The sequence below is a fragment of the Sinohyriopsis cumingii genome, chromosome 13 (assembly GCF_028554795.1).
Source record: "Sinohyriopsis cumingii isolate HCF-2022 chromosome 13, ASM2855479v2, whole genome shotgun sequence".
Taxonomy (NCBI): Eukaryota; Metazoa; Mollusca; class Bivalvia; order Unionida; family Unionidae; genus Sinohyriopsis; species Sinohyriopsis cumingii.
In genome coordinates, this window is record NC_142973.1 from 62,279,378 (window position 1) to 62,567,735 (window position 288,358).

Sequence of the window (288,358 nt, forward strand, 5' to 3'; positions counted from 1 at the left end):
ACCCAGGACTTGTTCCATCTGAGAGGGGCAATCAGAATCATCCGACAGTTCTGACCCCTTAACCTCTGGATTATTTTCGGTACCAAAACCGTGGGAGTGTAGGCGAATGCCCACAACCCCTCCCAGCTGATTGACAGAGCGTCCACGGCCCAAGCCTCTGGGTCTGGAACCGGAGAGACGAAGGTGGGCAACTTGCGATTCCACCTTGTCGCAAAAGATCGATCATCGGACGCCCCCAAAGTGTGCAAATCCGAAGAAAGACTGATTGATGGAGTGACCATTCCGTGTGAATGACTTGACCTTTCCTTGATAGAGTGTCGGCCAAGACACTGAGTCTACCGGGAATGTGTCTGATTTGTACGCTGATGTGGAGGTTGTCGCACCAACGTAGAAACTGCCTGATGTCAATAGCTGCGTCGTCGTTTCCTGGACCAAACGACGCATCTGTTCAAAGTTGGACTGTTGTACCCTGTCAACATTATTTTCCTCCATTGCCGCTGATGTTACTATGGCTGACGGTTGCAAACGACGAACTTTAGGTGGAGGGGGGACCCCAACGTCCCCCACAAGGCTCGCAATGGAGGCTGTCTTCGGATGTATACCGAGGACATCAATGCTATCTTTCTTCGACTTATTCCGTCTATCCCTCCCTTTTGTTGCCTTCTGGACTACATCAGCCCACGTTTGCTCTGTCCAAGTATTACACACGCTGCATGGTATAGATGATGTACACTTGGTACATACAATACAACAGTCATGGTTGTCTTCTTTTGCTTTGAACTGTTTGCATTTCATGCATTTGGTTGACATTTCTACTGAAACGACACAAGAAAAGAAAACAAAGCACCAATTATCAATTCAGCATGTTATTAATTCGCTAATACCACAACCGTTACTAACGGAGTAAGCGATATTAGTCAGTGTCGCGTTAACTCTTAATTGACAACACGAGTTCCGCGACAGCGTATGTAACATGGTCTTCAGTAAACAAAATCCGTAAGGGTGACAAAGTCACTCAATTTTGAAAAAAAATTGTTAAAATAATGTATAAAACCTGTAGAAGAATGATTGTCCAACACAATAAATCCAAATTTAACTTCGGATGGTCCAATTTAACGCTAAGATGGCTTGGATTGTTTGGAGGTATAATATACGTGTTATCAGTACAAGCGAAGCTTAAAAACTAGTGACACCTGGCGGTGGCAAGGGGAGGTAAGGGGCAAGAGTTACTGCCCTTTGGTCCATATGAGATAGACCGAAAAGACGAATTTTCGTCTTTTAGTAGGGCTGGATTCGAGAGGTAGCAGGCTTATATCCCTAACGTTAATGTGATCGGGGAACGTATTTGAAGGAGAAATTTTCAAGAACACAAAAAACTAATGGAGGAAAACCAACCTCAAATGTTTCAAGACCAAGGAACAAAAGAATCTCACCTAAATAGCGACATCACAGTACATGAATGGGAGATAGCCCTACGATCCAAAAACGAAACATCCCCTGGTAAGGATCAGTTAGGTTACATTATCTACTAAAAACTACCTATCAATATAACAATAGCTATAATCAAACTCTTTAATAGGATATGGGATAAAGACCAACTACCCACCAAATGGAAACAGGCCATAGTAGTACCAATCCCCAAGCTAGGTAAAGATCCCAACAACATTTATTCGTACCGACCCATCTCCCTTACAAACAATATTTGCAAAATAATGGAGACAATAATCGCAAATAAGTTAAAACACCACCTAGAAACCAATAACCTACTCTCCATAAATCAATGTGGCTTTCGGAACAAACGGTCCACCACTGACCAACTTCTCAGATTGGAAACAGACATCAAACTCGCTTTTAACGCACATAGGAAAACCGATCGCAACCTCATAGCGGTTTTTCTAGACATAGAAAAAACGTTCGACCTAGTATGGACCAAAGGACTAATGGCCAAATTAAACCAATTTGGAATAACTGGACGCTTGTTCAACTGGATTGGCGATTTCCTCACAGGATGGAAAATTACCACAAGAATAGGCAACACCCATTCGGAAGAATTTTCACTTGAAAATGGGACACCGCAAGACAGTGTAATAAGTCCCCTACTATTTAACCAAATGGTAAACAACCTTGACCTCAATGCAGCCTCCACAAAAATAAACTTGTCACAATTTGCAGATGATAGTGGCATATGGAGGAATGGAAATCCTGCCAATAACACAGTAGTTAAAGAAATCCAGCAGAGCCTAGACAACATAGGGAGATGGGCGGACAAATGGGGTTTCAAAATATCTCATGAAAAAACTGTGGCAATCATATTCACCCTCAAACGAAATAACAATCTAGTCTATCCAAACTTCTATATACAAAATCAATTAATCAAATATGTAACAGTAGTAAAATTCCTAGGAATGTTCTTTGACAACCACCTGACATGGAAACAGCACATTGAACAACTCACCCAGAATTGTAACAAAGATCTCAATTTACTCAGGAACATCACAGGGACTGACTGGGGATCCAACCAGGAAACCCTCCTCACAATATATAAAACCCTAATTAGATCAAAACTAGATTATGGTTGCCAAGCATATAACTTGGCTAAGCAACCTGTACTACAAAAACTTGACACTATCCAGAGAAAAGCCTTACAATTATGCTTACAAACACTTCCCTCAACATCATTAGAAGAACTACAAACACTAACAGGAGAACTACCCTTAAAATTACGTAGGCAAGAACTGCTCCTCCGATACTCCATTTGATTAGATACCCACCCAGACAACCATCCCACCAAAATAGCTATAAATAAGTGTAAAGTTGTCTTCAAACCCAAAATCATACCCACGACACCAAGTGGCAAAGTAATGCTTGAACTAAGAGAAAAGATACTTCTACTAAAAAAACAGGTAACAAAGAATACAGACCAGAACAAATCACCATGGTTACAAAAACCACTAAGGATTAACATTGAAGCTACCAAATTAGGCAATAAAGGACAAGAAAACTTACTAAAACCTGTACTGGTAAACGAAATCAACCAAAAATACACAGACTATGTTAAAATATATACCGATGGATCAAAAACAAACAACCCACCAAGAACAGCAGCAGCAACAGTCATCCCTGAATTCAATATACAAATGGGATCCATTACCTGACTATTGCTCCATTTACACCACTGAATTCTGGGCTATACTTGAATCACTACAATGGATCAAAGACAACCAAATACCTAAAGCAGTCATTATAAGCGATTCCCTAAGTGTTATCAAATCGATCCAAAATCGCAATATACACTCTGGGGAACAATTCCTTGACAGAGCATGCCAATTAATCGATGATATCACCACAGCACATCAATTAGTCGAGCTCATGTGGATACCGTCACACATTGGAATCTCTGGCAACGAAACAGCAGACAAAGTTGCACAAACCAAACAAGGAGATCAAAACTCTATCAAGCTTAACTATAGCTCTACAGAAGCACTAAGCTTCGCACAAACATATATAGACCAAACATGGCAAGAGTTTTGGAACTCCTTCACAAAAGGTAAAATGCACCATGAAACCCCAAAAAACGTAGATAGGAACATACAGCTACCTATTTAGAACAGAAAACCATAAACAGGATAATAATTGGAAAAACTAAACTAGCAAGCAGTTTTGGAAGGTTTATAGGACCCAAACCAGCAACCATTAACTGCTTTAACTGCCACACCACCAAAGATCTACACCATGTATTAAATATATGCCCAAAATATCAACCTGCTCGGAAAATATTTATCAAAAACCAAAAAGAGATTGGATCACCACACACATACCCAGAGTTACTTATGGACTCTAATAAAAATAAACAATCAGCATATAAAAATATAAATAAATTCATAGACTCAGCAGGACTTAGGAACAAAATATAATTACTATCCCCACAAAACCAAAAGACCCAGTAACTAGCTAAATAAATTTAGAAGCCACCACATAAAAACCCATAACTTATCATTCAATTTTATAAAAGTATTAATAAATAATTCACTTATGAAGCACCTATAAAAACTAAGGAAACCGCAAAATCGGATGTCCTAGATGTCCTTAATGAACCGAGTAATCAGCTAAGACTCCGGTCCTAGATGTCCTTAACGAACTGTGTAATCGGCTAGGACTCCGGTCTCTTGCTAAATAAAGTATAAATAACATTCAATCTCTAAAAACATTAATAAATAACTTAAAGAGGCAATATCTAAAAACTTATTAATAACATAACATAGGAAGCACACCCTAAACACCTCAACTAGTAATATCATAATAACCTTGAAAATCTCTCTTCATACATGATTTCTACTAAGAACCTCGATAAACAGCATAGAACATTCCCCCACCCCGTTTTAGAACATTTTGAAGAAGAAAAGAAAAAAATCTGAAAAAAAATCACAAGAAACACCAGGCAAATGCAACAAGAAACCAGCGATTTGTAAAGCAAGCAGGACCGTTCCCGATCTCTCCTTCCCACTAATAACAGCCAACCATTCAACTGTAAGGGACCTTTATGGACCCACAGATTGAGGCAAAACTATCAGGGTTCCTTGAATCCATAAAAGCCTGGGGAAGGTGGCACCATTCACTTCCCAGGAACAACTAGCAGGCTGCAGTGCAGTCAGAAAAAAGTGGCACATGCACACTTGTGCGCATGCCACTATAATTAAACTCAACAACAACTCGGTTCATTTACAGATTTCTACAGGCAAGAAACTAAACCATATACACATATAAAAATGCAAGGCTACTCATCTGTCCACCTGATGAAATATCCAGCTGTAATAATCAAGAATGAGCCAGTTATTGTTATTTATAGCTTCTATTCTGCAATGTCTAGTAAGAAATGTTATCAAATTCGGCTATGCTGTTCTCATTTAATATAGATTTTCATAAACAGCAAAATTTGTATTGAAGCTAATGTTGAAGCAAATATTCCACTTGGATAATACTCTTAAATGTTTACCTACTTCAGAATTTAGATTGAATGCCTTTTTATCTTTTTAATACTTTGCAAGACCTCTTCATTCAAACCCTTACTCTTATGTGAAACTTTTCATTAGGCTTGTCTGGACACTTACAATTCCTACTTTAGCGATCTAAATATAATTTTTGGCCAAACTTAAAAATAGAATTTTTATTGTAATTTAACAATTTTGATTTTGGAAAAGTTTTAAAATCAACAGCTGTAGAAAAAACTGTTGTTTTCAATGAGGTTAAAGATAGACCTTGAGAAACGTAATTTGTATAAACCATTGTATATGTTCAGTCTTCAGAGACTTGACCTTCATATTGTCTTCCTATCTCAAGTATTGAACTTGGGGAAGAAAAAAAATATGCCTTCTAAACCATAATGAACATACCGGTAGATTTTTTAAAACTGTTCTGTGTAGTAATCATTCAAAACATCTGTTAACTTTTCTTTGGAGAAAATGTTCTCTGCATCCTGGTTTTTAAAAAAAATATTTATGAATTTCACCTAGTATCGAGAGAAAAAGAGAGGCGAGTTGCTTGTGGATTCCAACCATAAAGCCATTATGGATGCTAAATTATTTTACACAACACTCACTGATCCAACTTCTTACTAGTTTTACATCATAAATGTGACAATGGTGTTTGTAAACTGGTAGTCTAAGGCACTTGCCTTTACAGATCACCGATATCTTGCCTGTGTGTGTGTGGGTTTGAGTCTTGGCTCGGTTAACATGGGCATGTGAGAAAGCTTGCCAGTAGCTTCCCATGGGTTGGTAGTTCTTCCAGGGATTTTCCTGGGTTCTTCCTCTACAAAATATACTGGCTGCCATAAAATGGCTTTAGATGCACAAAAACAAATGAATTGTAAACTGATGACTACAATAATGTAACCCCATAACTGGAACTGTCTAGGTATTATTTGGCATTTTCAATTCTCAATTAATTTTAAGCGAACTACATTTCCTTCTAAATTTACTAAAACTTGTGTAAATTTTGTGATTTACAGTTTACATTTTAAAAAATTCTTCTACAATGAAGAGTAGGCCATAATCAGCTCATGTAATGTTGCACCCTGTGTAAGAATATAACAACCATGAACGTTGTCTTGCTACTAGAGAGCGAGAGAAAGAGTGATGGTAAATGGATTTGCGTGTCATGTGTAGCATCTAATCTCAACACTACTGTATTGTGTCTGTGTGGTGGAGATAAACAAGAAAATACGAAGTAATGAGTTAAAGCCTTTATTGGGTACAACTCTCCAGCTGCACCTCAACGAAAGACATGATTAGAACAAGTAATCATTACTTCTCATGTCCTCACGGACTTGAGATATGCACCGAAGTACGGCCCATATAGTCTGTAGAATGACATATCTATTTACCTCTTGCCAACTACTCAGAGGAAATTTAAAACCACAAATATACTTGCTTTGGTTCATTAGAATAAAATATTACGTACCTACACTTAATAATGGTATCAAGGAAAATCACAGCATCTGACAAAAAAACAGTAGCACATAGGAGCAGTATTGCGACACACATAACCAATCCAAGAGTGTAATGTACCCCAGTGGTATGGTGCCATTATTCAACAAGTGGGGCCATATATATATTTGTATATATATATATATGCAAGTCACATGCTAAAAAAATGTAATAGCTAATAATGCAGTCTTGACATAGTAAACAATTAAACCACAACAGCATTAAGCATGATATCAGAACAGAAAGTGTTGTTACTAATGCCATACTGATTTTGTTTTTTCAAGTTTGCATCAGTTCTATTTTTTGCACATGAAAAAGATGCAGTGTAGTTCGATTGCAAAGGATAAACTATTTAGACTTGCTGCAAAAAAACGAGCTTTGCGACACGCACGTGATTGATAGGATGGCTAAATGAATGATTTTACAATAAAAAGACATGGATCCACTGGTGAAAAGATAATTTTCAGTTACACAACGATCTTGAGCACAAGACCCTAAAATCAACAGGCCTCTATTTTGGTCAAGTAATGTTGTAATAACTATGTAGAAAACATTTCTCTCTTGTCACAAAAATCTTTGAGCTTTCACCCCATAATCAACAGAGCTCTTTCTAACCCAACATATAAGCCATCCATCAAATCTGAAGACTGACCCTCCTGCAAGAAGGTCCAGGCACATCAAATAGGCCTCATGAAGCAACAAATGAACAATCAGAGGCAGAAGCTACATTAGCTCAGTGGTTAGCATGCCCAAATCGTGACCAGCTGGGGTATGGTTCCAATCCTACTATCAGATCAGCTTCCACCCAATCCCCCTGCACTGTGTTCTTTGGAAAGGCACATTACTCCAATTGCCTCGACACCAAGTCACTAAATAATCCACCTGTGCAGTGATGTGAAACATCTGACCAAACAAGATTATTTTTATCTTCACAGAAACCAATTTTTTTTTTTGGCTAGTGACCTTTACCTTTTTTTTAAAAAATCTTCTGACCTCTAAATCAAAAGGATACTCAGCTCCAAGTGAAAGCCATTCACATACAAATTTAGTCCAGGTCTGTGATGTAAACTAATGCTTCTGTGCATAATCCATTTCTTTGAGTCAGCAACCTTGACCTGTGACCTTTAGACCCACATTCAGTTGGCTTCTTCCTTATCCAAAGTGCAATTCATTCACAAAGTTTGGCAGAAGGTAAATGGATGCACGTAAATATGGTACAACAATTAATAATGTCATACCCTCTGCCTTCTTTGATACCCTATAAACAAAAGCTGTACTTGTGAGATGATATATCTACCTAATTTGGAACAGAATAGCATTAACAAATTTAACAAATTATCAACTAAGATCCACTTTAACTGGAAAATGATGACTGAACAGCAAGCAAATCTTTGCATTCAACTACACTGAAATGTCAATGGCAAAAGTATTTATCAACTTGTGATTTGGTCCCAGTCTATTTGTCATCACATAATGTGCCAGCAGATCTAGATCCAGTCAATCTACCATCACATACTGTTTCAGCATATCCAGACCCCATCTGCTTGCCATCACATGATGCGCCAATAGATCTGGACCCATTGTATAGATGATCACATAATCCATCAGCAAATCTGGGTCAATATTGTTTGGATTAAGATGCAGTAGCTCCAGAATGGCATACAAACATGCTGGCCTATGGCATGACAATAACCAAAACATCAAATACATATAAATTTTGTGTACTATGACCAAGTCTGTTTCTATTGTAATGTTTATGCCTAAGAATCTTTTACAATTATTCAAACATTTTAAAGTATTTGTAAAAATATTCATGATCGACAAACAAACAAAAAAAAGTGATACATGTATAATTAAGGGGACAAGCATGTCCCATCCATTGTCAGGATAGCTGCCAGGTTGCATAAATGCACCATTTAGAAACTAAACTCACTTCAGAAGAAAACTGCCTGTGAAAATGTACATTTTCAGTTAGTTCCTGTGGTCCCCAGACAGGTCATCTCAAGCTAGCGCTGCACTACAAACAGCCAGAATTGGTCACTCAATGCTAACTCTGATTATTGTTAGATCAGATAATGGCTCATTTCACTCTGCCAACAAATTGGCATTGCAAACTCCGAAAAACTACTTTTAAACTGTATTTATGTAAATAATCCACTTTAAAAATGTTGAAAATTCATTGCCATAAATATACAGCTTATACTGCATTGGACAAAAAATACGAGTAAATAATCTACACTTGAAAATTGTGCTATGGTAGTGTCAACCTTGAAAGCTGGCCAATTTTGCCTCGTTTAATTATCTGACTCAACCTTTTCTCCTCACATTACAAGTAGTGAACTCTGGGTTTTGATGGGATTTTTCTTTTGTTATGTGAATTCATTTACAAGCTATATATCAATGTGGGACAATTTACATCCATAATGTTTTATGGTAGTGCTTTCACATAGTGGTTGCCATAAGGAAGGAGACATTGTTGAAGCATGGTGTGTGTGAAGATCATTTACTCAGGCAGAGATGGAATTACATCCAAGCAGCTCAGTGTTGTGTATTACATGTATACATGACCAGCTGGTTCAGTTTATTTGACTATCTCAACCATATGACCAAATCGATCTAGAAACTAGCATACGGTTTAAACTTAATGGAAAACTGACCAGCACTTTTATTTTAAAGTTATCTGCTTAGATTTATTCTCCACTTTTTTCTGCATCAAATTTACATATTAAAAAAATGTACTTCTGCTAATTGCAGACATGGTGGTGTAATTATTTCTTTTTGTAATGGATGGTAGTAGAAGTTTCATCTTTCTACCCGAAACTGCATATCTTTAGCAAAGTTAGCACAAGGATCCGATTTCTTCTGATTAAAATAATGAGCTATCACTATACTGGTATAATAACTTTTTTAATAATGGCACACAACCTTTAATGAAGAGAAAATATCAACAAGGTTATTTCCCCAAGCTGTTTCAGCTTCTTAGGTGTTTTTGTTTCTTATGTTCCTCGTTTGTGACAAAAATGGGGGCAAGATGTATACAGGACAAAAAATAAGATGAAAATGAAACACTTGCTATATTATTGTCTATATTATTACCCAATACATTGCCATAAACTGGCTTTAAGTCTACTAAACATAATATTAAACAAAAAAAGATTTATGCCCAAACATCAAAAACAAATGGATGCCTCTAACCTATGAACTGATTTACACATACTCGTTCAATGCAGAGATTTTAAGCAAATAAAACAAGATAATTAGATATCTGAGCTCCTTTACTGTAGATATGGAAAATATTTTGATGTACAGTTGTAGTGATGTGCATCTCATTTCTTAAAATGCTGGCAATTCATGGAGAAAGTGACAGGGTTATCTCCACCCACCAGATCAGTTCCATGCATCCCTCTCCCAATCTCTTAATTTCTGTAATGTGCTACCAATATTGTACTGAACATGCAGTTTGTTGCTGTATAATTTAAGCAAAAATATTTTAAACGGTACCTACCAGTTTCCCTTAAATAACTTGAAGCGGTTTCATTTTTAAAACTTCCCTTTACTCGCTTCCGATCCAATATTCACATGTTACTAATGTTAAATGTTATACAAACATACATCTGATCCAATATTTCCTGTGCTCATAAAGAAAATTATGAATTTTTTAAGTGACACCGACTTTTATTTCTTCATAAATATAGTGCAAATGTGACATGCCATTATTGATGCAACAATCAATGTTTTCAGTCTTTTATATCTTGTGTTCTCGTGCTTTGTAAAGCAGAATAAATGTTTAAATAATGGTCAAGACCAATATGCATGTGATTTTCAGGCTATGCATTTTCATTTTCACTGGTTGTCAAAAGCTGACCAAAATACTGTAAACAACTGATTACAAAAATGCTGCAATGCAGAAAAGAAATGCCAATAAATCAGCAAAAATTGGCAATATCTACTAATACACTGTCATAAATCGCCAGGACACTGTAAGTGAAAATTACTTCAACATCAAGACCTGAAGTATTCTAAAAAGCAAGGAAATGGGGAAAATTTTAGACCCAGAGAAGGATAAAAGAGCAAATCACACATTTCAACATATTGTGATACAAAACTGATGGCGAACTCTAAAGGAAATTTCTAGTGATATATAACACTTTCACACTGATGAAAATCTCCGGAAGAGACAAAAAAAAAAGGCTTCATTTCTGAATGGGCAGTTTGCATAGCTGGCAGCTATCCTGTAAATAGTTATATTTAGTTCTTCAAGCTATATATTTTCAAAAAAATCTATGAAACATCAATTTAACTTGGTACCAAAGATAAGAACAAATTTTCTCTTTAAGAAAATGGCTTTATTAAAAAAAGATTTCAATCATGAAACTTTATACGCCTAAGTTAATGTCACTCTAAATGGTTTTTGACACTTTGGGTAATTGCAACAAGACAATATATTCAATTCTATAATGAGAATATATGAATAACTGGCCAACTGCTTGTTTGTATGCCATCACTGCTTTAGAGGCAGTTGTAATGTCAACTAGATGAAGAGGTGCACAGCATACGTTGTTAATTGATGGTAAAGTCACTTGTGGGATAAGTTTATATAATGTGCATATATATATATATATATATATATATATATATATATATGTTACAAAGAATATTTTGTAAATATTTTGTAATTCTGATAAATCCAATATAAAACAAATCCTGTGACTTGCAAAATATTGCCATACTTCAATATGGACATATTTGTAAATTTTCTATGCTTTACAATTATCATAAAACCTACATCCTTCAATTAGCCAGTCCATTGTATTTTTAGTTGAATAATAATGACTGTAAAGTATCTACATCCATCCTTAACCTTTACTTCCTCTAAAGGAGTGTTTCTCCATTAATCCCATCACAACACAGAATGATTTCAGGTACCTAAACTGATCAATATGAAATATATGCCAACTACAGCACCAAAATGACAAGCATAACACAAGATTAAGCTGCTAAAATAGCTGCATTTAATCTTGGGACTAAGAAAATATGAATAAACAGGGTCTGCCTCTGAAGCAGCTAGAGCTATAAGTGATGACCCGATACCGCTTAAAGATTAATAAATAAATACTGAAGAAAAAGGCAGGCAGGTGCTAGGAACAATTTAATGCTTCATGTTGATAATAAAGCTGCAGCTGCATCAAGAATTACTGTAATCCTTCTGAAATTGTGCGGGCCTCTGCTGACTGCAGTGTTGGTCTAATGTGTGTCTGAAAGCCTGGTGGTGGGTTGTGAGTCTGGGGGGGCCACACTGCATCTGAATTAACAAAAGAACACTAATCAGTATTGAAACAATCCTGACTACCTGTCAACTTATATTCTTATAAAGTGTATTTGCATATAAATCATTACTGTTTGAGAAAATTTATAATCTCCTTTCACTGTTAACATTCCCTTCATGTTGGAAAGTTGTACCTCTGTTTCCAATGCAAATAATACTGTAGCAACAGTTTTTTATATATGACCTTTGCACAAAGGAAAAGTAATTTGATACAATATGTAAATATAAAAATGATCTGTTTAAATATTTATTATCTGGGTAAAGATTTTTGAAGCCCAGTGTGTACATGATAGGATTGTAAACTGTCATCACTTACCTTCTATTTTGAGAGAGAAATATTTAATTGTATTCATTGTTCTCCTGTATTAAGATAATTCTCATGTAAATTCATAATTTTTGGTCACCAGTGTGATGAAACTGTTCATCATCAATGTTGAATCTTTGTATAATTTATTGTGAAATAATTGCTATTTTTGATGTTTGAAATTGGGAGCCATTTTTACTACTGTGTGTATCATGAACTCAGGTTAATCTTTCCGAATTCTTCCATATTTAGTCATATTCGTGAAATCCTTGTCATGAATTTCCTGAGTGTGTTCCCAAAACCTATAAATAGAGGTGAGATCCACCGTTTTGGCAGTTGTGGTTCTACTGGACTCCAGTAAAGGTCTTAAGACCAAGCAAACAGAACAAAAGTCTCTAGTCATCTCAGCAGATAATTTCAAGCAAGGTAGGCTAGTTACTACAGACATTAAATTTAGTACTCATAATGACTACTATGTTTCTCTGAAATTGTTTCAACGTTTATTTCCCCGTTATAGCAGATAAAATTTCCCATAGAGGGAATTACCTGACAACACTGTCACTGTGTCGTCATCAACATAACCGTCTGCTATCCATTGGAAATTTAGTATTGGCATTATCAAATTTCCTACTCAATTTCATGTATGATTTTGAAATCACAAATTTCCATCCATTCTGTAGTGGTTGTGTCATTTAGAAGTAGAAATAATATACCCGATACAACACACTTTGTTACAAAACAAGTGTCGCATTCAACTCGAGCGACACACTACTGACATCCAGTTATAGACTGTGTTGCTGAAAATGACAAACTGTGTCTCAGCCAAAAAACGCGACACACTATTAATATCCGGTTCCAGACTGCCTCTACCATATTCACCACTGGGCTATAAAACACAAACCCTGGTCTGGTTCCGAACCTCAACTGGATGCACAAAATCATTACCACTTCGGTACGTCTTATGAACACATTTCAAGAACTATTACCTTATTTTTCTGTGTAAGATTAGTTTGGGAATTGGGATTTTCTGAGTTAGAGATTATGTGAATTAGGACAAATGGAACAATCATGCTGATTTTCACATGCACTTTACCACTGCAACTATTGATGTTATTTCAATATGCTTTATCAAGCATCTGTTCTGCTTATTTGCAAATATTATATTTCACCACTCTGAGCACTAAATTTTGGAGAAAACACATCCAAGCCTGGAAGACATAATAAACTGTGTTGACTATTTATATTTGTTTTGTTTTGTGCTTTTATGATCTATATAAGAACTTCTGTGGTGAACACATTTCTTGACACTACAATACACTGGAGAGATCTAGTAACCGAAAAAGGCGTGAGCTGCCCATCTATTCCATTTTATTTGACACTGACCCATGACATGTTACAGTATTTATGTAACAATGAAAATCATAATCATAAATGCAGGATTTCAAGGCCCAATGAATGAACAATCAAGAGTAAAGATGACAGGACACACCTTTTAAATCAACAAAACTGGTAGATAGATTTTTGTATAAAACTGATACACAGAAAAATAAATGAATTCACAGAACTGAATACATTCAGACATTAATTTGATGGCATTAACTTTTCCCAAGAATCTTTATTTGCCAAAGTTTCTATAATCATAAAGAACATAGATTGTGATGAATTTAAAAATTTCAGATGTTCTACTTAACAAGAAGCTCAAGATCATTCACACGTGTTACATGTGCCCATGAGCCAAATGCAAAAGATATTAGCCAAGAAATCAGGGCCATAAGGATACTTTCTGCATGAATTTCTTCCAATGTTGTTGATCTGAGATAACAAGAATTATTGTAGGGCTGCTATAAGTTTTATATCTTTATCTATATCTGATGGCATATCAGAACTTTTCCAACAACGTAAGGCCTCTATGCCAGGACACTTTCTATCAATGTTGGTTAAATTCTGTTCAGTGAACATTTTTCTCTTTTTTTGGGGACAGAAGTTGTGTAAATGTATTTTCTCTTTTAACTGCCGCCATAAAAGATTGACCATTTGATTGGGGAGCCATCCTAAGGTCACCTTACAATCTCACATAATCTAGAGACAACACATGTGTAGGAAAAAATAATATACATACATACAAACACATTTATGTAACACACAACCCCATTTTAGATAGCCAAATACAAACATACAGCATCTAGGTGACAGAGACTTTATGATATTACAGTCCTTTGTTCCTGTTTACCATCAAATCAGACTCAATAATTTTTAGTTGGTTATTAGCTTTTAATACAAATACAATGTACGCCATAACATGATGCTATTAAACATGCATCTGAACTATAATAAATCATTCTTAGTTACTGATGGAATAATGGTTCTCAGTATTCCCTAATCACTATAAATGCTTCTTTATTTTTCGATCTGAATGCAATATATTTTTCCAGATTATATAGGTCTTTAAGAAACACTTTCAACTCCTCTAATCTAGGCATATCCCTTTTTATTATACATATATAGATGTAGCATTTTGCTAGAAGAAAACAAAATTAGAAAGGTTGTCCATATATTCCATCCATACATGTGGTCCAAGGTTGACATTGCCGGGGTGTGAGTGGGAGACAAGCGCCCCACTCCTCCAGAAATGCACCATACAGCTTGCGTCTCTGAGCTCCTGTCAACTAAAATCTAGCTCCTGGCCTTTGTGAGTGGCTTAGCTTCGAAGTTAGGCAGACCATGTTTTCCACTAACAGGAGAGGGGGTGAAGGCAGGCCAATGGCACCTTAAAAACCAGTCGCTTCAGGTAGATGGGGATCGTAAACCTTGGATGGTAGCTCATCCAGGAGAAGGAAAACTCTGATTCCAAACCTCTGCTGCCTTGCAGCTATACCCACTCATGGGATAGGCTAAGGGAGTAAACCCCCGACAGAAAATCCGGAGACCTAAAGCGGTCTGTCATTGACTTCAATGTCATTCCGGCAACTACTGTGACGCTGTTGGTACCAAGCTCTATCAGCATTCGTCGTTCCCTTGGGTCCACCAGCTATGTGGAGAGGGGGAATCTGCTGCATGGGCAACAGCTGATTCTCCATACCACCCTGCCCAGGCTTTGTAGCTCCACTGGAGAGGACACTCCAGTATCGTCGTATGGCAGCAGCACAACACGAAAAGTAGCAGTTTACCAGTTTTAATTCAAAGCTCGATTGGCGTAGAGCTTGGCACCAGGGGTTACTTCTGGCGGTGGGAGAGATCACCATGTCTCACTTAACAGCTATCGCCTGCCTCAGGCTGGGCAGCCCCCAGTTAGTAAGGTGCTGCCCACCATTGCCTGTCTGCTTCACTTGGTGTGTGCAGCTTAGAGAACCACCTCGACAAGTGGGCCACAAACTCCGCACCTAGAAAGAAATAAGAAGATTCTAGCTCTTGATTTTGCAACCTGGAACATCAGGACCACATGTCCTGGAATGACCGCTGACCTACAGCAGATCGACGATGCATGGTAGACTGCCATCACTGACAGAGAACTTTCCCAAATGTTCATGTATCTCTCAATAATATAAGGTTTTGCACTTGGCACAATATCATGTTCAATTTATTTCAAATCCAGTGGGACACATCATTACATGGCCTGGTTATCACATTTCCAAAACAAATACAGTACTGGACAATTATATTTTAAACAGAAACACAAGCTTGAAACCACTGTAATTTTGAGTTTATTGTTATTTAAAATTTGTATCATATATGTCAGGCCATATATCCATATTCATATTGAAAATTTCATTCCATTTATTTGCACTAGTTCGTGTAACATCCGTTATTTAAAGTGACTTGTAATAGTCTTTACATCCTTTCTTGTCACAAAATACAATTTCTAAATGGAAAGGGATAAATGGTTTAACTGGTGTCTTATGTCTAACTTTTTACATCTTGAAATATACCTTGAAAAGCAAGGAAATTCATAAAGACCATATTTAACTTTAAAGTTATCAAAGTCAATAATATTTCCATGTCTGTACGCATATAACCAATATAGATTAAATTATATTCAAACCATTTCCTACAGAAAATGGGTAACTTGTTTTCATAAAGTCTTTCCTGTCCAAGGTATATTTTTCTCATTAACAGTTTCCAAGCCAGTAAAACATTATGCAAAAAAAAGTGAACTTTGTCTTTCTGGACAAAGTAATAACATTTTCATAATTCTTTTACATATGAAAAGACTTAGAAAGAGGAATGGCTTGCTTATCATTTGAAATAGTCTCTGACAGGTTTGACTGAAATGATCAAAAACTGGAAGATCCAAATGTCAATACTGACTAGGTTGCTGACCCTGATATAATGAATACCATTTGCTGCTGAGATACTAACACTTAGAGACAAAAATCTCAATTGTAAAACATCATAAGGATATATCCCTCATAATTAAATGAGGCTATAGACCCAAATGGCAAATGTAATAAGGCAGGTGCCCTGGGTTGAAAGACACCCAAGTCAGGATAATTTCCAGCTGTTTCATAGATATTGGTGGAATATGACATTTGTTTCACTGTGTTTTTACTTTCAGTAACTTTAGCTGGACAGATGCAGCATTGATATCTTTACTGTACAAAGGCGATGGGCATTCAAGTGACGACTTTATTAAATCTGACAAGAGAATGATTTTTAAATATAGCCATACCTGATGGAAGATAATCAGGATTTCTACCCAAATGTTATGGAAGCCAAACCAGAGCCACCAAGGATACAATTTTGACAACATATTCTACATTCGTACAAAGTTTTATAAAAAGCCATTCCAATGATGAAAATCAGTTTTCCACAGGACTGCTAGGGAGTCATGTCAGACATAAGTTTCACACAACGTATCATAAGAAACACCACTATCAAGTTTTATCAAGATTGCTTCAGCCATCAGAAGTCAAAAAAGGTTTTCACTGGGTTGATAACACAAAGTTCTTGGAAGGGACAAACAGTTTTGATAGAGCTAGTTCTAAGAAACATTCATACAGTTTGATCAAAAAACTGACCCAGCTGTTCTGGATTTGAAGTGAAAAATCATTTGTTTTGAGAGGGTTGCTATCGAAGCCAAATCATTGCTAAGCCACCAGACAATTCTGATCATAGCATCTGTGATATAAACACTACCAAGTGTAATTATAACTGACTCAGTTCTTCTGGAGAAGCTAAAACGCTCAGTTGTTTTTGATAAGCTGAAAATAGGTTTTCCATATTCTTGCACATCATTGTTTGGTAAGCCAGCCCAAACACAATTTTGATAGAATATTTCCTCAGTAACACTTGTATTAAATTTGATCAAAATTAGCTCAGCCATTCTAAAGAAGTTGAGTATATTTTCTGTCTAGCTGTTAAGGAAGATGCAAACCTTTAAGGAAGCCACCAAGATAATTTTGATATAGGTCCTAATAAACATTTTTTCCAAGTCTGATCAAAACTGGCTCTTTAGTTTTGAAGAAGCTGAAAATAGGTTTCCCACGATGTAGGTACACAACTTCTAGGGAAGTCACGCATGACATAACTTTGAGAAAGTATGAAACACACCAAGTCTGATAAAAATTGTCTTGTTTTAGTAAAGAAGCTGAATACAGGTATCTGGACCAGCTGCATTGAAAGCCAAATCATTGAAAAAAAGTCACCTACGACACAATTTTGATAGAACATCTGACACAATTTTGATAGAACATTCCAACCATATCTTATCAATGTAGGCTGAGCTGTACTGGGTGATTAAAAGTAGAACCCCAAATGTTGAACCCCAAATGAATAGGCATTTTATGTATCCACAAAGTCTGGTCTAGTATGTATGCAGCAGCATATTTGGCACATAAGCGCAATAGTTGCTATACATATTGCTGCTTAAAATGTAAAGTTCGAAAAATGTAAAAATGAATTTTACACAAAATTTGAAAGACAAAGATCTCCAATTAAATGTAAACATGAAGAACTAGATAAAATAGAAAGATGCTAAAATTCTGTAAAATGTAAATAAAATAAAAGGCAACAGCAATGCATGTACAAGCCTTATAACATGTGGTCAATTTAAAAATATACATAGACCTTAATCCCAAAGATTTTCTTGGGTGGAATATCGTCATACAGTTTCTTCATGCAATTCATCCCAAAATACTTCTGGGTGGAAATCAACACACTCAACAAGAATGTGTTTCGCTCTCTGTGGATACTAGCATGGTATGCACACTGGTCTAGATTCATCTTTCAGGAAGTATACAAGAGATAGGTATGTGTCTTCTTTCCAACAGGTCTATGATGGAGGGCTAATGTTATAGTGTGGAAACTACATTTCTTCTTGCAGTCAAAGTCTCCTTACCTTTTAACCCTAAAATTTAATGAGCTTTTTTGTCACCCCAAGTGCTAGCTATTAGGGTGGCAAATATAGATTGTGAAGAACTCCAGTTACTGTGTGGAAATGAAATGGGAAACAGACTCAAGGATGATCAGACATCATACCATGATGTGCTGTGCTTGCTTTATAGTGGATGTATAATAAGAGATGGCTTACTTCTGAGTGGAAACTGTTGTGCACTGAAGGGTAGTCTGTGGTTGGGACCAGATGTGTTTTCTGTCTCTGTTAACTGATTAATGGATTTGAGCCAGTATGGGGAATCATCTGATAGCACTGAACCTGAAAATAGACCCACTCATATTAATAATGCCTTTGTGTTCAGATTCTTTTAAATCTGTTCTGAGATTTTTTTTTAAAGCATGTATGCCATAAAAGTACACATTTTTTACAATAATGGAAAAATTTGCAATTATGCAATGATAATTTAAATCATCTACATATGAACATATTTTTTCATTCCAAACCTGTCTATAATGAGAACTGTATACAATGTATATTTGCTTGTAAGATCAGTCAAACTACAAACTGCACAGACCTGGGTCTACCAGAACGTTATGCTGACAGATCTGGGTATGTGCAGTTCATTAAGATTCAGTAGAACAACAGACTCTGATCTGCAGGCATATTATGCTATGGCAAATAAGGATCTTTCATTGTTTGCAGCTCGACCTGACTTATAAATTAGTATATATGGTATTTTATGTGCAATCTTGCAAACAAAAGAGATGTCAACCCATGAGCACGCTTATAAGCAATACTTGCATCAATTTTTTAGTCTCGAGGAAGCCAGTCAGGAAGTGATAATCTCTTAAAGTATTGAACAACTGTCCAATCCTATTGCACCTTTTTTTGAGCAGAAACATACCTGTATAGTTATTAAGAAGTATGGTTCAATGAGAATGAATGGCTTATCCATTCCCCCAATGCCTGAGAAGTTTTCTTCAAAATGTATCTGCATCAACAAAAAAAAATTCTTCTTCTTTGCAATCATTTTTCACCAATATATAGTGTAACTGACTCATTACATTCTGAATATTACAATGACAAACAATATTCTTTGTACCTGCAGTGTTAAATTTCGGTTGCTCCAATGATGCTATTCCAAAAGTCTGAAAGTCTGATGCCCAGGGCCTCTCTAAATCTAGACTGAGTCCTTCCCATATTCCTATTTTTTTCTAATGATCCCATGGCTGGGAATGTTGTTGTTATAGGGTTTCACGCCATTTTTCAGCACAAGATAAACTATACATGGAGGCCAGTATGAATTGTGGAGGAAGAACCCGGAAAAAATCCGGAAAGAACCACCGACCCGAGAAGCTACTGGCAAGCTTTCTCACATACCCAAATTGGCTGAGCCAGAAACTCGAACCCACGCAGACTGGTGAGATGGCAGTGATCTGTAACGGTCGCTTCAGACCACTCGGGGCTCCTGGCTGGGAATGAACACTATACTAATTAATCTATCATAGTGGTACCAAAATCCTTTTCTTCTTACCCGTGTCCCTTGAGAAAACTCATGTTCAAATTACTATTCCAAAATTTCTTCAAGTTTCTAGAATTCTGAATTTTCACCAAAAGTTAGCAACAATTCTACATACTCTGCAATTGTTGGCATCCCTGTAGCAAGCTTTCTTGGATGGAACAATAACTGTACTAAGGGCTGTTCCAGTATAACATATATCCCCCCCATGGATGGCACTTCAAAAAGAACTTATGTAGGAGGTTGTGTTTCAAAAGATTTTGAATCTGACAGTGGAAGGTTGGTTAGGAAAATCACTTCTGTTGTGGGTTGTGTTAACAAAATGAAAAATCACTGGTGGGGTTGTCGGAAGAAAAAAAAAGATTATATATTTAAAATCACATCTAACCCCCTCCAAGCGATCTAACGTGAATAAAACATTGGGTCTGAAAATTATGCCAGAACACGCAAATGCATTTGTACAAATCAGTGTACTTTTAAAGCAGTGATACACATTCCACAAATTAAGTCAATGTTGCAGATATAAAACGTGCTTTGCGCAGTATGCAATTTTTATTCAACTCATACTTTAAAAGTGCATTTCGTGACGTAATTCATACTGCCTGTAGTGGTCTCGCAGTGCTTGACACGACACCAAGATTCAGGAAGGCAAATGTTAAAATAGCTGGATACTTCTGTTCAACATGAATGGCCATTAAACTAAATCTGATTGGTTCATTGGGCCCTGGAACAAGCATTTTATGGTAATTTTAACCTTATTTTCATCATAGAAGTTTTAAAAATGCATGTTTCAAATAAGGGCCACACAGGAAACGAAAATGGCTGAATTACAACAGGGTTTGTCTTCAGACGATGTTTTCAGTCAGTAAATGCAGGCTGGTGATAGCTATGATGACAATGAATTTCATGTCTGCTGGACACTGGGAAAATGTCACTGGAAATATCAGTGTGTGATTTTAAGCCCAAAATTGATGCTGAGTGCAAGTCCGATGTACGTGTTGGATGGACACGATACCCATGTCTGAACAAGCAGACTATGGGAATGTTGGACTTAAAACCCTAATACAGCATTATGGAAGAGAAAAAATATGGCATAAGAGGCAGCAAAGTACTGATTCATGTTAGTGAAAACTTTTCCTTTTGGAACTGAGATATCCAAAAGAGAATACCCATGGGGCCATACCTGTGAGATGGTGAAAATTGCACAACCATAAAGAACAGTAACTTGTTCAAGCTAGTTATTCATATGCATTTCAGACAGCAGGCAATGGAGGGAGTTCTCAGCACAGAAAAATATTTGCACACAGAGGAGGAGGATCATATTAAATTCAGACAATCAACAGATTAATGCTCATAGAGAACAGCAGAGAATCCCCATACAACATAATTACATGTGTGTAGATCTCTAGTTGGCAGAACCACCATGGCAACAAAAGAATAACGAGACAAACTTTCCCATCATGCAGATGTATTACCAAATAAAGTACATGCTCTCTATGTGCAAAAATTAAATGACATTAAATATAAGAGACTGTGTGAACTTAAAGCAAGACGGATAAAATTTGTCCTGTTTGTGTTTGGCTATACCTATGTATATTTTACGCATGGTGATATTTTCTGCACACCTTCTGGCACTTAGTTACAAGCCATCATTTGGTATTTGTATTACAAATTGGATTACTATTATTCAGTACACAACATTTTGAAGCAGCGTCATTAAATAATGATGAAACTGATGAAAAAATACTTGATGTCATTCTGATATATGGGTTCATTACTACACTACTAATCTGTTCATCCTGACTCTTTTTTTACCATCTCCTTTAGTTTTACTCATGCCAATACTTTTAATAAAATTGTAACTTCTATTTTCTTGCAATCTAAATATTTGTGATCATGTGTTATTGTCAAAAGGTAAAATGTACTTAGTTTTGTTGTAAAATCTAAAACTATTATTTATCAAGGGACTAAAGTAAAAGGTGGGCCAACTTCATGTGTGCAGAAATTATTGTTATATTACAGAGTGTTGTTAGAAGCAACAGAATACAAGATATATTTTGCATTATTTCTGCATATTCCAATCAGTATTTTCCCAGTGGTATTAATTTCCTGATCTGATGTTGTTCGTTTCTTGTGCAATTTGGACACATCAAGAATTCTCAGTTTCATTAAAAAACAATGTAATCTGTCTCTAATCGAGTTGTTTGAGAAGAAAGAAATTTTTTAACCCAAAAATCACTGAAGCTATGAGTTCTGGCATTAAAGTCTTGCATTAAATAACATTTTAATTAATCATGATAGCAACTGAGGATGCAACTGTACTAATTTCACCTTTGGTATATTCAAATCTTGAATGTGATGGAGGAACATGGCTCGAAAAGAAACATCAATTTTAGAACCTATACACTGACTATGAATCAAGTAAATAATCCGAGTCCGACTGAATTGTTAGAAAAATTTGAATTCTTTTGACAACATCATAATTAGCTGTCAAATCTGGAGTAAGCCTAAGGTCTTTCTGCCATCCCAACCAAGACCCTACTACAACCACGAGACCATGCCCAATGACATCACAGTAATGATGACTATACAACTAGAGATGACATCTCATTGAGTATTTTGATTTTGGTAGAGCCTTAACAAGAGTGGAACAGTAAGAAAGAGAGACAGATATTCAAGCGTTAGGGAGATATTTAACAACGGCTATTCCTCCCACCACCACTTCCTCACTGGAGATCACACACACACACAAAAAACTTAGATTAAATCCTGAAATCCTGGCAGCTTCCCTGCAGGGGAGATAACTTGACCATTTTATTTGATTTGATTTGTCAGGTTATCCCATGGTATTTCTGTTACTTTATTTTACAGTGTCCAGTCAGCATGGTCAAAAAAGGCTTAAAACCACTTAAAGTTGTTGAAGGACTCACATTACTACAGATATGAAAGAACGAGAACCATACTGTAAATCAGTTAAGATCAAATAAAGTATATATGGGTTTGACTCCCTGATTGGTTGATAATGAAAGTAAGGTTTTAGTAAAAAGAATCTTTTGAGAACTTGCCCTACTTGTAACTGAAAAAAGTGAGGGATATTGTTTTATTAACATACTTTATGTTCCTTTACAGATCTGAGTTTGGAAGACTTATTACTGAAATCAGCAGCTGACTCTTTGGTTTAGTATTGAAAACACACATTTCAAATTTGTGTAGATCCAGAAAATGGTGTGGCTTTTATGGTTTTCTATTCCACAAAAGTTGTCATCATAGATGTGTGTATATTGATACAAATTTGATCATGAGAACTCAAAATTTTAAGTTATTGAATTTTAACATTATGGTGTTTAAACAGGTTTATAGTGGGAACTGAATTAGTACAGCGAGTCCTGAACTCTTTTGGGTTTTGTGCAGAAACATGGAATCCAAGCAGAATACATCCAGAAATGTTGAGGTTTTCTATCTTGGATTTAGTCTCCCCGATGCATTTCACATTGATATGCATATTCACAAACAATCAGTATAGTAGTAGGAAAAGTAACTGACAAATTTAGATACATATCATAAACAAGACAAACAGCATGTGGGGGGACAAGATCATAAGAACAGGCTGGAATGGAGAAGTATAATAAAAACAATGAGTAGAAGTGTGCCTCTCTTTTATGTGTGCAACTTTATTTTCTCAGCTTCAGTAAGAAATTTTATAAAAGGGAAGTCAATAAAAGGTGTACAGTTAACTAAACCAATGTGAATTTAGCTACTTAAAAGATGTATCAAATCGATTTTAACCTTCTGGCTATATCTGTTCTGGTCTGTTTCTGTCCATTCTGGTGATTATGTCCAACAAATCAGTATCGATGTAAAAAAATTTGGTAAATTTAAAGATTGAAAAATCTTCTGGCAGATTATGATTATACACTGTATTTCTGCCTGAGAGATGTAAATAATTTCATTTCCTGGTTTGATTCTGGTTGTTGCTCAATTCAAATGCATCACTGAAAAACACTGATGCATTCTCATACTTTGCTACAAATATTTATTACAGATGCGCATCTCCAGATATCGGTGAATATAGCTTGAATAAGTTATAAAAGTTCTAGTTGGAACAATGGACATTGTTAGAGAAACTTTAAGTGAGCTAAAATGTAAACTTTTTAGCATCGCGTGACACAGAATTGCTCAATACTTCTCCATCTCATAGGCTCACCATGAAAAATCCATTTGTACCAACTGATGATGACTTTTAGGTAACTGTTCAGAAGCACATAATTAATGATATTCAAAGGTCTACAAAAATTACTAGTCAAAATTTATAAACTCATAACAGCTGTGGCAAAAATGATGGACTAGTACCTTTGCTGCTGTTGCCACAGTTGATTAGTTGGTTGATTTAGTTTGGTTTGGTTGTTTTTTGTTGTTATTTAAACAGCAGGTGAAGGAAGAACCCCAAAAAAACCATCAACCCAAATTGGTCGATATGTGATGCATATTCTGACAGAGGGCTACATCTGTTCTCCCATGCAAGAAATCTTTCTTCTTATAGTAATTAACTGCACCTTTTCCAGATGCCTTCTGAGCTTCAATTTTTCCTTATGCAGCTTCTGTTGCAGGTGCTGTTTCAAACTCTTCCAACCGTGATTACCATAATTGCGATCTTTATTGCAGAGGTCACAAAATGCCAGTCCTCTAGCATTGTTTTCTTTTAAACTGACCAACTAAATTGCCATCAACTTTTAATTCCAGCCATTCCCATTTCCATATGTTTTTTCAACTTTTATTTAAACTTTTTGTGTCATGGTCTCTCTCAACAACTTGGGACACAATGTTTTGCAAGCATGCTTCTTCTTTCCATTGCCATCAGTTTCCATTATACGAAGATTCACTGGATGAATTTAAACCTTTGACTAATCAGAAAACTCTCTATATAAGTCATATATGGAACAAATAATTTACAAGGGTCGTTGTGGAATGGGAGCCAGACAGACTGTTTTTAAAAAATCGGATCAGAGATGATATAAAAAACGGACTATATCAAGACAAATCTGATTCAAGTTAGGAGAAAAGCGGTTTTCCGCTTTAAAATGGAGAAAAATCACGTCTGATTATTAGCCACGTGCCTCATTTAACAACAGGGGTGGCCTTATAAGAGGGGGACTACTGTATTCCAATTTCAATCCGAACTAAATAAAAAAATATGGCTTCCAGGATGCTAATAAGACCCACCAATCAGATGCAAGATCACCCCAGTCACATCCATAGATCTCGCTCATATCTGGACTTGTCCAAGATTCTGATGATGTATTTCAAGGATGATAAAAACTGAATGAAAACATGACCTACAAAGTGGTATCAAGCAAATGAAAAGACCATCTCAGTAAGGTAGTTAATTTATTCCATAAGTTTGACCAGTTTTCAGTAAGGTGTAACAAGATACAAACTATTCTAAAGCTGTAAACCGTATTTAAAAGTTCAGTATTTGAAACATGTGATGGTAAATATTATGTTCAACTGAAAAGTTTGTAAAGTGCACAAAGACCTTATTTACCAATAGTACAGTTGCACAAACTTAGTTCCAATCTCTGTGCAGCTCAAAGGCTTGTTGCAATCTCAACTTGACTGGAAATTTTATTCTATTTCACATGACAACGGCAATCTAATCTCCCACCACAAGACATAAATTGGCATGTGAGGTACAATAAACGTTATTGTCTCCCTTCCTGCTTTTATTCATAAGAATCTGAATATTCCTTTTTATTCTTCTGTGCTGATTATTAACACTTTTTGGGAGGCTTATTTTCCATTTTGTCTTCAACATGCTTCACTTGCTGGATGCCATTTTTTAAAAAATTTTTTTTATAATCAACAGTTTGATCAGGCAGATGCTTTGCATGAAAAAATGTGCTGTTTAAAACAACTGAGGTACTGCTGTAAAGTTTAGTACCATTTTCATTTTGTACCAACTATATCATAAGCAGTATTTTGGTGAAAATCCCATGTTGATATGACAGTCCAACTAGGCGGAGTAGCAAGAAGATTTTTAAGATGACCACTGTGGTGGCCACATTGGACACCAGCCCCACACAATTTTCAGTTAGGACCAACATCATAAGAAGCCTTTTTGTGAAAACCCTCATGTTGTTGATGTGACCATCCATGCAGGATAGTAGTAACAAGATTTTCAAGAGGCCACTAGTGGCAATATTGGATTTCCTAGCTGCACCACTTTCATTTAAGACCAAATAAACTATAGGATGAATGTGTGCCTAAAGTTTCAAGGCAATCCTTTAAGTAGTTTAGGAGAAGTAGTGATAACTTGTGCTAATGGACAGACAGCTAATATTGCAGTCAATGGACAACAGACCATCATGCAAGCTCTTCTGGTCTATATTTTCAACTACATTTGAAATGAAGATCCACAGTGCAGAATAACTGATGGATAGGGCATAATTTACTTGTTAAAGTCTGCCAGCTCTCGCTATTTGGGGTAGCCTTGACTGCCAAATGTACTAAATGTGTATTTGGTTATTGTATACTTAAATCAAAGCCAAAATTATTGAGTTTTAGTTGTTTTCCTTAAATTATGCTTTATAGCAATCTCTCTCTCTCTCTCTCTCTCATTCTCTCTTGTGTACTTCATGTGTATATTTATAATGTTGATACATTCATAATATTTAATGTGTTCATTTTTCCTTCATGTTTATAGGTGTTTAAACAAGTTCTTGAGTTTGTAATGCTTGATATGTTCACTATATGAAACACAAATTTAAAATGACCGATTGAATTGGCTGGGACATGAAAGAATTGACCAGTAACAATGTGGCTGCTTTCTTCTGAAACAAGCAAATACTCTGAATGAGCTAGCCGTCTGTGCAACCTGGCAGCTGTCTGGAGAACAGATGTAGTTGTGGAGTCTTTACTTATGTCAAACACTTACAAAGATAACTACAGAATCTCAAATATGCAACCAAGAAAATTAAATATATAGCCAATAATGTCAGTATGGCAGCACACGAGTACATACCATCTGTGACATATCCTGAGGAGAGAATTGCTGGATCATAGGCTCCTACAAGATCGTTAGCCTTGGAGGACATAGTGGAGTTACGGCACCAGTCTGAAACACACATAGGGTGTTTTAATTCCAATTATATGGTATCTAGATCTGGGCGTTTTACTACCTTTTACAAAATGTCAAGATTCTGTGCCAAAAGACTCTCTTAAATCCTCTAAGATAATAAACTCCCATAAATGTAATAACAATAACTGAAATATAATTTTCAACTTTCAGTGAACAAGAGTTATTAGTGATGTGTGCATTGCAATGGGCACTGTTCATTGCAACTTGTTCCATAGGTCCTGAAACAGAAATCTGAGTAGGAAAGAGAGAGGGGAAGCTGGGCAATCTGAGACCATGATTGCTCAAAAGGATGATATGGAATGCTTCAAATCCATCTCCTGCAAAGTCTCATAAACACAAACAACATCCCATGTAAAGATTTGAAGCTGAATAAAAGGGCCATAACTAGAGGTGAAATGATTCATCAATATGCATCAATACATTTGTCATACCAATACACATATCGTTAGAAGAGGTGAATTGATACAAAATGAAACTGACCAATTAGAAGTTACTTTAATACTCTGCAGCCAAGAATAATTACTGGTTGTTTACATTTTTACTCTTTAAGAATTCATCTGAGAGTGCTGTTGCACGTACAGGCACTCATTTTTATCAGTAAAAAAAGCAAACCTAATGGCATCACCTGCTTGCCTTCTATGAACACAAGGTGATGTTGTTCATAAAGCCCCCACACTCGCAGATTCCAGGTTATTTATCCTATCCCAACTGCATGTTCAGCACAAAGGAGACATTTGAAATGTGTTCCCCAAGTATAATGAGATATTTTACTCATCATTTAAAAACCACTTTTATGTGAAGTTACTCATTTGAATCACATCTTGTTAACCTGGGTCTAATTTGATGGGTGCACTTCCGACGTGTCATGCAGTGACAAATGTTACATTGAATTTTGACTAACATGATATTGAATTCTTAACACACATAAAAGGGAAATGCCTGCCACTGACAGACCTTCCAAAGATGGAAAGACCATGAAGCTAATGTGTAGCAATAATGTATCATATCGTAGGCTGCGTACTGTGAATCATATTGATATTCAGCACCGGTGTATCGTTTCACCCCTAGCCATAACTCTTAAAAATGGAGCACATGAGACAAAATCTATACAAGGCACATCTGTGTGTAAAAGACAATGTTCTAACAAAAATCCATCAGAGTATACTGAATGGTTCTCCATACAATCAGACTCCAAGCAACAGTCCAAGTTTCCATGTGAAGACGTAAATTTGCTTGACAAGGGCCACTAACTTGGTTCTAAATGGAACAGAAAAGGCAAAAACAACAAAGGCACATCAAAGTTTATGAAACAGTGCTCAAACCAAATTGCAGATACCTGTACTATGCCAGCTACAAGCAACATCCCAAGTTTAGATATGGACTGTCAAGGGTCATATTATCTTCGTATGAGGCTCTAATGAATTCTGTTTAAAGAGGCAGCATTTCCAATAAATATAATGACATCAATACAAAATGTCTGAATTGAACTTAGCCCAATCCTTATAAATGGTAAACACTGAAGCAGGGAAGAATGTCAATCCATCCTTGTCCAAATCTCAAAGTTTGGTTAATCCCAACTAACACTATGTCCCCAAAATGCACAATTGTCATCACTGATAAATTTGGATGATCAAGTTTCAGATGTATGCACTCAACATATAATAACGGTGAATAAATACAAAACTAGCTGAAAGTCATTAGTTTTTCTCACTAAAGCATTCACAAGGACTATATTATTTACAAGGGTAAGATTTCTTATCAATTGCAACATAAAATACTGACACAGACCATTGAAAGTACTATGCAATTTCTGCATTTGTTTCAACTATTAACTGCAATTCAAATGTGTCAGATTTCTTCACTGAGAACCAAGAGAAACCAAATCCTTCCACTCTAGGGGAATTTATGATGACGAACAGAAAATCCATACTCTACCATTATCTACCTGTAAAATCATTTAAAAAATTGTGCTCTAACAACTAGAATTTCTTTATGTCAAAGACAAGGAAACAAGGCTCAAGACAACAGCAATCACCTAGAAGTAGATACAAAAAGACCCTTACTCTTCTGATTGTGGCCATTATGTGTTGTGTTTCTCCGAGTGTTTTCTGTGCTAGAGTATGGTGGGGCACCAAAGCTGATGTTGATATTGGGCAGAAGTGCTCTTAAGCCTTCTTGCCAATCTTTTAGGTTAACAACATCATTCTGCAAAGAGAACAAAATGAGTCATACAACAACCTAACCTAATAATGATCTAACAAGTAACAAGCATTTGTATTGAAGGAATTGTTTCAGTTTTAAATCAAGTGTTCTTGCAGACTCATGCAATGATATTCAACACTGAGGACTAGAAAAAAATGAGGTAATTGACTTTCATGAATATGACACCTGTGACATGTTTCAAATATCACTTGAATTTCTAATATATTTACAAACTATCTGAAAGGTGAGCAAGGATGAACACAAACATTGAGGGAATACAGCATATCAAAACCACCAAAAAGTTAATACAACAAAAAAATATTATTACTATTATCCTAAAACAAAAAGCACAAGTGACACTAATCATCTCTATGAAACTTAACTGACCATTTTACTAGGCAGATTATGTGGCATTGTAAGAACATGACAATACATAAACGCCCTCCAAACTTTGTATCATGCCAATTTTACCTATTCTTCTACAGTATGACAAAATCCTTTCTAAAACTATAGGCACAATTAATATGTGTTGTCACTAGCTCAAAACTGAGCTTATCCAGATTCTTGATATAAATGTATTCACCAGGGTTTAATTAGAATTGTATGAGAATTATAGGTTTACTGCATTTGTATGGGAAAATATGAATGAGTTTTGGGATGGAATACTCACGACCTTGGGAGTGCAGTATATCCTTCTGACAAAACGAGTTCATATTTTCACATACAAATGCAGCAACCTTTTTATTATATGCTCATTTTTTTAATTCTACCTAAGGTTTAATTATATGAACAAAATACACTACAAGAAACAACGTAAATGAATGAATGTTGTATTCCAAACTAAATACACAAGTGCAGATTTGTCATTACACAGTAATATCATTATTAATGCGCACATAACTCCACCCAGATAAATTTGAACTTAGTCGCAAGCTCGACATAACTTTCGATACAAAATGGCGTCTACTTAAAATGGAAATTTGCAGTCATATTGTGAATGAATGCGCATTGCAACAACTTTTCTATTTGATCTGGAATGAATATATTTTGGTATTTTGTTTCAATTCAAGGAAAGTTTGTGATTTTGGACTGGATTCATCTGTGCAAATTATACATGAAATACATTGGATTGAAGTGGGGCGGGAGAAGCATGTTTACGTCTGCAAATGTGTTTCTGTCACTGAATGTTTGAAATCATAATGTGGGATAAATATGTGGTCTTTCAATTGCAATTATCAAAAAGACGCTATGGAATTTAATGCTTATTTCATTTTGAGTGTAGTAAGGAGGATGCAATTGCACTTATCATCGAAATTACAGCACAATTTCGAAATGTGTAATCCAGATTGAAAACCTATGACATGGCTCATGTAATTCGGATTTGCAGAATTAAGAAAATACATTTTGAGGAAATTCATTATGTAAAAATAAGTATATTTTGCCATTCTTATCCGCAGCTAAAGAAGACAGTATATGCCTTGTCACTTGTATGATATTTGTAAGGACCTTATCTTCCGTCTTTTATATAATGTAGCTAGCCTAAATCCGTAACATTGTATCAATGCGGAATGTGCCAAAACAGTTTTTTTTGCAGTCCACAAAACATGTTTTAGTTCATTCAGAAACAAATTTTAACAACCACAATGTGAAGAGCCTCTTACGCGAGTGTACATGATTTGTGTACAAATCAAAAGTGCTGGCATCTGCGTCCATTGTTTGTTTACAACAGAAAGTAGTTCCTTTATGCACGTGAATGCTATATGTGTATTGTTGTGACAATGTAAAGTTAATGGGGAAAAAAATGAGCATATAATATAGCCTACAGATCTGGATAGGTAACAAGCTCAGCAGGATCATCTCATTAATATGTACCTGTCTCACTTATTATAGTACCCATCAAGACAAAGATACAAGTTTATTCACCAAGTCAGAGCAGAATCTGATAAAACTCTGGTCCAAACTGGTAGCAAACTCTGTATGTCAAATACAATATTACTTCATACAGGGTTAGTAGCATATTTCATTCAAAGTTTTTCAAGGTGCATTATTATATTAATTGTAAAGGACACATAAATGGAACAGGTATGTAAACACAAGTTAATACTTACTACTACTCCACGCGAGGAACAATTTTTGCAAATTTATTTTTCAAAAAAAACCCAAAAATAAAACATGAAGTCAGTAGTATGATCACTGATATCTTTCCCATTAATATTAAACATACTACATCTAGGCATTAGAATAATGTAGTCACTGAACAAAGTTTTACTCTGTCTGTCTACACTATACTATTTACAAAGTCCAAAATATTTTAGAGTGAATTTTTCAGTTCTTGTAGCTTGTCATCAAGCTGTTTTTCAAGGGCTCCAAGTTCAGAGATTTTGTCATTTTCATTTTTCCTCAAATTATTTTGATGTCATGAAAAAGGAAATTTTCCTATGGATCTTTGCTTTCAATGCATAGTCATCAGCAGCAGCTGTCATTGTCTAAATGTCTTTTTCAGTACCTTCTTCTTCACTCATCCCCATAAACAAAAAAAAGTAAGCATTTTTCAAATATTTCTTGTTGTTATAGGGCTTAATGCCATTTTCAGCAAAAGACAGGCTATACATGGCGGCCAGTATTAATGGTGGAGGAAGAACCCGAGAAAACCCTGGAAAGAACCACCAACCCACGAGAAGCTACTGGCAAGCTTTCTCACATATCCACATTGGCCGAACCTGAGAATCGAACCCATGCAGACAGAAGTGAGATGGCAGTGATCCGTGACAGAGCACTTTAGACCACTCGGGGCCCCCATTTTTTTAAATATCATTGCTTATTTAAAAACAGCGCATGGATATTTTAAACTATTTCATATTACATATATCAATATTTTTCTCAACTTATCTGTATTCTATATTTTTAGATTTACTGTGTTCATTGCAATTATCATCTGTCCTATTTCCACTCAATCCCAAAATAAAACCAGATTCAACTAATTTCATAATTAAGACTATATACAGTTTCTATTTAAAACTTGACTCTCTGTTCACAGACAAACCTCTTTCGTAAAAAATGATTTCATGCTTAAGGCTTCTTGTTTCGCCTGTATTAAGCATCATTACAAGAGCTTGTTTTTTTTAATTTATAGCTGCAGGTGACCTTGGAGCACTTTCTCCCATTGCACGCAAATCAACATTCTCCTGGCATAACTTGCATTTTGCAAAGCTCTCTGGGAAAGATTTAATAATCTAAACTTTATATTTTTCTTCATCTCGCCACCAAAGTTGGAATCGGCAGCCAGCCATGCCAAAGCAAATCATTCAAATTTGAACCATCGCTACATCCGAGCTTCATACAATCGAAAGTTCAAAATGTACGACTGCGCAGTGGCCAGTTGTGGAAAAATTTCCGTTCCAGCACACACTTAGTGAGAGATTGATTTTTTTCTCCCCTTTTCTTTTTATTCAATTCTGTAAAACGAAAACTATGAATTCCTTTTGGTTTCAAGAAAATCAAGGCTTTTCAAGGTACCCAGACAATATTTTGAATTTTCAAGGTGTTTTCAAGGCCTTTTAGGAACTATTCATTTTTCAAGGTTTTTCAAGGTCCCCTACAGACCCTGTTCATAAAAATATTTACCTTTTGCTCATGATCAAAATCATCCAATAACTTAATAAACTGAGTTTGAACAAAATCTATCAGAAACATGGTTGCCAGATTGTTGACAAGCTCAGCTAATAAGAAAAAAGATCACATCACTGATATGCATGCATCTTGGCCATACTCATTTTCAACTGAGATCTTAATGATATTAAGCCTATCTAAATAATCTCTTCAAAATCCTAAAAAAGTTATGGTCTCTAGAGTGAATACAGGCAACATCACATTATAAATATGCATGGGTCTCAATCACAATAAAACTCCAAAACTTGCCTACCTATCAAATCTGATTACACTCAAGACTGAAGTACAATCTCTTGAGTGGTAAGAAGCCTAGTCAGTCAGAGAATCATTTCATTCATATGTGTAACTTGCACACAAAATAAAACTCTTGATGACTTGGGCTCTTTACAAAGTTTGATGAAAATCTGTTCAGAAATTGAGTCACTAAAGTACTGGTACTGGCAAACTCAGCCAATCAGATTAAGATCAAAGCATTTAATTGTAAAAATCTAGCTCATATAATCATATATTTTAAGTCTGATAAAAACTGGATCCCAAAATATGGTTTCTACATGCTCAGGCCAAGCTGATGCAAGACCTCATTAACATGTATGGATCTAGCTCATCATCAAACTTGACTGAAATCTTGATGATACAATCATATTGTCATAGCATGATTCAAATCAAATCAGAAGTATTGCCTCCAGAGTGATAAATAATTGTTGAGAGATGCATGATGGATCAGAAACATGGCTTCATAGTGGTAACAAACCTGGCCAATCATTAATGTGAATAAATCTCAATGAATGAGCTTGTTCAAGATCTCAATAATACAAGTGATAGAAGTCTCAACAGTCACCAGCGATAACATGCCCACCCGATCAGATGCTAACTGCTTCATTGATATAAATGGATCTTGCACATTATCACATTTGTCCAAAATCTTGCTGATAACAATCCATATTTCAGGCCTGACCCAAATAAGAACAAAGATAGCCTCCAGAGTGGATGCAAGCAACTGTTGATGTATGCACAATGAATTCTGGGCCATACCACAAGTTCACTTGTGTTTATGGCTAGATGAGCAAAACAACTTACTCAAACGGCAAGGAAACATGATAAATGACTGTGAATGAATGATCAATTGGGACTATAAAAAAGGGTGAAAAAAGGCAGAGTAAAGCTCACTAACTTATAGAATTATTGTCCTTTCTTCTATCTATAATTTGTTATATACTTATTATAGATGTATATTACAATTTATTGGGCATGCAAATTCATAAATCACTAACCATTTATTTGAAGTATCCATGTTGGTATCAAATGTATTTTACTGTAACTGTACTTTCATAATCTGGGTCTCACTACAAGATCACACTGACAAGCATATGATCTGAGAACAAGATTTTATGGCTCTATAATATTCTGTGCTGGAACAATTTTATTCAATCTCAATATAAGAATGTCAACTTTCCCCCAACATCACAATGTGATTCCTTGATACAACAAAAAAGCTGGTAAAAACCATATTATGTTCATAAAATATTCTGCATTTTTACATTGTTACAATTCTTACCCGAGCATTTTGTTGCATTGGGTCCTTTCCAGATACTGACATATCTGATGTGAACATGTCTGGAAACGAATTCTGAATATTTGGATTCATGAACCCCATCATTCTGCTTGCAAGTAACTCTGAAATGAGACAAAAAAATTCTTCTTTTCCAAGTTCATTACATCGCAGGTACATACCATTGTGGAAGTCTGAAGAAAATGGTAGCAATGACATCTCTTTCAGATTGACAGTAGGGAACTTGAAAGACAGTTATTAGTACCATAAACCAATGTATTCATCCAATGATAAGCCCATGCTTGATCAAAGCCCATCCCCTTACACAAAAACTTCTGCAACAAAGGATATCTTTGTCTGATAAAAAACCCACCCCCTACTTTTTGACAAATTGAGTTATCTGGCTCCCTGGTCTTATCATGGGAGAAATACTTAATACTGGAACAAGTCTAAAGATGACTGATGAACTACAACAAAATTAAACATCAGTGTGCTGCATTTACCTTGTCTGAGCATGCCTAGTAAAGATTCATGTGCAATATTTACCTTGTCTGACCATGCCTGGTATGTTGTGCTGATGCATACTGTTTACATGTTGTTGCTGTTGCTGGATATGACTTAGAGAAAACCCTGTAAAACATACCAACCAGATAAATATTATATATGGTTTCTTTTACATTTTGCATCAAGTATTTGGTAATTTCATAGAGGCATGACACAAACAAGAGGCCCGTGTGGACCTGACATCACACACCTGGTTTACAATACTATGTTGGCCATATAATTTGGCATTCTGCTGGTTTCCTTAGCATATGCAACAATGGAAACTATAAAGAAATGTTCCAGTTTTATCACTATAAAGGACAGAACTTTGATTAAACACTTTAATCATAGTTTTATGATGGTAATGATCTCAGACAGTAGCAATAAATAACTAAATGACATAATTTATTTGAGTTTATTTTTTTCCATATTATTGTCGACTGACTTTTTTTTGTGTGCTGTAAGCTTAGTTACCATTTTTCTTAAACTCTTCTCAGGGATACAATTTTCATCAAGAATACCAATAATTATCATATGGCAAACCAGATGCAGACCTTGATCCCAAAAATGAACCATGTCAAAACTTGCACCCTCTGTAAGATCACAATCTGTTCAGATACACATGCCCTAGAGTGGTGATAATCTCTGCCAATCAGACATTAAATCACTCAGTTTCAAGGTACTAATGTTGCTCATAACAACCATCATCCAAGTCCATGATGCATCTTTTTCACACTGGTCAAATGTACTTCAGAAACGGACATCAAGTATACAGAACTTCAACAATGAAGTTGATCCAGAGTGTGGATGGATATGAGAACTTGTACACAGATGCCAAAGTGATTGCTATGTTCAGCTTCTATCAAGGTGGAATTGACAAATGTCCTCAAAGTTACTTGCTATAAAATGTGCGAGTCTTGCATTATAGTAACAACTGCATGTAGGGGACATATGTCAAACTTGGTACTTTTAACTACCACAGTAAATCTGTGAATAAAGCACATGAACAAGGACAAAGTTGAAGCCAACAGAAAACTGTGTTCACTGTTAAAACAAGAGTATCATCAATGAAACATGCCTTTGTCCCACGTTTCAAGTACAAGACATACTTGTCATGTAGGCATACTGTACTATTTCCGCATCGAGTCATTTAAAAAAAAATTTGTTACACATATCTTTAAATGGTAATTATTCAATTTACTTTGCTTTTATAATTGATCAATATTACTTGCTGTTCATTACATACTGTATTTCATGTAATTTTTCATACACAAAAAAATAATGATTAATTTCAGTGTATGAAAAACTATATGTAAAATAAATTATTATTTGGTGGTACCGACCGTGTAAGAAAATTAAAGGGATCATACCTGAACAAATTCTACAGAACACATGCTACTCAACAAACTAACGGTACAAACATACAAGTAAATGTTTATTTTCTTTCTCATTCTGCTCTCAACTCAATTAAATAAAAATAAAAGCACTCAAAAAGATTTTTGTTATTAGTGATTGAGAGAGAGGATTATGTCTTCGTGTGCAAGGTCATCTGCATTTAGAGCAAATGTAGCTGTTATGTTGTGTAATGTTGGCAAAATGATTAAGATGGTCTGAACATGTATTAATTATGGGTATTATTTATTGGTAAATTGTATGCAACGATACAAGTCCACATTGTCAAGAAATTAAGTGCAACTTGTATTTTTACAGTAACAATAATCTCATTATCAAATTGCAAAAAAAATTAAAGAACTTGAAATTGTTTCAGTTAATGCGTGCGAGTGCAAGCATGCGCATGTATGTATGCATGTGTGTGTGAGAGAGAGATATGAAACAATATTTTGTCAGTGTACAAGACCATATTTATTGAGGATGGTTTTTATTTTGTAGCTTTGGCAAAGAGAAAAGAGACTATTTTCAGTTGCCTGATGATTGTGATAATCCTCATTTATTACAACCGTACTATATTCCATTATCAATAAACCCCGCTAAATCAACTATTCATTCTTGTTTTAATTTTGATGTACATTGTCACAACAACCACATGGCTATGCAGTGTTACTTACACGGTAATTAAACATGCTTAGTGCTTTGGTTATTCTAGTTGAAATGACTGAGGGCAAGAATGGACAGGGGAGGTCAAATCTGTGAGGCTGCCAATAGGGAAATGAGGCTCTCTTTAGGGAAATGAAAATCTGTCAATGTGCTACTGAAGCTGTTGTCCATACAGCAGATGTTACAAGGACAAGCGATCATACACATTACTTATTATTCAAACCTGACAATAAAGATAATAGTCGGGTATATCGTAGAACAGATTTGCAATAAAATGTTAATTATATCCAAGTCAAAACAGAAGAAGCACTTAAAAGATAGTATATGTATGTGTCCTCTGAGCTTCTGTCCCTGAAATTGATAGCATTCTTCTTTACCTACGTGCAGATCTGCAAAATGTTATCTGTGAATGCTGAAGAACTCGTTTATTGTGCAGAAACCATATTACTATTTTAATTATTGTGACCTTGATCTCTGAGCTTATGACCCTGAACAGATAATTTTTCCTTCCTCATTCCATGTGAAAACCATAAACAAAATTTGGTAACTGCAGTTGGTGGAGAATTGGAGTTATTGTGCAGAAACAAAATTGGAAACAGACAGACATCATAACAAAAGGCTCCAACTTACATCTGACATATAAAAAAAGTGACCTTATATGTTAGCATGTTATTAGAAATCAAGAACTCAGTAGAAAAGTGTGCCTTGTCACAAGAAGTTCTAAGATTAAACCACAATCTACTAACAATCTGACAACACAGGAATCCTTGCATGCCTTGGTCCAAACTTTATGCACATGGCAATATTGTATCAAAGTTTCTGTTAAGCAACAATAAAAAACCCAACCCAACCTCCCTAGCTAGTGTGGAAGTTTAATTTTCCAAAACTTTAATGCAGAATATGGATACTGATACTGCCTTATCATTGGAAAAGTTATAAGCTGATACTACTGTTTCAATATCTGCTTAAAGTGTTTGAGATCTGACTGCACTGACAACAGTGATTATATAAAATAATCAGGTAAACAAGAGATACTCCTTTCTGTCAAATACACCTTTTGTTTAGCTAGAAAAAAAGGAAAAACAAACTTTCACACTGAACTTTATACAAAGAAAGACTTTTAACACCGACCTTACTCAAGGGTATGGATGGACATAAATATGGATGGTCATATCAAACACACATGGATGCCCAAATCATTGCTATATCGAGTATCTGCCAAAGCAAGCTCAACAAGTACAAGGTTAGACTAATTGGGATTTTTGTTATGGTAATACACATGTTGACAGAAAGTCCCAGTAAGTTTGAAAAACACTTTTGATTCACAATTTCTGATAATTTTTGTAAATGTGATGTGGATAGGTAAGCTGTAATGTACATAAATTTTGTCTTACCTGGGGGCAAGTTCTGTGGCTGTGGGAGTTGTGTGTGCAGAGATCTAGTGTGTGGAGGTAGTCCATGAAAAGGGTATTTCTGATGGAATACTGGATGGTGTGTGGAACAGGGCCGAGAAGTAGGCATTCCTTGTCGACATCCATTCTCCTTTTCTATTAAGTCCGCCAGTCCTCTTGATGATTCTTCAAGTGGATCGAAGCCTGCAGGGAACATTTAAGTAAAACAACTGAACATTAGTCTTGAACAGCAAATTTGGACTAAAGATGAAAGACACAGAGGCCATCTGAGGCATTTTTGGGAAAAGGTCACTTTTTTGGTAAAAACATCTGCCTTTTTGCCCTGTATTGCTGACTCTGGGGTCACAGTATTTAAAATGCATTCAAATATGACCAAGTTGAGGAAGCAATACTGCTATTTTTGCAGTTTGAATAAGCCAGAAGTTACAACAAAGATCCACTCAAACAAAGCTTGCAATGCCTACCTTCAGCAATCAGTAATTACATAATTACGCTAAATCAAAATGCCTAAGCAAAATATTCCCAAATTTCAACAACCCAACCCTCCGATTCCTCAAAGGGACTAAAGATTTACTGGGTGAAATAAATTTTTTTAAGGAAGCAAGCTTTACACTATGGAAAGCAGCACAATGGAAAACCTACTACAAACTACCTTGAGTGTATGCCAGGGACAATACTCAAGCTGATGAAAAGATTAAAGTTTTAAAGGAAACTTTAACCACAAAAGTTGTTTAAATGTTTGATTTTTTTTTATACAAATGGCAGCGGTAACTGATGGCAGACTGGCTTCATTTGAACAAATCTGAAATACCTTCAAGCCAGGATGCATTCTGTTAAGTTCTATTGAGTAAATTTTTAAAAAGCTCTAAACAGCAATTGTAAACAGATGGACAACATTCAAGCCAGGATGTTATCAGTTCTATTGAGCAGTTTTTAAAAAATTCTAAAAAGCAATTGTAAATTGATGGACAACTGACAATAGACGAAAAACCTATACCATAAACTTGGCTTTATGGCTGAGTGAACCAATAAATCATTTCAAGAATGAAGGGGAGGGAGTTTAAGTTTGGAAGGATCTTGCTCAATGACTACACCACCCATTAAGTAAAAATGAAATGGTCATCAAGGAACATGGAGTGTTTGGTGTTGTGGGAATTAACGCCATTTTTCAGCACATGACAGCATAAGCATGGCAGCCAGTATATTTGGTGAATGCAGAAGCCAAGAGGACCCTAAAAGAACCAACCAACCTATGAGAAGCTACTAGCTTTCTCACACATCCATCCTGATTGAGCCAAGACTTGAGTTTGCAGTGAGCTGTGTGAGTGATCTGTAAAGGCAAGTGCATTAAGGTGGTGCTATACAGTTTCGCATTTTGCATAGGGTTAGGATTTTAAAGAAAAAGAAAGTCCCTGGCTTTCCTCACTGGTTATACTGGCTATTTAAAAAAGACCTTGTATATCTTAGGTATAATGCAAAGAACCTTTAATTCCCTTTATTTTGGTGTATGATTGATGGGTGTACTATGGGTTATAGAGTATACAGCTTGGCCTTACTTCAAATGTGCACCTTTCAAAAAAGTGCTAGCTCTACTTGGTCATTTTCACTTCCTGAACTTCAGAGGTAAATTGTATAAAAAAGAGCCGATAACTTTTTTTACATTTTATATATTTGGTAATCCATTCATTGCACTTTCAGAAGCTGGTATTGTCTAGTCTGGCAAAATTCATTTTCCCTATTTTAATAGCTGCTATGTATAGTGTACTTTAGACTAATTCAGACTGATTTTTTAACACAAGGGAGCAGTCATTTTAGTTAGCAGTGTGCTTAAATCATGTAAAATTTCCAAAAGTACAATATCCAAAAGAAATATCATCCACATTACATTAATGTAGCATACAGGTATGCAAACATTCTCTCCAATGTGCATGTTTTAAATGCGAACTACTTCACCTTACATACGTCACTCTCTCAAATGTACATATTATCTGGTGAGCGCCACCATATATTACTTGGCCACCCAAGGCCTCAGTAACATTAATAACAGTGTTGTTGTTGTTGTTATTGTGGGGTTTAATGCCATTTTTCAGCACACAATAGGCTATATATAGCGGCCAGTATTAATGATGGAGGAAGAACCTGGGAAAACCCTGGAAAGAACCACCGACCCACGAGAAGCTACTGGAAAGCATTCTCACATACCGACATTGGCCGAAAATAATAGTGTTTATTACCCAAAATAACTATGTAATTTGAGTGCCTACTGATTCACCCCATCAACTTAAATTATGCTACAGCACTTAGTGTGCCTAATTTGAGCTTATTCCTTTTTCTCCTGAAAATGTTTCCAGTTCAATATACAGCATAATGTATCATATCCACCATCAAGAAACACCTTTTTTATAAAAAAATTATCATACCAAAATTCTGTTTCAAAAACTTACCTAAATCATCATCATTATTTGGTTCTTTACTCATGGGTCCAAAACCAAAGGCTTCTTGCCAGTCAGTTGTGCTACTCACAGGTATTGTGTCTGAAATCTCTGTAGTGGGAGGTTGTTCTGTCTCTGGTACATCTGTAACATCAAGTTTCTCAAATATATTCTTCAATCAAGGTTCATACTGAACTCTGAATGATAAATTTAAAGATTTTTCCAAAACTTTCAAAGACCACAAACATAGATTTCCAAGACCTATTTTCGCTAACATTTTGTATACAGGTTATATGAGAAAACAACGAATGCAAAATTCTGCAATATTGTTTAATGATAAAATTCAAACTATAATTAATTTCCTAAAATTGCTTTATAATGATCCAGAAGATAGGTTAACATTCATTGTTATTTCAGAATTATGTAACTTATGCATCAGATTTAATACAAAATAAATTGTTCTCTTAACAGACATCAGCACTGCTTTAAATGCATTATTATAATTGCTGTTTTTGCTCTTCAATCATCTAACGACCTTAGGCAATTTTATGTGTGATAATAATAATAATAATAATAATAATAATGATAATGATGATGATGACTTTTGTATAGCACCTAATCTTTAGAAGCTCTAAGAGCATTTCAACATTAGATAACACCTAAAAACATATAAAATGATATGATTAAGAAAAACAAACACCATGAAATTAGACAACAAAAAATGTGCTGAAAATAGTTATGGTGCTGATTTCCTTTGAAGAAAGGTGAAGCCAGCTTGCTTTGATGAAGAGTGCATGTGTTACTGAACTCATCGCCAAGGCCTACTTTGGATAGCCAAACAAATGCTCATTTGTTACTGTGGCAGCAATGAAACTGAACGGGTCGTCAAAAGAAAGAAACCAGGAAAACTCAACTATAGTCTGACTATACATATGTTTGTTTGTAACCCCCTACCAATTTCAATAACAAAAATGTTTAATGTGATAATAGTGCACAGAACTAAGTCAATGAATTATTGATTTTTAATTTATAATCGGACTGTGACCAGAATGGCACTAATACTGGCATCCACTGCACCTTTCATGCTTAATGGACTTTCCATACTAACATGATGCCATATTGCATACACTTATGGGCTACATCAGACAACATGACGTAGTTCGTCCTATTAGGTAACTGCTGGATAATTCCGTAAATTACCATAATGTTGAGTGCACACACCCCTTTGCTGAAAATGGACTTGTCCAGGAACTGGAAGCTGGAAATGGATCTTGAGCATATCCGTCTATTTTACTGAAAACTTCTGTTATGCATGAAATGCGCAGATGATGATGGTATTAGGGCTACTCTACTCTCAGTCAGGTTACAAATTATAAATCAATGAATGAACTAAGTTCCTTGCATTTTTTATCACATTAAAAGTTTCCATTTCTGAAATCAGTATGGGGGTACAAACAAACAGGTTGGTATAGTCAGACTATACATCCAAATCTAACAACCTTGGACAATTTTATTTGTGATTATGGAAAGAAATTAAAAAATTTGGGTTTATTTCAATTTTCAAAGACTTTTAAAGACCTCAAGGTAATCTGCTTGATTTTCCCAAACTTTCAAGGCCTTGAAAATGCTACCTCCTTTATTCCGAACTCTCAAAGACCGTATGAACCCTGTCAATATCTTTGTAACATTCAACTGCAATGTGGACTTGGTTGTTTACAAACATAAAAATGTATATGCAATGATAGAAATGTAATGAAAATGCAACTCCAAATTCATCTTTTAACTTAAACTGTTAGGGTCTATGCAGTTCCTAAAGAGGTTTCAAATGTGTTAACAGTCTAGCTTGCAAAAAAATGAAAAAAATAAAATAAAATCGATGCTCACAATATGCATGAGGCAGCTATTATTCACAAATGTTTAATCACTTTATCCTTGAATACCACATTTTGTGATCCTCCATAGAAATGAAGTTCTCAGGCATTCCACTCTTTCTGGCCATTCTACATAAAATAGTCCCATAAAAAAATAAACACGCACAAAAATAGCAAGGCATCTAGCAGAAAAATTTCTGCATCATTTAAAGTCTAAAATAACATATCAAAATTTCACCTGTAGACCACTGTACTTATCAAAGTAAACTCAAATATTCTGCTGAATATACAAAACGCTTATTTTTATGTCGCTCCAAGAAATGTATCTCTCACGTATCTTTGAAATATCTTACCTGTGGTTGGTACTGGAGGTTTTGGGTTTCTTGTGTGGAAACCATTACTACTGAACAGTGAAAGACTGTTGGGGTTGTCAAGCAGGAGTGACTTTGTTTTAGCACCCAGTATTGAATGTACCGTCTGTAGCTGTGACTGTGATGTGGGCACTGCTGTGTGATCTGTGCTCTTTTGTGAACTCTGGACAAAAACACTGTCTGATTGCCTGGTAAGAGAACCGGTGTAAATAACAATCATACTGCCATAGTTATCTTGGAAACATATTGTTAATTCCTATTTGTTTTAATGAAATCTATTATTGGTTTTTCACAGAATGGACTGTATGCTGTAACCTGACAAAATCTGTGAGAAGGATAAGTGTCAAATGTATTATCTAATACAACCTGGATGCAGACCTCTTAGATATATTACATTAGAATGATCAACTTTTAAAGTAGCTGCACTGAGAAAATGAGTTGTGTACCTTTCCAGCAAAAAAATATACATTATGAGACCTTGTATGTATTTGCTAGCTGTAGAAACAGATGAAAAACTAACTGGTAACAAACTGTATATATACAAATGTCTGGAATGTATAATTAGATTCAGAATTTTTAAGTAAAGTAAAGAAATGGTGTGTCTTCACATAAAGAACAATTGTTTTTTCAAATACAAAACTTTACACCAACAAACATGATAACATATAACTCTATCATATACAGACACATGTATTCTCTTCACTATATCCAACAAGAAGCCCAAGAGGGTGTAATATAGCTCACCTGCTAAGATTCTGGTGTTTGAATTTATGAATAAAATTTCAAGAAATGTCCTTGTCCAAGAATTCTGTATGAGCACTCAAGTATTTCCAGGAAAAATAATTAATCTTTCAGAATCCAAATAGTTTGAAGAAAATTTAAAATATAACTCAACTGGTCACAACAGAAAAAAACAAAACACATTACTTCCCAGTGTTGAGAAGCCCAACTAACTAATTTCTCTATAGACAAAGGTTATACAGTCAAATAAGGTGCAAAACATATTCATATGAAGGTCATGTGATCACATTCCAGAACAGTTTAGAAGCTATTTACATTCACGTATTCCAGTATAGCCTCGATCTCACTCTATGTATCCCACAATAAAAATAAATAATAAGTTGTTTACTTAATTCTCAATCAAGGCCAGGAGCTAGGTCAGCAAAAAGATACAAAGTTCTATTTTTAGGTGCTTTCAACAAAAGTCTGGTCAAACTAATTTAAAGTATCAAATTTCAGTAAAACAAAATTATATAATACATGTAATGAAATAAAAATAAAAAGACTTTAAAACTTACAAATTAAATTAAATCAAATATGCATAACAAAATTAATATGCATAATCTCTTGCTCATAATCAAACCAATCCAAGACCTTGACGAGATAAACACATTTACCAAGTTTGATAGAAATTGGATAAAGAAATAGTCTCTCGATTCAGAAAGGTAACCAGCTCAGCCAAGCAGAGGAAGTTTTTCATCAAATTATGCAGATTTCACTTTTTAGAGAACCTGTCTACGACAATGATAATATAAGCTTCTTTGCCAAGGGGTATCAAAATCCAATTAGAATTTGGTCTTCAGAATATTAACAAGCCTAATCACTCAGAGGCAACATTATCTCATTAATGTGAAGCTAGTGAATCTTGCTCACAATCAAACTCACCCAACATCCTAATACAAAACTATTTAGCAAGTTTGATCAAACTCTGACAAAAGACTGCTAGAGTGTTGGCAACTTCTATAACACAGATGCAAGATCACATCATTAGCATGCAATAATTTCATCCAAGATCTTAATTACATAGACATATTTACCAAAATTCTATAAAGAAACAGTTTTAAGAGTGGTAAAAAAAATAAAAAAATTTGCCAATCAGATGCAAAATCATGTCATAAATATGCATAGTCTGGTTCATAATAAAATCATTCAACTTGACCGTATATATTAGAATCAGGTTAGAAATATAGCATCACAAGTGTTAAGAAGCTCAGCCAATGATTTGCAAGATCATTTCATCATGCATAGATCCTGCTCCAAATAAAACATTGTTAACTAAGCCTGTTTACAAAGCTTGATAAAATATGAACAGAAACCAAGTTGCTTATTCAGCCACTCAGATGCTAAACCACCTCATCAACACTGATGGATCTCTGTTCATATTTGTACACATTCAAAACCCGGATAAGGCCAAAAAAATCTGTTTTTCTCTTGCACTGCTTTTCAATTTCAGGCAGGCAGGATGTTTTTTTTTATAATCATTATATATATTTAATATGATTTTTTTGGTCATTTGTTTCTTTTACCATGTGGTAAAAAAGTTATAGGGTTGGCACTGAGAAACAGGGACAGGCAGCTGACCAGAAACGAGTTTCTTTTTTTGCCTAATCAATTTAAACCTATTTACCAAATATGGTCAAAATTGGATCAGAAACTGTCTTTAGAGTAGTAACAGCAGCATGACCATCTCATTATTATGGGTGGATCCCATACTTCCAATTTGAACAACATTTTTATCTTATAAACCTATATTCCACTCTAGTCAAAATCTGATAACAAATATGATTTCCTGGGTGGTAATAAGCTCAGCCAATCATATAAAAGATCAACTAGTTAATATTTGTCAATCATTATCATTACCAAACTAGAATAGCTTCAGTAAAATGCACAGATCTCACTCATTATCGAAACTAAATAACATCCTAATGATATAAGCATATATTCCAAGTCTAATAAAAAAACAGATCAGAATTATGGCTTCCAATGTGGTAACAAGCTTAATCAATCAGCTGCAAGATCTCCTGATTTTAATATGCATGAATATTTCAAGTGATCAAACATGGATTAGAAATATGGCTAGCAGAATGGTAATATGCCTGGCAGGGTTTTGTTTTGCTCTTATGAAAAGAACAATTTTAAGAGTGATTAAAATTAATTTGTGAGAGGTAATTTATAGAAAAATATTGTTTACAACTGTTGTCTTCTATAAATGAGTTTTTAAATATTGAAAATGTGCACTAAATTACTCAGGCTTTATTATTTACTCATGCTCTGAGTTCTACAAAGAGAAGATATGCCATAACTCCATGGTTGATAATACAAAGCAATAATTACTGACACAAAAATTAATAATATTAATACTTACGATTAAATGATAAAAATGAGATTCAGGTTCTACTAAAGAACTGAAAAGGGGAGAAATCACTTCCTTTGTTGTGAAAAAGGTGGAAAATTTACTGTACATTCAAGGAATTGAATAAAGAAATAAAGGCACAACCAACAAATATAATGCACAATTTTCATGCATTTAGTTGACTTTTCGGCATGTCTCAGAAATTTGGATGATTCCTATAATCACTTTTCCAACAACAGACAGATTTAATAGTTTCAACCTAACACATGAGAATCAATGTATTTTCAATTCGTTTATTTTTTAGAGTGTCAAATTTTTTTTGTTTTTTTAAAGAATTAAATTTTTTGTCTTTTTTTAAATTAAGGAATAGGGAGGCATTCACTGTTTCCAACTATTTGTAGTTGTTTTGTTCCTTTGATCTATGTATATGTCAATCTAAACTTTGTAATTATGTTTGCCCTCCTTTCTGTTTTTATTTGATAAAGATTTCAAATTTTGCAAACAGTCACTTTCAGTCCACAGTGTTCAGGTCATCTGTACCAGTACAAATTCTATATGCTAATTCAATCTTTCATACGCAACCAGTGTATAATAGTTCTCTATAAATATACCTGAAACATCTGTGCAGAAGCTATTTTTCTTCTTTCAATCAGTAACCTTGATCTCTGACCCCAAATTTGACAGGCTTCTTTCTTGCCACAAGTATAAGCCATTTATAGAGTTTGTTCAATGAACTAATATTACTATGTGGAGAAAAAAAAATTCTACTCTCACTCAGTGACCTTGGACCTCAAAATCAATAGGCTTCTTCCTTAACCCAAGTGCAAACCATCCATCAAATTTGGTCTATGTATGTAATGTAGAACTTTTGTTATTGTGTGGAAACCACTTTCATTCTTACAGTGACAGTGACCAAGACCTTTTTAACTCAACATCAATAGGCCTTTTCCTTGCCCAAAGTGCAAACCATCCACAAAGTTTAAAAATTTGATGATAGAGAGTTTGAGTTCTTGTGCAGAAACCGTTATTTGTCTTTCAGTCAGTGATATTGACATTTTTTAAGACCTTTTCTTTACACCATGCACAAATCATCCAAATATTTAGTAAATGTAAATAGTGGAGAACTAGAGTTCTTGTGCGGAAACTGTTTTTCTGCTTGAAGTATGTGACCATTACCTTCTGACTCCAAAATTTATAAGGTATTTCCTTACCCCACATGCAAGGCATCCACAATGTTGGTAACTGGAGATGGCGGACAACTCTAGTTTTTGTGAGAAACAAAACTGATAATAGTCAGACACACAGACAGACATGATCATAAAATAGAGCACTGTTTTAAAATATTCACCTTGACTGTTGCTCACTATCTATAGTTGTTCTGTTCCTTTGATTTACTTGTGTTTGACTACTGTCACTGGTAAAATCAGATTTGTCACTTCTATTCTGTGGTGATGACCCATTCTCAGTGTTGTTTCCTGCACCCTGCAGTGATGGCCAGGCATCTCTGTTACTGGTATTAGGCAAAGATTGTTGTGGCTGAGAACTAGACTGTGCTGGTGGTGAGTGAGATGAGTTGTTACTTTGTATCGGTTGTGGGGCTGACTGCTGTACCGTTGTGGGAGAGCTACTCTTTTTCCTGAAATACACATCAAATACACACTGCAACTATCTAAAAGATTTGGAAAAATATACTTCTGTGGCTGAGCCATTTGCACAACTCCTAATGCAAAAAAAACCCATTAAAATATTAGAGAAACAGGTGTGGAAAATATTTCCAACTCTAAACTGCTAGATGTGGAAAAGCTTATAGAAGCATCACATATTTATAGAAAGTATTGGTGAATATCTGTACTTTTAAAAGTTATGTTCATGCTTGTGATTATCAAAGTTAAACATCTCAGATAGCAATATGTTTCAATAAAAACACATTTGGTAGTGATTTAAAATTTTGGGGCTTGTGCTGTTGCCTGCCAAGTTTTGCCTCAAATTTGCATACATCTTCTTGAGGTTACATTCTCTAGTTTTGTACCTTGCACATGATTTTAAATTTTAAAAAAAAATTCTAGGTTTTCCTCACTGGTAACTCTTGGCTATTTAAAAACAGACCTTGTATATTTTTAATACTGTTATAGGTACTTTTAATTCCCTTTATTTTGGTGTATTATTGATAGGTGTAACATCTGTTAAAGAGTATACAGCTTGGCCTTACTTCAGATGTGCACCTAATTAAAAAAAACTGCTACCTCTGCTTGGCCATTTTCATGTCCTGGTAAATTGCAAAAAAAGAAATGAAGGAACAATGTAAAAAAAACAACAACAAAAGAACTAAATACATTCTGCAATTCATTCATTGAACTTTCAGAAGCTGGTATCAGTTCCTCAGGCAAAATTAATTACCCCATTTTAATACATGCTAAAGTTAATATGCTCTGGACAGTTCAGGTTAATTTTCAAGTACATAGGAGTAGCCACTTTAATCAGCTGTGTGCTTAGTTCATGCATTATTTCCACAACTACATGTACAGACATTTCAGCCACAGTACATTAAATTAGAATAGAGGTATGACAACATCTCTCCATAGATTTTGCAAATACACACAATTTCAACATATACCTGTCACTTTGCAAGAAGTACATAATATTTGTACAGTGCAACCTGTGTGAATGTATCCTTAAGCTGCATAAATGATGCTGGGGATTAAATTTCTTAACAAAGGAACATGCACAATTAGCAAAGTATCAAACTTTGGGTGTTGGTTAAAGTTGAAAAGCAGGCAGATTCAAAACGGAAACTTTCATTCAACAGCAATTTTCTGGAAATTTGATCATGATACATGTTAGAGTTTTCCATGACCAAATTTGGCGACTATTTAGAAAATTCTAGTGCCAAGCTTGACAGAGTCTCCAGGTCCTTTTCCTGTAAATCAGTCACAAATATTGTCCATGAAAGTTTCTCTGAATGCTCAAAAAAATATTTTCCAATCATTACAGCAGTTCAATATGTATGGAACCATATGAGATTGCTCACCTGATGACATCTGCCTAAAAGCCATATGCAAGAGCAGTTGGTCATGAAATCTGTCAGCAGGAATGTCTCTGTTGAAATTTCTCCAGTGATGTTGATTGTTTACTTAATCAAGACAACTGTTTCAAGGGTTCTCTAGTTTTTGTATATTCATTCATAATTGAGATATCAGCATCATTGTCAAGTACTGAAAAGCCCTTTGACAGGTTGCTTCGTGTCAAAATTGGTATGTTCATTGTTTTTTTTTAAATAGATAAAGTTGTGTAAATGTTTTCTACCTGTAAGAAAAGCAGCATTATTTGTTGTCACATTGGTATCACTTTCATTCATCTGATAGGCACGAAAAAAAAAAAGAGTGGACACTTTCTGTCAAATTTGGTCCAATTCTGTTAAGCATTTATTGACAAGTTAAAGAAATTTCTATTTCTAGTAGCAACTGACATTTAATTGCACAATGACATCATTTGTACAAACTTAAAAGCCCTTCATGCCAGAATACTTTTGGTAAAATTTGGTCTGGCAATGTTGAGTAGTTTTATTACACATGGGCTGTATATGAAGGCGAATCAACATCATTGTCATAAATCTGAAAGTCCTAGACAGCAGAATGTTTTGTGTCAAATTCTGCTGAGCAGTTGAAGAGAAGTCGTTTAAATCTTTCTATTTCTAGCAATTGCTATCATCTTTGATTGCAGATCAGATTTATCGTTACTAACTTCAAAAGTCTTCAAGTAAGGATGTTTTTCTGTCCAGTTTGGTCAGTTTCTTTAATGCAGTTTTAGGAAAAAAGTTGTTTAAGGTATTTCTGTTTTATTAACAGTTGCCATATTTAATGGCAAATCAGCATCATTTTTACCATCTTGAAAGATCTTCACACGAGGATGCTTTCTTTCAAACTTAGTCAAATTTTACTCAGCAGTACTTAAAAGTCACTGGGTTTTTTTTCTTCTCATTTTATTAAGGGTGGCCATATCTGATGAAAAGAACTTTACAGACCTTTATGCAGAAATGCACTTACCAAGTTTGGATGAAAATGGTTGAGAAAAGTTGAAAAATTCAACTGTTGCTAGATACTGGACAAAGGACCATGCCATAAGGTCACTTGGCTTCATGACAAGGTGAACCAAAAATCTCCAGCAATGTAAAACATGCTATTTCAATGCAAAAATTTAACTGAGCTCAACCAAAAAATGATATCCATGTGGTACTAAATGAAAGAAATGGGGTCCAATATAATGTTACTTCTCACCTTGCCGAAATTCTGTTATTGGTTGCAAGATGGTTGTGAGCTAAGTTTTGACTGTTCATATACTGCTCTAAAAGCTTCTGTTCATACTCCTGATGTTTACTGTAAAAAGAACATATGCTAAGTGAGGAAACAATTCACCTACTCTTACTTGCCAAAACAAATGGAATAGCCAGGGAGTTTGATAATAACAGTGAATAGATGAAAAAAAATGACAGATGAATATGTAAACATATGAATGAATAAATGATCTGATTTCATGATAGGAAAACAATTACAGGCTGCTTAGTAATAGGTATTATACTTTTCAATTTGAGCTGTGTCTCTCTCAGACACACACACACTAAAAATAACATGGCTTTTAAAGTGTTGGTATAAAGCAATTTGATACACCAATAATGTTGGTATATTAAAATGCTATGTGCCCATGACACATTAATACACATATATAAATATTAATTCAACAGTAGGCTATTGCTTCTATACTCATAGATCTGAGAAGCATTTCCACTGATTAATCTTTGACAACAAAAAGAAAATAAGGAGAAAAATATCAATAATCCCCACTCTCTACATGAATTAGACATGTTACACAATTTCATTGAAAACCCATCTTCTTTCCCTTTTCTCTTGTGTTTTGGGACAAAATAAGTTCAAATCCATGGAGTGAAAGAAAAAAGAACTTAGGCTAGATGAAACCTTTGATACTGAACTTCCATCAACAAGTAACCTACAAGAACCTAATTGATTGAAACAGTATGTGTACACTCTCCATGAGATTAATGTACATTGTTCACAATACCAATAAGACAAAGTTGCAATGGCCTATTGAGACTGCACACACAAACTGCAAAAACCTACAAAAAAGTTGTAAAAACAGAATATTTGCAAAATATTAAAATGTCAGGCTAATCTCCCCCTCTATCTCACTCGTTATGTTGGTTGGTGAGGTGGCAGGCTAATCACCCAACTGAGACACAGGGATGGACAATGAATATATGACCTTATAGCAAATTTCCCACTGCCATCACCATCACCACTCCCATTTCTCTTTTTCAACCATCATAGCAAGGGACAGGCAAAATTACATGAATTAATGAGTGTAGTTGATTTTTTGATGATGTCATGCAACAATGTCTTTAGACCAATCAATGGTGGTAAAATTTACAAACTGACCAATGGAAAGGGAAAGTGATATATGGAAGATAAAAACAATTGATGGTACTAATGTAAATTAAAGCATAATAATAACATATGTCATGAAAATACATTTTAACGTCAGAATTACCTCATGATGGTTTGTCATTTTGTGTAGTTTATATTCAACATTCATTTCAATATACTAGCCTGTCAGTATATGGCTGTGCATTCAGTTTCTGCATGTTAAGTATGCTGTGCTTGTAGTGCTTTACTTATGTTGTGCTTGTAGTGTTTTACTCTCTACATTTAAACCATCTTTTGTATTTAAATCATAAATGTGTCTTATATTTATTTAATCAGTATGAATGAAAACAGAAGCTTGAGAAAATGAAAGAAGCAACTTATCAATTTGCAAAGAAGAGTGTAGTTGAAAAAGATACATAACCATTTCTTGAAGAGGACACAATGAGCAGACGTTAAGAGTAGATTCACCCCGTCAATACACAGTTGACTGTAGTCAATCTGAACTCCATTGGAAATCCTAGTACATGTATTGGTATGTGAATATATATATATATATATATATATATATATATATATATATATATATATATATATATATATATATATGTGTGTGTGTGTGTGTGTGTGTGTGTAGTATGTATGCTATATCACTGATAATACCATTCACTGTATAAATTTCTCATTAAAAGGAACTTTGCAAGCTTGTTTCCTCAAAATGAAAAAGGAATAAAGTATATACACATAGTTTTCAAAGCAGATGATATAAGAGTTGCAGTATTTTCCAAGCAAATGGAAATATCATCTATAAATTCCAGTTATTCTTACTGCCTGCTTGTGATTTTTAAACCTTTTATTTCAAACCTTCTTTCATCCCAAGGAAACTGTTGAATCTTTTTGAAATTTAAATTCTGACAATGACTTTTTTCCAGAACCAAGTGAAATGATGTAGTGAAATCCCCACCCCCATGTTTTCAGCACTAAATGTGTCAATAGATTTTACTCCATGAAATATTAATAAGTGCCTTGCCTGTGAAATAAAAGCAAGTTTTGCATGGCATAATGAGACACTTAAATACATATATGGTTTATTGGTTACCAGAATGCTAGTGTCCACTTTTATCCACAAAGTTTTTTGTTTTGGAGACAATACTTGTATATAAATATATATAAAAAATCCACTGCCATTTCAGTTTGCTTCACTGGTGACTTACCCAAGCTGCATTTCTTCCTTGGTAAAGCTAGCAGCTTCTTCACCCAATTCATGAAGATACATACAATCCTGAAAATGTTTATAAAAATGTACACAAAAAATGAAATAATTTTTAACTAGGTTCTTTTTGGGTGTATTACTATTCAACAGTTCAAATAATTCTTCTTTCCATTTTAGTGTGGTTTAAAAAAAAAAGATACAAGACTCCTCACACTAAAATTAAGGTTTTTCAAGAAATAGCCGAAAAAGTATCTATTCATATATTTTCCGATCATGGACTGATCTGATCAAAATGCACACACTTAGTATCAGAAATACTTGGGCAGATTAAATAAAGAGCCTTGGGCAAAACAAAATCGAATGATACAGTTAAATTGTCCAAATCTTGTATCCTTAAAATGGCATCAAATCCTGTCATTTATCAGTTAGTAGTGGAGTGGAAGTACCTGCTCTTCTAGGAATGCAACTTCAGGGAGGTCATGCCTATGTGGTGTAATAAGGTAGGTATTATTGAAGAAACTATTTTAATATAGAAACTGGGTTATTCTTCAAAACCAAAACCTGATCATAATGTGTTGGGACAACAGGTAAAAGGTGGAGGGGGTTTAATCTCCTTACCTCTGATTTGGCCCTGGCTCTGTTTTCTTAAGATATGAAAAGCAGCTTCAAGTGACTTTAGTTACAGGCAAAGAATAGCTAAGATCTCAGGAGAAAATGTTTTTATCTCCTGTTAATCCACAAGTACAGTAACCTGCACTATCCCCTTTTGTGCTGCTGATATAGGCCATATGAGGTTAAATGAAGCTTTTTGAGATGAAAGGTCTCTCAGATATCATGGAATTGTACCCTTGATATTCAACAAGCTGAACTTCTCAAAATGCCACAGAAGATAGTGATGTATGTTAATGAAGCTCTTAAGTGAATGAAGTTTCTTTGCTTGAACTACTTGGAGATACTCTCCATTACCGCTCAAAGCCCATTAAGATATTGTTATAGCTCTCCATTACCCTTCAAAGAGCTGACCAACTGTTACAAAACATTTTCTTTCCGAGGACTTGTTTGATATGAGCCAAGAGTACAGCTTCAGCATTGCTGGACTGAGACCCAAAACCTTTTGAGTGCAGTTGTTCATGTAGTCATGGTGATAGCAGGATTTCCCTAGATTCAGTAGATCGTTTAGCCTAACTTCTCAAACTTGATGGAAGCTATCAGGATTAGTCTGCATTCAAATTTCTTTGCCTTCCAAATACCCTTGAGAATCAGATGGGCCAGGGAACGACTACAAATTAGAGCAGGTTGCCAAATGACCCAGTTTTCAGATCTTGGATAGGGAAGACAATGGTCTGGAAGTGGGCATTCTGCCTTGTGTCAAAGAGGTCCATTATGGGCTGACCCTAATGGGAACAGATTCAATGGAAGATCTGATAAATAGCAGGTAGGTTAAAGGTGAAAAAAGCCATTGTGTGTAAACTGTTTAATTCCATCTGGGGAGCAAGTCTGCTAGAACATAGACAGGATTTGTCAACATTACCACCAGATAAAACCAAAACCAAGCAGGCCAAGATCTGTGTATTTTTGTGCCATCTTGCCTTCAGATAGAACTGACAACAACATAGTAGTCAGAAAGAATTGAAAAATGCATCTTGCCATTATCAAAAGGCATTAACTATGACTTTAATTCCCAGGAGGCTGATCTACATGGACTGCTCATGAAGGGACTAAATCTCACTCACCTGCCAGGATAGGCAATTAAGCCAGTCATACTGACAGCAGTGCAAAGAGTGATTTCTGGCATCTGATCAGAAAGAAAGTCCAGTTGAAATCTATGAGATTGTTCCATTTGCTCAGTCCAAGCCCCTGATCATTTGGTTTAGTTGAACAAGTTTAGGAATTAGAAGGATCATCAAGAGACACGGATGCATGGCCAAATATGAGATCAGTGGCCATGCTGAGAAAACCAATGGGGATAATTATTCATGGACTGATATTTAACCATCAAAGTACTTCACCATGTTGACAGATTGCTCAGACTCTCGGATTTAGTAGCTATTTTGGAATTATTGTGAATTCATTTTAAGACATTTTTCATTCTATCATTGAGATACATGAATACTATTGACACATCAGCACAATATAGTGAACTTCATTTGGAATACCACTGGAACTGGTTTGGATTAGTCAATACTTTTGGACGTGATAGAACATGAGGTCTATTTAGGAGTTCATTTACCATATTGTAAGTTATTTTTACTTTTTCACTTTGTATTTTATGAAAATAAATTATATTTTGAATTTTACAAAACTTTTTGGTTTTCACTCTTTTTTTTAAAAACTCAGTTTAAGTCTTTAGTACCAAGAGGCCTTGGAAATATCTTCCTCTTTTATGCTGTAGCTCAAGTCTGAGTGATCGAAGGAGTTTTGTTATGACAGGGAAGTATACTCCACTTTCTCAATGAATTTCCTTTTATCCTCATTGTAGGCTATATTTATTAATTTAAATTACAGTATGGTAAATGAAATCCTAAATAGTCCAAGTTCAAGATGAATACAGCCACAGGTGCTGAAGACAAGTGACTTTTGAAACTGTAAGAAAACACAACTGATACCACCATCATTGCTGGAAAAGTTACTGACTTTGCCTGTAGGTTGCCAATTTTATGTTCTTAGAAGAAAAAAAATTCTCTAAAAAAACTGCTGTTGAAAATTTATATTGCTAAGTATTAACACTAAGCAGGATGTATGAATGCAATGAAACTAGATGTGGAAAGAAAAAAAAAAAACGCATGAAAAATACCATTTGACCAGATCAACAGCAATATTGTTTTCAATGCCCAGACTACCACTAAAAGTTTTACCCATTCAAAGACAAGGCAATGGAGGATAAATCTTTCTGCAATAATAAAATATCTGAATGAAAAATTAGAGCAACTTACTGACTTAGGACACTGTGAACCTCTCAGAAAATGACTGCAGTACTTAGTAGTACCAAGAGAAGCTTTCAAAGTCCGTCCATCAATGTGGACATTATTGACAGCGACGATGGCCTTGAGAGCATCTTCTGAGCGATTGTATGTTACATAAGCACTAGCACTGGGACCCTGAATAGAAAATAATACATTAAACAAAAATCCTTATTTCAAAAATCAGTCACTAATCACTTAGCAGCATGTCCATCTGCAACTGTACCTACTTTTTACATTGACATCAGACGTCCAATAGTCATATGATATCGACAATAAACAAATTTCCAAGATTACATGGCTTTCATTTATAAGTTAGATTTGTTTTCCTACAGTAACATTAGGAATGGTTTATTTTGATATCACGTGATTATCTGATCTCTGATGACACTGACATGTAGGCTGCGAGATTTGTAGTCATGTGATTAGGGATGCAAATGGAAGATTTGGGTCAAATTTCATCAACACTAGTTTTGTCTCATCTTTCAGTGGATCAAACATAACGTATGCTATGCTTGTAATTTCTGAGAAAATAAATTGATTTAATGCATGTATGTCTTGATGAAAGGTCGTTCAAGCCTGCTAGGCTAGCTAGTAAGTGGCTATCCTCTGCCGACACCAAACAGTTCAGCAAATTCCAACTTTTCAACAGGCAATGGACTCTGACCCTACACCCAAACATAAATGTCCAAATATCAAAACTGGTGGCAAGGGTCAGAGGAAACTCTGAATATAGTGGCAAGTGCCTTTTATTTCTGAACACACCTGTCCAAGAAATCTCTTGAGTTATATTATTAAAAATTAACACATACGCACATTAAAATCAGCAACATGCATCACATATAAAATAATTAAAAATGTAACAAAGGTAAAATATAATGATTTATTCCATATTTTGCCAGAATTTGCTTCAAAAAGTAAATATTCATATGTCTGCCTGAGAAAATGCGATATTGATCATGACACTGACTACAAGATGGAAATGACATCTGATAAGATGAAAGTAACCAGCCAGTACAGAAGTATGTGATGCATATAAATACCAAAAAAAGTGCTGATATTTGTACTGCAGTAGGATCACAGGTTATAAAATGTCCAGAGGAAAGTAATACAGGGTAATGGAGCATCTCTCTCCCTCTCCTTCTCTATTCTTCAAACTATAATTTTCTTTACACGCTTTTAATTTAAATCCCTAATTAAGCATAAGATGAGAATCAATTTCATATCAACGAGATAGACTTCAAAATCGTTTTTTTTCAAACACAACAATTTCAAACCTACTGCTTAAGCAAAACTTATGATCTGCAAATACACTGCGACTGTCAGCACATCTCTATTCATACAGATGACTTAATTTTTTATTCAAGGCATTTTCATGTATGTCTTCATTAATTTAATTAAAGCATCCTTGAAAGACAAGCTGATATGAATCACTCAGAAAAAAATATACCAAAAAGATGCTGTCTTTTATCTTTAAAAAAATAAAATTAAAAAAAAATGAACCATTCTGAATTGTAAATAACAATTGGGGCTTCAAATAGAAATAGGGAATGCAACTGCTAAACACGAGAAATAAGCAGTGATTTTTTTTATACCTGTGAACCTGCATAGGAAGTACTCTGGTTTATAACAACTTTGTGTATCTTTCCAAACTTTCCGAAGTATTCTTGCTTTTTAAGAACTTCTGGATCAGCTAACCTCTGAGAAAGACCAACCACAAACACAAGATTCTTCTGCACAACCCTGAAAATAATGAGGACCAGTGACTATAATCATCTACATGACAGATTTTAAACACACACAAAAAACCCGAAGTATTTAGATAACTGTTATTACAAGTTGTGTACATTGCCAGACATAAGACATTTTCATTTGAACGAGATAGTTGTACTTGACTTCACATGTGTATAATAAAATGAACTGTCAAATGCAGATATAAAATGGGCTGTCAATTAAGAAACTTCACACCTACTAACTTTCACTAATTTTGAGTTATTTAAATGTAGATATTTACTCAAAATTACAACACAACAAAACACTACCAGCATGCAATCTGCAAGTACACAGCTTACCTCTACAAAGCTTTTAGTATTCTCCATCAGACTGAAGTGATCAGTATTACATTTTGAGCAAGCAATGGGGACATACTCCCACCCAAAACTGCCAGTGTCTCTCTAAATTTAATAAATCCCAATATCATTATCATTTATATGGATGGGCTAGATGTAAATAAAATGCCCCACTAACAGCTCAATTAAGTTCCAACACTGATCTTGACAACAAAATGTTGGCTCCTGGCACAGGCTATTAAAAAAATCTTCAAATAACAAAAGCCCCTTTTAGGGACTGACATTCTACTGCACGAAAAGAACAGAAATCAATGAAAAGGACATTCTTCATTTTATAAGTAGGGTGCTGAAACCATCTTGGATATTTCTGAGCAAAAAAGAAATTTTCAAGATTTGATGGAAGACCAGCATTATTACCACTGAGAACCAACAAGAAATTATCAGCATTTTGGTAAAAGCATATGTTTTTTAGTAAATTATATTTCTCTGACAATACATACCTGATCACATTACATTATAACAACTTTCCGCTACCTCCAAATCCAGCCCTCCTGGAAACCTGAAAAATATCCGTCTACGTAGGATATAGACAAAGCGAACCAACTCTTAAAGCTTAGCTCCCTTTTCTCATCGCTAGGTGGACAGTTACACCAAGATGTTACGAATGTTTTTCTTACTTGAGTGAAACTTTAAATGATGCTTGCATTGTGGGGAAGCATGGGAGGAATTATCTGCAATGTGATCAGGTAAGTATCCTCAAAGAAGGAAAATTTATATATAAAATAATTACTTTCTCCATCAAAATCATTATCTGATCAGATTACATTAGGAGAACAGGTGAGGAGGAAATGCTGAGCATCCTACATCTACCTGTATCACCCAGCAGGATCAAGATCACTTTAATAAAAGGATAAACTATTGTTTAACACAACAAGAGACAATTTGTTTATATATAATCGAGGGAAATCTGTGGGATTCCACACTTAATTATTGTCTCCCCAAAAGTTTGCCAGGTGAATCTAATGAATGTGTCAATTTCATGTCTGAGTCAACAGGTGGTGCTTTCTTAAATGGGGAGTGGTCACTGTCTGTGCAGTTAACACTAATCCAACAAGATTTTAATTCTCTCCTTAGCATGGCCATTTCACATAAATGGCTTGACTTTAATATTATAGGATAACAGGATTATCCATGAAGGTAGTATGCTAATTTGAGGCAGAGGTCTGGCGACTGCTCTCCTATTGCAGTAGTATATTAAAACAAAAAAAATTGTCTGACATTATCAGGACCATATTTCCATGGTTATGTTTGACCCATTTGTCGAAGGCACTGGAAAAAGTTTTCATTTATAAGAGGATGATATGAAGGACCCTCTCCTAAGGCATCAACATGCCACTGACCATTACAAGTCAAATAGTAAACTGGCATTGTAACAGGTCCATCCCCCCATTGAGTAGGCTGCATAGCTGTAAGAAACTTCCTCGAATAATAATGTCTTGTTTGATGCTTTCTCTGACATACGATCCGTTTGGGAGAATATTGCCAATTAACGTGTTAAGAGTTCCATATCTAGATGGATCAAATGTCAAGAATGGATAAGGCAGTTTTCAATACATTGATTATTCACCCTGAAAGGCAAATTAGGGAAGTAAGGAGGGTCATGTTATTAACCAAAAACCATATTAACCGAATGTTTTTGTAGTGTGGCACTCTGGAATGCCGACCTTCGCTATCTACAATGTCTTGAACTGGGATATCACATGGTATAACATCTTCATCGTCTTGGTTGATGTTTATTATGATGCATGAATGATTCTCTCAATGAGTTTGAGAGATGCTAAAGATTCTATACCTAGATGGACCAAAATGCTGAGAAGGAACAAGGTCAGACTTCTCTACATTAACTCTTCACCACACAATGAAGGAAGTAAGGTTGTTCATTTCGTGAGCCAAAAACAACTTGCCTAATGTTTATGTGGCATGTCATGCAGAAACATTGCTATCTCTGCAGCTGATGCTCTTAGTGAAGGCTCAAGGGCTCAGACTGTGGCCATATGAATTGCCGTTGGACACGTCATGACTGACTGCATACTACTAACATCAATATCACATGTCTGAATTGCCATTGGACTTCATAACCTGAAATGTTCTGGAGTAGACGCCCGGTTTATACAGTATTTGTACTATCCACAACACCAATTACAAACTGAAAAACTAGATTTTCTATGTAAGCCCCCCATCACCCACTTCACAGGATTGCTTGGGAGTTCCTTCATGAAGGTAGGTTGAAAACAGTGCAGGGTTTTGAAAATCCAGAGACCCTCTGACATGGTTTGGATCACCCACCATTTTGAGAAGACTGGTCCAAATCTGATGAAAAGGGAGCAGATTGGTGCCTCAGGAGGGTCACCAGAGTGTATGGGTGATGACAACAGATGATCTGGGGTTGCAGAAACTGTTCCTCTCTCTCTCTCCCCTCCCTACTCATCTGTGAAAACAGGACAAGATGAGAACCACCACTACAAATTCTCTGGGTTGTGCCAAGATAGTAAATTGCACTGAAAGCTAAATTGCAACTCCTTTGCATCTAGGATTCTCACCTCCTCAATTCTGATGCCCTAACAAAAGTGGTGAATGGAAAGAGAGGGAACATATAGGAAAACAGCAACTATTGATTGATTGAAGCAGAGGATGACAAAATCCTATATAGATTTACTCTACTGTTGCCCTGAACTAAATTCCATTCACTCCAATGTCAGATCGGCACGTTTTGTCATTTCCATTTCATCACCTTTATCAGTGGGAAATAATGACGAAGTATCCTCTTTTCTTTTTTAGCATGTGCCATCAGTGGTGATCGCATTATGGAATACTGGTCAGGGCACAGCTGGTATGGCTCAGTCAGATGGCTTCAAAGCAATGCTGGTTTGCTCTGAATTTCATAGAATGGTTGGTCTGATTGATTGGTTGGCCAATCACCAGTTGGAGATAAAGACTTTTGACGAGTGTAAACATGTATAACACACACATGAGACTACTGTATTTCATAAATACAGTATATTCTGGCGCTATTCTGCATCTTCATCATTGGGTGAGGGTGAAGAGTGGCACCATTTCCATTCAGAACGATCTAGACCTTCAGATGAATGCGTGTGTGTGTAAAGTTTCGAGGCAATCTTCCATATAGTTTAGAAGGAGTAGCTGCAAAATGCACACTTGATGGACTGATGACAGTGTACTAATCAGCTTAATAAAGGAAAGTATTAATGAACTTACCTAACATTAGCCAAATGTTTCCTATTTTCTGCTGCTTTCTGTTTCCTCTGCATATCCTTTTGACGCCTTTCTTTTTTAATCCTTTGCAGTCTATAAGAGAATGGATAAATTTGTTTTCCATTGAACACAGAAACACATTAAAAAAAAATTTTAAAAAACTTTTAATGAAATTTAATACATTTATTAGTCTTTGTACTTCAAAACTGTCATTAAAAAATATTAATATTGAAAAATCATTGTTTACAACTTTAACGAAAAATCAACCATATACACTGCTAACCTTAATTTGGACAAGGTCTTATAAATGTTGTCACAATAATCCCTTTTTTTAACAGCCCCCCCCCCCCCAAACAAGCAGTCACCTGCTTTGAACAGCCAAAATACAAATTCACAGACAAGTTTGCATTTACATGTACCCCTCAAAGGTGGTCACCCTTTTAACATGGCTGTGACCAACAGATCAGTGCAAAAATGGTAAAATTTACCACTTATGAGCAGCCACAATATTGATCAGAAAAATCTTACAAATATTTGATTTCTAAATTCAATATACTGATGAATTTGCTCCAACATGCCAATAAAGCATCTTCAATCCATGCAAATAAGTCAGTAAACTGATTATCCTATGGCTGCAATGTTGGCAGTGTGGCAGTTTATAGTGATGTCTACCACTGGGGCTTCATGCCGCATACATGTCCCACCCAGTCACATTATCCTGACACCAGGCTTAACAATTCTAACACTAACCTCTTTACACTGAGCACCAAGTGAGGCAGCTGCTAGTACCATTTTTATAAGTCTATGGTATTTCTCTGCCAGGGTTTGAATACAATTACAAAATTTACATTCATTTAAAGTAACAATGTTTCCATTAATCAGCTTACTTTGCAGATGATGATTTGTCAATTACACAGAACAGAACTGACAGCTGGCAGAACCAAATATATGAAGATTGAAATTATAGGAATGATGGGATAATTTTCTAAAATATAGGACCTTGAAACAATCCTCCATCTTTCTAAATAGGAATTAGAGCACGAATCTGCTGTCAAATTTATTATGCAAAGGGACTGAAACATTTCCCTATCTTCCTTATTTCATTTCCATCTCTCGTCTGTGAAACTTCAAGCATTTGGAAAGTTAAGTAGTCACTACCATTGAGGTTGTCACAAACTTCACAAAAAGAAATCTTGTAAAAGAGATGGATTTGCTGACAGTCCGATTCAAGGATGAGTAGGATCCTCTAGCAAGATGCACACAGGTATACGACTAATCATTAAAAAGGCAATTTACAAGCTGTAAACCTAACTGCATTCTTCTACAGGATCCTACACATCCTTTTATCTGATAATCTGCAAAAAAAATCTTTATTATAAAGCTTCTGCTGGAAAACAGGTAAAGACCTCTGTGGTAGTGACAGAAACTTACTCTTCTTCTGTCAAAGGTTTGAACTCTGCAGGATCTTCTGGGTACTGCTGCAAACAAACGTATTCAACAATTGAGTACCATCATAATAATCATCATCATCATTAGCAAGATTTCAAAGGCATTCAAAAAACTTAAAAAGCAAATTTGACAAATCTTTAGCTTCTACCAAGAGTCAGTGATTACATTAGGACTTACTGAGGATAGTGAAACGTCTTATGTCTTGCAACTCAAGACAAGTGGGACCACTGCAACACTCATGAGATCAAAACTTAATTTTCAAAATGTGACGCTTATTTAATAGCTAGAAATGCATCCCATGTTAAATATGTTTCTGAGATGACAACTTAATGAAATTAGCATTTTCATGTACATTTTTTAAATTTTTTATATACATGAATAGGTTACTGAATAGCAACTATTTCAATATGACATGGCACTGTAACTTGCTGGTTCCTATATGTGATTTGGAACCTTGAAAGGCAAAGTGGACAACAATCTTGAAATTATCAAACTTCTTATACTGTCATTTTGTTGTCAAAGTGTCCAAAAATGTTACTGTCCATGCAGTTTCTCTGGATGAATTACAGGTGCAACTGGCATATATTACAATAGCTGCAGTATTAAGATAAAAGAGCTTTATGTTATTTCACTTCACCCTATTTAAAGGGGTGACTGTAAACAGACCAATCCAGTAAGTCACATTTGTATTTAAGACATCTTCTAAATTTGAATAGTGGTATACATGGGGCAACAATCTGCATTGTTTTAGTATACTTTCCAATCTGCCAGTACTTTAAAATTAAAAAATTCAAATTAGCCATTGCAACAAAACTCGTGCTTGTCTTAACTGTTCCTATTTCACATAATACACTCTTACAAAAACTAGCCTTAAGTACCAACTACCTTTCTACATGCTGGACACAACCCATTTTCATCTGTTCTAATTCTGTGCCAACAAAATCTGCAGATCTGAAATGGGAGAAACAAGTAACGATATGTATGGGAAATATTTAGCATGGGGCTGATACTCTAATGGTCAAAAAGATATTTCTAAAATTTAAGATAAGACCATTTCTTCTTTTTAGATGCAGAGTGGTGAAACCACCTCTGATATTTCTAAGCAGTAATAGTATTTTCAAATTAGCTGCTGTGACAGCCATGTTGGATTTAAGACCATTTTCACTCAGGACCATCACTGGAAATCTTTTGATGAAAAGCCCATATGAATATGTCCATCTATTCTGGTGGAGTAACAAGACGATCAAGATGGCTACTCCATATAAATATGACCATCCATTTATGAGTAGCAATAACAAGATTTTCAAGATAGCCGCAGTGGTGGCCATATTGGACATGAGACAGCACTATTCTACTTTAAGATCAACTAGACATCATTAGAAGCCTTTTATTGAAAACCCTTTTGTTGATATGACCATCCATTCATTCAGGAGTTGGAGTAGTGCGAGGGCCATCCTGGATAACCAAGCAGCACCATTTTCATTTGGGACAATCTAGACTATGGGATGAATGTGTTTCAAATTTCATGGCAGTCTTCCAAGTAGTTTAGGAGATGTAGTGAGAATAAACTTGTCCTAATAGATGGTTGGATGATCAACAATGGACAACAGGAAATTCCAAAAGTTCTGGTCTCTGACCAGTAGAGGTAAAATAATTTTAAAAAATGGCTAAATAATCTTGACAGTAGGAACAGAATTTATGGTGCTGACTTGAAATTCTCAAAGTGAATGCTTTCTTAAATTTGGTAAATATAAGTGCATCCAAGTTGCAGAATTGAGGCTAGACGCAAACACATCGACTTTTATTTAGAAGACAAGATGAATGCAGAACTCGACCTTGATGATGGCAACAGTGATGCCAATATATGTTATGTTGGACCTAGGATCACAAGAACAGCGGACATTATACCCAACACACTAATGATTTTGGGTATACATTTTAATCCAATACCTCATGTAAGTGCTTTTGTGTGTGTGTGTGTGTTTTGGGGGTTTTAACATAGCTTAACAATTTTTATTCACACTGATATGATGTTTGCAGTATGGCAGTTTATAGTAATGTCAAGCACTCATGCCACAGACATGTAGCATGATGTCCCACCCCGTCACATTATCCTGACACCTGGCAGACCAGTCCTAACACTAACTTCTTAATGCTGGGTTCCTAGTGAGGCAGCTGTAAGCACCATTTTTATACGTCTCTGATGTGACTTCGCTGGGGTTTGAACACATGACCTCCCATATCCAAGGTGGATGCTCTACCCACTAGGCCACTGGAGATGTGAGTGATCTGGATTTTTAACCTTGCTTTAACAATTTTTCAATCATATTGCTATGATGTTTGCACTGTGGCACTTTATAGTGATGTCTAGCACTGAGGCATCATGCTTTAGACAGGTAGCATGATGTCCCACCCAGTCACATGATCCCGACAGCAGGCCAACCAGTCCTAACACTAACCTCTTAATGCTGAGCGGCAAGCGAGACACCTGTTAGTACCGTTTTATAAATGTCTGATATGACTCTGCTGGGGTTCGAAGCTGCGACCTCCTTCATCCAAGGCGGACGCTCTAACCACTTAGGCCAGCAGAGCGGTCTGCACATTTTAGAACTTTGATTAGAATTAAGATGCAATGCTTCAACAAGTCAGCTTAAATTCCAATATCTTTGAAGGCAACAATAACCTTTGACAATTTACCAAATTCAGATGATTTAGTGATATAGATGTAAACATATGGGTAGATTTAGAGGTTGAAAAAGGTCTGCTAAGGTTGGTCATACAACTTCACCGATTTAATGGTGAATGTGTTTTTAAATTTTTTTAAAGCATATAAAAATTCTTCAATGAAAAATAATTATGTCTTTAAGATCAGTATTTACTCTTAAACGTATCTATAGATACTAAAATATGTACAAGAAATGGAAAATGGCTCAAATTAATGCTGAACTTAACATATACTACAGTGCTATAAATTGTACCAGGTAACAGGTGTTCTATTTATAGCGTCATGTACTCCTCAATGTTGGCACATTTAATCAGGCAAAACAGTAATGGAGTTTTCATGCACAAGATCAATGTTAATGTACCATTTTGTTCAGAACAGACATAACAATATGAAAATAAGAAAAATAATTGCACAACTTTTCACATTTGTTTAAGATGAAGCTCTACAGTTTTGTATGTTGCATAGGGTTTGAATTTTAAAGAAAAGAATTCCCCTGGGTTTCCTTGCTGATTATACTGGCAATTTAAAAGACCTTTCATATCTTCAGTATTGTTCAAAGCACCTTTAATTCCCTTATTTTGGTATATGACTGATGGGTGTAATATCGGTTAAAGAGTATACAGCTTGGTCTTACTGCATCTATAAAAAAATACTGCTAGCGCCACTTTTTCATTTTCACTTCCTGGACTGCAGAAGTAAATTGCAAAATAAAATAAAAGCTGATAACATTTTGTTTAAGATTTATAGATTTGGTAATTCATTCAATGTACTTTCAGAAGCTGGTATTGTCTGATCTGGCCAAAATCATTTTCCCATATTTTAATAACTGCTCAAGATAGTGTACTTAGGACTAATTCAGGCTGGGGTTTTTTTTAGCACAAGGAAGCAGTCATTTTAGTGCTGTATGCTTAGATCATGTACAATTTCCACAAGTACAATATGTCAAGAAATTTCAGCCATACATGAAATACAGAAGTATACCAACATTTCCTCCATTGCACATATTGCAAATGCAAACAACTTCACCTGACACCCATCACTCTCTCTGAAGTTCATAATATCTGTAGAGCGACCCCAGACACAAACTTTGAATGTTTTCATTGCCAGATACACTGTTTTAAGATGGAAAATCACTTCAACAGTTTATATCACATTTAGCAACTTTGGCCACTGCTGGTGCCAATGTAGATGTGAATGAACATCCAGTGAAGAAAAGTAATAAGGCGTATTTTTCACCTTTAACATGATGAAAAAGCACACAGAGCAGTATGTGCATGTGTGTGTGTAATGAATGTATTAGGGTTGGGTTTAATGACAGAAGAAAAATGGGTTCATGGTGCAGATTAAAGGTAAAGTTCTAAAACAGCAATTAGAGAGATAGAAAGAAAAGCTAACCTGATATCCACATGTGCATGGAAAGAAGTTGATATCATCTATCTCCAAGGGCTCCATACACAAAGGACACTGCATAAAAAAGGAAGAAAACAAATGCATGTCCCATCAACACCATTTTGTTTTAGCATCCCAACATAACATGCAAACCTTAATTTTAATATGAAAGCCTGTATTGATTCCATTTCTCTCTCTCTACAGAAAAAGTGAAAATAGGCTGCAATTTTCTTAACATGGAAATTCAAAATCAAAATTGGTAAATGAAAGCTTGACATAGCACTTCATTTAACACTGAAAATGGTGGATACTGTGTGGAATTCTGGATTCATCATTAACCCATCAAGTATTGTGCAGTTTTCAAACAAAAATCCAACAACTGTTTGAGAAATGAAATGAAAATGGCACTCTTGCTTTTAAACCAACTGTACATGATACAGTCACAAAGCCCATACTGTTCATCTTCAGAACAGATAAAACTGGATTTGGGGATTTCAAAAGGGAGTGTTGCTAAGCACGATTTGCAAAGGAGAGAAACCATCTAGTAAATACCACCTTACTGTAAACAATCTCTACACATTCCATGATATTGACTAGACTGCTAGATGTCTTTCAGTAGGAAAAAAAAAAAAACAAACCACATGTTGATATAATTATCCAATCAGCAGGAATAGTTGCAACAAGATTTTCAAAGTAACCACCATTTTCATTTAGGACTACTGTATTTCATGTATTTTTTCGTACCCTTTAAATTTTTGGGACATAATCCAGTCATCAAAATAATAATTATTTATATGTATCATAATTTTTTGTACATATCACTTGGAATTTTTCTTTAAAAAATCCATTAAATTATCGGACATAAAATTTATAATAAGATTTACATTTGCAAAAAAGATCGAAAATACTGTATTGCCATTTTGTTTTTTACAAAAATTAATAATTGTTGGTGAGAAAATTCAATGATTGATGCATAGGCATAGGCACCCGCAGCATAGGTCAAGGGGGTCACATCACCCCCCCCCCCCGCGAAGTCATACTGCATATATATATATATATAAATAAAATTCCGACATGTTTGATCATGCAAATGAAGCTGAAAATATGCCACAAGATTCTCTTCAAAAACTCTTAGTAAATATTAGCTTTAGTTTCAGACTGTTTACTCTGATAACTCTCCTTCCCATGCCTGAACCCCTTTACAAAAAATCCTGATCCACCCCCTTGCAAGAAATCCAGCGGGCGCCCATGTGCATAAGCTCTTGTTGTCATTACAATATCTACTGGTGTTTATTAACAAATGGAAGAAGGACTTCACAGACCATACCTTTAAATATTATCGTTAATTAGCTCTCCTTATTAAGTCTGTCACCATAACAAAACACCATGTGCATTTTAAAATTAGTTCGGAAGCACTTTGATGTTTTCTTATCCAACAAAAATTACATCTCAGTACATGCTCAAGTGAAAACAGAGCATTATTCAACTAGTCTATTTGTTTCATTATAGTCATACAAACAAAAATATAAAAACCCTTGTCATTTTCTATCGTAAATAGGAAAGTCACAGACTATGTTAAACTGATTTGTATCCTTTAAGTGCTTGTTCTGTTATGACTTAGATATAATTACCATTTTTTGCAAATCTATTCTATGATATACCCCACTATTATCTTTATTGGCGAGTTCAAATAACAAGTAATGCATATGATCGCTTGTCCTTATAACATCTGCAGTATGGACAACGGCTTCAATAGCACATTGACAGATTTTCATTTCCCTAAAGAGAGCTTCATTTCCCTACTGGCAGCCTCGCTGATTTGACTTCTTCTGTCGATTCTTGCCCTCAATCTGGTTTCAACTGGAATAACCAAAGTGCTAAGCATGGTTAATTACCATGTAAATAACACTGCATAGCCGTGTGATTGTTGTGACAATTTACATCATAATTAAAACAATAATGAATTGTTGGTTTAGCAGTGTTTATTAATAATGGAATATAGTAAGGTCATAATATATGAGGATTATCACAATCATCAGGTAACAGACTTTTTTCTCTTTGCAAAAGCAATAAATAAAAACCATCCTGAATAAATACATTCTTGTACACTGACCAATTTTTTTCCATCTCACTCTCTCTCACACACACATGCAAGCACATGTGCGCACACTCATTAACTAAAGAATGATTTCAAGTTCTTTATTTTTATTGCAATTTGACAATGAGATTAATGTTGCTGTAAAGATGTGGACTCGTATTGTTGTGTACAATTTACCAATAAATAATACCCGTAACTAATACACGTTCAAACCATCTTAATCATTCTGCCAACATTACAGCTACATGTGCTCTAAATGCAGACAAGCTTGCACACTGAGACACCTCTCTCACTAATAACAAATCTTTTTGAGTACTTTTATTTTTATTGTAATTAGATTCTAGTTCAGAGCAGAATGAGACAGAGAAAATATGCATTTACTTTATACGTTTGTACTGTTAGGTTGTCAAGTAGCACGTGTTCTGTAGAACTTGTTCCGGTACAATCATTTTATTTTTCGTACAAGATCAGTACCACCAAATTTATAATTATTTATTATTTATTTTGCATATAATTTTTGGTACACTGAAATTAATAATTCTTTTTCATGTATGAAAAATTACATGAAATACAGTAAATAGATTTTTCAATGAATGTGTTTGAGAAGTTTTATGGGCAATCTTCCCAGTAGTTCAGGATGCTGGCAGGATAGGGACACAAGGTGATAATTTATTTTGTAGTTTATGACCAATAGGGCAAAGAACCAGTTACATCTGACCCATAAAAGCACAGGAAATGACTGGCCCCATGCTGAAAACTGAAAAAAGGAGTAAATTAAATAATCTAGTTCCTATCAACCTCTTCAAAAACCTTGATGTTTAGAAAGCATGGACACTGGAGCCATCTCAAGCCACAACAAGAACATCTAGTATGTTCCATTCATTTGCCACTTCCATAAATATGTAAGACACCATAGTACAATGGAACCACCAAAGCTTACAACTAAATATTGATTTAACCAAGTTTTTACCCAAATAATCTGACCCAATAGCTGACTACATTCAGAAAAATCTTTATATAACAAATACATTTGACAATGACACTATCAATGTGCCTGAAGTATGGCGAGTACAAGGATATAAGAAATGTTTGGACATGGGACTAAAATGATATTCCTTTATCTAAACAATGCCTTCCTCATGAAGCAAACGACTGAGTGATCACTGATGCAGATGTGTGCCAGTGACCACTTCAAGCAGGGTGAAACCTTTGCTTGGTTAGGTAACACCTGGTCCCTGACTGCAGATGACCATTACATACAGAACATCTGTAATTGAAATTTGCTTTGGGGCTTGGGTTGGGGATGGGCAAGGGGTTTGAATGGACACTGTGAATAAGTGACTTAGTAAATTAAGGTTTGACTATGTGTGCAATATAAAGGTTACTTCTGACATACCAACACTTCCTTGATTATATACATGTTTTTTCAACACAAAAAGATGTAACTTACCTCAATTTGTTCTTCACTTCCGGACATTGTAGCAATATCACAGTTGGAGAAACTGCACTAAAACTAAGAAAAAAAAAATCAAAACAAAAATTAACAGCATAAGAAAGCATTGTAATTTGCAGTTAAAGTGGATGAACAAAAACCAACTATCACATGACAAAAGCTAACTTTTGCAGGGTCTATGCTGTGAAATGACCTCTCTCCAGCCGTGGGTAAAAATAAGGAGACCTGTGCAAAATAACCTAAATGCTTATATAGTTCAAAACAGTCTCTTTAAATTTATTTTTGCATATTTTCATGTCAGATGATTACAATACTGATGAAATACTAAATCATAGTTACAACATCAACGAGAGTCCCTCAATAGGACTGATGTTCTACTGCCCGAAACGAATTTTCATGAATTCATATGAGGCCATTTCTTATTTTAACTTTTTGTATGTTGATATTCTTGAGCAATATATATTTTATCTTCAGGTTGGGGTGGGGGTGATAAATTCATTTTAATCATGTAATACTCGTCTGTCACTACTGCGATCCTTTACTATCCATGCAGAAATTACCCTCATCAATATAAAAAATTCCATCCACCCATTAGATCAGGGGTCTCAAACATGCAGCCCACCAAGCCATATCCTGTAGCCTGCAAAATAATTGGCTTCACAAGATGTCACGAAAGTTAACAAAAGTTGTGTGGCCCTTGGGCCATCAAAAATGCCCTCATGTGGCTCTGAGGGTGGTTTGAGACTCCTGCATTAGTTTGACAGTTCCAGAAGTTCAGAACTGGAAAGAAACCAGACCTAGCCCCCCCCCCCAACCCCTATGACAATATGGAAATAGCAACTGGTGAGTAATTACATCATTAAAATTAGTTTCACCACCCAACCTACTACAAAAACTACATTTAAATGTCAGTAGTACATTACCCATTGTTAATGCTTTGCATTTGCCATTTCGAAGGGAGGATGAGGTCTTAAAACTGGTATTAAAAAAGGATGCATTCACCTTTACGGTATGAATGTACACTACTGTATGATAGTATCAGCTTGGACCACTTTTCTGTGCTGCAGCTGTTGACCCCAAACATATTATGGTTTTGCTCTAAAGTGGGTCTGCCTAGATAAGCCCATGAGGTAGCAATAGCTTGGACTTCATGGGCTTTAATCTTCATGAATGAAAGAGCCCTCTCAGTTAAAGTCTGACAAGCCCTATTGATTGTGAAAACAATCTACATAGAAACAGTGGATGCCGAAATAGCAGTGCCTTTAAGAGGCGGAAAAGATGTTTCCTACCCTTCATTATCCTTTTCAAGTTGGCCACTGTAATGACCTAACTGGGCATAAGAATTGATCTTAATCATCTCCAGCAACTGAGACTAGTGACCACTATAAAAGTGGAGTAAAAAGGTCTCTGCTTTGACAAAATACCTGGCTGACAAAGAGAAAGACTCATAATTGCAGTTGAGCCATAAACAACATTTTCCCCCCAGATAGGGCACAAAGCTTGCTCCTTTGTCTCACAGATGCTAAGGAGATGATGGTTTTTTTTAAGGGTAAGGTTCTATAAAGAAGTTTCACCCAACAGTTCATTGCAGTGGGTGGGGTGGGGTGTTTGAAGAACACCATGTGCACGAGATTGGATCTTTGTATTAGAGAGACACTGATCTCCAACGCTCAAAATAGCAGACAAGATCGGAAGCACAAGGATGCTAACCAATGAAATGGCCTTTATAGGATCTGAATATGCTGGAAATGCTACTCCATAGCCCTTATATTATAGCCAGAGTGATCTCTCTCTTTAAACAGGAACATGTCAACCATTGCACTCTCAGTCAGGACTACCATATATACTCGTGTATAAACCGAATAATTTAGGAAAACGTAAGGGCCTGGAGGGGGGATCGGCTTATCCAAGGGCCAAGGTCTAAACATGAGTTTTTCGGTCTTTTTGTTGACTACTGTAATGGCTGTAAATCTCTGGACACCAAACAATAACTTTTTCCATGTCCTATGGCATAGGCATGTAAAAAAGAGTAACTTTCGGTGACCATACAATGAATAAACTGTTATAAAGTACTATGATTGATTTTGTTATTACTTTGCATATGCATATTTTCTGATTTCTCCAAGACAAAATTAAATAAAGCATGCATAACATCACTTAAATCCTTACTTATTCCCAACCATATTATATGCAGATTTTGCTTTACTCATTGTTTTGACCAAATTGCATTCTTCCAGATAACATTTCACCTAGTCCTTCATAGTTGTTTCATTTGTGTTGAATCACACGCTCATGAGTTACTTATTTTCAATTATATAAGCAATCCTACAAATTGAGAATATTTTTAAAAAGGTATGCACGTTTTATTGTACAAGGCACATAACCATTATAATGTACATGTTCATGAAGAGTGGTAATAATAATGGCTGTAATTCTCATATAGTTCAACTAAGATCAACATCAATCAATTTTAGTTTTTTGTTTTAGCTGAACAAACATCATAACTTTCCACACGATGGAAAGCTTATGTTTCAGCATATCCTATGTTGATAGTCGGTGAATGTCTTTCGTTTTGCAACAGAAGTACACCACTCCCTCGATAACTCGCGCCTGGATAACCCATGATCCCACTTATAACACAGTGTCCGGAGTGGCTCCTGATTTTTTCCAAAGAAAATATATTTTACATATCTTTAAAATATGCTGAACGTGAAAAAATTACAATAAGAATTGGTAAATTAAATCTTGATATATCGCTCGTTTTATCATCGAAAATGGTGATTAATGCCTGTAAAGACAGAATCCATATTGTGAAATCTGCAAGTTCTAAATAAGATATCATATATTATATAAGTTTGTTTATGATAAATAGTTGTCAATACACTGTAAATAAAGTCTGGTGAAAATTGATCAATGAAAACTTCTGGTAAATGCTAAGGGGTGACAACAGAGAATGAAATAAACACCAATTAAATGTCTCACTATGTGAAAGTCACGTTCTAATCCTTTAATTCTGTTTCAGTGTAAACATTATAATCGCAACATATTCTGTTCTATGAAAATATGAAAAGAGTCAATCGGCTGTCACATGAGAGCCTAATTACATGCCAGCTTTGTTTTGATCAACAACTTGGGGAAGTGTCTGTTGCATTAAAATATCAATATAAAGAGACCTGTGTTGTTTTATCACTTTGAATATGTCTTTTGTATCAAATCAAGCAAGGGAGGTACAAAGAAAAAATTCAAAGGCATGCAAATCTGAGCATAAGTTCTTGTGGTCACTACCGTTATCAAAATTCATTTATTTGACCAATCGAAAATGGTTTCACATTTTTATACGGTGGCTGGAGACCCAAAATGTTGACTATGTAAAAATCATACAGTTGAGAAATCTGGGGGATTTTTCTCGGCGCAGAGAAATCAAGGAGTAACACAAAAAATAACTAATGGTTTTTTTTTCAAAATGTGAAGTTACCACCATGTTGGCTAATTCTGTGCATTGGATAATTCTGCAAAACGATACATCATTTCTGTAAACATTGAATCACATATTATTTTTGTTCAAAAATCCATTTTGTATCAAGAAAGAACGATCGTACTTTAGTTAAGGAAAGTGATATTCATAAAGTGTACAAAAATATCCAGCATTTCGACTTGAAATGCATATGAAAATGTGATTTCTAAATGTCAACCTGAAAAGCCACTCCATGGCCTTCTTGAACCAGTAACCCAGAAAATCCGATTTACTATGCATCTTTTACAATCATACAAGTAAATACATTATATAAAAGAGGAAAATGTATACCTTAAAACAATACTGCATTTTAATCCAAGTTTCCAATTTTGCAAGAAGTCCCACACGTACAAAATCATCTGCTACCCAACGTGTCAACTTGCCGCTAGAACATAAATTCTCAAGAAATTCACCAGTGTATAGTCTGTTTCTAAATTCTTTAGTAATTTTTTCACCATTAATAAGACATCGTAAACATATTACAGTAGTCCCCCTCTTGAACAGCCCCCCTGACCAGCAGCCACCCACTCCTTACGTCCAGAATCCGTTGGCACTGACGAGTTTGTGTTCAAAAGTACCCCTCGCAAAAGGCCGCCCGGCTAACGCGACCAGCATATTAGTGCAAAATCATAAAATTTACCCCTCACAAGTGGCCGCATTTTATTTGAATATGTATCCAGAACCAGTATTGTATTCATAACGTGTGTTAAGTAATCCGATTTCTGTTTCCTGATGTCAGGTTTTCGTTACTGAAAGAAGTGTTGAGTAAAGTACATTTACCACTAAGGTTAATATTATATCATTTACGCCTCACGAGAAGCCAAATTTATTCCATAAAGACCGAGAAAGACTCAAATTTTAATCCATACAAAAGGGTACGTACATGTAATCCAATTAGCCTTACTGCTGTGCTATCATAAGATGTCCGCTTTAGTCACTTTGATAATTGTTAAGAATACAATTATCGAACAGTAGTACCAGCTGAGAAGTGGCAGTATCGATGTACAATACCCAAGTCAGCAGGAAAATGGTTTAATAGCCTTTATGGCTTCCCTTAGTAAGATGTTGAGCTTGTTCACTTTGGTAATCAGTGGCTATTACTACTGACAATAATTGTCAAAATTACGAATCCTAGCGGCCGCGAGGTCAAATCTGCGTGATGTTAATGGTATATATCGAAGCCGTTTTGGCTTCTCTCACCTAGTTTCAAGAAATAAAAACAATAGGGTACCAGACTGCAACTAACGAATCATGTGACAAGATCACTTCCTTTAAAAACACACGGCAATTTGTTTAGATGCATACAAAATTGTTTTATCAGTATTGTAACTTGGCAACATGAATTACTGCAAAAAGATCAACATGTCATCGAGGAAAAAAAAATTTCTCGGTTTAGAGGAGAACATGAAAGTAATTCAACTGACGGCGGGTGTGTGTGTGTGTGGTGGTGTCGTCGAGGATCCTTGACGAAAACTAACGTTGGGAAGACTCAGATAAACAATATCGTGAAAGATAATGAAACAATTCTGCAGAAGTGGAAAGGTGAAATGGACAGAGAAAGGAAGATTGTTTGAGCCAGGAGACGTTTGTATCCTGATTTGATAAATAAGAAAAAGCAAAAATTTTGTCAGCTGAACTGGGATATGACGACTTTACCACAAGTAACGGATGGTTGCACAGATTTCAAGTGCGACACAATATCAAGTGTTCTGTCATTAGCAGCGAATCAGCTGATGTTAATAATGAAGTTGTCAAAGATTGGAACAAAAGACTAAACGATATATGCAGGGGATATGACAGCAAGGATATTTTTAATGTGATGAGACTGGTTTGTTTTTTAAGACTGTTACCAACAAAGTGACATGATGTGAACTGTAACATACTTATAAAGACAGCTTTAAAACTATCAATGGTTATTCAGAGCATTCTTTTGCAAATGATGACAAAGTCTGTTTTACATTTATTTCACATCATGCATGTGATTTTTTAATTAAAATATTAAATATTTAAAATTAAATGTACTTGTGACTTTTTTCATATGTATTTACTATTCGCATTTGTCATCCCCCTCTAGAAAGGCCACCCGCATTATAAGGCCACTTCCCTGCTGCATTAGGGGTGGCCTTATAAGAGGGGGACTACTGTACATCCTATTAATTGTTGTTTCTCTTCCACATAATAGCTTATTTGAGGGTTATTTGAGCAACCACTGATATCCTTGGGTGAGAGATGCATGGCTGAAAGAACGAGTCATTAGGGCTATCCCACCCTCTTTTAGGTCAGGGAGAAGGGACTGCAAATCTCACAGGGCTTCTCAAGCTCCAGATATGCAATAGGAAGGCTTACATGGAGGTTGCTTCCTAAACCTAGGTCTGCATCCCTTTAAAGAACTCTGCTGAAGGGCCCAGAAGAGAGATCAGGCTAGACATACTTCCTGGCCTGTCAGATAAGAAACAAAAGCAAGGGACTGGTGTTGATCCTTCAGGTCCAGGAATCCCATGGTGGGGATGAAACCTCTGAAAAGGGTCAAGCCCCAAAATGGTTTTTACTTTGATCGAGAAAGACTTTTGAAGTGTCCTGGGCAACAAACTGCTTTGCACAATCCATTATGGTGGTTAAGAGTAGCATGGTGGCCTTGATTTTGAATGTACCAGTCATATTTTAGAGCTCTGTATCTCTATATAAATGCGATACATTTGTTCCAAACAGTGCAACAATGCATGGCCTTTGTAATGCAATTAAGTCAGCATGTTCACACAAGCTGTTAACTGATTACTTAATTGTTGTAATGTGCAGAATTTTGGCCAGATGCTGGATGTTTTTAAAAATATTTTTTATAAGTAATCAAGGGATCAAATGTGATTGTGTTGGCTTTTGAGTCATTTATTAAAAACCTACCTTCTTTTAGGCGAGTTGAAATATAAAGGAAAGTCCAAGTAAAAATTTATGGAAAACTACTGAAGTATTTTTTTAAAATGGTTTTGTTTAAATAACTATAAATCAAGACATGCTTCAGATGCTAAAGAACATAAACACAACTGAGTAAAGATGGACCTTGTTTGAGCAATTAGACAATGGTTGAATTATGTGAATTATTTTCTGAGATCCATATAAATACACAAGTCAATTTAATATGATTATGTTTTTATCATTTCATATTCGAAATATAGCAATCACAACAATTTGCTTCAAATAATACTACAAAAGGGGAAATTTTGGGTATATGGAAATTGGAGTCTGGGCCTGTGGAATTTCAGTCAGGGCTTCTGATTTTTTTTTAGTCACCAGCCTTAGGTCTGTGTGTAAAATCAGTTTTCCCTGAGCACTTTCTATTCAGTCCAGATTAATCCTTTACCTCATAGAGCATAGTGACAAAGTGCAGCACGCTATAAATAGAACACCTGTTAAATAGTCGACCGCATACGCATAGGCATGCCTGTCAACTGTTAAGCAATGTAGTGTATATTACGTTTAACAGCAATTTTAACCATTTTACATTTTTGGTACACATCTATTATATGTGGAAAAATTTAAGAGTAAAGTCCGATTGTTATAGCTGTGTAATTATTTTTCACGGAAGAATTTTTTATGTGCTTTAAAATCTTGAGAGAACTAGTTCACCGTCATGTCAGTGAGGCCGCGTGACCAACTGTAGCTGCCATTTCCCATACTCGAACTTTACGTTTTTCGTCTGCATCTACATCACTAAGTCATCTGAATTTGATAATTTATAAAAACTAATTGCTGCCTACATCTATATCAGAGCCTTTACCTAAGTTATTGAATCTTTCACAGTTGTGATTCTAATCGCAAAAACTTTGTAAGTACTGAATGAAATCCGCAACCGCCATTTTGGAGAGTGGAGATTACGACCCAGTTACTTTAAATAGCAGATATATATCTAATATGGGGTTTTCCCCGAAGGTGGTACTACGAAAACCAGCTCAAAATGGCTGATGTTTACAGCAGGCGTCGAAAGGCGTTTCCATGTGAATGGAGAGGCGCTTCCATGCGAATGGAGTAGAGGCGTCCAAAGACGCTTGCATGAGGTAAAGGTTTAATGAATGCTCTTCACATTGTCTGTCAACAAGAAACTTCCAGATGAAAATCTGCAATCGCTATGGACTTTTACGATGGTGACCAGGTACTAAACTGGGTCAAAAAAGGATCATAACATGTTTAATATCACAATAAACGAAATTGTTTATCAACATGTGTAGCTTTTATTGTGACATCATAGCATGTGACACTGAATCCAGATTGTACTGGATTACACCTTTAGGTTGATTTCATCCAAAAATGTCCATATGCTTTAACATTGATTTTGCCATACATGTTTGTCAAGACATCTAAATAACTGGCATTTAAAGTCATGTAAAATCAAATTCTAAAAATGACATTCATTACTAAAATAATCAGTGTTGAATGCACACATGACCTACTGACTTTTACTATAGATAACTTTGTTTCAATAAAGAATATTGACTCTCCTTTTACCGACTTTGGCATTCTTCTGCTACCATTGCATTTCAACCAACTTAAATGTATGTCAATGTAACTTTAATGTGAAAATATTCCCACTTGTGTTAGAAATTGATCTCATCAGGAAAAAAACAGTAAATACATTCTGTCTAAAGCAATTTGATTTTAATTTGTGGAAAAGTGTTAATATGGGCTGCCAGGTGTGCGAGATAAATCCTGAACATTTAGCATTAAGTTCCTGTCAGTTGACTGGGAACAGTCTATACAACTTTGTTTATTTTGGAAGTATGACATTGACCCAAACAACATAAACATCAGGGTAGACGTCTTACATTGTTGGACTACCAATTCACCAACTGCATGAAATTCAGTACATTTGTAGACAAAACTGGGACAAGCTGGCAAGGTTTGAAATACTTGGGTATCAGTAGTCAGGTTTTCCATATTGTCATACTTTTACAAGTCTGTACCCCCAGCTCTCTATCCATTGACAGATACTCTTAATTTCATTTATAACAAGCCCATGCCCAATACTATCCTCCACTATTAATCATTCCTGTTACAGCCCAATCCGTGGCTTTGTTCAGTCATTAACTGTGTCAAATCTAATAAAAATGTGTACACCTTTCCCGTTATAAATCTCCATCGGCATGAAGAACAATTTATAAAAATTATTTGGGGTAAAAAGAATTAAAAATTAGTTAGCAAATGAGATGGGTGGACGCCCTTGGAGGTCGAGTTATGCAAAGCAGATCAATATCGAGCTTTTTTTAACCCCCCCCCCCCATGACTCAAATCACATTTTGCACACAATATGATAATAATGAAACATTTATTATATAAGATACTGCTTGCATTTGAAAATACAAACTGAAAGAATACATGCCCTGAATTTTTCTTCGCCCTTCAATGAAAATGTTGTATTTTTCATGTCGGACGGGTAAAACATTATTCCGTACCCAGTGGGTGTGAAACAGATATATCCCGAAAATAGTCAACGTTAACTGATACACTGATAGTAAAGACCTTTTATGATGTGGCGTCAATAAATCTAGATTACAACTTGCTAAACAACTAGGCACTTACAATACAAATTTGACAAGACTTGCTCGAAACGATCGACGACGACAGATAACTTTCCAGTGCGCAATCGCAAGTACGCAAATGTCCGGATGCCCGGATGTCGTTTTGAAAATGATAATCGACGAGATATCACGAGACCTTGCAATAACGGGTTTAGCATGAAATGAACCAGTTGAAATCCTAGGTACATTTTTATCTTATAATTTTTTGATGTAAAGTGTTTTTTCTTCTTATAATTGTTTCCATGTAAAGTGTCTCAATTGAATGACAGAAGTTTGATCTACATGAAACGGAGTTTCGGTTCCTGGTCAATGTGCAGACCAATATTAAGATAATGGAAAAATCTAAAAGTAACGGCCATTAATTCCATATTATCTTATGGAATCACCTTTTACTTTAATTAAATATTTTACGCCCATTCACTTCAACTATCTGAAAATGTATGGTAATTCAAGCATAATGAGGTTTGTTCTAGCACAGGAGATAGTCCTATATGTAAGACCTCGACGCTGATATGTTTTGGGCGTCTATGTCTTACTGCCCAAATAGGGCCTAACGGCGATGTATAGCGTGTTCCGATGTCATTTAACATCGGAACGACAAGCCACATTTTCAGGAATATCTCACACAATTGGCAGTCCATATCGGCGCTTTCCTACAAATAAAGTTATAATATTTTAGTCAGACTTTACTTACTCTGATGTCTTTTTCCTACTAAACTCAAATACACCGATAAACAGTTTCATCAGTGCCACCATAGGCTTAGAAGAGCCCGGATGTACGAGTAACCTTACCAGGCTCTGTATAAAATGACAGTAAACAAGAAGTAAACTTGTCATCTTGCAGTTAGTTCTAAATGAAAACAAACAACTTCATGATGTATGAAAGTAATTTATAATTCGGTTGTAATGACTAGTAAGAAAAGATATTTAGACACAAATTAGTATTTTACAAATGACGTGAAATAAAATAGTTTTTGAATGAAAAAAGCTCTGATGTTTGTTTCCTGTTTCACTAATTTTAAAATTATGTTAGGCGTTTTTGTTTTCTCATTTTTTTTATAAACATTATCTATAAATCAAATAATATTTCCAGCACTTCAAAGTGCTGGACAAAACTGGCTCAATTATAGTCTGACTATACCAAACCGTTTGTTTGTTGGGAAAAAACAGGGACATTCTAAGTTTTTTTAATTGTTTTTATTTATTTGCCTAATCAAATATGACTTGACTTCCTACAGTTAAAGCTTCACAGCACATGTTAATGTCATTTTTTACTCGCAATTCAAGAACAACAACTCTTGCATAACTTTACAGTGTACGCATGCGCACTTTGAAACTGTTTATCTGTGTATTCCCACAACCAATTAGACATGTTTTCAGGTTCCGTTGGTCCACATTTTACTTGGCTGGAATGCAGTGGAAGCCGGGAATACCGAAATTGCTTGGTACAAGCAGAGTTTTCATTTGTGTGATTTGGATTTTTAATGTAGCTTTAATAATTTTTCACTCATATAGCTACGATGTCTGCAGTGTGACAGTTTATAGTGATGTCTAGCACTGGGGCATCATGCTGCAGACATGTTTCATGATGTCCCACCCAGTCACATTATTCTGATACTAGGCTGACCAGTCCAAATACTAACCTCTTAATGCTGAGCACCAAACAAGGTAGTTGTTATTACCATTTTTGTAAGTCTTTGGTATGACTCGGCCGGGGATTGAACCCGTGACCTCCCACATCCAAGGCGGATGCTCTAACCACTAGGCCACCAGAGCAGTTGAGTATTTGTTTGGAGGACTCACAGTACTAATTTAACTCCCATAGTAAACATATGGAAACACCATCATATTCAAAATTCAATAACTTAAAATTTGTGGGTGCTGATGATCAGACTTATATTTCTCCATGCATAACTATCCTTGGTGCGAGCTTCTGTGTGGAGAACACTATATGAGCTGCGGCATTTTTTTCATCTACATGTGCATGAAACACGTATTATCGTTTCTGTACCAAATGAATAAGGTGATACTTTCATTATTGAGTGCTCCTAAGTCAAGCCTGTAAAAATACTAAAGTTGCATCAGAAGAATTTTGTCTATATTCTTTTAAAATTACAGGTAGGATAAGCTCTCAAGATATTTTTACTAAAATTTTACCTTTCATTATTAACCAATTATGGACCACCAAACCCATATATACTTTATTATTTGTTCACCCATTTCTTGACTGGTCCACAGATCTTTCATATAATTAGTACCATGTGTCCTGGAATCACATCATTATAGTTGATTTGACTGGGGTGGATTGTGGGTGTTTGACAAAAAAGAAACCAGTTTGACATAACACTGCACTAGTTTACGCCGCTTTGCTGAAGCACTTGAGAGAATTTGGTTTTGATTGGCAAGTGATGTTTATTGCCTGTGTATCTGGAGCTCTATCAAATAGCTGGACATGTGTCAAAATGTTTTGAATGGTGTTAGCAAACTTGGAGAGATCTTAAGTTGTTTTATGAGTGAATTTCTTTTTGTTTGATATATGTTGTTGTTGTTGAATTTAATAACAACTCTGTCAGGCACAGCAAAAGAGATCAACAGTTTCTTTTTAAAAGTAGTTCCTAGCACGTGGACACCATAAATGAGATCACAGGTCTGAGATAACCAGACTAAAATAGGAAAAGTAAGGTTAGCAAAACAGGTAGATTTCTCTGTTGCTTGGGTGAGAAAAAAGCTTGGTCTTCACGTAGTCATCGAGTTCATGACTTTGTTTTGCAGTCCTGACCATATTATGCACTTAAATGTTTTAAACATATTATGTAAGGTCTTTTCTTCAATAATATTAACTCATCTATTGAGATGAAAGACAGTGACTTATAAACATGGAGTCATTCATTGCATTCAGTGAGGCAATAATGCAGTTGCAGTCACTAATTAAATATCTCAACATCAAAAAACTACTTCAGATTTGTTCCCACCTTGTCACAAAAATAAGTGGAAATTAGAAAAAATGCAGGGGGTGGAGGAAACAGCAATAATTCAACATTTACCTAACACTTCAGTGTCTCTCTTTCTTCCTATTCCAGTGTGTTAGAGCTTTAAAATATGTCACTCCTAGTTGTATAAGTGTTAGTCTGTTGATTGTTTCTGAGTGTATTTTGTTCCTTATCCATGAATTAATATTGTTCTGTGCATCCTTCTAAAGGGGCATATACATAGCCAGCTTTGTCAGATTGAATAAGTAGGGAAACTTATAGTTGTTATGTACAATTTTCCAGAGCTCACATAAGTTGTGTTTTTTTCTTCCTCACTAACATGAGCTCTGCCAAAGTTTTATCTTCTTGAGTCAGTGCTTTACTGACAAGTATGCCAGATTTCTTCTGTTCCATAATGTTCTATTAGGGTTTAAAGTCCATCAACTCCATGGCTTGCTTGTTCAGACATCAGCATTTTATTATCAAATAAATGTCTTTTTAGTTTCATTTTTTTCATTCTTATTTATTCAGTTTATATTGATAGGGTTATGTTTTGGTAGCACATGATCCCACGGGACTAAATTCTTTGCAAAAAGAAAAGAAAATTGCTTTGTACATTTATTTTGTCTGTATTTTATTTAGGCTTAGTATTCTGCCTTTTCTACATTTATTAAAGAAATAAAAGTGGGATTGACCAGTTTGTCATCTATTTTTGTTCATCCAGCATGTAAATGGGACTCGTACTCAAAACCATTTTCTGACTCAAAATCACTCACATGTATCTTCATTAACACTTTCCTCTCTCCAGTAATTTGATATACTTCATAACTGTTTTTTTTTAATCATCATTACTATTATCAGCCAGTGTTTGCTGAACAAAATTGTCATCAGAAGATGAACCACACTGGGAATCACCCATTTTTTTATATTTTGAAAGGTATCCTGTATTTTAAACTTGCATTTTTGTCAAACTTCCTTGATGCAAGGTTAAAACTTGGCCATATTGCTTGTTCCAGGGCACAACGTGTCAATCAAATTTAAGGAAGATGACTGGATGTGGAGGTAAACCCTCCCATCTGCTGGTGAGTCCTAGTCACCCCTGTCCCTTAATTTCGTTACTATTGTAACTCATCAGCGGGAATAATGTGTTTATTCGTTTGTTCAACTATTCACTGCATTATGTCAGCATGTAGTATATATGCCACGTTGCCACTGGTGACAGCATGCAGGCAGTATGGCTACTTGTAAGGTCATATGACTAGTATTGTTGTGATTTATAATTGTAGCATCCCGGTTCTGAAATAAATCATTGTCTTATAGCCGAGTGTTTGGATACATTAAAATATATGATTTAAAGAGGGAAAGAAAAAAGAAATGACTAGCAATATATTTATTTTGATCTACAGAAAAATTGTTCTCTCCATAATGCCACAATGTTAATGTCTGCAGAACAAAACTTCTTCCTTAAGTTTGATTACACAGTCTATGTTGTGGTAAGGTTACAAATATATCAACATGAAAGTTGACATTACAGACTTGTTCTCCCATATGTGATTTAAATACTTGATGGATCATTTAATAGCCACTTATGCACACAGCCTTGCTGTTGCTTGGTATCTTAATGGACCTAATGTGGATGCTAATACTTCTGATGTGACACACAGTGAATGCACCACAGTAAGTTCTGATTGGTGGTTACTGTTTTTCTTGGTACTTTAGCAAATCATAACCACCAATCAGAATTAAATGTGATATATTTATCTGTGTAACACGCCGGAAACTTGATGCAGGTATACAAGATATGAAACAAGAGAGAATATCTGTGTACCTAATATGTTTATAATGTGTTTATTAAATGATTAATATAGTGCTTAATGGATGGGGAACAAATCTTCATGCAGATATGTTATCAGTGGCTGAGCATGCTGATATAATAAATTATCAGCATGGAATTGGCAGGGTCGGGACATGGGGACATATATCAGATACACAAGTTAGCCACCCCCTTTTGCTTGTTAATTTGTAGAAGATGAGTGTTGTAAATAGTTGTCCTTTTTTTTGGACAGAAATGGGGACCCCAGGTGGCCTAGTGGTCTAAGGCACTAGTCTTTGCAGATGATTGTCATCTGTCGGTGTGGGCTTGAGTCTCAGGCTCAGCCAGCATCAGTTCTAAGAAAACCTGCAGCAGATTCCCTTGGCTCATTGGTTCTTCCTCCATCAGATATACTGGCCACCATGTAGAGCCTAACATGTGCTGAAAAATGGTCTTATAAACCCAAAACTGACAGAAATGAGTGCATGTTCCTGCACTGGCTGTCTCAAATGAAGTCTCAGTTTAAAGAATAAAAGGGAAATGACCAATAATTATTCACGAACACTGAAGATTAAAGTAACTTGTATAGGGTAACTGTTGTTTTGTATCTTTTATTGATTTGGGTATGAAAAAGTATCAATATATTGATTAATTGTTTCACTTTTAGTGAGCACAATGTAAATGGATGAGTATTTAATTACATTGATATGGTGTTTTGCAAAGGAAGCAGCAAACACATAAATATACCTGTTAATGGCACTGTCCTGCAATTATGATAAAGCTTGCTACTTTGCTGATTATTTCATAAATTTGTAAGAGATATTGGAGATGTATTATATAATTTTGAAAACATTGTGTACCCCATTTCACCCACATCAAACTACTGCCATGTGTGTATTAAAACATTCATTTAGGGCTTTCACAAATGGCTAGGATGATGCCATTGTGCTACCACATTAGATGACACAAGATATGACAGATGTAAGGGAGAAAACCCAGTAAAATTTCACACATCCATAATAATAGTATCAAATTTAAAACTGTTTGATCTATGAATTTAAGCAAATGTCTAGTCTGTTATTTTGACATACAGAGGAGAATCTAAATGACTGATCACATGACCATGTTACATATTGTTGGAAAAATTTGGTTTGGTTTTGGTGTTTTGTGGCAAAGTATTAGGATTGTTTAGTGTTACGGCAAGTGGAGTAAAGTGCCTTGATCAGGAACACATGGTAGTAGACCTGTGATTATCTAATGGTTGGATTTTAGCCCTTGCCTGTTTGTTATGCCCAAAAGATGTCACAAGTGTGGAATTTAGAGAGTGTAACTTCATAACCATTTGAAATACATTTCTGAAACTTCATATACATGTTCAGCTAGTTACCTGTATTTGTCAGTTGCTATGAAGAATTTTCTTGTTGTAACAGCTTTCAGTACTGATATTGAATACTGTTGCAAGCTGATCAAATTAAATTGTTTTCAGAGTGTAAATTAAACCTGTTTGACAGGTATCATTAAAAGTAATATTTTGTTCCGTTAGCTTCATAAAATTCATTAGAAAAAAATTGTAGGGCATCCCTAGGCATGTAATTTACCTGCTGCTCCCTCAGTCACCATAGAGGTAAACCAAGCTCACTCTAAAATCTTCACTGGCTACTTCCAGTTTTATCAAGTGGAGGATTCCGTTTATCACATGACAAAAGGACAGTTAATTTGACACATTAACCCCTAGTGATGAGTTAATGGAGGTAGTAGCCTACTGCCGAGCTCTGTAGCATCATGGTCATGCATGATACACAAAAGTGGATGGTATTATAGAAAGTTAGACATATGTAGCTCTATGATGATACCAAATAATCTGTAATTTCTAATTGCACTACAAAATACAGAAGGAAAAACCTCAATTTTTGGATTTGATATTTTTCTATCCAAAATTGGCTAGTGGTCGGGATCTGATTTTGTGTCCGGATTTTAGACTTTTTGGTCTCAGATCTAAGGCAAACTGGTATCACCTGCAAACAGACAGATGAACCTTTGCAAAAATTAGGATAAGATGGGCATTTGGAAAAAAAGAGTGGTCTCAATACAAAAGTAATGGGTCCGTTTAGCAAAAAATAAAAAGAACTCCAACTTTTACCCTTTTGCTCATGCGTGAGCCAAATAGCCAATGAAAACTGATGTTTCTAACACAACTCGGCAGTTATGTTAATGAAAGATCACCTGGGATTTGGTGTTTTCAGATGCATTTAGAAATAGCTTTCAAAATGTGTTTCCTACTCAAATTTCAGGTGAAAATGACAAAAACCTCCAGGGGTTAATGTGTCAATAAAAAGTAGACCACTCTACTGATCACAAAGTGACACCTTAGGTTTTGTGTTGTTCAGAAACAGATATTTCAAGGAATAAATAAATAAAATTGATTCCTTTATGATATGCACTTTTGATAAGTATATATTATTCTTTTTTTTCTTCAGATGATAGGTCATTCATGACATTGCAGCTAACAGAGGACTTAACTACTTTGAACTGTACCATAATTATTTATATTATCAGTGACAATGTCATTCAAGCGAGAAGGAGATGATCTGCAGCAGCTGGGAGTATTAAGGGTAAATTTTCTCTTGTATGTTCTTACATGGAAATATTCTTAAGTAGCCTATTTGCTAATAAACAAAATCAAACAAAAGTACAATTTTCCTTCCTAATTGACATAAAATTCTTACAAGTGAAATGACAAAATATGTTGCTTGTCCTGGGATGCTGAACAATGGAATTTTTCCTTCCCTGAATGTTAATTTTGTACCTAAAGTATGTAGCTGTGTAATGTGCATCAAGCCCTGAACAGCATAGACTGCAAAGTGAAAAGTGTAGTATAGCGTACAGCATTGACTACAGTGAACACCATAGGCTGTATTGTGAACAGCGTAGCATAGCAAACAGGATAGGCCTCAGTGAACACATTAGGCTGTATAGTGAAAAGCACTGCTTAGCAAACAGCATAAACCACAGCAAAAATCATAGGCTGCATAGTGAATAGTGTAGCATAGCATAGACTGCATGACAAACAGCATAGATTCATCTTGTGTTAAATAATACACCAGAAGATCAGAAGTTATGCTGATGTCTTGAAAAGTATTTTAAAAAAGAAGCAGGCTAGATAATTAAATCTAGACTCCGAGTGGTCCATTAATTTGTCACTGTCGGAAGTCATGCTTTGAAATCTTTAGTACCATACCTAAATCCTGGAAATTCCATGATTGTGGTTACTAGAAAACGAATAAATTTGCAGCAATTTAGCCCTCTTTATGTTTTAAACAAACAGATATTAGAATATAAAAAGATATTTGAAAGAAAGATGCTTCCAACTGTCTTTCAGAAAAACTGTGTGATTATGAAAAAATTAATGTAAATATTCTCAGCACATTTATATACAGCTGTGTGTATGCAATGAATGTGTTGTAAAACTAATAATTATTCAGCATTTTCTGTCCTTATTTTTTGGTTTTCATCATTGACAAATACAGAAAGGAGTCGTTGCGTTAATAGATTTTTAGCTCATCTGACCATAAGATCAGGTGATGTTGTGGCCCATCATCTGTCATGTGTCCAGTTTTTGTCACTGATTGGTATTTTCAACTTGTCAAAAACCACCAGAGCAATTTTAACCAATTTTGACACAGAGCATCGTGGCCTTTCAAGGTCATACAATTGATGTCAATCTAGCATCACATCTAGATGCCAGTACTAAAAATAGAAAAACCTGTAAATGACTTCTCCAAAACACAATCTGATTATATTTCAATGATGGCATCCTGGCATGAAGACCTTTCAGGATTTTACAAATGATTACGATCCACAATCAGATATGGTCACCATTTAAGAAGAAAAACAACAGGTAAATTAGTGTGCCATCCATCAACTATTGCTATTTTGAGTAACTGAAAAACAGCAATACCAGTTTCAGCCAAAATTGACACAGAGAATTCTGTCTTAAAGGCTTTTAATATTTGTAACAATGGTAGAGAGCTGTCATCAAGTATGGCTGCTGATACTAAATGCATAGACTGCTCCAGTAGCCTGGTAGAGCATATGCCTCATGTGGGAGGTCGCAGATTCAAGGATGGCTGCTGCTACTAAATACATAAAAACATTTAAATGAGTTCAAACTTTTTAATAGAACTTGACAGGAAGCACTTGCCATCAGTTGAAATTTCTCTTCATAATTTGACCAAACTTGAAAGAAAGCATCGTAGCAGAAAGACCTTATACCATATACTCGCGTATAAATTAATCAGCTGCTGCCAGTTTTGGTCTGTTTTTCATAATACAGATGTTCATTGACAGTCTTCATCATACACTGGCTGTTCCGTTGGAATCAGTTTCTTCAATTACTTCTTTTGGAAACAAGATTTATTAGATTTTTTTATGATTCTTTCCTCATGGCTGCAGCTGCTATTACCTGCAACTGCTGTTGAGGTTGAACATAAATGCTACTTGATACTTGCCAGTCTACCCTTCTTTGCTATGATAGATGCTCATAAAATTACCATAAGTAACCACTCCTGCTTGCTTAGACTAAATGACCCTGGACTACATTCATCAACTTTTACATGTAAACGGCAATGAAAAAAACGCATTTCAAAACCAGCCAGCATAGAACAGGAAGAAAATTCAGTTATCTCCTTTTTGCCCTTCCTTGCTAGTGATTTGAAAACCTAGACATCAGTTCCAACAATTTAAATTCGGTTTGACCACCAGAAAAGCATTAAAAACTAGTTAACTAGTTAATGCTTATTAATTGCCGCTAAGTGGTCTAAAGAGCTGACCGTTCCGGATCAATGCCATCTCACCTCTGTCTGCGTGGGTTCGAGTCCAAGGCTCGGCTAGCGTGGGTACGTGGGAAAGCCTGCCAGTAGCTTCTCATGGGTCGGTGGTTCTTCCCTGGGTTTTCCAGGGTTCTTCCTCCACCAGTTATACTGGCTGCCATGTATAGCCTATCTTGTGCTGAAAAATGGCGTTAAACCCTAGAACAACAACAACTTTAATTGCCATAATTAACCACTCCTGCTTGCTTCAGACTAAATGATCTTGGACTTCATTCATCAACTATTACATGTAAATGGCAATGAAGAAACAAACACATTTCAAAACCAGCCCGCACAGAACAGAAAGAAAACTCAGCTGTTGCCCTTTCCTTGTCAGTGATTTGAAAACTTAAACATCAATTCCAACAATTTAAATTTGTCAGTCATGAACCTTTAGATGTGAGCAACCACTGAACATATTTAAGACTCATTCAGTTTAACCACCAGAAAAGCAATTGAAACTAGTTAACTTTATCAATGGTCAGGATATCATTATCATTTTCCTGAAGATAGATGGCTAAAACATCAAGTGATGAACCAAAGTGTGCAGATCTGACACCCATTCCCACCCCTTGCTTATTCCATCATGTTGTTCCTCCATCACTCCGTTGGAGATGGAATTGCTGCAAATAACTCCAGTTTCTACATTCTTTGCAACACTGCAAAATTCAGTTTCAACCATACCTTGTTTGAATCGGTCCACGCTCCCCTATCAACTGAACAATGGGGTGTCCATTTCATGTCTTTACGGCCCTCCTCTTAGTCAACAAAGAGCTAATTGAATATCTCTCATTTTTAACAGTTTCCTAACCTCTAGGAATATAGAAGTTTGATAGGTGACCTGCTGATTTTTTTTAGATTTCTACTTTCATTTTGACTGTTTTAGAAACCCATACACATCAAAATCTTATTCCATTTAGGTTTTCAACCTCAGTAAGTTAGCCAACTCACCATCAACATGGTCATATTTTAGACTAGATTTTTTTATTGACCTGATGATATTATTTCAGTCTTTCTTGGTGACCCACAAACTTGTGTCTGATCACTTCTATGACATATAATACATTGACATATCAGCCAGGGCCCCAAGTGGTCTAACCCGTTCTCCTTTACGGATCACAGCCTATTGTGTGCTGAAAAATGGCATTAAACCCTACAACAACAGCAACATATCAGCCCTAATCTTCTGTCTTTGTTTGTTACCAGGGGAAACCTCATTAAGTTGTTGTTTTTGTTGTAGGGTTTAACACCATTTTTCAGCGCACGATAGGCTATACATGGCAGCCAGTATTAATGGTGGAGGAAGAACCCGGGAAAACCCTGGAAAGAACCACCGATCCATGAGAAGCTTCTGGCAAGCTTTCTCACATAACATTGGCTGAATCTGAGACTCTAACCCACGCAGACAGAGGTGAGATGGCAGTGATCCGTAACGGAGAGCGCTTTAGACCACTTGGCCACTCAGGCCCCTCCCCCCTCATGAGGTAAATAGAACCCAACTGATGTGACATTCAAGCATACCTTACAACTGTTACCTCCTACAGCAGAACAAATTGATCAGTGCTTGCATGCTGTGAAATCAGCAGGAGTAATCAGTAGAACAAACAGTATAGACCCTGATCTGCAGGTGCATTATGCTATGGCAAATCAGGATCTTTGTTATTTGCTGTTTGACTCAACTTATAAGTGAGTTTATACGGTAGGTTGTGAATTTGTATCTTCGGTTGTCAGCATTCAACAGTAGCTACACTTCCTTTTTGATCTTTAGTCTGGTAAACATGTTCTGACAAACAGTAAATCTTCTGAGTGCCTTTCACACTAGATAGACTGGGTCGAAATAAATGTAATCTTTACTGATATATTTGTTGAGAGATTTCTACATCAAAAGCTGACATGTTTGAGTCATTGATACTCCTATGAGAAAGTATTCTGTGTTCACATGGTAATGGTTACTAGACAGGAAATGAGATGAAAGTCGCTGTTTTCTTGTTGCATATAGCAAGTCAATGAAGTGGCATCATTAACTGACTGTTATAGGGAATATGAGTTACATATCTGAATGATTAGAATGTCAGGTTTATTATTTGGGCACATAGGTGAAGGAAAGGAAGTCCATTAGTTGTCAAATGGTAAAATTCTGGACATAATTCTCTGTGACATGCATTACCAAAACTCTGGACTGGACCTGAGCAGGTTAAAAAAAACCAACCAAACATTTTGATACGGGTAATACAGAGCAACTTAAAATATTTTTTAAACAGTAGGCATTCTGTCTTTGTCAAAACAATTTAGTTGCAACCTTAAAATCTGTTAACAAAATATACATGCAGTACTCCCATATTATAATGCTGTTAAAACCTCCGATTGTGACCCCATCTGGAATAAGACCTCTTCCCAGCAGCAACCTTGTTAAGGCCATACCCATTTACTTTGTAAAAGCAGAGTGTTTGTTTTAAATCTGGAGTCATCCCAGTGGAGATCACTTTTACCCAGTCAAGCCTTTGGTCTCAGTTGGGAGTATATATGCTATTCAGAGTTACCATAAGAATGCATCATAAAATTACTGTCCTTTATCTAAATTAAGTTTCTTTTTATTATTATTTCAGCAACGACGGATTCGTGATTTGTTTGCAGAAGATATTGCAGAAGATGAGGCAAGCTTGCTTTGTAATGGAAGGTGTGGAAATTAATTATGTTATTTACCATGCTGAGCAACTCCCATCTCCCAAAATACAGGACAATTGGTATTCTTGGTTGGGCTAGTGAAACTTTCCAAGGGGGCTTGTCTGGGACCAGTCAGAATTGGTCGGTATGAAGTGTCAGACAACTTCAGAATTCTAACTCTTATTCATGGCCTCAGGGCTGAGACTTGACCTCAGATTTGCAGATTTAGTTGTCACTAAGGTCTTATTTTATATCAGCCAAAAAAACTTTCCAAGGGGGCTTGTCTGGGACCAGTCAGAATTGGTCGGTATGAAGTGTCAGACAACTTCAGAATTGTAACTCTTATTCATGGCCTCAAGGCTGAGACTTGACCTCAGATTTGCAGATTTAGTTGTCACTAAGGTCTTATTTTATATCAGCAAAAAAAACGTAGTAGAGATTGTGGTGGGGTAGAGAGACTGATCTACTATGTTGATATTGCTGAAGTTCATAAATGAATTAGTCCTGTTCCACCAACTTTTCCTTGCTGAAAAAGACTGAAATATCATGGTTGTGTCAACAAGTAAAAATGCTTGAAACTTTAGCCTGATAAGTCAAACAACAATTTTCAAAACACTTTAAAAAAAATGATGGCAGAATAAAATTTGAAGCAAAATCATTGGATGAATATGGGTATGTTGTAAGGGAAAAAAGAAAACAAATGTGAATCATATTGGTATGGACATGAAGAATAAATTCTTGTTCAAAAGCTGCATTTAGTTCAAAACTTATGAAGATGAATCCATGACAATAAAACAGGGACACTTCTGTAAACTGCAAATTTAGCCAAACATGCATTGTTTAATTTGTGCACAAATTACAGCAGCCTTGGTTCATATATATATATATATATATATATATATATATATATATATATATATACACACACACACACAACAATATGATTCATATCCATGAATTATCACATATTCTCTTTGTTGTTTCAGGTTTACATGTTTGGTGTGTAATCATAGGCCAATTTTTGATACTGTGAATATGCTAGCTGTTCATCGCAGGGGGAAGAAACATGAAGCAAGTAAGCATTACACAGATCTTACTACATAAGGGGGGTTCAAATACAGAGATCAGATATGAGAATCAAGGAACATATCATTGTGTTAGATCATTTTTATGGCTTATACTGACATTTTTTACATTGTACACTTCAAGGAAAATGCTAAATTTATTGCTATATTGTGCAGAGCAAGCTTAGAATTTGCAATTGCATTTTTCAACAGGCAAATTCAGTAATGATTTTTTTTTTCTCTTTGCTCACCCCCCACTAAATGCAGGATAGCTTATACCTATGGCCCCATTGTTGTAATTGCAGCTTTTTCTATAGCCCCTGTGTCGTAGTTGTAGCTAATGCTATAGCCCTTTGTCATACTTGTTTATTCTATAGCCAGTGTTATAATTGTAGCTTCTGTTATATACACTGTCATAATTGCACCTTATTCTATAGCCCTTGTGTCATACTTTTAGTTTATTCTATTGCCCCTGTCTCATGATTGTAACTTATTCTGTATCCCCAGTGTTGTAACTGTGGATTATGCTATAGCACCATTGTCATAGTTGTGGCTTATGCTATTACTCTAGTGTTGTAATTATAGGTTATAATTCAGCCCGTTGTCATGTTGTAGTTTATGCAGTAGCCCTGGTGTTTTAGTTGTGTCTTGTGCTGTATCACAGATGCCCATTGTCTTGAATTGGGCTTGAATGTCCTGAATTGCTGAGCCTATTCTTGATTCATCGTAGACAAATTCATGGTGATTTCTAAAAAATAAAAATAAAAACTCAAAAACTGGCACAAGTTGAAGCCATATGAGACTATTTTTGGTCATTTCAAGTCTTTTCTGGTAATTTGTGATATTATCGGTTTCTGGCATATAAATTGAGCGTTTTCAGTTCTTCCCAGTCTTTTCCAGTAATTTGTGTTATATATCAGTTTCACACCATTATCCCAAATGCTTCATTTGATTTTCTTCATGATGTACTGGGTTTATTTTTTTTTTAAAGTTAGATTTCTACAACATTTGTGTTTGTTTGCAACTATAATCGACAGTGTTTCTTTAAAACTTTTGTGTATGCCTTGACTTTAAAATGACGGACAGTGATTGTAAGCCCACCTCAATTACCATGAAATGATGTTGGAAAAGAAGCTTCTGGTAAAGCTGAAAATAGCCAGAAGCAGTTTTCTTTGCAGTGGTAAGTGTCCCCAATTATTTCAATAGAATCGCAATCTTCTTACCAGTTTGTCCCTAATTTCCCTGGTTGGCACTAAGCATTTCTGGCTATACCCACAGTGGTAGCATTGGCATTGGTAGTATTGGAGAATAAATTCATGTGACAATAAATATTGTGAAATTATTCAAGTCAAGTTGAACATTTTTGGTAAGTTTATTTTTCAGATGATTATTTTGTTTTATATTATGATCATAAGTTGCACCAGGAGCACTTTTTTATGACTGTAAAATACATTTTTGGCTGGGGGCCTTCAGCCCCTAGGAACCCTTGATCAGGGCACTGCCCGTTGAGACCCTGTTTGGAGAGGACCCCCCATACTCCCCTTAAAAAATTTCTGCTTTTTTAATGGAAGATCAAATTCATGTCTGACCCAGGGAAGCGTTTTTTTAAATATATGCCATGGTTCTTTGATTTCAAAGACTTCATATTAACATAAGAACATTCTATATTGCATCTATTGGTGAGTACCCAACATTCAAAGTGCCTTCCCTGGGTCCCATGTATGTTTTACTGCAACAGCCCTTACCAGTATGCAGGAATAAGGAATGTATTGTCACTGAAATCATTCAACATTTTGCAGATTTAAAACACTTTAATAGAAGGAAAAGGGAGTTACAGGCTCTGATTCAGAAGAGACAGCATGAGAAGTTTCTTCATGATGGTACAACTAACATTGATCAGGTAAGTTTTTTTAAAACACTTTTCTCACTAAACACCAGGGTTGCAGTGTGTACCAAATTTAGAACTTGAATACTCGAATTGGACAACTCAAAGTATGAGTACTCAAAATTGCAATCTCTGATGACACTATTTATTGTCTTGTCACAGAACATTCATATGTACCCACCATTCCAAAAGAGTTGTGAAAGTTCAACTTCAAAAGTACATTTTCCATAGATAAAAATGACTCAGCTTGTTCATTATTGTCTTTTGACCAAGCCAGGGTGACCATGGCCACAAGTCACTTTACTGTAGGGAAATGGATTGGTAGAAATGTTAACAGACTACACATTAAAGTCTTAGATGTACCCAACTTGTACTTTGCCCACTGAACCTAATATCTTTTATTTGATGTATATTGTAATGTTATCTTGAATTAAATTGATATTAAACTGAATTTTTATGGCTTTGGTGGCCTAGTGGTTAGAGCATTCACCTCAGATTTGAAAGGTCAATGGTTTGAATCCCCCAGTCAAGTCATACCAAAGACTTATAAAAATGGTAGCAGCAGCTGCCTCACTTGGTGCTTGGCAGTAAGAGGTTAAGTGTTAGGACTAGCCAGCCTGGTGTAAGAATAATATGACTGGGTGGGACATGATGCTGTATGTATGTGGCTTGATGCCCCAGTGCTAGACATCATTATAAACTGTCACACTGCAGACATCATAGCGATATGACTAAAAAAATTGTTAAAGCTACGTTAAAAATCCAAAACACACACACAGGGAGTAAACTGAGTTTAAATCATAATGATCTCCAATAAATAATTTTGAGTCATCATATCACCATTGTCCAATAAAATTAATATTTGTTATCATAGCTGCAGATAAATTATTTTTTCGTTTTGCTTGCTTTACTAACCATGCACTCCCATCCCTCCCACCTCCCAGGCTATTACCAAACTGAATTTTACTGTGGGTTCATTTTGATCTGGCTCCGATATATACACATAATTGTATAGATGTCAGGTAAATTTGTTACACATTAATTTTGCTGTACTTACATAAAAAATCATCATCTTAGTATCAAATTTTACATCATGGCTGGCAGATAACCATTCTGAAGTGGCCATTTGGATTTACTTGTTTATTTCTAAAAGTATTCTATTTATTGCTGATACCTTTTTACCTTGATGCCAAGTGCTCTTTCAGGTCCACAAATAACAAAAACATTTGTTCACAAGATTAGTTAAAATCTTATATGATTGTAACAATTGGCAATATGAACGACAATGCTGAAGCCAAAAACAGGGTTTTAGCCAGTATTTAACAAGAATTGTGATATGTGGAATGCTTTAATACATGATTCACCCAAAATTTCTGATTTTCACTTCCAGGCAGTCCCATCTTACAGAGGTCTTGGTAATGTGGCCCCATATAATCCATGTGTGAAAAGGAAAAGGTTGAAACCCTATGATCGAAAGATGCAGTTGGATTTGTCATCTTCTGACCATCAAAGGCCATACTGTATAAGCACTGATACAACATCATTTAATCAGTTACCTGGAAATAGATTTCCATCTCCGCACATTGGACAGGCTATATCTCGGTTTGGCTTGGCTGTGAGGGATATAAGCCAAAGTGATCCAGTTAAAGTGGACCTGGGCAGATCTAGCCTGAATATAATTAATACATCTCAGATTCATGCAAAACAAAATTGTGGCAAGAAAAATGAAACTAAAATTATTGTTTCGAATAAAAATAAGAAAGCTCTGGAAGACCTAATAAAACTCCACAGTAAGGGACCTGTTCAACATCCTAATAGTCTTAAGAAATTAGTTGACAGATCAAGAAAGAGTGATGTAATTATTCCATACATAAGCAACAAGGCAAGACAGCAAGAAGACAGTCAGACAGGGAGTAATATGGGAGTAGTTCCTCAAAACTGTGACCAGAATCTTGGAAATCTTTATAAGCCAAGTAAAGAGGTTGTAAAGTTTGAACTTAAACAGGCTGACTTAGAAACACGAAGGTACAAATCCAAATTATTTATCCCGAAATCGTCAGAGAAAACTTCAGATTTACAGGTTGGTTTCAAGTTGTTCAAGGAAAGATCCAAGTCCCATAAATGCTTGTCAGGAAAAGATGCCATCCAGTCCATTATGGCTGTAACAGCAAAGGAAGACACCTCCATGACTAGAGCAGAGAAAGCTCTGATGCTTAGAGGGTAGGCATTGACCTTTATTGAGCCTGCATTAGGAAATGGCAGGACACAAGTATCATTTTTGAGTTTTTATACTTCCTTTGTTATTGGTCAGTGTGTGTGTGTGTGTGTGTGCGTGTACAGCCACAGTGCATCATCTGAGTTCCTCTTCCTAACCCCAAGGTTGATTGACCATGGGGAATAACTTTGTGCATATGGTATATTTACATTATTCATACATTTTGATAATGTTTTTTGCATTTAGCTCATGACCAGTTCTTTTTTGGCACCAAGTATACATAATATTATTCCTGTGATCAAAAAACTTGGTAAGGAATGGCATCTTGATAAATACTAGATTCTGACAACAAACATAGGTCACTGTGACCAGTATTCTACAGTATTATTAAATTGTTTTATTTTTCAAGTACTGTTTATGCTAGAATTAGTAATCTAGGTTTTTGTATACATCACTGTTAGTACCCAATCTTATGATAAAAGAAGGATACGGACTTCTACAGTTATATTAGATGTTGTTTTTGCATTTATTTGAGTACATAGATTTTTCGTATGCTATGTACATACTGCATTTAACTTACATCCAGATAGGTTTTTGAGATACTATACACATACTAATCTACCATGAATTATGAAACATGCGTACATCTTGATAATACACCCTCATTGCAGAAGTTCCCTTTTGTCTTTAATACTTGTGATGTTGTTGAAATTTAAAATTCATTGTTTGGATACTGTTCATGTTAGTCATGAAACTGAGAATTGAATGCATTTTTGTTTACTACTGCACTTAAATCAATGGTCACAGTGACTTGTACTTTTGCTTTATTAACATGATTTAAGTAAACACATTTAGCTCTTGACCACATATATTTTTGCACACTGTATTCAAACCTATGTATATGGCCCTTTTCAACCAGTGCTTTTGAAAGCAGGAATATACTTATTCATTGTAGTTCCCATATTAATGACTATACATTGCTTATTGTGATAGGTTACTCTCGATGGGTTAACTTGTTCATTGTACATGTGAATGAGTAAGTTTTAGAAGAGTGGATCGCTTCAGTTATATTACAGGCCTCTGTTGTATTGACCAATCAAGGTGATTACTATTCATGAATTGTGCTTGTTATAACTGTTACACTGGCTGTAACTATACTGTTGCAGAAGGGGTAAATGGTTAGCCCCTCAATAAGAGGGGGTAAATGGCTAGCTTCTCAAGCTGTTTTTTGAACCGTAATTTGAACAAATATTTAAATTTTATCAACTTGTTATATAGCACTTGTACTTTGAAATCATGAAAATCATTGGGTGGGGCAATTCGTATTTACAATGGCTGTCAAAGACTTCTGAAAATTTTGTAGAGGGATGCTATATAATTGGAATTCTGGTCTTAATGACAGTGTCTCATTGATTGAATCATCAATATTAAGGATTTGGGTTAAAGTTTCTCTTGGTTTGATACATAGTGGGTGCATCACAAGAATGGGCTGTCCCTGTTATTGTGAAGCTTTTTGTTGGATCAGGACAAAGCAGAGTAATGAAAGGTAGTTTTCAGCAAAAACATATAACATCTTGAAACTTTAATCAAAGAACTGTATGAATATATATTACTATTTTCATGGATATGAAATTACTTTTATTTTGTTTGTGAAACACTAAAAAGGCCAAACAGAAGGAGCTAATTAGACTAATGTAGCTACATACAGTGGAAATATTCAAGTATATGGCATATGATTATGTTCAACTTGTATTATCCTTTGTTTCAGCTTATATGCATGATAACTTTTTTGATGAGATATAACATCCAATTACAGGGCTGGCTGGAAGAGGGACTGGGATGGAAAATGGATCAAGGATGAAGATGCCGAGTTTGACTCTGATGAAGAACCACCAGATTTACCTTGATTTCATACATAAATTAACATGATTTCACTATTTACCAACTGTTGGGGATTTCATCATTGCCAAAACAAATGAATTTACAGATACAATGAACAATGACCCATCTCTGAAAACTATAGTACCCCTGCCTATGTGCACACATTTAAGTATGGATACAACTGTTTTTTCACAATCAGAAATATAAGTTTTTCAATAAAACATTGATACACATGTCCACTCTGTGTCTTATGTGATATATTCACAAAAAATGCATCAGCTGTAACTTGTACATTTTAGCTTTTCATTATCGATTGATGTTACTACCAGACTGAAAGAAGTTTACGAAGAAATTCTCAAAGTTGATGTTGAGGACCTACTTTATTGGTGTATTCATGTTAAAATGGGGCTGAACCTGATATAAACAGACATTTGTCAAGCCTTTGTTAGGCAGATTTTATCATCTTTCTGTCAGTAATGGCATCCACTTTAATATTTTAGATTCGTTGTGAAAATCATGTTACTTTGACATCCAGGGTATTATAGAACTAAAGCGTTTTGGGGCTGAATTACCCCTCCATTTGAAAAAGAGGGGGAATTTTCTACATTTTTGTGGTATTTATCAGAGTAAATAAAGGTACATATGAAACAAATCGTTTTACATTTGGTTAAATTTGTGATGCAAAGTTTGTGAAATTAACATGAATATTGCAATCAGGATAGAATAGACTTGTAAATAAGGTTTTTACTTGGTTAAAAAAAATTGGTACAGTATTATCCTATGCTTGAAGTTTGTACTCTGATATGCTGGGATTTTCGATGGCCTGTGCTAGGGTCTGTGAGGGTAGTACGGACATTACATGTGAAGTTCTGTCTCAGATGTGGGAGGTCATGGGTTCGATCCCTGGCTGAGTCATACCAAAACACTTACAAAAATGGTACTAACAGCTGCCTCGCTTGGCACTCAGCATTAAGAGATTAGTGTTAGGACTGGTCGGCCTGGTATCAGGATAATGCGACTGGGTGGGACATCATGCTACATGTCTGCAGCATGATGCCCCAGCGCTAGACATCACTGTAAACTGCCACACTGCAGACATCGTAGTGATAAGACTGAAAAATTGTTAAAGCTACATAAAAAATCCAAATCACCCACACACACACATAAAGTTGTGTAACAGATGGCAGTTTACACTTTCTTGTAACCTATATGCCATAATGCAACTGATAACCAGGAAAGCCAAACATTTAATATGTTCCTTTGAGTCATGTTGAGCTTAATAAGTTCTGAATAGCCTAGGGTTATTTGCTAACATGGAGATCATCTTAAACAAAGATCAGGACCATCAGCATTTCTTCTTTTGCCTTCTCTCAGTGTAGTCGAATTTAAAATAGTCTTTCAAAGATATACTTTGTAACACGCGAGTAATTGTACATTAAACTCTTAAGATTTTACAGCTAATAAGAAATTTTGTCAGTATTATGATCATGTCTGCATACAGGACAGTTTAAAAGTAGGCCTGGCCAAAATTACTGGACAGCTGTCCTAATGAACACATTTTGCACCCAAAGTACCTAAAACCTATATCACTTACATAATTCCTTATTTGGGAACTTGTGTTCCAAAGAACCCTCGTGAAATGTGTATTTTTTTAAAGATATTAAAAGAACTTGTAGCTGACAAGAACTTTTTAAATGCCTGGTCTCTGTGACTAACTAGTCTCTGTGGAGATCCTTTGGCTTATTTTTATTTGGCCCTGGTTATTGTTAATGGAGGCCTAGTGGTTAGAGCGTCCGTCTCAGATGCATGAGATCATGGGTTCGATCCCCAGCTCAGTCATACCAAAGACTTACAAAAATGGTACTAACAGCTGCCTCACTTGGCGCTCAGCACTAAGAGGTTAGTGTTAGGACTGGTCTGCCTGGTGTCAGGATAATGTGACTGGGTGGGGCATCATGCTACATGTCTGCGGCATGATGCCCCAGCACTAGACAGCACTATAAACTGCCACAATGCAGACATCGTAGTGATGACTGAAAAATTGTGAAAGCTACGTTAATCACATTACACACATCTTTCTCTCTCTGCAACTGAAACACGTACACACTTTTTCAAAGTTGACTGCAACATACCAAAACTGAAATTCTACTCTAGTGTTTCAGTCTGAATGTGCCCTTGCAGGATTTGAGCACAATAGACTCACGAGTCCCACAAAAAAAAATATAAAGTCATTTTTACTTTAACCTTTAATCTGATACATATCTGCCAAACTTTCATTAAATGTCCAAATTTGTCAATGCTTGTTTTTATGAAAATGAACAAAAATCAATCATCTTTTCCAACTGCAGTGGCCACCATGCTCATAAAATCCATTACTCCTAGTCCCATCTATGGCAAAAGTTGGATTGTCCGCAAATAATCATGTACTCTGCATATCCCATATTTTTGGGTTAAGAGGTTAACAAGTTATGATACTGAATTGTAATAGTCTACATTAAAGTATGACACAAACTTAACATATTGAGCTAACTTCCACACCTATTTTATTAACATACTGTACTAAAATCTGTCATTTTTATAAACACATGCCTCTAGTCACGTTATTTCACCCTGATGTTGCACCATTTAACATTTTTAAAGGCGGCAAAGTTTCACTAATATGTAAATATCTAATGAAAGATGACCAACATCTTTACTCTAGTATTATGCTGTGATTGTGAAAGTGATTAAATGGCAAATATGTGAACATGATAAAACCCAGAAAAGCTGAGAGAAAAATCGAACAGAAAATGAAACTTGCGACAAACTGACAAACTGGTTTTCAAAATGGCAGAAGCAAAGAAGAAAACCATTAGCATACTCAAGAAATCACTCAACTGCTGAAACTTGGAAAAGACTAAGAACTAAAATGTTGGAGAGCTTAAAACTAACAACATTGATTTCTTCCATGCTGTTTGAGTACAGTTGGAGAATCGAGTAAAAACGGTTATTTAGTTAGTTTGTCAAGAAAATAACATTTAATATAGACTATGTAATGGTGTGTCATTTTATACTGGGAATGGCTCATTGTGATCACACCACTGACCCTTTTTCAAATGAATGGCCCTGTTTTTCTCAAACTTGGCTTAAACACTACTTTTTAAACTTTTTAGTAGTAGTAACACAATACCTGCTACTATATTGCACAGCAGCAGTTTTCCAGTGCACTAGTCCCAGTCCAAGCTTAATATTCCCTCCTTCAATTACTAAGCGGATGACCAAAATTTAAATTTAAAAAAACCATAACCCATGTCTAATGTTTTTGTGATATCCAATATACATGTTATGTTCCTCATTTTCTTGTGTAGTGATGTGCACCTGCATGCTCGACTTTTTATTTTCATGTCTTTTGATTTGTTTTTGGCCAAACATTTTTTGAGGTGTCATTCTGGTTATTTTCTCTTTGTCCTATCTTTTGTTTTGTGTATCCGTGTCCTTCATCGATTTTGAAGGGTTTTTGCAGTGTGCTTAGCAAAATGGTGCTTCATTAAGTTTTATTTTTTGTCTTAGCAACTGGTGTTAAAGTATATCTTGCCCATTTTTGGTTCCAGTTCATATTATGGTTTTCTTGTTCTCTTTCAGCCTATATTATGTTGCAAGGTTTCAGTAAACGTAGACATCAAAAGGCCCCATGGTACACTACTCCCCACCTGTTTATCATGCACCAGCTGTGTATGTACTGACAGTTGCCAGTCTTGTCCGTAGGATGACACAGTGTGGGGTTTGGACAAAGTCACTGCACTTGTAGCGAAAGGGAAGAAGGATCCTGCTTTCTTCTCTTCGTCTCAACATGATCCCCACCACTGCCATGAGTGATCTTGGACACACCATTTTTGTTACCCCCTACTGTGAGGGATGGATCAGTTGCTCTTTTTCCATTGTTCAGAAATTGCCTGCTAAAGAATCATTGACATCCAAAGCTGTCACCTCCTCTTGGGGAGAGATCCTTGGCACTTCCCCTAGAGAGGAGTTGCATTTGTCTGATAGAAGTGAATCATATATTGCTTAAGTTACAGAAGAACCATGTTATTGCTTGAACTGATCTGACGATTAAAAAAAAATTCTTTGCTGAACTTAAGATCTCTGATCAAACAACTATCAGATTATCATTTTTGGACTGGTCTCTTTGCTGGGTGACTGATCTCTAGGTATCATGCTCCAAACACCGGGTACTGTCGCCATTCACTGCATGAAGTGTTGAATACCAGTAATCCTGTGTCAAAAGTACTGTGCCCCAGTCTGTCATCAGACACCGGTCATTGAAGTGGACACCTGTCTATGGAAAATGGTTTGGTAAATAGCCCCTTCCTAATATTACCATTTAATCCTTATGGAGATATGGAATGGATTTTGCTCAGCCATCTAGGGAAAAGGAATGGCTTGGCATCCCTCTTTCTCTATGTTCCCTTTTTATTCCTGTTGGGTTTGGGACCTCCATTACCCAGTAGTGAGTCTTCTTTCCCTCTTTGGACATATTGTTATAAGGTCCATCTGACAGGTCAAGCTGAAGACCTTGCCCATCTTCACTTGCCTTTTCTAAGAAGGAAATAAGTCGCAAATCTCCTGAGGGATCATCAGTCCAGTTTTCTAAGAAGAGAAGATCCAAGGGTTAATCCCGTCACCACCACTGCCCCCCTCCCATAAACAGGAACATAGTGACAAATCCATAATCTTAATGTCTCAAGAGATGAAGATCAGAAGCAATAGTTCTCTCTTGCCTTAATATCCAAGTCAGGACAATGATGCCCTTTCAGTTCTGGCTGACTCAAATGAGGTTCTAGAAGAACAAATTCCATCAGAGACTTCACTCTCTTTAGGGTCCCCTCTTTCATGCATCTTGTGGGTTGAGTGATGGAAGAGGAGGAAGTCTGGAATTTCAGTTAAGCAGTAAACAAGGTTTCCTGAAGGATCTGTCTCTTTGTTGGGAGATGAAGCTTCCCACCACATCACCAGTTGAGACATGGACTGCATCATGGTAGCATTCCTCGGCTGCCAAGAATGCACTCATGCCACTTCTCTCTACTGGTAAATTTAGAACCTCCTCTGTTGAACAGCTTCAACAGAGATTACTCAGTTTCCACCACATTATGAGGAAGAGGAATATTCTGGCAGATGGCTTGTCCAGATGGGCAAGCTGTCCTCACGGAATTGTTTCTGCACTATTCAGCAGCAGAAACACATCGTATATTGGTGAGAGCCAAATGTAGATTTGTTAACAACAAAGCTGACTGACAAGCTTCCTATTTACGTCTTTCCAGACAAGAATGCATGGGTGGTGGATGCCTTCAGTCTGAAGTGGGATTGACGGTACACCTACACATTCCCACCTTTCGGAATAATCCATCAGGTTCTCCAAAGATTCATGACTTCAATTCTTGGCTCATCCTGATAGATCCCCTGTAGCTCCAGAGATTGTGATTAACTGAGCTCTTCAACCTGTTGATGAACAATCACGGGGAACTACCATTGAGGAGGGACCTGCTGTTACCGCACAGAGGGTCTCTTCTGCACAGCATTCCTCTTATTCTGTGCCTATTATTTAAATCTAAATGTTTATATCCAAGGATTATGATGCCAAGTGGAGAAATTTCTATAACTTTTACTGTAAAACTTCTTTGATTCTATCTGCCCATTTTTCACTGCAGTTGCAGATTTTCATCTTTTTCTCTTTGAAGAAAATTATTGCTAACTAACGACTGTAGAAGAAATTTCTTTTTACATCCTTAAGTTCTCTGTAAGCCCCCACTAGTCAATGGCAAGGTGGAACTCTCATGTGTTCTTTGGTTGCAACCTAAACCCCCTTATGAACTTTGAAGGTTCCTTCAAGAATCTTACTCTTAAAAACAGTCATCCTCCTCTCTCTTGCATTGGCAAAGAGAAGAAACGAAGTTATGCTTTATGAGTGGACACTGGATGTTTCTATTGTAATGGTAATTGTTTTAGTTTCTATTCATTTTCTGCCTGAAAATCAGTTCGCTTGACAGATTATCTTAGGCCATCAGCCTTCCAATGAGCTGACAGATTCAGCAATGCAGTAGAAGCAGGTAATGTATTACTGCTATTAGATAATTAACTATACTTATTGCAAAATTCCCTCCCAAACCACACTCTGATGCCCTTTAGTCTCAGCCCAAGTCAAAAGAGGAAGATTTTCTGTATGTTGGATATGCCTAAGAAATCAGACTGGGATAACCTTTTTTTTGGGGGGGGGGCAGGTAATTCTAGTCCTCAGATGACTAATTTTACTAACTGGTGAAAGGAGGCTTAGAATGGGACCTAGCATCTCGGAAAAAAGGTAGCAATACAATATCAGCAGGTAAGTATTACATAATTAGCATTAGTTTTAGCCCCCCACCTTAACTATATTTTACAATGTTAACTAATAAAACCAACTTGAGAGTCTTGGAATATTACAGACCTGAAGTGTAAAATTTTGTACATCCCTGTCTCTAAATAATGACTTATTAGTGTAAACAGTCCCAGAAAATCAGTCGCTGGCTTGTATGGCCAATGGTCAAAGAAGCTTTTGGCATGGCCAATTATCCATTATTTATCAGATATGAACTGTCCATTATGCATCAGTCAGAAAATTTATTGTCACCTTCCAAGCCCTTATATGTTTGAATGGAGTTTCAACTAACATTCTGCATATATGCCTATATCAAGAGATCACAGATGAATTCAGCTATGAACATCAGCACATCTACAAATAGGAGGTATGGAATTGAATAGACTGAGTTTTTTACCACTAATCTTGCTTGCATTTATTTGAAACGTGTTACAAGGTCGTATCATTCAATGCTCATACTGATTAACTGGTTTTGCTTGTGACTAAAATTTGTAATACAGTATTAGATTTTTATGGAACTTGGTACATTAGATTGTATCAAGATCACAAATATGCATGTTGTTGAGATAATTGGGGATTTGATTTGCTCTTCTTGGTACCAATTTTGCGATACTTCATTACAGACTTTGACGGAAACGTACTAAGACAAACAAGATCTTGGATTAGTTCGATACTGAGTGTACTCTGGTTGTATTTATGAATGATCTGGTATCTTTTTCTGAACAGGTATTGATGAAGTTTGATGTATTAAAAAACCCATCAAGATAATAAAATGTTTAAACAACACAGACACTCCAAGTTTAATGATGCATGTTATATTTTACAGTCACACCAACAATATATGACAAATCTGAATATTCGATGTTCTTTTTCACATTAAATTATATGGGTACCTGAATCACAATAATGCAGATCTAAGTGAAGAATCTTTGAAACTCAGCTACACATTCACTTTAACTCGCTAAGTTCTTAAACTCGGACTAACATTGGCATATTTATTGGTTAATTATGATTATATCAAAACAATAACATTACAGTTAGAATACCAATAACATACTAAAATTTGGCAACCCTTAGAACCACACAGGTTATTACATTAACATTCATCACCACAAATGAAAACACCTAGCAGATAAAATCAAATATTGCCCTGATTGATTTTGAACAGGCTCATCATTAATTGTTAAACTGAAAGAACAAATGATAACAAATATAGTCATGCCATTTACATGATAAACATTACACAAAATTCTTGAAAATTAGCAGTGGATTAAAGAGATATGGTCAAAACAGAATACAGCCATCACATTAAACATGGCTGTCACATCAACAAGCTTTCATCATGTTCTTGTGTATTAACAATTGTATTAATAGGAAAGAGAACTAGTCTCTAAAAAGGCTGGTGACACTGTCAGCATGTAAATGTAATTAATATTTGGATAAACACTGGATTAACAAGGTTATAATGAATATTTTTAGAAGTATAATCTCTGTAAATTATATCTTGTTGCTATATCAATGATGGTAAAAAGACCCAATATTCCTGTAACACAACCAACCAGGAAAGCAGTTTCTTTCCATATAAGTAGAACAAGAGTCTTTCAAAAGGGCTCTCACTCTTGTTGGGAATGAATTTCCTGGAATCCATGAGAAGTCCATTCCTTGTCATTTAAAAAAAAAATTACCTGCTGTGTACTAAAATCTGATTTTCTTGAAAAACATGCATGTACTAAGCTGACTTTTTTAAAAAAAATGTATTTTTTACATATGCAAGTTTATGTTCACAATATACATACAACTGTGGTACAAAAGTCACCACAGAAAATCACTATACTTGTCTCAGTCAATGTGAAGATGTACATAACATGCCAAGTTTAGTTAAATCTATACTATTTAACGGGGGTGTGCAAAAATAGCTATTAAGTGGCATAAATCAAGGTATTCAGAGATATATATATATATATATATATATATATATATATATATATATATATATATATATATATATATATATATATATATATATATATATATATTTTTTTTTTTCAAACTGGTTTTGATAAAAATCCATTTAGACCTGTTCATGTTGTCATGCTCACAGCAAAAACAGTCAAAACCTTTGACTTTTAAATCAATGTCGGGTGCTATGAACTCGTTCATTGGAATGTACCTAATTACAAAGTCCGGTAAAAATTCACTTGTATGAGTGCATGCCACTGTGTTTATTAGCTTTGTGAAGTATAAAAATGGAATAAATGCCCTTTGATTTGACCCCCAAGGTCAATGTAACTATGTAGAGATGTGATCAGACCTCCAATATGGCCACCACAGTAGCCATCTTGACAATCTTGTTATACCTCTCCTGAACAGACTGCCATATTGACATGGTTTTAGGGGTGAAACCTATATAATACTTTGTCTAATATGTAACCTGTTTGACTGGGTTAAGTCGGCGTTTGAATTTTAGTGGACACTAGACAACAAACTTTTTAAGTTACACAGATGCAGCCAGACATTCAACGTTGGTGGACTAACTGTTTTATTAAACACAATAATATTATCAATCATTTTAATCATTGATCGTTTCTGCGTTGATTAAATATAGAATTTGGGGGGTGGGGGTGCATTTAACGTACATACATAGGTGGGGTGTGTGTAAAAAAGTATGCATGTGTACAGGGGGGCCGAGGAGGGGGTCAAGCTTTGCCAGATTTCTGCATACATACTAAATGGATGGCCCCTAACAAGAATTTGTCAGTGGTAGTCATATTGGATGTCAGATTAGCACCTTTTCATTCTGTTAGTGAAAATGCTATGTTAATATGACCATCCATTCGGGGAAAGTAGCAATAACAAGATTTTGAAGATGGCCACAGCCATATTGGATGCATGAAGTGCACCATATTAATTCAGACCAACTAGACATAAAAAGAAATCTTTAAATGAAAACCCCATGTCAATATCACAATCCATTCAGGAGTAGAGATAAGATTTTCAAATTGGCTTCTGGTAGCCAAGGAGGACAATTTTCATTTAGGATGGACCAGACCATGGGATGAATATGTGTTTAAAGTTTCATGGCAATCCTTCAAGAGGGTTAGAAGAAGCAGCAATAACATGTTTTGTGCTAACAGATGGACAATAGACAACAGGACATCTCAGAAGCTCATCTGGTATATGACCAATAGCGCTAAGGGCCCCAACCAAGTCATAAAGTAAGAACAGGGGTTAAAGATCATTGCCTGTTATTGCTTATTCATAAAAATTAAAATGCTGCATTACCAGACTGCCTGCTCCAGGCCTCCTTGTTGGGAATTTAATGCCTCATGCTTGATTAACTATATCCAGAAGATTCTTTTTGACACTTAAATCTACATTCTGCCTTCCTGTATGCTGTTTTACAATTAAGCGCAGTATAGTTTATACTGAAGATTTTTACATTTTCTATACATGAATATTAACCATGTGCTTTTGATTGGTGCCTATGCTATTAAAAATCAGTAAACATTTCTGTCAGATATGAAACTGATGGTCGGAAAGGGATTGTAGTTGATTCATTAACCCTGCTTTGGTTGCTCTTGATTGACTTTTGTTCAAGATTCAACTACAATGATACTGCATCTTTTATTTGCTTGGGTCTTTTTTTATGGGCCCTATAGGTACTGTAGAGGCAACTTGTGCTGAAGGTGAAAAATGTGGGTTAACAGTGCAGTCTGAAATTCAGTCAGGACACCCGAGTTAGAATATATAACACAAGAGGCCAGCATGGTTCTGATATCATTCCCTGTCTTAAAAAATGTAACACTTGACTATTTGATCAGGCAGACAAAAAGCAAACTACGGTAGGTCAAAAGCTTTAAACTGTGCTGATTTGACCTTTTTTACTATGATATAGTTCTTTCCAAACATAAATGCAAAGTTTATAACCATTGTCTCTTGCTCATAACTGAAGTCATCCAACATCTTTAAAATTGAAGTTTACAGACCAAGCTCGAAATTGTGGTCCGCTGAATCACATGGTTTTCACCCTGATTGAAATTATAATTCACATGCTTTTTTTGGGTCAAGGTCATGCCTTATTTTACTTGAAATCTAAAAGTGTTGCTGGAGAAATTGGGGTATCTTCTTTTATTAACAGCTAAAAATGTAAAATGTAATAAAATGGAGTAATGACTTTAAATATACAAAATATCATGAAATAATGCACAATAGGTGTGATAAGAAAAGAATGGCAAATGTTTCAGGCGGTTTAACAGGGCAATACCATCAACAGAAAACCCTATAGCCCATTTCATACCGAATTTAACCAAGTTGCTCCGTAATTATCCGAATAACTTCCCGAGTTACTTTATACTCCAGCCAATCAAACGCTGGTGGGCATATGTACATAACAAAATGGCATCCATTGTTGTTTAGAAATATTTCAGAAAGAAAATTAATTAAATGATTGAAATTTATATGTAAATTATCCACAGACTTTCAAAAACAAATCTGATAAACTCATATGAAACATTTTATTATAGTGACGTTTCGGATGCACAGAAATAGTTTAAATAACTTGCTCTTTGATTGTCAGGATTAAATTTGTTTACTTCGACACCATTTCCTTACTTACATGTAAATGTCCCGATGTAAACAGCTCAAAGCTACGCTCTCGTATGGGTTTGAAATCCACCCTGGTTTCCAGAAAATAAGACAGGATGGTTCCAATATTAAATTTCATCAATATCTGCGGCAGCATCGCTGTTGAATATGCATTTTTGAACTTGATAAATGATGTTGAAGTAGTTACAGAAGTTGATGCTGATGCTGAAGCATCCGCCATATTTTGCCCACCACCTATCGAGTGACTATTATGGTCAGCTGACCACCCACCACGTGATCAAAATTCCGAGCAAATTACAAAGTTCACCGAAGTCTGCATGAAATGGGCTATTTCACCAAACATATCAAACTTGCTTCCAAATATTAACATTTCAAATGTGGCAAATTTTCAGAAAGGATTCTCTGCAAAAACAAATGTATAGAGCTGGAATGGTTTTTACAAGTAATATATTCTTATGGAAGCAAAATCCATACTAGAAAAAAACATTACTTGCAAACAAATATCTTAAATTATTAAAAGAAATTCTGATTCTTAATACAAAACTGCACATAGCTTAGGCTAGCTTGCTTCGTTAACAATACTTATATATTAAAACTTAGCTTCAGGAATAAATGTACAAATTATTCATTTAAATCCATATGGTGTATTATTTTTTTAATTGTTCTGCACAAATTTAGGCATCTTGTGTTATGTTTCTTTAAAAACTGGTTTGCATAATTATTTTGCATGGGGTATAGCTCTGTAAGGGGACATCGATAAATTACATAGGCATGGAGGGGGTGGGTGGGGGTCTGACAGAAACCTATGCCTGCATGTGGGGAGGGGTTGACTGTTAATAAGTATGTATGTTCTGTACTCAGGAGGTCAATATACATAAGCTAAATAAGCTCCTTTATTACCAGAGTTCAAATATTTTAGTCTGTGATGCGGCTGTAGCAAACCAGCAACTGAGTCAGTTTACAGGATCGAATGCAAGTTGTCCACATGGGTACAATAGTGGTGTCCAAACATAGGCTACTTCCCTTGGTTTCCATTGGAGAGAATATCTGAATTTTAAAGGGGGAAAAATGATTCAGTTGCATACTATTTTGTAACTATTTCAAACTGCATTAAATTTCACTAATATAGACAGATCTTGCCCATAGAAAAAGCTTGGCATCTTTGTTATTTAAGTCTAATTAATTTACATAAAATCTGTTAAAATATATTCTCTAGAATCATAAGTTGAGCCAAATGTATGCAAGATCACTTCATTAATATGAGTGATCTCTTATTACTGAAATCATGTGAGAGCTTTATCACATTGGTCTACATTCCAAGTCTGATCTAACTCTAATCAAAAATATGACCCTAAAGTGGTAACAATCCCTGCCAATTACTTCATTAATATGCATGGCTCTTGCTCTTTACATAACTTGTCCAAGAGCTTAATGATATAGGAAATTGTTCAAGTTTAAATAAAACTGGATGAGAAATATGGCTTCCAGAATGGCAACATGGTCAGCTAATCAAATATATTCAAGAACAAGATTTCTGAAATAGCACAAAACCATAGCTAGATTACACTGTTGAGATACATGTGTCATTACCTCATTATAAATTCTGGAGAAACGAAATATTTTGGGAAGCACATTAGACAATATATCTCTCTAATGTTTTTTTAATCTTTCAAAAAGTAGGTCATCAAAAATATTTCCTGCAAGAAAAATCTTACCTAAGAACCCTTAACACTGAGGAATCATGAATGCTACTGGACTATATGTTTTAGTAACATTTTGAAAGGCTGGTTATAAAAATCTATTCTCTGTAGTGGCTTTCTTAGACAATTACAGAGCTCACAATCATTAGCAGCTTTAGTAAATATTGGAGATTCAGTGAGGCATTATAGTAAAGATCTTAGCATTCTGAAAGGAAGGTCATTAGGGTCTTAGTGAAGACATATAGCAACTATAATCATTGGGCTACTGACAATTGTAAGGACCCATCTGAGCTCAGAACTGCATGACAACTGATATCTTAGTACCATTTAGAAGAACAATACATTGTTTTCCATAAAAGAATAAAGATCAGTCCTCAGAGCAATGAAACAGCAGAGAATCATCCAAGTCTGGACAGTCATCCAAACTGATGTTCTGTAACATCTGAGAGGCAGACCATTCATGTGTTGTTGTAGTAACTAAATGTATCTGAAATATGAGCAATCATTAGAATTGTCATCTTGAAAGTATTCTGGGAGGAAATCCACATATACGGCCTGAGTACAGAGTATATTGAGTTTAGATTTTCATCAAAACTGATGTCTTGGTAGCATTTTGAATGCAAGGTCATCATTGCCTCTCCTTAATTGGTTTCTAGGGATGAAAGCATCCTCTGCAGCTGACCACACTGGGGAACCATCTGAGTCTGGGGTAGCCTCTATAACAATAGTCCTTCTGGGTCTGTGGACAATAATATCCTTGTCCAGATAGTCCAGTATATCAAAGGAATCTCTAGTTGTCTGGAGAAAAATATAAACAAACATTACTACACTATAAATCTCTGTAAATCACCAATTCTTTGCAAGAAAAACATGTTTGCAAATTCAGCAAAACAATTCGCAAATTTGTTATTTATAGCTAAAACAACAGAGTTATAAAATATGCACAATGCTAACGGTTGGAAATATTACCAACTACAAAAAAAACAAACCACCCCAAAAATGAGTCATTCCAATATATCTTCAACAGTTTAAGAGTTCTGCTTTGGAAACAAAAATGTTCCTGTACTGTTTTGCTTACAGATGGAAGTAGTGTCAACTAAACCCCTCTTTATTAGATACCCAAGGGATTTGGAGAATTTTTTTACAAAAAAACAAGATGAAGTCTTCTACATCACCTGTCCTGACAACATGTCTGCTAGTAAATATAAGGATTTGTTAATAATTTTATATATAGGAAGTTTGTATTTACAAAGTATACAGGGAAGTGTATTTATAAAGTATGCAGGGAAGTGACATATATTGCCAGCTTTTACTTATAATAAGAGTCTGATGATGGGTAGACGAGGCACAAAGACATTAAAATTATTGCAGTGTGTGTATTGAATTTCATAAATATACCCTAAATTGTATCCAGAAGCATGGATAATGAATGGAGAATGGATAGTCAGACAACTATCAAAAATGTTTTAAAAAAATGAATCTGAAGAGCTGCAAATTGCAAAATGTTGATCTGGACCAATGAAACTGAAAGATTTGTAACAGAAAATGGTATAAATATATTTTACTTTGTTTCAGAATATTGCCGTTACAATAAATGTGTGGGCTAGGACTGGCTGGCTGAACACAGAGGACAATTTTTTTTAGACTGAAAATGAAGAATTGTGGATTGCAAAAAGCACATCTGGACTGCTAATTCATTGAGAAACCCTGAATGATTTGATAGTTATGCTCTGCAAATGAAAATGTTTACTGGCAGATATATGGGCACATCAAAAACTATATCATCCAATATTACATACCAGGGGATAAACAATTCATAATGCAATGATGTATTTTATCACCTTACAATATGAAAAAAGCTTTGATTTCTCTTCAGACAACAGAAAGTGACAACTTGTTTCACAAATTTTATATGAAATTAGGAACAAGTAAAATTCTTTGGTTCATTCAAAAGACTAAGTTGTCCCCAAAAGTATGCAGTTACACTGACAAACCTTTCCTACAAAATGATCCTGGAAATCTTTGGATGGTTCTTTCATACACAACTGATGTGCATAGTAATCTCCATGGAAATGTGGCATGTATTCTCTGTTACTATACTCTGTTACAACTGCCTGAAATGTAAAGCATAGTGATCTCCATGGAAATGTGGCATCTATTCTCTGACTATACTCTGTTTCAACTGCCTGAAATGTAAAGAACAGTAATCTCCATGGAAAGCATAGTGATCTCCATGGAAATGTGGCACGTATTCTCTCTTTACAACTACCTGAAATGTTAAGCATACTATGATCTCCATGGAAAGCATAGTAACCTCCATGGAAACTTTGTTACTTCAGTATAATAAAAATGTATTGATTTACTTGAATATATTACCCATAGAAATTAATACCAATCCAGGCATCTGTTTTGTTTGTACAGAAATAAACTACTCAATTTGCCACTGAAATAACTTCTTTTATTTTTGATTTTTGTAGAATATCTATTATTGAACTTTTTGAAAATAGGAACTCTACTGCAGCACTTGAAACACCAGTTTAATCATTTCATGATGTTGTAACAATGAAACTTACCAAACTTACTGATTTTCATGGATTAAATAATAATGTGTATATTTTTGTTCTTTCATATGTGAAGCATTTCATCTTGGAATTCTAAATGTAAATCAAGTTCTGCATTAAATAAAGGATCGAATTGTTGTTTAATGGTACTGGATATAAATGTAACATGCTTATTTTGACCTAATCCCAAGTATCTGCCCTTGGACCCCAATCAGCCTTTGTCCTTCTATCTTAGCTGATATACTTAGACTAGCCAATATTATGTTAGAATCAAAGCAAAAATGTAGTTATGTTTATAGGTCATATATTATCTTAGGCTGACCTGTCCATGTACATGTTGCATTTATATCCAGTACCAGTATTTGATTTTTGTACACAAGATCAGATTTTTCATCTTAGTTATGGATATACAAACAGATAAGCTAAAAGTGCAGAAAATGAGGTCAATATTTAAATTACTTTGTTGAATTTACCATTTTAACCCAATTCCAGCATTTCCCTGGTAATTAAAACAAATTCAAGCTGTGGGATAAAATACAGTAAAATATCATGAAAGTTACCTTGACGTTTGGTGCTATTTCTACCAATTTCCTCATTATTTCCTGTAAATTTGGATTGTATTTAATAAATGTAGATAAAAGGAACAAGAATTTTATTCAAAATCAGTGCTGTTGCCCTCTATTTATAAAAATGGTACTAGCTGCCTCGCTTGGCACTGAGGATTTATGAGGTCATCATTAGGACTGGTCAACCTGGTGTCAGGATAATGTGACCGGGTGGGACAGGATGCTTCATGTCTGCAGTATGATGCCCCAGTGCTAGACATCAATATAAACTGCCACTGCAGGCATCCAGACATGGTAGCAATATGACTTAAATTGTTAAAGCTACATGAAAAATCTACATCACACACAAACACCTAAAATGCAAAATAATTACTACCATATGTGTTCGCTTATAAGACTAGTTCAACTACAAATTGCACAGACCCAGATATGTCATAGCATAATGCACCAGCAGATATGTGTCTGTGCAGTTTGTTAAGACTAATAGGTAGAACAAGAGCACATACCCTGATCTGCAGGCGCATTATGCTATGGCAGATTAGGATCTTTGTTGTTTGCAGTTTTGACTTGACTTAAAAGCAAGTATACATGGAAACTTCTGAGACAATAGTATTTTAACTATAGAATGATCAAAGTCTATACTGACCCGATGTCTCTCTCCAGTATTAATGTTATGACTAGGGTATAGCAAGGCTGCCGGTCTTTTCACCTGATATACAGTAGGATTAATCCTCTCACCAGAGCTACAAACATTTAACCCAATCTGGTCAACTATGCACGCAGGATACAATAAATTTTTCTGTTGAGAGACTTCAAACTTCTCTCTACAGGATGAAAGTGTCTGCCTCCTTGCAAAGGCCAGTTCATTTCTACGTAGCAAATCCTTTGCATCAGAATTCACTGACATTTGATACTCCTCAGTTTCCATCAGCTCTTCTTGAGAACTGGCTTCTGCCATCTTTTTCTCATTTAGCCTCAAGAGAACCTTAGCTTCACTACATGGGACATCATCAAGATTTATTCCTGGACTCTTCTGGCATATTTCCTTTCTTCCGTGTTCCCTCTTCTTATGATCTGATGGGGGTTCTCCATACATTCTCATATTTCCATCAACTTTATTCATTAATCTTTGTGTAGGATATCCTTCATTGTGATTGTTTTGATGATCAGAGCAGGCATTCTCCTTTAGTTGTTCCTGCATCTGATGATCACCTTTCTTCAAATTACTCAAATCTGACTGTGGCAGAGTCTTCAATTGTTCATGTTGATTGACACATGTTTTGAAATTTGACAGATATGAGTGAGACAGGACTTTCTTTGTATTTGATTGAGTTTCACATTTTGTATGTGCAGATGTGTTTTGCATATTTGTCTGAGATTCTGATGTATCCATCATTGTCTCCTGGGAATTCGAAGAACTTCTCCGCACAGTACTAGATGGTTTATTTCCTTTTGTAATGGTTGTTGCTGTAACAAGGTGAACAAGCATTAATTCATATAGTGAAACCTGTGAGAAATGAACTTGTATTAGCCAATATCTAAATAAACATGTATTAAAGCTGCATTCACTTACAGAATAGATTTTGAACTTATATAACAATCAAGGATTTTTTAAACTTGTAACCATATAGAGTGACTGTCTTAATACCACCAAAATCCAAAACGAGTTTGGATTATTTATGTTCTGGGAAACCCAGGTGTTGTTGATTAAAACTTGACCCTTTTTGCCAGTTTGACTGCATGTACATGACAAACAATGCATTGATAAACATACTAGCTGCTTTACATTTTATCTTGCCTGCTTAAAATGATCTCAGTCACATTCTGGACTCCAGATTTTTCTTGAATTTGGATTGTATATTTGCAAAAAACATTTTCATTATTCTTGATTGGAAGACCCACAAAATTATGTTATAATAGCAGCAATTACTTATCCTGCCACAATTGCGTATCATGTCTATTTTTGTGCTGAGTGTAGAAAAGGCAGAATGACCTTCTGCACACCACTGTCGCATGGTCGCACACAGAAGGTAGATATTACCTATCATCTTTTTCATGAATGCCATTACTGTGTAGACATCTGCCAAAACTATCACCAGAGAAATTATGCCTGTAGCAACTTCCAGCAAATAAGCATTCTTCTTCTGCAGTTTTTAATTAGTCTTGGCATTACAACTGTCTGTTGCACTTTATAAGAAACAATATTATAGCCTTTTCCCCTTTATAACTTATATTTTTAAAGGTTTTCCTTGGTTACCTTGTATTCCATCTTTTAGGTGGACACACGTTTCTCACATATATAAAAACATTCTGGTACAGGGAAGTCCTTGTGTTCTAAGGAAAATAAAAGCCAGTCTCCCTCCTTCTCCATAATCTTCCTGGCCACCAAGAAATGTGTGAAATTTTTTAATCACAATCAATCTCCCTCTGCTCAACCAGTTTCTCCTGAAGGAACTGTTCACGCTGAAGACAACCTCCTTGATCTGGAACACTCTTTGTCCGTTTGATTGGGCCATCTCCATCAACCTTCAGGATGCTCACTTGCACACCCCGATTTCTTCCTCCTCACTGCTAATATCTCAGTTGTTATCTTAACCAGAAAGTTATTCAAGTCCAGGTTCTGCCATTCAGAATCTCTTCCACATCCAGAGTCTCCATGTGGATCACAGGAGTGGTAATGGCTTACTGCTGAATACTGGGAACATGGAGTCTCCAGTATTCTGAAGACTGGCTGATTCACAATGTCCAAGTTTAGTCCCTTCATCAGGATCTGTTCTGCTCTTGGTCCACCATAACTCAATTATGTCTCTTACCCAACCTCGAGAAGTCAGAACTTGTTACATCTTAGAACTTTGTTTAAGTGGGGATGAACTTCCTCACAAACCATCTTAGTCTGGGTTCTTCTGGATTGGGTAGATCAAATCCTGGCTCTCCGAGAGACAGTACAAGCATAACCCTGTTATCTGCTTGCCTTTATCTTTCCTATTTGGAACCCTGAATGCCATTACCTACTGGTTCCTTAGGATGTCTCTATATGTGTCCTCTACAGTTCCTCTTTCTTGCAAAGTGGAAACCACACAGATATTCTATATCAAACCTGATCCTCTAGCATTTGCTTTGGTGGATCAATTGAGACATATTCCTGGTTGGGGTTCCCATGCATGCACCTGATCCCCACTTCTATATCTTTACTGATGTGTCAGATTGTCATTGAGGGGCTCAATTACAGCCAAAGGGCATAATTCTCCATGGTTCTTGGACTCAGGCTGAATTGTCCCTCCACTTAACACCCTAGAAATGAAAGCAGTATTTCTAGCAATGCAATAGTGCATCAACAGAATAATGGGCCAATGTGTTATGGCCCCCTCAGACAACACACCTGTTGTAACATATCTATAATATCAAGGAAGTACACATGCTCTTCTCTTGCGTGGATGTCTGGAACCTCTTCTGGGCAGCCCCATATAATTCCACAATCCGAGTTTGCCACATTCCGGGCAAGATGAACAGACCATGCCATCCTCACTGAATGATCTCTTCACCACTCAGTAACAGAGTCCCTGTTTTCCCTCTGGGGAAGACCCCTTGTGGACCCGATTGCAACCAGACTCAACACAAACTTCCCTTTTACGTGTCTCCTGTCTTGAATCAGAAAGAATGAACAGTATATGCATTCAGCTTCCAGTGGAATCGCCTATTCGCTTATGCCCTTCTACCTTTCCAACTGTTACCACAAGTTCTGCAAAATGTCAGAACTTCCACTGCTCAGATCATCCTTAATGCCCCAATGTGGCCTCACATGGTTCAACGATTTCCTAGACCTGTTGATCAATCAACCCAGGTCTCTACCTCACATGAGGGATCTCTCCTCCACAACAGCCCCCACATTCTCCACCTTCACGCCTGGCTCATCTCAAGTTATCTCTCCACCAGAACAAGTTTTTGAGCTAGATGTGTCATCAGGCCTGGAGGACTTCTTCCAATGTCTATGATGCCAGGTGGAGAATCTTCTGTGATTGGTGCAGTAGGAACACGCTGATCCTATCTGTAACTCTGTACATTGCTGATTTTCTTTTGTTCCTTTTTAAGACCAAAAGATGTTCAGTATCCACTATCAAGGGCTATCAAGCTGCTATCACCTTCCTGGTCTTATTAAGTATTTTAAGCTCTGAAGACCTGTCTCCTGCTCCTGTGTTTTATGGTCATTAACCAAGTCCCATGTGAACCACTGAGTTAAGCTTCCTTTCAAAACCTCACACTCAATCTGTGTTCCTACTTGCTCAGACTTCTGCAAGATGAAGTGAGATACATGCCTTTTCTAATGACAGTGGCTATCTCTGGTTTCCAGCAGGTTGCACCCTCCCATTAGTGAGGTTAAGTGTGGCAAAAGTGGGTTGCACCCTTTTCTTAGGGAGGTAGATCATTGCAACAGCAGGTTGCACCCTCCCAATAGGGAGGTAGAGCACTGCAACCACAGGCTGCACCCTCACATTATGGAGGTTGATCACTGTAACAGCAGGCTGCTTCCTCTCATTACGGAGGTCGAGCACTGCTACACATCTCACATTTATGTTTCTTTCTGGGGCCCATTGTTACTGCACAATATGTGGCTCAGAGAGACATCAACCTTCTATAGATGGACCTATCTCTAACTCATTTTCTGTTTTTAATAGTTTGATCAGAGCATCAGCCTCCCCTCCTAACTGACAAATTCAGCTACACAACAGCAGCAAGATAAGAAACTGCTGCTATTAAAATATAAAGGGTGGGGGTGGGTAAAACTAATTTTAATTTAAATTATTCAATACTTACCTGCGGCTATTGCCAAATGCCCTCTTCCCACCCTGTTCTGTTGTCTTGCATAATCATTATCTGTGAAAAGTTGACAGGTAATATCTACCTTCTACATACAGAGTGGTGTGCAAAAGGTCATTCTGAATTTTCTCCACTCTGTGGGAGGATGTATCTACATTAAATGGACAGTGAGTTTTCAACACAAAAATAGGTTAGTTATGTAACAGCAGCAGGTAAGTATTGCATCATTAAAATTTGTTTTACCCCCCACACACACACACACACACAATAAACTACATTTTACCATCATCTCAATTTGGAAATGTTTGTAATGTTTGCAAAGGAATGCAACTTCAAGTCTAAAAAGTCATACAAAACAAGAATCTTGCTGCTGTGGACATAATTTGGTTACAAACACCCTGGATTGTAAAAATGGTCTCTGCAGAAAGAATATAATTTTATGAAATCTCACCGATTCAACCCAAGGATCTCAAACTAATTCAATGGGGCCTTTGGAGATTTAAGCTTTCAAGATGCTACTGCATTTTTTCTGTTTTTAATTAAATTCTTTTACAGCAATATTATTCTGACATGTGTGACATGTGTTTGATAGGAACAGTTCTAGTTACTCACTAAATTGAATAGGAATGTTTATGTAATGAAATATTGGTTCTCAAATACAGTGATCATTTGGTATAATGAATCTTACTATCTGACATAAACATCCACTCTGACAACAAAAGGTAAATCTAAAGTATTATCAATCTTGATATATAGACATTATAAATATCCGCTCTGACAACAGAAGAAACCTGAACAGTATTATGAATCTGACATAATAGCATCCAATCTGACAACAAAAGACACATGCAGAGTATTATCAACCTTAATATCTGACATAATAACATCCAATCTGACAACAAAAGACACATGCAGAGTATTATGAATCTTGATACCTGACATAATAAACATCCACTCTGACAACAAAAGACACATGCAGAGTATTATGAATTTTGATATCTGACATAATAACATCCACACTGACAACAAAAGACACATGCAGAGTATCATGAATCTTGATATCTGACATAATAAACATCCACTCTGACAACAAAAGACACATGCAGAGTATCATGAATCTTGATACCTGACATAATAAACATCCACTCTGACAACAAAAGACACATGCAGAGTATTATGAATCTTGATATCTGACATAATAACATCCACTCTGACAACAAAAGACACGTGCAGAGTATTTTAAATCTTGATATCTGACATAATAAACATCCATTCTGACAACAAAAGACACATGTAGAGTATCATGAATCTTGATACCTGACATAATAACATCCACTCTGACAACAAAGACACATGTAGAGTATTATGTATCTTCATATCTAGACATAATAAACATCTACTCTGACTACATGTAGAGTATAATCAATCTTGATATCTGACCTTAACAACAGCAACTACGACAAGAAAAGGAACATGCAGTTCAGTTTAATGAATTGATATCATGACATTATGAACATCAAATCGGATAACAAAAGGCACATGTAGAGGTTAATGACTTGATACTCTGGCATATTAAACATCAAATCAGACCACAAAAAGAACATGCAGAGGTTAATGACTCTTCATACATACTCTGACATATTAAACGTCGAATTGGACCAAAAAAAAGGCACATGCAGAAGGAGATTACCTACTTATCATGAACAAACCATACTGAGTCCATTCTAGAACTCAACATTTTTATGGGACAATCCCACCTGCATTTTAAAATGGGGAAACGTTTTCTAAATAAAATTTGGATGGATTTAACAAGGAAATAATTTAGGGCTTGAAAAGGTAATGTATGATGTTCACGCATTCAGTTAATTTTTCACCAATTTATTTTAAAATTAGCCTGAATGATTGTGCATCCTAGAACAAACCTTGCAAAATCGATCAAAGTCTTCAAAGAGCTATTGCTTAGAGTAGATTATAAAATGCAGTCAAGCTGGTTATATCCAAAGCTTAAAATAAGACTATCTTTTAAGAATGATTGCACTCATCAGAGTTGAACAGATCCTTATTTTTATGGCAAAGAAGACTTGATTTTTCAAATAAGCTGACTTGACTGAAAACAAACTGTAATAAGAGCTTAAAGGGTTACATGAAAACTACAGTTCAAAGAGTTGAAAATTGCCATCACAATGCTGCGAACTTGAGTAAGACACTAAAGATTCTCCATTTGTGAAAGGATAAACTCTCTTCAGTAAACAAGATGACTTTAGTACCTGAGTGGCCAGTGGCAACAGAACTGGACAAGCTTTCCATCAGTGACCTGTTTACCGATCCTGGCTTCTGGGTCGGTCTGAGGTCAGGGGTGGGGGTAGCTGACCTAGGTGCACTGTTAAACAAGAATGCATTAAAAATCATATTGTGTGGACAATAATTAGCTGAATAGGGTTCTAACAGTAAACTCTGAAATGATTATAAAATCTAATATTAGCAAACTGTTATCACCTATTCCAACTACAAGAACAATGTATTTTCAGGTGAATTTATTTCAGGGTTGTTTCCCATGTTCATGAAATTATCTATTGCCAATATCTCTGAATGGCGTTTAATAATTTTAATGTCAGTAAAAGTTTGCAGAAAAAGTCACTTCTGTAAGTTTGCAATATAATTTTAGCAAGTAACTGATGCTTACAGTAACTCTTTATACTTACTTTTGCCTCATGGCTTTACAGAGTTCATCAACTCTTTCTTTCACCAAATCTGTTTGGAAAACAAAAATTGTTTTTTAGTAACATAAGACAAAAAATAACGATGTATAAATAGTTACTCACAAAAAACACAACCAATCTGAAAAAATTAAGCAAACAGGGTTTTTTCCTCCAACTCTTGTGAGTGACAGAACACAAGAAGACTTAAAATTTCTTGGTTGACATCTGTGAGAATTTAGATTAATAGTTTCATACTTGATATATAGTTCAGGGACTCATTATTCTGTACAGCAGCATGTATGCTTGAATATTTAGCAAAATATAAATGAAAGTGAATAAAAATGCATGCTACCACTAGTCCAATGTGTACCAAATTGTATGAAGTTATCCTAATGGTTTGGAGTTAGTGTGGATAATAGATGGAATAATAGACGAACAAAAACATCAACTTAAGAACCAATTTTTCATAAAGATATCTTAAATGGTTTCAGATTTAAGTTCTGGAACCAAAAGTGTTTATATGTTGTATGGATGAATAAACAGGTAAATGGACGAAAATGTTAAAAATATTGCAACTGAAGAATTGTGTGTTGCTGTTTGGGAAAGGCACATTTGGACTAGTACAGATTTGAACTGAGTTTCACATAAATATCATACATGGTTTTGGAATATTGCCTTGGAAACAAAAGAGTGGATAATGGATGAATAAAAACTTACAAAAATATAAAAGAAATAATAAAACTGAATAATTGTGACATTTTCATAGCAAGCGATTTTGTGGGAAATCTCATTTTATGGTTTACTTTCCTCCTCATCCGAATAATATGAGACATAACAGTCAGCTTTAATCACTAAATATCTCTGATTTTGTTCAGAATAGGTTCTTTATATGATGACATCTTTTTACTGATTCAGTTTTTCTGATGAGTTTGAAATGTGTATATAAATTGATGATTATGGAGCTTCATTTTGATAGAAGATGGCTTTAATGGTGAGAGGGTACATCCTCATCTTAAGTCATATATGAGAACTGCTTAGTGCTACCCAGGCCGAACTGGATGGGGTGGGGCATATGGCCCAGGCCTCAATGCCTAAGGGGTCTTGGTTTTTACCACTTATTTTCAGATCTCTGAATACTATTTTTGTGTACTTAGTTGTCATTAAATCTTTACATAGTAAATTATATGGGCTTGTTTTGGCATTCAATTCATTAAAAACTTTCAATGCAATCATGGCCAAGGGGCAACATACTTCTGAAGTGACCCAGGCCTGTCTCAACCACTGAAGGGGCCTGGTGCTACTGAAATTTCAATCTTTAACTGGTCATTTCACAAAGTGACCAAGGCCAAACAAATCTGAGTTGTCAGAAATCGACAATTTTCTTGGACTTTTCACTCCAGTTTTTACAAATACAGTAACATTTATAACTACCTCCAGATGAATATTACTGCATTAATAAATGCCTTTAAAAAATATTGAAGAACAGCAGGGCACCAGCTCTTGAACCAAATTTATCACAGCAATTTCAATCCTTTTTGGGCATTTCAATGAAAGTGACCTAAACTCATCATTTAATAGATCAGAAAAGCAATGCTTAGGCTGGTCAGTAAAGTTATTTATGTGTAACATTATTTGTCAAATAAGATTTTTGACATTGTCATGTCATATGTTTTAGCATATGATCACTCTTCATTTACTTGACACAGATCTTCTGTATGTATTCATGATGTTTAAGTTTCAGTATGGTCCAAGACTGAACAATGTCAAGGATAATTTTCTGTGTAATTTTCTTAAGTAAAAATTTCTATTTCACATAACACAAAAAGTGATACAAAACCAAGCTGCCATTAGTAATAAACTTTATTTTAGTTGGAATGGATGGAACACTATCTCTTACCCCCCCACCCACATCAATAAGCATGTTTCTTAGTTGGGTTCTCATTCACTCCTAACTCAAACTACAAAATAATTAATTAGAATTCCAACAATCTCTGCTACATTTCTGTCAATGAGATTTCAATAATCACAGATTCAATTCCTGAAAGAAAAGTCATGTAAAGTTCTAACAGTTTCATATTTCTGCAAAAAAACGTATTACTGCTGATACTCACAGAGCACTTGCCTCTCTTCCCACTGTAACTCATTTGTTTCAATACCACCTCTATTTTTAGTAATATATATATATATATATATATATATATATATATATATATATATATATATATATATATATTTCATACATTAATGCAAGATATGAAACAATGGAAATTTATTGATTACAATTTGTTTTACATGCAAAACCTTTAATGAACTTGAAAGCTGTAAATTAATGTAATGACACTATCTGATGCGATTGTAATAAATGCAATAAATATTCCAGGTTTGTGACCTTTACGTCACAAAGCAATATTATATCTATAAGAACTAATGCTCAATAAACTTCAAGCAGTTCAATGAAATCTATGAACACTGGAGAAACAAGAATGCATTAAAGAAGAAAATAAAATAAAATGTCAATTACAGGTTGCAACTTATATTAAGTACACATATGCTTGAATAATGGTAGAAGCAGTATATTTATGAAAATATCCAACATACAAGTAGTGAAGGCAATGGATTATCTATAGTTAGACACTATTCTGTACTGATAGAAGTAGGTATGACACTTTCAGTGACTTTTGGAGCATGTGACTCTCTTATCTACACTGCACTGATTTTATCTCAAATTCTGACAAACTGGACAAAGACAATAATTCAACATCACTGCCAACAGTTCCTATATCAATAGCATCAATTTCATTATCTGAAAAGCCTGAAAATCAGTATTCCAAACTGCTAGCAAATGCCATTGTTCCAGAAAATCCTCATATTTAGTACATGATGTGTTTTCAGAGCATGAGCCATCACTGGTACCTTTATTTTGATTGGTTCAATGTCTTTTTACTGCCTTTCACTGACGAATAGGATCATATGTAAAATGAACATACAGAGCAGATCTAACCATAACTGAGGTCTAGAGCACATAACCAGCAAGTGGATATATCTGCTATGGTGGATAGCAATGATTGTTTACAACTGGATTTATCAATCACTTCAGAGGCAAGGCACATGTATGCAGAGGATATACACATGAGTAGTAGGAAAAGAGTTAAGGGTAGATGTTTTTCTGGTTCAGTGAGACCTCACCTGATAGAACATCCCCACTGTCCTCCTATTTATTTTAATGAGCAATTACTGGGATAAATACCACTCATGAAAGTGTGATTAGAGTTCCTCCTTGGAGAATTTGTTGACTGATAAATCTACAGTTCCATGCATGTGAACAACAAATGTATGATACCATTTCTTTTAAATGAGATTTAAAGACTCTTTGTTGGGGTTTGCACAGAGACAAGGAAATCCCAGTTGAGCTGGGAAACAATTAATGTAAACCCACAAATGGAATTTCCTTGTCTCACTGCAAACCCCAACACTGACCTTTTTTTTAATGTTTCATTTCAAATTAAAACAAGTCTTTAGTTTTTCCAATATAGTTTAGCACATTCAATATTAAACAGTATACATCCAAGACTATTATTCCCTCACATCATTCAACAGGTCACTCGGTCTTTGTATTTGATGAAAGTCTAAATGATCATCCCAGTAGCAATTCAATTATATCTGCAGCTCATAGAAAATTAGAAGACCCCCCCCCCTCCAAATAACAATAATTTATGTCATAATTCTTACGTTTTGTACGTATTGCACAAACAGCATCTCAAGCCACATGCTATTACTTTGTAAACACAGCACATTAATATGAATATTTTAAAGAGGGCCGGTAGCGTTAAAAATCCAATGTACACAAGCATGAGTGAAAGTTGGTAAAAACAGCCAACAATGTTGAAAAGTATGACAGGGGTCAAGATGGCCACCTAGAGAAAACAATGGTCAAAAGACATACATGGAAGTATAGAATCAGCCAAGGTGTCTCACTCAAATAATTCAGTGCCCTCTATCCACTACCCTTCCTAAAAGGCAAATGCAGGGATTGAATAGAGTGGAATATAAGGAGGAAGTTATCTGCAGAGGGCACAGAATTATGGAGCGAAATATGAACTTCGTAATTCTGCATAACACATCCAAGGATGCTTGAGTAAACTGAATAGTGCATGGAAACTTCAGTTTGGTCGCTCAACAGTAGATCAAAAGTTTAAAATTTAGCATCCCTAAGCACTGATTTCCTTTCCTACTAAATGCATTCCAGCCACCTGAACCCCGCTACCCTGGCAAAATCTCTACAAACTTGCACAGTTTGGAAGATCACCCTGTTGGGACATTCTGAAGATGGAATTTCAGTTATATGAATGAGAACTTTCACCCATGCACAAGTTCTGTGCATGAGAAAATAACAACATAAAAACATTTGACTGTACTGAGATATCATCAATTTAACTGATGAATGTCATATGAAAATAACAATAAAAAAATATTTTCTTTATAATGATTACTTTAACATTCATCAGATCTAATTTTGGAAAAGTTCTATGGCAGCCAATGATATGATTCTCAGTACACCACTCTAACAATGAATAAACTGTAGAACAGCTGATCATCTGTGTGACTATTTATGGATGAATATCATATTTAACTCTCCTTTTCTTTGGAAGAGGTGAAACAGTTTGTGACATACTGGGTGCTATAATTAATATTGATTTTAAAACTACCCATGTATTTAAAAAAACTCAAACACAGTACCCAACTCATAATTATTGGCAAATTTAATTCTGTTTTCTGTCTTGAAAATACGGGACATGTTGCGATAACTAGTCCAAGGATATGATACAAGGAAATTTGTTTGTCGAATAACATGTGGATGGATAAAGGATCCACTTGGATTAGTAAGTTCAGGATTTTTCATTTCTGATTGGATGTTAATCATAGCTGCTGACCCTCCAGGCTTGCAATTAGTGAAAATATGGATACAAATTAGTGAATTTTTACATGAATTCGTAAAGCAATCTTCGAGTCCTGGAGTGTTTGTCGGAACAAATGTTTAGCATGGTCCCTAGCTGATAAAGGTAGATTGTGTTCAACAAGAAAACTCACAAACAATGCTATAGTGTTGGTAGCTTACAGGTCTTCCATCAAGAGCTGAAATCTGCTGCAAGTTCTTATTTTTCCTAACCTCTATGTGCATTTTACTACTAATGTGCTTCCTCATATTGTCTCTGCTGCCATGCTAAATACTAAAATTTGTGGCACACTGCATGCAAAAAGCATGGTGTATATCGGTGTTTGATGGCTGAATGCATGTCCAATTTTTGGTATATTCCAAACTAAACTTCACTTTTTGTGCAATACATTTCTTTTTCCTTGTTGGTGAAGACATTTTCAAGATGCAGTGCCAAATGGTAATTCAAATCAATGTTTGTGGTGCATGCTCAGAGCAAAATTCCGGTTAGGCCCCAGTTTCTCTCAAAAGCATTTGTAAAACTAATCTTATACAAATAGATTAAAATACGCTAAAATGCCTGCTACTGGGCCAACTGTACCAATCAGCTATAGTTCCACTAATTTTGTGACTAGCAGTACCAGACTGTTTTGGCAACTGTCGATATCATGACAGTGCTTAACGGGACATTGGTTATTTTATTACAGATTTAAAATAATTGAGAATTGGGGAATTCGTGATTTTTTTGCATGCGGCATGAATCCATGAATCACTGAAAAAGTCATGAAATTCATACCAAAATTGTGAGGGTTGGCAGCTATGGTTAATGTTTGATTCAGCCAGTACAGAAGGTGGGGGCAAAGTTATAATAAAGCAGGTTTGACATAACACATTTCTGGTTGTTACTAAGTATGATAAAGTTGTCTGAAGTATTGTTTAGATTCTGACATACATATTTGTTAAAGTGTCAGTGTTGTTGGATTTTAAAACAACTCTGTCAGGCAACCAGAAAACAAGGATTCCTACCCTTGATAAAAGTAGTTTTTACCACCTGGATAATGTGACTAAAACAACCTGGCTGGGACAGCTGGACCGAGATAAGAAAAGTAATGTTAGCAAATCAGCCAGATTTCTCTCTCTCCAAGCAGCCTGTCCCAGAGACGTGCTCTGAAATCATCAAAAAGTGCTAACATCTTCTGTTTGCACTAATTACAGCAGTGGTGTTAAGCTAGTTTGTTTGTAAATATATGCAAAATGATATCAGCATCTTCCTTGATTTAGATCTCAGTATTTATATTAAGTATTAGCAATTATTAACTTACCTAATCATTCCAATTACTATAGCATGAATTAAGCCTGTTGGCTAGGAAATGCACAAGACTGAATAACAGCACAATCTTTTAGATAGATATACACAAGTAATTTTGGGGGGAATTTTGTAAATGACAAATCCATAAATTTAAATACCCACAAATATCCTTTTTATAATCAAATAAAGAAAGTTAATACCCATGAATTTAATGGGATTCACACTATGTCAGAACATATAAAAAAAGATTTGTTAATGATAAGAAAAAAAGGACAGATTTTTGAATATCTATCAGGGTAATTCCTTTGAAAAGGCTTCACTAATTCTGAGCCTAGGCCCTGTAATTATTTATCATTCTCATTTTACAAACATTGTCACTTACCCCTGCCAAGAAAGAATTTCTGAGGTTTAATTGATGACAGAAGATAGTCAGCCACTTCTTGTAAAGGTACAGACTAAAAAAAAAGAGAAAATACTGAATAAACTGAGAGAAAAAAACAATAGCATTCATGACCCAAATTAAGTGAGGAAACTATTAAAATATGAACTGCTCATAGTGCAATTTGAACAATGAAACTGAAAATGATAAATGATGTAAAAATTTATAAATCTACACATGTGCTAAGATTTGATCTTCATTCTTATGCAAGAAATTCAGCATTAAAGTACAAAATATAAATGTACATAAAAACTATTACTGTAAACTTTACCTTATCAATAAGTATTGAATGATGTACTCTACCACACCAAAACTGCCTACCCTTCTGCACATGAGATTCTCACATGAGATCTAACTCAGGTTAGTCTCATGTGCAATTTAACATGCAAATTAGGTTAGAACTCACGTGAGCAAATAGATTCTAATAAGAAAATCACATGTGCAGGAATTGTTAACAAGAGCAATATCTTGCTCACGTGAGCCACACCTTGCTCACATGAGCCACACCTCACTCATGTGAGCAAGATCTGCTCATGTAAGCAACATCTTGCTCATGTGAGCCACACCTTGCTCACATGAGCAACATCTTGCTCATGTGAGCAAGATTTTGCTCACATGAGCAAACACAACAAAAAACAACTATAGTATTTAGTTTTTATTGAATTCAAGAATTAAACAGAGTAAGATCAATATTCAAATCTCGTAATCATAAGCATATAATTTGAGTTCGATTAGTGATCTTTTAATAAGGTAAGACAACTAGAGTATGTATGTATGTATGTATGTATGTATGTATGTACCTGTTACATTAATACATCACATTTATTCTAAAAACTTTAAGGTCATAATGAAAGATACTGCTGGAAATTTGCTTCACATGAAGACAATTCTTCACTGTTCCAGAAAATTCAAAGCAAACAAAACATGTAATTGACATTCCTGCTTCTGAATTTCATTATTTGCCAGTCTGCAACAATATTTTCACTTGGAGATTGTTCTCTTCTTTGAATCAATGCACTTCCTGTTGACCACTGAATTTAAGTTAGCAGGCTCAGTTTTGAACTGTTGAAAAAAGAAACCTGAAATGGAAATGAAAAAGTTGGTAGAAGTTTGTTTTTTTTTTCTGATCACAGCATTTGAGACATTCTGTAAGGTGGATTTTTGAAGATTTGTTTTACAAGGTAAAGGCAAAATACATAATTGTAGTTTGGATTAGATGGCACTTTATCACACTGTGAAAATAGGAGCCAACTGTTTTCCCAAGGACACACTTACGCAGCCAACCCAGTCTGAAAATTCATCCTTTGGACTACGAGTCAAATTGCTCTACCAATAAAATTACCATAGTTCAGTAGCAAACATATAAACTGCACTGTTGATGAGATACATGCAAGTCACACTACATATTCCAAATTTGACTACTACTGGATAAAGATGCCAATGTGTACCCGGGTATTCTCCCATTGATAATAACCTGGGTAATAAAACGAACAATTGGGTACCCGTTAAAAAAAAAGTGTTCACAGGGACTCATATGGTTGCTTACAATTTACTTGTCAATACAATCCTTTCTCAAGTGACCTATTTAAGAATCAACAATGATATTTCAAGCCTGACCATCCTAAAATTCATGCCTGTCCATGGTTCATGTGCCAATTTTCTCATGACTTAAAACACTCTTGTTTTCAGAACCTGGTGACATTATCTGGGTCAAATAAAATTAAGCACAATATGAATGTCTGGTTTAACTTGGCTACTGTAACATGCACTTCTTATACCATGTTAGGACAAAAAATGAATGAAATGGACAACTATACAGACTGAAATATAAAGATCAAAAAAAGTTTGCTACTTAATAACAGTTTTGAAAAAACAGGTTCTTGAATGTGAAACCATTTGCCCTAGATCCATTCTATTATGATACTACACACATAGCAGTCCAGCTTAAATAGAAAATAAATGGCACCAGATATCATTTTTTTAAAAGAAGAAAAAACAACAAAAATAACCTGGGATGTATCAATGCAACTGCTGGATGTTATGTAACTGAAAAATGTTGGAGAAAAGATAGTTTGTTAAACTTAAAAACATGTTGCACTGGAACGTCGTATAGGGATGAACCATGGCAGGTTGAGCTACAACAATCAACATTTATGGACTTTATGACAATTCGCGAAAGTTACTGTAGACATGTACACTAGTCAAAATGACTTATGCACAAATAATTTATCAATTTCTTTTGTGTCTATTCTCATCTATACTAGTAATCCACACGAGTTCAGCTGATTTGTGACAAAAATTATAACTCCATATACATTTTTCATACAGTTTTTTGTAATAATTGCATGTAATTTATACTCTTGTTGTGCTCAGATTATGATTTTTGCCACTTATTAGTAATAATTATGCTTACAGCTCTTTTTGGGGTTGGAACATGTGAACCTACAACAAAGCAGTTCAGCTTCACATTTAATACAATTTCCTTTTGATTGTATACTTTGGTAACCAATTGTTAGGAATGATGGGTACACATTAGAAATTTGCAAAAAAATTGACATCTCTACCTCTGGAACAGCCCTCTGAAAGATTTCTCCAAAACTTTTGGGATACATTTTTCCAAAATATGCACATTTGCAATATATAAAGAAATTCAAAATCTGGTTTCCAACTTTTATATTTAAAAAAACAAATGTATTGGGGGTCAAATTTTAGAGTTTGAAATGCATATGTTATCATGTGTATTACATCAAAAGATTTGAAGCGTCTTATACATACCCTTTACTGGAGTCGGAATTTCCTCTAGCATGGCAATGGGGTTTTGTCTGACTTCTTCCTGTTGCTGTCAATGTTTTGCACTTCTTTCAAATGATTGCTAACTTTGTTGTGTTGATTAAATTTTGTGACCTTCATGAAATTTAATCTGTAAAAAGATAAAAATTAGTATAATTGATCATTTTATTTATCTATGCATAACAGAAAGAATGCACTGAAATGAGAAAACGATTTGGTTGGCAAGAGTCCTAGTGTATATAAGCATTAAGAAAAGCTGTAATCCTTATCCAATTAAATCTCTATTTTAAATTTACCAATCAAAATATTTGACAGACAGTCACAGAGCAAATGTCTTTTAGGAATAAAATCATGAATTAAGCTACTGCATTTGGTTCTCAATCGTGTATGCTTATCTTGATCCACCCAATCAGCAATAAAATAATACGAAAAACAGTTATGTTTGTACAAATTGTTTCAATCGGTAACGCAAGTGCTCCTCACTGAGCGCCCGCATTATTATTGGGGGTGGGGGTAAGAGCCAGACATGGTTGCACAGTTTAATTGCGGAAGGCTTAAATATTCGATGATAGTGTGGTGTAGATATCATTTTTAGAAACAGGAGGTTGAATTATTATCTTTAAGTAAAATCTGAAACAAACCCTTGGCTCAATTTTAAACGACCATGCGAATTTATGCTTATGCTTATAATGTCGATGATTCAGGCTATCCACTTTGATCATTCTATATGCGAAAATTGTAAAAAGAAATGAGTAAAAGTAACTTACCTCTTTCTCGGCAATGAACAAGGGTTTCATAATCCTTGAATCTTGCCTAACAGCACGTCGACGTCTTCTGTTTCGTACTGGACATTAACAACCGTACCGACGTGGATATCTTAAAATGTTGGTGTTGGTTTCTATATTTTAATAATGTCCACACTCTTGCTGTCATAATATTTTAAGAGTAAACATGTTGCAGGAGAATATTAAATAACTTTCTCCATAAACAGCGTGGCCCTTGCTAAGAGAACATGGCCTGCGCGTAAATTTCTGTCTGTTCGGTTTAAAAGTGCTATTCTACATGTACACTGTAGGTCAACATCCAGCATCTGTTGAGTTCATCTGAGGCGCCATAAAGGGTAAATTATTAGTAAACATGTTGTTGTATGCATAGGTGCTTGTATCATTGATTACAATATAAAAATCAGTCATACATGTAGTATAAAAATAATACTTTTATTATTTTATATTACTGTATGACTGACATTTAAACTGTAAGCAATGATGCGAACCCTTCTGGTTTTACACTCCTTTGTACACATGTACTCGGGTATTTTTTAATGTTATTTTTATATATTAAATAAATGTTATTTTATTATCTGATGTTTCATAAAAACTGAGCTATAAGTGAATTCATATCATTAATAAGTTAATTAATATAGACCTAGTTAATTTTGATGTTTTTACACTAGCTTGTGCCGAGCCATGCCCCACAGGACACTCTAATGGTTCTAACAAGCCGATTCTTCCACCGTGTACTCTGATAACCTGGGTCACAGAAAAGTTAACGGAAACGTCAGTGATTTGTTTTGTGATTATTTCAATAGGAAACTTCTTTTATACACTTTGAAATAACATGATTACAACATTTAAAAGCTGCAAATAAGCAAAAGTTTCTATTGCCAAGAATATACACGTGTAAAACAGTGCGAAACAGCTACACAACCAAACACGACTGGATTAGGCAGTTAGTTTCTTACGGATTTATTAAATTTTATGTACAGTACATGTTGTTTTTTTTTTTTTAATGATAATGTACATATGCATAGGAAACGGGGTTGGGGTGAAACCTCGATAATAATTTGTCTAATACGTAACCTGTTCGACTGTTCAGTCGGCGTTTGAATTTTAGCGGACACTAGACAAAATGTTTAATGTTACCCCGCGTATTTCTTTGATGCCAGACATTCAACGTCGGTGGACAATGTTTTTATTAAACACGTTAATATTATTAATCCTTTATGGTTTCTGCGTGGATTAAACATAGGCCGTTTTATAGAATATGGGGAAGGGGGGTGTCAAGCGTACGTACGCGGGAAGGGGGGGTGCGTAAAAAAAGTATGCATGCGTACGTACGCGGTAAGGGGGGGGGCGTAAAAAAAGTATGCATGCGTACGGGGTGGGGTGGGGGGGGTCAAGCTTTGCCAGACTTTTGCGTACGTACTAAATGGAAGACCCCTAAGCCAAATTACACAATTCAGTAAGTATAAGATTGTATTGACTTTTGTGCGAACGTTAGGCATGGAAGAAAACGACGTAGTTTATGTAATTCTCCAATTTTTATGGAAAATAACTTGAGAGTTTATTAGACCAAAAGGACTGTGCATCAGTGTTTATTTTTTTCCAGATATGAGGCTATGTATTTGTTTTACAATTTGATTGTGGGTTTTTAGAAGTTTGTGAATAAAGGAGTTGCATCATATGTTTATGGTACATAGGATTCATTTTAGGGCAAAAGTTTTATTTCCTTTTTATATTTGTAAACTGCGAATTTTGGGGAGAGAAACATTTCACCTTTTTACGGATTATTAAACATCAACCACGATCAGTATGCAAGTTATTAACTCTATTCTTTGACAGCTGTTAAAGTTTAATGAGTAGTCTGGTTATACAAGACCTTAATTCTGAATTGTTTCGTTTTATAAACAGTGAAATGAACCTTAATATGTTCAAATACAAGGAGCCTGTTGGGTCAAAATAAGATTAAAACTCACTGTGAGAAAACAAGTTGAAAATGTTTTAAAATTTAAAAATTACAACAAAGTAACAGCAAGGGCAAAATAGAAATGATGTCTATTTGACAATAATGGAGATACTTGACATTCAACATACACAAAATATTTAAGTCCAAATTGCTCATGTGATAACTCACATGAGAAAATCCAACTTTGAATAAATTTGAAAAAAGTGTTTAACCAGAATCAAAGTCCAAGTTTCTCACGTGATAACTCACGTGAGAAATTAGAACTCTGTCTTATTTTCAAACATGGTTGTATGTAATGGAAAAGAATGTTTTCTAAGTTCTACTTTCTCATGTGAAAATTTAGATTCTCACGTGAGCAAAATCTGCTCACGTGAGAATCGGGTTAGTTTTTCCTTGGCTCACAAGATCTAACAAACTGCACACATGAGCCTGCAAAATCTACCCAATTTGCATACATTTCTAACAAGGTTCTCATGTGCAGCTTATGAGCAGCTCATGTGAACTGGTGAGATTTTTCTGTACGGGCGGCAGTGGAATGCTGTGTATGTATACGTATCTCTCTTGCAAATGAACCAGGGTCTATTAAAAGTCTTGGAAAATGTTGCATTCTTATATTTAGCTTTTTTAAAGATTAGACTCTGGCAAGGTGAACTACATTTTCTTTGTAAATGACAAGAAGCTTGCCTGCATGATGAGCCTTCCCAAAGCATTTAGATACCAAGACAAGTCTGTGACCAACTGCACTTGAGAAACTCACCACATACAAAACTTGAACACTGAGGTCAATCTAGGGTGTAGATGGACATATGAACAGACATACAGATACACAAACCAAAGTGATCACCATTATGAGCTTTCTACCAATGCAGGCTTGACAATAAGAGACATTTCCATTTTGATGAATAAGTTGAAGACATAAAATGAATGGCCTTTTGAAAGTAACAGGAGAACCTAAATGGCATGAATATGGTGATTTTATTGAGAGAAAAAATATTCTAATTGCTTTAACTCACTGTAAAACTATAATCTGATTACCTCAGGAAAATCATCAGCTGAATCATCTGGCACACTCTTGGTGTTAGCACAACTTAAACAGAAGATTATAAGAACAAATAGTAAAATTTGTGAAGATAAATAATAATAATAATAACAAAGATAATAATAAAGATAATAATAATTATAATTGATACTACTATAAAACCTGTCTTAAAAGACCATTGCTGAGAAACCATTTGTCTTGAGATCGAATCCTCAATGAACATATCTACTGATTATATAGCATTATGACCTATTAAGATCACCTGTCTTGAGAGATCATTATTTTGGGCAGAAGGGGTGGTCTATCAAGACAGGTTCTACTGTACTACTAATGCTCTTATTGATGAGGGTCACTTGATTAAAGTACAAGTGATACAGGTAATGTAGGTATTCTGAAATATTTCAGCTACAGGTGTCACTTTTACAATCTGATTACACTTAGATTCAAATAGTGATAATTCACTTTATTTCATTCCTCAATGATACATGTTCCTCATTATATACATATACACACACATACACACACACACAAACACATCCCAAGAAATACATATGCCAAAATAAATGCTAAAGTACAATGACATTTTCAGACAAGGCCAAGTAAGAGGTGTGATCCAGTGTAAACCAGATCGAATGCTGGCTATTATGTTACAATGAAAGTATCACATATCTGGCAGAATATGAACTACCCCCTGCACTAGTAATGATTATTAGACACTGTCCATTTTTTCTGACCCAACATAGTGCCAGTTACCATTGTTAAAAGTCTACAGTAATCAGTAATTTATTGTCTGGAAGTATTGTGATGACAAATAAGGTGCATATTACTCAATAAATAAAAAGAATTGAACAGCATCAGCATTAAATTTTAGACCAATTGATATTTTATTTAAAATCAATAAATGTGTCTACATGACTATGCTAATGCATACTTTAGTCAATAACTTCACAGTCAAAAAGATTTCTTATTCTACACCTAATTTTTAAAAAAGCACACTTTTACATACTTCCAAAAAAGGGTGAACCTCAACAAATTTAAACCTTGACAAGATCTGTACACTGGAACTCTTTTTAATGAGCAATCTGTTGGTAAAGACTTTATCACCCCCAAATACAAATATTATAATTTTTTGGTATAATTTTTATCTAAAGTACATATGCATATTAAATTAGTATGTAATGAAAACTCTTCTGCATTCTGAAATAATTCTTATTATGGAGTCTGCGAAATCTTCCAATTATAATTATTGCCATGAACATTCAATGTGAGAGAATCCAAATGGCAAAACACTTACTACCAAAAACTGAATTACATTTCATCAAAATAATATTTCAAATATAAAATACTGAATTAATGATATATGACAATATTTTACATAAATATTAAGAACCCTATTCTTTGCATGTCATTTTCAACATCAAAGACAACACAGTTTTCTTAACTGGTGTTAAACATATCCAAGAACAATGTGAATCTACCATGTATACTTGTGTACAAGCCAGATCCAACTGCAGATTGCACAGACCCAGATCTGCCATAATGTGCCAACAGATATGGGTCTGTGCAGTTTTCTATTAGTAATCCATAGAACAAACAACTTAAATCCTATCTACTAGCATATTCAAAAGACTTGGATGTATTAATATCTTTGGATTTACCATGAAGCATTCAAGGACAATTCTGGGACTTAATATTCTTTGGATTTATCTTGAATTCAAGTAAAAACTTTTGGATCTTAAAACCATGATTCTTCTGTGGTGTTAGCACATAAGCACATTCGAATTTGCAGTTGGAATACCTCTGGTGCAGATCCGGAATACCTTGGAATTGACAGAATATTCAGGAAATTTTAGGAATTCATACCATAATGTATTTTTTAAAAATTCTTTTGCTTTGCATTTTAGGGAAATAAATTTCTATTTCAAATTACAGAATACTTGTTGTTTTTTCTCTTTCTTGTTACATAGCTTTTGCTCTTTCTTGTTACATAGTCTATGCCCCTATGACATAAGAGTACTATAGTACAAGTCACACAGGTCATGTAGGCATTCAACACCGACTATTTCAGTAATGGGTGTCATTTTATAGAATCTGAGTCAACATACCTTTAAGTGGCAAGTATTCACTTCATTTTGATTCATATACATCCATATTCCTTTGGAAGGTCATTTATTAGACACCCTGATAGGTATATACAGCAAAATCAATGTTACAGTATGTAGACATTTTTGGATCAAATGAACCTAAAGGTGTGATCCAGTACAATCCAGATTGAACGTCGCACACTATAATGTCACACAATGAAAGCTATGCATATTGATAAACAAATCTGTACTACCTTCAAGTGTGACAATTTCACTTGACCCAAGTTTAGTTCATGGCCACCACTGTAAAAGTCCATAGCGATGGATAATTTTTGTCTGGAAGTTTCTTGGTGACAGTGAAGGTGCTGAGCATTTAATAATCAGGAATAGACTTTAGTTAGAGAAAATTAGTGTTAAATTTTAAAAGAACAATTTGTATTTAATTTAAAATGAGTAAATGTGTACCCATGACCCGTGTGACTTGTACTATAATTGAGTAAATTTCCATAAATAAATCATTAGCATTACATATATGTGTGTATGTATGTACAGTGTAACCCCTAAAAACTGGACCAAAGTATACCTAAATCTCCTCAAAATCAAAATTTTTGTTTGTTAAAAAAAATATTCTCCATCATAACATCATTTTTCCCTAGTAAACCAAAACCCCTCTACTTTGAAAACTGAAAAGGATTTTCAGTCCGAAGTTTCAATTTTACAGTAAATAAACATGCATAAAACCAAAAATCCCTTCAAACTTCATAATGTATTTTAGTTGCTAAATTCCATAAAACATATATATAGCCTAGGTCATTTGTTAAGTAAAACACACTAGACACATGTAGCCCAAAAAATGTATTTATGATTAGTAAGCACTGCAGTAGGCTTACTGGCATGTCCAAATATACTAAGAGTAATAATAATCTACATAGGCGCAAACACAGAATGGCCCACAATAGACTAATCCAAACAAACTGCACATTAAAGAAAGGCCAGATTAAAAAATGTAACTTGTCAGAACTAAACGACTGTAGATAAGCTAAGAAATGTTATGTTCATCTGCATATTATCTCATCCTAACTGAATATCCTGGTTTGCATATAATATCAAAAGAGATTTTTTTCAAATTAAATATCCTGGCCAGTTTTCTTGCTTTTGATACTTTGCTGATGAGGCTTAAAGTCTGGTTCACTTGACTGCTATTGCATGTACATACATACAAAACATAAGAATTATGGCATAATTTATTGTTATTTTGTAGGTTTTTTTCTTCTCATTACATACATATATTTAAGTAATCATAGAGTACGAGTTTGTAGTGTATCTTACATTGTTGAAACTAGGGAAAATATCTGACAATGATGTGCCTGTACATAATACCTACATATAAAACAATTACATTTTTCATGCATGCGATGTGCCATTTTTCATGCTTGTGATATCTTCAGTATAGCAAAAACCTCTGATGACGGAGAAAATCTTTGGTCACATGGTTATTTAGTTTTGAGGCATTATATAAGAGAGAGAGAGAATTTTTTCCTTCTTTCCATTAAGTTCTGAAATCACCCTTACCTTGCTGACTTTTCAAGGATTTCTCTTTGGTTGGAAGTTCCATTTTGTACTGCAGACTTATTACTGCAGAATGAACATAAAAAATAATAATCCGTTATTAAGATATCTGAATTTCAATTTTATATTCTTCCTTTAAAATATTTGTACAAAATCTCAATGGCTGCTCTACAAACAGTTATAATACAGGGTTCTCCATAGGATTTCAAAAAAGAGGTTGGAACACATACAGTTGTCAAAACTCATTAGTGAAATCTCGAACCCTGAGGGAGAACCCAGTTCATAAGAAAATATATATATATAATAAATTATCTGGTCACAAAAGCAGAACTGTGACTGGATGTATCTGAACTGAATGGATCCAAAAATCATGCTAACTGTATATTTATGCGTAATTAAGTAAATATTATTGTTCTGTACATATCTTAAATGTTTAAAAGTTGAAAAAGTAAGAAACAACATAAATATTATTTTCATACTTTAATTAACCGATTACCTCATATCATTACTTTTGGATGCCTGAACTCAGTTATACTGGAAGTGCAGTAAATGCCTTGCTTTGATTCATACATTATAGGCACATTTAGATGCCTGTGCACCATCTGCACAGAAGCGCATTTTGATGCCTACAGTAAACATCAGCCATTTTGAGCTGGTTTTCATAGCACCACCTTTGGGGAAAACACCCAAATAGAAACAATAGGCATTGAGGAAAATGACCATAATATCTCATCATGGCTGCTATTGAAGACAGAGAAATATTCTAGTACTTAAAGTTACTGGATCGGATTCCAGTTTATCCAAATGGGGACCACGGAATTTGTTCAGCACATTTTTGAGCATGAATGATTAGAACTATGGATATGAAGGCTTTAGCAATTCAGATACAATCTCTGATATCAATGAAGGCAACAGTGATTTGGATAATGGATCAAATTCAGATGATTTAGTAATACAGATATAGATAATGTACCTGTAGATTTAGAGGTTGGAAAAGGTCACATACCAATCAACTCTCACGCCAGGAGAAAAAAACCTCCAAATTTTGGGGGTTATTCCATGACTACCTCCCGATTTCATATCTCCCAATTATTACATTATGTCTGTCAATTTTCATTTCTGATATTAAAAAAATCCTACATAAATAGATATATCTTATGCAATACACAGAAGCCATGTTCTGTTTTATCACCTGTGAATATGGTTGTAATGAAATAATTATTGTCACACTACAAAGAATATTTTTTTTTGGTAGAGAGAATGTTAAGTTTAAGCATTATGCACATTTATGAATTTTTAAACCCTACAACAATACTAAAATCAGAAGATAAACCTCAACAATAAAACTGTCAGCAATTAGTTTCAAGCCCAAAAATGATCACTGTGCATGCTGTAGCATCTCCATTCCTACCAAAGAAACTTACACAAGTGAACACCTGGCATTACTGTACCATGTATACAAATGTTAATTACCATCATTTAATTAAAAGAAGGAATGAAGAAACATACCACATAGCTTATGTGCCTTTAAAAAACTAAGAATAAATATGTTATTTAGTAAACAATGTTAAATGCCTTTTGAGTTTAGAATTAGGAAAAAAGGTGGGATATAAAAAGTGGGGAAAATAGTTGCCACATGTATGGTAGCTTAAAACCGCAAATTTAGGCACAACTAATTACAACAAAATAGGGCTTCGTTTATTTGCCAATAAACTGTTGGTGCTTACAAAACACTGAATGAAGAACACAGTTTCTTTGAATTATGTTGGAGGGTCAGTCCTTTTTACAGGATAATTGCCATGATAAGGATTAACTGTTGATTAGTCACACTGGCTTTTTTGCTTTTTTACTTAAGACTAACCTTTAGCTATTGTAGAGTTTGGCTACAGCTGACCAGAATATGAAAAGAGGGCATGTCCTGGGGGAAAATAAGATGCATCACAGGGAGAAATGGTGCATCCTTTGAGAATTTCTTGCATATTGGACCTTGAAGATTGGTGAATATTTTGTGAAAATAAGGGTTAAAAAAATCCCAAGAAAAACCTCCAGATTTTAGGTCCCAATCTCCCTATTATATTTATTCAATCTGCCTAAATGGCTTTTGAAAAGTTGACATGAATGAGATCAGCTACAAATGGTCACACAGCTTCATTGACTGGACAGTGCATAAATTCCATCAGAGTGAAAAATAATTCATACATGTGATTCTACCAGCAGTAAAATGCTCTTTTAAAGGCTGTCTCCCACAAATACCATTTTATTGCTGAGATCTATTGCTTTTGAAAGTTAATACAAATAAAACATTTGAAAAAAAGGAAAAGAAAAACAGTAGTTTTGCACATTCTAACTGCAAATTACATAAACCAGCCATATCCAGTCTGCTGGGGACCATAACTGGTATAGTAGTGCAATGTGTACACAACAAGCTCTTAATTGATTGCTTTGTTGTAATCTAGAGGGTCTAAGATCATTTTTCTTTGAGATGTTATAAGAAATAATGGATCAAAGGTTGTACAAAATGGTTTTCAAGTCTCTGGCAGAGGTGAGATAAAAAGGACACACAGATGAAAAACAGATTTTGGCAGAAACACTTAAGTATTTTAAGTTTTTTTGTTTAATTGTTACTGCGTTGTTCAATATGTTTTAAGAAAAATATTTAAAAGTAGCTCTTACATTTCTTTTTTGTTTGATTCATTAAAAAACTTAATAAGCACAATGAATGTCATCAGTGGTCACCAATCAGAGATCTTGTGCAGGAAACAAAAAATGCTTCTGGATTTTATTTTTTAAATCATTGCACTGAAATATGAGATAAACTACTCTTTATTTTTCATTTCATTGACAATACACAGACTAGAATTAATTAATTAATATTGTAACATTTTCCACCAGAAAGTGATTCATGTTCCAAACTTGCTGTTTTATTATAGTATGAACAGAATACATATCATGGAGGAAAAAAATGCTTATTTTTTCGTTTCCAATCCCTTTAAAACACATAAAATTTATATCAATTAAAAATCTACTGGTATAAAAAAAAGCTAATCTACTAAACAAATTCTGTGGGTCTACTGGTCTGATGTTCTGGTTTTGTTACATGTACGATAATTAAAGAGCCAAAAAGATCAAATGCTACTTTTAAACCCATCAAGAGATACTAAATAGGTACAAAAAAGGCAAAATGGTTAAAATTTAGGTTTAATTTAACATATACTACATGGCTCTAAATTTTACTGGCAAGCCTACTTGCATAATCATTTAGGCAATGTTTTCTATTTATAGCACACTATGGTTTTGGCACGTGTTTATCAACAGTCTACACAGCAATAGATGCTAAGATGTAACAGGTTAAATACTTGAAACCTATCAGAGATCTATTCATTTTGGAATGATAACACAGGTATGATGCATGTTTTTTGACATGTCATCTTATTAACAGAAGTGTCAAAGGGCTATGATCAAGATAAAATTGAGTTACATGGATTCTATTCACACCTGTATTAATATGTGATTAACTTTTATCTGCCATTAAGTCATCACCAATCATTGATTGACAGTTATTATGCTGGCTTCATCAACTGAAAATGCCTTTGGTTGGACTGTTATGAGTCTTTCATCATGCCTTAATACCCCTGTATGACAAATTACATATTTTTACAGCTACACTCACTTAGTAACATTTTGGTAAAAGAATAAACTTCCTCTTTCCATCTGCCTCTCCCTCCCTCTCTCCTACTAATATTTACTTCTACATTAAAATTATAATTTAGTTATTCATAATACATGTACCATTTTAATTATAATTGTATGTAATTATGTTCAACTGTGTTTGTTTCTGCTTTCCATTTTTCTGTTCTGTGGTGGCAGTGTGATGAGCAAATTATTTTCATTTACAGATGCATGTTCATTGTAATAAGAAACAACTTTAGGGGACATGGTAGATATCCATAAGAGCAAATAATCTAGATAATCAATAATCAAGTAATTAACATTTTACTACATATATGACACCAAAACTGTAAGAAAGTCCCAATGGTTTCTAATTGACCAGCAACTGCCATAATCTGTTCCTGTGAATTAAAATACACCATCTAAATGTCATCTTCACAAGCCAAGGTTCTGATATGTTAACCTTTCTACACCTTGGTGGACCAATCAAATATTATTGTGCTTTGTGCTAGCAACATCTATTAGTTTTCATGAGTTTCCTCCTTTAGTATGCAATGGCAATTACCCAATAATGTGTAACAATGGTGCATTGTACATTGGCTGAAAATGGTGCAGGCAATTGACTTCAAAAGAATACTTTGTAAGTTTAACAATGACCAAGTACCAGAAAGAAGCCATTACTGAGGTGTATTTGAGGGAAAAAGTGTATTAGTGCAAATACAGACTGGCAGTGGAAAATTGCTTATTTCTGAGTCCACTCCAGTTGTGTGTTCCTTTGTCTCGATCACGTAGGACCAGTGTTAATATATGAACAATCTGATTTAGACTGGATGCAGTGGCTTGCCGCTGCATCCAATGAAAATCACAAACCCAAAGCACTGAAATATTTGATCGATCCACCAATGTGTAGATAGGCTAATATATGGGAACCTGGCTAGCAAAGATGTCTTAATGTAAGAACATAATGAAGTTAGCTCATAACTGAAAAATGTGAAAAATGTAGTTAATTATTTATTTCATTATTATGACCAAACACTTTGTAGGACTAATCTGGCCTACCTCCCTAGAATTACCATGATTACCCATTTTTTTTTCAATAATTAATATATCAGAATACAAATCCTGTTATTAAGACAGCTTTACTGGTCTACACCAAAATATATCCTCTGTTGTGAACAGTTCTTAAATATAAATCCAGATCGGGCATTCACCTGGGGTAATGTGTGTATATTCACCTGGGAAGCTCCTGATCTGCATCCAGTCTTGCCCCAAGATCCCCAAGTTCTCTGTTATTCAGAATTTCTTTCAATTCTTGCTCTGTTTGCCTTAAGATATGCCCAGGACAACGTAATGGCTCTACATCCATAGAATAAATCATGATAAAATGTAATCTTAAAATCAAATGAATAATTCTGAACTGATGTAATGTGATTTTAAATGCCAATTATGTACACTTCAAGGGTTCATACACTAAGTTTATATATATACATGTACAGTGTGACCCCGCTATAACACGGTAGTTGGGAGCCATAGAACCCGACCATGTTATAGACTGAACCGTGTTAAAAGTAACTAGGTCAGTTAGCTGAAGAAAATTATGCATGTACTCCAAGAAATGTGCAGAAATGTGCGGGGGGGGGGGGGGGGGGGGCAGGTAATAAATGCAGATGGTAAAATATGTTTCATCGGCACAATTACCATCTTAAATTGATGCATATTAAATGAGAAATACAGCTGTAGTGAAAACAGAGAAGGCATATATAATAGTTAACTTTATTTAGAGATTCACGAATTGGTACATATACATGAATACTGTGTATACAGTAAAACCTGTCATGAGCGACCTCTGCTATAAGCGACCACCTGTCATTTCCGACCACAATCGTAATGCACGGATCGATTTTACTATATAAACGCTCTGTTATGAACGACCACCTGCTGAACGCGACCAGCGACCGCGATTTCTTGGCAATATATGCATTTTGACACTGCTATGAACGACCGCATCGCCAAAAAATCAAAACAGATTGACACCACTGACCTTAACTTAATCCTTTGTAAACACTAGAGCTCGGGATAAATGTAGTATGCAAACAAGGTGCACATTAAATAACACTATAGTTGAACAACCATATATCGGGATAAACACCTCTAACCATCATTTAATCCTTTGTAACAAAGACTGCATAAATAGCAAAGATTGCTCTAATAAAGTATTTAAAAATAATTTGTCTTACCAGTTTTGTGAAATTTAGAACTCCAGCGTACGGTGTCATTTGTAAACTGCAGTAAACCAGACTAAAGTACATGTCACTAACCGCCATTGTAGTGCCGAAGTCATGTGAATAGCCAGTAAGAGTAACATCAAAGGGAGTAATGATGGATATACGCAGTCAATTTAGAGGTTTGTATTTTTTCTTTATCTGTATGAAAACTCACAAAACGCCGGTAGTCCTTATGTCCAAGTGAGAAATCGTTTGAAAGGGCTTCAGTGTTGGTTTGAGTACGTCGTTTGCTTTCCAGTTAATCCATAATGCCTGGACGGTGAATGAGCTCATTGTCTTTAATACTAGTAAGTGAGAATCATTTCCGGATTTTTTTAAAATTATTTTTTATTTCTTTTGTTAGTGTTTCACCAAGCCACAATCTGTTTACGTGGGTGCAGATGGTCGGAACATTTGTTTATCGAGCTATAACGCTGTTGATTTAAACTTGGTCTCAGAATAAATGTACAGTATTGTTTCCTGACGAGTTAATTATGTCTTTTGGTTTCATTCATTGGTACATAATATATATTTATTCCACAATTCCCCAAAACCTGATCAAAACCGATAGTCTTTATAACGTCAACACTAATAACAACGGCAGAATCTCCGCTGAAAAAAAGAAAAATTTTAACACTGGAAGAAAGGATTAATGTCATTGAAAGAAATGAAAAAGACAAGACCACTAGCAAAATAGCAGTCAGCTTAAGCGTCGGTAAAACGCAAGTTCAAAATGTAATCAAAGACAAGAAGTCCATTAGAAACGAATGGCAGAAAGGTGCACAAGCAAAGAGGAAATATGCCACGGCACGACGGACAGTTTACGGAGATCTGAACGAGCGAGTATGGGAGTGGTTTTGTGTCGCAAGGAGTAAAAACATACCAGTAAGTGGGAAGTTGATTCATGAAAGGGCAATAACTGAGATACATGTTCAGACCAAATAGCTGAGTAAAACATGTCAACAAAGAAGTATAATGGATTTCTTTAAAAAAAAACCAAGTGAATAAGTGTATAAAATAAGATATATACATCATATCTGTTAATTTTTTGTATATATTAATGTGATGTTGAAACATAAATTTTATTCTCGTTTGATAGATGTATATCTTTATTATATAAAGATATTTTGAGAGGAATGCATGCATTATTTAACAAGATTCATGAATAAAGGATATGATACATGTACAGTGAGTATGGGTATTATTTATTTTTCAACAATGCTAACTATTGACCCTGAAAACCAGTCCATTTTCACACACCTCTTATGAGAGACCACCTGTCTTGAGAGACCGCTTTTGGTTGGCAGAAGGGGCGGTCTCTCATAACAGGTTTTACTGTATATTCAATATTCATGTTTACATGTTATTTATATTGCACAAAGCCATTTGATAACAACCTCAAATATAACCCAGCAATAACCATATATACTTGCTTATAAATTGAGTAAAACTGCAAACAACGAAGATCCTGAACTGACATAACATAATTTGCAACATTGGCAAAACCAAGTGCAATCCCCTGCATAAACTTTTTACATGTATTTTTTGGTACTTTTAAGAAGAAAATTATTTTTTCGTGCATGAGAAAAATACATATATAAAAATTTCAGAAGCCGCACCATGATCATCTTATATTAGAATTCATGTGCAATCTCTTCCCTAAAATGATAGTAAACCTTTAACATGTCATTTTTCAAACTTTCAAGAAGAAGAAAAATATTTTTTCATGTTCTAGAACAACACAGGTATGAAATTTTGGGAGCCATGCCATAATCATGTATTATCTGAATTCATGCTATAATGGAGCACGTTATAGTGAGGTCACACAGTAATTGGATCTTGATTGCTAGATCACATCTTATTGTCAGCATCAGAAATCAGGATCATGATTCAATGATACATGTCTCGTACTGATCCAGAGTTTTGGAAGCTGACAAACGGACATGATCTAGCAATCCAGATTACATTACTGTGATAATAACATATATGTATTGATTCATTTAGTACATAATTAATACCTCAACTGAGAGAACAACTTTAGACAGTGTAAAACCCAGGCTAATTATATTCAGTGAGATAAAATTCAATAAAGCTAAAACCAATTTTTGAATTAGAAATGCTGAATAACACCCTCAAATATGATGTAAATATTTTGTTTAACAACATAATTAGAATTAAAATTACCCAAGTTGTCTTCATTCTCTACAAGGTTTGTGCAACGTTTTCCAATATCAAGAAAACCAACAAAATGTTAACACTACAAGGTTCAGAAAAAAAAGCAAAAGCTACAAAAAATATTTATGAAAATAACAAAACACAGACACATAATAACTGAAATAAAGAGGTTTTGAGTATTTGAACCTAGTCATTCATGCAGTATTTTCATTACCTCTATGTATTGTCTTGGATTTTTTTCCTTGGTTAAAAAGGCCCAATCTTTGCTGAAAGTGGATAGAAATGGTTTAGTTAAACAAGGAGCTGTGTGATTCAACAATAGGGAAACCAATATAGTATTGAACTTTCACCAAAAGCTTAACATAACATGACTGTAAAGGCTACCTCAACCAACATTCACCTCTGACACTACGGGTCATATTACAAAAAAGTCATTCACGTAAATTTCATAACTACATCTGGTAAGGTCTACCAAATCAGTAATACAAGATGAAAGGGGTCATTAATGGTGGTCAATTAGGCTGAAAAGTTTTAAAGCAGCAAACTTTAGTAATTGTCAAGTTCTTTAGTCACGACTCGACTGTCTGCAACTAAATTTATGAGACCACATTCATTTCACAATATAGAAAAAGTGTTTTCTTTTGGAAATGTGGTTAAGTGTATACCCCCTAAATTGAAGAAATCACCTCTTAAAAATGAAAGAGAATATATTTGAAACTTGATTTTTAATTCATTTCTACATGTTATTATTTCTTGCAAAAACTTGTCTTGTCTCTGTGCATGCTAATCTATCATTTGTTTCAATATAACTGACATATCCAAAGTAATATTAAGTTGTATCATCTATCATTTCTTCTGTTTTAAATGTTGTGACTTTACTTATCCTACACATATTGCTAGTAAGATTCATGCATGTAGACTGTTAGAAAGTTGTAGAGGGCCTCAAGGGAGTGTAGATATATCTGTATTCTAATTGATCTAAATAAAGAATTATTATTATTATTATTATTATTATTATTATTATATGTTAATGACAGTAATGACTTAGCTGCTCTCACAATGCTAATGCTTCTTGGCAAAAAAGTTCACAATAGAAATGTGAAGAAAAATTGAAATTTACAATCATCCAATACTTATGAAATGTCACCTAAAGGAAACAGACCATGAACAGACTACTTACAGTTAAACGAGTCCGAGCAATAAAACTGCTCCCTTGCCAAGGATCCTTTTTGGAACTGGCCTGAGCCTAAAAACAGACATGATACTTTTCATGAGTGCCACAAGTCACAATTTTTTTGATAACAAATAATAAACTTAAAGGAAATAGCCAACCCTGAAACTTGCTATCACTTATTTAATCCTCATTAAATCATAGCTACTGTACAATTTTCAAAGTTTTGGCCAATTAGATAATTCAGATGCACCTCAATAAATCATGCACAAAAGGGTTTTAAAAAAACACGGACCACATTATAAGCAGCATGTGTTACCTATAGACCTCTGATAACGAAAGAAGGGACTGTCATTCCATCTTAACATCAAGATGACCATGGAAGAAGGGGAGGAGCACTGTTTAATGCCTGAATAATCATTTTATAATCATGTTAGGAATAGCTGTCAATAAACAGCTTTTCTAATGAAAGTGTTCACTTTTTGGTATAAATTAACTTTATTTTCAAGATAACCAATCTCTGAATGATCATGAAAAACAACTCAATAGGTTTTAAAACATCGCATACATGGGTGCCTTATTGTGTACCTGCAAAACATTGTGTATTATGTCACTGCTTTTTGCACAACAAAACAAGATTCCATTTCTTCAAAAACTGGAGATATTGTTTAGTACAAAAACCGTCACTTTTAAAACTTGATTTAAAAATCTGAAATATTGATGCCATGATTTCACTGCATACAACAGTTATACTTCTGCTCATCCTTGAGCAAATCTCTAAGTGCCAATTCAGTATTGTTAAGTTCACTACAAAATTTGGAACTCAGGTCTCCAAAATGAACCATATATATCAAATAAAGCTTTGAAAACATTGGGTACTTGCATTTTGTGAATGAATAGGATAAATTAAAAGTACTTTGTTACTTACACAATAATATTTATAACAGTATTCAAGTGGTCAACTGAAACAAGTTGACCTGACAAATGACCATGACCACTAGCTCCTACGCATGTAGGATCTGCACTTTTTTTTATTTATTCCATTCTCTTTATTTGATTTAATGCAAAAGTCATAATTAACATGATAATACAAAAGATCTGCTTTTAAACGAGTGTTGCAATACACCGAACATCTGCAAATCAATGATCAAAACACAGTCAGCAATTGTTGTTGTTGTTGTTGTTGTTGTAGGGTTTAATGCCATTTTTCAGCACATGATAGGCTATACATGGTGGCCAGTATTATTGGTGGAGGAAGAACCAGGGAAAACCCTGGAAGGAACCACCAACCCATGAGAAGCTACTGGCAAGCTTTCTCACGTACCCACATTAGCTGAATCCGAGACTCGAACCCACGCAGACAATGGTGAGATGGCAGTGATCCGTAACGGAAAGTGCTTTAAACCACTCGGCCACTCAGGGCCCCCCAGTCAGCAATTAATTAGGTTCTCACAGAAATGCCTGCCAACATAGCTGTGATGATTAATATTTTCCATGTTTGAATACAAGAGGGCATATCACATTTATGATGATTAAACTGAAACCAAATTAAAATATATGACTAAAACACAAATTTCTCTTTATTTCTTAAAGTGTCACCACTGGAAAACATTAATGACATTTTTTTCTGATCAAATGTTTAAAAACTTTGTTATTTATGGTGTACTGAGAATTATTTTTAAATAGAAAATGTAAAAAAATGTAGGACTGCTTATTATATGTTTAGAATTTCATGATATTGATTCAAATTTCCAGACACTAGCTGCAATTTTAGACAATAAAATAAACAGTATACCAGGGTTTTGTTTGCCAATTTTTATTGCAATTTTCTTCACGGTCCAAAAATATGGGTCAACAATCATTTTGGTAATTTTTAGAAGAAAAATAGGATCCACACCTTTCCCCCACATTATAAATGGGTCTGTGACTTATCCTGGCACAAGTTAATAAGGGAGCAGTGTATAGGCCAAAATTTAATTATCACAAGGCTGCTCCATATTAGCTGTCTCTAGGTGCTGTGAGATGATCTAAATGAATTCCTTTTCTCTACTGCAGTGTCACACCAGCACATCCTGCTGATGTTAATAATTTGGATGTTAGTGGTTTTATTTGACTTGGCATTCCTAACCTTGCTTTTTTATTTTTGTATTTACAAAATATGTGTGCACTATATTTATTAAGATGGTTATTAATTACAACAAATATATTTATGCATAAGAATTCTTAAATTCACATAATCAGTACGAAACCTAGGTGTTACTCTGGACAGTACTCTCACACTGCACCAACATGCCATGAACATATGCAAAGCTGCATATCTTGAGCTGAGACTCATCAGCTCCATTTGCAAATATCTTTCAGGTGATGCCATTAAAACACCCATGTGTTGATTAGTACTTTCAAGACTGGACTATTGTAACTCAATTCTGTCTGGTTCATCTCAATATCTACTTCAGAAACTTCAAAACACAGCTGCTCGGATCATACTTAGAGTACCACGATCAGAGTACACCTCCCCGCTGCTCTGTACCCTACACTGGCTATCCATTCGATTCAGAATCAAACACAAAATTTGTTCTCTGTGCTACGTTTCACTGACGGACTCCAGTCCAACATACCTATCTGACCTCAACCATTTGTATACACCAGCAAGATACTTATGCTCCTCTTCTGACAATCGTATACTCATTATTCCCACTATGAAAACAAAGTCATATGGACAGCGTTCTTTTGCATACCAGGGCCCAACAACATGGAATGAATTGCCCACTGAACTTAGACACAAAGACACGGTGATCCCATTCAAGAGTGCTCTTAAAACTCACTTATTCTGACTGCAAGAACAAACTTAAAGACCCAATAATGTTTCCTACCTTAAATATTTTCAGCATGTTTTTTATGTTTTCTAATTTTATGGTGTTTGTTTTTGTAATCATATCATTATATATGTTTTTTATGATATAGGTGTTGTCAAATGTTGTAAAGGGCTTAGAGCTTCTAAACATTAGGCGATATACGAAGTCCTCATTATTATTATTATTATTTTCTAAGCAGTGAGTAAATTTTGCACACATAATTTAAACAAAATCCATATAATGTCCACTCTCATCAAAAACAGATATGTTTATTCATACATGAAGAGTATACAAATATCATCAATGATTTGTTACTTTTATTAGTTAATGTGAGTAGGCATATGATCTAAGATGCTGAATATTCACATTTTACAAACATGATGGAATAATGATTGTCTGTGTTATTTAACATTGTCAATTCATCTTCTCGGCAACTGGCAGGTTTATTTATTTAATGATCACAGACATCATAAATTAGATGAAATCTGTGAATTAAAGTTGTTCATATCATGTTTGTTATTTTATAAAACCATGTATCCAAAAACTGAAACTGAAAATGTAGTAAGCTCATTTACTCACATTTGTGATACTAATATGCTTATCTTCATCTCCCTCATGCACACACACAAGGATCAGGTCAAGTTCAAGAGACCTGATGGTGCATACAAAGTAATAACAGTAAATGTTGGTTACACATCACAATGCAGCACCATCTATGAGAAAATCATGAACATTTTAGCCAGAATAATTGATTTATCAAAAAATGATTTCTCTTAAACTGGTGGACCACTTGCACTCATATTTTACAAACACAATGAATAAAGTGACTTCTATCAACTGAGTACATATTATACCTTAGCCTGGATTTCCAATTTCAGTCCCAACTGTAAAATATTTATTTGAATTGTTATGCATGAAAGATGTTAACAGATACCAGCATCAAATAGGAATTTTTGTTAAAATGGGCTTCCCATGGTCTTTTTTTCAAGCCATGTGCCATGCTGAAGTCTATTGAGAAAAGACTGCAAGACATTCTATTTATCCTGGACTGATGCCTTGTGTGCCCCATTTTCAATTTCTGCAGCATACTGATACATTTTATCATCATCATTGTATAATCTTTCTCAAACATTTTTCGAGGAATCAGAGTATAATGTTAACATAATTTTTAACAGCAAATATTTAATTTTGCTTTGGTGACACACACTTAGGTAAGGTGTCACAAATGAACCAACAGAATGGTGATCAAACTGCTGCCAAATTTTCATAGGTACCATTGAGAGGGAGAAAGAGACATTTTTGCCCATTTTTTTGTCCTTATTGATTTAGGAAAATATGTAAGGTTCTAACAGCAAAAGATTCTATCCCAAGCACAGATTCAATTCAGATTATATAGTTGAAATGCTTCAGGGGCTACCAAAGGCAGCTGATTCTTAGCCAGAAATCCATGCTGGCAAAAAGGAGGACCAAATCATAGTTGCCAATGAATCATAGGTAGTCCTTTTCCAAAGATAAGGCATAAATTTAATTCCTTCTCCTCAATGACATTAAAGACAGAAGGAAGATGATCTTTAAGGTAAGGTTCTTGAAGGAAGCCTCACTCAGTGGTTCATAAGGTTGTTTAGATAATGACTAAAGAACGCACTAAAAGTTCAAAATACTTCAACAGATCTAAAAGATGAATAGCCCCATCCTAGTGGAGTCCCTACAGAACTTATAGGTATTAGAGTGGGTTGCTCTTTAGTCATTAATGGTGGAGACTAAGCTGTCATTCAGGAGAAAGAAAAAGAATCTGCAACTGCAATCAAATAGGGGCAGATTGGATCAATACTATGTTGACTGTACCAATGACAGAAACCTTAGAGGCCATTTGCCTTCCAGCCTGGCAAACTGATATTGGCAGACATATTATTTCACATGAGCCAGGCATGAAAGTGGAGAATTTGTGGATTGTTTTGCTGGAGGATCACCTGTGCTGCATCAGTAGATCCCTCCTCAGTGGCAACTCTGGAAGCATCTAACAGCATATTGAGATCAGAGATATGGGATTTTTCTGAAAGGCAGGTGTACAGTTAATCCCACCTTTGACTGAAGGCATCCACCACCCATACATTCTGGTCTGAACTTAGAGACATAAAGTGGTAGCTTATAGTTGCAAACAAGCCTACCACTGACCTCCCTCTGAGATGAAAAAGCCTCTCTGCCAGCAAGTAATGCAGAAATTATCCTGTGAGGACCAACCACCAATGTCTGGACAGTCTATCCACCAGGATATTCCTCTAACCTGGAATGTGGCAGACTCTGATAGTGATCCCCTCCAAATCTGTCCACTGAAGAGGTTTCCAGCTTTATGCATGGAGAAGGGCATCAGTATCTCCTTGACATCTGAGGTATGCTTCAAACAACATGTTTTCTGTGGCAACTAGAATACAGCAGTCTCTTATAAGGAAACCACACCCATGTAGTGCTAGGAAAATGGCCTGCATTTTTAGAGTGTTGATATGAAAAGATGTGTCCCAAGACCACAACCCTGAAGATCTACACACTGGGCAATTGGAACAACCCAATCCAAATCTGAGACATTGTTAAACCTGTCCATATTGTTTATCAGATCAGCATCATTTTCATTAAGGACCACCTAGACCTCACCAAAGTCTTCTGGTGAAAGCCCCATGTCAATATGACTACAATTTACTTTATATTTTGAGGAAGTAACAATAACAAGATTTCCAAAATGGCTGTCATGAAAACTATATTGGATGACTGATTGGCACAATTTTCATTTAAAACCCACTTGACATCATGAGTCTCCTAGTGAAAAAACAAAATGTCAATATGTTGTAGCAGTAACAGATTTTCAAGATGTCTACTATGGTGGCCACATTGGCTGTCAAATTGGTATAATTGTCATTTATGATCAACTAGACACAATAGGAAGTCTTCAGTGAAAACAACATGATATAACTTTCCAGTGAAGAGGAGAAGCAATAACAAGATTTTCACGATGACTGAAGTGATGGCCATATTGGATGTCAAATCAGCACCATTTCAATTAGGACCAACTAGACACAATAAACTCCTTTAGTGAAAACCCTATGCTAATATGATCATCTAGTTAGGATTTGCAATAGTAAGATTTTCAAGATGGCCACTATACTCAATGCCTTGGTGTCCCATAATTCACTCAGGACCAACTAGACATCACAAGAAGTCTCCTACTGAAATGTATTATGGCTGTCATGGTTGCTTTATTGGATATCAGATTGGTATTGTGTTCATATATAACCAACTAGACATTGTAAGGAGTAGTTAAGTGAAACCTCACATTGATCATTTTTCCAGCAGGAGTAACATTAACAAAATTTTCAATACGGCTGTTTGGCCATATTGGACATTAGATTATCTCCATGTTCAGTTTGGACAAAACAGATACCATAAGAAGTCTTCTAGTGAAAACCTGATGTTGTTATGATTTTCCATTCTAGACAAGATTATCAAGATTGCTGTTGCGGAGGCCACACTGAATGTCAGGTCAGAACAATTTTCACTTATGAAAATGTAAGTTCATCCTTCTGTGCGACTTTGTATTCATGTTTCTTCATTCTCAGATGTTTTGACAGCAACTCTTTTGGCAACCCCTTCCTGTTGTTATGGACATTTCATAGACCATCACCCCTCTAGTATGCAAGTCTCTCATTAAATCTGTGCTTGTGTAAAAGTTGTCAAAATAGACTTTCAAATTTCCATTACAACTCTGTAAGCCAGCCTCTTTTCTTGCCCATCTTCTTTGCCATTGTATACCTGGAATCTGTGCACGTATCCATTTGAGCAATTGGCCTATTGCATAATTTCACCCCCCATTTTGAAGGCTTTTCTGGGAGATACTGTCTAAAAGACAGTCTTCCTTTGAATTTGATCATGCTTTCATCAATCATTGCATTTGTTTTGGGTATGAAATTTGATGAAAATCTCTGGTCGAAATAATCCAGGTACCATCTAATTTTCTTAATTTATCTGGTCTTCCCTCTGGTTGAGGCTCTGCAGCTTGTTCTTCGTTGTCATGGAAATGCAAGCATCTCCATATCAGATCAAATGTGTCACGAGACATGACTTTATCGAAGGATGTGACAAATATATACATGTACTTATTTTGTTGCCAATAATTATGTCTTAATGGAAGACGAATTATTCCCATGGCAAAACATAAGCCTTTAAAGGCCTTCATTGTGGGAATATCGACTGGTATCCATCTTGGTGACTTTGGTTGGTGGGATGTTTTTCTATGTTCCTGTTCAGCATAACAGTTTGTTTCATCAACAAGTTTTTTCCAAATTAAATCATCCCAAAGTAACTCAAAGTAATGTTGTGCATCGGCTTCTTCTGGGTGTTGAACAGTTGCCCCTTCTATCAATTTAAATCATGGCTGCAACTGAGGTGAAAAATCATCCCAGACCCATTGCTCTTGAAAGCCTTCAAAGTCAGATTCATTCTCCAAATCAGTCGAAAAGTGCATGAAGACTTCAATGTCACTACCCTTGCTAAAAACATCCATGTTTACATCTGACTTGTTGTCCATCATTTTATTGATTGATTTTCAAGCCAACAATTTCTTTTCCAACCAAGTTTTTTTTAAATTTCACTGCGCATGAGTGCTTTAACCATTTCCTGTTTTGGTGAAGTACACAAATATTTGTGATGTATGACATGTTTCTAGAGACACTACAGACATACGTAGCAGAGTATGACTGTAGTTGTATTCAGGATAAAATGGGATACTACGACCACAGGTGTATTCAGGATAGAATGAGGTATTACAACTGTAGTCATATCCAGGATAAAATGGGTTAATAATGAAAATGGGCATCACTTGCCCAGCTCTGTATAATTTCAGTTCTCAACAAAATACACAATCTTCAAAAACATGCCATCACAACTGCCCATGAAAATCTGTATAAATCTATCTCAGTTTTGTCAAGAAGTCTGTTATTAAATAAAAAGAAAATGAAAACAGATATGATATGATGGATCTTGAATGTAATTTTCCAGATAGATAAAGCAGTAGTTTGTTTTGATAGTGGTTGCAGATAGTAGAGTAGAAGATAAATCCTAAATGTTACTAACAGTTTGTAATCTGATAATGAAATTTATACAAGTACATTAAATTACATTACCAAATACAGTGGAACCCCGCTATAACATGATAATTGGGGTCCCAAAAATTTGATCGCATTAATATTGGGGTTGCGTTAATGCGGGGTTTTACAGTATTTTACTTTTTTCAGAGAACAACTCATTGGCACTTATACGTGTATTCATGTCTAATGTATATGATGAATAGGGTATCAACACCATTTACTATCGTGCCGTCGTGGCATGCAATTCATCTATAATGCACATAATTCCATTGAAATATTGCACACAGATTTACAATATTCAATAATTTTTTCCCCAGATCATTGTGTTTGAATTCAATGTCTAACATACAGCATGAACAGGGTATCAACACCATTTACTTGCCGTCTGATATTGTACCGTCGGTGCTTGCAATTAATCCATAATATATGTAATTCCATTGTAAAAACTGCATACATATTTAAACTATTCAATATTTTTGTCACACATCATTATGTGTCTGAATTCAACGGGAAAAATTAACACCAAAATTAGGTTAAGAAAGACGAAACACGTGTACAGTTCATTATGTTCCAGGGTCTATAAACGTTGTCTGTACAAATTTCATACTGATAAAATTTTCTCATATGTGCTTCCATGTACATTTATCCACTGCAAATTTCCAATAATTAATGCTTGTATGCCTATTCATTTGAATGACTACAGCAAGAATAATTAACAATCAACACATGCTTTCAGCATGCATATAACTTTTACTTTAAATTTTGTGAATATCGAAAGAAACGTGAAAACTACTATACTAATCATTGCACAAAGTGCAGAGAACGACTTGCGTTTGTGAATTTGTTTTTCCATAAGGGTCAAATATTTTTCTATAAAAAAAAAAAAGGAAATTAATAACGAGTTCATAAGCAAATTCCATACACATGCAAAACCCCCGAGAACTAAGTGCAGTAGGCCTGCAACGGTCAAGAGTCATTCTTATAAATTTTTTTAAAGCTGAACACATGTACAATTTCATACCCTTTCAATTTCCAGCTAATAAAGCAGACATTATTTACTGGTCAACTGATTGCATCTAATAACACCGCCAAGCCCTGTAAACATGTTGGTGGCTTTTGTTTTTTGATGTTTATTAAACTGTGAGAATCTTTTATCAACCACCGCATTGTCTGCAGCTTGGTTGTGTATGCAGTTAAAGAAGAAACACATGTTGGCTATTGTTTAAGCAATGATTGTATACAGAATTATGAAGACAGTCACAAAGATGACTTACTGGTTTTACTCATGGACCAGTAATAAATAACATTTCTGATAATGTTTATTTTGGCATAACGCTTCAAGAACCTGGTGATATTGTTAAATTTCAGAAGCTACACCAAGATCGTATTATATTAAAATTCATACGTAAACTGTTCCCCAAAATGATGATAAATATTTTACACACTATTTATCGTACTTAAAAAAAATATTTTTTCCCAGTACGAGAAAAATACACATACATGTATTTAAAATTTCAGGAACCACATCACGATCATACTAAATTTAAATTCATATGCGATCTCTTCCCCATAATGATAATAATTTTGTTATGCACTATTATATGTACTCTGAACAAAAAATATTTTTTCATGTGTGAATGAATATACAAAATTTCAAGAGCCATGCCACGACCGCATTATATTCTAATTCGCGTTATAGCGGGGTTGCACTGTACTTATAAATTCAAAACAATATATAAAACACACGTAATAAGCATTTGTTTTGTTCTAGATTATCTTCAGATATAAAGTTATCCAAAAAAAATAATTCCTACACATACAACCTAAATATGACTGGGTGTTGAATTTAATGTTATCCATAACAGAAGTGTTAAAAATGTTTGACAAAAATTTGACTTGAACACTGTTCTATTTTAATAAAGTGTGATATATTCTTCAGTACTTTACATATTAGATTTTTCCCTCTACAGGTGTAAGTTTTAAACAAATGTTATTCATTATCTTAGTGTAAGCAATGTGCTTCTCCCAATGTTCAATAAACTGAATTAGTATATGCTCTTTTTTTTCTCTGCTAACTTTCCATTGTCAGAATTGTGCAGTATTTTACAATACTAAACACCTTCATGGTGCACGACACATATGTCAAAAAATAGCATAGTGTATTAGGAACTACTCTGCAAACAAAGTATGTACACTCATATAGTAGATGCTTTAGGTTTTAGTTTATTCGAATTGTTTGTGGACGAACTAAAGTTGTTTCATCTGTTTGAAAGTAGAGATGATAAAGCGAACGATGTGGACAAGTTTATTGAGTCACAAATGAATCTTTCAAACAAGCAAATAAATGAACATGAAATTCACAATGTCCACAACAAGTGTAAGAGAAGCAGTGTTGAAAAGGCCATTAATTCAAACAATTATTTAGGAGAAATGTTCATAACTTTTTGTAAATTGAATGGTTCAGACTATGACCATTGCTCTCTGGGGTATATAAAAATAGCAAGGAAAAGCATAATGAGGCCAAGGGCTATCACATATCTATCAGAGACACACTATTTTACTAGTCAGTCAAAGCTCTAAATTCAACAAAAAAATGCAATGGAAGGTTTTGGTAGGAAACTAAGAGCATCTGAGCCAATAAACCAAGACGAGGAAAAAGTATTATTTCCAGTGGCTAAACAGACTGTCATAAACAGCTGCTTCGCAATTTCTCCATTTAACTATTGCGATTCAGTGTTAGGCTAGTGATAGAAGATATACACTGTATAATACAGATTATAGCTGGGGTCCCTCCAACTGCAAGCAAGCAAGTGACAGGGCAAAAACATCTCTGTAATAAATATGCTTACATTTAAACATGTTGAATATTTTCAAAACTTACTTTCTTATTTAGTTCTGCTAATCCAAAAACATGATAAACACCAAAATTGTACTGTAATTTCGACTACTTATAACTGAAATCACATTCTCATTGCTGAACTGAACTGACCCAATAAATCCAGTCCATCATAAGCAGAAAAGCAGAATTGAGTTGGATCAACAGAAAAAATCCATACATTCCAGACCAACTGCAAAAGTTTTTTAATGTGCATTCATTCAAAATCTAACAATAAATTTCAAGTTTAAGCAGACCAAATGAGAATCTTCCTTTTAAACCAACATCAAGCATGTGACAAAGTTCAAAGGTCACTGAGTGGTACTATGTGTGCATTAATATTGTTACTATGTGTTGATATCTACGGTTGTGTATTTATTTTGAAATACAGCATGAATTCAATTACTTTGATTTTAATGAATTCCCTTATTATTAGGCCTTAGGTAGGAAATGAAATGAGTATATAATAAAAAGGTTACTGCGTTTGTATGGGAAAATATGAACTCTGATGTTTTTGTAATTAATACTGTACTCTCTGGGTTGTGCAGTATAACTCAGAACAAATTTGTTCATATTTTTCCACACAGATGCAGTAACCTATAATTATGCATGTAGCTAGTCAAGGTTATTTCTGATGATGAGCAAGCCATCCCAACACTTTCCAAAATCAATATTAGTCTCTCTCTCTTTGTTTATCATTGTTGAACTACAATTGTGTCCAAAAACAACAGTGCAGAATTAAAATTCTTTAGAAATGATGTCTGAAAATTACAAGCCTTGAAAAGTTACTTTAGCAAAAAAGCTGCATTATTGAAAAACAAAGTGTCTGAAGACATAAATATAATACATTTTTAAAAAGCTCACTAAACTTTATGTCTGAGTACACCCAAATACACCCTGCCCACATATTTAAGAAAAATCCCAACATTATATTATTATACCTGCAACCCTGATTACTGCACCATATATTATAGAGTTTGCAAATCATTATAACAAAGAGGCAAATAAAGAAAGGAGACAATGTACACCCCTCCCCCATCTCTGTACTTTTAATCACTCACATAGGCCACATTATGAGCAGCTGACAGATGTTTCTTGATGCTGGTGCTTGAATCTCTCCCAACCTGCATAGATAAAAGAAAACATTGCTGAGCTCGAGTCTTTTGAAAAGTGTGAAATATAATGGAAAGAGCCTAATGCATGTTACAAACAATGTACAACAATGCCATAAAACTGAGAAGTAGGGAAGTGTAATTTTGCAAAGGAAGTGGCTAGATGATGGTGGGGATAAAGTACAAGAGTCCTGGTACATTTCATAAGAATATAACCAGCAAGATCATAAACATGTTGGAATATCAATCTTGGAAAAAAGTGGTTGTATTTGTGTTTACTTTTGTTTGTCCATATAAAGAAATATAAGTATCATTTGTAAATACAGTATTTGGCACACCTCATTAGGAATATACATGATGCGTTTTGCACACCTATTCAGATAATGCAGTGATCTGTAACATGACATCTGAGAATGAAAGTAATAATAAAGTCAGGTATTATCACATAAAGTGTGTGGAGCTCTTTATTATCCAAGGGAATAGCATGTGAGAAGATATGTTAGTTGGTCATTTTGGGGTCCATGATGCTGTTTTACAAGAAATGATAGAATTCTGAAATGCCAGACATCACTATAAACTTCCACGCTGCAGACATCGAAGCAATATGACTGAAACATTGTTAAAGCTACATGAAAAATCCAAATCACACACACACACACACACACACACTCTGACTTTTACAATTTACTGAGTGTGCTTCATATTTCTTGCTTAGTGGTTTAATCTCTAAGGCAGCTTGTTTATGTACATGCCTCTTAGAATAATGTTTGAGATCAATGACTGTTTTCTCAACTGGTTTCCAGAAGTATTTGTCAAAAATATCATAATCTTTTACTCTGTCTATGATTCAGCAAAAAATAAGCAAATGCACCAGCTGCAAGTTTCCACAAATGATAAACAATCAATGCAAACCTTTAAACCATGTGCACCTATTACTGCTTTCTTTAAAGGCACACTGGCTAACTGCAATAAGGATTTAGATGACTACAGCACTACCATTGTGGTTTGTGACATGAAGTCTTGGTTACAGCCTGTATCATACAACTATCCTATACATTAAAGAAACTGGAGAAAAAAAACTCAACATTCATCCTCATTTTTGTATGCATCCCACTTCAAAACAACTGCAATCTGCCTACAGAAACAACAAAGTGATCATGGTTACAAAGAACTAAATCAAGGTCTGTAGTAATCATATATTGTTTTATTCATTCATGGCAGTGTTGAAACATACATTATACGAAAGATTCATGGCTGCCAGTTGTCTTTAACTAGTATATGCTGTTACATGTTTAGACTCTTACAAAACGTAACAAGAAAAGAGTGAAGACAACAAGCTTTGTAAAATTTAATAAATAATTTCTTTCCTTAGAAAAACAAGGTAAAAATGAGAAAACGAACTTAGGGTTTTACAAATCAAATCCAAAAATAATCCAAGAATTAAAAAATAGAAGTCTTAGTAATAAATATTCCTAATGAAACTGAGTTCGAATCCCGATGAAGTCCAAAATGGAAAGCGATGACGTATGCTGTGGTCAGTGTTGTATTGATGTGTCAATAGTTCTTTGTAGAATCACAGAAAATAATATCCCAGTCTTTGAATTCCATGTAAATTTCGATAACTGTCCTTGTCCAAGAATTAATTTAGAGCACAGGTATTTCCAGGGAAAAATAATCTCTTGGAATCCAAATAATTTTAAGAAAACAAAATAATTAACACCAAAAACTGATCACAACATAAAACTCCTGAATGTCTCCAGTGTCAAGGCAAGTAATGACTATTCTTTCTCAAAACATCAATAATAAATCTAGCTACAGCGCAAAACAGATGCCCTGATGTGGGTCAATCCTCTGGAAAAACCTAACTCTTACATGTTATTTGTCATGTACTCCAAGTATGGCCTCGATTTCACTTTATGTATCTTACTCTGAGAAAGACTATATATAAAAAAAATGTAAAGTGGTTTACTTCAACTCTTACTGATTCTGAATCAAGGTCAGGAACTAGGTCAGCATTAGATACAAAGTTTCTATTATTAGTTGTTTATGAAAAACAGTCAGGTCAAATAGAACTTAACTGAATTTCTGAAAAATAACAAATCCAGTAAATAAAGTTACATTAAAATAGCACATAATGGAATTGAATTTTTTTTAAACAAACAAAAAAATAAATTAAACCAAATATAAATTAAATCAAATATACATAGTAATGCTTGTGCCAGTGTATTTATACAGTATTCTAGAAGTAAATTACAGGTGGTCTTTCATAGCAGAGGTCACTGCAGTCAGGTTTTACTAGATAAGAGTTAACTTGTTTTTGTGATCTGATCATATAATTTGATCTTAAATACCAAAGATCTAATCAGTGTATGATTGATACTCATATAAACAGTTTCCCCAAGCAAACCATTTTCAGGCTCCTTAAAATAAACAGAGTAACGACATTATTTGATAATTAAAAAAATTTCAGAATGTTCAGCAGATCATTAGAAATTCTGATACAAAAATGCAATCCAGTTGAGCCAATGATCTCTGTATCAATTAAATAACTAAGTTAGGTTTGAAACATTGGTCTTTTGGGGTATAAGTAAACAACATATCCTGGTACAAGATTTTGCAAAAACAGAAAAATGATTTTCAGCTGTAAATCATAGCTAATGTACATGAAAGTAGTTATCTAAGTGCAACAAAATACACTTTCAAAAAAAATCAAAGCTTACACTGTGCTTTTTCTTGTCTGATGTTTTACTTTTTCTCCTAGATCTCTTCCTACGGGTATCATAGGTAACAATGTGTCTCCTTTCCTGCTTTTCCCTATTTATGCTACATGGTGAGGAAGACATAGAGGAAGTACTGAAGTCATCTTCTGATGCTGCTGCTGTGTCTGATTCACTGTGACTACTGGTTAAGTAAGGACCTACAACTAGTGCACCTCCTTGCCCAGGTGAGGTCAGTCGGGCACGGAAAACTACATGAATGAAAGAGAAAAACTTTAATACAGATGCATGTCAACAATTTTCAGCAACTTAAAAGCACTTAAAGCACAAGAAACAAAACTTTTAAGTTGTAACAGGTTGGCAGGCATCCAACCAGTCAACAGGTTAGCTAGTAAACATGAAACATTCATGCCATAGCATTGTTCAAGATGGTGGTAATTTTTTTTTTTTTATCAGACTAAAATGGAAAAAAATTATACTCAGTAGTAATAGCTATAACAAGATTTTCAAGATTGCTAAATGGTAGCCATAGTGAATATGCAAGCAGAACCATTTTCTTTAGGACCAACAAGACATCATGATAAGTCTTCTGGTGAAAACCATATGTCAACATTAATTCAGGACTTAGCAATAAGAAGATTTTCAGGTTCTTTGTCTACCAGTTATACTGGCCACCATGAATAGCCTATCATATGCTGAAAAATGCTAAACCCATCGCAATCTTGTCCTAATGGATGGATGTCATATGATAGAAACCTAGGCATCTCATAACCTCTTCTGGTCAATGACAAGTAGAGCTAAAAACTAGGTTTTTATAGGAATTAAATAATAATAATAATAATAATAATAATAATGAGGACTTTGTATAGCACCTAATCATTAGAAGCTCTAAATGATCTATATCATCTTTCTTCACCATATTCAGAACAAAAAATAAAATATTCTTGCATGCCTTTCAAAATGGACCTCTTTATCTTCTCCCTTGCTTCTATTTCATCCAGGTAGTCCTGCTTTCCTTTCGAGTGTTCTTTGTGTTTTCTTCCCATTTACAATGTTAAGGAAGTAAATGGGTTAACTCTTCTGAAATGATAAAATAAATATGCCAACTATTAAACTGCAGGATTATTTTTCAAATATAACCTGTCTTAGGATCATATTATAATACCAATAAAATTAAAATCTTTACCCGAAGAGTAGCTGCTCAATCAAGATTCTGCAGCTTTCATATTAAATGAAATGCTAAAAAGTGAGAACTGAATGCAAAATGATGATGAAGAGAAAGTTTATAACTCAATCTCTGACCCTAATTGTGTGACTTATGTCAATATCAAATTCTTGAGTCTTACACGGTATATTTGTCCTAATAAGCATAAGCATAGTGGGTGGTGTATTATAATCATAACACTTTTTTTCTCCAAAATATAAAAATAATAATAAGCATAACATGAGAGCAACAGTGTTATTTACATTTTAAATTTTATCTTTAGGCCCATCACCAGCAAATAAAAATTAGTATGGCCATAGAAGTACATCATGGAAAAGGGGAAAGGATCCTTGCATGCAGTCTTTTACAAAAGCCAAGTTCTCTTCTATAGTAAAAGTCACATAGGTCATATATGAGCATTTACTCATTTTACATTAAATATAATTTGTTCTTTTAAAATTTAACCTAATTTTCTTCAACCAAAGTCTTTTCAGTCCTGATTATTGAATGTTATGCACTTTAACTGTCATCAAGAAACTTTCAGATGAAAATTATCAATCTCTATGGTCTTTTACAATGGACATGTACTAAACTTGGGTCAAGAAAAGAACATGTCAAGTGGAATGGTCACAAAATAGGGTAGCATAAATTTGTTCATCAATATGCATGCTTTCATTGTGACATCACAGCCCACGACATTAAATCTGGGTTGTAATGGATCACACCTTTAGGTTCAGTTCATCCGAAAATGTCTATATACTTTAACTTAGATTTTGTTTTATGCACTTCTCAGGGCATCTAAATAATGACTTTCTTAAGGAATGTGGATGTGTAAGAATCCAAATGAAGTGAATACTTGCCACTTAAAGGTATGTAGAATCAAATTCGAAAAATGAGACGCATTACTGAATGCCTACATGACCTGTGTGACTTTTACTATAAAGTGACACATAATGCAATTCTCTGACAATTATAACAAATTTTCTGATTTACTAAGCGGTTGTTTTATGGGAGTATATAACATTCAAATAATGCAAAAAAAATTATCGAAAAATAAGAAAGAAAAACTGAAAGATTTAAATAAAGAAATAAATATGAACAAAAACAATTTTGACCCTCTCTCCGTTTATAATCTGAGGAAACAGGCCTTTAAGTCAATTTAAACAATTATACCTTGAAAATAATTGAGTAATCTTCCAATCTATAAAATTATTATACAAACTCTAAAGCTCAAGGTGATATTAAATGGAAGAATAAAGATGAAACAATCGGGTTTACACATTCATTTTTGAAGCTTTTTGTCGTTTTTTGTGTGGAAATGCTGACAATCAAATGACACCCTAGAACAATGTCCATAACTCTTCACATTTATACTTGTTTGTGCATTATATTTAAATCTTTAAACGTAATAATTATATCGAGGCATCTACCATACATTTTAAATACGAAGAAAAACATTCATCTTTCTTTCATGTGCTAAATATACCAAGAAAAGAGCTTTCAAACAGTGCAGATGTAGGCCTACTGTACCGCTTGCTTGATACGAAAATATTTTATCGTCTGAATTTTACTCAACAAAAGAGAAAGGTATTTCATAGAAAATAAAAGTAAAACTAGTTTTAGAAACATAATACACACTTGCAAATATCTCAATTTTCGTTTTCGTTATGCTAGGAATATGTCACAAAAGTTACGAATTAAACCGTCCTTTAAAGACTAGCTCTGTCTAAATGTTAAGCGCATGCGTCATCTCCGTGGAAACACAAGCGCTATTGGATTTTCGTTCATCAAAATAAGTGATATGTTGGGTATTTGATACAAATATAGTGTAATTATGGCGTTGACAGTAATATCTGCAAAATATCCTCCACACATTGATCCCACAAAAACGCCATTAGCCTATGGGTCTCGTGCTTTGCCAAGATTGGTAAGTCTCTCTCTCTCTCTCTCTCACACACACACACACACACACACACACACACACACATAATCACACCGAATAAGTTTGCCCATCAAGAAGAGGAGGATTAATTAAAAATATATTAATTAAATGTAGTTTTGATACCTAATTACCACAAAAGTATTGTATTATAAACTATGTTTTTATTTTGTTTTAAATTATGTTACCATTATTATTGATAATATCATTGTGTATTAAAGCTTACGAGATCAGTTATGAATGGAGTAATTAAATGTATTCATTAAACTCAATATCTAAACTTACTGTAATATAAAGTATGCATATCAGTACCAACTGTAATTATTCTAATAGAAGCACCCCTTCTATTAAATGACCATGCCCTTTCCTTTTTTCCTACCTTATTGAGGCTTTCAGATGTATGTATTTCCATTATGGTATGTCCAGATAATTTAAACAGTACACAAGTAATATAATGACTATTAGAAGAATCAAAACAAATTACAAATATTTTCAGTCAAAGAGTGCTGTACGTATTCATTGCCCCACCCCCTTGTTGGAAATTGCACCCACCCACCTACATCTGTTAGAATAAGTATAGTATATTTTTCACACAACCATACTTCTTTGATTTTATTTTCAATTTATTCACTCATATTAAATCCATCTACTCTGTTATATAACTAATACATGTGTGTTTTGGTTTTTTCAATATTTTTCAGTGTGAATATGCTACATGCTTTTAGATATTTGATTAAAATTAGTAGCAATACAATTACCCCATATTGAGCAACCATAATAAAACAAAGGCAATGTATAAAATATATAATGGAACAAATATAAAAGTCTTTTAAATACTGGCAGGGCTGATTTATTTTATCTTTCCATTTCACATTTGATAAGCATAATAAGAAAGTTCTTACCAATGAAGAAAAAATGCCTGTTTTGTGTTTTTATTTTTAAATACTAATCGTATTTTGTCATAATTTTTTGTTTATTTTAAATGGTGAAGTTATAAATTTTATAAGAAAATTTGAATTTTATGTATATGATTTATATTTTTGTTGCACAGATAAATGGATGTTTGCATATTTAAATGAAAGGTCATACTAACAGGTAAAAGAAATTGCAGGGAGAATAAAATAACCATAATAAGGATAATATGTAATAAAAATAGATTAAAATATTGAACCTTAACAATATTTGAACCAGGAAAAAAAACAAATACCAAAAGAAAAATAGATACATCTCATAGAGAGGACCAGCTCACTTTCTTACAGTAACTATATAGAAACTGTTTCATGCATTTTCTTATTGCCATTCTATTTACCATTTCATAATTTACCATTTTGATAATATTCATTGGCAAGATATCCCAAAACAACACATAAATCCAGAATTTTAACAAAGTGAATAGAAAATTGTATTATGGCTTGACTGCTACATCCTTGATTGATATATATATATATATATATTACTTTTCCATAACTAGATTTTTTAATAAAATTCAGAGTCCTATTTCTTCCATCTTCAGAAACGAGAACTGAATGATAAGACCCTACTGGTGAGGCAGAGGGCCGTCATGGCATTATGTGATCACCTTCATGATCCAGAGCATATTGCAGAGGCCTTCAGGGTTGATATGGAACCCTCAGAAGATGGTGAGTATGACATTATGGCAAGATTGTCCGAAATCTGCAACTCTCTAAGGTAGTAAATTGTACTAAAGCACCTCTATTAGGCAGTATCCTGCCTTATAGAACGACTTTGTTAGAGTTCTAACCTGATAATAATCAGATCTCCACAGCCCTATGTAAAACTGTGGAGGTCTGGTTTTTGTGAGAGTGTCATAGTCCCTGATAAAATTATTGTAGAAATCATAAAAAGCCTTTGAAGTTGGTACCTGTTATAAGAGGATTGTTTTTCACATCCCAGAAGTACATCTTTGAGCTAACCATATATCTTTTTATAAATTTTTCCTTGTTCTGAGTGTATTTCCATACGAGTGTACAATGAAGCTTAACCTACTTCTTTTTACCATAGATTTTTCTATTTCACGAGTATATTATCACAGCACATGGTGAACAAAAAGTAGTACTTTGTTTAGTCTAAATCAACCTTGATTCTAATAGCCGTTTAATTTTATTACTTAAACCCAAGCAAGGAGGGGTGAGGTATTTATTTACTTTGATATCAGTGCAAGACTACAGATTGATCTTAAGATTTCACAGGTGCTGAATGAAATTAAATTATATCACTTTCAGACTGTCTCATGGATTTAACGAAAGAAATGTGTAAGATTTTAGTCGCACAATTTCCTTGAGCCAGCATAACATATAACTGATTGTCAGGGGTTCTGTTCATGTTAAATTCTTCTGTTTCAGATATAGGTATAGCAGAGAGCTTGAAGAAACTGTTGTCTGATCCAGATATTACTGTGAGACAAAAGTCAACAGAATGTCTCTTTGTAATCGCAGGTTTGTACAATGCCAATTATCATTCCTATTACTTGGACCTTTTGATTCGTGTATGTATTCTTTTTGGTACCAAAATTTCAAGACATCTTTCTTCAGCATTTTTTATCATGCCTTCACTCTCTGAGGAATGTAGACCAACAGTGGCATTGCAACTACCCAAGCAACCACAGCAACTGCGTTCAGGCTCAGCAGGGACCCAAAGTTCCCATTAAACAACTTTTTATTATTGAGAGGAAGCCCCAGAATCAAGTTTTCTTGTTGGAGGGGGGAGCAGAATTTCTCACTACACCTTTGAAGGCTGGTGTATAAGATACCTAGAGTAACTAGTAAATAAATGGGACCTACTCTTTTCAAAGACTACAGAATGCTGTAACACACTTTTTGGCATCATCCATGTAAACAGTGCTAATGAAAAATCATACAGCAGACCCAGTAGCATAAGTGTCTCACCACAGGCCCCATAGCAAACTTTTTGTATGGGTCACCCCCATCCCCTTACTGTCACTTTATTTTTTCCCTGGTTGGGCCAGGGGCCAGGCCCTCAAGATGGCTGGGACCCACATCATAGCTATTCCTGCTACCACAGTAGTTACACCACTAAGCAGTCTGGAGGTTAAGCTAGACTTGAATTTTAGGGAGAAGTGATTTCTCCTTTTTGTCAGAAAAGAGAGATGTGAGAACTGAACAGGGAGAAGTGGGACCAAAGCAAGAAACATCATGTGTGTGTGTACGTGCATGCATGCATATGCATGTGTTTTCTTATTTAAATTATGCCCTTTATTTCACATGATGCATATTTACTTTTAATATTGGTTTTTAAGCAACACTTTATTTTCATGTAGAAAATTTTCAGAGTTGTGCGTATATTATAAGCATATTTGGTATGTGTTTTAAAATTATATTTATATACAGTGTATTTTGGCCATATGATTTTAAAAAGAAAATGATAGAAAATATATATTGTAATGAAGTTTAATTGAGTAACTAGACTGCAGTATTATAATTGAAAGTTAATAAATAAAACCAACTACCCTTAATCAAGATTTTTTCTCTTTCTGAGTGTTCACTATAAAATAGTACTTGAAAAGATTTCTAAACTTGTTTGAAACAACCCCTGTACCATGAACATGAAACCAAATGAACATGTTTCTTAATATCATACTGTTTGTCCTAATTTTATCGTTGTGATAAAACATTATGGTAATTATTCATAGACAGCACACTGAAACATTAAAGTCAGTATACAGTATTAACAAAATAAACCCTTCTTTCCATCCAAATCAACACAGCCAACATGTGCATCTATTTTTAGAAAGATGGGTTTTCTTAATGTAACCACTCACTTTATAGCTTCATTTTAAAGCTAAATCTTCATTAACATAATATTTAGACTTTGCTTTCCATGAATTGAATATTTTCATGAATATATTTTTGCTCTATGGTTTACAAAAACAGACAATCTCATAAAGTGGTACTTCCCATACACAGTGATGTCTGCCATTATTTCCCCATTACAGGTTCATTTATGGCATAAAACTGATTTTATAAAGAAAATAATGTACACACAACAGTTAAAACATTCAGATCACCAATTCTATTCTCAAACAAATTGCTATTTATATACTGTTGTTTAAGTTTCACAGGGCGTGACCCCTGGTCAGCAGTTAGAATTTCAACATGAGATTTTAGTATCAGGGACCATTAAACTTCTGGGCAACCACATCCCAACATACTTCCCTCTTCATTTAATTGCCATGAGAAAGGTCATATAATTATTTTATACTGGTGATCTGTTTACTTTTGTGGAATGTTGGGTGGGTGGGTGGAGGTTAGACTTGTTTGATTCAAAATAATATTCACTGAAGTGAAAGTATACATGAATACTTTTTTGGTAGCTGTTTGAATCTTGACATTAATGTGATACTTTTTATCTTTTGTTATTTATTCAGATGATTTTCATCTAATTTCTCCCCCAAAAAATGAACCCTCTAATTCCATGTAATTCTTGCTTTTCCTTAGGTCATGCAATTGGTCGAAATGCTTTCTTGGAGCATGGAATAATTCCAGTTATTTCAAAATTATTTGATGATAGAGAAGACATTGCCAGGAAAAATTCACATATGGCTATAGAGATGCTGTCAGAGACTCCACAAGGTAAACAACCTTTACTGTTTCTTTGTACAAGTGGAACAATTACTTGGTACACCTATCAAGCAAGTTGCATTGAGACACCTTTTGACAATTGGAGTGATACATCATCTCATGTTGACTCTTGTTTAATGTTCAAACATTGAATATAGGAATAGTATATATCATTAGTCATATCTACTCATTCTATAAATACATCCATGTACAACATATGTATGTCCCAAAATTCTTGTGCATAACTACTCTTGCATCTTTCTATAGAATATGTTTTTAATTAGTAGATTGTATCAATATCATGTGAACATAGTTCTTTTATCCCACTCAGATTTGTTCTCCCAGAGTTATGTCCCTTTTGATGGGGTGCAGAGATTATTAGAAAACCAAAAAGTTTATCAAATACTTACAGATATTTTTTTATTGATTTTAAAATTCAACAAAATTAGAAGCTTTACCTCTTTTTCAATAATCTCAAATGACACAGACACACAAAAGCTACCTTCTCATGGTTATAAGTTGTGTTAATGGATTTAGGTGCTGAGGGCATAGTTACAGCAGAATTGGTGCCAATATTAGTAAAGAAACTAAAGGAAGAAGTAGACGAAATTAAGGTAAGAACAATTAATATATACATTCATCAGCAGCTGTTAATCATTTCTGATTTACTAACGGCATTAAATTCATTGTGATATCATATATATTTTTCATGCATCATTGCTTTTTTAAATAGAAAATGAGAGTAACTTCATTTGCATTTTTTCACAACAAAGTAATAAACTGTATGCCTTTCAATCATTGTGAAACTGAAAAACTGGAAAGAATAGGTTTTTTGTGTTATCACAGCTTGTTGCTAGTGTTCAATGGTATTCTTTCATTTAATTAAATTTTAATTGATTTGTATGGACTGTGCAACAAGTCCTCACAACTGATATTCAGTCCCCTCATCGGTTCAGGTAAATGTAGAAATGGTCTTATGGAAGAGGAAAACTTGCAAATCAAATGGAAACCATAAACCTTTACTGGATGATTACTTACCCATAAATGTTTACTGGATGATTACTTACCCATAAACCTTTAATGGATGATTACTTACCCATAAACCTTTACTGGATGATTACTTACCCATAAATCTTTACTGGATGATTACTTACCCATAAACCTTTACTGGATGATTACTTACCCATAAACCTTTAATGGATGATTACTTACCCATAAATCTTTACTGGATGATTACTTACCCATAAACCTTTACTGGATGATTACTTACCCATAAACCTTTAATGGATGATTAATTACCCATTTGCTTGTTTGAACACTGAATCAAGCTCAAGAAGTGTGGTTTAAAGAATGTGTTACCACTTTACTCTTCAAGCTTTTACTGTATTTAAAAACCATGAGAAAACCACAAACATTTGCTGGATGATCACTTTCCCTTAAACTTGTCAGAACAGGGGTCTCAAACTCAAGACTACTCTGATGGAAAAGCAAGTGTGTCACCACCAACATTATCTAGGCCCTTGCTGCTAATCCTCTAGCTGTCTTCAAATGCATACGAAAGTAATCAGTATTGTGAACCTTAAGCATGAGAAGAATTTAACAAGAATTTCTTTTATTTGTCAAATATATGAGTTAAAGACAATTACATTTTATCCAACCATCATAAGGCAGAGCATATTATGTTATGGTGTTTCCAATCAACATGTCAATCTGCCTGTTACAGGTTTCATTTCTGCACAATAACTTAAGTTGTCCACTATTGACAGCTACCAAACTTTGTGGCTGGCTTGCACAATTTTTGTGTGGAAGAGTTGTATTAATTTTGGAGCCAAAAGCTCAAAGGTGAAGGTCAATGTTACTGAAGGAAGAAGAATGGTTTCTGCTAATAATTCAGATTCTCTCCATCTACAGTTAGCAAATTCTGTGTGCACATGGGTTAAGGAAGAATCATATCCATTTTGGGATCAATAGCTCAATTTTGAAGTTTACTGTGACTGAAAGAGAGACAAACTGGCTGCTGCACAACAACCCAAGTTTTCCATCATCTACAATTACCAATCTATATGGATAGCTTGCACTCATTGTAGGAAAAATCCTATTGATTTGGGGTTTTTAAAAAAATCCAGGTCATTGTGGCGGAAAGAATAAAAATGGTTTCTGTATAATAACTTGAGTTCTCCATCATCTCTAGAAATCAAACTTAGTGGATGGCTTGCATATGGAGTAACCCATATTGATTTTAAGGTCAAAAGATCCAAGGTCAAGGTTTCTGTGACTGAAACAAGACATGTGGTTTCCCCACAATAACATTAATTCTGTATTACAGATGTGGATCAAACTTTGTGGATGGCTTGCACACGGTGTAAGGATAAAGCTTATTAAAGAAAAGTGATCTCAGTGGAGAAAAATTTAGCTGAACATGGATTGGGCATATAATGTGCCATTCTTGATACTCTTGTTCTTTCTTCAGGAGCTAATCCTGGATACCCTTCACTTCTGTCTGAGGGTGGACACAGATAAGGCCTTGAAATCAGGGGCCATGGAGGTCTTCACAGAGCTTTTGCAACACTCATCTCCTGTCATTAGAGCAAAGACTGCCAGAGATATTATGGACTTAAGGTAATGTCACAATGATGTGTGAATGGGTCATGTAGCTCTAGCATTTGAATTTCTTTACTTCTGCATCATAAACAAAAGCTTTTTCTTGAGTATTGTGTATCATAGTGAGTATTTTGTCCAGAATATAATGTTTGATGATAATTACTGTTACAGTTAGAATTCCCTGAACTGGAAACTGTCCCCTCTGTAGCATGGCTTCCTCTGTGCACTGGACACATATGTTGGTCCCAATAAGGCCATTGTAATACTAGTTAGACATCATTACACTTGCACATATTAAAAGCATCAAAAGCTTTTTATCCCAGTAGTGTCAAGTTAGCTTAATTGTTTTGGGTGTATATTCCATGGTTGTATCATTATTTCAGTCAGTTTTTTGGACTTGGTTAGGACATTCATATTTAAGGAATTCATAAAAATAAATTTTCAAAGTAAATATTTTCATCTTCATGTATTTGTCTTAATTCCAATTTGAAAAATGATTACTTAGTAATTCTAAATGTTATGTTTATCTAAAGTGTGTGCCTATTGTTCATGAATATAGAATGTACTTTAAGATACTGGTCATTTGCTGATGAGGTTTACATGATTAACTTTAGCCCATGATTTTAAATTGTAACTTAACATGTTGACATAATTTTCAGTTCTAGAAACAGACTTGTTTACAAACAAGAGTTCAAGGTCAGTCTCATTTACAGTTAGACTAGGTTTCTCCATTGGAAATCTTCATTATAGTATGTTAGGTCAAGTGAAAATGTGTATAGATAGGAATTTGATAAACAAATAATTAATTCCTGTTTTTAAGAGTTTACAGTTGTGTTTAGATACAATTGAAGATGAATTATTTACATGAATATTCTGTGGAATTACTAAGTGCTCATTGACTTTGAATTAACACATTGTTTTCGAATTATTGTGATTTCATTAAGAACTATTCTGGATTACATCATTGTGGTATATTAGAATTCTGAAGACCATTGGAATTCACCTGAAACATTCTGTATTTTGGACCTGTGATAGGATATTTAATATTGTTTGGGATTTAATTCACAATACTGTGTCTCTTAAATGTTCAATTTGTATTGTAGATAGAAAAAAAAAATTTTGTTGATTCTACATAGAATTGTTGGCTTCACTTTATTTCTGTTACATAATTTAAGACCTATACACAATGAATAATTTAAGAAAATGTTTTTTCTTGAATTACAACACACCTGTAAAGATTCACACAGACTGATCTTTAAACCAGAATAAATTATTTGTTTGTCATATCCCTATTTATAGATATTTTTACCTGGCCTATAATGTAACAGAATGTGAAGATTTCTGATGGAAAAACCTAGTATATATGTAAGCAAGACTAACCATGAACTCTTACTACATAAACAAGTCTGTTTCTAGAATGTTCTGAACTAAATAGTTATTGCAACATGTTATTTACAACTTACAATCATGGACAAACAATAATTGACAATAGTTAAGCATACAGTATAGGAAAACATAAACACCATATCGATTATGATGTATACAAAAATGAAAAGGTATGAAAAATTTAAGACTATCTTGTAAACCATTTGCATAATCTTATACAATGAATACCAATGGACATTTTGTTTATGTATAACTTTGCAATCAGTAGAAAATATTTTCTGCTAAATGTTGTCTTTTTGTCCATATGTTCATGCTTTATTTGTACTAACCTGTAGAAAATACAAAGTGGTGGTGTTAGACTGGCTACAATGTGTTGAGAATCTGAAAAGTGATGAATACCAGAAAGAGGTGTTAGCAAAAGAAGCTTTGAAAGACTATTGGTACCCAAGTTACTTGCTTTTCAATGGCATGCCTATTTTCATTTCTGGTTGACATTGTTTGTTGTGTATTTTGCATGCCAATCTTTAAATATTATAAGCCCAGTTCTACTGTTACATAACATGCCCACAGATTAGGAATCACCATTTAATTTTCAATGGGTGAGCTGGGAGTTTTGGGGAACAAAATTTCAGCTCAAAATTGCTTGAAAAAAAAAATCCACCTTTAAATTTTAGAAGAAGAAAAAATTAATTCTGTCTGTCATATTACTTAGTAAATATTATCTTGAGACATAAGAGAAGAAAAGAAAATATTCTGGTTGGAAAGAAAATCATTCCCCCCACCTCAGTAGCATGATATGTCCCTTAAGGTCTACTCTGTTTGCTTCAAAATCAGCTTAGACCTTGCTCTGCCATTGCATCATGTGACAGAAACTATGGTCTTATAGTTTAAAAACTTTTTGTACAAGAAATTCAGGCATAAGCTCCAAACCCCAACATTTAATATCAACACTATGATTATCTATTGCAATTTCATAGCTTTACCTTTCCAAAATAAAAAATTATCTCATCCATATGATAAGAATTCATCTTTCCAAAGGATGACTTATGGGGAGATTCCATAAGCCTGCCCAGTATGATACAGTACACATGGACATGTTACAAATGAAATTAAGAGTATTGTTAAATGGACAGAGGGTTGGGTGTTTCAAACCTATAGGTCTGTTACACTTGTGCAGGTCTGTACCCCAGCCCTGTATCAGTTGACTGATACTGTTAATTTCATTTGAGCCCCTGTGACACAGTAGTTGTTACCTCTTTTCTGGATTATGCCATTTTTATGGTTGGAAAATTTGTGCTGTATGAAAAATTAGTTTTGCTAGAGCATGAATTGGGCATTATTATGTGCATCATTTTTTAGTGTATTTTACCCTCTGTCCAGTTGTTTTTCAGTGTGTGGAATTAATCTATCTTGAGTGTTCTTAAAAATTTTTAGTCATGTTTTTTCTTAATTTGACATCAGGTTTACCACCCCCACACTCCCCCCACTAACCCACCCATGTGGAGGTAAGGGTAACCACTTGTTGTGCCTTTCCCATTTAAGTTCTATTCACTGATTTTTGTGTTCTGATCTTTGAATAAATATTATTCCTATTCTGTTTATTACCAGCTTGCATTTTCTGCTGTTTGTTTAGAGTTAACATACCTTTTTTATGGTAATTTTAAAGGCTCTTCTTCAGGTCATTTTACTTTGCTGTTTTAGGGGTTTATTTTGCTGCCTTCATGTCCAATATTCAGTTAATCAAGTCTTGCTGACATCTTTGGATTAAAACTTCAGTTGCTGTTGTTTCAGTTTGTATTAATTAGAGACTCAGTAGGCAGTAAAGTATACCATCTACTCGGATTCTCATATTGCCTACCTGATCAGGTATTTTGAGTTACAGATACCAGTGTCCTGCTCCATAAAGCCTAGATGGAATCTGTTGTGTATCTTGTAGTTTTTAACAATTCCCTCCCCTTCAAACCATTAAGTGAAGCTCCTTTCAAGAACCTTAACCTTCAGTATGGTTTTCATGCTCTCTATGTATTTTTGAGATGTAGGAGCAAGCTTCATGCCCTATTCATAGAACCAAACTCTATGTGGTTCAATGGCAACTATAGGTTGGTTTCTCTCCTTTGCCAACCAGGATTTAGGAAAACAAAGCAGCTTCTGTTGCTTGCTCATCTCTCTATACATACCCAGTCTCAGCTGTATCTGATGATCAAGAATGGCTTTTATGCTCCATTTGGGCTTTGTGTTTCTACTTGACAGCCTCTGAAAGGAGAAGAAAGGGTAGGAAGTGTCTTTTGTACCCTAGTAAGGGTACGGTCATATCTCAGCTTCCATTATGCACTGTATTAACTATAAAGAGTGCTTATCAGTCCCTTACCTAGAGGAATCTTTCAGTGACAAAGATTTAAGCCTATGAGGCTCATGCTGTTACTACCTCATGGGCACATCTAACTTATTTGTGATCAGAGGACATGACCCAGTGGTACATTTTGGCATTCTCACACTATCATCTCCTCCTTTACCTTCTTTCCTTGGTGTACCAATTCAGGGGTATTTTTTTTTTTTTGGAGGCCCTTTATTGTGGCTCAAAAAAGTAGCCCAAGTGAATATCAACTTGCAGTAGTGGACACTCCTATCGTAAGGGTGAGTACTTCTTTGGGGGTTTTCTTCTGTTTTGCAGAATAAAATTCAACTACACAGTAGCAACAGTTAACCATACTGGTGATATTAAAATGTGTGTGGGGGGGGTTGGGGGGGTAAACTAATTTTAATGATGCAATACTTATACGTTGCTTTTGCCAGATTCTCTCCTCCAACCCCATACTGACGCACCTTTAATGATCTTTAGCCTTAAATATACTACTGGGCATGTGCAGGGTCATAGGGCTGACTTCTGGAGTCTTCCAAGAAGTCACTTTATGGGAGGATGAATTTTTATCATATGATCAACGGTAATTTCTATACTGGAAAGTAAAGCTATGCAATAGCAACTGGTAAGTAGTGCATCATTAAAATCAGTTTTACCCCACCCACCCAAGAAGAAAACCCCTACATTTTCAGTGTCATCTTTAGACTATATCTGCATCAACTCTGAATGCTGATGAAACAAAGAAATGAAGTTAAGAAAATCCAGCATGTTTTATGACATAAACTTAATAATAAAATAAGTAAAATTTTCTGAAATTGAGCTTGATACTGAATTTCTTGCACAAAAAGTTTTGAAAATACAGACTTAGTACAATTGGCTGCATGTTATACACAGGTAGATATGGTATATCATTCCTCACCCACAATTAGAAGGGGAAGGCATTTGCAATTGCGCTGTCCCAAACATTAAAGTCATTATAGAGGTTATACCCTATGTTACATATTGTACATAAAACAGTAAAGATTTAAAAATCCATAAGAGAAATTGAAATAATGGAAATGATCAATTAAAATAATGGAAATGATCAATTAAAATAATGGAAATGATGAAAGAAATCTACAAAATTACACTTTTAAAAATTGCACATCTCACATACACCCATACACGAGTTTATTATAAAGAATAAAGAACTGAAACTGGAATTCAATATTTCCCTGAGTGTAAGGATCTATATGTTTCTTGTATGGCATGAATTTTAGTATACATTATTTTGTTTCTTGAAACTTTTTCCTTTTGAAGCAGATTAGTTCAGTTTTATAGCTGTTATTTATTCATCAGGTGACCACATGTATTTAGCAAAACCTCCTTACTTTGTATCCACAGTAAAGAAATAAAATTTGTTTATAAGGAAAACACTAGGGAATTCAATGAAAATATACAGAAAAGTCTAGACAGCTATCATTTGCATACTATTTTTTGGAACTTGTCCCTCCACTTTGCGATACTTTCAAGATACTAAGACATTTTGAACAGAAAAATTAGTCAGAAAATAATGCCATTTAAAGGCAATGATCATTGTAAGAAAGATGACAAAAAAGGCTATTACATTTGTACATGTGGTCAGCCTGCCCATGAGAGCACATTGAAGTTTCTTACAAGTGTTTTTCAGATTTAAATTCAAATCGCAATTTTTTGCTGTATAAAGACTCTGCTGTAAACTTAATTTTACTCAGGCCAATAATATTTAACATCTTCAGTCGTAGGTTGGATGAAGAAAAACAGTGATTACATATAAAACTGTGATGTTACTGTCTAATAAAGACTTCTTAAAGGGATAGATAATGACTGTATTATTTCCTACCAAAACAAAATGGATTGTATTATATATAATGTACTGAAATCGGAAAACCATATAACCTACATTATATGTTGTTGTTGTTGTAGGGATTAACACCATTTTTCAGCACAAGATAGGCTATACATGGTGGCCAGTATTAATGGTGGATGAAGAACCCAGGAAAACCCTGGAGAGGACCACCAACCCATGAGAAGCTACTGGCAAGCTTTCTCACATACCCACATTAGCCGAACCTGAGACTCGAACCCATGCAGACAGAGGTGAGATGGCAGTGATCCGTAACGGTGAGCGCTTTAGACCACTCAGCCACTCGAGACCCCCCTTAAATGTAAATCATAGATAAACTATATGCAGATATATTTCACAAATCTAATAGATGTTTTATTTGTAGTAAATTTATATATCTTAATCAGAGATTTTTAAATCTGTTTTCATTTTAACATAAAACACATGCAATAATTACATGTGAAGAAAAGTTACCTACCTTTTCCCATTGCAAAAATGCACACATGACTTGCATTTCAAACTGTTCATGAATAAATTTACAGTAAACTCCCAATTTATGCATATTTGACTTACCCGCATCTTGGGTTTATGCAAATGGATATTAAAACCCAAGCAGAAAAATATACCTTGAGATGCATGTCATTCGCATATATACATGAACACGCAGCATTCATTCCCAAGCAGGAACCATCATATTCTGATGTGTTCGACCTGGATGAAGGTTACAATCCCCGTTCATTGATGGATTTAAATTGCTTGAATTTGACATATGAGGGGTTTCTCAGGAATGCAGTATACATGTAAATCAGGAATTTATTGTACCATAATACCAAATGTTGTGTTTACTAGCAGGAAGAGGTCACTAACCATGTGTGAAAGCAAGAGGTTTACCAGTATTGACAAGAAAGGTTTACTGAATCTACTGGAAAACCGGATTCTCTGAACACCAGTCTATAAAGATTTTTAACAACTATTGTGAGGAGAAATATTTTTCATTTAAGCAAAAATCATTGACCTGAATGACAAATGGTGCTGAATTTCACTATATCTGATCTGAATAACAAATGGTGTTGAACCTCCCTGAATTTTCCCCAAATGAAAAATTGTGCTGAATTACTTTGTAACTGATTTGCATGACAAATGGTGTTGAATTTTCCTGTATCTGACCAGAATGCTACATTGTTTTGAATTTGTGTTTCTAACGAGAATGACAAAGTGTGTTGAATCTCGCTATATCTGACCTGAATGTCAGTGATGTTGAATATCCCTGTATATGACCTGAATGGCAGATGGTGTTGAATCTCCATGCATCTGACCAGAATGAGAGATGGTGTTGATCTCCCTATATTTAACCTGAATGACAGATGGTGTTGAATCTCCCTATATTTGACCAAAATGACAGATGCATGGTGTTGAATCTCCCTGTATCTGTCCTGAATGTCACATGGTGTTGAATCTTCCTGTATCTGACCTAAATGACAGATGGTGTTGAATCTTCCTGTATCTGACCAGAATGACAGATGGTGTTGATCTCCCTGTATTTAACCTGAATGACAAATGGTGTTAAATCTCCCTATATCTGACCTGAATATTAAATGTTCTTGCATCTTCATGTATCTGACCCAAATGATGAACTGTATAAAATTTTAACATGGAGTTCAATTAAAGTTGTTTTTGCTAAATTTGTATTTTGTTTTTCTGTAAGTCTTAATTTAATTTGGTAATAAAACATTTATTTTATAGCTATGTAGGGAGCAGACCAAACTTGTTGCTATGGATAACCAGGTATTCTGTTGCAGTTGACCTTGGCCTTGGCACTTGAACAAAGCAGCTGTCCAATGCACATCGGGTCAAAAAAAGAGTCTGTTCCATCTATTGATATAATTGTATATTTGTACCCACTTATTTTAACCAGTATAGCTGGTTATATTTTCCCTATTTCAATAACTGCTCAAGATAGTGTACTTTAAACTACACCAGGTTGACTTCTGTAGCATAAGGGAGCAGTAATTTTAGTTAGCTGCGTGCTTAGATCATGTACAGTTTCCATAAGTACAATATCCAATGAAATTTCAGCCACATTAGATGAAAGTAACATAGAGGTATACCAACATTCTCTCCATTGTGCATGTTGCAAATGTAAACAACTTCACCTTAAACCCACCACTCTCTCAGAAGTTCGTAATATCTGTAGAGCACCCCCTTATTTCAGATGTACTCTATCATCATATAGATAAGTTATGGCCCATGATCGCCTGTCCTCCTGACTTTGCTTTCAAAGTTATCATACACCTTTACATTGAGGAGACCATGGATGACCTAGATTTTAACATTCCATGTCATCAGTTAGAAATGTTATGGACCCTGAATACCATTCTTCTCCAAATTTTGGTTTTCCAACCAAAGTTCTTTGTGTTTAAGCCCTAAAAGGGTAAATTGTAGAGAGTGGACACCAGGTGATGCATCCATTTCTGCTGGCTCAGGTTATTATTATTATTATTATTATTATCTCAAACTCTGTTTATTATAGTCATCGGAAAAATGTCCATTTTACAAGTACTAGTAAGTGATGAATTGCATTTTCTTCTCTCATTTTCTCAGTGTTCCATTGGAGGGGAAGGATAAGGCAGTAGAAGTCGAGGCTATACCAGCTCTTATCCGCCTGCTCAAGGACGAAAGTCCGGATGTAAGGGCTAATGCTGCAGGAGCCTTAATGACGTAAGTTTCAGTTTGTGGGGTGGAGACAGCATGCACCCTTCCCAAAATTTGCACAGGTATGTAAGCGTCCAGACCCCCAAGTCCATTAAACTCCATCATACTTCCTCTCATGTCAAATTTCAGAGCCACTACTGCTATATTTCAGCATTAAATTTGACTGATTATTGATGGAACTTTGTGTTTCTGTCTCAGTAGTTATAGATCTGTACAAAGCAAGTTTGCAGAATTTTTTTTCTTCTTTTTTTAAGTAAATCTTGTAGAAGTATTTCATAAAACAAACTCTTCCTGCATCAATCAAATACCTTCCCTGTTTAAAAAATAAAGAGCTTATATACGTGTTCTCCTTATAAAATATTTGGCAGGTTCAGCTTTGTAATGCTAACAAGCTTCACATTAGAGTTGAAGTCGGTTTTTCTAAATGCAAAAAATCTCCTCAGGAAAAAGAGTTCTGGTCTTTTTCTGGAAATTTGGAATTATTCTGTTTTTAAGGCCAATGAGTTAGCAGAAGGCTAGTTTATAATCTACTATATATTTTTATGAAAGGGATGGGGAACATACATTGTCCTTAAATACCCTTGAATGTTCATATGAATTATAAATAGGAGATTGAATATACATGCAGATATTAATGTTTTAATGTACCATTTTATTTCTGTCATAGGGGGCACTCTACAGATATTATGAACTTCTGAGAAAGTGGTGGGTGTAAGGTGAAGTTATTAACATTTGCAACATGCACTATGGAGAGAATGTTGATATACTTCTATGTTACTTTCATGTACTGTGGCTGAAATTTCATTGGATATTATACTTGTGGAAATTTCTAAATGATCTAAGCATACAGTTACCTAAAATTTATGCTCCCTTGTGCTAAAAAATAATCAGCCTGAATTAGTCAGAAGTACACTATCTAGGGAAAATGAATATATAAAATGTAAAGAAAGTTATTGGCTCTTTTTTTAACAATTTACCTTTGAAGTCAAGGAAGTGAAAATGACCAAGCATAGCTAGCAGTTTTTTGAGAACCTTTAATTCCCTTTATTTTGGTGTATGATTGATGGGTGTAATATGGGTAATAGAGTATACAGTTTGGCCTTACTCCAGATGTGCACCTTTCAAAAAAGTGCTAGCTCTACTTGGTCATTTTCACTTCCTGAACTTCAGAGGTAAATTGTATAAAAAAGAGCTGATAACTTTGTTTACATTTTATATATTGGGTAATTCATTCATTGCACTTTCAGAAGCTGGTATTGTCTAGTCTGGCAAAATTCATTTTCCCTGTTTTAATAGCTGCTATGGATAGTGTACTTTAGACTAATTCAGGCTGATTTTTTAGCACACGGGAGCAGTCATTTTAGTTAGCTGTGTGTTTAAATCATGTACAATTTCCAAAAGTACAATATCCAAAGAAATATCATCTACATTACATTAATGTAACATAGAGGTATGCCAACATTCTCTCCATTGTGCATGTTTTAAATGCAAACAACTTCACCTTACATATGTCACTCTTTCAAAAGTACATAATAACTGATGAAATCATCAAATTTCCTGATGCATAAAATATCACCATATTTGTAAGCTCTTCATCTGTGAAAGCAGTAATAGTCGGTACCATGACATTGCTTATTACATCTCAAGTTGGTTGAAACTGACTCAGATTTTTAGTAGATGTTAGTAAATTTGGATATAATTTGGTTTCATATTAAAAATACATGTCTTAGTTGTATCTTAATAAAATTCTTAATATTATGTAATGAATCAGTAGATATTTATCTTATTATGGTAAAAAGTGGTAGGTTCTCAAAGTACCAGTAAGTTGACCAAAGTTTGACAGCCTTATAAAATGTTTCTTTGTGTTATCTTTACAATATCCAGTCAGTATATTGGTACCTCTATTACATTAAGTATGATATCATGCATGGTTCTAAATAAGCAGATGTTGTTGTAGGTTTTTTTCATGCACAGTCACATATGAATATTTCTTTCATTTGTTAGTAGTTGATATTGAAAATATCTCTGCAAAAAAGTGCCAAAATTAGAATGTGAGAAAAAGATAAAATGCTACAATAACATCTCAACCAGACCTAAATCCCAATGAATCCAATGTGAAATCCAGTCAATAGACTCATATTACAAAGATACCAGTATTGATAAATTATAGGTTGGTGACCGCAGACACATACATGTAGAAATTTTTTTCACTGTGACATACTTTCTCTGGTCCTGTCTTTAACTTATTTCAGTGTGAATAAGTTTTACATATAAATGATTTTAGCAAAATTCTACCTTAAATGTTGGATTTAAAGAAAGAAAATCAATGTTATTTCAAATTTAAATTACTCTGCACTTTCAGCATTTCCTTTTCTTTTTACAGAATTACAATAACAACAAGAGGAAAATACACTGCAATAAAATCAGATGGCATCCAACCACTAGTTGATCTAGTTGATGACCCCACAAGCGAGGTTAGAGCATATGTCTTAAAGGTAAGTTTTATTTTTTTCCTAGAACCATTTTATTAAAAATGACCTACAAATTAATAGTCAGTGATACATGTCATGGTCTTCTAATGTAGATGGTGATAATTAAAAGTTGCTACTTTTAATATGACTATATTTGGGGAGATCAGCAAACGATCTTAGTCATGCATACCAGTTCATAACAATGCAGATTATGCAGACAAATTTGTGTGAGTGCTAAAAATGTGTGTGTGTGTGTATACATACATACATACATACATACATATATATATATATATATATAGAGAGAGAGAGAGAGAGAGAGAGAGAGAGAGAGAGAGAGACTTAATAGAGCACTTAATCTTTTAAAAAGCTCAAAGTGCTTTACAACATCAAGCTAACACATAAGGGCATGGGAACAGTTTGTATACCGACAACATAAAGTACATGAAAATATCTCACAAACACTATAAAAACAAATGAATTGTTACACAAAATAACATGAAACATAAACAGGTTTACAAAAATAATGTGTGTGTGTATATATATATATATATATATATATATATATATATATATATATATATATATATATATATATATATATATATATATATATAGTGTGACCCCGCTATAGTGTGCTCCATTATAACATGATTTCGGATAGAACGCGGTCATGGTGTGGCTCCCGAAATTTCATATACATGTATTTTTCTTATACACAAAAAAATTCTTTCTTAAAAGTAAAAAAACATAAAAACTTTATTATCATTTTGGGGAAGAGATCACGTATGAATAATACAAGACGATCATGGCGTGGCTTCTGAAATTTTGTATGTATTTTTCTCGTACATGAAAAAGTAGTTTTTTTCTTTTTAAAAGTACGAAAAATAATGCATAAAAAGTTTATTCTGGGATCGCGTAGGTCTTTGCCAATGTCGCAAATTTGGATTGTTTTTCCTTATTGTTAGCAAAACATACCATGTGGCAATTTTTTTTTTATTGGCGACGTTGTTGGCTGTTTAAACTTTTATATACAACCATTGGTTTGGAGTGCAGAAATTCATAGGCCACATGAAAAGGAAGCTGCAAACTGGATATAAAATGCACTGAAATTTATCTATTGTTACATAAACAAATTCTTTGTCCATATTTACAAGCCATTTAAACAGTGCATTGTTATATTATAATCCACTTATCATGACATCTAGCATGAGTACTGTATGTTGTGAAATATCCGCTTTTTTGTTGTTGACATTACTGGTAACGGAGATCAACCGGATGAGGTATTATCTCGTAATCTATCTTTCATCAGATTTTCGGCCGCTCGCTAGTATTTGATATATTTACAAAGGATGGTAAGTAAAATTCCTCTTCTTTTCACTCAGAATTAAATCCTTCAGACCACTCACATTTTCTGTAATAATCCCTGTCATCAAATCAGATCACCTGTGTCTCTATCGTCTGTTGACCCTTTGTTAATTTTCAGACGCATGTGTGAAAGACAGCATCACGCTGCTACCACAAATGTAAAAAAAAAAATTTAAAAGAATAAATAAAAACTACATCTTATTTATTGGTTTATTCCGAATGCATGGAGGGACAGTAACTAGAATGGTACAAATGATGGCCAATTCCTTTTTAAAAATGTACCCAGATAAAATAGTTTGCTGAAATTTCAAAGGAAACAGATTACCTTTGAAGCACCGATTGTTATGAAAACATACTAGGAAAAAAAATCGGTGTCAATCATGCAATACAATTGTTTGATGTTGCTGCCACAATAAGAAATGGGCATTTGTTTGGTTCTCCAAGGCTGTCCTTTAGCAGTGACTTCAATAATGCATGCACCCATCATCAAAGAAAGCCGACTACAATCTTTCAATAAAACAAAGAACTTTTCATCAAAGGAAGTCAGTACCAGGCTTAAATGAAAGTGATGGAATCTGATGGATTTTTGCATTTTCCAATGTAACTGGAACAAGTTAACTGTGCCGTCTAAAAGTTTTCTTTTTGTAGGGAAAAAGTTTATGCTTACGAATGCTACCAATGGTGGCTTAAAACGCAAACTAACTTTTACCGACTTGGGACGTACTGAAAAGTAAATGTGCTTCGTCATTCATTACGTGATTGTGTTACATTTTCCCACTGAATTCAGACCAATATGACCTGTGACAAAATTATTGAATATTTTAAAGCTGTGTGTGTGCATATTTTTTGATGGAATCACTTGTATTGTGGATTCAATGTATATGATGAGGTTCACAGGTGAGTACGTGGTGTTGATACTATTCATGCTATACATTAGACATGTATATATAAACAGTATTCACGTAAATGTACCAATTCTTGGTTCTCTAAAATAAGGTAAACTATTATGTATGTCTTCTAAGTTTTCACTACAGGTGTATTTCTCATTTAATATGCATCGATTTAAGATGGTAATTGTGCCAATGAAGCATGTATTTTACCACCCGCATTTATTACCTACATCCCCACCCCAGATTTATTTTTGGGTACATGCATAATTTTCTTCAGCTAACTGACCTGGTTGCTTATAACACGGTTCTGTCTATAATGTGGTTGGGTTCTATGGCTCCCAACTACCATGTTATAGCAGGGTCACACTATATATATATATATATATATATATATATATATATATATATATATATATATATATATATATATATATATATATATATATATATATATATATATATAATTACCAGTTGCATAGTAAATTCTATCAGAATTACATATATATAAAATTACCAAATAATCACTTAATAACAAAATGTATACGTGCTAATCCATTGGCAAGGACTGCTTAGGACAGCTGAGTTAATCCCGTTTTTGGTGTCAGAATTTGCATGTGCTGTATCATGGATGCAGCCTGCAAAACTTTTCTTGAGTTCATCTTAGTGCATTCACACACCTTTCTATGGGTGGTCAAGACCCAGATCTGCTATTTGCTGGCAGATCAGATATATGCTGTTTGCTGGCAGATCAAATATATGCTGTTTGCTTACAGGCATTAAGTAGAATGAACAAATTAGACCCTGATCTGACAGATCCTCCCTGCAAACCTTGACATGTGAGTTCAGTTACTTTGAACAGGTAAATTGGTGTCTATTTAAGTTAGAAGTACAAATTTTAACATGATAACTTGTGCAGTGGAAAATCTTATACAGATTGGCTCAGTCTTTTCAAGTCACTGTGGACAATTTCCATAGCTTATACTTTCACCAGCTCAACTCTAGTATCAATAAAAAAAATTGCTAATGATAACCTAATATCTGTTTACCTATAATACCTTGCAGAAAATTACCCACAATTACTTGTACAGATGGAGTCAATTTGAAAAGCAACACCCCAACCCAACTCAATTTTTATAGTTTTTCCCAAAAGCTTTTTTATATGGGTACTGAAATTCATTACAGTGCATTTGATGGGTGGGGGTGGTGGGTCATTGTGCATTATCGATTGACTATGTACATTTTATGGTTGATGGCAGATACAAATCAATGAAATTTGGTAACCCATTCATAAAAGTCTATTCAAACTGTCTTTATATAAATAATCCCACACATAACTCAGAAAGCTGTCCACCATATAAATACATAGACTTATATATGGGGAATATGGTAATTATTATCTGTACTATTTTGAAATAGTAGTTTACACTATTGTGAGTTTTTATATTAATTTTTTTTAGCTCTATAATGTCAGGTCCATGAAAATTAAATATTTCAAAATAAGTATGTGGTATGGAAAAAGCATTAGTCTGTTCCAGCAGCAGAGATATGACTATTGACAGTTATGATCAAGAGTCATAGTAAAAAGTTTGGGACCAACTATTTCATATTCTTTGGGGGTGCACCTGAGATTGTTTATAAATATTTCCAACCCCCAGATAGCTTGACAAAACTGTTGTTGCTCTGATTTGTAGAAAAAGGAACTAATTATATCCATTATAATAATTGCAATAAATAATCATGAGGTAAAAGAAAAAATATCCTGGTTTGAAAAAAAATGCTAAAACTTTACTCCCACCCCCAAAACTTATACGTTTGATCCCTTACTGATTGTTGGAGGTTGCCAAAATACAAATGTTAGCAAAATATGCAAATGTGGCTGATTTACATTTATTTGCATGTTCTTTCCTACCTTTTGTATTCTTAAATCAAGATCTCTTATTCACAGAATTCTTAAATACATTATTCTCCACCAACTTATTCATTCATTAAAAGACACAATTATATTCTCTAGGTGCTGACCTGCCTTTCTGAGGCACCAGAAGGGAGACAGATTTTACTAAGTCATGTAGAGAAGGTAAGTAATACAAAATCACATAAAACCAAGACTTGGTTTTCTACATTTCCTCAAAACAATAGTTCAGCAGAGACAAGTGAGTTTATATCCTTCTAGTATTCCTGAAAAAATACTTAACCAAATTAAAATGATAACTACAAACATTGATACTGTAGGAGAAGGTAAATGACTCAGTTTCAGTTAATAGCATGATGCAGATGACAGCCAATACAGTGGAAATTCCAGTCAAATTCAGTTCTAGCTTTACAGGTCACTGTAGGTAATTATTGGCAGGGTGTTATGGGTATAACCAGCATTGAGTTCTCATTTGCAAATATTTTCCTTGATATTTGGGATGAACTAGTGAAACTCCAACACTGTACCAGTTTTACCAACAATGCCTTACAGAAAATTAACCACATTGACTTGCAAAAAAATGGCTGATTTGTAGAGAAATTTCCATGTTTACCAAATTGTTCTATAAATCATATGTCTTACTCAAATTGAATATAAATTTAAGTGCTCAAAACAAGTCATTTCTCATGTTATAAACATGTGTAGCTGTCAGTAATTTGGAGAAGTTTTTTCCAGAAAACTGGAAGGGTATACCTCTTTGACTGTAACTGAAATCAAAACCATAGTTATAAATATATATCAAGTGTGAACTTTGAACTCAGATTCAGAATCTAGTTCTTTATTTTCAATAACATTACCTTGAAATATGGCTTACAATTGCAAGAATTTAATAGACATTTGGCACACACACCCCATGATTAAAATATTTACTGATAAGATAGCTTGTAAGAATTTCTGATGTAAGTTATGACCAAATAAATAGATTTTCATGTGAAGAAATAACAATGATTTTATTATGACCAAATAAATAGATTTTCATGGGAAGAAATAACAATGATTTTATTATGACCAAATAAAAAGATTTTCATGGGAAGAAATAACAATGATTTTATTATGACCAAATAAAAAGATTTTCATGGGAAGAAATAACAATGATTTTATTATGACCAAATAAATAGATTTTCATGTGAAGAAATAACAATGATTTTGTTTCATTTTAGTGACTTTGTCTGATTTTTGTGCCCATTTTCTTCACCAATTTAGCACCCTCTGAGAACAGCTCCCTGTACAAGTGCATTGATCACATATAGCTTATGTTGATATTGCTTGGTCTTTACATTTAGATTGAAATACAGATGTATTTTAAACATAAAACTGTATAGGTCTTTGTCTACAAATATAGAGACACGTATACAACTAGTGAATATCTGTTTTAACTAAGAGCAAAATTAGGTAAGACATTTCAACAGAAATTTGTTTCATCTGTTTGGTATCCAAACATTAAAATGAATATCATAGTTTCACAGAAATTTCAAGAAACAGTTGAATAATGTCATCATTAGAACATACTTTCTCATTAATTCTTCAAAACTAAACAAAATTATAGTGGAAAGCTGAAAAGTAAATGAAATATAATTTTATAACCAATTATTTCTTTATATACATTCACTAAAAAGTCTGTCCACAAGTGTGCATTACCTTGTACATCAATAATGTTGAAAAATATAATTTTTATATTCAAAGAACAATTTCTAAATTTACATAAACATACAAATCTGTAATGTCTCATCAAAACTTTTGCTGAAAAAAACATGTGTACCATTATGTGCATATTTCTCAAGTGCGTAATGTTCACATATCTTTAATAGTTTCCTTAATGACATATCATCAGCAAAACTAAAATTTTGAAGAAATGGATTATTTTGGTGTCAGATATAGACCCATGTGACATTGAGCCAACTTATGATTTAGATCATCTGTCATCTATGTATACATTAAATAACAAAGGTGAAAGAATACCTCCCTGCCTCACACTGTTGGTTAAATGGAAGGAACTAGATACTGCACTTCCCCAATGAACATAGTTCAACTTTTGTCCACACCAATTAACTAAGATATAAACTGTATAGATGGTTATTCGAGTGTGGAGTAATGTTTGACTGGTCCTGTTAAATACCTTGCTAACATCAAAAAAACATTCCAACATGGAGCTAGCATGTTCTAAACAATAGTTGAAAGTTTCTTCATTGGTGCAGAGGCATAGGTCTGTTGAGTGTTTTTTCTTCAAAAGTTTGTTATCAGAAATTGGGGCTTGACATCACTGTTGTACAATACTTTAAAAATGTTTTCAAAATAGCTGTAGCGAGCGCTAAAGGTCTATAATTCTTTTTGCAGGCCAGGTTTCCAATTTTGCTTTTCAATAGCAGGATAGTTGTAACTTCTGTGACATCATCTGGAACAAATTTAGGTACAAAGATACAATTAAATAAAATTAAAAACAAATGTAGTCTACTGTCAGAAAATTTAAAATGATCTACATGTTATAAATTAAAGATCTTCCTGGACATTTACCTCTCCCTTCACTTAGATGTGGCACATTCAGTCTCAGACAATGAGATTAATCCAGTAAAACTGTAAGTGGATTTGTATGCAGAAAGAACATAACCCTTTTGTACTATTGAGTAATGATTCAGAATTATTTTTCCACATGTTTAGTGCCATCTGCTATTGTAAAAGTTCACAGTGATTAATACACTTTTTTTTCTTAAGGTTTTGTAATGATAACTAAGGTGCAGATCACTATTTCATCAGCAATTAAAGGACTTTGCTAAAACTACATTAGTATTAAATTTTAGGGCATCAGTTATTTTATTTAAGATTCATAAAGGTGCCTACATGACGACATTGATGTACACTTTTGAGTTTTATGTGAGATATTCCTTTAAAAACTTGAATATTGTGGGTTCTATAAGATAACATTGATTCTTCAGATTTCCCATTAAAAAGCCACACCTGTACAAAAAAGCTGGTCTTAGAAAAAGGGTGTACACTCATGATTGGAACCAAAAGGTATATGATACTATTTTATTGTCCAATAAGGTGTTCTCTGATAAGGGGATGGCCACTTTTGAGAGTACCCCCTAAAGAAGGCGATCACTGTGTAGACTTGTCTACAGGGGATGACAACTATTTGAAGAAAAATATTTATTTTTTATTTTTCAGATAAAGCAAAGGACCAAAGATTCAATCCCTGCAGTAGCCAGAGCTGCAGAAATTGCAGTCAGAGTCATTGAATGGAAACCCTGATTGCTGCTCCTTTGTTTATCTTATGAGATACTATCAAATTGTGATGAACTGGACATTTTGATGCATCTTCTGGTATTTTAATGCATCTTCTCATGTGCAGGTGTCCTAGAGAAGAAAAAAACTGAAGAACTATCATTCTGAAATTCACAAAGTGTATTTTGAATACCAGTGGATCATTCTTTGAATTTTCAAATTTCATTTCAACTTTGACTACAAAGAGGCCCAGACTTTTAAGTAGATAAAATAGATATTGACTATGTGCTGCATATAGTAATACCGGTATATTTCTTACTGACCATAACAATTCAGAATGATGAAGAATATACTATTTATTTCTATCAGAACTTTTGTTTCCATATGAAAATGGACTATAATAAAGTACTGTTATTTAGAAAAAATGGTCACTACAATCTAAATGTCAATATTAAATGAATAAGCCTCTTTCCTAATGTTTTCTACATGATTTTGTCTCTGAACTCTACATTTTTTAAATGTACTGTAAAGGCTACAAAAGAAACAATTTTTTAAAATAACAACATGCCATTTATAGAATAATAGAGTTCATATTTAAAAATTGAAGATATGATCAAAGTATAGTAATGCAATGATTTAGTTCAAACAAAGAGTAGGAAAACTATTGCAAATAAGATACTGACTGTTCATAAAGAAAATATTTCATAACATGCCATATTTCTATTGAATGTTTTTGCACTATTCTTTTGCAATACTTTGAAGTCATTTATTTGTATGGCTATAAATCTTCATGGTTTATCACCAGAAAAGAACATTTTTGTTGTTAATATATTTTATTGATTGGGGCAGCATCATAGTTTTTTCATAAAAGAACCATTGTTGCATTGTTCAGTTTGTGGTTAAATGCAACCACAAAATCTATGAAGACTGATATCTTCTGAAGAATAGTGAATTCACAATAGTATACAGTTGTGATTGTCAGCTCTAACTTTCATCAAGGACAAAATAAATTCAGACAAAAGTGATTTTGACAAGGTACAAAAGACTTACAACAGAACATTCTTTTCTGTGATAACAAATTACATGTTATATTATTAGTTGACAAAACCATTATTTTGTTTTAAAAAAAAAATTAAATCTTAAATCAATGTTCTCAAGTCTGCATCATATACTATTGTTGTCCACCCGTAGAAGCCACATTTCACTGGGTGAAAGCCATAAATTTGAGAAACCTTTGAGTGACAGCCACCATCAGAAGCATACTTCATGCCTGATGTCTTGATTAACCATCACAGCTGAGGTCTCACATGAAATGCATGCAGTGAACTAAATTCCTATACTCATTCACGTGTACTATAACACACAATTAACCAGCTGAGGATAACCTGTCACAATATGAAATGTATATTAATCTGGAAAGTTTACCAATGAATAAGTATAGGTTATTGACTGAGTATTGAAAAATATTGGTCCCGAGTGTATGTGGCAAAGGATGCTCGAGCTTGCAAGGCCATCCTACACCACATGAATCAGGGCGCAATATGTTTTTGTCCATCCAGTACATACATCAGACTTGTATTGAACACCATTTTCAGACTCACTTTCCCAGCTCCAATATTCTGATATACTTCATAACTTTAAAGATTCTCATCATCACTATCATCAGCTAGTATTTGCAAAATGAAACCTTTGTCTGAAGATGAACCACGCTGGGAATCAGCCATTTTGGGTTTTGTAGGTAGCCCTTATTTGAAACACATATTTGTAAAGCTTCCTTGATGCAAGGTTCAGGCTATGACAGAACGATTGTTTGATGATCCAACGTGCCAATAAAATTTAGTTTAATAGCCATTGATGTCAGACTGAAGAACCCAGACGTGAACAGTTGTCTTGCACACCTTAATACAGATGTCGCTACAAGTACTACAATACCTCTACTGATATTACTTAATGTTGTGACAACGACTTTTCATATGCATGATTTTAAACAAAGGACTATATTGAATAAGGGCTGTTTTCTGCCCCCTCTCCAAATGTCCTTATATGATGTATACTGTACACACGAGGTGATTAACATTTATTTCTGACATCAGTTTTGGTTCACGTGTCCGTTGCCATGGTTACAGGGTGTCAAAACACTATAAAAAGACATGAAAAGTAGTCATCTTTTCCATTAACTTCTCACAGATAATGCTTTACCATGATCTATTCATTACTCAGTTTCAAATTTGCATTTTTGTTAATTTAGAGGTTATAAAGCTCTATATATAAAGTTTAGTTTCTAAAACTATTCCAAAATGGTCCATCATTGACAAAAATAAAATGTCGAACTTGTATGTCAACTGAAAACTGTTTCTAAAATACGTTGACAAAAAGATACTTAATCATAAAATACAAAAACTATTCCTCAATAAAATATTATTTAATATTATTAAATGATGTTTAATGCTATTGAATTATTTAAATTATTATTTGATATTATTGAATATGACTGTAAAGGAGGCGTTAACAGGGGCCTTATGTTTGCTTCTTTGCCGAATACATGGGTTTGTTACCTTCACTGGAAATGACAAATGTTCTTTTATCCTTATATTTTAATGGCTATATAAAAAACACACTCTGCTGTGTTTCTATCTTTAGAAGAACGAAGAAAAAAATTGTCTTCCACACCCCTTGAGGTAGCTATAGTCATGGCACTGGAGAATGCAGGACAGAAACAGACTATAGGTATTGTACTCTCTAGACCTTTTGCATCTATTTTTAAACTAGCGTGGGAATACTGCAATGCAATGACTGCATACAGTTGTCTGTGAAGCGAGAGGATGTACATGTTTATAAAGAACGTATACCTATAATGAACAAATGGAAACACAATCATTTTATTATTCGTTTTGCAAATGCTATTTACCAGCACTTAGAGTCTACAAAGCTGGTGATTTCCATCATGCAAGATTCGGGGATTTATAGAATGAATGCAACTTTCAATGAATTTTTGGGAACAAGTTTGCACATAAAATTGGATGAAAAATGAGTCAAAGTAAGTATTTTTCGACCTTTTCATTGTTTAAAGTAACTATATATGACTATACTCTCTCTCTCTCTCTCCTCCTATGTACATGTAGGCCTATATTCAATTATTTGTAGTGACTCAAAACTGGATCCCGCGATTGGGGCAATGAAGAAATTCAAAAACGTATAGAAAACTTTTAACTAATAAAATAATGTTATATGAATATGTGTTCACATGTACCATTAAAGTAAAGCTAGTTGCATTATTACATTGACTATTATAATTTGACACAGGTTTTGAAGGCAAATTTTGTGCATAAACATTTTAAGTACTGTATACTATACATGTAGGCTGACATACTTGTTTGTATTCCTATGCAAAAATCATGCGAATATGTTGCCGTAAGGCTTTCTATATAACTGGAGGTTCAAGGAAGTGTTAAAATGAAAATCTGTGAAGTCAAGAGACAACGATGCAGCTGATAAAAGAAACGCACTCACTAAACACATATTACCTAATGGTAGCAGTTAACCAAAACTAATTGAAAATCCTGATGATTGTAACGTCCCACTCATCCACCCACAATATGACTCAGGGGGTGATACACTCCTGTCATCTGTACAGTTGAGATGAGCAACTGTTACTGTAATTGCCATTTTGTGTGTGTATTTAACATTGGACCCCTCTTAGATTACTGGGAGGTGACCAGAGAGAATAAAAAGCATTAAAAATAAACTATTTCAGGCCAACTAGGACATAAAAAGTCAAATTATTAATGAGTATGTCTTAAAAATATACCTTTCTGTATTCATTTGAATGTGGTATTTACATTGCCAGATTACCCGTTAAGCATACTAAGCACAAGCTTAAGGCACCAGAAAAAATTCAAATTATTTGCTGATAATAAAATTGGATGAATTATGTATGACCATTTGGATTTGCATGTACGAGTATTTTGATTTGGAATGGTGGTAGCACTGGTATTTTCCTGCCTTTTTTAGCTTCTGATATTTGCTTTTGTTTTTATATTTCACATTTTGTAGTGGGGGTGGGGTACTATAATTTTTTCAGTGATGAGGGCCTTAATCTAGCAATTGTTATGTATTATCATTCTCTCATCCTCAATATCACACAAATAAGATGCCATAATAATGGAAACATCATGATATGGATGACAATTCAAATTATAGAAAATTATCATTTTGTCATATAAACATAAAAGGAGCCAGATGACTACTGATGAAAGTAGTGATCACAGTGTATTAAAAACAACTCTTCATTTGATTCCCCATTGTCATAATCACATTCTGGAATAGATGATGCATCCTTAAGATGACTAGTTAGTGATGCTTTCTTTGTCAACTCATCATTTACCCATCTTTTGCAGCCATAGGAAACTAGATACATGGGCATAACACCCAACAATCCAAGCACCAACATTGCAGGTAAAATACCGTCCTTTGATGGAGTCCATGGAATATTTCAGCTTGTACTAGATCCACAGTGAATGGATTTTATTTTTGGAGTGGCGAGACTGGATTTTTACATGTAACAGACCTGGAAAATCCATGCATGCCATAACCCCATAATGCCCCTCCTCTGCGAGATGATCATTTTTATACTTTGGAGCCTGTTTGACTTGATAAATGCCCATAGTGATATAAGGGCAGGTTATCAACTGATATCCTTGGGAATTCATTCATTTCCCAAGTGGATGCATCCATCTTGAGGTACAATTTGTACTCATTCATCAAGTTGTTCTCTTGAATTGTAATTTAATTGATTAAATATAGTTTGAGTAACACACAGTGCATCATTCTCTGGCCCCTTGTTGGGCCCCTCATTGTATACTATGGTTACTCTGCCAGACATGAGGTCAGTGAAATCAGTATGTTAATAAGCTAGTAACTAAATTTAGATATTTTCAGGTAGAACCAATCAGACGACCGAGCTGGAGCACGTGAAGAAACATTGTCTGTTGTATGAGTCATTCAGTCAGCAACTGGGATTCCTGTGGAGATGTGTACTTTTCAGTGTCGACGCTGCATTTAACTTAAAAAATTATCTGCAAAAAGAACCACCCACCTCCCCTCCTTCCACCATGTCATTCATTTTGGGGCATTACCTGCATAGCATACTGTTCCAGTTCTGTTCTCAGGCTTATTGCCCAAGTTCATGCATTCATAACTTGCAGTTTGTCAGTACTTGAATATACTTTAGGCTATATATACTTCATACACGTTTCCCATGGTGCATGGATGCAGTATTGGCTGATGTTTGTTATCATAGCAATCCTTGGAATCAGACTTATCGAGTTTCGGTTATTTGTCCCCATATACCTCGTATCAGCTGCCAGGATTTAAACCTTATGTGGTTACAGGAATTGATTTATTTTCAAGCCAAAAAAGGTGGAAATAGTCATCATCGGATAAGGAAGAAGGAACATCAAAGTTAAGATATGGCTTTGTTTTAATTAGCTCATGCACATTTTGAAAAAGTGATTTAATATCTAATCTTGAAAAGTTTTTAAACTCTTTTGTTGCAGTGATAGATCACAGGGATTTATTAGTGAAGTAGGAGATTTCCAAATGGAATTTGCAACATCTACTATTCAACTTTATATCAATACCACACTCTACAAAAGACTGGGTTATGGCACATATTGGGACATTATAGGTGGCACTATACAGTTTCGCATTTTGCATAGGGTTAGGATTTTAAAGAAAAAGAATATCCCCGGCTTTCCTCACTGGTTATACTGGCTATTTAAAAAAGACCTTGTATATCTTAGGTATAATGCAAAGAACCTTTAATTCCCTTTATTTTGGTGTATGATTGATGGGTGTACTATGGGTTATAGAGTATACAGCTTGGCCTTACTTCAAATGTGCACCTTTCAAAAAAGTGCTAGCTCTACTTGGTCATTTTCACTTCCTGAACTTCAGAGGTAAATTGTATAAAAAAAGAGCCGATAACTTTTTTTACATTTTATATATTTGGTAATTCATTCATTGCACTTTCAGAAGCTGGTACTGTCTAGTCTGGCAAAATTCATTTTCCTTATTTTAATAGCTGCTATGTATAGTGTACTTTAGACTAATTCAGACTGATTTTTTAACACAAGGGAGCAGTCATTTTAGTTAGCAGTGTGCTTAAATCATGTAAAATTTCCAAAAGTACAACATCCAAAAGAAATATCATCCACATTAAATTAATGTAGCATAGAGGTTTGCAAACATTCTCTCCACTGTGCATGTTTTAAATGCGAACTACTTCACCTTACATACGTCACTCTCTCAAAAGTACATATTATCTGGTGAACGCCACCATATCAATACCACACTCTACCAAAGACTGGGTTATGGCACATATTGGGACATTATATCAATACCACACTCTACCAAAGACTGGGTTATGGCACATATTGGGACATTAACAAGATGATTTTTATGCCCATATGGTCTTTTACATACAATACAATGTCTGTGAGATCTTGATGTCAAAGGAATTTGAAGTTGAATTGATTGTGGGCCTTTTATGGCAGCATTTGAAGTGATTTAGACCATTCACCAAATTGTCATATCTGACATAAAGTCTCCTAAAGTCTCATTATTTGGGTGCTTTTCATACATTTGCAAGTATTGACTTTGGCAGTCATATTTAGTCTATAATGATACACAGAGTATGCGAATTCCATATAATCAGTTCTTGTAGGGATGGAGCCAGAAATTAATTTTATGAACAGTATATAAAAAGAAACAACTTGGCCTATTATATATTAATTGTCATAATTTTGGTTTTATATCATAAATTCTTGTGTCATCCATTATGACAAGTTACATTCCAGTTTTATTTATTTCAGAATTGTTTTGGTCTGAATATACTGTATGCTTGATATGTTTTATGGCTAGTGCCAACTCCCCCCCCCATGTTTGTTTCCACTAGAAAGAAAATAGGCAGATGGACATTCTTTTAGTATTACTATTAATACTGTTATTATTATTATTAGTAATAGTTGTAGTAGTATTTTTAATAGTAGTAGTAATGGTAGTGGTACTTATATTCAAGCTGGATATCCTTTGAATAAACGATTTTCATCTGTAAATGTTATTATATTTTATTTATGAGCTCCTTTGTTGTAAGGGTGTGGAGCTAACAGATAGTGTGGAGCTAACAGATGCATATTATCAATTCCAACATTCTTGAGGCACTAACAGAGATGTATAAAATCATCTGTTTTATTGATTCAAGTATGCAAAGTTAAAAACAGAAAACTGAACAAATGCCAGTGAAGAGTACAGTATGGGTCACAGTGACCTTCTCTTGTGATGAGAGCATAGTTACTCATCACAATGCATCCCTGCACCATGTTTCGTGATTCCAGGTAAAGCAGTATGTGTACTGGATGCCATAGTCTATATGGTCATGAGATAAATGCAGAAAGCTAACTTAAGCCAGTAAAATGTGAAAAGTTAACCTCAGCCAGTAAAATGTGAAAAGCTACCTTAAGCCAGTAAAATGGGGAAAGCTAACTTAAGCCATAAAATGGGAAAAAGTTAACCTAAGCCAGTAAAATGTGAAAAGCTAACTTAAGCCAGTAAAATGGGAAAAGCTAACTTAAGCCAGTAAAATGGGAAAAGCTAACTTAAGCCAGTAAAACTGTGAAAAGTTAACCTAAGCCAGTAAAATGTGAAAAGCTAACTTAAGCCAGTAAAATGGGAAAATCTAACTTAAGCCAGTAAAATGGGAAAAGTTAACCTAAGCCAGTAAAATGTGAAAAGCTAACTTAAGCCAGTAAAATGTGAAAAGCTAACTTAAGCCAGTAAAATGGGAAAAGCTAACTTAAGCCAGTAAAATGGGAAAAGTTAACCTAAGCCAGTAAAATGTGAAAAGCTAACTTAAGCCAGTAAAATGGGAAAGGTTAACCTAAGCCAGTAAAATGGGAAAAGCTAACTTAAGCCAGTAAAATGGGAAAAGCTAACTTAAGCCAGTAAAATGGGAAAAGCTAACTTAAGCCAGTCAAATGTGAAAAGTTAACCTAAGCCAGTAAAATGGGAAAAGCTAACTTAAGCCAGTAAAATGTGAAAAGCTAATTTAAGCCAGTAAAATGGGAAAAGCTAACTTAAGCCAGTAAAACTGTGAAAAGTTAACCTAAGCCAGTAAAATGTGAAAAGCTAACTTAAGCAGTAAAATGGGAAAAGCTAACTTAAGCCAGTAAAATGGAAAAAGTTAACCTAAGCCAGTAAAATGTGAAAAGCTAACTTAAGCCAGTAAAATGGGAAAAGCTAACTTAAGCCAGTAAAATGTGAAAAGTTAACCTAAGCCAGTAAAATGTGAAAAGCTAACTTAAGCCAGTAAAATGTGAAAAGCTAACTTAAGCCAGTAAAATGGGAAAAGCTAACTTAAGCCAGTAAAATGGGAAAAGTTAACCTAAGCCAGTAAAATGGGAAAAGCTAACTTAAGCCAGTAAAATGGGAAAAGCTAACTTAAGCCTGTAAAATGGGAAAAGTTAACCTAAGCCAGTAAAATGTGAAAAGCTAACTTAAGCCAGTAAAATGGGAAAAGTTAACCTAAGCCAGTAAAATGTGAAAAGCTAACTTAAGCCAGTAAAATGGGAAAAGCTAACTTAAGCCAGTAAAATGGGAAAAGCTAACTTAAGCCAATAAAACTGTGAAAAGTTAACCTAAGCCAGTAAAATGTGAAAAGCTAACTTAAGCCAGTAAAATGGGAAAAGCTAACTTAAGTCTGGGAAAAGCTAACTTAAGCCAGTAAAACTGTGAAAAGTTAACCTAAGCCAGTAAAATGTGAAAAGCTAACTTAAGCCAGTAAAATGGGAAAAGTTAACTTAAGCCAGTAAAATGGGAAAAGTTAACCTAAGCCAGTAAAATGTGAAAAGCTAACTTAAGCCAGTAAAATGGGAAAAGCTAACTTAAGCCAGTAAAATGGGAAAAGCTAACTTAAGCCAGTAAAATGGGAAAAGTTAACCTAAGCCAGTAAAATGGGAAAAGTTAACTTAAGCCAGTAAAATGGGAAAAGCTAACTTAAGCCAGTAAAATGGGAAAAGCTAACTTAAGCCAGTAAAATGGGAAAAGCTAACTTAAGCCAGTAAAATGGGAAAAGTTAACCTAAGCCAGTAAAATGGGAAAAGCTAACTTAAGCCAGTAAAATGTGAAAAGCTAATTTAAGCCAGTAAAATGGGAAAAGCTAACTTAAGCCAGTAAAACTGTGAAAAGTTAACCTAAGCCAGTAAAATGTGAAAAGCTAACTTAAGCAGTAAAATGGGAAAAGCTAACTTAAGCCAGTAAAATGGAAAAAGTTAACCTAAGCCAGTAAAATGTGAAAAGCTAACTTAAGCCAGTAAAATGGGAAAAGCTAACTTAAGCCAGTAAAATGTGAAAAGTTAACCTAAGCCAGTAAAATGTGAAAAGCTAACTTAAGCCAGTAAAATGTGAAAAGCTAACTTAAGCCAGTAAAATGGGAAAAGCTAACTTAAGCCAGTAAAATGGGAAAAGTTAACCTAAGCCAGTAAAATGGGAAAAGCTAACTTAAGCCAGTAAAATGGGAAAAGCTAACTTAAGCCTGTAAAATGGGAAAAGTTAACCTAAGCCAGTAAAATGTGAAAAGCTAACTTAAGCCAGTAAAATGGGAAAAGTTAACCTAAGCCAGTAAAATGTGAAAAGCTAACTTAAGCCAGTAAAATGGGAAAAGCTAACTTAAGCCAGTAAAATGGGAAAAGCTAACTTAAGCCAATAAAACTGTGAAAAGTTAACCTAAGCCAGTAAAATGTGAAAAGCTAACTTAAGCCAGTAAAATGGGAAAAGCTAACTTAAGTCTGGGAAAAGCTAACTTAAGCCAGTAAAACTGTGAAAAGTTAACCTAAGCCAGTAAAATGTGAAAAGCTAACTTAAGCCAGTAAAATGGGAAAAGTTAACTTAAGCCAGTAAAATGGGAAAAGTTAACCTAAGCCAGTAAAATGTGAAAAGCTAACTTAAGCCAGTAAAATGGGAAAAGCTAACTTAAGCCAGTAAAATGGGAAAAGCTAACTTAAGCCAGTAAAATGGGAAAAGTTAACCTAAGCCAGTAAAATGGGAAAAGTTAACTTAAGCCAGTAAAATGGGAAAAGCTAACTTAAGCCAGTAAAATGGGAAAAGCTAACTTAAGCCAGTAAAATGGGAAAAGCTAACTTAAGCCAGTAAAATGGGAAAAGTTAACCTAAGCCAGTAAAATGGGAAAAGCTAACTTAAGCCAGTAAAATGGGAAAAGCTGACTTAAGCCAGTAAAATGGGAAAAGCTAACTTAAGCCAGGAAAACTGTGAAAAGTTAACCTAAGCCAGTAAAATGTGAAAAGTTAACCTAAGCCAGTAAATTGTGAAATGCATGTCAAAGTGAAGTTGTTTGGTCTCAAGTGTGGTACTAAGATTGATGCCTACAGTCATTTAGCTTGATGTATCCAGAATGAACAGAGCTCAAGAAATAAAGCCTTAAACAAAAAATGGAACCAAAGTCAACATAACATGGAATATGTGTCATAATGTGCAACTTTTGTTGTGACGAGGATGAAGCACTCATCCAGATGCATCCACACATCAGGTTTCATGACTTCAAAAAAAAAAGAAAAAAGTATGTGTACAGGGTGTAAAACACATGAGCTAGATGCAAAGACTTAAACCATGAATATAAAACTAATGTACATATCTCAAAAAAAGTTATCCTCACTAGTTCCCTACCCAGGAAGTAGGTGCTAAAACCCACTCCAAACTGTTGTCTGGGATCTAAAAATATTAGATTGAGGTGCAGTAAGACTGTGTACATGTATGTGCTTTTATATGTGCCAACACTGAGGTGAGCTAGAAAGTGTGAATTGCTTTGTCTTTATTTATCATTCTGTATATTAAGTCCATCTGATTTATCTTGTTCCTGTTCAGTTTTAAAGATGACATGATGTTTAATCATAATTGTTACATTACATGCATCTTTATCAACAGTCATGTTTGTCTGTAACTGTAAATTTCACACTAGTAACTATCAGACATGACATATACATCTTGAGTTTATGTGCATGGTCTCAAGAATTAGATCACTTTGACGAACATTTAATATACTCCCTAGGCTATTACCAAAAGAAGGTTATACAAATGAGATTTTACGTATTGGTATTACCATAAATGTTCTACATCTAACATAAGAATGGTCACTGTGACCAATATTTCACGATCCTTTGTTATAAAAATAGACTTTTCAATAACATTTCATGCTTCATGGACACCTTCTTTCCCATAATGGGTTGAACACTGATTAGTTTTGTTGTCTTCAGAAAGTTTATAGTCATTTTAAAACTTTGATGTTGCTAAGAAGATATATAGGTAATACACCACTCCCTCGATAACTCGCGCACATTGGGGTCCAGAAACATCGACCGCACTATAAGTGAGGCGCGAGTTATCGAGGGACCTATAAAATAAGCCCAAAACCAATAAAGTGATTGACGACATAACGGAAAAATAAAGGGGGGGGGGTAGGCAGATTATACTGTTGAATACTCACTTTATAATCGTTCTGAGATTAACTGTTAATAAATATCTCTTCATAACGGTGTACTTTATTATTTCCTCATAGGACAACATTAATTTCAGGATAAATTACAGTATATTGAGGCGATCATCGAAAACATTATTCCACGTGGTTTCCGTTCGCTTAACATGTGTACCACTTCACACATTGTGTACTATGTCACTAATTTTTATGTTGAATTGGATACATTCTAGTTTTATTGTTTGATCCAAATTAGACGTTTTTTTATATACAAAAGATCGACTCTTTTCGAGAAACTGTTGATCGAACGATAGATAGATAAATAGATTTGAATGTGATAGAAGTAAAATGGAAAACAAAAAAAAACAAGGGTTAATCAGTACTAACATATTTAATTGGTCTACAAATTTAAAACAACGTAAATTAGAACAATACTTGCCGTTTGTGCCACGCTTGACAAATATCAATTCACTTCTTGAAAAAATTAGTTATATTTGTGTGTGTGTGTTACTCTTGGTTTCTCTGCCGCCGAGCAAAATCCCTCAGATTTCTCAACTGCATGAGCTTTATGTAGTCAACATTTTGGGTCTCCAGCCACCTTATGGCAATATCAAAATATTTGATTGCTTCCTGTGCAGAGTGGTGGGGGGGGTGCAACATCTGCGTCTTCATCACTTTCAACACTTGTGTTACTCCAGTTAGAATCATCTTCTGCTGCAAATTTGTTCGCTATAGAAATAATTACAGTTTCATCTGACATGTATTCGGCTGTGGGGCAATCATTGTCAGCACAAATCCACTCCTCCATATCATCGAGAGAAACGCCCATCTCAGGACCATGAGTCTGTACGAATTTCTCCCAAACGGCCTCGGCATTAATGACATCAGTTTCACTGAAACATTCAAAGTCACTATCATCATTGTGGTCTCTGTTACTGTTTTGCTTTACGTCAAAGGCAGCTCCAAGACCCTTAATCCAGCGCCCGAGGTCTCTTGTAATTGATTTTTTTTTTAATGCAACAAACACTTCCCCAAGTTGTTGATCAAAACAAAGCCGGCATGTACATGTAATTAGGTTCTCACAGAAGTACTCACGGGTTTCGATGTGACGGTCGATTGACTCTTTTTATGTTTTCAATGAACAGAATATGTTGTGATTATAATGTTTACACTGAAACGGAATTAAAGGATTAGAACGTGACTTTGACACAGGAAGATGTTTAATTGGTGTTTATTTCATTCTCTGTTGCTACCTGTTAGCATTTACCAGAAGTTTTCATTGATCGCTATTTCACCAGACTGTTTATTTACAGTATACTGACAACTATTTATCATAAAAACTTACATAATATATGATATCTTTAAACAGAGGTCTCACTAGGATTTTAAAACTGGGTCTTTCTGCCTCTGAATTCAATCACTAAATATCAGTACATTTTCTCACTCGGCCTCTAGTCAAAGCCTTTGAACTAGCCGCCTAGCTGTTGCATCATGTTCTTTTTTTTTTTTTATGTACTCTTATAAAATGGCAACAGTACATCAAAGAGTCTTTCAGTCACTGAATTCTGTCATTGTAAATATCAGCACAGTTAACGGATCAACACATTTTCCCACAAAGCAGGTGGCTAAAACAGGACCGGCAAATCTTTGAATTTTCCCGCGCACCTATTACATGCGTACGGAGGACTCCCGCCTCAGTGATTTTCTGTGTCCCAGATCAAAAATTGGTGTCCAAATACGTGTAATTAAGCATTTTCGAGATCTCTGAAATTAATTCTTCTTTAGAACTTGCAAATTTCAAAGTATGGATTATATTTTTACGGGCATTAATCACCATTTTCGATGATAAAACGAGCAATGTATCAAGGTTTAATTTATCAATTCTTATGTAACTTTTTCATGTTCAGCATATTTTAAAGATATTTTAAATACATTTTCTCTGGAAAAAATCAGGAGCCAAGACGGACACAGCGTTATAAGTGGGATCGCGAGTTATCCAGGCGTGAGTTATCGAGGGAGCGGTGTAATATCAAATAAATTTGCTGGAAGATTGCCCATTTCACTCCTATTGGAAAGCTTTGATTGTAAATAGAAACAAATTATGATTATGGTCAGTGTAATGTTAGTACTGAATCAGTTCACATCAAAAACAATATCACTTATCACGGTGGAAAAAGTTTTTATATTTTTAATAGCAAATTAATCAGTGAGAAAACTTGCAAGAGACTAAGAAATACGATGATTTCAATGCTGAAATGAGTAACTTTATTGTGGTACATACAGTAAATGACAAGCATTGATATTATGAACACTGTTACATGACTGGTATGAACACATATACATGTATATTGGCCAAAAACAAAGGATCACTTTGGTTTGGCACAAATTCCCTGATTGTTTTGCTCCATTTCTTTCAACCTGACTGGTTAAAATTCTATCACTGACTCTTTGTGAAAATTTACAAAATTACTGTTACATTCAAAATGAGTTGAGAACTTTTTAAAATGAAAGTTTAGTACTAAAACTACTTTTCAAAATATTTTGTACTGTGTATACATGTTCACATAATTATGCCAATGGACAATAAAAAAATTAATTATAAGGTTTATACAACAGTGACAAGTCTTGTCTTCATTAATAACATGAATTGGAAATGACAAATCAAATATTGACATTTAAGTGTCCTCTCAAATTATGCTGTGTAATTCATTACAGTTCTAAATAACAGGTCATAAACTTCATGGTAACATTGTCCTTCTTTTTCCTTCAGTCATGAAAAACATTTGAACAACTGCAAGCTTTTTTATATAAAATTCACTGAGTACTTGCAGTGGGATGTTTATGTATCCATTTCTGAATGTGATCCATCATGAATTTTGTGGAAAGAAAGTTTTTGCTTTTGAGCAGTGTTGTTCCCTTGATCCTTGCCTCACCTCAGGGACATTTTCTCTCCACACAAGTCTTGCCACCTTCATCATATTCCTGTTTAGATATCCACATCTGCTGGAAGGAGCCCTGAAATGAAACAGAAATACAGTAAAACTTAATTTTTACCATAAAAAATTTAAAATAATACAAAATAATTAAAGACAATATTTGGTTGACTAACATTATACATACTATCAGCTCACAATATCATGGAAAAGTGCCACATTACATCACTTTTACATTATTAGTCTATAACAAGAAAATGATATTGCACTGCATAAATTATTCAATATCATTTGCACTGAAAGGCCACTTTACAGTATGCCACAAATTACTATTTGCCTATTCCAAACTGTTTGCTAGAATTGTTTCAAATAAGGAATACACTTTTGCAGCACTGGAAGCTAGTGATTGTGATTAGTCCAATTCATTTATAATTCTTTATTAGAATTAAACTGAAGGTCATTCCGCTTCAGTATCATCTGTTTTGATTTTACCTGTATGCAACTCACAACTGAATTTTTTGTATCATATTTCAAAGTAGACACTAATAAGTATTGCCAGAAAAGTGTGTATTGAGTTATACCACAATAACAGTGTCAACCCAAAAATACATCTGCAAAATTCAAACTCTGGCATTATTGTATCTTATCTTGAATGAATGAAATAGAATGATAATTTGGATTATTTCAATTGAAAAATGGATTAAAAGAAATGATTTCATCAAACTTCACCTGATGTATTACAAAGGCATCCAAATGGACCTATCTACAGAACATTCAAAATTGAAAGCATGGACTTTCTATGCTCAAGATTTTCTCCAGAACACTTAATTAAAAGAAAATCTATAGAAATGGTCAACCTAACAGTAAAAGCAACTTAATGAAATATTAACCAAGTAAATAATAAACGAAGTGACACGTTTCCAAAAACAATGATTCTATTCTGTATGTTGTCTTGCATGGGAATAATGATACGATGACATAGTGGTCTGCTTATGCAAGACAGCAACAACTAGAATATTAAGGTACAAACTTTAGACACTCAAAGTTTCAGTTGAAAATAGCATCTAATGTAAAAGATGTGACTGCCTTTCAAAACCCCTAATATAGCACCATAACATGTTCACAATGATAGTGTCAGCTTTCTGCTTACACTGGTAAAACAGGAATCCCTAACATTTTTCGATACAAATGACAGGAATATCATCCAAAATTTTCAAATGAACACAGCAACTGATGCAAAAGATATGTTTAAAATCCCTTACACATGATTTTCACAGCATGCCATTATTGACAACAAAACTCTGTCTCACCATTCACTGACAGAATAAATTTTAAAAAACCTGACTCAAAATGCCATCCAAAGTCACTATCATATTACAAATTTGTTATGGCAAATATCTAATACATGATTTTCAAACACTTTTAACACAAAATATTTACAGTTTTCACTGCAATAAAAAAACATTATACTATCTGGTAATGTATGTGTGAGAAAAGACCTATGTCAGAAGATCTGTTATGCATGCAAGTCAAAAAGACCTATGCATCACAGTATGCTAATGCATGATAGGCATACAAAGTTTGAACTGTCTCAAAGTAAGCTAATGCATGCAAGACAAAATGACCTGTGTCTTACAGTCTGATAATGCATGTGGGATAAAAAGGACTTGTGTCTCACTTTATGTTAAGGCATTCCAGAAAACAAAAAATGTCTCATAGTTGTCTAATGAATAGGAGACACAAATGTAAAACCTGTCTTAAAGTAAGCTAATGAACGTGAGACAAAAGAGACCAAGGTCTCGCAGTCTGTTAATGATTGAGAGAAAATAAATAGATGTCTCAGTCTGCTAATGCATGTGAGACAAAAATATGTGACTTACATCTTATAGTAACCTAATGCATATGAGACAAAAATAAAGTAATGTATTTATCAATAATCTGGTAAAATAACTGCATTAGGCTTCTGGTGAACTATTTAAATAAGTTGCTAAAAAAAGGAGATGAAATCAATGTGCCGCTTAACCTACCAAAGAGGCCAGAATGGAACCCCCTATCCAACTGCTGAAACGTCTCTCAGCACTTCCTGTAGGGGAGATAATCTTCAGCCTCATACTCTGCAAGAGATAATAAATTTATCTATATACCTTTACAATTTGGTACCAAAATAAGTATTGGAACACAATACCTTCTCCTGTGTTAAGCCCATGGCCAAAATAGTGTTTGGAGCACTCAACAAAGACAAAAGACATCATAACCTTTTTGTTACTTTCCATGAAGGTTTAAATCATAAATGTTAACAAGTTTCTGTATTCTGCAGACCAATGATCACCGATACATTGCAACAAGATGGTAGTCTTGACAGATTAGATGCATGAACAACATAACTGATGCATTATAATACCTGGATAAGTACTTCATTGTAAAGTTAACAATATATTTGCTACTGATATATAAAACATTTATATTTTACTTGTCTGTTATGTTCATAAAATCAAAACTAACTGTGCAAATTTGCCCCATGAAGCCACATTTTGGTAGACTTTAAATAACACACAACACACAGGTTCAATAGACACTTTATTGTACATACAAAATAATCTTTGGGAAAATGGGGCAAATCCTGTCACAGCACACTGCACTAGCCTAGCTCTGAAATTTTTCTATAGGAATACCTCAGGAAGAGAGACTGTGGGGCGTTTGTAGGGTTGTGAAGTGTGTCCGACACCTGTATGTGGAGCCGCAGGGGGCTGATATGAGGTATATAGGGACACTGATAACCGAAACTAGACAAGTCTGATCCTGAGGATTGCTATGATAACAAACATCAGCTGATACTCCATACATGCACCTTAGGAAGTGGGTATGAAGTATATATGGGCATAATAGTTGAGTACATTTAAGTACTGATACAAATTGTGGGTCAAAAGCAAAGTTGTGTACTCATGAAACTTGGCAATGGCCCCTCAGAACAGAGCTGGAATGGTACACTATGCAAGAAATGTCCCAAATAAACAACATGGTGGAAGGAGGGATGGTAGGTGGTTCTTTCCACAAATAATGTTAAGTTAAATGCAGCATCTACACTGAACAGCACACATCTCTACAGGGATCCCAGTTGCTGTATGAATGCCCAAACCAACTGACACAATGTCTGATCACATGCTCCAACTCAGTCATCTGATTGGTTCAACATGACAACATATCTAAATTTGGTTACTAGCTTATTAACATATACTGGCTGCAATGACATCATATCTGGGCAGTGAAACCATAGTAGACAAAGAGGGATCCAACAAGGGGTCAGAGAAGGATGTATTGTGTATTACTGCACCTAATCAATTAAATTATAATTTAAATAACACACAATACATAGGTTCAAAAGAAACTTTATTGTACATACAAAATCATCTTTGACATAACATGGGCAAATCCTGTCACAACACACTACACTAGCCTAGCTCTGAAATTTTTCTATATGAATACCTCAGGAAGAGAGAATTGGGGGAGTTTGTAGGGTTGTGAAGAGTGTTTGACACCTGTATGTGGAGCCACACGGGGCTGAAACTAGATATATAAGGACACTGATAACCAAAACTCAATAAGTCTGATCTTCAAGATGCTATGATAACAACCACTGACCGATACTCCATACATGCACAGTAGGAAGCGGGTATGAAGTATATATGGGCATAATAGATGACCACATTTAAGTACTGACACAAACTGCAGGTCAAAAACAAAGTTGTGAATGCATGAAACTTGGCAATGGCCCAAACAAAGTGAAGGGAGCCCTCTGACTATGGAACAGTGTGACTGTAATGAAGACTCTCGGGGGCAAATCCTGTCACAGCACACAGCACCAACTTAGCTCTGAAATTTTTCTTTTGGAATACCTCAAGAAGAGAGACTTGGCAGAGCTCGTAGAGTTGTGAAGAGTGTCTAACACCTGTATGTGGAGTCACAAGGGGCTGATACAAGGTATGTAGCGATGCTGATAACTGAAACTCGAAGTCTGATCCGGAGGATGCTATGATAACAACCATCAGCCAATATTCCATACATGTACCGTAGACTATATGTCAATAAGACATGTGTAACCCAATATGAAGCCAATTTTCTTCTGCCTAAAACTTCGTTGATGAATGTGATAATGCATACAGGAACATAGCTATTTAGTTTTCTCACCATTGTTTAGACCATGAAAAATATTTCTGCTTTGCCCTTAGATACCATCTACTGCATCAGTCTAAGAATTCCTGCTGTCATTAAGATCTGTGGTGACATTACAATTTGTGTCATTTATGTATGCAATAATTCAGAAAATCTGAGGCTCTTTAGAATAATCTATCCTTAATGAGAAAGGTCTGTTGTTGTTGTAGGGTTCAACACCATTTCTCAGTGCATGATAGGCTATACATGGTGGCCAGTATAACTGGTGGAGAAAGAACCCAAGATAGAACCACTAACCCATGGGAAGCTACTGGCATGCTTTCTCATATGTCCACATAGGCAGAGCCTAAGACTCAAACCCACACGGACAGAGGTGTGTGTGTGTATATGGGGGCTGGGGTATGCAAACTGCTGACATGGAAACAAACTTATATTTTACTATAAAGTGAGATAAAAACACACAGTTCTATATTATCCCAGCAAATTCCTACAGACTTTCAATGAATCTTCATGCAAATCTTCTTCTCCTGGATAACCTGTGAAGAAAAGGATGACACAACACAATAGACTGTAATCTTTGCTGATTCAACAGGTGTATTGTCACACTCCCTTCATATCGGTGGGTAAGAAGGCACAAAGTACTAAATACTTCTGGATCAATAAACAATACAATTTTGTTTTGTGTGTACTGAAAGCATTATTAGTAACTATTTACATGCAAATTATGTCAATCCCGCTCAACAGTAAGAAGAAAAGATCATCAAAAATAAACTATTTGGCACTGCTGATGAAAAATCAATTGTACTTACTGGTGGTGTCTTGGAACTAAGATCTCTGTTCAGACGATCTGTAAAACCATTCAATAATGTGTTTCCTCCAACAACTATTACACTACTGTACAAGCTCTAAAAAAGAAAGAAACTGAATAGGTGAAAAACTTCTCATCTATTCGGAAGACATAACATGTCAAGCAATTAAATATATCTAAGTAAATATCTACCTATTTATTCTAATTAAATATCCAGACATGTTATCAGTTTCCAATGTTTTAGTATAAAAAAAAGACTTTTCTTGCTGTCCATATAATTACCGTACAAATGAAATTATCATTTTTTCCCTAATATTTTGTCTAAAACAACTAATATCTCTATTGTGTCCTAATGTGCACAATATGTTCCATGCAGCCAGAATTGGGCTATTTAAAGTAGGTTGCATTACCTTGCTTTCAAATAAAAAACACTTGCATAATGTTTTCATGTTTTCTTTTAAAATATTAAGAATGCTGGTTGAAGTTGTAGTGTTCGCTTTCCTTGTGTTAATGTAAATATACTGCCAATGGAGAAAGTTATGCAAAACAGTTAAGTTGTGTGAGACAGGTATCTTTTTAGATAATAATAACCTACCCTTTTTGGGCATATTCACATGTCACAACAACTGCAATGTGATACAGAACTGATGGGCCCTAGTCTTAAAATATGTTGACTTCAACATAGAAAAGGAAATAGTTCAATTCTTAATGTCACTGAATTATTGTGGTCTTCTCTGCATACTAGTTTATGACTCAAATTTGTTGAGATAAGCAACCATGTGGCATAGATATGGTGACCCTGCCGAGAAGAGATCAGATCTGATTACCTGCCAATATCTGGTCCTGACAGTAAGCAGAAAAAATAAGCTGGGAGGCTTGCAAAACAGTGGCTTTAACTGACATAATTAAGTGGTTTCAAAATATGATGGTCATCTATTCAATCACGGTTTCTGATTATGGATAAAACATTCCTATATGAATACTTTTTGATCAGATCAGAAAAAGTGAGAACATAAATGGTGTCTGAAATGTTTACAAATTTTTAAAATATAATATTGGGAAAAATGAAGGACCTGGGTACTCCTCTCCTTTGATAACTCCTGCACAATGGAGTCCACAAACATAGACTGCATTATAAGGGCATGAGTTACAAAGGATCTCAGAAACAAGAAGGGGATGCCTCCCCACTGGACATGAAGAATACCAAGAGGGAGGCTGTCTAATGACTGAATACTCATTTTGTAACTGTGTTGGGAATATCTGTCAATAAAAAGTTTTTTCTAATGAAGTTGTTCACTTTTGGGACAAATTACCTTAATTTTCAAGATACTCAACCAATGAAAGATCATTAACAACATTAGCAAGAAGTTTCAACAACCATTAAATGTCTGCAAAAATGTATTATACCACTGCTTTTTGTTGTTGTCGATTCTGAATAAAACAAGATTCCTGCATTTCAAAAACTAGGGACATTTACTTTGTGAAACTACTGTCAACATCAAAACTTGAATTTTTAAAAATTGTTCTGTTAGTAAAACTTCTCATTCTTGAGGAAATCTCTTAGTGCCAATTCAGGAACTTAAGTTCAATTCAAACTATGGAACTTGCTTCTTCAAAACGAACTCATTTTGCTTGATTGCTTTGCTATCTTTGATCACATTTGATAGGATTATACCAATTTATTGAAGCCATTCATAATTAAACCCTTTTATACAACTACTGGATTTATCTGATTTATTTTATAGTATGGGACTGGATAGGAATAATCAGATTAGTCTGTCAATGAAAAAAATATAGTTTCTTAATTAGTGTATCTTTCAAATTTTCTCAGCTTACTGGTCTAATATCAATGTCACACATGCCAACACTGGTGGTCACCACATGACCAACGCTCAACATTGTGTTGCCTGGAACATCCTGAAAAGAAATAAAAACAAGAAGTTAAATAGGCTTGAGATAACTCAGCTTTCTCACACTGGCCCAATTGCCAGATGCAAGACCAATAGGCAATAAGTCAATAGGGTCCTTCCTGTGTAAAACCCTTTCAGTTCTGTTTCAAAGTGTTTATAGTTTTGTTCCTTAATCACTATCTGAAGACACAGTGCATCATCTGTCCAGTACTGAAAGGCCCACATGTCAAGATGCTTTCTATCAAAGTTGGGTCAAATTCTGTTCCACAGTCTTTTTAGATAGTGTTCTAACTCTTTTTCTACTTTAAGTGGTGGTTGGGCACTATTTTAAACTAGGATACTTTCTCTGTGTGTGTGATTTGGATTTTTAACATAGCTTTAAAAAAAATCAGTCATATTGCTACAATGTCTGCAGTGTGGCAATTTACTGTGATGTGTAGCACTGGGGCATCATGCTACAGACATGTAACATGATGTCTTACTCAGTCACACTATCCTGACACCAGGTCAACCAATCCTAATATTAACCTCTTAATGCAGAATGCCTAGCGAGGCAGCTGTTAGTACCACTTTTTAAGTCTTTTGAATGATTCAAACCCGCAATCCTCCACACCCAAGGCAGATGCTCTAACCACTAGGCCACTGGAGCAGTGACACTTTCTGTAATTTTGGTAAAAATCTTTTGAGAAAAACAGAATGTGAATAAGTGGTTCTATTGTTAGCCGCAGGAGCCATATTTGATGACAGATAGGTACTACTCCAATAAAAATGAAAGCCTTCTATGCCAGAATGCTTTGTCAAATTTTGTTGAGCAGTTATTGTGAAGGCTTTTCTATTGTTAGCAATGGCGCCCATATTTGATGATGGATCAGCATGAGTTCTACAAACTTGATAGCCCTCTAGGTCAGTTAAGCAGTTTGTCAAACAAAAAACCTTGTATATTTAATAATGGTGACCATGATGTTACAATTCTAGGTCTTCAAATATATGACAGAAAAATGTGAAACCAACAATTTAATGAAAATGAAAATTCAAAAGTCCATTCAGAGACCCAACAATCATACCAAATTAACTGCACTGTCGAAACCGGAACAAGACATGTCGATTTATTAATGCAATAAACAAGATTTCTGTCAAGTAGTTCCAAAACCAGGACTTTGTAAGTACTTCTCTAATGAAAACACACTAACAATGATTCAACTTTCAATAATGGTGTATGATAAATTAAAAAAAATTAAAATAAAAACCTCTGCACTTACCTTTATCATTGAAGGATCAAACAAGCCTTCACAGATTTTAAATCTTTCTTCTCCAAAGTCCATGTTGTAACCATTTGGAAACTCGTAATGAATGGTAGGCATGCTTTCAGCATTACTGAAAATACACATGAAACAGCTGGCAAAAGTCTACTCACATCTCATTCTTTCACTTGAAACAATGCAAGAAGTTGTTTTTTCTAAACTAAGTAATTTAGTGCTCATGTACATAAGTAGTACGGTAAAGATTTGGGGTTTGATCTTGATACTTGACTCTCTTATTATAACACTGTCCATGTCACAAGAGGTCTAATGGCAAGCAATCACCCCAAATACAGTACTCTCTCACATTATAATGCTGTCCATTGAAGCCACAAAGAGTGTTATGGCAAGAAATCATTCCTAATACAGAACTCTCTCACTATAACAATGTCCATGGGAGTCTTATGGCAAGAGATTACTCCAAATACAGCACTATCTCACTACAACAATGTCCATGGGAGTCTTATGGCAAGAGATTACTCCAAATACAGCACTCTCTCACTATAACACTGTCCATGGGAGTCTTATGGCAAGAGATTACTCCAAATACAGCACTCTCTCACTATAACACTGTCCATGAGAGTCTTATGGCAAGAAATTACTCCAAATACAGCACTCTCTCACTATAACAATGTCAATGGGAGTCTTATAGCAAGAGATTACTTCAAATACAGCGCTATCTCACTATAACAATGTCCATGGGAGTCTTATGGCAAGAGATTACTCCAAATACAGCACTCTCTCACTATAACACTGTCCATGGGAGTCTTATGGCAAGAGATTACTCCAAATACAGCACTCTCTCATCATAACACTGTCACTGGGAGTCTTATAGCAAGAGATTACTCCAAATACAGCACTATCTCACTACAACAATGTCCATGGGAGTCTTATGGCAAGAGATTACTCCAAATACAGCACTCTCTCACTATAACACTGTCCATGGGAGTCTTATGGCAAGAAATTACTCCAAATACAGCACTCTCTCACTATAACAATGTCAATGGGAGTCTTATAGCAAGAGATTACTTCAAATACAGCACTATCTCACTATAACAATGTCCATGGGAGTCTTATGGCAAGAGATTACTCCAAATACAGCACTCTCTCACTATAACACTGTCCATGGGAGTCTTATGGCAAGAGATTACTCCAAATACAGCACTCTCTCATCATAACACTGTCACTGGGAGTCTTATAGCAAGAGATTACTCCAAATACAGCACTATCTCACTACAACAATGTCCATGGGAGTCTTATGGCAAGAGATTACTCCAAATACAGCACTCTCTCACTATAACACTGTCCATGGGAGTCTTATGGCAAGAGATTACTCCAAATACAGCACTCTCTCATCATAACACTGTCACTGGGAGTCTTATAGCAAGAGATTACTCCAAATACAGCACCATCTCACTACAACAATGTCCATGGGAGTCTTATGGCAAGAGATTACTCCAAATACAGCACTCTCTCACTATAACACTGTCCATGGGAGTCTTATGGCAAGAGATTACTCCAAATACAGCACTCTCTCACTATACCACTGTCCATGGGAGTCTTATGGCAAGAGATTACTCCAAATACAGCACTCTCTCACTTTAACACTGTCAATGGGAGTCTTATGGCAAGAGATTACTCCAAATACAGTACTCTCTCACCATAACACTATCCATGAAAGTCTTATGGCAAGAGATTACTCCAAATACAGCACTATCTCACTATAACACTGTCCATGGGAGTCTTATGGCAAGAGATTATTCCTAATATATGTACTTCAATTCAATAAGGATCACAACTTCAAATCGTATGCAACATATGGAGTTCCTATCAAGAAAATGTATGTTCCAATCCTACCTTCGATCATAAGGAGTATCAGACACTTGAAGAACCGATGCTGCAAAATCCTGAAGCACATCCTGGAAAAAAAAATCACCATGACAACGACAATAAAACACTTGGATGTCATTAATATAAAAGGGTCCTCACAGATTAATATACGGACCTATGTAAAAGAACATTTGTTCTTGAAAACAAGCAAGAATGAACAACTTTCGAAGTCAATGAAACAATAAATTTCACAGACATAAAGATTCATCCTGATTAATGTGATGAATAACATGGAATCATTCAAAGCTACTGTATGTCTTGCTTAAAAGTCAGATCTAACAACACAGACCCTGATCTAATGTTGAATGATGGTCTCACAGATCAGTGTGTGTCTATGTTGTTTGTTCTACTGATTAGCAATAACAAATTGCATATAACAAGACATACTTGCACAGTATATGATGGCATCTCTGGGTCTATGCAGTTAGCAGTTGGATCCAACTTATGTAAAAAAGAGGAGGGTGCATTTTTTGGTAGTACCATCAAAATCATCATGAATAATTTAAATTATACTGAGAAGCAAAAAAATATTCAGACCCAACACATACTGAAAAAAAACAAGAGGCTCAAGTGAAGCTAAGATAGCTTACCTGTCTGACATATCTCTAGTAGCCTAATTCAAAGACCAAACTGAGTCAGTAGGGTACTTTCTTATGAAATTTCTTACAATGATGTTGACTGCATATGTTATGAAAACAACCATGTCAAGGCTCCTCCAATTTTGTATCTTCGTCTAAATATCTTTAAGACAGAGATGTTAAAATGTTTTTCTATTGTTAGTAACAGTGACCTTAGTGACAGTTGTTCAGCATCATGTGGTTAAATTTTGCTGGGTGGTGTTTTTGAGAAAAGGTGTTTAAAGATTTTTCGAGTTTTAGTAATGACAGCCAAATAGGATGACAAATTAAAACTTAAAAACCCTCCATGCAAGAATATTTAGTCAAATTATATCGACTGAACTATGACATATGTAAAGTAATTCTGACACATAAACATATATATTAGATTTTAGTACATCACAGATACTTTAAGTTTTTTTTAGCCTAGATGCATTAGTAAATTGCAACAAAACTCTTCTCTCTTTAGTCACAAAATTGCAATAATTCATTGGTATTTTACAAATTAGTCATGTATATACAATTAAATTAGCAAATTATTATAAACATGTATTGTTACTTGTTATACTGTTATATTTTTCTTCAGTTTAAATTGTGAATCATTTATTATAATCCCTAATGTGTATTATTTTGTCATTTTGTAAAACTTGTTTGATTAATATTAATGCAACAAAAAATAATTATATTTTTTCTGCAAAGAGAGGAACTCAGTATTAACACCAAAATCAATGATTCTAAATATTATCATATGTTACCTCCCTTGCTTTCCTCAAACAAGAAACATGTAGTGGGATAATTTCTACTGAAATTTGTTTCAATGCTGTTGACTGTATATACAATGAAAACAATCATTTGAAAGTTTGTCCAGTTTTGTACCTTCAACCATCTTTATTAGCATCTCAGCATTGTCTGTGTAGTAGTAAAAGGACACTTTCCCTGAAAGTGGGTCATATTCTATTCAGCAGTGTTGTAAATAAAGTTGTATAAATGTTCTTGTGCTATTATTAACAGCACCATGTATATCAAACTGAAAGGTAATCAAGCCAAGATACTTTCAGTTACATCTGTATGTCTTTTAAGGACAACAAAAAAGAACATGTGTTTCCCATTGCACTGGTTTTTAAATAAGGGTAGGTAGATAGGGATTTTTTCAAAACTTATTTTTTCAATATTATATACACGATAATTATTAGTATATATAATGTACTATGCGCACCAAGTACTAGGCTAAACTAGATACTCAAATTAATCATGGGATTTCTGCTGAGCAGTTTTTGATAAGAATTTGCTGAAATATTCTATTTGCAGTGATGACTGCCATGTCTGAATATAGATCAGCATCATTTAAACAAATCTGGAAGAACTTCAAGACAGGATGCTGTCCACCAAATTTGATCAAATTCTTTCCAGCTGTTTTTTTTTGTGGAAGAAATTATTTAAAGGCAGTTTTATTTATAATAATGCCAACCATATCTGATGGCAGGCCAGCGTCATAAAAAATACAAAAGAAGCTCTTGACAGGATTCTTTCAATAAAATTTAGCAAAATTCTGCTCAGCAGTTTTTGGGAAGTTGTTTAAAAGTTTTTTTATTTTTTTTGTAACAGTGACCATATTTAACAGTAAAATGGCATCAAATTAGAAGGCACTTCAAGCCAGGATACTTTCTTTCAAATTTGAACAAATTCTGTTCACCAGTTGGTGAGAAAAGGTTGTAAACAGCAACCATGAATGAGCTTTACATGACAGATGATGCAAAATGTACCATACCATAATCTAACAATAATAGCTCTGACAGGATCATTCACTAAACTATTGGTTTGCTATGAAAAATATGAGATTCTCTTAAATGGTCTTCATTCATGTAGCCTAAACATAACAAGAGAACATTTTAACTAAAGGATATTAAAGTATCTACTGAATATTTTAACTAAAGGATATTAAAGTATCTACTGAATATTTTAACTAAAGGATATTAAAGTACTGAATATTTTAACTAAAGGATATTAAAGTATCTATTGAATAATTTAACTAAAGGATATTAAAGTATCTATTGAATATTTTAACTAAAGGATATTAAAGTATCTACTGAATAATTTAACTAAAGGATATTAAAGTATCTACTGAATATTTTAACTAAAGGATATTAAAGTAACAGTCAAATCTCTCCAAATGTATAGACTATATGTACTCATGCATAAATCAGGTCAAATTGCAAACAAACAGTACCCTGATCTGCTGCCACAATGTGTGATGGAAGAGCAGGGTCTATTCTGTTTGTTTTACTGATTAGTCCTAACAGATACACAATGGACCATACCATGATCTTACTTGGCCTTATGAATTTGTATGCTGAAAATAACAGCTCTGGCAGGATCAATCAATGTAACTATCTCTAAATAGTCTATATTATTTGTTCTACTGATTAGTCATAACAAATTGTAAAGACCCAGATCTGTCGGTGCATTATATGGGTTTATGCAGTTTGCAGTTGGACCCAACTTATGGTACACAAGGAATTATTAATAATGAACTTGGACTGATCCAATTTCTAGATGAAATAATGTTTCAATTAAGGTCCAAATGCTTTTATACTCTATACACAGTAAAGCCCATCTGTCAAAAGACTAAAGTTGTATCAATTAAGGTCATCACATTATAAACAAAAGTTGATCTGTGCCTGAAAAATCTGATCTTTAATGGAAAAATGAGGTATTTTTTTTAAAAGGGTTTTACAGTATTTACTACTAATTACATTACAAATCAGTTTGTATGTTTCTTGCCTCATAACTATTCTGAATTATAAAATGTTTCTACAATGTGTATTACCTAACCATTGACTTTCATACAGTTTTAAAATATCATTTAATATGTATCTGCACTCTGTTTATCCAAGCCTTAACTAATATATCAAACATTCTCTGACACTATTTTCAAGTGACTTCATTTGCCTATCTCATTTTCTATTCTATTACTGGGGAAGGGGTACAAATATATTTCAGATTTACAGACAGATGCTGAGAAAGGTTTTCAGAATTGCAAAACCTTATATATGTTTGAATTGTATAGTCTGAATTGGTGGATGAATCTTATCTGATACAGTAAATGATTACAGTGGGGATTATATATTTTCAAATTTCAAATAACATTTTTCTCTAAGAATTAAAGATGTAAAACCTTTTCTGTTGATTCAAAGAAGTTTCAATAACTGATGAAGTAAAGTATCTACAGAAATAATGTCAGCTTGAAAAAATCCATATCTTGCAGTTAAAATGGGAATTGAAGATTCTGGATAGCGGAGGCACCATTGTCATTTTGTCTGACAACAATACTTCAGCACATTTAAATGAATTCACATGTATACCATAGCATCACCATTTTGAACAAGGTTTTACCTTCAGCATGTAGTTTTGGAATGATTTGGAGACTTCAGGAACCTCCTTCTTCTTCCACTTGGCAGGCTGTCTGTCACTGACTGGTTCCTAGAATGAACAGACTCAGAAAATTATACTTTTCCAACTCCAGTCAAAGCAGTCTACCTAGATGTTAATGACCTTAATCATCCATATAATCTGTAACTTAATTTATCTGTCACTGACTGGTTCCTGAAATGAACAGACTCAGAAAATTACACTTTTGCAACTCCAGTCAACTATGCCAAAGCACAGTCTACCCATATGCCAATGACCTTAATCATCCATATTATTTGTAACATATCTTAAAGTCTCTCTGAGTATCCTTGTGAATAATAGATCCAGTGCTCATTTCAGTTCCTACAGTATGAAGCAACTATAAGCACATGACTTTTCCTATATGGAAGGCTGGTAGATCAAAGGTCATCAAAACCCTAGCAGATGCTGGTATATTTTCTCCAATGATGATTGGATAGGTGTTTCTAAATGTTTTTACATTTCAGAACCAGTAAATCCCCAGAATAAGCCAATGGCAGATACCTTGTGTAAATCCAACTGACTTTAATTTTTAATATTTGCTTTTAATTTTGGGCATCATTCATAATACCTCTACACATATACAACAAGATATGGGCTAAATAAAGTTTAATGGACCCACATTTTTCACTTGGGGACTTTGCACATGAATTTTAAGTATTGAAATTCCTTGAATTCATGAACCCCACTTACATAAGCACTCTGATTCAAGCCTTCTCTTTCACAAAATTTGTAAATTAAAAAAATAAAATAAGTGGCTTAGGCTCAGCTTTGTACATGCAAAACATTGTCCACATCACACTTTGTTTTATTCAATAGATAGTTGTTTCTGATCAATTCAAAATACTTTGAATTTACAGGGTAGGCCAATTAGGTTAAGAATTTTGCGAGGGGGGGGAGGCATATTTGAAAGGAAGAGGAAACAAGGAATGATATAAAAATAATTTTTTTTCTCCATAAAACACCTTCATTGTTCTTTTCTCTTATGGCCTTAAGGATGTTCACTTCTGTAACAATAAAACTGCTCTACTGTACAAATGGAAATCATGCGAACATTACATTTTGTTGTCACTAATACAATGTCACTTGTCAACCTGTGTTGCAGTAGGAGAAAACAATTTTAACACATTACTGGATACAAATGTATCTTGCAGAGGAAATGGAAGATTACTGCCTTACCCAAGGACAACACAAAGGCAGCAGACCAAAGCTGGCCTTGGTTGGTATCAAACTCATGACCCATGGATTATATGTCAAACACTCAACCAAATGAGCTACTGTGGCTCCCTACTTTTGTCTCTTATTAAATAATAACAAGAAAAATACTTTGACAATTTAAATAACTAACTACAACAACAGTATTGCAAAATAAAGCGATTAGATCAACAAAAGGCAAACAAGACCTTGGGAAATAATTGCAATTCACAATCTGCTATAAATCAAAACCCACATGTTTTCCCTGCTGTGGAAAACTGACATAATGTCAATAACTGTGTGATAATGAAATAGTCAACTATGAGTGATAGAATAAAATGCACACCAATTTATCATTTTTAATTTCAATAAATGCAAGCTGATAAAGTAAACAAAATTGTAGGAGACCTTGGAAAATAATTACCAATTTACAACCTGCTTAAATTAGACACATGGGCTTTCCATTGTGGAAAACTAACGTAAAGTCAATAATTGCATGATACTGAAATATTCAAATATAAACAAGAAAATGAACACCAACCTATCATTTTTAAAGTGATTTTGGATCATTTGTCCCCCGAGCGATGTTAAAGTACAAATTATTCCGAAAGCTGATTACTCCAAGATTTAAAAAGCAATCATACGTTATTCTTTTGAGCTGAATTTGTACACAGTCGAAATGTTATAATTGTGACTCAACAAATATGTAATGTATAAGTTGCTGTTGAATGGAGGTTTATTTTAGATAGATTTATTATGTTGGTCTTGAAAAATGTGGCTTAAAAAGATGACTGTTAAAGCAGGTTTGATTTATTCATCCAAATAACTAGCCAAAGTTACCATATCTCTACAAATCCCTGCCTATATTCAGTCATGGTGGGATCTGAGACTCAGAATCCTAATATCATCAAATACAGGAAGGAACTTGTTCAGCTAAAGTCACCTCAGCTAAAAGACAACCAATATTTTGGAAATACTGCAATTTGTTTAGCCAAGGATGCGTAAACAATGAACAATACAGTAATACAAGGTTAGTATTAATATGGATGCAATAAATGTACAATTAGTATCAAGTTAATCTATATGATGATGAAGTATATTATATATATTATTATATGGCTATAACAAATCATAGATACAATGAAGTAATTCACAGCAAGATTCATTTAAATATCATTCACTGTAACAAACTTTATTATGTGACCGGGAAGCTGACATTTGTTTTGGAAAAGATGGAATTCCCTACAATGAAATTAAGCTTCCCATTTAGATAAAACCGATACTATTCCTTCAAAAGTATCCATTTCCAACATGCAGCTCAACAATTTGCACTTGCTCCAAGATTATCACCAATGGCACCTAATGCTGATACTGGGATTTTAGGACAGAATTTTTGCTTCAAAATCATTAGCAGGAATATGCCTCTAGGATATAATAATAAACACTGTCAACTGAGCTTAAATTATTTTTCATCCAGTTGACTGATTCTCTGATCTTTCCTTTACATGTGAATTCTTCAGCAAGAAGGACATGAAAGTCGGTTTTGAATGCTTTGTAATATTTAAGTCAGGACCATGACAACACACAACAGAGTCTAAGCAAACCCATTCCTGCAAAAGAAGTTTCAGTGTTAAGTTACTATATCTATTTTTTCAGTCAATACTTATGCATAGGACTTTAAAACAGTATATATTGACTTGCCTTGCTGGCTATGAGATATGGTGGTATGACTTCAACATCTTTCTCTTCCATCAGCTTTTTGCACTCCAAAGAAATAAAATCACCTGCTAATGGAGACTTTACGATCGCTGAAAGTATAAAATATATTCAATTATATAGTACTTATGTCAAGCTTAACATGCAGATCAACAACAGTAATGAAGCAAAAGCTTTAGGCATCTTGTGCAACTAAAAATCAATTACACAGAATCAACAATTGTAAGCAAATGCTTCAGGCATCTTGTGCAACTAAAAATCAATTACACAGAATCAACAACTGTAAGCAAATGCTTCAGGCATCTTGTGCAACTAAAAATCAATTACACAGAATCAACAATTATAAGCAAATGCTTCAGGCATCTTGTGCAACTAAAAATCAATTACACAGAATCAACAATTGTAAGCAAATGCTTCAGGCATCTTGTGCAACTAAAAATCAATTACACAGAATCAACAATTGTAAGCAAATGCTTCAGGCATCTTGTGCAACTAAAAATCAATTACACAGAATCAACAATTGTAAGCAAATGCTTCAGGCATCTTGTGCAACTAAAAATCAATTACACAGAATCAACAATTGTAAGCAAATGCTTCAGACATCTTGTGCAACTAAAAATCAATTACACAGAATCAACAACTGTAAGCAAATGCCTCAGACATCTTGTGCAACTAAAAATCAATTACACAGAATCAACAATTGTAAGCAAATGCTTCAGGCATCTTGTGCAACTAAAAATCAATTACACAGAATCAACAACTGTAAGCAAATGCTTCAGGCATCTTGTGCAACTAAAAATCAATTACACAGAATCAACAATTGTAAGCAAATGCTTCAGGCATCTTGTGCAACTAAAAATCAATTACACAGAATCAACAATTGTAAGCAAATGCTTCAGGCATCTTGTGCAACTAAAAATCAATTACACAGAATCAACAATTATAAGCAAATGCTTCAGGCATCTTGTGCAACTAAAAATCAATTACACAGAATCAACAACTGTAAGCAAATGCTTCAGACATCTTGTGCAACTAAAAATCAATTACACAGAATCAACAACTGTAAGCAAATGCCTCAGACATCTTGTGCAACTAAAAATCAATTACACAGAATCAACAATTGTAAGCAAATGCTTCAGGCATCTTGTGCAACTAAAAATCAATTACACAGAATCAACAACTGTAAGCAAATGCTTCAGGCATCTTGTGCAACTAAAAATCAATTACACAGAATCAACAACTGTAAGCAAATGCTTCAGACATCTTGTGCAGCTAAAAATCAATTACACAGAATCAACAATTGTAAGCAAATGCTTCAGGCATCTTGTGCAACTAAAAATCAATTACACAGAATCAACAACTGTAAGCAAATGCTTCGAGCACCTTGTGCAACTAAAAATCAATTACACAGAATCAACAACTGTAAGCAAATGCTTCAAACATCTTGTGCAACTAAAAATCAATTACACAGAATCAACAATTGTAAGCAAATGCTTCAGGCATCTTGTGCAACTAAAAATCAATTACACAGAATCAACAATTGTAAGCAAATGCTTCAGGCATCTTGTGCAACTAAAAATCAATTACACAGAATCAACAATTATAAGCAAATGCTTCAGGCATCTTGTGCAACTAAAAATCAATTACACAGAATCAACAATTGTAAGCAAATGCTTCAGGCATCTTGTGCAACTAAAAATCAATTACACAGAATCAACAACTGTAAGCAAATGCTTCAGACATCTTGTGCAACTAAAAATCAATTACACAGAATCAACAATTGTAAGCAAATGCTTCAGGCATCTTGTGCAACTAAAAATCAATTACACAGAATCAACAACTGTAAGCAAATGCTTCAGGCATCTTGTGCAACTAAAAATCAATTACACAGAATCAACAACTGTAAGCAAATGCTTCAAACATCTTGTGCAACTAAAAATCAATTACACAGAATCAACAATTGTAAGCAAATGCTTCAGGCATCTTGTGCAACTAAAAATCAATTACACAGAATCAACAATTATAAGCAAATGCTTCAGGCATCTTGTGCAACTAAAAATCAATTACACAGAATCAACAACTGTAAGCAAATGCTTCAGACATCTTGTGCAACTAAAATCAATTACACAGAATCAACAATTGTAATCAAATGCTTCAGGCATCTTGTGCAACTAAAAATCAATTACACAGAATCAACAATTGTAAGCAAATGCTTCAGGCATCTTGTGCAACTAAAAATCAATTACACAGAATCAACAATTGTAAGCAAATGCTTCAGGCATCTTGTGCAACTAAAAATCAATTACACAGAATCAACAATTATAAGCAAATGCTTCAGGCATCTTGTGCAACTAAAAATCAATTACACAGAATCAACAACTGTAAGCAAATGCTTCAGACATCTTGTGCAACTAAAAATCAATTACACAGAATCAACAATTGTAAGCAAATGCTTCAGGCATCTTGTGCAACTAAAAATCAATTACACAGAATCAACAACTGTAAGCAAATGCTTCAGGCATCTTGTGCAACTAAAAATCAATTACACAGAATCAACAACTGTAAGCAAATGCTTCAAACATCTTGTGCAACTAAAAATCAATTACACAGAATCAACAATTGTAAGCAAATGCTTCAGGCATCTTGTGCAACTAAAAATCAATTACACAGAATCAACAATTATAAGCAAATGCTTCAGGCATCTTGTGCAACTAAAAATCAATTACACAGAATCAACAACTGTAAGCAAATGCTTCAGACATCTTGTGCAACTAAAAATCAATTACACAGAATCAACAATTGTAAGCAAATGCTTCAGGCATCTTGTGCAACTAAAAATCAATTACACAGAATCAACAATTGTAAGCAAATGCTTCAGGCATCTTGTGCAACTAAAAATCAATTACACAGAATCAACAATTGTAAGCAAATGCTTCAGACATCTTGTGCAACTAAAAATCAATTACACAGATTCAACAATTGTAAGCAAATGCTTCAGGCATCTTGTGCAACTAAAAATCAATTACACTGAATCAACAACTGTAATGAAGCAAAAGCTTAAGGCATCTTGTGTAACTGAAAATCAAATACATAGCATTAACAAAGGATTCAGACATCTTTTGTAATTGATTTTTAGGCTTCACCACTTTATTAATCCTGTAAAATATGAAGTTCAATTCTTATAATTGCAAAAATAATGAGTCTCAACAAACAAGCAACAGAATTATATTTTAACCATTGGTTACATATATTGTCAAAACATACAAATATGGTACAGGAATAAATGAGTAGCTCATTTTTGCTATTCTTTTTTTAACCAAATCAAAGGCTTGGCTTGGTAAAGATCTGTAATTATACTAAGGCAAAATATGATAAACAGTTTAAATACACACAGCAAGCATAAAAGCACAGCAAAAGCTTAACAAACACAGACTTTTAAAATGTGGATAGTAAGAATAATACTTCTGGACTCTAATATGTAACACCTGCCTTTTCAGATAAAATATTTAAAGACAAAAACCAGCTTCATATTTTAAATTTGTGTAAAATATTGAAATACAGGGACAGTGGTCTCCCTTTAAAGAGGTAAAAATACATTTTGTTGTTGTTGTAGGGTTTAACACCATTTTGCAGCACATGATAGGCCAGACATGGCGGCCAGTATTAATGGTGGAGGAAGAAAACGGAAAAACCCCGGAAAGAACCACCAACCCACGAGAAGCTACTGGCAAGCTTTCACACATAACCACATTTGCAGAATCCGAGACTCGAACCCACACAGACAGATGAGATGCAAGTAATCCATAATGGAGAGTGCTTTAGATCACTCAGAGCCCCATCAAAATATATTGTGTTTTATCAGGAATAATCAGATGTGGTCATTATTGAGAGAGGTCTCTTAATAATGGCCACTGTTATGTTAATAGAAAAAATTACATATATGAAAGCTTACTAGAAAAAGAAACACTTTAAAAATTTCTCAAATTAAATGACACAAAATGGCTGGACATGATTACAAATAAAAAATACAACTGCTTCATTAATTTCATCATGGCAATGCCCAGTACCTAATTTGCATGAAAAATCCTTTCCAATCCTGACGAACTTGGGGTCAACACCTAAAATCTACTACATACTGTGCATGTCCTCTTGCTACAAATGCATGTAAAATGTTTGGCCCAAAAGTTATTCATTGCTAGTTCTGACCTCTGATCACCTCCAAGGGACTTCAGTCAATAGTCCCCAAAAAATATTTATATCACAGGTGGTTATCTCTTGGACAAGATATGTACAAAGTTTGGTGAATTTCCAGCCAGCAGTATTTGGATGGGATCAAGTTTCAAACTGACGTCTGGACAGACAGAAAGATTTTATTACAATATCCCTCTGCTAAGTTATTAAGATAAGACCAACACTATTCTGTGTACACAATAGCAAACCAATAGATAAGAAAGGAAGAATTTACCTTGGCTGAGTACATAACCATCATAGACTGGCACAGCTGTGGTGTGTGTGGCTCCACTGTCCAGAACAAGACCTGTTGCTCTCCCATTGGCAAATCTTACACAGTTAAGGTTGTTCATAACAAATACAAAAATTGGCATTCTTTATACCTATTATGTTTACCTTTCAATACACACACACACACCCACAATGTCACCACAGAACCAGATATGACATCACACATCACAGTAGCATATGGCCTATTTCGTTCTATATCAAATCATGTTATAAACACTTTCATGAAATTCATTAAACATAAACAAGGTTTAGCTTTTAAGAACATATTGATTGGTTCTTTTCTTTAACTTCGATCATGAAAATGGTAGAATGCAAAGCATCAAACTTGAAGCATTCACTTACAAGCAAGCATTATCTCCATGGTAATAATGCTTTAACTCATCTCCATGGTAATAATGCTTTATCTCAGACTGTTTAAGTGAGTGTGTAATTTGGATTTTTAATGCAGCTTTAACAATTTTTCAGTCATATCGCTACTATGTCTGCAGTGTGGCAGCTTATAGTGATGTCTGGCACTGGGGCATCATGCTGTAGACATGTCGCATGATGTCCCACCCAGTCACATTATCCTGACACCAGGCCAACCAGTCCTAACACTAAGCTCTTAATGCTGAGCGTCAAGCTGTTTAAGTGAGAAACAAAGGATACGCTGACAATACAGCATTTTTACACAAAAAGAATGCTGGTACATTGTACTTCTCGAACATAATCTCTGTTAGTTTTTCTCGCTTTCCTCTAACATTCCACTGAAAAAGATATAAAAAATCTTAAAATTCAATGATAGTGAAACATTTGAATTTTTTAAAAAAATATTTCATACAAAGGAAGATAAATTTCAAATCATAAGTTTCAAATACACTTTCATATTACTTTTACATTACTGTAGGCACTATTCACTAGACCGTCACCTACCTGCAAATCTCATTTGACTTGAACATTCAAATTTGGTCAAGTCCATGTTGTATTTTCAGTCAAAGGCTTATACTGAAAGCATTAAAATGAGCTGACTTTCTTAGTATTTATTGGTTACTGCATTTGTATGGGAAAATATGAATGATTTTTCAGATGTAAATACTGCACGACCTTGGGAGTGCAGTATATCCATCCCACAAAACGAGTTCATATTTTCCCATACAAATGCAGTAACCTTTATATTATATGCTCATTTTCTTTTTCTATCTAATTCCTAATTATATCAACAAAATACATGAAAAGAGACAAAGTAACTGAATGTATGCCATATTCCAAACTAAATACACAAGCGCAGATTCATAATTACACAACAACATTATTACTGCGCACATAACTCTGCCCAAATAAAGTTGAACTTAGTCAGGTGCTCAACATAACTTCAAAAGAAAATGGCTTGTCTAGTTAAAATGAAATTTGGAGTCATATTGTGGATGAATGCGCATTGCAACAACTTTTCCATCTGTTCTGGAATGAATAGATTTTGGTATTTTTTTCTCGATTCTACGAAATTTCATGATTATGGACTGGATTTATATGTGACGATTCCACATGAAAATACATCAGATTGAAGAAGCGAGGGAGAAGTGTGTTGACATCTGCAAATGTGTTTCTGTTTCTGTCACTGAATGTTTGAAATCATAATGTGGGGAAAATATGAAGTCTTTCAATTGCAATTATCAAAAAGATGCTATGGAATTTAATGCTTATTTCATTTTGAGTGCAGTAAGGAGGATGTAACTGCACTTATATCCGAAATTACCATATAATTTCAAAATGTGTAATCAAGATTGTGAACCTATGACATGGCTCATGTAATCTGGATTTGCAGAACTAAGAAAGTACATTTTGAGGAAATTCAGGATGTAAAACTGTAAGTATATTTTTTTACCATTCTTATTACCAGTAAAGTAGACAGTTTATTCTTTGTCACTTGAATGTTATCTGTATGACCCATCTACTGTATAGCTAGCCTAAATCCAAAACATTGTATCAAAAAAGTTAACGCGGAATGTGTCAAAGCAGCTGGTATGTGGCAGTGCAAGAAACACCAGCATTACTTCATTCAGAAACAAATTTAATAAACCAAAACATAAAGTGCTTACTACATGAGTGTACATGATTTGTTTACAAATCAAAAGTGTTGGCATCTGCGTCCATTGTTTGTTTGCAATATGAAGGTGTGCAATATCGTAAAATACTGAATGATTCTGACAATATAAAATTAACGGAGAAAAAAATGAGCATATAACAATAAAAGATCCTGAACCCTCATTTAAATTTCGTAACATAACATTGTTTCCAAGAGAGTTTTCATTATCTGAAACACTGGATTTAAACTCTTCTAAAATCTTATGCTAACAATTTGTGGCAAAATCTGAATTATTCAACAGAACTAAAAATTAAATCAATAATGCAAAAAGTTGAACCTCACTGTAAACTATACATAATTAAAATGATCAGAATTAAAAAGTACATGAAACAAGTTGAGAATTACTGACATATTTTTATGCAACTATTTTGCAGTGGATATTGTAAATTCTATTTTGGATATACAAACCGAAGATTCTGACATTAGGACAGGATGCATGTGTGATTCTGACTTGATATAACGGCTGTATGTGTAGTCCATGAATTTTTCAAATACATCCCAATTTTCAACTGCAAAGACAAATAATTGTTTTTTATATTTGCTAATTACAGACTGCCTTATGGTACCGTATTTACCCACATTGGCATAAATCCGAAAATCAGTTGCTGTACAATGCATTGGACATTAGAACAAGAGGGCCAAATCACACACACAAATCCCTACCCCAAAGTGCAAGACATCCACACAGTTTGTTAACTGTAGATGGTGGACAATAAATTATTGTGCAGAAAGCAAACTGGAAACAGGCAGATGAACAACATCAAAATGCTTTATGGCAGGCATATAAAAAAGGATGGTTAAAAGGACTAAAATTTCGATGATAAAATCACCATGTAATGACAACCTCTTTCCAGTTTTTTAAAAGATCAAAATAAAAAATCAAGGACATAAATCCAGGTTGTCTAAAAAATTATATTTGCATTGAAAAATTGATAAATTATAAAAGTACATGCACTGTAATGAAATGATTTTAAATGTAGGTTAAATAAAGAAATTATTAAAATGTAATAGCTCAAATACATCTACATTATTGGAAGAAGAAAATATCTACAGATTAAAATTCAATATCAGAAGTACATATAGACTAAATAATCAAAATAAGAAACAAATGATGAAGCAAAGAAATCACTTTTATAATAAAATAAGCAATTGCAATTATCTACATTAGTTTATTCCTAGAATCCTCTTATGACATAACATGATAAGGGAAATCACTCTTACATAGACAAAGTATGATTTATTGACAGCTTTTATAGCCAGTCAGTAGCCACAGTGTTTACAGCTGTAAGTATGTTATACATGAACTGTGACAATTAAAGTGTTGGATAACACGAACAGCATGTAACAGGGTTGCCACTGGATGGACAACATAGTGCAATATTATTCCAATCACTGCATGAAATAACAAGGGTTCTTCAGAATGCAGTTTCACTTGCATAATATACACTGATGTAACCAACTGTATCTGATTTACAAGCAATATACACAGAGGTACCCTAACATACCCGATTCATAAACAATCACACACTAATGCATGCTACTATATCTGATTTACAAGTATTATACACTGAGGTACATTAACAAACCCGATTCATACATAATTATACACTAATGCATGCTAATGTATCTGATTTACATGTCATTTCTTCTCTCAGTTTATCGTGATTCAGAATGGCAGTTGCTGAATCATGCAGCAAATAACACCTGAAGGGCATTATCAGTAAATGGTTATAATGATGGGGGTCCAATAGTCAAAGAAAGATAATGACCCTGACAGTTACAATATGGGATGAAAGAATCTATCTCCCATCCACCCCCACATTGTTACAATCAGGGTCAGCATCTTACATTTTAGGATTATGGGTCCAATTGTTACAATGTTAGTCTTTGAAACCACACCTACCATATCCCTATTGTTTTAATTTCATTTGTCATGAGCAACAGTGAAAGTGATGTAGCCCGATGCTCTTTTTGGTAGATTTTGAGTTTCCCAGTTTTGAGATTGCTGTCTACATAAAAGATCTTAATCTTTTAGTGATTTAAATAATTTTAGTTTCCGGATGTCCTTCCTCAATGTGAGATTTAATTAGTTTTAGTTTGTGATCATCCTGCAGTTCAACTGGCAAGGGACTGAAGTTTAGTTGGTTCATTCAGAATGCCTGATAATTTAGCTTGTGAAATATTCAGTTTTACTGACCTATAAACAAAATGACAAGAGATATCTAAGGACAGCTTGACTGTTCAACAAATGACAGTAATTAACTGTTATGGTCCATCAACAGGCTACAATATTTATTCTTTGCCGCAATATGACAGTGCATTATTGATTACTGTATTTTCTATAGATTTTTGTAACCAGATGAAAAAGTATCAGGATTTCACCAGGCCAATTCATATTTCTCATGGCAGCATATGAAAAGTTATGATGGTAACAAATTCACAAGTTCAAGTCATAAAATCCATATCCAAAATTTTAAAGAACATCCTACAGATCAAACATCTGTAGTGAGATGAAAAAAGGGGTCTAGGAAAAGAAAAGAAAGCAACAAACTATGAGATGCCAATCAAATTGAATCACATTCACGTAATAAATGAGATTTATGTACATATTTATTAGCAAACGTTTGCATCGACTATTTCTGAACAAGATTAGACTAAAGATAACAATAAATATAGTCTTCTTGGTAATTTCAGAATAGAATTCTCATCTACTTACTTATTCCATCTTTGAGAAAATTCTGTATTTCCATCCCTTTTCTTGGGACTTTAATGGAATTCGTGTCGATGTAGTATTTATGCTCTAACTTTTGGTTAGAAGGGTCATCTAGTTCCATAGCAACACTTGTGTCTTCAATGAAGCCATAATGTGTTGGAAATTCTGCCTGGAATAACAATATCAAATACCAATGACTGAAAAATTTCAGATATTTAAGTTGTGCTAGAAACATAAATGATCTATTAATCAAGGCACCTAATTCAAATCTACATTTCCAAAAAAGAAACAGAAAGTTATCTATTTTAATGAAAGCATCTAATTAAAATCTAGTATTTCCAACAAACAAAAAAAGCAATTATAAGTCTGCCAGTGCAAATCCCCATACATTTTTAAAATTGCATATTGTCTCATTTGAAATAACATCATTTAATGCCAAATACTTGTAGGATGGTTTGCAAGGACTATTTCTGGAAAGAGCACATGACTTAGCACAAGTGGATGTAGTAACTGGAATATTCACTGGATTTGGTGCCAATCCCTGTATCAAATGGAGATCCATATCAAACCACCACCTTTGTGCACAAGTAACTTTTAACTTATTAGCTGAAAAGTAGTAGCTGAGAGGGCTGGATTTGTGAGGTAGATTTAGTTCTCCAAGGATATTATGATCAGGTAATGTATTTGAAAAAGAAATAGTCACACTAGTATCATTGTTTACCTTAGGTGAGTCTTCTCCTGCATATCCAGCTCTGAAGGAATAGGACCCAATGTCAAACACCAAAGCTCCAACTTCATCTATAAATACATGAAATCATTTTAAGAGTTACAAATCAAGCTTTGCAATGTAAAGATTACTCCAAAAGTAAAGAGTATATGTCAATGTCAAAAAGCTAAACATTTAAAAGGTCATGGGCTTCATAGTCAACTTTTTTTTAAATGCCAGTACAGTGTTAATTTTGGCTTGGTACAAGTCTATGAGTAAATGCCAAACAAGAACCATGAATTATCTGTTGTTGTTGTTATAGGGTTTAACGCTATTTTTCAGCACAAGATAGGCTATACATGGTGGCCAGTATTAATGGTGGAGGAAGAACCCAGGAACACCACAAGAAAGAACCACCAACCCACAAGAAGCTACCAACAAGCCATCCCACATATCCACACTGGCTGAGCTCGAGACTTGAACCCACACAGACAGAGGTGAGATGGCAGTGATCCGTGATGGAGAGCGCTTCAGACCACTCGGGACACCCCTGAATTTTCTGTAATCCAGTTTTTCTTGACGAACAATCACTACTCCATACTTCAATATAGGAAACAAATTTCTACAATGGCTTTCCAATCTTGTTAAGAAGCTAATTCATACTTGTTATTAGGTCTAAATTTTAAATAATGCTGTACCCATTCTTCCATTTCCTATAGAATAAATATCATTCACTCTGAAGGATATAATGATTATAAAATATGAGTTTTCCTTCAAAATTGTCTGCATTGTTGTCTCTTACCTTTTGCTGCCATTTTTTGACTGCACACAACCTATGATGTTGATACACTCATTTATTAGTACTAGTCGGTTACCAAGATATAACAGTTTGGAGGATATAGGCAAAGGTATTTCCAAATACTTTATTTAAAACTATGTTTATACCTTTAAAAAGCATTCTACTAAAAATATTCAGATGAAAATGAAGATTTTGTTGAATTTCAGCTACATTTGGAAAACTTAAATTTCTCTCAAACTGTATAACAATTCCACAAAATTCCAGCATGGTCAGCATCTCTAACACCACACTTAAAGCCTGTCATAAGTTGATGCAAGTAGTTTTGCAATTGGCTGTTCAAATGGTTAATACAGTAGTCCCTTACCATAACACAGTGAAGTGGAACCATTTAAGTGTACTTTATAGTAAATGAGGTTGCCTTATACTCAGGTAGGTTAATTATCCAAACTACATTCATCACAAAAGAGATATTACTACACTGAGGCACTTTATATGACCTATGACAAAGCATTTCTCACTAGAGGAACAAGTTTCCCTCAAAGGAACCAATGCTCCATTGGTTGAAATGGACTTTCAGGAATTCAAGATGATGATTTTTTTCTTCATTTTAATGGCAGAGTGCTGAAACCATCTCTGATATTCTTTAGCAAACAAAAGATTTTCAAATTAGATGCTGTGGAAGGCATTTAGTCAAAAGCCCACGTTGTTATGAACATCCATCCAGGAGGCGTATAAATAAAAAGATTTTCAAGACGACCACTGTGGTGACCATATTGGATGTGCAAGCAGCACTCTTTTCAGTTAGGACCAACAAGACTTCCTAAGAAGTCTTCAGCTTAAAACTGAAAAAGGTAATATTAGTTTTCATTTTGGAGGAACATCTTAACAATATTTTCAAGATGGCTGCCACAGTGAATGTTAAATTGGCACCATTTTCATTTAGGATCAAGTATACATCAGAAGTCTTTTAGTGAAAACCCCATGTTGATATGCCATCCATTCAGGAGGACTAATGATAACAAGATTTTCATTTAAGACCAACCAAACATCAAAATAAAAATACTGGTAATAACCCTGGGTCAACATGACTTCCATGGATATCAGATTGTCACCATTTTCAATGATGCACAACTAGACATCATAAGAAGTCTTTCAGTGAATACCCTATGTTGATATAACCATCCATTCACGAAGAATAGCAAAAACAAGATTTTCTAGATGCAGGGGACATGCTACCATTTGCCAGCCTCTAAGTCAATACTTTTTGACCAGAAAATCTGGGCTTCATCTTGCACTCTGAGGCAACTTTTACATGGATTTTGCCATTCTAACTGATTTATCATAAGACAAGTAATTTTAGGTACATAAAATATTCTCCAAAGTACACAAAAATGTGTAAAAATAATTATCATTTTGCAGAACAGATCAGGTATGAAAAATACAGGACTTGACACTGAGAAGGATTCTGAAATATTTACATGATCCTCGTTATTAAATTCACACCAATCAGACATAATTCTGTTAAAGCTGCATGCATTAGTAATATACATTGTTTAAATTTTATTATGCATTAGAATGGACAAGTTAGAGAATGCATAACCTTGACAAAGACAGGTATTCCATCACATTTTTTCTTTCACCTAAGTGATCAAATAAAATTATCTGTATTATATATTTACCTGATGATTGTGTTTTTGCTCATGCACAGAGGCTATACTACATTCCATTATCAATTAATAAACAATACCTTCCAGTTTTCTTTAAAATATCCATGGTCCCAAGAACCACATAGCTTTGCAGTGTTATTTACATGCTAGTTAATATGCTAAAGCTGTGGTCATATCATCCAAGCTCACACCTGTTTGAGAGCAAGATTCTGCTGACCATATGAAATTAGTGAGGTTACCATAGCTGCCAACCTTCTAGGCTTGCAATTGTGAAAACAGGGATAAAAATTACTGAATTTGGACATGAATTAGTGAAAAATACCATGACAATAACTCCACCCACTCTGACCATCAATACTGCACTATATCAAGATCGCAATATAAAACAAAAACACTACATATATGCAGAAATATATCTGCATTTCTATTCATTATGGTATTCATAAACTTCACTTGTTCTTGTGGTTATTTATCAAGACATGATACTGTGGCAGACTTGAACTTCCTTAATTGCTTGATCGTAAATTTGTTTTCTAAACAGTTCAGACTTCTTGTCAAATCATTGTTGGTGACGCATGCGCGGAGCAAAATTCCGGTTAGGCCACAGTTTCTCTCAAAAGCATTTGTAAAACTACTCTTATACATATAGATCAAAATAGGCTAAAATGCTTGCTACCAGGCCAACTGTACCAATTGGATGTAGTTCTACTAATATCGCAACCAGCAGTACCAGGCTGTTTTGGCAACTGCCAATATCACGACTAGCGATAATGGAAAATTGGTTATTTTATTAAAGATTTTAAATAATTTAGAATTGCAGAATTCGTGAATTTTTGCTTGTGGCGTGAATCTGCGAATCACTGAAAAAGTCATGAAATTCATGCCAAAATTGTGATGGTTGACAGCTATGGGTTACCAGTATGGAAATGATGCTGCCCATAAGGTATAATGAAAGGAAATGCCAGGTGCTTATTTATGTAAGTTTCTCAACCAGTGACACCTTTTGTACTCACTGACAGAAGTGTCAGCAATTTAAAGTAATAATTAGCCTAAGCAAAGATCAAAACCATATGCCACCTAACTACAGGAAGTATATGTGCACTTTCTCATAAAGGATAATGTTCTTTGTTGGGAATAAAGAGGTTACTGTACCTGCAAAGAAAATTATGTATCATTTTTAATGTTCATTCTTGGGATTTAACCTAACTGGAGTCAATATGGATATAAACATTTTGAATATTAGACTTTGAAACTAAATATAATAAATATTTAATTTATTACTAAATTCTCTCTTTTACATGAGATGAATGAAGAAAAATGCATTGGAATATCTCTCTCTCTCTCTTCAAATCAAAACTGTGGAAAACTTTAGCATAAGTGATGCAATTTTCTTATTGCATGTAATCTGAAATAGCATACAGTGACAACATTGGTGAAACCGGAAGCAATTACTATAGTTTCATTACAAACAGCATGTAAAATTTCATCGTATCTGTGACAAAGTAAATATTTCTAAAAGTACATAATATGTTTAAAATACTTCATGTCAAATGAATTAGGAACTTTTACCTATATACTGACATGAAAATCTACTGAATTATAGGTAGGATCAAATTTGTGATGCTGTGTAGATCAAAGAGAAAAAAATGAATCCAAGGTACTGATCTGGCCATATCTTATACTCAGCATCAACTTATATATGGCTGAAGGATGGAAAATTTACACAATCTATCTATAAATTGAACTTAAGCTGTGTTGACTTGCTGGCAAATAAGGTAATTTTACTGACATTGTGAAAATATTAAAATAGCAATGAAGCACATAATATCTAATACACAATATTAGTACAAGTAAGTAGACAAATACTAAAACCATATATATCAATGAACTGTTGTAGTAAAGCTAGAAAGAGGGTGATTATTTTAAGAAAGTCCCTCTTTCTAAAAATAGATGTATCCACATCATATGCAGTGCCATATTTGTTCTTGGCTGTGTTGATTCAGTTGAAAAGAAGGATCCAGTTCATTCATTTATAGACTTCTATGCTTCAGTTTGTCATCGATGAATAGTTATGGTAATGTTTTATCTGCAACAATGAAAATAGTAAGAACACTATGACGTGAAGATACTTTTGTGTATGCCCGCATGTACATGTTAAAGGTCTGGGGGTAGTTTCAAACTATGTTTAGAAATCTCGACTGCTCTTTTAAAGTGAAGGTTTAGAATGTTAAAAAAATAATAAAATTCTAGCGTAAATTATAGTTCATTTGGCAATTTTACTGACATGCAGTGGCTTAAATCTAGGAACTCCTATCAGTTGCAATTAATTACAATGTATAGTTTCTACTGTGCTCTTTTAAAGTCTTATGGTGAAAATACACTGTATATGAACATTTGTCCACTTACAAAATGTGAATAATATACAACACAACTAAAGACAATAGTATGCACACAGCGATTGACACTGCCTGGAACTTTAAATATCTTTAAAAGAGAGAGACAGTGACAAAGAGAGACCTCCGCCATAAACTCCTCCGCTCATTGTCGTCTGAGATTCTTTTTCCACCAGGAATTTCTTTATATAATTCCCAACAAAATTTCTTCGTAACAAAGAGTCTTGCTCCACAGTATCTTGCTTGCTTGCCGGTGTTCTTTCCGGTTCAAGATGCGAATCTCGAAGAAGATTTTAATATACTATGAGCATATAAATCTAAGCGTTTAAACGATATGGCTGATCGCGGAGAAACAGGTCTAATAATTGTGGCAAAGTATTTATAGATAGATAGTTTCCACAAAAAAAAAAAAAAAAACCGGAAAACATATCGTAACTCTGCTGTTTATGGAGGTTGTTAGTAGAAATCATGTATGAAGACAGATTTTCAAGGTTATTATGGTATTACTAGTCGAGGTGTTTAGGATGTGCTTCCTACGTTATGTTATTTATAAATTTTTAGATATTGCCTCTTTAAGTTATTTATTTATTAATGTTTTTAGAGATTGAATGTTATTTATACTTTATTTAGCAAGAGACCGGAGTCCTAGCCGATTACACGGTTTTTTAAGGACATCTAGGACCGGAGTCCTAGCTGATTACTCGGTTCGTTAAGGACATCTAGGACATCCTAGATTTTGCGGTTTCCTTAGTTTTTGATAGGTGCTTCGTAAGTGAATTATTTATTAATATTTTTATAAAATTGAATGATATGTTATGTAGTGTAAGCCTTAATCTAATTAGCTTTGAAACATCACTTGACAGTAAAAGTAATCAGACATTCCACACTGCACTAGAACTGATACACACCAACAGCTGGTTTATGTTATACATTCACTAGGGTTTAAGTTCCATGGGAAATAGACACTCAGGGCAGACTTTACTCCCCTTCCAAGCTGTATTGATGTCTTGTATATAATAAATACTATAGAACGCCTTCTGCAGTTATTCTTCAATAACAAATAACATTACATGGTGGCAGCGGTAAAAACACAAGATCGAAATTATCAGAGTTGAAAATGGCTTCATTTCAATTTACAAATCCGGACAAATTTGACTTTTCGAGACCTGAAACTTGGGAAAAGTGGTTTCAGCGTTTTGAACGCTTTCGGCAAGCGTCTGGACTTAGTGAAAAAGAGGAAGAAATTCAAGTGAATACCTTGATTTATTCCATGGGAAGTGAGGCTGATGACATTTTGTCTTCGTTCAACCTGACAGAGGAAAATCAAAAGAAGTGGAAGCCCGTGACAGATAGATTCATGCTATATTTCATTCCAAAGAGGAATGTAATTTTTGAAAGGGCAAAATTTAATCAAAGAAAACAGGAAGAGGGAGAAACAGTGGACAGTTTTGTTACAGCTATCTATGTGTTAGCAGATAATTGTAATTTCGGGCCACTACATGATGAAATGATCAGAGATCGACTTGTAGTTGGACTGCGAGATTCAAAGCTGTCAGAAAAATTGCAGTTAGATGCAAATCTAACTCTAGAGTCAGCCGTTAGTCAAGCTCGACAAAATGAAGCTGTGAAAAAGCAACAAACAACGATACGAGCAAGTGGAGAACGAATGTCTGAAATGGATGCAGTAAAATCGTCTTCACTGAAATATGGGAAACAGAAACATAAAATCCCAAATGTTCAGCAAAATAATGTCAGCAGAAAAGGATGCATGAGATGTGGAAAGAAAATTAATCATTCTCGAGACTAATGTCCAGCAAAAGAAGCAGAATGCTACAAGTGTAAGAAAAGAGGACACTATGCAAAATGCTGTTTGTCAAAGTCAACAGTTCGCACAATAGAATCTAGAGAGGAATCTGGATTTCTAGGGACTATTAGCACGAAGAAGGGTCAGCCGTGGATAACGCGTGTGAGATTAAACAACACTTCACTTGTATTCAAGATTGATACTGGAGCTGATGTGACTGTAATTCCTGAGAGAGATTTAAGAAAAATTGGAGACCAAAAACTATCAAAGTCTGATCGAAAACTGTATGGACCTGGAAACTTTGAACTTAAAGTGCTTGGAAAATTCACATGTGGACTTGAATCAAACGATGCATTCAGTGTACAAGACATATTTGTTGTAAAGGGACTGAACCAGGCACTCTTGGGAAGGCCCGCGATTCAGGCTCTCAAGATAATTGAACAGGTAAATATATCCTCAGTAAATGCCTCAGATAAAAACTCACAAAATGCAAGCAAAATTCACGATAAATCCATACATTTAGATAGGGATTATCGCGAGAAATTTCCAAATTTGTTTAAAGGTCTAGGGAAAACAAAATGGTTCTATAACATAACTCTGGACAAAAATGCCAAACCTTATGCCTTATCTACCCCAAGAAAGGTTCCTATCCCTTTATTGAATAAAGTTCAAGAGGAGTTGGATAGAATGGAAAAAATAGGTGTTATTTCAAAAGTAGATGAGCCCACTGAGTGGTGCGCGGCAATGGTTGTTGTTCCGAAACCAAACGGTACGGTACGAATTTGCGTGGATCTAACAAAACTGAATGAATCGGTTAAAAGAGAAAACCACCCACTACCATCAGTTGAAGAATCCCTTGCAAAACTAGCAGGTGCAAAGTTTTTCACCAAACTTGATGCAAACTCAGGCTTTTGGCAGATAAACCTGTCAGAAGATTCACGCCGCCTTACAACTTTCATTACTCCTTTTGGAAGGTTTTATTTTAATCGCCTTCCATTCGGAATCAGTTCTGCGCCTGAATTTTTTCAGAAAAGGATGTCAGAAACGCTGGAGCGACTTGACGGAACACTCTGTCACATGGACGATGTTCTTGTCTTTGGGGAAACGCAGAAACAGCATGACGAAAGACTAGAAATGGTAATGAAATCAATTCAAAAGGCCGGCGTCACTTTGAACGCTGAAAAGTGTGAATTTTCGAGACCATCAATAAGGTTTCTTGGGCATGTTGTTGACGAAAATGGTTGCCGACCTGATCCAGAAAAAGCCAAAGCTATAACGGAAATGGAAACACCGAAATGCGTAACAGATATACGACGATTTCTCGGTATGGCAAATCAGCTTGGCAAATTTAGTCCAAATTTGGCAGAAAAATCAAAACCATTACGTGAGCTTTTGAAAGGTAAAAACTCGTGGACTTGGGGTCCAGATCAAGAACAAGCTTTTAGAGATATCAAGCAAGAAATGATATCTTCACCAACTTTAGCACACTATGATCCAAATAGAGAAATAGTTGTATCTGCAGATGCATCTTCATTTGGACTAGGTGCTGTGCTACGGCAGAAGCACGGAAGCACTCCGAGACCGGTGGCGTTCGCATCACGAGGTATGTCAGAAACTGAGCAACGCTATGCTCAAATAGAAAAAGAGGCCCTTACAATCACTTGGGCTTGTGAACGCTTCAGTAGCTATTTAATTGGGTCACAATTCAAACTTGAAACTGACCATAAGCCATTAGTACCACTAATGAGCACAAAAATCTTGGGAGATTTACCCCCTAGAATTCAACGCTTTAGAATGCGTTTGATGAGATTCAACTTTTGTATAGTTCATGTTGCTGGCAAAAATCTATTAACTGCTGATGCTCTATCCAGAGCACCTTTAAGTTTTCACTCTGAGAGTGACAGAGAATTTCAGGCTGAAACTAACGCCTATGTTGATTTCGTAGTTAGCAATTTGCCTGCATCAAATACCCGACTTGAACAAATAAAGTCTGAATATCGAAATGATTCGATTTGCAAACAACTTGTACAATTCTGTGAAACGGGGTGGCCAGAGAAATCCGCTATTGACGGAAAACTTCAATCGTACTGGGCAGATAGAGGTGAATTTACAGTTCAAAATGGTCTTTTAATGAAAGGTACACGCCTTGTCGTACCAGAATCACTTCAAAGAGAAATCCTAGAGAGAATTCACGATGGTCACCAAGGCATAGTTAAATGCCGAGAACGCGCCAAAACGTCAGTTTGGTGGAAAGGACTAAGTACTCAGCTAGAGCACTTGGTAAAGTCTTGCCAAAATTGCATCGAAAACTCACGAGATCAAGCTGAACCAATGATACCAAATGAATTTCCAAGTCGACCTTGGCAAAGAATCGCTTCAGACTTGTTTGAACTGAATGGTCAAACATATCTCTTGGTGATTGATTATTTCTCACGATACATCGAAATAGCAAAATTGCAAGGCACAGGTACGAAAGCAATTGTCAATCATCTCAAATCAATCTTTGCGCGACACGGTATACCAGAAGTTTTAGTTTCAGATAATGGTCCGCAATACACATCCGCAATACTCAAAGATTTTGCAAAAAGTTACGGATTCAGGCATATTACAAGCAGTCCAAAATATCCACAGAGCAATGGTCTCGCCGAAAGGGCTGTTCAGACAATTAAAAGAATGCTTAAAAAAGCAAACGATCCTTACATAGCTCTTTTGACATATCGCGCAACACCATTACCAAATGGATACAGCCCTGCTGAATTACTGATGGGAAGAAAATTACAAACTACTTTGCCAATGGTACCAAACAACTTAGAGCCGAAACGGCCAGATTTAATGAAACTGAAGAAATCGGAAAACTATCAAAAGCAAACTCAAAAGAGAAATTATGATCGTCGACATCGCGTCCGAAATATGAAAAAACTTCAGGTAGGGAATAAAGTATGGATTAAAGATCATTTTTCTTCAGGGATAATTAAATCTGAGGCATATACACCTCGTTCATACATGGTAGTAACTGACGAGGGAGAGATACGGCGTAATAGGAGAAATTTAGCTCCCATGCCTACCACATTATCGGAGCCTCTAAAAGTGACTGCTTCAGACCCTGATACTTTGACTGACTCAGATGAAAGCAAAGCAGTGCCAACCAGTCAAAACGGATATTTCACACGTTCGGGAAGATTGTCGAAACCACCTGAGAGACTGAACTTGTAAAATAAATTAAGCTGATGTAGCTTGTTTAGAAATGCGGTCATCAGATCACGTTTCGTTTTAATGTAAACTTCTCAGGAAGGGAGATGTAGTGTAAGAGTAGTGAAGGGGGACACTTTACGTACAATGGGAATTAGCATTACAGACCCCCTTGGGACACTTTACGTACAATGGAAATTTAACATGGCGAAAAATCGTGGGACACTTTACGTACAAGGGGAATTAACATGGGAATAAATCGTGGGACACTCTACGTACAAGGGGAATTAACATGGGAATAAATCGTGGGATACTATACGTACAAGGGGAATTTAACATGGGATTTTTTTTTTTAAAAAAGTTTTTTTAAAATTTAAATTTAAATTTAAATTTAAAAAAGGGGTAGGCAATTCAAAGACTATCTCTTTTCGAGAAATATGGCTGGCCCTGAAAAGGGCCTTTGGGTTTTCTTCTTCTAATTTCTTCTTTTCCTCCACCAACTTCTTATTTTATCTCCAACACTCTTTCTCTTCTTTTTTTTCTCCTTCTCTTCTTTCTTCTCTTCCTCCTCTTCTTCTTTCTTCCTCTTCTCATTTTCCTCTTCTTTTTCAATTTTTTCGTTCCATGTTCTTATTCTTATCTTTTCCTCTTCATCCTCCTTCTCCTCCTTGATCTCTTTCATGACACCACTAATCTTGTCCTTTGCTTTCCTTAAATTGTTAATTTCCATCTTTACACGATGGGGACTATAGGAATAATGGTCTTCAACGAGTCTTATTAGCATCTGTTCCATTATTCCTAAGTTGTCTAAAACGTCTTGCAAGGTTTGTAATTTGTCCATTTGGTTTGACGCCATCTTCTTTGTATTCTTTGCAGAATGGTTTGAACGACGAATACTGTGGGTTCTTATACGAAAAGCGCGTACGTGAAGGAAAACATCCCCCTAAAACATAAAATGGATCTTACCTAGATGATGACCGAACATCGCGCGGACGTGAAGGAAAACATCCCCCTACTTTTTCATTTCATATAATATAACCCCAACTATACTCTTCACATACGCTAAGAAACCCATAATCTACTATTCACACAAACTTACTTCACCATTTACAAACACAAACACACAAACACACACTTCCACTATTAATAAAGAGTTAGTGTTTATATTCACACTACTCTACCTACACACATTGGCAAATTAATAGTTATTTCTTTTCTAGAGTATTGGTTAGCCCTGAAAAGGGCTGTTTTGTTTGGAACTTCATGGACACCTGGTTAATGGTGGCACCTTCCAGGCCTGGCGCCACATACACATCTTATCCCCCAGTTATTTTTACCTTTTGGGGGGAGAGAGCAGAGGCAGGATATGTCGCTTCAGAATCCCAATTTTCACTCTCTGGGATTCTGAAATTTTTTCTTCTCTCCTTTTCCTCCTCCTCTTCTTTATATCTTCTCTCCTCCTCTTCTTTTTTTCTTCTTTCCTCCTCTCTTATCCTTCCCTCCTCGACAATGGCTTCAGCGGCCAGTTCATTTAATATGCGCCTGGCATATTCCAGATGCACATGAAGTTCCAACAGTTTCTCCAGTCTCGTGTTCATTTTTGGTGTTGATCAATCAACAAAGGTAGCTGGACTGCCGAACGAGTTTCAATTTATGCTGAAAGCGCGGACGTGAAGGAAAACATCCCCCTAATAACATAAAATTCATCTTACCTAGATCATGAACCAAAAAACAACAACAACAACGCGCGGACCTAAAAGAAACACTCACTCACTTTTTATGCTACCCATTACTATTGTAAAATTTTTATAAATCACTTCAATAGACTATCCACATACTAAAAGCAATTCAATCTAACCCAAAATATATACCTCTAACAGCCAAAAAACTAACATTATTTTAATCTACTATCCACACCAACCTATTTTACCACTTACAAACACAAACACACAAACACATACACTTCCACTATTAATAAAGAGTTAGTGTTTATATTCACACTACTCTACCTACACACATTGGCAAATCGATCGTTATTTCTTTTCTAGAGTATTGGGTAGCCCTGAAAAGGGCTGTTTTTTGTTTTGCTATGGCATTCTTTTTTTAGTTTCTAAGAATGCGATGTCCTCTGAGGATAGACTTTCTGGCAATAGGTCTGCTTCTTCGGAAAGAGAAGAAGAATTCTTTGGTGTCGATACGACAATCGACAAAGCCTCTGTCAGCTTCAGGTTGTTGCTGCTGCTGCTGTTGTTGTTGTTGCTGCTGTTGCTGCTGTCTCTGAAGTCTGTACTTCTCTGTCCATTCTTCTTTCTCCTTGTTCATTTCTTCTCTGAAGAGCTCTTCTATCAGGTCTTCAGTGATTTTTAACATTCTCACATTCTCTATTTCTTCTGGCTTCGGTATCAGACTGTGTCTGACCCTATGCAAATTCACGTAGGCTTCGTTGAGCTTAGCTAGTTTGGAGCACATCTTCGTAGGAGGATGAGTCGACAATGGATGGTTAGACTGGGAACAAACCGGTTCTTAAAGTGAAAGCGCGGACGTGAAGGAAAACATCCCCCACACGGTTTTCGAGCCGCAACGTTCATGAGAGGGATAGTAAGAAATGAAAGAGCATCAATCCAACATTCTTATAGCTAAACAAAAGACAAAGGCATTTTTTTCAAAACACAACATTTTTTATTCAAAAATCACTTAACACTAAACAACAACATTTTTAACAATAATCCAACACTATAACATCAAACAATTTTCTTCAAATCACAAACATTTTTTTCTTCAAATAATAACTACTTTGAACAGGGTTGACAACGTTGTGAATGAAATTGTGATTTCCACTGTTGGAAATCATTAGGCCATTGATGGACACTACGTTTCCTAGCTTGAGACAAAAGATAAGCATAATGGTCACAAAACCATCGATCTACTTTCACATCGTTTCTAGCAGAAGAACGAGGATCGAAATGAGTCACTAAATGTTCTAAGGAATAGCCCAGGCTGCGATGATGCAGAAAATACACACAGTACTGTCCACACACCAAGGAATCTGTGCCTTGTAATTTCACGTTATTGAATCGGGTGGTTTGAGCATTTCTTCTCATAAAGTCGATGATATCGTCTTCCAAAGGGGGCAATCCATACGAATCGAAATATTCCACACATCCTTCTTGAGGAAAGTAGACGGCTACCCAGTGGGTTCCTGGGAGATGACTGTCGTCCGTGTTGATCACGTAAGCTTGATGGTCTTTAGGTTTGCGATGAGGGAGTTCATCTTTAGCACAGACGACAGGATTCCAAGAAGCTGTATAAGAACTGTGGTTCAAAAGGTAATAAAGTTCCCAGGTATCCATTGATTTGTGTGTGTTTTTTTCTTCTTCTTCACAGGTAATAATAAGTCGTCAATTCGATCCTGACTTTTTGCTTGAAAATGTCTGACGAATAAACGGTTATTCGTTCTGTTTCCTCACTCTGATTCAGGAGAGCTTCGATACGATGGATCTCTTGAGTGGTTAATGGTGGACAAGAATGTTCACGCAAGTCTTTATACCACTGGTGCAACACGTCTTTGTTCGAGATGAGACTCCAAGCTTCATCCAGATACTCGTCCAATTTTTCTTCTTGACTCAACATCAGGCATTTATCGTGTTGAATTTGACTGGGATGATCGTTTTGACATCCATAGCAATTTTTCTTGATCAATTCCGTCATTTTGTCGACCAAGTGTTTGGCAAAACAGGAGACTAAATGGGCTTCTTGTTCTGGCCATCTCGATTTCATCATGATCACTTCTTCTTTTTCCACGGTCTCCTTACATTCCATCTCCAAAGTTTCTCCACTAGGTAAAGAGGGATAACAGTCTTCCATGGCTTCTAGTAATCTAGGATGACTTCTCTTAAACTGTTGATTTCTATCGTATTATCAAATTCTGCATACAGGATGACGTTCACTGTGTTCCCTGCTTCCAGTGCACTCGCAAACTGAATTTCCACTCGAATCTGGCCAGATTTTATAGGGTGGAAATGTCCCTCGTCGCTGCCTTGGTCTGGAGTGAAATCGAAAGCCCACAAAGCATAGCCTCCGTCATAATCGTCGTACGTAATGCCGTGACTGGTGTTGGTTCCTAACTGACCGGTGGCTTCGTACAGGGACAAGTACGATCTCAAGTAATTCTTCTGGGCAAAGTTAGGCTCGAAAGGTCGGGTACACAAGGTCTTGCCATCGCGACTGACTTCGATCTTGGACACATTGTAATGCTTAAACTCAAAAGGATTTTCGTTGTGGACTCCGTTGAAGGCTGTATTCTTGACGATACCAACAATCAAACGCTTGGGTAACTGTCCTTGGAACAGATGATCTTCGATCATGGATCGCTGTCCAGCAGGAATGGTGAACGTTTTCACTTCTACGCGTCGTATGGGATACTTGGCAGTTGTTCTGCTTAACGTTTGACTGATATCGTTTCCCACTTTAGGTAACACTTCTACGCGACGCACGTAGAGCTTGGCTTCTTGGATAACAGTTTTGTATTCATTGGCATGGGTCATCAAATGGAAAGCGGCACTGCTACGATTCAGTCTCAGGCGGATATCCACACCGTTCAGCAAATACTTTTCTTGTAACCACATGTCCAAATGCAAACGATCCATCAGTTCTAAACTTCGCCCTTGCAGAATTTTAGTTCTACGTGTGTTAAACCCCACATTGTGAGGATTGTCATCTTCTGTCAGGACTGTGTCGCTAAACGTGTTCTCACCTGCCGTGTCAGGTTTCCATACCACGCAAGCATCCAGATGAGTGTTCTTGGCTTCTTTTCCGTACGTCAAGAGATTTTCCAAGTAGGCACGATATGGGTAAGTATCCATGCTGCTGCTGACCAGTTTGTTATTCAAGTACAAGTCCACTTCGCTGAACAAGGAATGCATGAAATTGTTGACGGGCGCTACCCTATCATTGGCTCCAGGATTGGTGTTGTCAGTTTTGATCACTTTGACTTTCAAATACAGGTAACTGCTATTCAGATCGATGTAATCGTCGGGCTGTCCTTTGATTTCAAACTCGATGGGAGCGGAATCGGTCAATAAGGAGACCGGGTGAAATTCCACCCACTGGGATTCTTGCATCGTCATCATGGTGGGGGGCATGGCAAACATATCCAGTTCCGTCTTGGAACAAGCACAAGACTCTCGGTGCATCATTTTTTTGTTCTTCCTCAATAATCGAAAACGTCTAAGTCTCGAACGGTTCTTCTTTTCTTGGCCTTTCTCGCTTGAAGTCTGGTGAAAGGGTGTTTTCTTCGTCGTCTCTTTCTGCCTTGTCCTTGCTGAATGCCTGACTCGGTAGCGTGCAGAGCATTTATAGGTGTGTCTCGTCGGCCCAAAATGTCTTTGCCCGTTTGCAGCAAGACATTTTTGCCTGCCCTCATGAAGGCTTCTTTAGGGTTTTGTTTGTCGATGATGACATTTTGGAGAAATTCTTTGCCTTGCGTCAGTGCCGCATCTTTCAAGGCGTGCAATCCGCGTGTCACCATCGGTTTCAAGACTGGGGCCACCGAACGAAAGGCCGATTTTAACATGTCTCCTAAGCCGTGTCCTCGCTGTCGAGCAACCCCTCGGTACACTGGATACATGACTTACTTACGAGTCGTGAGAGAACCGTTTTCGAAAATGGAGTTTCACCGTGACTTTTCCTTTGGTGAATGGAATATTTTGTCCCAAATCTCCTTTTATAGTAATGTTGACTGTGTCCAAATACGACTTGCTGACAGGCAAATAGTGAGGATGGACAAATTCGCGGTGGACGTGGTAAGTGTTTCCACCTTCCTCGTCAGCGTTTGCGGCAGAATCCACTTTGAAAGGAATGACACGCAGTAACGGTACGGAGGTGTGTCCCACCACGTTGTACTCCACCACATCGGAGTACACGAACATCAAATTCAGTCCTTGGTTCAGTTCTACCGGGGTACGAAAATACTTGGCAAAAGAATCGTTGTCAGAAATGACTGGTAATTCACCTTTTTCTTTTTCTACTTTCTTCCTCAGCTCCATGTCACCGCCTAACATGTCAAACAATTCAGGACAAAATAAGAAAGACATGATTTTAGGCCCCTCAGGAAATTTCATCAGGAAGCGACGAGCTGTTTTGTGGTACTCCAGGGTGACACTTTTTTTGACAGTTTCCAAAGCTTTCAGAAACACACCATTAAACCTGGTGGCTATGGTGTTGACCAAATGTTGACCACTAAAATAATAGCCTGGGGGAATGAACAAGTGATAGGTGGTCCACTTTGAATTTGGTGTACGGGTTTTCTTGTCATATTTGCTATATGTATCCATCCACTGTTGCATTTGCTCGTCATGAACTTCCACATCAAATTTATTTTGATTGGGAAGGACATTGAGGACTTGGGTCGGGTGAATCATTTCTACTAAAGCCACTTCCCAATGGGCCTAACCGAGGGGTTAGTGGACGTCAGAGGCGTGTCTCCGCCCAAAATGGGGTTCTGATTGTGGTTGGACTGGTGACTGACACTGGCACTGGACACAACGTTCCCGTTCGAGGAGAATTTCAGGGAGGGATTGGGAAGCAGGTAACCGATGCAACTGCTCAATAAAATGGTCCACAATTGTTTGTCTCCTTGTTGCAAACTCAAATTGGCGATGGCTGCCCCGATGACACAATACACCACGAAGATTTGGCAGAAAAAGACGATTTGCGTTTTAGGCACACGTTCTCCACACCACACCCACAAGGGTTGTTTTTGTAAATCTTGCACAGAAGAACTAGGGGAAGAAGGAGTGGTCGACGTAGCTGCGTCTGCTGAGTGAAAGGGCATGATGGTCACTTCTTCTTTTTATAGTCGATGACTTGCGAAGCGTCGATCCAAGAATCGAAACTGGGTGGATATCCTTTCCAACGTACTTTGACTTCTTTGACACGTCGTTTGCCCACTTTACGGGTTCTGCGTTCGAGAATGCTTTCGATGTCGTACACGTCGTCTTCTTTTTTGGTGACACGTTGTAACTCGGGCAAATAAAACGTTCCTTTGAGTACTTCTCCGTTCATGTCTTCCAATTTATAGACGGCAGGATGACGGCCATGTACTCGTCCAGTGACGCGAAACAGTTCGGTCGTCCAGTTAGGTAAGTAACCTTTGTCGAAAGTGCGTTTGGTTTTGCCAATGCGCACCCAATCTCCTACGGTCAACTCTCCACTTTTCTTGGGGACAGCCCTCGTCGGGGACGTACCGAACAGGCGCTCGAACACCAGCACTTCGTTGTCGGGAGTCACGTCTTGCGGGGCACGTCCGATGCTTCGATGGTAAGATTGGTTGTACGCTTGCACCAGGTGCGGTAAGATGTCGATGTACTTCAGAGTGTGGTGATGCGTAAAATATTTCCACATGCGTTCTTTCAAAGTGCGTTGAAAACGTTCCACGATGCTGGCTTTGGTTTCGGGATTCTTGGTGGTAAAAAAATGAATGTCACGTTTCTTTAATTCTTTTTGGAAAGCTTGGTTCAGAAATTCGGTGCCTTTGTCCGTTTGCCATCGAAGAGGGTGACGACCGCTTTGTTTCAACACCCGTTGCAGGGCTCGCACTAACTCGCTGCTCGATTTGGAAGTCAAGGGCACGACCCAGGCAAATTTGGAAAAGACGTCGATGACACAAAACAAATATTTGTAACCACGATTGTAGCTGGCCAAATGAGAGACATCGGCTAAATCGGCTTGCCATTGATGATCGATGCCTTCCACTCGGGTGCGACTTCTGGCAAACTTGCGTCGAATGGGTTTGTGTAAAGTGTAGGTAGCTTGTTCTTGTAACCATCGTTGCACTTGAGGTAAACGGAGACTTTTCAGCCGCGTTTTGGCAGCACGATACAATTTTTGAACTCCTGCGTAACCTGCAGGATGCGAGGGATCGTAGTAAATGCTGGCTAAGACTTTTTCCATTTTTTGTGTTGGTGTGTTAATAAGTCACCCACTCTTCGGTGATGCTACTTTGGGTGGGACGAAAGGGTGGTTTGGAAACGGATTTACGTGTCCGATGGGCTACGGGAGTAGAAGTCGAAGGTAGTGGTGGTGGAGGTGGAGGTGGCAATGGAATGACTTTGGTTTTCTTTTCTTTTTTCACTTCTGGTTTCCCTTCTTTCTTTTTCACTTCTGTCGAAGAAGGCGTGGACATCATCTTTTTAACCCAAGCTTTCATTTCTTCTCGTTGGGGTGTGGGGGACGGGGTCAACAAGGATCCTGCAATCTTACTCGAAATGGGAGCTGCTGACGGTGTTTGAAACACTTCGCGCATCTCTTCTTCCTCAGGTCTTTGTGGGGTAGCATCTCTGGTAACCCATGGGGATGGTAGTGGTGGTGGTGGTGGTGGTAATGATGGTGCTAGACTTTTCATCAAGGTCTTAAAATCTTTTAGAGTGGGTAAAGCTGTTTCGTCTAAAGCTTTCTGGTGAAAGAGTTGCAGTCTTTGCAAGAGTTGACCATACTTTTGCGATTTTTCTGTTTCGGACAAATCTTGGCGATCCATCAAGGATTGCAATTCGTGTTGTAACTGGGACATCTCGCTCAAATTGGGATTGGGAGGTAAATGCGGGGTGCGTTGTTCTTGCCACCGATGGTATTCCATCCATCGTTTGTAAGGCACTAAAGCTAGTTTTCGTCCTTCCATGGGGTTGTCAGGGGTGAATTCTGAGATCTTGGGACTTCCGAAGGCCTTTTTATCTTGCTCCCATCAGTCCTCCCAACATGGTTCCCAAGACTCCTTTTAGTATGGGGCCTAACAAGAGAGGTAAAATGCCTCCACGTTGGACCAACATCTTCTTTTTTTGACGAATGGGAATTTTCTTTTGAACCATTTTCCGAAGAACGTGACGATGTTTGCCTAAGCATTGTTTCTGGTGTTTGGACAAAGGGATCGTGCCTTTCAAAACGTTCAAACAACATTCGCACACGGTATCGATGACCTCTTTGGAGGCCGTTTGAATGAGTTTTTTTCGTAGGGGTGGAGAAGCTTTGGACAGGACAGATAACATGTCCCCATGTTTGGCTAAACGTGGTGGCAGTCCTTTCCTTTTTTTTTCCTTGGGGTTTTCTGGAGGGTGACATCTTTGAGTCTTTAGGAGCACCTAAAAACACTGATACCCGACTCGGTCACAGGCCTTTTTTATACTGGAACGCGTCGCCACTGATTGTCTTTACGGCGTATCAGTTTGAGGACAGGCATGACACGTCGTGCAGGGGTACGCAACGGACTAAATCGAGCCAGTTCTTGCTTGGACAAATCCAGTAAACTTTGTAACATGCCCGATCTTTCATGGACTTTGATTTTGGGAGAAGGTACTTTGTGAGCAGCAGCCACTGCCGCTAAATGGGAAGGTCCTGCCACTGGGGAAGTTCTTTTGGGGGTCATCAACGGAGATGTTCTTGGTGTGATCAACGTCTCCAAGTACTCTTCAGTTCTGGGTGTCATCAACGGAGAAGTGGACGAACGTGAGGATGCCGGAGACGCAGTCACTGCCGTGGCAGGTCGTGGTTTGCGAGTGTAAGGTTGCGTCCTGGCCGAAGTGCCTCTCTTGCGACTAGTTTTCTTCTGTGGACTTTTCTTTTTCTGGGGACTTTTTCTCTGTTTCTTTTTCTGGGGGCTTCTTTTCTTTTTCCGGGGTGATGGTGGTGGTGTCTGGTAAGAGGAGGGTCCTGCCACTGGAGAAGTTATTCTTCTTGGGGACCTGGTCTTTTTCTTTTTCTTCTTGGGGCTTCGTTGGACTTTTGTCTTGGGGATAACTTTGGGGGCATTAGGATCCCATCTTAAGAGTGAGCGAATGATGACCCCTCCTAGAGTACCGCTCCCTCCAGGTTTCAAAATGATTTGTTTTTTGGTTTGAGTGTCGATGCGGGGATCGGCCAGTTGGACCAAAGCGACTTTGTTTCGATCGAAAAAGCGTTGGGTTTGATGAGGAATCTGAATGATTCCTTGGAGTAATTGACGTGCCGTCACCGTGAACCATCGTAAGACTTCTTTGAGACTAGCTTCTAAGACACGGGCTCGTGTTTGTGGATCTTTTTCTCGACTGATGCCATACAAGGCACGAATCAATTTGACGGGAAGATGCGACTGAAGGGACGTCATGTTCACACTGTGTGAGACAGACGAAAAAGGGTCTGAGGTTTTTATAGATTTTTTTCATGGGGAATGAAATGAAGTCGAGGACGGAGACGTGTACAGGACAGGCCCTCCGTCTTGGCACCAGTGGTGAAACAAGTGGGTACGAAATCGCAAATCCTCGGGAGTCGTAGGTTTCAAATCGACGAGTAAATAGGCGTGTGGCGTTTGAGTGGCATCGTCGTACGCCTGAGTCAGCCAAGGCGTTCCTAACTGTTTGGCTAAGACTTGCACTTGCGATTTATCTCGAGGACTTTTAAACAAGACCACGTAATGCGCATTGAGACTGATGGTGCGATGGGCTTTACTTTGTTGAAACAAATTTTGGGTGATGTAAACGACACTGGCATTACGGTGATGCCCTTTGCGCGTGAACCACAATTTAATTTCTTCTTCGTCTTCTCCTAACATGTCGTCGAAAATGACCAAATGGGTTAGACGGGAGTCAGAGACGATGCCGTCGTCTTCTTTAGGAATGCCTTCCACAAACACGATGGAATCGCCTTGACTTTCTCGCAAAAGGCTGTACGCCGATTGCCACTCTTTGTAACACCACACGATCCGTTGAGGGGGCCGATCGATCAAATGATGTTTATGTTCGATCAAACGTTTGACGAATTCGGTTTTGCCAGAACCGCTAGGTCCAGCAATGAGCATGTTAAAGGGATGGCGAAGATACAAAGCCTCCCAACTGGCACGATCTAAGTGTTCGTCGATGACTTTGACAGTAGAGAAAGAGGGAGCAGAGACAGCAGAGGTAGCCATGGTGTGAGAAATGTCACTTGTGACACGAAAAACAAACAAGACAAGAGTTTATATACTTTTTTCAGAACACGTTTATTGAATGTTTCAAATATGAACACGAAAGACAAAAATACATACAACCCAAATAGTGATGTACAGGAATATAAAACACAGCAAAGCGATCAAAGTGGAATATAAACAAGTGTCTGTACAACATGTTTTGGGTAACCAAGATGTCCTAGGGACAGTGTGTAATGTTCTTACAGTCTCTACATGAGGTATTGTCACACAAGTGTCCTCCCGGAATGACCTTTCAGGAATGTCCACGACAGTCCTGTCCTGAAGCGAGTGCTTGTTCTCGGTGACGGGTTCTTCTGGCACCGTCACTAACACAGGTTGAAAAGTAACTTTTTTCCTTGAACAACTCTTGTGCATACTGGGCCACTTCTTGGGTCCAAGCCTCAAAACCCCCCTTTTTCCAGTCACGAACATCTGTCCAATGAGGGTGTAAGTCACAAGCTACACACACATCGTCATACACGTCTTGGGTAGCTAAAAGTTGACGAATCTTTTTTTCCTGTTGAGGTCGAGAAGTATCCAGATGAAACCGCAAGGCTTTGAGCAAAAGGAGTTTTTCGTGACCATTTAAGGCCATGGAGGTGGTAAGTACTGATCGTAAAGAGTCCACAAAGAATCGGCTGGTAAACGAAATCCCAGAAAACAAGTCACTAAGACACACACCACTTGTCGTCCCAAATTAAATGGATACAATTCTTGTAATAATCGATGGTAATGATCCACGGTTTGAATATGGTCATTGAGTTCCTTCCACGGAATCTGTTGGATGACATGTGACATAAACCGTGGCATGGCAGCCTGTTTTTATATTCTCTTTTTTTTGGATGCAATACACATACTTTCTAGCCAGAGATCTTCGTTCTCCAGTAGGGAATCTAAATCTTGCATACTGTAACCGAAACGTGAGAGTTCGTTTAGGTGTTTCCTCTTCCGCTAAGCAGATTCCACGTAAAATATGTTTGTAATCCTTTAACTTGTCTTCCTCAATGCGTTGCACTAGGTGAATCTCGAAGTAACCATAATCATGAACATGTCGATCATTAGCGACCTCAAAGTTTTGAACAATGTCTGACCATTGAAAGAATTTCTGACGAATCAGTTCTCTTATACCATTCAGGTACCAGTGGTTAAAGATCTGGTGACGTATCGGATGCAATTGTTCTTTACGTTTGACTTGTATTTTCACCAGCTCTCGGTAAATGCGTTCTCTCAACTCCACAGGCAAAGCACGAATGTTCTCTAGCAAAGTATCCATGAATAGGTCATACTAAATCCTCTTTGGTCTGACACAAGAAATGTACTCTTTGCACAAACATGGTTTCACTTCAGTGTCGAATTTAAATCGTTGAGTCACTAATCTACACATTACAATTCGTTCAGAAGTTTCCTCTTTCACCAAGTTGACATTGTGTTCAAGATGTTGGTAATTCGTTAACTCTTCCTCTGGAATTCGATGCAGTACGTTTACAATGTAGTAGATAAAATCGTCCATACCAAACCATTCCTTTTTATAACCAGGAGGTCGTTGATCAATGTCTGTCCAATGGAACACTTTCAATTGAATCAGTCCTTGTATAGCCTTCAGGTACCAGTGGTTCAAACACCGGTGACGTATCGGATGCAATTGTTCTTTACGTTTCACTTGTATTTTGACCAGTTCTCGATAAATGCGTTCTCTCAACTCCACAGGCAAAGCACGAATGTTCTCTTGTAAAGTATCCATGAACAGATTATTATGGTAAAAAAGTTACTTCAATGTCTCGGTCCCACTAAGGGTAAGTAATGACAATTCGGTGACCATCGAGCATGTTCTACGCAGGCCGAATCTTGCGGTTCCCAGTGGTGAAGTGACACACCGCAACTGAAGCACTTGACTTTATCTCCTTCGCCCAAGTAGAAAAATCCGGCTCTGGCTAATTCTTCAGGGGTCGGTCCTCCCAGATACTTTGGCCATTTTCCTTTGAACGATTGAAGACGATTTTCAAAGTCGCAGTATTCCGACAAACGCACAGGAAACGAATATTCGTCTTTCACAGGTTCGTTTCGATAAGGGTTGGGTGACATGAACAGGAGTTTGCTCAGGGCTGGATGACATCCGTAGGGAGGTAAACGTGAAGGTCGACATTCCCCTTTAAACCCGGTAAAATGTCTAAGAGGACGAGCGGCATCGCTTTCGCATCCCTCAGGTTTGACACGCACAGCATCACTTTCCATGATAGGGGCAGTGAGAACAAAGTTCCCATGATGCTTTACGGCATCGCTCAGGTCACAAGGTACAGCATCGTATCCATCGCAAGGCTCACAATCGCACTCATCTGCAAACTCCGTTACGCAATTACAATGGTAACCACATGGACAATCGCAGTTTCCTTCCGGACATTTTCCGTCGCAATGCATGGGTCTTATCCATCCAATATTAGTCACACTAGAGGAAGATACAACTTTTTTACAATCCCCAAACTGGAACGATGCCTCTTTCAAAGTATTCATCTTGTTCGCTCGGTCTTGGTAGTCACAATGAACTATCGATCTTGCCTAGGGTTCCTTTTTTATATACAGACCAATACCGACGTGACCGTAAGGTAAGGTGAAATGATTGGGAAGTCGAACTCGCTTCTGGTATACAATTTGATAGACTTTTTCCAAGGGTCGACTGACGATGTGGTGAGTGGGTAAACGTACAATCTTGTTCGGTTGATAGGTGGTCACTTTAAAGTTTCCATCCTCTCCCGATTGCAAGGCTTCTTTCAATACCCCAAAGTTGACCACTCGACTGGTACGATAATTCAGAGTCAGTCCTTTCACTTTGCACGTCGTGTGCACTTCTCCTTGTTTGTCCCGGTATTCGTAGCCGTAATTTTTGGGACCGCCACTGACGAAACTTAGAATCTTGTCGTCGGGATGCTCGTCTGTCCAGGCTCCTAAACGGTCTCCTTCGATGTTAGGGTGATGTTGAATCGGGTGATGGATGTAAATGCAGCTGTCCGTGTCAAAGTACAGGACGCGTTCCCCTAACAGTTCTAAAGCTTCGTACAATTTTAAGCGAGCATGAGCTGTCACGTAAGCCGCAATGATGACATTTCCAAAAGGGTCGTCTTGTACAAAGTCCAGATCTTCTTCGTAATTGACCAAGATCAAATTCTCTCGAACGACGTCCACGTGTTTCATGTATTTGGTTTTGTCGTGAATCATCTGGAAGTAGCGGGAAGGTTCTGTCAAATATTCCGTCTTGGGTAAACATGGTCGTTGTGCCATTTTACCCCACAAGCAATTTAACATCACTTTGGCAAACGATCGCCTGCCTTCGTTTTTCTCGATGTGGTCTAAAGTGATGCCTTCTTGTTCGTAGTATTTCTCTTTGAATTTTATTTGGTCTTCGGGAGTGTGACACCAGGAAGGATAGCCGCTGGCTTCTTGCTTCAGTTTCAAAAAGGCATCCACGTAGTCGGCGAAAATGCCTTTCTGAGTAGGGTCACCCTTGTGGTATTGTTGTGTCTTGGGAAAGTGGCAAATTTCGTACACTTCTAACAGTTGGTATCCCATGTCCAGAGCTTTGAACAATTCTACGCTGACCCAGGTTCCCGTCAAGGCACGTTCTTCCTGGGTGTGCTGACAAGGTTGGTCTTGGTTGCACGTTTCGGCACAAGTACGGCACAAGGGAAACATCAGTTTGCCTTGACAATGGTGAGGTAAGACGGGATGGTATAGGTTCGTGGGAGGCAAAACTTTGCACTTGATCAAGCCTTCGTATTGTCGAATGTTTTTCAGGTCGATGTGTTCCGTCAGCAATTGCGGGTGCCCTACAGGAAAGCGACAATATTTGCACACGTAGGGATACAGCGAACACACGTCCAAGTATTTGATTTCTTCTCCTTTCTCTTCGTCGGCTTGGTACAGCAAACAGGTGGCATTGGTCCTTCCTCCGTACAAACTATCCCTCGGGTTCAACGGGTCCATGAACTGGTAACTTTCCACGAGGCGTTTAAACTCGGGATCGGTTTTCATACGGTGATCGTACTCGTGTTCCCACATTTCCACCACTTGGTATCCTTGCTGTTCTAACTTTAGGCGTCGCTGACAAGTGTCCTGGTACAAGTCTTCCATGGTTCGTTGCAAAAACTGATTTTTAGTGCCACGGTCAGGGTAGCAGACGGGACATCCGTGAAATAAGCAACCGTTAAACTCGTACACGATCTTGGGGTTTTCTAAGTCCCAGCCATCGACCGAATACGTTCCGATGGTCTTTTCGCCCCCTCCGTTGCGGGCATGCTGAATCCACTTGTCTTCCTTGTCGCACAAGTAATGTAACCAACGTAGGGCTTTGACCGAGTATTGACGTTTGACAAAGTGGGCCGTTTGAGGACTGATGACAGCCACGGTCTTTTCAGGCATGAATCGTTGTCGATACACTAAGGAACACGCTTTGGCAATGGTGCAAGCTTCTTTCAAAGGATCGACCCCTCCGTGTTCCATGAACAGTTCTCGAAATTTTCCACAGCAACGCCGTAAAATGTCCACGTCGGAACGACAATACTTTAGCATTTCTTCCTGAAAGTCGAAAGGGTCCGAGGCGTGAATCTGGTACCAAGCGTAGAAAGCTTCTCGTTGTTCGGTACGCATGTTGTCGGGGTCGTAATAGTGAGCCTCTGGTAAATGGGGTAGAACGGCATGTTGATTGGCTTCCGTATTGAAAAAGTGTGGAAAGTACCCTTTAGCCATTTCTGTCATTCCAAACGTTTTAGGCATTCGACTCAAAGGCATGGCCAAATAGCTCATCGAATCTTTAAACTGTACTTGTCCCACTTGCATGAAAATGATTTTGGCTCCGTTCAAAGTCACTTTAGGACGCTCGGTGCCTTGTTCCGTATAGTACCTCAAAAGAAACTGTCCATCGTATCCGGAGAAATTGTGAGCCATCACTGTGGCATGGCGATGACAATCTCGGTAACGTTCGATGTCCTCTTGGCTCCACGTCTTGTCGACGGGGTCTAAGACCCATTGGGCAAAATCGGCTAACGTGTTCGGTCCCCGAAAGATTTTTTCACGCCCTCCGGGTATCTTGCTGCAGTGAGGGCAATGACTGAAGATAGGTTCTTGAATGCACTTCTCGCACGCTCGATGAGCCACGCAGAAATTAGGAATGTGAATGCCGGTTTCTTGCATGCATTCGAAATCGAAAAAGATGAAATTGCCTTTCTTCTTGTGACCGTCCTCTTTCTCTGGTGGGGGTTGGTATTTTTGCACGTAACATTGGTGTTCCAAGTCCACGATGTGGTGACAAATGTGACATTTTTTCTTTCCTGAACATACGTGTGCCTTGGTATTATTGGTACGTATGACTTGTTCACACGTAGAGCACAATCTCAGCAGTTGACAAGCGCATTTCTTCTGTGAACCTTGCGTTTTCAGATGTTGTTGGTAACAGGTAGGGCTGACAAACGTGCGCAGACAAGTGGAACAAGGCACTGGTTCTTCGCTCAGACAGGGTGAAGAGGCCAAACATCCTGTGCATTTCGATCCACAATGCTTGTGTTGCTCTCGATTGTTATAACCATGGTCACATTTCTCACAGTAATAACCGTATTTCAGGAATCCGGTGATACTGGTAATGGTATCGAAATGTTCATCGTGATGATAGACATGAATGTATTTTCCGTCCTTAAAGTCTTGGCCTCGAAACAACAGAGGTCCGCGCACTTCTTGAGGGTGCACTTTCAAGGTGTAGCGTGGAGCTAGGGCATCTTGCAATTTTTGCATCTCAGGAATGCCACAGGGTGTGTCTTTGGACAGGCCAGCTTGTTGCAACAGGAGTTCTGCTTCGTTTCGTTGCTTGGCTCGATGGGAACGTTGAATAGTGTTCCAGGTTCTTTTCCATTCTACCGTGTCGTTCTTGTCGGCATAGGTTCGTCCCACCACGATGGCACGGGCTAAACACATCTGGTCATGAGAGTTGTTAATTAGGACGAGACTCTTTTTGGTGTTGCGAAGGTCGTCCACCAATAACATCTTTTTGCGTCCTGTCCCTTGAGGAGGAGAGACGTGGGTCATGTCCAGTGTGGCTTTACCATCGGTGATGTCAAACTGATCATTAGATTGTTGTACGTGTTGAATCTTGTCCATGACTTTGGAAGCAGTCAATTCTGCAGGGGTGCTAAACTCGATCCAAACAGGGGATTTCAAACCGTCGTGTTGTATGGAAAGTCTCAAACGATCGTCTTCTTTGGGTTGACATTGTCGCTTGAGTGCAGTGAGCAAAGAATCCCACACCTCAGTGATGAACACTTCTGCTTTCTCTAACGGTACTTCGGACTTGAAATCTTTAAACTTCACCGTGTATTTGTAAGCCGTGGTTCTAAATTTTCTAGAGGAGCGCTTTTCCGTCTCTCGAATGGAATAGTACTTTTCAGGGTTGACAAAGGGTGGTGAACTTGGTTTAGAGGGTTCGGATTCTGGTTCACTCATGTCCTCTTCAAAATCACTGGCATGAATTTGTGCCAAGATTTCAGCCCTGGTACGAGGCGATAGATCACGTTTCTGCCTCTTACTTTCTTCTTCTTTCTTCTCGAATGAATGGGATCGTTTCATCTTGAAAGCAAAAAGTCAAATGACTCAAGTTCAAACACCATAAACTACTTTATAGTCATAGCAGACCAGCGTATATAAAAGGGTGTGTGTCTTGTCCTTTCACTATTCATTTCACTCTCAAGCCGAGCACAACGATGGAAGAGACTGACCAGATGGAACGTTTCGTCAGAGCTTTGCGAGGGGTCATTAGAAAATTCTCTTCAGACCAGCCTACGGACTACTCTCCTTCCTTTAGAGATAAAAGTCAAGATACTTGCTATATCTGTCAGAAGAAAGGGCATTGGTCTTCAGAGTGTCCAGACCGTCAAAAAAGAAAAAAAACAGGGGATAAAAAAGACAAAAGTCAAGATACCTGTTATTATTGTAAAGAAAAAGGACATTGGTCTCCAGATTGCCCAAAAAAGAAACAAGAGGAGTCAGAAGAAAAGAGGAATTCTTCAGAAGAAGAGAGGGATTCTTCAGAGGAAGAGAGGGATTCTTCTGAGGAAGAAAGAAGACAGGTGAAGAAAAAGAAACAGGAGAAAAAAAGAAGAAGGGAAGAAAGCGAGGAGGAGGAAGAAGAGGAAAAGAGTGTGACGGTGAAGAAATTCAAAAAACAGAGAGACTAAACAAGGAGAAAAGAAGAAATCAATGAACTTATTATTAAAGTGTTGTGTTGTGAATTGTGAATTGGATTGTAAAAATGGAGAAAAGAATAAATGAATGATATAAGGTAAGAGTCTTTGAGTTTTGATTTTAAAATAAGAAGCTACACTCACGCACTCATACACAGACACGTACTATAAGGGTAACATGGGTGAGTTTTTTTGAGTTATTGGCAAATTGAAATTGTATTTCTTTTCGAGAAATGTGGGTGGCCCTGAAAAGGGCCTTTTTTCTTCATGGTGCAGGGGTGAGTTTAAGCAATCAATTTTAACTGCCTTAAGCCTTTGCCACGGCCAAGGCCTACTTCTGGACTGCGTAATGATGATAATGATTGGGTTGAAATCACTAAGGGTGGTACGGTAGGCTTAGTCACAGGGTTGACGTGTTTGGCTCGGGAAGGTCGTATTCTCTTCGGTCGTGATAAAGAAGTCTGATACATTTGTTTCAGACTTCTTAACTCCGCTAAAATGTCCAACAGTACCGTGACCGTTTGATTTTCACCCTCTTGTTTCTTTGCTGATACTTCTTCTTGCTGTTGTTTTTTTCTTACCTCTTCTTCTTGCTGCTGTTGCTGTAGGAGAAAAGCCTGTTCCGCTTCCTTTTGTCGTTGTATAAATTTCTCCAATTCTTCTTTCTGTCTCTGTCTAAAATTCTCCATTTGCGGTAATGAAGAAGGTAACGAAGGTTCCGGAACAAATTCTTGCGAGGAGAGAAAATCCACAAAATCCCAATTCACCTCTTCTGAAAGTAAGTCCGGGTTCCCTTGGGCGGTCTCCCCTGCTGGTGCACCCCACTGGATCGTTTTCTGAGTTTCCGTCATGTTGAATCACTATCGCATAGATTGACTGCACACAAGCGCTAGCGAATCTATATTGACTACGTGACGTCACAGACTGCTCTCTTCGGATTGGATGCGGGCTGACTGAATTCTGTAACGCGTGTTTGGATTGGTGAATGAACTCAATCCGTTTCAATCCTTTCTGTCCCTATAAATAAGCGCCGTTCACTGCATTGATTCACCTATTCTCGGAGCCTCAACATGTGGACAGACGTTGAATCTTCAACCCTTGTGTCAACAATGATGTTCAGGACGGACATGCTCATGTATGTCCGATCCAAGTGGACCGTTGTCCACAGGACCAACAGCAACCTGTGGATAAGAAGAGTCTATATAGAGAGACAAGGTTGCCTCAAGAGGACTCTGATGTATGGCCCTGCTGTAAGACGAAGTTTGAGGAAAAGAAGATGTCGCAAATGCCCTCTATGTTAAGGGCATATTAACATAAACCCAAAGGCCCTTTTCAGGGCCAGCCATATTTCTCGAAAAGAGATAGTCTTTGAATTGCCTACCCCTTTTTTAAATTTAAATTTAAATTTAAATTTTAAAAAAACTTTTTTAAAAAAAAAAATCCCATGTTAAATTCCCCTTGTACGTATAGTATCCCACGATTTATTCCCATGTTAATTCCCCTTGTACGTAGAGTGTCCCACGATTTATTCCCATGTTAATTCCCCTTGTACGTAAAGTGTCCCACGATTTTTCGCCATGTTAAATTTCCATTGTACGTAAAGTGTCCCAAGGGGGTCTGTAATGCTAATTCCCATTGTACGTAAAGTGTCCCCCTTCACTACTTGTAAGCCTTAATCTAATTACCTTTGAAACATCACTTGACAGTAAAAGTAATCAGACATTCCACACTGCACTAGAACTGATGCACACCAACAGCTGGTTTATGTTATACATTCACTAGGGTTTAAGTTCCATGGGAAATAGACACTCAGGGCAGACTTTACTCCCCTTCCAAGCTGTATTGATGTCTTGTATATAATAAATACTATAGAACGCCTTCTGCAGTTATTCTTCAATAACAAATAACATTACAGGTTTTATGTCGGGGCTTCTGAATTTATTTAGCTAGTTACTGGGTCTTTTGGTTTTGTGGGGATAGTAATTATATTTTGTTCCTAAGTCCTGCTGAGTCTATGAATTTATTTTTACTTTTATATGCTGATTGTTTATTTTTATTAGAGTCCATAATTAACTCTGGGTATATGTGTGGTGATCCAATCTCTTTTTGGTTTTTGATAAATATTTTGCTAGCGGGTTGATATTTTGGGCATATATTGAATACGTGGTGTAGATCTTCGGTGGTGTGGAAGTTAAAGCAGTTAATGGTTGCTGGTTTGGGTCCTATAAACCTTCCAAAACTGCTTGCTAGTTTAGTTTTTCCAGTTATTATCCTGTTTATGGTTTTCTGTTCTAAATAGGTACCCTTAGGTAGCTGTATGTTCCTATCTACGGTTTTTGGGGTTTCATGGTGCTTTTTACCTTTTGTGGAGGAGTTCCAAAATTATTGCCACTTTTGGTCTATAAATGTTTATGCGAAGCTTAGTGCTTCTGTAGAGCTATAGTTAAGCTTGATAGAGTTTTGATCTCCTAGTTTGGTTTGTGTAACTTTGTCTGCTGTTTCGTTGCCAGAGATTCCAATGTGCGACGGTATCCACATGAGCTCGACTAACTGATGTGCTGTAGTGATATCGTCGATTAATTGGCATGCTCTGTCGAGGAATTGTTCCCTAGAGTGTGTATTGCGATTTTGGATCGATTTGATAACGCTTAGGGAATCGCTTATAATGACTGCTTTAGGTATTTGGTTGTCTTTGATCCATTGTAGTGATTCAAGTATAGCCCAGAATTCAGTGGTGTAAATGGAGCAATAGTCAGGTAATCTCTATCCCGTTTGTATATTGAATTCAGGGATGACTATTGCTGATGCTGTTCTTGGTGGGTTGTTTGTTTTTGATCCATCGGTATATATTTTAACATAGTCCGGGTATTTCTGGTTGATTTCGTTTACCAGCACAGGTTTTAGTAAGTTTTCTTGTCCTTATTTATTGCCTAATTTGGTAGCTTCAATGTTAATCCTTAGTGGTTTTTGTAACCATGGTGATTTGTTCTGGTCTGTATTGTTTGTTACCTGTGTTTTAGTAGAGGTATCTTTTCTCTTAGTTCAAGGATTACTTTGCCACTTGGTGTGGTGGGTATGATTTTGGGTTTGAAGACAACTTTACACTTGTTTATAGCTATTTTGGTTGTATGGTTGTCTTGGTGGGTATCTAATCGAATGGTGTATCGGAGGAGCAGTTCTTGCCTACGTAATTTTAAGGGTAGTTCTCCTGTTAGTGTTTGTAGTTCTTCTAATGATGTTGAGGGAAGTGTTCCTGTGCATAATAGTAAGGCTTTCTCTGGATAGTGTCAAGTTTTTGTAGTACAGGTTGCTTAGCAGAGTTATATGCTTGGCAACCGTAATCCAGTTTTGATCTAATTAGGATTTTATATATCGTGAGGAGGGTTTCCTGGTTGGATCCCCAGTCAGTCCCTGTGATTTTCCTCAGTAAATTGAGATCTTTGTTACAATTCTGGGTGAGTTGTTCAATGTGCTGTTTCCATGTGAGGTGGTTGTCAAAGAACATTCCTAGGAATTTTACTACTGTTACGTATTTGATTAATTGATTTTGTATATGGAAGTTTGGATAGACTAGGTTGTTATTTCGTTTGGGGGTGAGATATTTTGAAACCCCATTTGTCCGCCCATCTCCCTATGTTGTCTAGGCTCTGCTGGATTTCTTTATCTACTGTTTTATTGGCAGGATTTCCATTCTTCCATATGCCACTATCATCTGCAAATTGTTACAAGTTTATTTTTTTGGAGGTTGCATTGAGGTCAAGGTCGTTTACCATTAGGTTAAATGGTAGGGGACTTATTACACTGCCTTGCGGTGTTCCATTTTCAAGTGAAAATTCTTCCGAATGAGTGTTGCTTATTCTTGTGGTAATTTTCCGGCCTGTGAGGAAATCGCCAATCCAGTTGAACAAGCGTCCAGTTATTCCAAATTGGTTTAATTTGGCCATTAGTCCATTGGTCCATACTAGGCCGAACGCTTTTTCTAAGTCTAGAAAAACCGCTTTGAGGTTGCGATCGGTTTTCCTATGTGCGTTAAAAGCGAGTTTGATGTCTGTTTCCAATCTGAGAAGTTGGTCAGTGGTGGATCGTTTGTTCCGAAAGCCACACTGATTTATGGAGAGTAGGTTATTGGTTTCTAGGTGGTGTTTTAACCTATTTGCGATTATTGTCTCCATTATTTTGCAAATATTATTTGTAAGGGAGATGGGTCGGTACGAATTTATGTTGTTGGGATCTTTACCTAGCTTGGGGATTGGTATTGCCATGGCCTGTTTCCGTTTGGTGGGTAGTTGGCCTTTATCCCATATCCTATTAAAGAGTTTGATTGTAGCTATTGTTATATTGATATGTATTTTTTTAAATAGATAATGTAACCTAACTGATCCTTTCCAGGGGATGTTTCGTTTTTGGATCCTAGCGCTATCTCCCATTCATGTACTGCGATGTCGCTATTTAGGTGAGATTCTTTTATTCCTTGGTCTTGAAACATTTGAGGTTGGGTTTCTTCCATTAGTTTTTTTGTGTTCTTGAAAGTTTCTGGTGTGGTTATTGTTGCTACTCATGTTCGAAAAATGCTTCGCTAGGAGGTCTGCCTTATTTTTATTTGTTATGGCATTTTTAATTTTTGGGGCTGAGGTAGTTGCTTTCCATTTTATGGCTTTTATCTTGTCCCATATTTGTTCTCAGTTTGATTTTAGACTCAGTTTAGAGCAAAAGGTTTGCCATAGATTAATTTTAGCAGTTTTTATAGTTTATTTTAGTACTTTTTCTTTATCTTTATATTGCTAGAAGTAGATATAATTTTTTGTGCGTTTATATTTATTTAAGGCCCTTTTTTGTCTTTATGTGCTATAGTGCACTGTTTAGTCCACCATGGTACAGGGTTTTTATTTTGGATATTAGTTGTCTTTGGGATGCATCGGTTAGCTGCCTCTATAATTGTGTCTGTTATGTTATCATAATACATGTCAATACTTGGGCTTTCTAAGTTATCTGGATTTACTCTAGCTAGCAATAATTGGAATTGGTCCCAGTCTGCCTGTTGGTATCTCCATTTAGGTGGGGTTTCGTTTGGAATGTTTGAATTTTTGTTTGAATATTGATTGTGATGGGTAAATGGTCACTTCCTAATGTATCTTCTTGATCCACCCACCAATTTGTGATTTGAGACAATTTTGGGGTAGTGATGGTTAGGTCTATGGCTGAGAGAGTGCCATCCTCGGGGTTTAATCTAGTGTTCGACCCGTCATTTAAGATGACCAGATTGTTCTCAGTTATCCATTTTTCAACCATTTTCCCTCTTTGATCTTTCTCTTTACCTTCCCATAATTCACTGTGTACGTTGAAGTCGCCACGGATAATTAGATTGTTGTTGTTGTTATTAGTGATTACCCTTAGTGAGATTAGGTTGGTAGGGCAGAAAGTATCCCTGGGTCGTATGCATTTATTATTTTTATGTTTGTGGTTCCTATATTTATCAGTACTGACATTATTTCGATGCTATTATTGATGTTTAGGTTAGAGGGTACTTATATTATTTCATAGTAGATTAGTGTATCTATAAAAAAAAATGCTAGTTCACCCCTTTTCTGCCCCTTGGGTCTGTTTTTAAAGATTCCCTGGGTATAGCCTTGTAGTTTGGGCAGGCGTTTGTGTTCTTGTGTTATGAGGGTTTCCTATAGGCAGATTACATCTGGTTTTACGGCCGTATTATTCAGTTTGTTCTGCAGTTCTGATAGGTTTTTAAAGATTCCTCTGCAGTTCCATTGCTAGATGGTGATACATATGCTTATTATTGTGAGAAATGTGACGATGGACTTAAAACTCGCGACCAAAACATTGGGGAGAGATATGTTGTGGGTGTTTAGCGTCCGAACAATGCTTTAAAAAAAAAAAAACGAATTAATTGTTCAACTTGAAAGTTAACCTTTGTTAGCTCCGCAACATCGCATGAAAAAAAATTAACCAAATGAAAACTACTTGCGAATTGTTGAGACCGTGCTTTACTTGTAGAAATCTTATTCGAGCCAATAACCCAGAAATGTACAAATCTAAGAAAGTCAGATCAAGACGTTCAAACAGCGACCTAGAGATCTAGATGGAACGCACATGTACCAAATCGTTAGCCAGAGACGAATAAATCTACTCGTGTCGAGGAGACTAATAACAGTGTTTGAGTTGAAGATCCACGACTGTGAGTATACAGATTCGGCTTTCCTGGAACGTACCAGATGGTCTCCGCACTGTCACTATATTCCTTTGATGGGGCATTATTATTATTATCCCCATGAATACTTTAGAAGAGAATATTTTCAGTTTGCCTCGTGCGTTACGAGAACTCATTTACAGATAAGTCATACATATTCAAGCGAAACGCAAGAGCAACTGTATCTCTTACGACATAGAAGTTTTAACTACATAGACGTTTTAACCAGTCGTACTACAAAAGCTGGTTAGTGTAAGGATGTTCAAATGGTAAGATATTCATCAACGAATACCTGCCTTCTGTAAGAGTTTGGATGTCACAACATCTACTTACAACGTGGCAGTGATACTTTGAATTCCACGGAACGAAGTCCAGGAAGAAAAGGTTAAAAACACATAGAAGAATACAAAACGTTTATAACAAGTATCGTTTCAAGACGATACTCCTTCAAAATTTGTGATGTGTGGTAAGGTATAGAGTAAATTTCTTCGCTCTCCTTTACTAACAGATTTCATTCGGCAAACGTGTGAATATTTTATAATAAAGGAAGACATTGCTGTGAAAATCCAGGTGATAAAAGTACATTCAGAATCTATCTTTGGAGCTACGCGAATGCATTTACAAAGAGCTTGTCAGCATACAAACGCTTTTTAAACTATTGCTATTTTCACAGTATGGGAACGTTCACCACATACACAAACTCCACGTTTATATAAAGCTTCCAATGCTATGACTTTTGTTCTCAATGTTGCAACAAATTCCATGGAATGAATTAGACGATTACCAAATCCCGCTGCAAGAACTGTTTCCACATACCATTGTGTTTTGGACAGCGTATGGTACGTGTTTTACTGACCACATTTCTCTAATTTTGTTTACCAGCAAATTCATTTTTGACCATTTATGAACAATACATCCAGCAAAGACATTACAACCAAAATGTATATGTGTACGAAATATAAATTGTGTTAAAAGTATTGAGAATAGTCATGAAGACAAGTTGTGTACATCGTGTGAAGAAAACATTTGTCGTACTTTATCCATGATTCAGACTTACTGAGAAGTGTGTATAGTTAGTTGGTTATACCAACAAATTTACGACTGAAAAGATGTACATTTGAAAAGCCTTGGATTCGATGCTTCGATACAAGAACTGGCTCATTACATTGTTTATCACTGATTCAAGAAAAGAAGTTGACTTAGAAACAATCCAAGAAGAAAGGTCAGAAGTAAAGGTGGAATTAGGAACAAATTTTGAAACAGTAGTAGAAGAAGAAGAGCCCGAAATAGAGGAAAATATACTACAGGTCCCGAAAGTAGTAATGAACAGATGGAAAGATTGAAGAAGAAATGATATTCTCAGAGAAATTAGCGACAGAGAGTTTGGTAGAGACTAGAAGAGCAAATGAGCATGCAAATACATTTGATGTGACACAAATAGATCGAAGATTTTGTACAGACTTCTTTATATGCCGGTGCAGTTTTTGTGTGTGCCACATTGTAATATGGAATTATTTATACCTGATGTGTTTTCATGTTTTAATTATTGTAAACTGAAATGTAAAATATGTTTTTGTAGTTACACTTTTTGAAAAAAACATTAAACATATATCGAATGTATAAAATATCTTATGTCGTTGATGGTAGTCTCAGAATCTAAATATCGTGGTTATAGCTGCATCCTCTCCGCCCTTGACGAAAGTTTAAATAGTCAAAGTTGGGAGGAATCGTCATCCCTTTAAGATGTTCATTGCTGGTGTCAGTGACTTTTTCAAACGTTTGATCGATTGCAAATCACCGTTGTTTGATCGTCCTTCACAACGTATCGTATGGTGTTACAAAGAGTGTCAGTCAGCTTCCAAAGTAGTCCAAGAAAGTCAAGCAGAATCCATTTTGTGTGCAGAAGACATGCCTCGCGAAGACGATGGGATGGTGCTGACTTTAGTCAAAGACAGCTTATCATCTTCGATGAAATGTTAGGAGAAGGCGAAGAAAAAATTAAACTTTGGTTTGTACGAAAATGACATCATTGTAATGCTAGTATTATTTACATAACAAAATTTCTTTCAAGAAAGTAAAGCACATCACTCCTACAGTCTCAATGCTCATTATATGGCATGACTTAAAAGTGCAAGAGATAAATCTCAAGTTCAAGTGTTCGCCAAACAATTAGCAACAGCTTGGCTGAATTATGCGAATGACAGTGCCACTCAAATACTTAAAAAGTATTTTTACTCGTCGATTTAAAACCGATCACTCCTGATTATTTTTTATTTTGTACTAATTTGTTTCACCACAGGTGTCAGGAAGGAGGTTCTGTCATGTACCCACTATAAAAGCATACTGCACTTATTTCCTTTTCAGTATTATTTAACATAACATCTTTTTCAATCTAATCGTCATGTCAGGTTCAAGATTGATTCTTGCAATGCGATCTCTCGAGGAAAAAAATGCACAAGTACGGTCACATTTATTTAGAAGGGAACCTCAAAGAGTTGCCACGATGGTTTAGTTTGACAGCACGCTGGTTATTACAATGTACCATTCTTTTTCGTATTCCCATCAAACCAAGCGCTTTTTTGAACAACACAAAGTAGGGACATCACAACTTACTGATCGAAAAATTGCATCACAAACGAAAAAGAAAAACAAGTAATTTAGAAACCTGGTGGAGGTGTTGGTTTTTTGTGGCGTCATTATTCGTTCAACTTTAAAATTGGATTATCATACCGAAATTAAAACCAAAAAAGATCCAAATCCTCAACAAGATGGCACACCAAAAGAAAGGTGGCGGTTAGACAAGTTCACACTCTCACTAAAGAAAAAAAGCCACAAGAAGAAAAGCCTTATAAAAAAACATTTCGTGGAACGAAGGTATCACCGCTAGGATGCGTACTTACCCCATAAAATAACACCGTTCGATGATGGTGTCTCCTCTTACCACTTCTTCTTCTGCGTCTTTGATGATGCGTGCTAAATCTGGTTTAAGAATTATGGTAATTAATGTAATGAAAAGAAAAATGCAAACCCATTTCTAAAGTAACTTCTACTTTTTCGGTAGCGGTGGCGACGTCTTCTTTTACTGCATTAGCAACTGCTACACTTGCAGAAATGTGACCTCATCTGAAACAAAAGTACAAGACAGAAAAGTTTTGTTACTGGATTTATCCAGGCAAGATCGGTCACGAACTGTTGAACACACCTCATCGTGGAGTGGTGCCCATAATGAAGTTGAAATGACGTGCCGACAATCAGTGGGGACGAATTCCAGAATAATAAAGACGTCTGAGGTAAGATTACTGTAGTGTTTTTTTGGGGGTATGAAACAAATGATATCACCAAGAAGTGCACATCACCCTCCTCGTCGTCACAAGGTACAACCTTCATCCAAAACAGTGAAAAGAAAGGAAATTCCTCCTTGTTTAGCTAAATGTTATGATGTTTTGTCAGTAATGACCAAAACCAATCATCCGATGCGACAAAAACCACTCAAAAAGCACCCCAAAAAATCATCGATACCGTGTGTTAATGTTTGAACGTTTTGAAAGGAATGGTATCTTTGTCCAAGATTCAGACACAGTTATTAGATAAACATCAGAAAGTTCTTCGCCAAACAGTGAGAAAGAAAATAGCCTTGAGTAAAAAAAACAAATGCTGATTCAGTGACTTGGATTTCTTTTATTCATTTTGACAGGATCGCTGTTAAAAGTTGCTTCTCCTTTGTTAGGATCGATTGCTCGACCATGTTTAGAAGGAGTCATGAGATGAGATGAAAGAAGACAAAAAATAAACCCATTTTCTTTAAAGATATTACACTTGCTCCTTCGGATTTAAAAGAAGGACGAAATCTACTTTAGTTTACATACATGATGGATGGTACTCCAAATTCCGTTATCTCCAATACCTAGATGAAAGAAAACGAAAAAGACACACTTTTCCTTTAAAGATATTACACTTGCTCCTTTGGATTTAAAGGAAGGACGAAAACTACTTTAATTCCACATGCATGATGGATGAAACTCCAAATTCCGTCATCTCCAATACCTGAGAAGATTGCCGATTCCTTGTTGACACCATCATCTACTCCCAAACCAGATGAACTAAAACCTTGGTTCACGAAGATGAAATCAAAACGAAAGGAAGGAAGACAGAAGTAGAACAAAAGACACCGGACAGGTCGAGTCTCATAGCAATAGCCCAAAATACCGCACGAACATCAACATATTAGCAGGATCCAACAATATATAACTTATTGAGGAGCAGCAACAACCAGCATTAACCCCATCTTGGAGACACGTTTAGCCAGTGTTTACTGCAATCCTGAACATGCTGCATTTTATGGAGATCTTTCCTGCTGCTAAAACTAAGCTCAAAAGTGTACGTATGCCAGATGTGCGACAATGGTCACAAGAACAATCGATATGTACGCAAGTTACACAACCCATTCGATAAATATTTTCCAGAAATCAAACCAAAATTGCAGGCATCGATAGTCAATGGCATGCAGATTAGCTGATGTCTTATTTGGCAGTTTACAATTGTGATTACACATATTTGCTTTGTGTGATCAACGTGTTTTCAAAATATGCTCGAGAAGTTCCTTTAACTTTTAAAATAAGTGCCGATTTTTGTGCGAAGTTTAAAACTGGGTTTGCAATTAAAATAATCAGAGGGCAAACAAACAAATGTATCTAAACCGAACTTTTGAAAAGAACCGAAAGAAGACATTTATTTTCCACCAATGAAAATTTTGAAACAAAAGCATGTGTCGTGGAACATTTTAAATGAACTTCGAACGTATGTGGAAAGATGTTACACATCAACACACTCTCAAATACATCGACGTGTTATCGCATCTTGCTAAAGCTTAAATCAATCGTACCATCGAAGCAATGAACGTGAAACCGCGAAGTAGCCCCTGAAAACCAAGTGAGGATGTTTGATTGATCGTTTGGAATTTCACCTACCCAAAAGGATGAAGTGTTAAAGACCGGTGATTGGAACCACTTTTGAAAAACTATTTACAAAGTTTATTTATCTAAATCGAACTGTTTCATGTCATTAAACAATTACGTGGACGCGATCTTTAAACTGGAAGACATGAACGGGGAAGTGCTTCAGGGAAATTTTCACTTACTTGAATTACAAAGAGTGACCAAAAAAGAAGACCACGTGAACGATATCGAAAACATTCTCGATCAAAGAATACATAAAGGAGGTAGACGTCCACTTGAAGCAGAGAAAATGTGTTGAAAAGGCCATCCATCTTGTTTTGGTTTTCGAATATGCCACTTCACAAGTCATCGACTATAAAAAGAAGAAGCTACCATCATGCAGAGGAAAGCCTGCAACCAGAGGGGGGCGCAATCTTAGACGATAAGAGATTGCCACAACCCAAAAAAACAAACAAAACAGCCCTTTTCATGGATACCCCAAATCTCTAGAAAAGACATACTATTCTATCGCGAAAATTTGTCAGTAGTTCTGTGTTGGTAGGTTTAAAAAATAGAAGTGTACCTATAAACATTTCATTTCCGCTGCCTTATAAGATTGCGTGTGTGTGTATGTGAGTGTGTTTGTAAATAATGGGATATAAGTGTATCTCTAAGCTCTTCGTTTCCCTAGCTTGTAAGATAGTGTGTGTGTGTGTGTGTGTGTGTGTGCATTTTTGTTTGTGTGCGTGCGCGTACATATGTTTGTATTTGTGTGCTTGCGCGTACGTGTGTATGTGTTTGTGTTTGTCCGCGTACGTATGTGTTAGTGTATTTGTGTGCGCATGCGTACTTGTGTGTGTTTGTGTCCGTAGGTTTGCGTGTGTGCGTGCGCGTGCGTGTGTGTCTTTTTTACCATAATAAAAACCCTTGTCACTGCACTAAAGAATATTTGTGAAAGTGTGTGTATTTTTCCTTGTGTTTGTGTTCGTGTGCGTACGTGTGTGTCTGTAAGTGCGCGTACGTGTGTGTATTGGTCTTTGTTTGTCCCTATAAAACTTCCTTTATCCCTATCAAATTCATTTCTTCCAATTTTCTACATACAGTAGCACGTATTCAGGTTAGCCACTTGCAACAATGTTGCCATTACTTCCTAATGTCCAGTAGAGTCACGTCATTGAAGCTAGAAATTTTGAGACTATAAATATAGACTTAGGTTCGTCCATAGGAATTTCCACAGGCTGAAGCTATAAATAGATAATGTGGTTTTTAAATGGGATTGTCACACAAGTTGAGACTAAAATATATACTAGGTTTATCTTTTTTTAGTCTAAACCTATGTAACCTAATGTTCAGGGACATGTTTAGTCTCAGTTAAATTCTGTGACAATTTCGTAATTTTAGCGTTATTTTTAGTCACGTCTATTTTTGGCGTTGGTCATTTCCTTGATTATATATATTTTTAGGATCATTACAATTATAAATACCGCCAACATAATTTCATGTCATTGTAATGCTTTGTATATAAATCTGGGATTTGTATATGTATATGTAGTCTATGTTGTGGTTGTCCCTACCTAGAGTAGCGCGTATTCAGGTCAGCCCCTTGCCACACTGTTCCGCCCAATTGAGGACAGCCACTTGCAACGTTGTTGCCATTGTTTTCTCAGTGTCCAGTACCATGACGTCACCCTTGTTCAATTCCCCTTGTCCCTATACAGTCCCATCCATGTTCAATTCCTATCTAGTGCCCCAGATAGTCCCACTATGTTAAATTCCCATATACTGCCCCCAAAGTACAACCCCATGTTTTTCTTTATATGTTCTCATATGCCCCGTGGTATGCCCTTTCACTACTTTTACGTACGCATCCTGGCTATTTAGATCGCTGTATAATAAACATAAGATATTCATCAGTGTCAAAGCATCAATTTAGTTGTAAATAATTTTAATTTAAATCAAAAGAATAATGCATTATCTGATATTACCTTCGTTAGTTTTTCAAGAGGTCGTATATGCACTTTTTTATTATACATTTCTGCCGTAAGACCATTATGTCAGTATCTGAAATGGATGTTTATTTATTTTCCAGTTTGGACAGTGTCAAAGTATGAACAGAATAGTTGCATTGGTCGCATTGAAAAATAACGGAATCTAATTTTTCTATAACATGAAAAAAATATTTTTGTTGTTTTAAACAACATGGAGTTTAATAATACATTTGAAACAAAACTATCTCCATAATAAGGCAGCAGTTGTTGTTTTATTCTTTTTAAATTAAAATTTGAGCGAAATCAGAGAATTTCGTAGGGCTACGAACTTCAGCAACAACAAAAAAAGATACAACAAACTAAACCGAAAAGATACATGACACTGACTGACGGTAAATTCTTATTTAAATCAGATACTGATGCTAATGAAGTGTCACCAACAGATTCAGACTTAGGGCATACAATATTTACGATAGTATGAAAACATTTTATTAGTTTTAGAAATGTATTACACAGATGCAACGTTTAAAATGCCTAAGTTGTAGTGATTGACGATAATGCAGTACGAATTTTAATTTCACCTTATGACAAATTATCTGATATTTGATATCAAGAGTATGTATTATTATATTTGATTAAAAACAATTTCAATTAAAGAATGAAATACAGAAAGACAGCTAATTTAAGCATACGATGCCACAGAAAAAACCTTTAAATTCACCTTTGGACTAATTAACAGGCATTACATACGAATTATACGTATTTATTCAATTTATTTAAAAATCATCGCAGCTATAGAATTATATATATATATATATATATATATATATATATATATATATATATATATATATATATATATATATATATATATATATACAAATCGTATGGCGAATAACAATCCTTTCAAGTGCACTCGATCTAGCAAGGGATCACGTGTGTGAGGGATTGATTGCGATAAATGCAATAAACTGACAACAGTGCGAAACTAGTATCTACCTAACCTGAGCACTTTCGACTCTTTAATGAGTCTTTTTCAAAGGCAACTACAAAACACAGAAAAGACAAACAAATAAAACAGAAAAACGGTCATGTTTTCGAAACTTTACAAGGCTGTTTCTACGGGTATTCAGCCTTTTAACTCTATTATGTGTCAACTAGTTTATTTTAGCTTGTTGCTGATACTGGAAAATATTTGTATTGACCTAGAAATTGATGACCCATAATGACATGTTATTTTATGTGAATTTATGTAAGCGCAGATTATATCCCGGATTTTTCATTGATATAGTAGACATAGGCTATGAATCAAATTTAGATAATTAATTAAAAGAAAATGTGTCGGCTGCAAAATATAATTTTATTTGTGCATGGTTGTCTTTTCCTAGTCTTCTTGGTTTAATCCGCTTGGTTTCAATGTTCCAGTAAGATTCCTTTTCTTTTCCTGTTTTGGGGACTCCAGTTGGAGTTGTGAGCATTTGCAATAAGTGTTGCATCACTGAATGTGTGGCCAGGGAAGGAGTAGTGTTCTGCGACCTGGCTTCTGTACATCTTTGTCATCCAACCAGATCTATGAAGTTATTCCTTTTGTGTAGCTATTCAGTTTCTCCGACATACTGAAGGCTACAGATCTTACATGTGAGCTATACTTTTTACTCTGAGACAAGTTCGAGCCCATGTCATAATAAGTATAACCTTTTGAGCCAATCATATTTCGGCGTTGACGTGTGTACCACATAGTTTACCTATTTTGAAAAACAGAGTCGCATGTATACGATGTCAGTGCGGTGAAGAAGACAATGTATAATTCTTGTATGGAACAGGATTCCTAAAGTTGAATCGAGTTAATGGTAAGTAAAAACTTACTTTTTACATCTACCACTGTTCTGTGATTCAAGAAAGGATGCATCGTAGAGTCGTAAACATGGTACGTGTAGCTCTTTTCACCGGTTTTCACATGTGCAGACACTTGTCTCAGCAGTAAAATTTCGCGAAAATCGCACGTTTCGGAGCCCGTAACTTCAGTTTGGCACAACGCAGAAAAGTCAATAAAGGCTTGATGAATAGAAAGATATATATAGGAGTAAAACAAGCCATATAGTATGGCCGTGTGCTTTTAAAGACGGAAATAGCAGTAGGAAATCGAGGTCATGGGTGGAACGAAGTATTTGGAAGTTCCGTACCTTCTCTCTTATATATAATGATAGAGAGGGTCCTATGTCAGAACGGATCATGGGGGTAATCTAAGGTATTTTTGTCACGCTGTATGATTTTTTCCTTTAGATTTTTTTTTCAACATCGAGCTCGCGTCGATTACCTGTGGTTTCAAATACCTTTCTACCGTTATTTTTGAGGGGGGTGGGTTAAAAATAGATTTATTGAAGCTTATGTGTTGGTTATCTGATTGAATAATATGGGTTGAGTTTCTTTTTGCTGTCTTAAACAATGAAAAACTTATAGCGATCTGATGATTTTCTCGTCCTGCTGTTATCACGGACTCATTTGTCGACCATCTCATATGGCATAGTATCCAATGGTGTTGATAACTTGTCTCGCTATTCATGTCTAACCAGAACGTTATCTTCATCAGCATCAGCGAATTCACACGATGCTGAAATTTGTCGTAGCTTAGCGTGGAAATCATGAGTTGAAATTACTACTTTATTATTTTTCTTGACGAGATTTGTAATTTCGAGTTTGTGGTTCTATTGGTGCAGAATAATTTGTCAGTTTTCCTTATAGCAGCTGGATAATTATCGTCGGTATTTTTGGAGAATAGCATTTACTTCATCTCCATGATAATGCATCGCCGATATTTGGTTTCGTTGATGTCCATTCCGATCAGAAAGGTAACAGGCCGTTTGACCCACTTCTTCCATCGGACATCAGGTACATTTTTGTGGACAGAGAATGGTGGAAACTTGGGCAAACTTATCACTATAATCAGATCTGAAGACTAATACTACACGTGTACAACACGGATGAAGTTTCTGACAATCCTGATTAGAATGATACAAATGTCCAAATTCTTCAGTGATTAATATTGGCTTTATCAACTAGATCTTCGTCGCCATTGCAATATTTTTTGTGCTTTGTTGCGAAAGGCATTTATACAGACATGTTTATTGCATGGATTACATACTACCACTAACTTGTCGAACCTGTATCTAGCTCCGTATATATAGGTTCATGCATGATATTTGTGTTACAGGTCAGCAAAAGGAAAACTTATATTACGATATAAAACAGCTTCTGGAATACTACAGCAGCCTCGTATAGAATAATCGCACATATGAGATCGTATTGTGTCGACCACATTCTCAGACTTGAGTTCAAACGCCACGTCTGATATCATGTCATGATAGGGTTGCGTTCTGAGGATATTTATGTACCTATAACAGTGACATGTTCAAGGTGTTGGTTACATTTGCATCTTGCACAATATGGAGAATCCTATGCTATTTGCATGTACTATGGCTGAAATTTCTTTACACGTTGTAGTTATGGAAATCGTGCATGATCTAAGCCATGTAAGGCCGAGATGTATACTCTGTTGCCCAAATTACACCCTTCGATCAGACAACAAAAGAAAGTGAATAAAAGGTTCTTTTAACAATATCTAATATATACAAGTCCTTTTTTAAGTAGTCAGGATAACCATTGATGAAAACATGAACTCTATGGAACAAACGAAAATGTATAACCCAGCCAGGGGAACAACATTTACCTAATATTATGTCTACTACGTGGAGCAGTTAATACTTTTAACGAGCATGTACACTATGATATTTCACATCTCTCTTGTGATATTAACAAAATATATTTTGCGTATGATCAGATTGGAAGAAAGTTAAATCAATCCCGCCAATGTGAAAACATGAAACGAGTAAGCAACGAATCAGCTGTCTTTGGATCGTAATTGTCCACTGACTGAATTTAACGAAATTTAAATTCTAAAGCTGCTTTAAACTTGTACAAACAAATTCCAAATCTAGTACTAAAGAAAAGTTAAGTCCAACTCTAAACCAAAAAAGCATAAATAAGTACTAAACTACCCGTTGGCGCGTATGTGAATTTCAATAGATGTCCCCATTGGAGTTTCTGGACTATTGTGTCCACTATGTACAGATGGCTTGCATGGGATGGGCTGCGCTGGGTTATGCTGGGTGGTCGAATCGTCAAATGATGGCGCAGGTTTCATCTTACTAATTTGTGCTGGACTTCCAGTGGTTCATGGCTGGACAATATGGGAACTTTCTTGCACACGCTGTAGATGAGCTTGTATTCACTGGGTCTCGATTCTCAGGGCTTCTCAGTCGCTGTACAGTCTGTTCGATTGTGTCCGTAGGTCCATTGCGGAGCTTTTACTAAGTAATTTCTCCAGTCTTTATCGGCATGAACGATTATGTCTGGCTTTGACCACTTTTTATCCTGTCCATGCTTTTTCACTCTGACGTGGTCAGTTTCTTCGAGGTCTGGTAGATTATGTGTAGAGGTATGAAGGTTGTAAAATATTCATATCGCTGTTTTGTCTTAAGGTCTCTGCTTGACGCTATTTAACTTGAGGTTCATTTCTTTACAAAAGTGGGTAAGGTGGTCATCATCGTGTGTCCCATCATTTAATGGGCTGGGCTGACACCTGTCGCAGCTGTCTTTAAGACATCAACGCGAGAAATACATCATCCTGTTTAAGTATAGTCTTATAAATACATGTTTTAAGTTGTATTTCTTAGCAAAATCTTTGAAATCTGTCAGAAGAAGCGAATTGGGTCCAGTTGTTTGAGTCTACAATTTCTGAGATTTGCCATCATGCAGATATGCTCTTTACCACTCCAATTACTCCATGGAAATGCTATTTTTGTTAGATGCATACTTTCCTAATAGCGTAACAAGTTGTTAGTTTCTACCTATATCTTTCTCGTTTGAGTTAGCATATATCAACGACAATTTTTTGCTATGTCTGTCTGGTAGAAAAATTATCTGCAATTGTTACTCCTCTGCGCTGGCTTTCAAATCTGACAAATTCAGAGGTCCTTATTTTTGTTCTTGGATTTGTCTCGAGATTCTGGGACAACAGTCAGTGTACTCAAGGCGGCTCCAGAACTACAAGCAAAAAAAGTGAACCCCACACTTCCTGATAAATAAGCATAAAAAGATATATCTCGTGAACACTTGCAGCCTACTTACTATACCATCTCAACTTTCGTCAATCAGGAGGTAATTATACCGACCCTAGAAGGCGGGAACTTCACAGGTAATTTTATCAACTCAGTATGGCATATGTGTATCCCTGGCACTTGAAAAGTGTTCCCTTGTTGAATTTTCAATAAACCAACATGGAAATCCAGCAAACAAAAAAATCAAAATAAGCATACTAAAACTGGATCTGAATCAGATGACGAACCATGTAGTGTGGAGTCATTTCCACGCTTCGTGGTCATACAGTCTAAAGATGCCCCCCCCCCCCCCAACAAAAAAAAAAAACGCTTGCCTCACTCTCTCCTTTTGTGATCGAGAAAACAATCACAGGATCGATTGGTACATCAAAAAGCGTTAAACAAAATGAAATCGGGTTGCCTTCTTGTTGAGTGTGAGCGACGAGGTCAGACAGAAAATATCAAGAAAATGAAAACTTTCTTTGAGATCCAGTGACCTCATTCGCTCACACCACACTCAACACATCCAAAGGCGTGATTCGTTGTCGCGACTTGGCTGGAGTCACGGTGTCACTGCAGCACGTAGAATACGCATTAAACGTAATAACAACCTGCAGGACACCAACACCACTGTACTCGCCTTCAACAAACCAACAGTACCCAAAATGGTCAAAGTTGGCTTCTTACAAGTGAAGGTTGAGATATACATCCCAAACCCCCATTCGGTGCTATAAGTGTCAGAAATACGGCCATCACGAAAACCGTTGCTCAAAAAGCCAAATATGTGGCCGATGCGGAGACAAATCACACCAGGAATCTGATTGTAGAGCAACTCCGCATTGTGTCAAATGTGGAAAGGAGCACCACGCCAATTCCAAGGATTGTGATACCTGGAAACAGGAGAAGGAAATACAGAGGGTAAAATATACATCTAACATACCCTATCCAAAAGCCAGAAAACTCGTTCAGGCCAAAACAGCCCATCCTGGCCCATCCTTCTCCACTGTAGTGAAGAACAATCCTAAAACAACGAAGGACGCTCAAACACAGACAGATCTACCCGATTCAACACCAAGCTCTAATACCCCCAACTACCAAGCACAGAAAAACACGGCATTTACTCAGACTACTTTCAATAATACCCAACCACCGAAATCACCAAAGAATAAAAACAAATCTCATGGAAACAGGCAACAAAAGGGGTCAGATAACCCCATCAAACTCTATAACAGTTTTGGAGACATTGAGAACATGGAGCAGACACTGCTCCATGCGCTCAAGGTGGCTCCAGACCTACAAACTAAAAATTCACACCCGTACTTCCTCCAGAGAAATAACCACACAAATTGCCTCCTCGAAAAGTCTAACCTACCTCTACAATCTTCAAATTAAACATATAATGAAGAACACCATCATACAATGGAACTGTCAGTGACTTAAAGCCAACTACCATGATATTACTCTGCTTTTAAACGAACATAATCCCGCAGTACTATGTCTTCAGGAAACTTTCTTGAAAGATACAGATCACATCACACTTACAAACTACTCCCTGTTTAACACATACTCTCAAAATGTTGACAGGGCCTCAGGAGGAGTTTCTGTTATTGTAAACAACAGAGCCCCTCCTAGCGTCATCCGTTTAACCACAATTTTGCAAGCCATTGCTTTAAGCATCACTCTACATCGAGTGATTATATTTTGCTCTATTTACTTACCACCAAACACTAACCTAGTACCAAACGAATTAGACAAACTTGTTCAACAACTTCACGCGCCATTCGTTTTACCGGGGGATTATAATGCCCAAAACATTTTATGGGGATCAAATCATATAAGTGACAGAGGTCACAAAATTGAAGACTTTATTTCTAGACACGGTCTGTGTCTATATGACACCAAAACACCGACATATTTACAACCAGGAACGGGTACATACACGTGCATCGATTTGACAATTTGTTCTCCTTCGCTGGTTTTGGACTATGAATGGAAGGTCGCTGATGACCTTCACAGCAGTGATCACTTTTCAATCACCCTTGAAAATATTAACTCTACAATTGATGACGCAATTCCACAATGGAATTTAAAGAAGGTCGACCGGGCTAAGCTTGAAACAGTCTGTATAACTAGGCTGAATGAAGATATAATTTTCAATGCTAATGACCCTATTCAGCATTTTACTTCTATTTTAACCGAAATTGCAGAGAAATCCATTCCTATGTCCTCACCGAGCTGTAAAAGAACCCTAAAACCTTGGGTCACTAAGGAATGTAAGGAAGCCATTAGACAACGCCGAGAAGCTTTGAAAAAATGTAACAATCGTCCGACGCCCGAAAACTTAAGTTCATATCGTATTGTCCGGGCCAAAACTCGCCGCACAATCAAAGAAAGTAAACGAGCATCATGGAAAAAATATATTTCTTCTTTAAACTCTCGTTCCTCTATTAAGACAGTTTATGACACTATTCGTAAAATAAATGGGAAGAAAAAAAACCAGTTCTATCCGACTTCTGCAACTTATCAATAACACGTTTAGTTCAAAACGAGACAGTTTCTCTAAAAATTCCTCATCATCTAATTATTCAGAAGCCTTCCGAAGATTAAAATCTCAAAAGGAAAAGTCACGTTTAAAATTCACATCCAACAACTCGGAAAGTTATAACCATCTGTTCTCACTATTGGAGCTTATTGAGACTTTAGACAAGGCCCATAATACATCCGCTGGGCCTGACGAAATACATTACCAGTTTTTGAAACACCTTCCAGAATCATCATTAACATCTCTTTTGAAAATTATTAATGATTTATGGATTACTGGTAATGTACCTAAGATTTGGAAAGAAGCAACAGTTATACCAGTTCCTAAACCAGATAAAGATAGCGCAGATCCTGCCAGCTATCGACATATTACACTCACAAGTTGTGTGGGCAAAACGATGGAATGAATGATCAATTCTCGGCTTGTATGGTACCTGGAAACTAACAATTTAATATCTCCTTTCCAAAGTGGCTTTCGATATGGCCGGAGCACCAATGACCATCTTGTTAGACTGGAAACATTTATTCGCGATGCATTTATCAAGAAGGAACACTTAGTAGCGGTTTTCTTTGATTTAGAAAAGGCCTATGACACGACATGGAAGTACGGGATACTAAATGTCCTGCACGATCTGGGTCTAAAAGGCCGTCTGCCCTCTTTCATATCAAACTTTCTCTCAGACAGAGAATTCAAAGTACAAGTGGGCTCTACCCTCTCAGCTCTGCATGAGCAAGCGATGGATGTGCCCCAGGGCATTATTTATCTGTGACGTTTTTCAACATCAAAATTAATAGCATCACCAAGTGTTTGACTCCTGGTGTGGATTGCTCGTTATACGTTGATGATTTTCTCATATGTTATCGATCAAAGCACATGCAGACAACAACAGCAAAATATAAACAAAATTCAAAATTGGGCCAGTGCTGACGGTTTCAAATTCTCGAAATCCAAAACGGTATGTATGCATTTCTGTCAGTTACAAAGACATCAAGATGAACCTAAACTCACACTGGACGGAATACCTATTCCAGTTGTTGAGGAAACTAAGTTTTTAGGTATTATCTTCGACAGAAAGCTGACTTTTATTCCATACCTAAAGAATTTGAAAGCTAAATGCTTAAAATCTCTAGATTTGCTTAAAGTAGTAGCGCGCACTGACTAGGGTTTATGGTTCAGCCAGAAAGTCATATTTGAAAATGCTTGATCCAATTCATCATCAGTGATTAAAACTCGCTCTGTGAGCGCATTTAAGATATCCCCGTGTGAATGCCTTCTAGCTGAAGCGAACGAACCACCGTTATCACATCATAGAGAAACGCTTTCCGCACAGTACGCTCTCAAATTAAAATCAAACCCTCTGAACCCTGCTTTTTTCGGCTGTTTTTCAACCCAAGTACAAAAACTTATACGAAAATAAACCAAACGCCATAACTTCCTTTGGCATTAGAATATCATCAAGCACTGATAGTACAAAAATTGATCTTTCTAAAATTCAGAAAACGCCCATCTCCGAAACACCATCATGGCTACTGAAACAACCAAAAGTACTTTTTTACGCTACACGATGGAAAAAAATCCGAGGCGAACCATTCCATCTTCCACAACACTTATCTTGAACTCCTCACCGAATTTAAAAACTACACAAGAATTTATACCGACTGATCAAAGGATGAGGAAAAGGCTGCCGCAGCTTTCGTGTGTGGAAATCAAACAACGCAAGTTCGCTTACCAAATGGCACATCAATTTTTTTTCAGCCGAAATCAGAGCAATATATCGAAAACAAACGTATTTTAAACAGCATCATCTTCTCCGACACCCTATCAGTACTTCAGTCACTACATAATAGAAAACTGGAGAACACATTGTTGACCAATGTTCTCGTCAAAAATACAATGCTGAGTACCTCCCACAATATCGTTTACTGCTGGTTACCTAGCCATGTTGATATTAAAGGTAATGAAAAAGCAGATCGCGCTGCTAAAATGGCCCTATCTCATGAACCATCTGATTTTAAAATACTGTATACTGATTTTAAACCAAGTATCAAATAGACTTTACGTCAGAAGTGGCAGGCATCATGGAATTATGCAGTGAATAATAAACTTCACGCCATCAAACCAACCCTACGAGAATGGACTCCTTCCTACAGAATCATGTGTAGGGAGGGGGTAGTCATTGCAAGAATTCGAATTGGTCATACTTATATAACCCACTCCCACATCCTAAAAGTTGAAGACCCACCAGAGTGCGTTACTTGCAATGAATCATTCACTGTTAAGCACTGTATGATAGAGTGTTTTGACCTGCAACCTACGCGCGATCAGTATTACAGTGTGCATGACATGAAGGAACTTTTTGATACAATAAACATCACTTGTATTATAGTGTTCCTGAAAGCAGTGAACATTTACTCTAAACTCTAACTTTTATGCTATCACCTAGAGCAGTTTTATGCAATATATATACCGTCCCTTTTTTCAGTACCTTTTCATCACTCTTCATTAACATACACCATTTACATCCCCCGTTGGTCGGGAAGCTTTATTTTTCACCGTGACCATCTTATCGTTTTAATTTCAACTATTTGGTTTTTATATCGCCGGTCGCTATGAGACCTTTTATAATTTTTCAAAGATTATACATATAACATTTTGTATGGCGCTAAATACCCAAACAGTGCTGATGCGCCGTTAAAATGCAATCAATCAATCAATCAATCAATCAATCAACCATTTTTAACAAAACCAGCTCGATCACCAATTCCGTATGCTGTATCATCTACTTGTAAAAGTCTTCCTTCGACTTTAATAAACACTTCAGCGGTCAAGATATATCTACTTGTATCCTGAACTTGCAACTCGATTCTTCCTCGTGCGTTAGGTACACGTGCGTCATAAAAATAATATTGATAATCGCGCACATCTTTGAGTAATGGCGCATCCATGTCAAATGCTGGATCAGATACACGTTTAAACATTTTATTATAATTGTTATTGTCTAACACGAAGACCACTTCCTACTATTAAAATTTCAGTTATTCTTTTTTCTTTTTCTTTCTCTGATAGTGGTAAACCAGCCAACTCTGCTAGTTTTTGAATTGCAGCATGGTCTATTATTTTACTCACATTTTTAGACATAACTTCAGTGCTGGGTAATTTTACTGGCTGTGGTTTTCGTCGTATTAATAGTGCTAGTCTATCCTTGATTGCTGATAATGCTTTACTAGCAACATCACCAACAGCACCAATACCTTTATCACGAACAACGTCAATAGCTTTCATTCCCAGTTGCTTTACAATCGGTATTGCTTTTGGGGCTATCCTTCTAAATAGACCCTGAACTAAATCACCGAGTCCATCACCATAGATCGTTTTGTATGTTGGTAATCGTGAATTTATCACCCTGACCATTACAGATCCACGTTGAGCATTATGCATGATCATCTTATTTTCTTGTCACTGATGTTATTGCATACCCTTAATCACTGCGGTAATCATCAATGATTTCATCAATGAGCTCGAGGGACCGATACACATTAATGTCCATGATACCGATGTAAACAATCTTTGACAAATATCAGCTACTTCATTAATGAGTTCTGGGGAATTATTACCGGTTAGTTTTCCTCAAATGAGGATTTCTAGTCTATCAACAGCGGTAAGGACATTACTGGGACAGAGGTTATCAAGGTCATCGTTGGACAAACCACTTGCAGTGTTTTCGTTCGTTACTGGTTGTTGTAGATACTTATCGATTTTATTCTTAAGACATTCGTGTTTTTGCTTCTTCTTTTGCTACTTCTTTTATACGTTTTTGTTTAACTGCTTGATGTAGTTTATATAATTTTTTCTTCTGCTTTATAGATTTTGTCGGTAGCAAGACCATTTCCAGTGGCACTGGCGCCAGGATCTGTATCTTTTTTCTTACTTGTTGTTGAGTCTGCTTTCTTGTACTTGTTCTTAAGACTGATTTCCTTTCTGCTCTTGCGTTCTCAAGTTGCTGTTTCATTTCTTCTTCTCTTTGTCTCGTTTCTTGTCTTTTTCGTTCAGTATACTCGCCTACTGCCTGTTTAAAAATGTCAAACTTATTAACATCTTCCTCAGATCTGATCTACGGAGTGTCAGTAACGACGCGATATACATCCTTGATTCAATCGGCAGCTTTTAGAATTTTAACATATTCGGGTTTTACATACTTATCTCTATCACGTTATCCAGACGTGACAATATTAAGTATTTGGTCTGGGTCATATATAGCGGCAATAGCTTCCGGCGTAAATTTATCCATAATGTTAGTTCTAACTTTTGGAGGAGGTTGAACTTCAGGTTGTGGTTGAGTAGGTTGATAGGGTGGTGGTTGAGCTGCTTGAAGACGACCAACAATAGTAACACGTAAAGTTTCAGGAGCTTTTTGATCCGCCTCAGTTGCTGTAACAATTTTCTTTGTTGGTTCGACAATTGATTTAAATACATGTTCTGTATTTTCTGCAAATTCCACCTGAGTCACCTGACGCGCTTGTAATTTTTCTCTGACAGAATCACGTACTAGAATATATTTTTTAATTGCCTCTAGTCGTTCTAGAGTTAGTCTAGCTGTGCGAGACTCCATTATGGATATAAAAATGATTTAATTACACCACACTTCAGCAGCAGGGAGGGTGACGACAAATATTGAGTGTCCGGAGAAGTAAACAAACACGCATACAAATTTGAAAACACAAACGTCAAAAATAAAGTAACAAAATGAGCTAACCGAATTAGAGAAATCTCGGTCGGTTAGAGGCTTCGGTTTGGCGTTATTGACCTTGTATTTTTATTTTTTTCGTAGGAAGCTTTATTTTCGCAAATGAACCTTTTAAAACCATGTTAGTTTCACTTTCCCTGCTGCTGGTTCTTTTGATGTATTGTGAGTTTCCTGCACAAGTATTATATCATAGTTTTGGGCTAAGGTGCATAAAGTATTTATTTTCTCATCAATACCGTTTATATTCACAGTCAATATATTGAGGTTCATTCCCTCCATTTTCAGCTGTGGATAGGCGGTATTAATTAGGTTAATTTCGAATGATTGTATTTATACTTGTGGAATTAATTAATCAATTTTGAGCCTTTTGGGCTCTGTATTCCTCCAGGCCAATTACGACTTTTTGTTTTTCTCCCTTTGTGAGAGACACCACCTTCCTTTTTTCTTTAGGGTCGGAACCCCACTGAGGGGAGTGTTTTTCCACCAGACGAGCTATATGCTCGTCTTGGGCACAATATTGCTTAATGAAATGTGTTATCTCCCTCTCGGAAGGGATCCTTGGGGTGAAGTTATTTATTTTCCTTTCAGATTTTTTTTTTGGGTGGAAGTCTGCGACTCTCCCACTACTTTCTCCTTCTTGTTTCTTTTTCTTTCTCTGAAGTAGGTTTTTCCATATCTGCCTTGAACATTTCTGGGATGGGGGCCTCCACTTTCTGGATGGGACTCGCACCGTTGGTTGTAGCCTTTTGTTTCTGAGGGTCTTTCCGCTTCCTCACTTTCACTAATCACCATTTTCGAGGTGGTTGGTCGTTTACGAGTGGAGGCAATACTGGGCTCAGCCAAAACAAAAATAGAGCCATTGTATTTTCCACTAGTATTGTGTGGGTTTTTTCTTTCTTTCTTTCTTTCTTTTTTCTTTCTTCGTTTTTTGCCAAATCTTATATTTGTTTTTCTTTTTTCAGCCGAGCTTGTCTGCTCTGTATTGTACCTCCTCTGATTGATTTGATACAAATGACATATTAAAAGTGATAAAACAACACAGGGTTCTTTTGATCGATGTGTATAATGCAACAACGCTTCCTCAAGTTATAGATCAAAATAAAGCCGGCATGTACCTAGGTTCTCACAGAATAACTCACGGGTTTCGCTGTGACGGTCAATTGACTCTTTTCGTGTTTTCATAGACGAGAATATGTTGCGATTATAATGTTTACAATGAAACGGAATTAAATGATTCGAACGTGAATTTCACATAGCAAGACATATTTAAATGGTGTTTGTTTCTTTCTCTGATGCCACCTGTTAGCATTTACCTGAAGTTTTCATTGATTGCTATTTCACTAAACTGTTTATTTACGGTTTATTGACAAAAATTCTTGCAATAAAACCTAATATAATATGTGATATCTTATTAGAACTTGCGAATTTTACGATATGGATTCTGTCTTTACGAGCATTAATCACCATTTTCGATGATAAACGAGTGATGATACAAATGACAGGTTTCATTTACCAATTCTTATCGCGACTTTTT

General features: G+C 35.6%; 5 protein-coding genes across 10 annotated transcripts; 2 read left to right on the top strand and 3 right to left on the bottom strand.

Annotated features, from left to right (window-relative positions):
* Positions 1-6,226: 6,226 nt before the first annotated feature.
* LOC149785695 (CCR4-NOT transcription complex subunit 4-like) lies at positions 6,227-79,565 on the bottom strand. 4 transcript variants are annotated; one of them, XM_089979555.1, is made up of 20 exons: positions 79,481-79,565; positions 70,396-70,458; positions 66,854-66,922; positions 63,619-63,684; positions 62,716-62,762; positions 61,288-61,377; positions 57,538-57,685; positions 55,916-56,080; positions 52,984-53,051; positions 50,612-50,710; positions 47,686-47,973; positions 43,187-43,392; positions 40,975-41,106; positions 38,513-38,713; positions 35,067-35,150; positions 34,527-34,645; positions 29,164-29,305; positions 26,984-27,076; positions 18,642-18,764; positions 6,227-11,787 (listed from the first exon to the last, which is right to left on the bottom strand). In XM_089979555.1, exons 2-20 carry the CDS (start codon positions 70,420-70,422, stop codon positions 11,678-11,680), a joined length of 2,277 nt encoding a protein of 758 aa, XP_089835681.1. In that variant the 5' UTR covers positions 70,423-70,458; positions 79,481-79,565; the 3' UTR covers positions 6,227-11,677. The 4 variants fall into 4 exon arrangements, with proteins under 4 accessions (XP_089835681.1, XP_089835680.1, XP_089835682.1 ...); XM_089979554.1 differs by having other exon boundaries at positions 43,187-43,395; XM_089979556.1 differs by lacking the exon at positions 35,067-35,150 and having other exon boundaries at positions 43,187-43,395.
* Positions 79,566-79,569: 4 nt separating this feature from the next.
* LOC149785696 (uncharacterized) lies at positions 79,570-99,077 on the top strand. 3 transcript variants are annotated; one of them, XM_089979558.1, is made up of 7 exons: positions 79,570-79,661; positions 86,739-86,873; positions 91,736-91,806; positions 92,780-92,868; positions 94,657-94,757; positions 96,133-96,962; positions 98,774-99,077. In XM_089979558.1, exons 2-7 carry the CDS (start codon positions 86,823-86,825, stop codon positions 98,862-98,864), a joined length of 1,233 nt encoding a protein of 410 aa, XP_089835684.1. In that variant the 5' UTR covers positions 79,570-79,661; positions 86,739-86,822; the 3' UTR covers positions 98,865-99,077. The 3 variants fall into 3 exon arrangements, with proteins under 3 accessions (XP_089835684.1, XP_089835685.1, XP_089835686.1); XM_089979559.1 differs by having other exon boundaries at positions 79,590-79,661; positions 86,818-86,873; XM_089979560.1 differs by lacking the exon at positions 79,570-79,661 and having other exon boundaries at positions 86,743-86,873; positions 91,736-91,783.
* Positions 99,078-107,335: 8,258 nt separating this feature from the next.
* On the bottom strand, positions 107,336-129,369 carry LOC149785697 (uncharacterized). Its single transcript, XM_089979921.1, has 7 exons — positions 129,361-129,369; positions 128,797-128,869; positions 122,176-122,224; positions 121,741-121,853; positions 115,305-116,125; positions 113,526-113,645; positions 107,336-112,329 (listed from the first exon to the last, which is right to left on the bottom strand). The coding sequence occupies exons 1-7, from the start codon at positions 129,367-129,369 to the stop codon at positions 112,120-112,122; spliced, it is 1,395 nt and encodes a 464-aa protein (XP_089836047.1). The 3' UTR covers positions 107,336-112,119.
* A 36,638-nt stretch (positions 129,370-166,007) lies between these two features.
* On the top strand, positions 166,008-192,785 carry LOC149785698 (radial spoke head 14 homolog). The gene is made up of 10 exons (XM_089979561.1): positions 166,008-166,184; positions 167,710-167,836; positions 168,560-168,652; positions 170,672-170,806; positions 171,332-171,408; positions 173,265-173,413; positions 181,606-181,722; positions 184,100-184,211; positions 188,457-188,519; positions 191,577-192,785. Exons 1-10 carry the CDS (start codon positions 166,092-166,094, stop codon positions 191,658-191,660), a joined length of 1,050 nt encoding a protein of 349 aa, XP_089835687.1. The 5' UTR covers positions 166,008-166,091; the 3' UTR covers positions 191,661-192,785.
* Positions 192,786-205,417: 12,632 nt separating this feature from the next.
* LOC149785699 (actin-like protein 6A) lies at positions 205,418-238,344 on the bottom strand. The gene is made up of 14 exons (XM_089979562.1): positions 238,204-238,344; positions 233,236-233,312; positions 232,518-232,683; positions 230,210-230,310; positions 228,328-228,425; positions 227,624-227,718; positions 223,144-223,250; positions 220,195-220,281; positions 216,152-216,213; positions 214,256-214,370; positions 212,923-213,003; positions 211,088-211,183; positions 208,136-208,222; positions 205,418-206,190 (listed from the first exon to the last, which is right to left on the bottom strand). The coding sequence occupies exons 1-14, from the start codon at positions 238,226-238,228 to the stop codon at positions 206,110-206,112; spliced, it is 1,278 nt and encodes a 425-aa protein (XP_089835688.1). The 5' UTR covers positions 238,229-238,344; the 3' UTR covers positions 205,418-206,109.
* Positions 238,345-288,358: the final 50,014 nt, after the last annotated feature.

What these genes read in the sequence shown, in the direction of transcription:
- LOC149785695 (XM_089979554.1), bottom strand. Translation starts at nt 70,422, where the DNA reads ATGTCCGGAAGTGAAGAACAAATTGAG. An exon ending in TGTGTCCAGCATGTAGAAAG is followed by an intron (nt 62,763 to 63,618) that starts GTAGTTGGTACT and finishes GTTTGTTTGCAG; the next exon opens with CAGTACCCAGAAGATCCTGC. An exon ending in TAATGGCCACAATCAGAAGA is followed by an intron (nt 27,077 to 29,163) that starts GTAAGGGTCTTT and finishes TGTGTGTTTCAG; the next exon opens with ACTGGTGCCGTAACTCCACT.
- LOC149785696 (XM_089979558.1), top strand. Translation starts at nt 86,823, where the DNA reads ATGTCATTCAAGCGAGAAGGAGATGATCTGCAGCAGCTGGGAGTATTA. An exon ending in AGCAGCTGGGAGTATTAAGG is followed by an intron (nt 86,874 to 91,735) that starts GTAAATTTTCTC and finishes TTATTATTTCAG; the next exon opens with CAACGACGGATTCGTGATTT. An exon ending in AGCTTGCTTTGTAATGGAAG is followed by an intron (nt 91,807 to 92,779) that starts GTGTGGAAATTA and finishes TTGTTGTTTCAG; the next exon opens with GTTTACATGTTTGGTGTGTA.
- LOC149785697 (XM_089979921.1), bottom strand. An exon ending in TGTAAAGCCATGAGGCAAAA is followed by an intron (nt 121,854 to 122,175) that starts GTAAGTATAAAG and finishes CTTGTTTAACAG; the next exon opens with TGCACCTAGGTCAGCTACCC. An exon ending in ATACTGGAGAGAGACATCGG is followed by an intron (nt 113,646 to 115,304) that starts GTCAGTATAGAC and finishes TTTACATTTCAG; the next exon opens with GCAGTTGTAACAGAGTATAG.
- LOC149785698 (XM_089979561.1), top strand. Translation starts at nt 166,092, where the DNA reads ATGGCGTTGACAGTAATATCTGCAAAATATCCTCCACACATTGATCCC. An exon ending in GCTGCAGGAGCCTTAATGAC is followed by an intron (nt 181,723 to 184,099) that starts GTAAGTTTCAGT and finishes TTCTTTTTACAG; the next exon opens with AATTACAATAACAACAAGAG. An exon ending in TTAGAGCATATGTCTTAAAG is followed by an intron (nt 184,212 to 188,456) that starts GTAAGTTTTATT and finishes TATATTCTCTAG; the next exon opens with GTGCTGACCTGCCTTTCTGA.
- LOC149785699 (XM_089979562.1), bottom strand. Translation starts at nt 238,228, where the DNA reads ATGAGCGGAGGAGTTTATGGCGGAG. An exon ending in TGGTTATGTACTCAGCCAAG is followed by an intron (nt 223,251 to 227,623) that starts GTAAATTCTTCC and finishes TTATACTTTCAG; the next exon opens with CGATCGTAAAGTCTCCATTA. An exon ending in TTGATCCTTCAATGATAAAG is followed by an intron (nt 213,004 to 214,255) that starts GTAAGTGCAGAG and finishes ATTTCTTTTCAG; the next exon opens with GATGTTCCAGGCAACACAAT.